The 246347-nt window shown below is 42.2% G+C and overlaps 5 protein-coding genes and 1 long non-coding RNA gene across 20 annotated transcripts; 4 read left to right on the top strand and 2 right to left on the bottom strand.

Moving 5' to 3' along the window:
* Positions 1 to 18373: 18373 nt before the first annotated feature.
* On the top strand, positions 18374 to 32741 carry sgms1b (sphingomyelin synthase 1b). 2 transcript variants are annotated; one of them, XM_036955818.2, is made up of 6 exons: positions 18374 to 18637; positions 19544 to 20378; positions 22830 to 22947; positions 30442 to 30595; positions 30782 to 30948; positions 31079 to 32741. In XM_036955818.2, exons 2-6 carry the CDS (start codon positions 19768 to 19770, stop codon positions 31256 to 31258), a joined length of 1230 nt encoding a protein of 409 aa, XP_036811713.2. In that variant the 5' UTR covers positions 18374 to 18637; positions 19544 to 19767; the 3' UTR covers positions 31259 to 32741. The 2 variants fall into 2 exon arrangements, with proteins under 2 accessions (XP_036811713.2, XP_036811715.2); XM_036955820.2 differs by having other exon boundaries at positions 18460 to 18637; positions 19760 to 20378.
* A 437-nt stretch (positions 32742 to 33178) lies between these two features.
* asah2 (N-acylsphingosine amidohydrolase 2) lies at positions 33179 to 49576 on the top strand. Of its 3 annotated transcripts, XM_021575739.3 has the most exons (21): positions 33179 to 33471; positions 33966 to 34107; positions 34471 to 34577; positions 34890 to 35033; positions 35217 to 35393; positions 35604 to 35731; positions 35873 to 35950; positions 36130 to 36250; positions 38608 to 38733; positions 38920 to 39009; positions 39364 to 39468; positions 40051 to 40132; positions 40636 to 40751; positions 40940 to 41034; positions 41335 to 41374; positions 46974 to 47072; positions 47160 to 47255; positions 47352 to 47504; positions 47626 to 47682; positions 47790 to 47878; positions 48904 to 49576. In XM_021575739.3, the coding sequence occupies exons 2-21, from the start codon at positions 33975 to 33977 to the stop codon at positions 49091 to 49093; spliced, it is 2226 nt and encodes a 741-aa protein (XP_021431414.1). In that variant the 5' UTR covers positions 33179 to 33471; positions 33966 to 33974; the 3' UTR covers positions 49094 to 49576. The 3 variants fall into 3 exon arrangements, with proteins under 3 accessions (XP_021431414.1, XP_090068519.1, XP_090068520.1); XM_090212393.1 differs by lacking the exon at positions 33966 to 34107 and having other exon boundaries at positions 33294 to 33471; XM_090212394.1 differs by lacking the exons at positions 33179 to 33471; positions 33966 to 34107; positions 34471 to 34577; positions 34890 to 35033 and having other exon boundaries at positions 35217 to 35304.
* Positions 49577 to 49639: 63 nt separating this feature from the next.
* Positions 49640 to 59000, bottom strand: LOC110498979 (APOBEC1 complementation factor). 6 transcript variants are annotated; one of them, XM_021575742.3, is made up of 12 exons: positions 58744 to 59000; positions 56016 to 56159; positions 55365 to 55499; positions 55144 to 55274; positions 54687 to 54925; positions 54297 to 54461; positions 54082 to 54179; positions 53545 to 53824; positions 52617 to 52834; positions 52275 to 52411; positions 51210 to 51346; positions 49640 to 50961 (listed from the first exon to the last, which is right to left on the bottom strand). In XM_021575742.3, exons 2-12 carry the CDS (start codon positions 56112 to 56114, stop codon positions 50810 to 50812), a joined length of 1791 nt encoding a protein of 596 aa, XP_021431417.3. In that variant the 5' UTR covers positions 56115 to 56159; positions 58744 to 59000; the 3' UTR covers positions 49640 to 50809. The 6 variants fall into 6 exon arrangements, with proteins under 6 accessions (XP_021431417.3, XP_021431419.3, XP_090068521.1 ...); XM_021575744.3 differs by having other exon boundaries at positions 52617 to 52810; XM_090212395.1 differs by having other exon boundaries at positions 52617 to 52810; positions 58552 to 58762.
* Positions 59001 to 63511: 4511 nt separating this feature from the next.
* On the bottom strand, positions 63512 to 72274 carry LOC118942037 (uncharacterized). The gene is made up of 2 exons (XR_005037929.2): positions 72165 to 72274; positions 63512 to 64217 (listed from the first exon to the last, which is right to left on the bottom strand). It is a non-coding gene; the product is annotated as an uncharacterized LOC118942037 (long non-coding RNA).
* Positions 71373 to 238851, top strand: LOC110498977 (cGMP-dependent protein kinase 1). 7 transcript variants are annotated; one of them, XM_021575734.3, is made up of 17 exons: positions 71373 to 72220; positions 107548 to 107714; positions 146994 to 147107; positions 184920 to 185025; positions 186872 to 186935; positions 195608 to 195685; positions 196006 to 196100; positions 210060 to 210125; positions 222907 to 222981; positions 233024 to 233120; positions 234725 to 234864; positions 236824 to 236913; positions 237019 to 237160; positions 237290 to 237453; positions 237636 to 237821; positions 237948 to 238014; positions 238149 to 238851. In XM_021575734.3, the coding sequence occupies exons 1-17, from the start codon at positions 71955 to 71957 to the stop codon at positions 238245 to 238247; spliced, it is 2016 nt and encodes a 671-aa protein (XP_021431409.1). In that variant the 5' UTR covers positions 71373 to 71954; the 3' UTR covers positions 238248 to 238851. The 7 variants fall into 7 exon arrangements, with proteins under 7 accessions (XP_021431409.1, XP_021431408.1, XP_021431407.1 ...); XM_021575733.3 differs by having other exon boundaries at positions 71559 to 72220; positions 233024 to 233138; XM_021575732.3 differs by lacking the exon at positions 71373 to 72220 and adding an exon at positions 90809 to 91469.
* A 4385-nt stretch (positions 238852 to 243236) lies between these two features.
* LOC110498976 (dickkopf-related protein 1-like) lies at positions 243237 to 244984 on the top strand. The gene is made up of 4 exons (XM_021575729.3): positions 243237 to 243560; positions 243746 to 243887; positions 244108 to 244251; positions 244365 to 244984. Exons 1-4 carry the CDS (start codon positions 243351 to 243353, stop codon positions 244616 to 244618), a joined length of 750 nt encoding a protein of 249 aa, XP_021431404.1. The 5' UTR covers positions 243237 to 243350; the 3' UTR covers positions 244619 to 244984.
* The last annotated feature ends 1363 nt before the right edge of the window (positions 244985 to 246347 follow it).

The following is a 246347-nucleotide window of genomic DNA, read 5'->3' as shown; positions in this document are numbered from 1 at the left end:
GTTATTACAGGAATTAAACGCGTCTACAATTTCTCTCTAAACCATATACCTTTGACTATTACGAGCCTTCTGCTGCCTACCACCCCTCAGTCAGACTGCTCTATGAAATATCAAATCATAGACTTAACTATAATAAACACACAGAAATACGAGCCTTAGGTCAAATCCGGAAACTAACACTTCGAAAACAAACGTTTATTCTGTTCCGTATTTTATCTAACGGATGGCATCCATGAGTCTAAATATTCCTGTTACATTGCACAACCTTCAATGTTATGTCATAATTACATAAAATTCTGGCAAATTAGTTTGCGAAGAGCCAGGCGGCCCAAACTGTTGCATATACCCTGACTCTGCGTGCAATTAACGCAAGAGAAGTGACACAATTTCACCTGGTTAATATTGCCTGCTAACCTGGATTTCCTTTAGCTAAATATGCAGGTTTAAAAATATATACTTGTGTATTGATTTTAAGAAAGGCATTGATGTTTATGGTTAAGTACACATTGGAGCAACGACAGTCGTTGATTAATTGTTTTTTATAAGATAAGTTTAATGCTAGCTAGCAATTTACCTTGGTTTACTGCATTTGCGTAACAGCTCCTCGTGAGGCAGGTGGTTAGAGCGTTGGACTAGTTAACTGTAAGGTTGCAAGATTGGGTCCCCGAGCTGACAAGGTAAAAATCTGTTGTTCTGCCTCGCTCCTAGGCCGTCATTGAAAATAAGAATGTGTTCTTACTGACTTGCCTAGTTAAATTAAGATTAAATAAAGGTGTAAAAAAATATATCTAAAAAAAAATTGGTGCCCAAAAATACCGATTTCCGATTGTTATGAAAACTTGAAATTGGCCCTACTTAATCGACCATGTTGTTTCTTGGTCTTCTGATTGTATTCCTACTTCATTCTTACAAAGCAGTTGCTTATTACACATTCAGAAAGTATTCAGATCCACTGACTTTTTCCACATTTTGTTGTGTTATAGCCTGAATTAAAAATGGTTTGTCACTGGCCTCTACACAATACCCATTTTTAATGTCAAATTGGAATTATGTTTTCAGAAAAGACCAGGTAGGTTTTCCAATGCCTCGCAAAGAAGAGAACCTATTGGTAGATGGGTAAAAAAGAAGAGAGAAAAAAGACATTGAATATCCTTGTGAGCATGGGAAGTTATTAATTACACCTTGGATGGTGTATAAATACACCCATTCACTACAAAGATACAGGCTTCTTTCCTAACTCGGTTGGTTACCAGAGAGGAAGGAAACCGCTCAGGGATTACACCAGGCCATGGTGACTTTAAAACAGGAACAGAGTTTAATGGCTGTAATAGGAAAACTGATGATGGACCAACAACATTGTAGTTACTCCACAATACTAACCTAATTGACAAAGTGAAAAGAAGGAAGCCTGTACAAAATAAAAATATTCCAAAACATGTATCCTGTTTGCAACGAGGCACTAAAGTAATACTGCAAAAAATGTGGCAAAGCAATTCACTTTTTGGCCACCTTCCAGGCTGTGTAAGGGCTATTTGACCAAGAAGGAGATGACCTGGCCTCCACAATCACCCGACCTCAAACCAATTGAGATGGTTTGGAATGATTTGGACCGCAGAGTGAAGGAAAAGCAGCCAACAAGTGCTCAGCATATGTAGGAACTCCATATGGGGACCATGGCAGGCAGAGCAAACCCTGGATATCACAAGTAGTGTTTTTATTACACACACACCTGTTTTAGTACGAAGGATGGATTCCTCACTGATTTTACACTCTGTCATCAATAGTTGTCTGGCCATGTGAGGTTACTGAGAATACTCTGTATGCAATACACGTTCAGTGTTTCTATTATGGTTTGAAGAGACCTGAGTAGGAAATAAACTGACATTTGTAGGGGGTAGTACTTTGTTCTGAGGCTAGTTTTTAGTTTTATGGGTCAGATGCACTGAGAAATCTGACTGCCGATAGGTAGACTACTTTGCACCTCTGCACAGTGTCGGCAGTTAACGTTTTGTTGTTCACAAAGAATCTGATTAATTTAAATACTCCATGCCACAAGGTGGCAGTATATTTTTTTTGGCTTGTGCCTACTGTAGCTAATGTAAGCTAACTAGGAAGCTGTGCTAATGTTGTTGCTAGCTAGCTAGATAATAACCAGATGGCCACAACTAGATAACTAGCGTAGCTAGCAACATAACTACATCACAATGGATTTGTTTTTGAATGAAGCAGCTGCATGTTACCTATCAAGAGTCGTGGATTAGCTAGCTACCCACTGGGCACACACTGGTTGAATCAATGTTGTTTTGAATGAAATGACGTTGAACCAATGTGCAATTGATGTTGAATTGACATCTGTGCCCAGTGGGTAGCTATGTTGTCCTAAATGGCGACGCTAACCGTTTTGTTAACGATAGCTAGCAAGCAAACTGAACCCAACTCTGATTGTCTCAAAGTCAAGTTCTCGGCCACTGATGAGCATTGCGATTCTACAATAGAAACTACAGGTTTGTCGGTACCAGGTCGGTTCACAGCAGGGACGTATTTTGTTCTAGCGAGAGAAGGAACGGCCTCTTACTGTGCTAAGTACCTATCGGCAGTCAGATTCCTCAGTGTGTCTGTACCATTAGGCTTAGGCTTCATGTAACAACTGATTCATCATATGACGCAATCAGTGCTCATCATGTGATTTTAGACTGTTATCTTGAACGATGTTGTGAAACTGCTTGACTGTGTTAAATCTTTTAGATGTTCAACATAGACTGTGGCTCAGACTGATACTGTAATCACTAAATTGCAAGAATTAGCCTCCTAGATATCCCAAATCAATCACTCTTGCCTCACATAACTATTCAACAAGGGGTGTGACTTCGTTCTTTGATATCCTCATTTGTTGTACGGTCCAATACACTGGCCTATGAGACCTACAGGGTTGAAGACTTAAAATCTGTCAATGGATGACAGGACACTTGGGACACCCCTAATGTTTAGAAAGATAACTACTTTCCCTGTTGTAGGCCTATATGTTATTACTAATTTCAATGGTGGTGGACATCGCTAAGTCGGACTCTTGGCATTCAGGTTTCTTTCCCACGGTTCCTCTCTGTGGCTCTGTCATTCACACTGATTTGAGAGCACTTCTACGTTGTGGCACGTACAATTTTGAATAGGCCACGTCATGGTCACAATAGGCCCACAATTTATATTCTGCTTTATAATGACGTTCTAAATTAGACTAATTTTGTTGATTCATGCTCTTGGCTACTCTTCTTCCCGGGGAACTTTAAGAGCTCCGATGGTTGGTCTGAACGTGAACACTCATAGCTTGTGGTACGGCTTTGGAAACATAAGTAAGGTATCTTTCACATCAGCGAGGGGGGGGGGGGGGGTACATTACAATGCCTTTTATAGGGTTGTGGTTAGTGTTCCCACACGGCCATATTTCCATGTTACAGCGCGTGTTTACGAAAGTTAGATGGAAAACCGAGGCAACCACCTGTGCTAATTAGCTATCTAGCATGCTCCAAACACCAATATGTAATGGAAGAAGGCCGCCAGAAACACGTCGTAACTGTCAAATGCTTTCGTCTGCAACTGTGATAAAGCCAGTTATAACAGTGTATACAGTAAATGTACATTTTTCATTTGTGAAATTATTTTGATCTGAAATTAAAGTAAATGGATTTCTTTCTAGAACTGGATCGCAATTGAGAATCAATGTTTGACGTATGTTTGTTGTTGGATGCTGTTGAGCGCTGAAACCTGAACTAGAGACCTCTGTTTAAAAGTTGACAGTGTTTTATATACTTATAACAGATCCGGCTGATCTGTTTGGCTTAGTTGCTGTGAGCACTGCTGCCTGTCCTGCGATCCTGCCAGATTCCGCATAGAGGGAGAGACACTAAAGCCCAGCTAGCCTAGCTGGCTCAGCGGTCTCAAATGGAGGTCGCTATTGAACGTTTCCAGTGTTGCAGGAGCTGTGTTGACTTTGCTTTGTTCCAGGACAATGTGGACCGCGCTGACTTTCAATGTAGTAATGGCTTGCTACAGGAGCGAAGTGGCTACTCTTAGCAAGCAAGTAGCAAACCTACACAAGCTACTGGGGAATCCACGCCAGCCTACTTTTCATTTTTCTTCCACCCCAGTAGCCGGACGCTGCTCTGGTCTGGTGGAAGTTTTGCTGGCATGCCAGCTCTCCACAGCCGACTGGCCGGTGCTCAGCAGGGTTCCATCCCTGAAGGGGTCTCGCCCTTCCCTGGAGAACAGAGTTGTTCTCGACCCAACTAACCAGCCATGGCGGTACGTCACTCGCCGAATTAAGTCGAAGAAAGCGTCCTCTGGCAACAGGGGTCTCCATGGAGATGTTGAGGAGATGTTGAGCCCGGATTTGACACAGACCAGAAACAGCCTTGCTGCCCTAGATCCAGATGTTCTGGCGCACTCTTCCTTGAGGGCTTCCCATTCAAGATCGGATCCGGGGGTACCTCGGATCCGGGGGTACCGCGTCTTCGTCCTATCTGGTGGCTTCTACCTTGGGTTCAAATTCTTGGAGCTCCCACCCTCATCAGACCGGAAGGCTGCCTGAGAGACCGGCCCATTCAACATCACCAGCTGTCATCATAGGCAGCTCTATGGTGGGCAAAAACCCTGTGCTACCCAGGAGCATGAGTACATGACATCACAAGGCTGCTTCCGACTGTTCTACGACAGATGCCGGGAGCTGACTCTGTTGTAGTCCATGTGGGGTCAAATGACATCACGACGGTTAGCTCAGAACATTTGGAAATTGATTTTAAAGAACTGATTTTACCATTAAAAGACAAAAAAAAATGGCCAATCGTTTCAGGTCCAGTACCATCGTTGGGCCGTGGATGTGAAAGATTCAGAAGACTGCTGGAATTACACATCTGGCTAAAAGATTACTTTAGCTCTGCTGGAGTCACTTTTGTAGATAACTTTGACACCTTCTGGAAACCGAAGATACTCTACAGGAATGATGGAGTCCAGCCAAATCATCTTGGCTCCTGGACTCTGTCCACGCATTTCAAGGCTACGTTGAAACAATTACTTTTCAATGATTCAAGAACAGCTCAGTTAATCCCTACCATTGTGACAATGAGTCGTCATAATACTGCATCAAATGTACATGATCCTAGGGGCATTGGCAAACACAATGTAAGTAACTTAATGTATGTACCCCTAATTGCACTGGATACCTCTATTTATCCTACAGCTAGTGTATGCAGTAATCATGAGCCTACGACCTAGTAGGAAGACCACTTTGTGCAGCTCACTCACATGAGCAAGTCTACTTCTGATAAGCCTTAAAAATAATTTAAAAACAATCAAGCAACCCATAAAAGTGCTAAAAATAGCTCATATTAACATACAGTGCATTGCGAAAGTATTCGGCCCCCTTGAACTTTGCGACCTTTTGCCACATTTCAGGCTTCAAACATAAAGATATAAAACTGTATTTTTTTGTGAAGAATCAACAACAAGTGGGACACAATCATGAAGTGGAACGACATTTATTGGATATTTCAAACATTTTTAACAAATCAAAAACTGAAAAATTGGGCGTGCAAAATTATTCAGCCCCTTTACTTTCAGTGCAGCAAACTCTCTCCAGAAGTTCAGTGAGGATCTCTGAGAGATCTCTCAGAGGTCCGTTACAAGCGCAGAGAGCATCATGAAGAACAAGGAACACACCAGGCAGGTTCCTTGATACTGTTGTGAAGAAGTTTAAAGCCGGATTTGGATACAAAAAGATTTCCCAAGCTTTAAACATCCCAAGGAGCACTGTGCAAGCGATAATATTGAAATGGAAGGAGTATCAGACCACTGCAAATCTACCAAGACCTGGCCGTCCCTCTAAACTTTCAGCTCATACAAGGAGAAGACTGATCAGAGATGCAGCCAAGAGGCCCATGATCACTCTGGATGAACTGCAGAGATCTACAACTGAGGTGGGAGACTCTGTCCATAGGACAACAATCAGTCGTATATTGCACAAATCTGGCCTTTATGGAAGAGTGGCAAGAAGAAATCCATTTCTTAAAGATATCCATAAAAAGTGTCGTTTAAAGTTTGCCACAAGCCACCTGGGAGACACACCAAACATGTGGAAGAAGGTGCTCTGGTCAGATGAAACCAAAATTGAACTTTTTGGCAACAATGCAAGACGTTATGTTTGGCGTAAAAGCAACACAGCTCATCACCCTGAACACACCATCCCCACTGTCAAACATGGTGGTGGCAGCATCATGGTTTGGGCCTGCTTTTCTTCAGCAGGGACAGGGAAGATGGTTAAAATTGATGGGAAGTTTGATGGAGCCAAATACAGGACCATTCTGGAAGAAAACCTGATGCAGTCTGCAAAAGACCTGAGACTGGGACGGAGATTTGTCTTCCAACAAGACAATGATCCAAAACATAAAGCAAAATCTACAATGGAATGGTTCAAAAATAAACATATCCAGGTGTTAGAATGGCCAAGTCAAAGTCCAGACCTGAATCCAATCGAGAATCTGTGGAAAGAACTGAAAACTGCTGTTCACAAATGCTCTCCATCCAACCTCACTGAGCTCGAGCTGTTTTGCAAGGAGGAATGGGAAAAAATGTCAGTCTCTCGATGTGCAAAACTGATAGAGACATACCCCAAGCGACTTACAGCTGTAATCGCAGCAAAAGGTGGCGCTACAAAGTATTAACTTAAGGGGGCTGAATAATTTTGCACGGCCAATTTTTCAGTTTTTGATTTGTTAAAAAAGTTTGAAATATCCAATAAATGTCGTTCCACTTCATGATTGTGTCCCACTTGTTGTTGATTCTTCACAAAAAAATACAGTTTTATATCTTTATGTTTGAAGCCTGAAATGTGGCAAAAGGTCGCAAAGTTCAAGGGGGCCGAATACTTTCGCAATGCACTGTATGCAGCCTGAGAAACAAGGTCCATGAAGTCAATAACTTGCTTGTAACAGATGACATTCATATTCTGACTATCTCTGAAACTCAGTTAGATAATACCTTTGGTAGCAATCGATGGTTATAACATCTTCCGAAAATACAGAAATTCCAACAGGGGTGGTGTTGCGGTCTATATTCAGAACCACATTCCTGTAAAGCTTAGAGACGATCTAATGTTAAATACTGAAGTAATATGGCTCCAGGTTTATCTGCCTCACCTAAAGCCCATTCTTGTGGGAAGCTGCTATAGACCACCATGTGTCAGTATCTGGATAATATGTGTGAAATGCTTGATAATGTGTGTGATGTCAATAGAGGTATATTTTCTGGGTGATTTAAATATTAACTGGCCCTCATCAAGCTGCTCACTCAATAAAAAACTTCAAACTGTAACCAATGCCTGCAACCTGGTTAAGGTTGTCAGTCAACCTACCAGGGTAGTTACAAACAGCACAGGAATTAAATAATCAACATGTATTGATTACATCTTTACTAATGCTGCAGAAATGTTCTTTAAAGCAGTATCCAAATCTATAGGATGTAGTGATTACAATATAATAGCCATATCTAGGAAAACCAAAGTTCCTAAGACTCAAATAAAAAAAATCTAATCAAATTTATTTGTCACATACACATGGTTAGCAGATGCTAATGCCAGTGTAGCGAAATGCTTTTGCTTCTACTTCCGACAGTGCAGTAATAACCAACGAGTAATCTAACCTAACAATTCCAAAACTACTACCTTATACACACAAGTGTAAAGGGATAAAGAATATGTACATAAAGATATGAATGAGTGATGGTACAGAACGCCATAGGCAAGATGCAGTAGATGGTATCGAGTACAGTATATACATATGAGATGAGTAATGAAGGGTATGTAAACAAAGTGGCATAGTTTAAAATGGCTAGTGATACATGTATTACATAAAGATGCAGTAGATGATATAGAGTACATATGAGATTAATAATGTAGGGTATGTAAACATTATATTAAGTAGCCTTGTTTAAAGTGGCTAGTGATATATCTTCCATCAATTCCCATTATTAAAGTGGCTGGAGTTGAGTCAGTGTGTTGGCAGCAGCCACTCAATGTTAGTGGTGGCTGTTTAACAGTCTGATGGCCTTGAGATAGAAGCTGTTTTTCAGTCTCTTGATCCCTGCTTTGATGCACCTGTACTGACCTCGCCTTCTGGATGATAGCGGGGTGAACAGGCAGTGGCTCGGGTGGTTGTTATCCTTGATGATCTTTTTGGCCTTCCTGTGACATCAGGTGGTGTAGGTTTCCTGGGGGGCACCGGGGGCCCCCGGTGATGCGTTGTGCAAACCTCACTACCCTCTGGAGAGCCTTACGGTTGTGGGCGGAGCAGTTGCCATACCAGGCGTTGATACAGCCCGACAGGATGCTCTCGATTGTGCATCTGTAGAAGTTTGTGAGTGCTTTTGGTGACAAGCCAAATTTCTTCAGCCTCCTGAGGTTGAAGAGGCGCTGCTGCGCCTTCTTCACGATGCTGTCTGTGTGGGTGGACCAATTCAGTTTGTCTGTGATGTGTACGCCGAGGAACTTAAAACTTACTACCCTCTCCACTACTGTCCCATCGTTGTGGATAGAGGGGTGCTCCCTCTACTGTTTCCTGAAGTCCACAATCATCTCCTTAGTTTTGTTGACGTTGAGTGTGAGGTTATTTTGACCTAATATAGTGTATAAGAGGTCATACAATACTTTTTGTAGTGATTCATATGTTGATGTAAAGAATATTTGCTGGTGTGTAATGAGGAGCAACCATACGATGCACTTGGCACATTTATGAAATGGCTTATTCCAGTTATTAATATGCATGCACCCATTAATGAAATTACTGTAAAAACTGTGAAATCCCTGTGGATTGATGAGGAATTGAAAAACGGTATGGTTGAGAGGAATGAGACAAAAGGTATGGCAAGTAAGTCTGGCAGCCCAACTGATTGGCAAACGTACTGCAAATTAAAAAATCATGAGACTAAACTAGATAAAAAATAAAAAGCAGCTATACTATGAAACAAAGATGAATGATAGTGAAAAGCTTTGGGGCACCTTAAATGACATTTTTGGGGAAAAAACCAACTCGGCTCCATCAATCATTGAATCAGATGGCTCATTCATCACAATGTCATGTTGTCTTGTCTCTGTCCTTTCCCTTCACCCTGTCTCCCTCTGCTGGTCGTGTCAGGTTACCTTTTCTCCCCTTCTTTCCCCCAGCTGTTCCCTGTCTCCTCCTAACTACCCATTCACCCCGTTCCCCACCTGTTCCCTTTTTCCCTCTGATTAGGTCCCTATATCTCCCTCTGTTTCTGCTCCTGTCCTTGTCGGATTCTTGTTTGTTTGTGTTTCATGCCTGAGCCAGACTATCGTCATGTTTGCTGTAACCTTGTCCTGTCCTGTCGGAATCTGCCGGTCTATCTGAGCCTACTTATGTTTTGTTATTAAAGAAGCTCTGTTTAAGTTAGTTCGCTTTTGGGTCCTCATTCACTCACCATAACAGAAGAATCCGAACAAGAATGGACCCAGCGACTTCGGATCCTCTCCACTCAGCCGTCGGGATCCAGGGAGCGATGCTAGGCAGACACGAGCAGGAAGTGTCTGCTGCTCGACATGCCGTTGAGACCCTGGCCACCCAAGTCTCCAACCTCACAGAACAGGTTCACCATCTCCGCCTCGATCCACCGGCCACTTCCAGGGCTTTCGAATCTCCGGAGCCCAGAATCAATAACCCGCCGTGTTACTCTGGGGAGCCCACTGAATGCCGCTCGTTCCTCACCCAGTGTGATATTGTGTTTTCTCTCCAGCCCAACACTTACTCCAGGAGCACTGCTCGTGTCGCCTACGTCATATCTCTCCTTATTGGACGGGCTCGTGAGTGGGGCACGGCAATCTGGGAGGCAAGGGCTGAGTGTACTAACCAGTATCAGGACTTTAAGGAGGAGATGATACGGGTTTTTGATCGATCTGTTTTTGGGGAGGAGGCTTCCAGGGCCCTGTCTTCCCTATGTCAAGGTAATCGATCCATAACAGACTACTCTATTGAGTTTCGCACTCTTGCTGCCTCCAGTGGCTGGAACGAGCCGGCTTTGCTCGCTCGTTTTCTGGAGGGTCTCCGCGCAGAGGTAAAGGATGAGATTCTCTCCCGGGAGGTCCCTTCCAGCGTGGATTCCCTGATTGAACTCGCTATTCGCATTGAGCGACGGGTTGATCTGCGTCACCGAGCTCGTGGAAAGGAGCTCGCGTTCTCCGTTGCCCCCCTCTCCGCATCACTACCATCTTCCTCTGCCGGCTCGGGAGCTGAGCCTATGCAGCTGGGAGGTATCCGCATCTCGACTAAGGAGAGGGAACGGAGAATCACCAACCGCCTCTGTCTCTATTGCGGTTCTGCTGGTCATTTTGTCACTTCATGTCCAGTAAAAGCCAGAGCTCATCAGTAAGCGGAGGGCTACTGGTGAGCGCTACTACTCCTGTCTCTCCTTCAAGATCCTGCACTACCTTGTCGGTCCATCTACGCTGGACCGGTTCGTCAGCTTCCTGCAGTGCCTTAATAGACTCTGGGGCGGAGGGCTGTTTTATGGACGAGACCTGGGCTCGGGAACATGACATTCCTCTCAGACAGTTAAGGGAGTCCACGGCCTTGTTCGCCCTGGATGGTAGTCCTCTCCCCAGGATTCAGCGTGAGACGCTACCTTTAACCCTCACTGTTTCTGGTAATCATAGCGAAACCATTTCTTTTTTGATTTTTCGTTCACCTTTTACACCTGTTGTTTTGGGCCATCCCTGGCTAGTTTGTCATAATCCTTCCATTAATTGGTCTAGTAATTCTATCCTCTCCTGGAACGTCTCTTGTCATGTGAAATGTTTAATGTCTGCTATCCCTCCTGTTTCCTCTGTCTCTTCTTCACAGGAGGAGCCTGGTGATTTGACAGGGGTGCCGGAGGAATATCACGATCTGCGCACGGTGTTCAGTCGGTCCAGGGCCACCTCTCTTCCTCCACACCGGTCGTATGATTGTAGTATTGATCTCCTTCCGGGAACCACTCCCCCCCGGGGTAGACTATACTCTCTGTCGGCTCCCGAACGTAAGGCTCTCGAGGATTATTTGTCTGTAGCTCTTGACGCCGGTACCATAGTCCCCTCCTCCTCTCCCGCCGGAGCGGGGTTTTTTTTTGTCAAGAAGAAGGACGGGTCTCTGCGCCCCTGCATAGATTATCGAGGGCTGAATGACATAACAGTTAAGAATCGTTATCCGCTTCCTCTTATGTCTTCAGCCTTCGAGATCCTGCAGGGAGCCAGGTTTTTCACTAAGTTGGACCTTCGTAACGCTTACCATCTCGTGCGCATCAGGGAGGGGGACGAGTGGAAGACGGCGTTTAACACTCCGTTAGGGCACTTTGAATACCGGGTTCTTCCTTTCGGCCTCGCTAACGCTCCAGCTGTCTTTCAGGCATTAGTCAATGATGTCCTGAGAGACATGCTGAACATCTTTGTTTTCGTTTACCTTGACGATATCCTGATTTTTTCACCGTCACTCCAGATTCATGTTCAGCACGTTCGACGTGTCCTCCAGCGCCTTTTAGAGAATTGTCTTTTTGTGAAGGCTGAGAAGTGCACTTTTCATGCCTCCTCCGTCACATTTCTCGGTTCTGTTATTTCCGCTGAAGGCATTAAGATGGATCCCGCTAAAGTCCAAGCTGTCATTGATTGGCCCGTCCCTAAGTCACGCGTCGAGCTGCAGCGCTTTCTCGGCTTCGCGAACTTCTATCGTCGTTTCATCCGTAATTTCGGTCAGGTGGCCGCTCCTCTCACAGCCCTTACTTCTGTCAAGACGTGCTTTAAGTGGTCCGTTTCCGCCCAGGGAGCTTTTGATCTCCTCAAGAATCGTTTTACATCCGCTCCTATCCTTGTTACACCTGACGTCTCTAGACAGTTCGTTGTCGAGGTTGACGCGTCAGAGGTGGGCGTGGGAGCCATTCTTTCTCAGCGCTCCCTCTCTGACGACAAGGTCCACCCATGCGCGTATTTTTCTCATCGCCTGTCGCCGTCGGAACGTAACTATGATGTGGGTAACCGCGAACTGCTCGCCATCCGGTTAGCCCTAGGCGAATGGCGACAGTGGTTGGAGGGGGCGACCGTTCCTTTTGTTGTTTGGACTGACCATAGGAACCTTGAGTACATCCGTTCTGCCAAACGACTTAATGCGCGTCAGGCGCGTTGGGCGCTGTTTTTCGCTCGTTTCGAGTTCGTGATTTCTTATCGTCCGGGCTCTAAGAACACCAAGCCTGATGCTTTGTCTCGTCTCTTCAGTTCTTCAGTAGCCTCCACTGACCCCGAGGGGATTCTCCCTGAGGGGCGTGTTGTCGGGTTGACTGTCTGGGGAATTGAGAGGCAGGTAAAACAAGCGCTCACTCACACTCCGTCGCCGCGCGCTTGTCCTAGGAACCTTCTTTTCGTTCCCGTTCCTACTCGTCTGGCCGTTCTTCAGTGGGCTCACTCTGCCAAGTTAGCCGGCCACCCTGGCGTTCGGGGTACGCTTGCTTCCATTCGCCAGCGTTTTTGGTGGCCCACCCGGGAGCATGACACGCGTCGTTTCGTGGCTGCTTGTTCGGTCTGCGCGCAGACTAAGTCCGGTAACTCTCCTCCTGCCGGCCGTCTCAGGCCGCTTCCTATTCCCTCTCGACCGTGGTCTCACATCGCCTTAGATTTTGTCACCGGACTGCCTTCGTCAGCGGGGAAGACTGTTATTCTTACGGTTGTCGATAGGTTCTCTAAGGCGGCCCATTTCATTCCCCTTGCTAAGCTTCCTTCTGCTAAAGAGACGGCACAAATCATCATCGAGAATGTTTTCAGAATTCATGGCCTTCCGTCAGACGTCGTTTCGGACAGAGGTCCGCAATTCACGTCTCAATTTTGGAGGGAGTTTTGCCGTTTGATTGGGGCTTCCGTCAGTCTCTCTTCCGGCTTTCACCCCCAGTCTAACGGTCAAGCAGAACGGGCCAATCAGACTATTGGTCGCATCTTACGCAGTCTTTCTTTTCGCAACCCTGCGTCTTGGTCAGAACAGCTCCCCTGGGCAGAATACGCCCACAACTCGCTTCCTTCGTCTGCGACCGGGCTATCTCCTTTTCAGAGTAGCCTCGGGTACCAGCCTCCGCTGTTCTCATCTCAGTTCGCCGAGTCCAGCGTCCCCTCCGCTCAGGCTTTTGTCCAACGTTGCGAGCGCACCTGGAAGAGGGTCAGGTCTGCACTTTGCCGTTATAGGACGCAGACTGTGAGGGCTGCTAATAAGCGTAGAACTAAGAGTCCTAGATATTGTCGCGGTCAGAGAGTTTGGCTCTCCACTCAGAACCTTCCCCTTAAGACGGCTTCTCGCAAGTTGACCCCGCGGTTCATTGGTCCGTTCCGTATTTCTCGGGTCATTAATCCTGTCGCAGTTCGACTTCTTCTTCCGCGATACCTTCGTCGCGTCCACCCGGTCTTCCACGTCTCCTGCATTAAGCCCGTTCTTCGCGCCCCCGCTCGTCTTCCCCCCCCCCCCCCCATCCTTGTCGAGGGCGCACCCATCTACAGGGTCCGCAGGATTTTGGACATGCGTCCTCGGGGCCGTGGTCACCAGTACCTTGTCGATTGGGAGGGGTACGGTCCTGAGGAGAGGAGTTGGGTTCCCTCTCGGGACGTGCTGGACCGTGCGCTGATCGAGGATTTCCTCCGTTGCCGCCAGGTTTCCTCCTCGAGTGCGCCAGGAGGCGCTCGGTGAGTGGGGGGGTACTGTCATGTTGTCTTGTCTCTGTCCTTTCCCTTCACCCTGTCTCCCTCTGCTGGTCGTGTCAGGTTACCTTTTCTCCCCTTCTTTCCCCCAGCTGTTCCCTGTCTCCTCCTAACTACCCATTCACCCCGTTCCCCACCTGTTCCCTTTTTCCCTCTGATTAGGTCCCTATATCTCCCTCTGTTTCTGCTCCTGTCCTTGTCGGATTCTTGTTTGTTTGTGTTTCATGCCTGAGCCAGACTATCGTCATGTTTGCTGTAACCTTGTCCTGTCCTGTCGGAATCTGCCGGTCTATCTGAGCCTACTTATGTTTTGTTATTAAAGAAGCTCTGTTTAAGTTAGTTCGCTTTTGGGTCCTCATTCACTCACCATAACACACAAAGCCCACTGATATTGCCAATTAGTTCAATGACTTTTTCATTGGCAAGATGAGCAAACTTAGGGATGACATTCAAGCAACAAACGCTGACAGTACACATCCAAGTATATCAGACCAAATTATGAAAAACAAGTATTGGAATTTGGAATTCCATACAGTCAGTGTGGAAGAGATCAAAATAATTGTGTTGTCTATCAACAATGACAATCTGGATGGAAAATTACTGAGGATAATAGCAGACGATATTGCTACTCCTATTTGCCACATCTTTAATATAAGCCTAATAGAAAGTGTGTGCCCTTAGGCCTGGAGGGAAGCAAAAGTAATTCCGCTACCTAACCATAGTAAAGTCCACTTTACTGGCTCAAATAGCTGACCAATCAGCCTGTTACCAACCCTTAGTAAACTTCTTGAATAAATTGTGTTTGAGCAGATACAATGCTATTTCACAGTAAACAAATTGACTTTCAAACAGATTTTCAGCACACTTATAGGGAAGGACACTCAACAAGGACAGTCCTTACACAAATGATTGGCTGAGAGAAATTGATGATAAAATGATTGTGGGGGCTATCTTGTTAGACTTCAGTGCAGCTTTTGACATTATTGATCATAGTCTGCTGCTGGAAAAATGTATGTGTTATGGCTTTACACCCCCTGCTATAATGTGGATAAAGAGTTACTCGTGTAACAGAACACAGAGGGTGTTCTTTAATGGAAGCCTCTCAAACATAATCCAGGTAGAATCAGGAATTCCCCAGGGTAGCTGTTTAGGCCACTTGCTTTTTTCAATCTTTACTAACGACATGCCACTGGCTTTGAGTAAAGCCAGAGTGTCTATGTATGCGGATGACTCGACACTATACATGATGTACAGCGACTGCAATGACTGCAACACTTAACAAAGAGTTGCAGATAGGTTCAAGTTGGGTGGCAAGGAATAAGTTAGCCCTAAATATTTCTAAAACTATAAGCATTGTATTTGGGACAAATCATTCACTAAACCCTAAACCTCAACCAAATCATATAATAAATAATGTGGAAATTGAGCAAGTTGAAATGACTAAACTGCTTGGAGTAACCCTGGATTGTAAACTGTCATGGCAAAACATATTGAAACAACAGTAGCTAAGATGGGGAGAAGTATGTCCATAATAAAGCTCTGCTCTGCCTTCTTAACAACACTATCAACAAGGCAGGCCCTACATGCAAGAAATGTTTTGTCATACAGTCTGCTATACCACAGCTGTCAGCCAATCAGCATTTAGGGCTCGAACCACCCAGTTTATAATAAAGTATATGTCACGGGCGTCGTAAGAAACGGACCATGGTGCAGCGTGGTGAGCGTACATATTCCTCTTTATTAGAAATGTCGCCAACAAAACCAATAAACAATACAAAACGACCGTGACTCTTAACAAAGTTAACTACCCACCCTAAAGGAGGGAAAAGGGCTACCTAAGTATGATTCCCAATTAGAGACAACGATAGACAGCTGTCCCTGATTGAGAACCATACCCGGCCAAAACTTAGAAATAAAGAAACATAGAAAACAAAACATAGAATGCCCACCCAAATCACACCCTGACCAAACCAAAATAGAGACATAAAAAGGCTTGTGACAGTATATATATTATCAATGTGTATGGCTAAGCTATTCTTCATTGTGCCAGTGAATTGACGTTGAACATTGCCAAATGCATCAGATTAATTAGGAATAAATGTACAATAAAAAAAAGTTTTGTCTATAGCTTATTTAATGAAACCCTGGCTGGCTGTTGATGTCCTAGGTCAGGGCTCTCCAACCTTGTTCCCGGAGAGCTACCTTCCACTAGGGTTTCACTCCAATCCCAGTTGTAACTAACCTGTTTCAGTTTATCAACCAGCTAATTATGGAATCAGATGCGCTAAATCAGGGAGAACCCTGTCCTAGACAATACATTGCAATGCACCATCCCCGCTAAACGTTTTGGAAATGGCAAGTTCACTTTCTCATCCATAAACACAGTCAAGTGCAAATACGGTTAAGCAGCTCAAATCAGCAGGATGTGGGGCATTGTTATTAGGAAGGATGTCTATCATGGATGGATCGCTAAAATAATGATTAGGTTCACACTTCATCAATTTAAATATTATGGGGAGACCTATACATTTGGCAGCCAAGCACGAGTTATCGTCTAGATATGACGTTGAAATACAGTATATTCATGCCTACATGAGCAGGGTCGGCCCTACCATTAGGCAAGATTTGGCCGCGGCACTTGAATTTGGGGGGGGGGGGGGGCATTTTGACAATTGGCTGGTGCCCCTGATTGGCTACTATACCGCCCGCGGTACCCCAGCCACAGCTCATAGCGTTGCTGCAGTTCCCGCCCCCACCCCATTCCCGCTTCTCCCCAAGTTCACTCCCACTATTATTTGTAGCTATGGTGATGTGTGTGTTTATATGGGATTATCCAATTGTGAAACATTAATAAAAATGAATCTGCCAATTAAATGATTGTATTTTTTTTAAATGTTTGTGACGAAAACTATTAGTGATTAAGGCAGTAGCCTAACATAGCCTGTTAAAGTTAGCCAGCTAGTGGATATCATTTTAACTAAAAGTGATCTATAGAGACATGGTAGCAAATAGTTTTTGTCTCAGGAAGCAAATATTTAAAAAAAAACAATGAGAAAAGAGGCACAATCTCTAAACCAAAGAAATTCACTGGTGAAATGTGCAGCAATTATGGATACTCCCCTTTTTTCAATTTTCGCCTAAAATGACATACCCAAATCTAACTGCCTGTAGCTCAGGCCCTGAAGCAAGGATATGCATATTTGTGGTACCATCAAAGGAAACACTTTGATGTTTGTGGAAATGTGAAAGGAATGTAGGATAATATAACACATTAGATCTGATAAAAGATGGTAAAAAAAAAATTGGTTTGTTCTTTGTACTATCTTTGAAATGCAAGAGAAATGCCATAATGTATTATTCCAGCCCAGGTCCATTTAGATTTTGGCCACTAGATGGCAGCAGTGTATGTGCAAAGTTTTAGACTGATCCAATGAACCATTGAATTTCTGTTCAAAATGTTGTATCAAGACTCCCCAAATGTGCCTAATTTGTTTATTAATAACTTTTCATGTTCAAAACTGTGCACTCTCCTCAACAATAGCATGGTATTCTTTCACTGTAATAGCTACTGTAAATTGGACAGTTCTGTTAGATTAACAAGAATTTAAGCTTTCTGCCAATATCAGATATGTCTATGTCCTGGGAAATGTTCTTGTTACTTACAACCTCAGGCTAATGCGATTAGCATATGTTAGCTCAACGTCCTGCAGGGGACCCACCGATCCTGTAGAAGTTAAAGAAAAGGTCTAAAAGGACATCTATTTGCTTTATTTTTTTTAAACAAATACATAAAATGTATCCAGATTATATCAAGCGTTCTATAACAATGCTCAACTCAGTAATGCCTTATGGTAGAAGCTTTAAAATGCCCGCGAAAGACGTGACTCCGATGCATATGGGGATATATTGATTCCTCTCTATGTCAAACTGAAGCTAAACTGCAGCCTATACTATTCGAGGAGATTAAAAAAAGGGAAGCACTTCTGTTGTTGGGTTATACAACGGAGTAAGCAGTTGAAGCTTACAGTTTTCTGTGTCAGTAGAGCCTCTGTCTGGGTGGAAAGGTAACCTTTGAAAGTGCCATGCTTAGATTCATAAGGATGTCTAAGATGTAATTATTTTTGTCTCACCTAGGGCGGCAGAACGTCCAGGGCATTGGGGATTTTTTCAATGTAATCAGATTTAAAATATTAGGCTATGTTATTGACATTGAACTGATTTTATATAGCCTACTAACCAGATGTAAAAAAAAAAGTGTTTAATTTGTAGCATAGGCCTATTAATTGTGATGTTATGATTAAAAAGGTGAATTAGAGGAGGCAGTTTGGAAAAAGTAATCCTTTGTGAATCTTCCTCTGGAATATCGCACATGCTTGGATAATAATGTCAAAACCATAATCTCTAGTAATACCCATCCGAATAAGGCTATAACATGGAAAAGAATAGGTTTATCAGCGTAGAGTGCACCGCGTCATCCCATGGGATTCGTCAAGGCTGCACACAGCAGAAATATCACTGAAATATTATAGTTACTACACATCACCTTCTATATTCAAACAAAATAGGATTATAGCATTATGCTCATGTCAGTCCTCTAGAATGCAAATGTACTTATTTACGCACTTATTTGTTCTGAAGAAGTAGCGCCGATGGGCGATGGATCCCTTTGCTAATGTAAAGCACATGAGGTGAAAGAGAGAGCCACATCCTGTAAGCATACCCTCCCATGTTCTTCGAATGTCTTGCATGGAAGTTACCTCTACCGCGCTTAACACAAAGTTGCCTCAATTTGCATGTTTGTTCATTTTTTTCGAGGAATAGTGTAGCGTAACTATTTTCGTGTCGGGGATCATTCGGCAAAATAGACACAGTAGCAACAAGGTAACATGTTTTTTGTTTAAAATTATTCCACAGAACGTGAAACATTTTAAACCTATTTGACTCTCATAACGGAATTTGCTTTCTCTGCTGGACTGTATTGATACAAGAACAATATCAGACATGGTTGAAGTAGTTAGTCGTTGACTCGGTGTGTTTATGAAATAACTCTTGTACGTAGCTGTGGGCTACTTCCTCACCTGAATGCCCTTTAACGGGTATTTTAACGGATAACTGTGGCTTTGACGTGGTGTGTTTATGAAATAACTGTGGTACGTAGCTGTGGGCTACTTCCTCGCCTGAATGCCCTTTAACGGGTATTTTAACGGATAACTGTGGCTTTGACGTGGTGTGTTTATGAAATAACTGTGGTACGTAGCTGTGGGCTACTTCCTCGCCTGAATGCCCTTTAACGGGTATTTTAACGGATAACTGTGGCTTTGACGTGGTGTGTTTATGAAATAACCGTGGTACGTAGCTGTGGGCTACTTCCTCACCTGAATGCCCTTTAACGGGTATTTTAACGAATACTTGTGGCTTTGTCTCCCCACATAGAAGTCTCATGCCCTCCTGAACGAGAGCGCGTGTTTAAGTGTCAACATTCTGTGGTCCTGTTTGTGTGCATAAATTTCGAAATATGTTGAATGGGTGACGAATTTTAGTCCGCTCATTATGAATATTTTACTTTTACCATTCTAAAGTTTTTTTTATGTAAGAATATTATAATACTATACATTTTGTATAGTTACAATTTTTTTATTCTTTGAGTCATCACACTATTTAATAGATTGCATACAGTCTAGGATAAACGTGATTGGTTGAGGGGAACATAAAGCCTAATATGTCAAAGTGATGCAAATTGATTTGGAATATTTATTAAAATGTTTTTTAATTTTTCTCCTATTTTAGTACAAAAAGTCACTGCATCGAACAGCTGAAAATGCAATCCCACCTTGGTGGGTTAACCTCTAGATAAACCTTACTGGATACTCAATTTGTTGGCAGCACCCAATGTGCTTACCACATGATGTGTGACTTCAGGAGGGCTCAGGATTTGTTAGTCGTGAACACCTCTGGACTCTCCCTCCATTGTTTCTCCTTCTGTTTGCAATGCGTACGCCACAGGGTCTGACATGAAGAAAGTGGTCCATTGGTCAACGAAGGATGTGCTCCTGTGGCTGACTGATGTGGGAATGCAGGAATACTCAGAGGCCTTACGTCACCTGAACGGCAAGGGCCTCATGCAGCTCTCTAAAGCGGACTTCCAGACGGCTCCTCTGGCCCTTGTCACCTTGGACGGAGGCAGACAGCTCCTGGACAAGATGGAGACTCTCAGGATAGAGCACCACATTGAAACGCATAAAAACAGGCATGCCAACGGACACGCCATCTTGGCCGTCAACAGTGAGGTTAATGGGAACAAGCCCGAGAGGAATGGTGTGGTCAATGAGTTCCACAAGGAGCGGATCCAGATCCCCATGCCTGAGATCACCCGCTCTCCGTTTCCTGAGGAGTGGGGGAAGACGGGCGTGGCTTTTGTCTACGCCACGATCTGCTTCATCTTCACCACCATTATGATCTCCGTGGTCCACGAACGTGTGCCTGCCAAGGAGGCCACTCCACCCCTACCAGACAAGTTCTTTGACTTTTTCGGGCGAGTAGACTGGGCTTTTTCTATATGCGAAATCAACGGCATGATACTGATCGTCCTGTGGCTTCTACAGTGGGCACTGTTAAAATATAGGTAAATGACCAAGATATACTACAGTAATTCATAACGACTTGAATTAGAACATCCATAACTTTATTGAATGATCCACTCCATGTTAAAGGATGTTCTGTAATGTTTAAGGCTGTGGCGGTCATTACATTTTGCCAGGCGGGTTATTGTCATGCAAATGACTGCCGGTCTCATAGTAATTACCTGTTAATTAACATCAACACGTGTAGCATCTCCAGGCATCCACGCATAGGCCTACAAGCCTCATACAAGCTTGCATTTTGAACATCTACATTTCTAAAAAGTATAATACATCAATTTAATATACACCATCACAATAAATCCATTATTTATTTTAGGCAGGTCTAAAGAAACATGATGTGAAGATTTGTTTCTCTCCAGAAAAACAGAATATGAGATGGCCTACTCTGTTATCTGGCTATGCGTCATGCCATAGGCTTTAAGCTAGTTCATTTAGCAGACAAGATATGCTTATAAGTCCCGTGCCATTATTTTACATGATGTGATTTTATAGTAAGGAGAATATATTTGAACTTAGCTGAATAAAATAGAAATGATATTTCTCCCATTCTGGATCGAGTGCGCATATGAAGTTCCTATGTTGAGCGTATAAGTGATCATTTGAAACAGGTCCTATATGCTTGATTTTGAGTTATTTAGCAACTTGTGAATGAGACAAACCTTACAATGTCTTAGAAATCATACATATATGGGCTGCGTAATGTGACTTTAGGCTATTGATGATGTGAGAAAGTTGCAACAAAAGCTTGCCTCTGGCTGCACACGCTGTTCTCTCATCAAGTGATCATATTTTCACCCATCAGACTATTCTCAATTTAATCTTGTCTTTACTAATATGTAAAATTTGTTCAGGTCAGGGGAAAAAAGACATATCATCTGTATGCACTCGAATAGCGAATAGCGCAGTTCGTTTTTCAATCATGCCGGGTAGGCTACTCCGGTTTTATAGGGGAGCATGGAGAATGTGCTTAATATTAGCAGAAATATATACAGTGCCTTGTGAAAGTATTCGGCCCCCTTGAACTTTGCAACCTTTTGCCACATTTCAGGCTTCAAACATGAAGATATAAAACTGTATTTTTTTGTGAAGAATCAACAACAAGTGGGACACAATCATGAAGTGGAACGACATTTATTGGATATTTCAAACTTTTTTAACAAATCAAAAACTGAAAAATTGGCCGTATCATCATTAGTAATTTAGGTCAGCATTGGATCAATTGGCCGTATCATCATTAGTAATTTAGGTCAGCATTGGATCATTCAGAGATCCTCACTGAACTTCTGGAGAGAGTTTGCTGCACTGAAAGTAAAGGGGCTGAATAATTTTGCACGCCCAATTTTTCAGTTTTTGATTTGTTAAAAAAGTTTGAAATATCCAATAAATGTCGTTCCACTTCATGATTGTGTCCCACTTGTTGTTGATTCTTCACAAAAAATACAGTTTTATATCTTTATGTTTGAAGCCTGAAATGTGGCAAAAGGTCGCAAAGTTCAAGGGGGCCGAATACTTTCGCAAGGCACTGTATATAGTAGCAGCCTGGATCCTCTTCTTTTTAGTGGTAAAAACTAAACATTAAATTCAACTCTCTGTGCTCTCGAGAAATGAGATGGAAATGCATGGTGGTGAGACTCTGTAGCTAAAAGTAATGTCAGCAGCCTATTACTAAGCTATTCAAAATCAAATACAAATTCACTATAATTGTAGGCTAACTCTGTAAGCCGCCCTGCACAATCAATGAACCAACATTATCGCCTAGGCCTATATGTTCTCTCCCAGACTTATGGATAGAATGTTTTGAGTGTAGAATAAGGTAACCAGACCATCAAGTATGCATAATAATACAGTCCACACTCAAAGAAGAAGATTTTGGAGTATAGACTAGTAGACTAGTATGCAGTAGGATATTAGGCTATGGATCACGGCACGGCACGATCATCATTTGAATTATTCCAGTTTTTTTCGGGCTTGGGCTCATATAGGCCTAAGCATATTCACAAGTTATACCTTCATAAGCACCTTCGAATGCGTTGTCAATTTAGTTGTGTTAGGCTTTAAAACAACATACACAACAACAATGTTTTCCACTCAGTTCCAACCTGTTGTTGAACTTCTTCAAATTGATTAATCATAGTGAGGTGAGTTTTAAAATCACAATACTGTTTTGATTGTAAGTGTTTGATGCGATTTTTGATTTCAGAGTGGTTAGAGGGACAACAGAGCACTGAGTTACATTTGGGTAGTACCAACGCATGTCCAGAGAGCATAATAGGATGTTGCCATGACTCAACGGTCATGTGGAATTTTACTGCGGTCATGACTCTTGACTGCCGGTGTGGCGGTAATACGGTCACCGCAACAGCCCCTAGTAGTGTGCTGGTTAAGCACTCCAGCAGGTCTTGATTCTTTGTGTTCAACGTTCTCATCCTCAGGTCCATCGTTGGTCGGCGGTTCTTTTTCATCATTGGCACACTCTACCTCTACAGGTGTATCACCATGTACATCACCACACTCCCCGTGCCAGGGATGCATTTCAAGTGCTCTCCTAAGGTACTTACCACCTCTCCCTAGGCTCAGAAACATGCCGTATTTGTTGCATTTTTCCAATATGCAAAAACATAGCATACTAAGTTACATGACTTTGTCTTATGTCTTAGAGAGCGGAACTGCACCCGTTGATTTGGCCTCATTTCTTTGACTTGCTCCTCAGGAAATGCTTGCAGAAGTGACAGAAGCCAAACGCGTGTTATGTTGAGGATGTGGTTTGATGTGGGTGTTTTTTGGGTGTGTCCTTGCCACCACCAAGACACACCCATATGTCAGAACCTTGCCCGTATCCGTTTTCCCCCACTCAATCACAACAAACTAATCTCCTGCAGTTTGAGTTCAATACCTACAGGTTATTGTATATGTATGGTGACTTGCTGAATTTATGTAGATGTTCTAAACTAAGTGTTTTGATAACTTTCCAATGTAGTAATACCATAGAAGCAGTGTTTTGCTAATATATCAATGTGCACCTTTCATTGTCATTCCCAGCTGATACAGATACTGTGCCTATTGGGATTTTGTCTGGTGGTAATGGAGCTACCTTGGCAAACATGTCATAGTGGTCATACCTTTCTGTGTGGTGTCCCGTATACAACAGGAGTTCCCTGATCCTGGTACAGAATACTCGGGGTTTTTCCTTCCCCATATTGGCTGATATCATCAATTCAATAATAAAAAGACAATACAAGGGAAAGTTGTCTAGTAAAATGTTATGCTGAGTGCCAGGGTTCTCCATTCAGAGACATCCGTATCAAGCCATTCTGTCAGTCTGGACTTCATCACATCATCTTGCAAGTCTCCATGTGCTGGCTCCATAGATGCATCTGTGAACACATACACACATAGTCACTGTTCTATAACCAATGGCAGTTAGGATAGGTGATATCTGACAAACAAACATATACTATGTTGAAGTTTGAACAGGTCAGACTAAACCTACCTAATTCTGGTGCCCCATTAATGGGCATGACAGTGCAGATCAGCTCCTGGCCCATGACAGCGCAGGTCAGCTCTTGGCCCATGACAGTGTAGGTCAGCTCCTGGCCCATGACAGCGTAGGTCAGCTCCTGGCCCATGACAGCGTAGATCAGCTCCTGGCCCATGGCAGCGTAGATCAGCTCCTGGCCCATGACAGCGTAGATCAGCTCCTGGCCCATGATAGCATAGATCAGCTCCTGGCCCATGACAGCGTAGGTCAGCTCCTGGCCCCTCATCAAAGACACTGGTCGGTCACACAGACACACACACACACACACACACAGCACTGAGTACGTTATCAATGGTGGTTATGATTAGCATGGTGGAACCAACCTGATCGCTGAAATCACCTTTCTATTTCACTTCAGATATCATGATCAGGGTGGTTCCACCAGGCTAGGTTATGAAGGTGATTTGGGACAAAACTCGAAACTGTTTTGACCTTTGACTAGGTCAAATGTCACCAACCTGATTCAAGTGTCCTCCCTGTTCCATTTATAGGAATGCTCACAGAGAGGGCATGTCTGCGTGATGCTGAGGGTCCTCTTGCTGGTCTTCTCTATGTTGCATGTTAGGCTGCAAACTGGATATCTCCTTAACAATTACAGCAGGAAATCCTTACAAACAATGTACTTCCTCATCTTATGAGGTGGTGTGGTAAATTGCATTTTGTTATAAGAAAGGACAAAGCTTTTTGATAATCCAATTCACATCCAAAATGATTACTACATGTATCTGCTTGGCTGGGAAATTAATTTATCAAACTGGGTATTTTTTTTTATTTTCACGGAACTCTCATTACTTTTGATGAAGCTATCTGTGTCATCAAGGAAGTAACTCGGGTCAAGCTACAAAGTCATACAGGCCCCCTATTTCTAAAATGTTTCTTCTTAAAATGTGTTAAACCCTAACCATTAACCACACTACTAATCTTATGCCTAACCTTAAATTAAGACCAAAAAGCACATTTTTGTTTCAATACATTTTTGACTTTTTAACTGTGGTAACTAATGGAAACCCTAATTTTATGCTTTACAGATGCATTAGACTGACTGTAGCTCCAGATTGGATTAGATTCAGGCTGGCAATGCCATTACAGTTCTTGATTCTAGTTCACTGTATTAGACTCAGATATTAGTTGGCTACTACCATACCTGCAGCCATTATTTCATTTTGCCCTAGTTGGACTGGGGTGCTCAGGAGTATTTCTGTCTGTAATAAAGCCCTTTTGTAGGGAGAAATCTAATTCTAAAACCTAAGTCATTATATTCCAATATCTGGTTATACTCACCACCACTGGTCGTTATACACCGGAGCCCCATTCAAAGGGCGGATTCGATCATGCTGGGACCGTTCTATGACCCATGACGTAGTGGCATAAAGTACTTACGGTTGAAGTCAGAAATTTACATACACTTAGGTTGGAGTCATTAAAACTCGTTTTTCAACCGCTCCACACAAACTATACCGTTTTTCAACCGTTCCACAAAAACTATAGTTTTGGCAAGTCGGTTAGGACATCTACTTTGTGCATGACACAAGTAATTTTTCCAAAAATGGTTTACAGACGGATTATTTCACTTATAATTCACTGTATCACAATTCCAGTGTGTCAGAAGTTTACATACACTAAGTTGACTGTGCCTTTAAACAGCTTGGAAAATTCCAGAAAATTATGTCATGGCTTTAGAAGCTTCTGAAAGACTAATTGATATCATTTGAGTCAATTGGAGGTGTACCTGTGGATGTATTTCAAGGTCTCCCTTCAAACTCAATGCCTCTTTGCTTGACATCATGGGAAAATCCAAATAAATCAGCCAAGACCTCAGAAAAAAAATTGTGTAGACCTCCACAAGTCTGGTTCATCCTTGGGAGCAATTCCCAAGTGCCTGAAGGTACCACGTTCATCTCTACAAACAATAGCACGCAAGTATAAACACCATGGGACCACGCAGCCGTCATACCACTCAGGAAGGAGACGCGTTCTGTCTCCTAGAGATGAACGTACTTTGGTGCGAAAAGTGCAAATCAATCCCAGAACAACAGCAAAGGAGCTTGTGAAGATGCTGGAGGAAAAAGGTACAAAAGTATCTCTGTCCACAGTAAAACAAGTTCTTTATCGACATAACCTGAAAGGCCGCTCAGCAAGGAAGAAGCCACTGCTCCAAAACTGTCACAAAAAAAGGCAGACTGGTTTGCAACTGCACATGGGGACAAAGCTTGTACTTTTTGGAGAAATGTCCTCTGGTCTATGAAACAAAAATAGAACTCTTTGGATATAATGACCATCGTTATGTTTGGAGGAAAAAGGGGGATGCTTGCAAGCCGAAGAACACCATCCGTGAAGCACGGGGGTGGCAGCATCATGTTGTGGGGGTGCTTTGCTGCAGGAGTGAGCACTTCACAAAATAGATGGCATCATGAGGGAGGAACATTTTGTGGATATATTGAAGCAACATCTCAAAATCAGTCAGGAAGTTAAAGCTTGGTCGCAACTGAGTCTTCCAAATGGACAATGACCCCAAGCATACTTCCAAAGTTGTGGCAAAATGGCTTAAGGACAACAATGTCAAGGTATTGGAGTGGCCATCACCAAGCCCTGACCTGGATCCTATAGAAAATGTGTGGGCAGAACTGAAAAGGCGTGTGCGAGCAAGGAGGCCTACAAACCTGACTCAGTTACACAAGCTCTGTCAAGAGGAATGGGCCAAAATCCACCCAACTTATTGTGGGATGCTTTTGGAAGGCTACCCTAAATGTTTGACCAAATTTAAAGGCAATGCTACCAAATACTAACTGAGTGTATGTAAACTTCTGAAATAAATAAAAGCTGAAATAAATAATTCTCTCTACTATTATTCTGACATTTCACATTCTTAAAATAAAGTGGTGATCCTAACCGACCTAAGACAGGGAATTTTTACTAGGATTTAATGTCAGGAATTGTGAAAAACTCAATCTAAATGTTTTTTGGCTAAGGTCTATGTAAACTTCCGACTTCAACTGTAAGTAAAAATACTTTAAAGTACTACTTAAGTAGTTTTTTTTCAGTCTCTGTACTTCAATTTGTTATTTATATTTTTGACTACTTTTAATATAATAGTAATATTGTACTTTTTACTCCATACATTTTCCTCGACACCCAAAAGTACCTGTTACATTTTGAATGCTTAGCAGGACAGGAAAATAGTCAAAAACACGCACTTATCAACCGAACATCCCTGGTCATCCCTACTGCCTCTGATATGGCGGACTCACTAACCTCAAATGCTTTGTTTGTAAATGATGTCTGAGTGTTGGAGTGTGTCCCTGGCTTTCCCGTAAATTAAAAAAACCAAGAAATGGTGCTTAATATAAGGATTTAGACATTATTTATACTTTTGATACTTAAGTATATTTTAAACCAAATACTTTTAGACTTTTATTCAAGTAGAATTTTACTGGTTGACTTTTACTTGAGTCATTTTCTATTAAGGTATCTTTACTTTTTCTCAAGTATGACAGTTGGGTACTTTTTCCACCTCTGCCGTGATGTGAATGGTGTGATGTGAGGGAGGACGGCCCTTCTCAAATTGAACAGTAATCTGCGCCACTCGGTCATGTTGGCTGCATGGTGAATTGTTCAGAAACAAGTTTAGAGCAAAGTTATTGGTCAATCAAATCACCTCCTATGCGGGAGTTGAGAAAACAAGTGATGCTAGTTAAGATATAGTAGTGGATTCACCACAGCCTGTAGTAAATGTTTGCTGCCAGTCAAAAGATACTCTGTGTTAAAAGGGTGGATTTGTGGGGTGCATTGCCACAGTTATAAACTTTACGTTAGGTGGGATGGCATTAGGCTTCAGGCTGTCGCCCTTTTATTAGGCGTAATGCGCAATTTGCCTAAATGGGTAATGGAAACACTTCAACCACTTATTTTTTATTAGACACTGTAGGTTCGTTTGTTTGTTTCTTTTGTTACATCTAGCCATTTTTATCGACAAATAGAAAGTTTGCATAGAAAATAAACGCGACAATTGCATGCCACATGGAAATGCACGGTGGCATGCAATTGTCGCGTTTATTTTCTATGCAAACTTTCTAAATGTCGACAACAAATTCACTGGACAAGTTAATGGAAACGTAGCTAGTGTCGGTTAAAAAAGAACTGGAGATGTTCTCACATTAAACGAAAACAGACGATGTATGCCTCTTTGGAGGGTTTGTTTTTGTTGGTGGCAACGTTGGTCACATTTTAATGGATAGTAGACGGTATTTGTCAATATGACTGTAGACCCATTTCTTCAGCAGTTTCGCCTCAGCCATGCTGTAGTAAAAGCTGATCTACTGTATGCCCTCCCATTAAGACGTCAATATATCTGCAGCCAACGTTTGGAACGGTTTCGAGACTCAACGGCTGGAATTTTTGGGGGGGACTGCACATGATGACTTCGCCTACTGTGGCTAACCTCAATGCTCCCGACCGTTAGCACGTCTGTTCAGTGATATCACGAAGCAGTGGTGAATCAGTGTGTTCCTCATGAGAGTTCCCCCCCCCCTAAAGTTAGTGTGAGTCATACAGTATAAGCCTAGTGAACATGGTAGGGGTGAGTCTAACTATAATTTCCTGTGAATCTAACTATAATTAGCGATACTGTTGAAACCGTTTGGCTAGGGGCCTGCGTCACTGACTGGAGGCCTTCTTTTAACTTAGTCTCATCATACAGTGCCTTGCAAAAGTATTCGGCCCCCTTGAGCTTTGCGACCTTTTGCCACATTTCAGGCTTCAAACATAAAGATATAAAACTGTATTTTTTTGTGAAGAATCAACAACAAGTGGGACACAATCATGAAGTGAAACGACATTTATTGGATTTTTCAAACTTTTCAAACAAAAATTATTCAGCCCCTTTACTTTCAGTGCAGCAAACTCTCTCCAGAAGTTCAGTGAGGATCTCTGAATGATCCAATGTTGACCTAAATGATTAATGATGATAAATACAATCCACCTGTGTGTAATCAAGTCTCCGTATAAATGCACCTGCACTGTGATAGTCTCAGAGGTCCGTTAAAAGCGCAGAGAGCATCATGAAGAACAAGGAACACACCAAGCAGGTCCGAGATACTGTTGTGAAGAAGTTTAAAGCCGGATTTGGATACAAAAAGATTTCCCAAGCTTTAAACATCCCAAGGAGCACTGTGCAAGCGATAATATTGAAATGGAAGGAGTATCAGACCACTGCAAATCTACCAAGACCTGGCCGTCCCTCTAAACTTTCAGCTCATACAAGGAGAAGACTGATCAGAGATGCAGCCAAGAGGCCCATGATCACTCTGGATGAACTGCAGAGATCTACAGCTGAGGTGGGAGACTCTGTCCATAGGACAACAATCAGTCGTATATTGCACAAATCTGGCCTTTATGGAAGAGTGGCAAGAAGAAACCCATTTCTTAAAGATATCCATAAAAAGTGTAGTTTAAAGTTTGCCACAAGCCACCTGGGAGACACACCAAACATGTGGAAGAAGGTGCTCTGGTCAGATGAAACCAAAATTGAACTTTTTGTCAACAATGCAAAACGTTATGTTTGGCGTAAAAGCAACACAGCACATCACCCTGAACACACCATCCCCACTGTCAAACATGGTGGTGGCAGCATCATGGTTTGGGCCTGCTTTTCTTCAGCAGGGACAGGGAAGATGGTTAAAATTGATGGGAAGATGGAAGGAGCCAAATACAGGACCATTCTGGAAGAAAACCTGATGGAGTCTGCAAAAGACCTGAGACTGGGACGGAGATTTGTCTTCCAACAAGACAATGATCCAAAACATAAAGCAAAATCTACAATGGAATGGTTCAAAAATAAACATATCCAGGTGTTAGAATGGCCAAGTCAAAGTCCAGACCTGAATCCAATCGAGAATCTGTGTAAAGAACTGAAAACTGCTGTTGCACAAATGCTCTCCATCCAACCTCACTGAGCTCGAGCTGTTTTGCAAGGAGGAATGGGAAAAAATTTCAGTCTCTCGATGTGCAAAACTGATAGAGACATACCCCAAGCGACTTACAGCTGTAATCGCAGCAAAAGGTGGCGCTACAAAGTATTAACTTAAGGGGGCTGAATAATTTTGCACGCCCAATTTTTCAGTTTTTGATTTGTTAAAAAAGTTTGAAATATCCAATAAATGTCGTTCCACTTCATGATTGTGTCCCACTTGTTGTTGAATCTTCACAAAAAAATACAGTTTTATATCTTTATGTTTGAAGCCTGAAATGTGGCAAAAGGTCGCAAAGTTCAAGGGGGCCGAATACTTTCGCAAGGCACTGTATATGATCAGCTTCTAATCGTCAGAACAGGTTTAACATAATTAGTTCAGTTCACACTCCTAAATAGTAGGCTAACACTTCCCCTTTGGCCCCTTACACAGATACAAATGTTACTGTATTGTTGTTGAGTAAGTCTAAGTTCATTTTCTTATGCTTTTCTGGAGCACACTAACTTCACACACTTTTGTGATGTTTCCTTCCTGTTGTAGCTGTTTGGTGACTGGGCATCCCAAATGAGCCGAGTGATGAAGATGATTGCAGGAGGAGGCCTGACCATCACTGGCTCCCACCACATGTGTGGGGACTACCTTTACAGTGGCCACACAGTCATGCTGACACTCATCTATCTCTTCATTAAAGAGTGTAAGTAGGCTACACAAAACTACTGCATAGCCTCTCTTAGTAAAAACCTGTCTATAATGTTTATTTTGGAGCAACAGAGACACCTGGTGGTATATTGTAAGAACGATTCAATCTGATATCTGACTGTTGAAAAAACACATGTTTGATTGGTCGCATGAAATAAAAGGTATTTTCTGTTTCTCACAGATTCTCCCAAAAAGTTATGGTGGTACCACTGGATCTGCTGGCTGCTCTGTGCTGTGGGACTCTTCTGCATTCTCCTGGCTCATGACCACTACTCTATAGATGTGGCGGTGGCTTACTTCATCACCACACGCCTATTCTGGTGGTACCATACCATGGCCAACCAGCAAGTAAGTCTATATTTGGTCACACTTACTAGTGGAATAACCAATGTGATTACCCTATAATTGACTAATATTACTTGTATGTTCAACAATTATGGAATGGTGTTATTCGTTAACATTTTTATTTGTTTCACAGAAGCTAAAGGAATCATCGCAGAGCAACTTTTTCTCAAGGGTGTGGTGGTACCGATTTTTCCAGTACCTTGAACAGAATGTCACAGGCATCGTCCCTCGGAACTACCAGATGCCGCTGCCATGGCGACCGGCCCAGTGTAGTCAAGTGAAGTACAGCCGGATCGACACTGCGTGCCCATGACAGGAGGAACTGACACCCCCCCCCCCCCCCTACACTCCTGAAAGTGCCATATCTAATCACAAGAAGATGCTATATCAGTCAAGCTCTGTAGCTGTTCCATTTCTCTTTTCTCCTGTAACGTCCAATCCAGTCCAACTGGCTAGCACTGTGACCAACCATCGTTTCAGCCAAAACATTTCACAAGGGTTTCCAGTGAGTGGATCGCAAGCATTTTCATTGGCAGGTCCAGATCTAGTTCAGTTAACAATAGGACATGTAACTATGTTGGTCAACGCCAATATCTCTCTCTGTAATTGTTACAGATACTCTGTTGCTGAAATTGAACGAAACAATCATGTTTGTCACGGCATTTGGGCTGACCCAAATTTTTAGTCTTTCCTGTTTTGGTTCAAAGACGTGCTGTAGCATTGAGAACTGGCCGGTCATGAAGCAAGAGGCGCTTTTTGTAGTGCAAACCATTATCTAATTATATGAACAACGTGGTCTCAGAGCATTTCGTATTATTCTGTATGTAAATCCAAGACACTCCATTTAGTATGCTATTTTACGTTTCATATGGTATGCATTCTTTTGTGGATGTTCATCATCCATTTCGTATTATGTTATGAATTACAATTTGTATGATATGCTAGAAATGACATTTCGTATGATATGTTACAAATTGCAATTCGTACAATATGTTACGAATTTGCTAAATATATGAAATGTTACAAATTCCAATTAGTTGTGGATAACGTTAGCTAGGTGGCAAGGTTGCTAACGCTACAGTTAGCTAGCTGGCTAACGTTAGCTAAGCTAGAGGTTAAGGTTTGGGATAGGGTTAGGAGTTAGGTTAAAGTGTTAGGAGAAAGGTTAGCTAACATGCAAAGTAGCTAAAAAGTAGTAAGTACTTGCAAAGTTGCTAATTAGCTAGAATGCTAAAGTTGTCCGTGATGAGACTAAAACATGTAATGCTAGATGTTCACGTTAAAAGCCCATCCATCCACCCCGACCAACCACCCTCTTTTCGTTTTTCCTTTAAGCAACCACTAATTTCAGTGTCCCAGATTTACATTTACTATGTTACGTCTAGTCTGAGACTAGTCTAATATAACAGATTTACTTTTCAAATTAATGCTTTAGATTGCTACAGTTGGGAGACGAAAGAGAGTGAAAAGGAGATGAGAATTAGTAACAATGTTCCTCAGTGCCTTGCTTGTTATGATTGCATAGTAAGTGTAGCAGTGTCCTCACTAATGTATTCATGTTGAATTGAATGACCGTTTTAAAGTTATACATCAGTATTTAGACTGGAACAGATAGGACGATGCTTGAATGATCCTGACGCTGATCACCGATATAGCACACACACACTTGAACAATTATGACCCCATTACATTTTCTCCTTGTTTCTGACTGTAAAGAATCATGTAATTCTTTGAATCCTGTCAGTGTCTTTCCAAGGCAATCATGTTTGAAAAAATAAATCCGGACTCACTTCTTATTTTGTATTGATTTATTTATTACATTGATTATTGCTCTTGTTTTTCTCTGTTAGGGGAATATTAGACTCTCTATGTCATGTAATTTATTGCCTATTATGCCAAATAGCTGCATTGTGTGGACTGTCCCTTGACCAAATTGTAGGTCAGTGTGATGGAGAGAGATTAACACAGTGAGGTTTTATTGAGGGGTCATGACAATGTCTCTGCTTACTGATGAAGGCTGAACCAAATGCCCCTCTCCTCAAATGAAATGTATACCTCAGAACTGTCCTGTTAACCACCCAATGGGAAGAGCTGATTGTGGTGTAACCATGGGAAAAATGTATCCGACAGGAAATAAATCATATTTAGCACACTTAATCTGTGATTGTAGTATTTATGTACTGAAGAAGTGATCTTTCTCTGCTCAGTTTGGTCACGTGTATAATATTATATCACTCTGTAATCAATCATACACATCTATGACCTTTTGGAGTGAAAATACTTCTATGTGAAATCTAATAGTTATGTAACAAAAGCCACCTTTGGACAAGGCAGAGATTTATTTTATTGTACTGTTGGGTTGTTTTCAATACAGGCTGTAAAAAAATAAATATCAGTCAAGTCATATTACCTTTGTTTCAGGACTGTACACTATAACCTTGTCGGTCTATTAGACACAATTCCATTCGTGTTGTCTTTTTCTCCTGAAAATATTGATCCGTCGCTCAAGGAACGTGTAAACAATACGTGAGTATGACATGCTTTTACCATGTTGCTTTGCTACGTTGAAATGGAATTCTTATGTATGGGTAATGGCATTTTCAACTCCATGACAAACACCCGTTATGCTCTCGTGGTGTGCTATGACGTGTCATTCTGCAGTGAACTAGAAATGATTCTGCTATTGACCGTTGTTGTCTTGGAATGTCATTCAATGTTAGAAAGAATTGGAGCTTCAACAGTTGTGACTGCTTGTGGAATATAGTCAACTTAGACAGGTTACACTTTTCTGTCCAGTTACAAAATAAATCCATGCAAAAAACGGAATGAAACGATGCAGCATAAACAGATTTTATTACGTTTTTCAATAACCGTTTCGTTCTTCTATTTGCAATCATTTTCTAATACATTTCGTATCATTATCAAGATTTAAGCTGAATGACTTCCTTTCATGAAACACTTCTCACATTTCTAAGAAGTGCCTCTATTAACATTCTTACCACCATGTCTGTTATGATTAGCGTTGGGCCATGGCTCGGGGGAAAACAGTGTGCTGTGGCCTGAGCACCCTCGAAGTCACCCTCATGGTCCTGTTTGTGGTCATGACCGCAGTGTCTGTGGGGCTCATCTCAGTCATGGCCGTCCACTGGGAAGACCGATTGCGTAAGAGTTCATGTCCGCTTGTCTGCTTTTGCTCATATGGGCAGTTTGTTATTTTAGTGCGAGATAGCTTACTGTTAATTTGTATTGTTTATTTCACTTTATATATTCACTTTATATATTACCTACCTCACTTGCTTTGGCAATGTTAACACATGTTTCCCATGCCAATAAAGCCCTTGAATGGAATTGAATTGATAGCAGGGGTTTCACATGTTGTTTATTTACGAATACGAGTAAACGTTCCTTGACCACATGACTGACAAAAATGAAATCTTCATTCCTTTTATTTCTAAAAGTCTAATTCAGAAACGTGTTTATTGATGATGGTGTGAACAACTGATGTGTAATGTTTTTTGACTACAGAGGAACCAGAGCCTACAGTAAATCCTACTGCAGGACTACATGAGAACCCATACCTCATAGGGGTGGGCAGAGCAGACTGCACAGGACCCCCTGGGGATGTCCCCCTGGTGAGTGGCAGCGGTCCTTCAAACTGAAGTTTTATTTATTTTTGTATTTTCTTGACTATTTCACAAAACGTCATGCATGCTTCTTGCATTACACTAGTGGCGTCTCTTGTATGCTCACAAATCATTGTCATGGAGATGTGGCCCGAGATTGAACAACCCACATTGAGAAGTACCTGAAAAGAATCTGTGATAGCATTTATGACGAGACAACGAGATAAGATCTGTGATAAGGAGTCCTCATTTTTTCTTTGTTTACAGTTTGCACTTACAATGCCATAAACCAGGGAAGTTAATGGTATATCTTCATTCCAGATGGGCTATGCGAACTTGGAGCAGACTGCTGCAGGTATCCACACCCGCCTCTTCAGCAGGGCCTTTATTGTGGATAATGGGAGCAAGAGGGTGGTGTTTGTGACAGCTGACATCGGCATGGTCTCTCAGAGGCTACGGCTGGAGGTGAGCTACAGTATACCGAACCACACACACACACACACACACACACACACACACGTTAAGCTCTATCAACTTTCAGAATCAAGGAGGAGGCTGACGGAAATGGGGAATGCAAATGCGCTATAAAACACACTCAAAAAATGCATACGCTTGAATTAGTGGTCAGTGTTGTCTCATCCATTTTAGGTGCTGAAGGAACTTGAGGTGAAATATGGTATCCTGTACAGACAGGACAACGTGATTCTGAGCGGCACCCACACACACTCTGGTCTGGGTGGGTACTTCCAATACACCCTCTTCATGATCACTAGTAAAGGTTACATCAAACCCTCCATCAAAGCCATCGTCAATGGAATTGTCAAGGTGCCTGTCCCTATGTCACTCCTGACTGCAATATATAAATCCATTTATCTTACAGCCTCAAGTTGACTATATTGATCACATTTTATGCATTACAGTACTTGAGTTGCATTACTTCACCATATATGGTATCTAATACAATAAAATGGATGAACTAGTGAAAATGCTGTTGGAGTTTGCGGTTTGACAATAAAACCTTATGTGTCCACTTAGAGCATTGATATAGCACACAGGAATATAAAACCTGGGAGAATCTACATGAGCAAAGGAGAGCTTGAGGAGAGCAACCTAAACAGAAGTCCTCACTCCTACCTCAACAACCCTGCAGAGGAGAGGAACAAGTATGTCTGTACCATTTTTTTATACAGTAGCTCACAAAGTATAAATACAGGATACAGCTTGTAGACCAGGCTTGTTCATATTAATGAATGTTTCAGAAATGGATTTGTATTGTAGACTCTCAATCATACAACATTTTACAGGTATAAATCCAACACAGACAAGCAGGTCACACTTCTGAAGTTCACAGACCTGGATGGAGATGGTATGGGCATGCTCAGGTAAATAAGAAACACGTTTCCACCTCTTATGTGCATCATACAAACCCAACCTGTGGCCTGTTGTGGTCAAAATCTGGCTATAATGACTTATAAGAATGTCAGTGAGATGTCTTTGAGGCCCTCTGACCCGCTGGTTCACATTTATCAGACCCATTGACATATGGCACTGTCACTTTCAGCTGGTTCGCTGTCCATGCCGTCAGTATGAACTACACCAATCAGATGGTCAGCAGTGATAACATGGGCTATGCCTCTTACCTACTGGAGCAGGAGAAAAACATTGGCTTCTTGCCTGGAGAGGTGAGGTTTCATTATCCTTGTCCAGTCAACATTTTCATATTTAGTATAATAGAGACGTGGTGGCTGTTGGCCGTTTCCCCATTGCAACTACAGAATGATTGAATGTGTGTGTTGGGAGAGTGACTCGAGTCTGTTGAGAGCCTGTGTGGAACAAATAAACAGAGCCAATCTAAATGTTATTTTTCTGCACTTTTGGGCTGAATGTGTAATAAACTTAACTTCTGTAATTAAATCATGTTAATGCAGTTCTCCGTTAAGCAAGTTGATTAAACTTAGCTCTCCACAATCATTCGAGAGCTGAGCTTTGATTTCTTTCTTACTTTAACAATATCAAAACTTTCAGACTGTTTACATATGCAAAACTTGGCTAAATCGGGGTATGAGTTCATTAGAGCTGGGAACATTTCAAGTATTGATTAATAAAGTGATGTTGGAAACTTACATTCATGGGACAGGAAAACAAAATAAATATGTCTATTAAATATATTACATTGTGTAACAATTGTCGTCGGGAGAAGAAGGTGAGGACCAAGGTGCAGCGTGGTAAGTGTTCATCATTTTAATAAACTGAACACTAAATACAAAGTAACAAAAGAGAACAACCGAAACAGCTCCGTCAGGTGCAACACACACTAAACAGAAAATAACCACCCACAAACAAAAGTGGGAAAACAGGCAACCTAAGTATGGTTCTCAATCAGAGACTAAATTTGACAGCTGCCTCATATTGGGAACCATACCAGGCCAAACACATAGAAATATAAACACAGAACAAAACATAGAATGCCCACCCCAACTCACGCCCTGACCAAACTAAAATAGAGACATAAAAAAGAAACTAAGGTCAGGACTTGACACATTGTGTAATATATGGAATATATAGAGTACCAGGCAAAAGTTTGGACACACCCACTCATTTATTTTCTACATTGAAAAATAATAGTGAAGATATCAACACGATGAAATAACAAATATTATGGAATCATGTAGTAACCAGAAAAGTGTTAAACAAATCCAAATATATTTTTGATTTTAGATACTTCAAAGTAGCCACCCTTTGTCTTGATGACAGCTTTGCACACTCTTGGCATACTTTCAACCAGCTTCATGAGGTAGTCACCTGGAATGCATTTCAATTAACAGGTGTGTCTTGCTAATTTGTGGAATTTCTTTCCTTAATGCATTTGAAACAATCAGTTGTGTTTTGACAATGTAGGGGTGGTATACAGAAGATAGTCCAATTTGTTAAAAGACCAAGTCGATATTTCGCAAGAACAGCTCAAATAAGCAAAGAGAAACGACAGTCCATCATTACTTTAAGATGAATGAAGGTCAGTCAATCTGGAAAATTTCAAGAACTTTGAAAGTTTTTTCAAGTGCAGTCACAAAAACCATCAAGCGCTATGATGAAACTGGCTCTCATGAGGCCCGCCACAGGAAAGGAAGACCCAAAGTCACCTCTGCTGCAGAGAATATGTTCATTAGAGTTACCAGCCTCAGAAATTGCAGCCCAAATAAATGCTTCACAGAGTTCAAGTAACAGACACATCTCAACATCAACTGTTCAGAGGATACTGCATGAATCAGGCCTTCATGGTCAAATTGCTGCAAAGAAACCACTACTAAATGACACCAATAAGAAAAAGAGACTTGCTTAGGTCAAGAAACACGAGCAATGGACATTAGACCGGTGGAAGTGTGTCCTTTGGTCTAGAGTCCAAATTGGAGAATTTTGTGTCGAATTGGAGTGTCGTTGTGAGATGCAGAGTAGGTGAACAGAAGATATCTGCATGTGTGGTTCCCAACGTGAAGCATGGAGGAGGAGGTGTGACGGTGTGGGGGTGCAACAGGAAATTGACCCAACACACTTCCAGGCTGTGTAAGGGCTATTTGACCAAGACGGAGAGTGATGGAGTGCTGTGTCAGATGACCTGGACTCCACAATCACCTGACCTCAACCCAATTGAGACGGTTTGGGATGAGTTGGACCGCAGAGTGAAAGGAAAAGCAGCCAACAAGTGCTCAGCACATGTGGGAACTCCTTCAAGACTGTTGGAAAAGCATTTCAGGTGAAGCTGATTTAGAGAATGTCAAAAGTGTGCAAAGCTGTCATCAAGGCAAAGGGTGGCTACTTTGAAAAATCAAAAATATATTTTGGTTTGTTTAACACTTTTTTGGTTACTACATGATTCCATATGTGATTATTTCATAGTTTTGATGTCTTCACTAATATTCTACTATGTTTTTTTTAAAATTAAAAAACCTTGAATGAGTAGGTGTGTCCAAACTTTTGACTGGTACTGTATGTGAAGGACGCCTTACTCCATTTGTATGTGTGACACTGTGTCTTGTTCCAGGGGCCGTTTGTGGCAGCCTTTGCCTCTTCTAACCTGGGAGACGCCAGCCCAAACATCAGAGGGCCATTCTGTGCCAACACTGGACTCCCCTGTGATTACCTCAACAGCTCCTGTCCCATCGGAGGGGTGTGTACGGCAGACACAAAACAATAGGAGTACTCCATGGAATACTGTATCAGACGTTTACTGAACAGCATCAGCATGTTTACGTTCAGTGCAAATTCAGAGTTTATGTTCGCATAGAATCCATAGCAAAAAAAAACACTACCGCTCCAACCTGTGTACACCACCTCTTATGTGATTTTTTTCCAGCTAAAAATGTGTGTTGCGCTGGGTCCGGCAGGATCTGACATGTTCAACAACACCAAGATCATAGGAGAGAACATTTTCAAAAGGGCAAAGGTAAGACATCTTACCGGTCACTATGAGTGATATGCCTATTTTAAGTCCATGATCTGTGAAACAACTTTGACTTGCTGAGAAACCAATTACGTGGATAGATGTTTATCTTCTCAATCAAGAGATTAGTTGAGTTGGTGATTCATATCTAGGTAATCTAAGGGTCAAGAACGTTGGCCAGTAACCCGGAAGGTTGCTGGTTCGAATCCCCGAGCAGACTAGGCGAAACATCTGTCGATGTGCCCTTGAGCAAGGCACTTAATGCTAATTAAGTTAGCATTAATTAGCTCTGGATAAGAGTGTCTGCTAAATGACTAAACTGTAAATGCCTGTTATATTGTTGTCTGCCCCCTAAAGGATCTGTATGGTAAGGCCAGACAGGAGGTTCGTGGGCCCCTCCATGCAGCCCATCAGTGGGTGAATATGACTGACGTGACCGTCCAGCTAAACTCTACACACACAGTGAGAAACCCTAACCTTAACTCTAAACCTAACCTCTAAACCTGTAAGAGCACACAGGGAGCCAAACCAAAAAGAGTGTCGCAAGTAACAAAGAATGCCCTCGATTCAACTTCTCACCTCTGCCTCACTCTTTATCTTGAAACACTAAGAGGATGTTCTAGGTATTGACTTTTATGGTGCCTTGCTTTATCAACATCAGAGATAATGCTGGAAGTACTTTCAAGGATAATATAATTCCCTGATGTCGACTGCAGTGTGATATAACTGAAAAATCTGCCAATGTGCCCTTGAGCAAGACACTTAATCCCAATTGCTCCAGGTTCGCCGTCGATTATGGCAGACACTGGCCGTGATCCCACTCTCTAAGGGTGTCTCAGGAAGAGTTGGGATGTGCAAAAAAAACACATTTTCAATTCACACATGCGTATTAATACACTCTTGTACATGAAATAGGACAAATATAAGCACCCACCTTATTATTATTATTCTATTTATTATAACTACAGAAGTTTGACCCAGTTCATTTTGATACAATATGTATTGAATTTTGTGATTCTGACCACGCTTGTCTCTCACAATCAGAGCAGAACCTGTAAACCAGCCCTGGGCCACAGCTTCGCCGCAGGGACTACAGACGGAGGAGGCGACCTCAATTTCACACAAGGTTAGAAACCCTTCTCTGCTTTTTATTGTCCATTATACACTGAGTGTACAAAACAGTAACACATGCGCCTCCCATGACATAGACTGACCAGGTAAATCCAGGTGAAAGCTATGATCCCTTATTGATGTCACTTGTTAAATCCACTTCAATCAGTGTAGACTGGTATTTGATATTGGCATTTGGTATTGGTATTTAAGTGCAGTTTGAGTGTCAAGAACTGCAACGCTACTGGGTTTTTCACGCTCAACAGTTTCCCGTGTGTATCAAGAATGGTCCACCACCCAAAGGACATCCAGCCAACTTGACACGACTGTGGCATTGGAGTCATCATGGGCCAGCATCCCTGTGGAATGCCCCCACGTTATTGAGGTGCAACTCAATATTTGGAAGGTGTTCCTAATGTTTTGAACACTCAATGTATATTATTGTACTATATTAAGATAATTGTCACTGAGATAATCACCCCTCAATGTACTGAATTGTTCTGAAATATATGTATCCAGGGGCTGTTGAGGGTGACCCATTTTGGGACGGAATTAGAGATGCACTGCTTGGAGCTCCCTCCAATGAGACGCAGGACTGCCACCAACCCAAACCTATTCTCTTTAGCACTGGAGAGGTGGGCACTGTTCTCTTTCTGCCTTTTTCCATTGCGGTCCAAGTGCGGCCAGAGACTTTCCATGGGCTTGAACTGTGGCGGTACAGTAGGGAAATTGGGTTTCCATAGCCAGAGCCGTGTGTCAGTGTACGGTACATGATGTCACCATCGGTGAGATGTGACGGTAACCGTGTCGTTCTCTGCCTTAGATGACCTGGCCCCTCCCCTGGCACCCAAGCATTGTGGACGTTCAGATCATCACCATAGGACCTGTGGCCATTGTAGCTATCCCTGGAGAAATGACGTGAGTTTCCACTACAGTCTGTAGTTTTTTATTTTTTATTACCCTAATAGACCCTAATTAGATTATCCTCACAATGCTGCCATGGAAAATGTGATTAAGCAACAATGAGTTAGAGTTGGACTTGAGATGGAACAGGTTGTGACTCTGTGGTTGCTGGTCATGCATTCAGGCGCACATTGAAAGAACAATGCAAGTCAACCTTTAGAGAGAACACACAACACAAAACAGACAGTCCGCAGTGTTTGTTTAGCTGACGTGTAGAAGACATTGATTGAATTCTGTTGACCCGTTGTGTTGCAGCACGATGTCAGGAAGGAGGATAAGAGAGGCAGTCAAGCAGGTGAGAATCAAATATCACACACATACAAATGTAGGCACACACACACATGCACGCGCACACACACCACATGCATGCACACCCACTCATTAAGGCAAATATTCTGTTAGCATTCTTTATGTTTTAAATATTAATGTATGTCATGCAAATCACATTTTATCAAATCACATGCTTTGTATACAACAGGTTTGGACTGACAGTGAATTGCTTACTTAAGGCCCTCCCCAACAATGCAGAGAGAAAGAAAATAGGAATAGAAATAATAGAAAAGTAAAACATGTAATAATAGATACACACTGAGTGACAATAACTTGGCTATACAAGGGGTACCAGTACCGGGTCCGTGTGCAGGGGTATGGGGTAATTGAGGTGAATGTGTACGTACAGTAGGGCAAAAAAGTATTTAGTCAGCCACCAATTGTGCAAGTTCTCCCACTTAAAAAGATGAGAGAGGCCTGTAATTTTCATCATAGGTATACTTCAACTATGACAGACAAAATTAGGGAAAAAAAATCCAGAAATCACATTGTAGGATTTTTAATGAATTTATTTGCAAATTATGGTGGAAAATAAGTATCTGGTCAATAACAAAAGTTTACCTCAATACTTTGTAATTTACCCTTTGTTGGCAATGACAGAGGTCAAACGTTTTCTGTAAGTCTTCACAAGGTTTTCACACACTGTTGCTGGTATTTTGGCCCATTCCTCCATGCAGATCTCCTCTAGAGCAGTGATGTTTTGGGGCTGTTGCTGGGCAACACGGACTTTCAACTCCCTCCAAAGATTTTCTATGGGGTTGAGATCTGGAGACTGGCTAGGCCACTCCAGGACCTTGAAATGCTTCTTACGAAGCCACTCCTTCGTTACCCGGGCGGTGTGTTTGGGATCATTGTCATGCTGAAAGACCCAGCCATGTTTCATCTTCAATGCTCTTGCTGATGGAAGGAGGTTTTCACTCAAAATCTCATGATACATGGCCCCATTCATTCTTTCCTTTACACGGATCAGTCTTCCTGGTCCCTTTGCAGAAAAACCGCCCCAAAGCATGATGTTTCCACCCCCATGCTTCACAGTAGGTATGGTGTTCTTTGGATGCAACTCAGCATTATTTGTCCTCCAAACACGACACGTTGAGTTGAGTTTTTACCAAAAAAGTTTTTACCAAAAAGTTATATTTTGGTTTCATCTGATCATATGACATTCTCCCAATCTTCTTCTGGATCATCCAAATGCTCTCTAGCAAACTTCAGACGGGCCTGGACATGTACTGGCTTAAGCAGGGGGACACGTCTGGCACTGCAGGATTTGAGTCCCTGGCGGCGTAGTGTGTTACTGATTGTAGGCTTTGTTACTTTTGTCCCAGCTCTCTGCAGGTCATTCACTAGGTCCCCCCGTGTGGTTCTGGGATTTTTGCTCACCGTTCTTGTGATCATTTTGACCCCACGGGGTGAGATCTTGCGTGGAGCCCCAGATTGAGGGAGATTATCAGTGGTCTTGTATGTCTTCCATTTCCTAATAATTGCTCCCACAGTTGATTTCTTCAAACCAAGCTGCTTACCTATTGCAGATTCAGTCTTCCCAGCCTGGTGCAGGTCTACAATTCTGTTTCTGGTGTCCTTTGACAGCTCTTTGGTCTTGGCCATAGTGGAGTTTGGAGTGTGACTGTTTGAGGTTGTGGACAGGTGTCATTTATACTGATAACAAGTTCAAACAGGTGCCATTAATACAGGTAACGAGTGGAGGACAGAGGAGCCTCTTAAAGAAGGTCTGTGAGAGCCAGAAATCTTGCTTGTTTGTAGGTGACCAAATACTTATTTTCCACCATAATTTGCAAATAAATTCATTAAAAATCCTACAATGTGATTTTCTAATTTTGTCGTCTGTCATAGTTGGAGTGTACCTATGATGAAAATTACAGGCCTCTCTCATCTTTTTAAGTGGGAGAACTTGCACAATTGGTGGCTGACTAAATACTTTTTTTGCCCCATTGTATACAGTGCATTTGGAAAGTATTCAGACCCCTTGACTTTTTCCACATTTTTTTTACGTTACAGCCTTATTGTAAAATGTATTGAAAATTCTTCCTTCATCAGTCTACACACTGACAAAGGGATACCAGGTTTTTGCAAATGCATTAAAAATAAAAAAAATAAAAACCTGTATTCAGACCCTTAGCTGTGAGACTTCGAAATTGAGTCTCAGGTGCATCCTGTTTCCATTGATCATCCTTGAAGTTTCTACAACTTGATTGGAGTCCACCTGTGGTGAATTCAAATGGTTGGACATGATTTGGAAAGGCACACACCTGTCTATATATAAGGTCCCACAGTTGACAGTGCATGTAAGAGCAAAAACCAAGCAAAGAAGTCAAAGGAGTTGTCTGTAGAGCTCCAAGACAGGATTGTGTCAAGGCACAGATCTGGGGAAGGGGACCAAAAAATGTCTGCAGCGTTGAAGGTCCCCAAGGACTCCATACTGGACTCCATCATTCTTAAATGGAAAAAGTTGGCCGCCCGGAAAAACTGAGTAATCGGGGTAGAAGGGCCTTGGTCAGGGAGGTGACCAAGAACTTGATGGTCAATCTGACAGAGCTCCAGAGTTCCTCTATGGAGATGGGATAACCTCCAGAAGGACAACCATCTCTGCAACACTCCACCAATCAGGCTTTTATGGTAGAGTGGCCAGACGGAAGCCACTCCTCAGTAAAAGGCACATGACAGCCCACTTGGAGTTAGCCAAAAACACTCTCAGACCATGAGAAAAAAAGGTTATCTGGTCTGATGAAACCAAGATTGAACTCTTTGGCCTGAATGCCAAGTGTCACATCTGGGGGAAACCTGGCACCATCCCTCGGTGAAGCATGGTGGTGGCAGCATCATGCTGTGGGGATGTTTTTCAGCGGCAGGGACTGGGAGGCAAGTCAGGATCGAGGGAGCAAAGTACAGAGAGATCCTTGATGAAACCTGCTCCAGAGCTCTCAGGACCTCAGACTGGGGTAACGGTTCATCTTCTAACAGGATAACGACCCTAAGCACACAGCCATGACAACGCAGGAGTGGCTTCAGGACAAGTCTCTGAATGTCCTTGAGTGGCCCAGCCAGAGCCCGGACTTGAACCCGATTGAACATCACTGGAAATAGCTGTGCAGTGACACTCTCCATCCAACCTGACAGAGCTTGAGAAGATCTGCAGAAGAGCATGGGAGAAACTCTCCAAATACAAGTGTGCCAAGCTTGTAGCATCATCCCGAAAAGACTCAAGGCTGTAATTGCTTCCAAAGGTGCTTCAATAAAGTACTGAGTAAAGGGTCTGAATTCTTATGTAAATATTATATTTCATTTGTTTGCTTTGTCATTATGGGGTATTTTGTGTAGATTGATGAGGGGTTGGGAAATGTAATCCATTTTAGAATAAGTAACAAAGTGGAAGAAGTCAAGGGGTCTAAGTACTTTCAGAATGCACTATAACTAGGATAGTAAACAGCATGGGTGGACGATGCCGTTCAAGATTAGGGAGGCCAATATTTGTTTTATTCTATTGCAGCATATTGGATGACTATCATTCATATTCCATTCACCCAGCTCAATGTAACATCGATAGGTTTCGGCTACTACATGATACTCTAATGTTCCCGATACCCATCATGAGGTTTTTACAACCTAGCATATGAATGAAAGTTTGCAACATACAGTTGAAGTCGGAAGTTTACAAACACTTAGGTTGGAGTCATTAAAACTCGTTTTTCAATCACTCCACAAATTTCTTGTTAACAAACTATACTTTTGGCAAGTCGGTTAGGACATCTACTTTGTTCATGACACACATCCTTTTTCCAACAATTGTTTACAGAAAGATTATTTCACTTATAATTCACTGTATCACAATTCCAGTGGGTCAGAAGTTTACATACACTAAGTTGATTGTGCCTTTAAACAGCTTGGAAAATTCCAGAAAATTATGTCATGGCTGTAGAAGCTTCTGATAGGCTAATTGACATGTCAATTGGAGGTGTGGATGTATTTCTGTCTCCTAGAGATGAACGTACTTTTGTGCGAAAAGTGCAAATCAATCCCAGAACAACAGCAAAGGACCTTGTGAAGATGATGGAGGAAACAGGTGCAAAAGTATCTATATCCACAGTAAAACGAGTTCTATATCAAGATAACCTGAAAGGCCTCTCAGCAAGGAAGAAGCCACTGCCCCAAAACCGCCATAAAAAAGCCAGACTACGATTTGTAACTGCACATGAGGACAAAGGTCGTACTTTTTGGAGAAATGTCCTCTGTCTCATGAAACAAAAATAGAACAGTTTGGTCATAATGACCATTGTTATGTTTGGAGGAAAAGGGGGGATGCTTGCAAGCCGAAGAACACCATCCCAACCGTGAAGCACGGGGTTGGCAGCATCATGTTGTGGGGGTGCTTTGCTGCAGGAGGTACTGGTGCACTTCACAAAGATGGCTTCATGAGGAAGTAAATTATATGGATATATTGAAGCACATCTCAAGACATCAGTCAGGAAGTTAAAGCTTGGTCACAAATGGGTCTTCCAAACGGACAATGACCACAAGCATACTTCCAAAGTTGTGGCAAAATGGCTTAAGGACAACAAAGTCAAGGTATTGGAGTGGCCATCACAAAGCCCTGACCTCAATCCTATAGAAAATGTGTGGGCAGAACTGAAAAAGCATGTGCGAGCAAGGAGGCCTACAACCTGACTCAGTTACACCGGCTCTGTCAGGAGGAATGGGATAAAATTTACCCAACTTATTGTGGGAAGCTTTTGGAAGGCTACCCGCAATGTTTGACCCAAGTTAAACAATTTAAAGGCAATGCTACCAAATACTAATTGAATGTATATATACTTCTGACCGACTGGGAATGTGATGAAAGAAATAAAAGCTGAAATAAATCATTCTCTACTATTATTCTGAAATTGAACATTCTTTAAATAAAGTGGTGATCCTAACTAACCTATTACAGGGAATTTTTACTCTGATTAAATGTCAGGAATTGTGAAAAGTTAAAATGTACTTGGCTAAGGTGTATGTAAACTTCTGACTTCAAATGTCAGAATAATAGTAGAGAGAATTATTTATTTAAGCTTTTAGCTACAGCTACTGGCTGTAGCTTATTCTTTCTGTACTAGATTCATTTTCTTATACTTTGATTGGGTGGACAACATGTCAGTTCATGCTGCAAGAGCTCTGATAGGTTGGAGGACGTCCTCTGGAAGTTGTCATAATTACTGTGTAAGTCTATGGAATGGGGTGAGAACAATGTGTCTCCTAGGTTTCGTATTGAAGCCAATGTAGCCAGATGAGGACGGAAGCTAGCTGTCCTCTGGCTACACCATGGTACTACGCTACAGAGTGCTGTTGAGGCTACTGTATGCCATTGAAAAACAGTGTGTTTTAATCAATTATTTGGTGACATGAATGTATTTACTATAGTTTTATCTCGTCACAATTGTGTTGGTGTGTTTGGACCATGTTAAATCCTTAGTGATGTGGACACCAAGGAACTTGAAGCTCTCGACCTACTCCACTTCAGCCCCATCGTTGTGAACTACATGATGCTTGTGTATGTGTCTGTTGATCAGGAATTGGAGGCCCAGGGAACATTCAGTAACGCTGAGGTGGTCGTCGCTGGCCTGTGCAACATCTACACTCATTACATCACCACCTATGAGGAGTACCAGGTACGAGAGAACAAGCGATTTTGAGCGGTATCAAATCACTGATCACAAAAGGGCCCATAGACACTGATGAGTATTTTTTTTCTACAGATCCAGCGTTATGAAGGAGCTTCCACCATCTACGGGCCTCATACACTTTCTGCATACATTCAGAAGTTTAGGGGCCTGGCCAAGGCCATTGCAGAGGTGAGGACCACATACTGTACAGTACACGTACCGGCTCCTGTTACAGTGAATGTCCTATTCCAGCCTACTGTATTTCAACTTCTCCTATGCTCACAGGGTAAAGAGCAGGAGCTGCCCAAGGGTCCCGAGCCCCCTTTCTTCAAGGACAGTCAGCTGTTCAGCTTGCTTCCTGCTGCGGCTGTAGACAAAAAGCCAATCAACACCACGTTTGGAGAGGTTTTAGAGCGAGTGGACCCAGAGTACACGGTTGTAAGTCTGACTTGGTCAAAATGCTATGAGCTGATGTTTAAATTTTTTTTGTTTACAACATCAATACTGAATCTCCTCAGCATATGAATGCAGTTCAAGCGATGTTAATGTATTCCTGTAGGGGGATGTTGCTTCTGTCACATTTGTTGCAGGGAATCCAAGACACTCAGGAGACATTGTGAGGCCGCAATCTTACACTTAACTAGTATCATTGATGGCATTATGCTTCTTTAGATACCTTGGTTGTATAGTGTGTAGCACATCACTGATACCATGTCATTTCAGAGGGATAAGACTTTTGTTACCGTGGAAAAGTATCATAACAGCACAGCACACTGGGACGTCGTTCACACAGATGCCTCTTGGGAGACAAGGTAGAGCACTGTTCATTCAAATTCCTTATTTCATAAACACTCTATCAGAACCAATCCATTTTTATTGGCCTCTGTAATAATTAACGGCACCTGGAAAACTATCTGTTCGATTTGATTATTTTATCTTGGGCATTATTCACATCGGGCCTTATCTTTCAAGGACCACTCGTTGATAATGTTGTGCTGAGTCAGCACCTTGTACCTGATTATCACCACAGCTTAACACACAGGCTATTCTACTTACCCAGTCAGATGAACTCGAGCAGTATGAAGGAAGTTGGCGGTAGTTTCCGAGCCAGTGCTAACTAGCGTTAGCGCAACGACTGGAAGTCTACTGGTACGCTGGCATTGCTACTGTACCTGTAGACTTCCAGTCATTGTGCTAATGCTAGTTAGAGTTGGCTTAGTTGTCTCGCAAAACTACCACTATCTTCCTTCATACTGCACTCAGAGACATAAAAATGGTATCCACCAGTTCATCTGACTCTGGGTAATCTCACAGTAACCCTTTAAACACAGGCTCAAATCCAGGTTCACAATGACGCACAAGATGTGTCTAAAGAAATCATAAGGATGTAGTGTATTTTGATTGTTGATGGCCGAGTTGGTCGTTCATTGGCAGAGTTTGGCTGCGACGTTAATTGCAAGCATAACAGGTATTTTGAGAGGAGCATTGGTAGGTTGGGCAGGATGATTGCTTGGGGGTGGTCTTTAGAGGTGGTATAGCCCAATTAGGGTTAGATTCAACCCTAGTTTAATGGGGTCCGCATTGCTCCACTGACCTCCATGGTGTGGTCATGATGAGTCTAAAGCCTGATATATATCTGTGTGACAGTAATGAGGTCACAGTCTCTTTGAGCAGCTCAGACAACATAATCCGGACGACATCAGGGGTGGAGGTGGGGGGGAGGGTTTGAATGGAGGGTGTGAATGGAGGGTGACATTGACCCCTCATGTCCCCCGTGTTCTTGTTCTCTTGTCTTGTCTTCTCTTGTCTTCTCTTGTCTCCTCTCCTTTCCCAATAGGTTTCACTGGGTGAAGAATGGAGCGGAGAGCAATGCTACCATTGAGTGGCACATCCCTCTGTCAGCCCAGGCTGGCTCCTACAGGATCCGACACTTTGGACACTACAAACAGCGGAAGGGATTCCTAGAGACTGTGATCATAGCGTATGAGGGTGTGTCGGATGTCTTCAGAGTCTCCAAAATAAAGTAGAATTACTAACCACTGATCATTTGAATACGACTAGACCAGCAGTGGAAATAAGGCAGACGATAGTGTACACTTCTAGTGGCCCTGATATGATAAAGATTGTATGTTCTCTATTTCAATGTAACACAATGCATGTACAGTACTAAAGCTTTAATTAAACGAGACCTATGCTAAAGCATTACACGAGTCCCATGCTAAAGCATTACCCGAGTCCCATGCTAAAGCATTAAACGAGTCCTACGCTTCAAAACAAAACTGGCCTTTGGGTTGACGTGCAAATAGCCCATGTGCCAAACGGGGTCTACACTCTACAAGGTGTGAGGGGAAAATACGTGTGGTTTTGAATGAGAGCTGCTTCAGTGCTCATCTATATTTCATCTCCCATGGAAGTTTAACATCATTTGTCTATGATCCGTTTATTCACGTTTTTAGTATGTCATTATGTGCAGTGCTGATTCTTTCATATAATTAAAGGATTTGAAGTATTGTGATGCATTTCTTAGTCATATGTAGAGAGAAAAGGTTGTAGTAAAGTGAAGAAAGCAGTTCTCAAAATGCAGTTGGTTTATTTATTATACATGGGCAATCGCAGTTCATGACACTTTCTAATTACCCAAAGCAGTACCACATGTAGCGTCGCCAAAAATGTACCCATTTCTCCTTAAAATTTCAGATTTGCATTTATTTCAACCCTTTATCATTTGCTTTTATGGGATTTCAGATCAATTATTGAGGCACAGAGAATTTTGAAATATCCAAAAACAATATAACTATACAAATAGTGTTGGATTTCTGGTATAAAAATACGTTCTAAGTGCTATACACACTTTAATACTGTCACTGCGTAGGCATTATCATATTTATCAGTGTCGTTTCGTGCCCTGATAAGTGTGTTAACACTTCCAACGTCCATGTTCACAAGCCTAGGTCGGGTGTAAGGTAATAAGGGAAATAAGCAAAACAGAATGACGTCGATCTCTGTTCAAGAGGATCGTCCATAGCTAACACTCCAATGTAAAAATCAGACATTTTGACAATAAATATCCCATGGATGAAACAGACACGTTTGCACAGACTTCCATAGACAACAAAACCTTCAAAATATTAAAATAGGCAGTTCAGCTTCACAGCTTGTGGATGGTTTTCGCTTTCTGCACACTATAACGCCGGAAAAGAGAGGGAAACACATTCTGTGTATGCATTTGTAAATACTGAGACACACATCTCACCATCAAAAGTGGCTGAACTACACCAGTGTTTTCAGTCTAACAATGTACAACTGTGCAACAACATCAAAAGGCACCTGCAGGAGATTTAGGTAGAAAGTAAAAGGTCACCATTGAAACTATGGCAGAAATGGTATCCCTGACATTTGCAAACTCTACTTCTATCAATGATTTATGAGGAACTATAAACACTTTTAGGGACAATTGAACAAACTTGAAAGGGACCCTACAAACTCTATTGGGTCAAAGGAAGTCACTAGTCCGTCACTATGAACCAGCAACTGTGTCATATAAAAGAGGATTTGGGAAAAAATAATTGGCTGTCAAAATAATTATAAAATGCATCATAAACAATCTACTTCTGACAATTTGCTAACTCTACAACATCTAATTCTGGTCCTCTACCACTAAATAGATCAACACAATCAAATGAAATTGACATAATGGATACTACATAAGTTTTACACAGACTGAGAATGTATATACTAAGAATTTAGAACACCCCATAACCGTCTCCACGGGTTGCCACGGCGAAGGCCGGATAGCCCTCGTAGGTAGTGTATGCTGTCAGGTCCTGGCCCAGGGTGACAGCCTGTTTGAGCTGGGAGGCAGCTACTGAGGCTGAGGTGTTCCCTATTGTGTAACCTGCAGATCAGGAGAAATGACATACATTTAAATGGTTTAACCTCATATCTTACTGTTATTGTGTCTGTCTGATACGTTTTTTTTTCTAGAACCTATCACAAACTAGCACTTGCCAGAATATGCCATTAATGAGGTTCCAGGATGGCACTTATCCCACTGTTCCTAGGCCGTCATTGTAAACAAGAATTTGTTCTTAACTGACTTGGCTTGTTAAATAAAGGTTAAAAAAAAAGTAAATTACAACATACCTGGGAATGCAGCTACTGCTGCAGATGAGGCCTCAGCGCCCTCTGTCTGCAGCCCCAGGGTCTGCAGGGCATGCTCCGCAGCATGAACCTTGGCCTCATCCACAGCAGTACACAGCTTGGCTGGGGTGAACGGATGCCTGGAGGAAAGGAGGGAGAGAAGGTTAAAGAAGTTGATGTTGTATGTATGTATGTAAATGGTATGTAATAGAAGAGCCCAGACACTTGCTCTTTTTGCGATTTCACTTGGCTTTAGAAATTGACCCCCACTAGCGATAGACTTCCTCATGCTTATTCAGCGGATGTGTCATTACAATCTTTATCCACAACGTTATATTACATGTTGTGTGACTCGAGCTATAGCAGGGGTGGGCAATTCCAGTCCTTCGAGGGCCTGATATGGTGTCTCAGTTTTACCCCAGTTCCAGCTAACACACCTGACTCCAATAATCACCTAATCATGATCTTCAGTTTAGAATGCAATCTGATTAATCAGCTGTGTTTGCTAGGGATCGAGAAAAAGTGTGACACCAATCAGGCCCTGGAGGACTGGAGTTGCCCTCCCAGGAGCTAGAGCCTACCTTTCTGTGTGCTCATGCGCGAGCTACACGGAAGAAGTATCGCTCGAGTCGCATGCGCCACATGCCTGACATGGAATATAACGCTGCGGATAAAGTTGGGAATGACACAATTTCATGTGTACTACATCTAAAGACCTGCATCGCTATACTGAGAGCGTTGCCGTTTCTAAAATGACAATGTTTGGGTGTTTTTGGAGTCTTTGCTCATGTTTTATCTGTGCCTTGCAACTTCTTAACGAGCATGAAGAGTTTTATTGCTGTTGGATTACTTCTCAAAACCAAGTGGTATCGCAAAGAAAGTGTTTGGGCACTTCTGTAACATGCAATTTACATCCAAAACACAGATTTGGTAAAAAAAAAAAATAATTTAAAAGTGAACTTCTTTATAAGGTTATGTTATCCAAAGGGGTCCTTCGATATAGGAAGCCACTACTGAAAACATAACTGATGTGTACAGTAGACTCCAAAGTATGGCTGTGTTTCTTACACATTAGGGTATTGGGTGGCCAGAGCCGGAATGGTGACTTTGTAGAGGAACAGTTGCCTTTGATCAAGTCCAATGGCAGAGTGAAGCTGATAAACTGGCTGCCCCCAGTTGTTCTTCTGACACACATCCTCCAAGATCTGGAAGATGGTATACGAATCAACACATATCCATAGATCAATCAATGATATGACATTGTTTTTCTGCAACATTCAATTATTGAGGGAGCAGAATTCTGAATACCTTATTTAGGGATAATAAGTAAGTGTGTGGGTGCGTGTGTGTGTTTGTTGTTGTTCCTCATCATGCAGTTCTCATGCATTGCCTCGTCCGGGAGGTGTGTACCTGTGGCGCATGTTTGATACCGGGAGGCTTCATAGACACAGGGTTCATGGGCGTGAGCTCCATGCCCGGCAGCAGGTCAAAGAGCTTGTCGTCGGGGTGCTTGTCTGTCTTTAGTTGGTAGGTGGCACAGCCTCGGCCTACACCTGCGTAGGCAAGGTATCCGCGACCACCCATTCCGCGCACCCCCGCTGCCCCTACAGGTACATTCATGTAAATTTCTAGGAATGCAAGAAGGCATTAAATCCAATCAAAATCACCAGAAATCACCTGGGGGCCATCAAGACGATGTAAACACTGATTATGGTGTCATCCAGGCCGGCACAGTACAGCGATTCTCATTTTCACCACTTAAAGCTGTGGCGTTATTTCGATTTTGATTTTTGGTTGGTCGTCATTCATTTCAATGATTCCATTTTCAACATGTTCAATTCCCCCCAAATCCAACTTAATTGAATGATCGCACTTGTTATACTAGACTGTAATATGCAGCCATGGAGAGCACATTTTGAATGACAGTCAGACATCCCAAATCTCTTACTACTATAAATAAAGCAGTACAGCAAAGTGCTAAATGCATGAAAATGGGTAACTTATCTCTGTTAGGAGATCAAACATAGACATAAATGAAAGAAAATACACTGTATCATTGCAAAATGTGTATTTGGCTCCAGCCTCATTTGAATGAACTATTTTAGAACATGCTGTTGATTAAAACCATTCATTGCAATTTAGACCAAAGTCATTTCAGTTGAATCTTTCAGTGAAGTGCTGATGTTGGAATCTACCCATCGAGGCTGGTTGGATTTGGATCTCTCAAGTGATTATAGCAGATACCATTGATCAAGTCAGGTAGTCAAAGACAAAGATTGATAATTCAATTGTGTCTCACTGATTGTTTGTGGAGAGGAAGCAGAGAGAGGGTACCCACCTCTAACCGAGGGTGTGCGCACCAGGCCACGGCCACCCACATGCCCCTTGGCACTGGGGAAGCGGAACTGATTAGGAATAGCAGCATATGCCTGTGGGGCGTAGAACACTGGGGCACCAAGGTAGGCTGCTGAGGGATCATACACCTGGCCCAGTGTGTAGGTGTACTCCCCCTGGAGCAGGGCCCCACCGCGGCCACCTGTACCCCGGGTGTAGCGCACGTAGTTGTCCTTATCCACCGGCTTGGCCAGGGTCACCTCCACAGGAGAGCCATCCACCAGCTAGGGGAGGAGTTGACATTTAGGAACTGTTCAGTGTAGAGGACAGTTGTGTGGCTGGATCGTGCATTGTTGTGTGATACTGCTTGGTTCTGTGTTTGTGAATTTGATTCCCACATGTGTTGCATGTATTGATATTGCGCTTATGGTTAACTGGGAGTCACTTTAGATAAAAGCACGTGTCGTCATAACATTACATGTCCTGGGATGGACCAGTGCGAGAGAGAGGCCCGCGAGCGAGAAAGTGTGAGAGATTATACCTTTCCGTTCACTGCATCCATGGCGCTTATCGCGTCCTCTCTCTGGGTGAAATGGACAAAGGCGTAGTCTCTGATTTTCTTCACTCTCTCTACAGCACCTGTGGATCGTTAACATGCATCTGCTTATCAACCCCATTACAACACACTCCTATACAGAAACTCGTTGTTGAACCCAAACGTGACACACTCTCCGGCTGTACTGTAACTGAACCTGCCTGGTTTGATACTGTTGAACTCCTTCTCGATGGTCTCTTCTGTAGTAGCCAGCATCAAGTTCCTCACATAGAGAATCTTCACCGTTGCCATGGTGTCCTCGTCCACTTCCACTTCAGGCTCCGCCCAGTCCACGGCGATGGCGTGTCCCCACAGCTGGATCCTCCCTGGGGAAGAAGATCAGGAAGTTCAACGTTTCAGCCAATCAGCCCACCCAGAGTCATAAGACGCAAATTGGTTTTCACAGTCAAAAGTCTCAAAGTTATCATGATCCAATATGATACACTATATCCTTCCATAGGATTATGTGACAATGATGCTGTTTTTAGACTGACTGACTGACTGATTCTCAGTACTATGACTGTTAATTGTATGAAATAAGGGTCCAGTACCTGGTAATAGTTTCCTTCTGGCCATGGCTGCAGCGCGGTGACTGTCGTACTCCACAAAGGCGAAGCCCCTGTTCTTGGTCTTGTCTGCAGCACTGGGGTAAACAATCACCTCCAACACCCCATCTGTCACTTTCTTCATCTCCATCAGGATCTCCTCTCTCTTCTTGGATTTGGGGATGCCCCCCACAAACAAACGACAGTTATCCACACTGGCACACACTCCTAGGAGTCTTCCGTTCCTGGAGAGTAAACAGATTGAATTGAATGGGAAGATTGATTTAGTTTGTCAACGATGTACACAATGAAATCCGATATCGTTGCTGTATGCTGATGAAGAGAGTGTTCGTAGTCCTGCAATGAGTTTTCCATGACTCAGGCATATGTTTCTGGTAGCTGACCATTAGGCGACACAGGGCTTTTTCTCCATTTCATTTCCTTGTGTCATGTGATTGCTTACCTGATTTCATAGTTATTGAGCTGTTTCATGGCGGTCTTAGCTTCATTTTTGGTGGTGAAGGTAACAAATGCATATCCCCTATTATTGCCGTTGAAGTCCATCATCATCCGAACCTCATAGATCTTCCCAAACTGTGAATAGAAAGGGGATTTATTTTTAAAACAAGGACATACAACAGGTTACACTTTGGCAACTGTTTTAAGTGGGCAAACATCTCTTACTTTCTCACACAGGGGGACCAGCTCATCCTCGAAGAGGTCCCTGGGTAGCTTCCCTACAAAGATCTCACTGCCCCTCTCTGGGGGAGGGCCTTCCCAGCCTGGAGGGGGCCCGCCGTACCTCCTCTGACCATTCTCCTGTGGACACAACTGGAATGAGTAACCAATAGCACAGGGTTTGTAAGGATTTCCTACCACTTCAAAGCCCTTTTGTAATGCAGGTTTCATTCCGAATGAGAGATTTGAGCATTCATATAGAAATCTCCCTGATATCTTCATTTGGTATGATCTTGTAGTTGTGCACAAATTGCCCAGACAATCCACATAGCAATAAAGTATGAGCTGTAGAAGCACCAATCAAATTCAATTGCCAGGGGCCAGACTGCAGCAATAACGGCCGAAGGGATCCGGTCGTTTGTCTCTTCCACCACAGGGTGGTGCCCCATTATCACTTGTCATGACCGAGGCCTAGCGAAAATAGGTTTGAAGCTGATGGATAGGCGACGGATTTGATCAGAGCCCCACTTCCTCACATCACACACAAACTCCCTAAAGAAGGATGACTTTTGTGCGGGGGCCATATGATAGTATCCAACACTGTGCATTGGTCATATACTGGGTGAAAGCCCTAAATGATTGGGGTCTGGTTCCTACCTGCAATAACTGGTATCCCGTGCGCTGAATGAGTGCACGCAGCGGCACCTCTTTCTGCATGCCCGTCAGTCCATCCCCGGATTTTTGATTAGATTCCATTGAGAGCGATTGTCAGCAATAAATCAGCAAAATTAGGGGTGCTCACTGAAATTAAATCACAATGCAGAACACATCAGTGACAGCGCTGAACAACCCATACAGTTACCCGACTGAACTGGAGCTCAGTAGGTCACCAAATCACACTGTTACCATGCCTGAGCCTTCTTTTGTTACTATTTTCACTTTTTAGGCATAAACTCTTGAACTGGTTCAGACCTTCGGTAATGGATTCCACATATAGCAAAACAATTGTGCTCTGTATTGTGGGATACATTTGCTCATAAGTACACTTTAGCCTTTACAGAATGATTGCCTTTACAGAATGATTGCCTTTACAGAATGATTGCCTTTACAGAATGATTGCCTTTACAGAATGATCAAGTATGATTTTGGCTGAATAGCACCTCCAACATGTACTCAGCTGTTGTGCACTAATGCCATTGCTCCATGTCATGACGACATGTAGAGAGAAGCCTATTTCATTCAGTTCCCTGTCAAGGACAGCTATGTAATTATTAACGAAACTCAGCCAACCACAGGAACAGCAGACCCCCACTGAGGCCCCTTTTGTCTCAATCTATTCCACCCCACTCTCTCACACTTATGTACTGTCACATAAGACATACGTGAAGTATTTATGCAACAGCTTTGAATAAGGGTCCCTTAATCAAGCCTTTTGATTTTCAATGGCCAATCACAAGACACAAGACGCCCAACACTAGCACACTATAGGCTACTTCAAGATAATCCCCTTTTGTTGGTAAGAGGTTGATTAACTCATCAGGAAGATACAGTAAACAGGCAACTCTGAGTGTTGCAATCATTTCCATCCTGATTGTCTCTGTTTCTTTCTACACGTATGGATCAAAGAGAGGCCTGCTAGTGACGACAAGGCTCCACTCAGAAGGGGTCAAAGGGTACGTGAGGGGTGACGGCCACTCAAACGATCTTCAAACGTTCTCAAGTGCCAATCGTGACGGAAATTATGATATCATGCACACACTGTCTTTTTCACCTTGAAATGTTTCCAAATACAGTCAAGCCAATCTCTCCTTTAAGAAAGTGAATTCTGCCAACACACACAAGCCCACAGATGTCTTTGTTTTCACAGTTCACTCCTCATCACTCTCCTCAACGGCTGTCTGGAAGGCTTTGTTGTAAATGTCAAGACACCAGGCAAAATATGAAATACTGGAGTAGACCTGCTCTCGAGTCGAGCACCGTCAGTCAAGCCAGAGGTGATATGGTTTCACTCTCTCATTTCAGATTTCAGATTGTTTGTTCACACGGTCATCAGTAACAATACTGGGACCCAGGTCATTTATTTGAATCTGTGAATTCAGTATTAGCTGCCATTATGATACTCTCCAGGCCGGTGTCTAGAGAGATGAGTTATTGCCTAATCATTCACTAGCACAACATTAGCGTAGGCAGCCAGCCATGGCAACATCACTCTTCTATTCCCTGACCAAGAAACACCTTCAATGAATCTCTACTGTCAAATATGAGGTATTGGGTTACGCGGTGCCACTTTAAGCCTAGGTAAACACCTGGGGAGGAAAACGGTCTTTAGGTTCTATTTCTGTTCTGGGTGGCTTGGAGAGAAGGCGTTGTTATGAGGGTAGGCCCTGAGTGGACATAATACCACAGAACTCCATTACAATCTCTCTCTCTCTCTTATTCTCACTCTGTCTGGGGCTCTCTTCACGATAGCCTGGTTACCGTTTGCGTAAACAAGATAACTAGATGGAGGCTTATCTGGCAGTGATCAGTACCTGCTTTTAGTAGCTTTGTTGACTGAGACTAAATACACACAGGGCTGAAGGCCACTGGGTTGGCCGCTGTTGCTGCTGGAGAAATGAGTCCAATAAGATTTATAATACAAATGATATCAAATAGTTCAGACTCATTTCCCTTTTGGAGTCATTAGTCACACGTTTTATCAATTATCTTTTCTTTTGAGATAAGTCTCCTTTAATGTTTACTGGGTTATTATGTGTTGTTTCTACTGGACGTCGAATTTAAAATGGAGCTATGACTAAGGTCCCATATGTTCATTGTAATCTAGCCTACCATACCTTACGTGGTATGTGGTAGGAAGTGGTAGGTGTATTTAATAGGATTACATTTCAGTTGAAAGAGCTACTGTTAATCCGTTTGTCTTATCTGAAACTGTAAGTGCCCTACTGTGAATACTATGCCCTTACTGTCCTAGAATCAATTGACAAATAAAAATGATAGACCGGCTACAAAAGTATAAACGACTGAATTAAAATGACTATTTCAAACGTGGCTTTTCCCCGCCAGTCATGTCACACATGTGACACCTTCAACATCAACAAGATGAACAGAAAATGACACCCCACAGGTTGAATCAAAGTTGTTTCCAAACATCTACATGAAACCATCTAACCATGCCTGCCTCCTGCTTTCTTACCTCGGCTGTGTCCTCAGAACCATACGAGTCACCCAACACAACATTTGACCACAGTTGATCAGTTAGATCTGTCACATGAAAAATATCCTCAGTGCTAAGCTCCCCTCTTCAAGGGGAGCCTTTTCTTTTTTTTTTTACAAGACTCCAAAGTAGCAGACACACAACCAGGAAGAGTTAGGGAGCTAAGCTTACCTGAGCAATTCCAGAGATCAACACCCGGAAGACTCAGTCCTTCATTCTGGGGAATTTAGCAACGTGTCACTGGGGTGATTCTGTCATCACATCATATCAAACTCCAAAGGTTCACTGTCCCCCAGCTGCTTTATGAGCCTGCAGGGTTAAACTTTAACCAGCCCTATCTCTCTCTCTGCCTCCCTACCTGCAGAGAGAGGAGCCCTTTGACCAGGGACAACAAGATCATGGTGCTCTCAGACAGACACAGACTCACTGCTCACTTAACTAAAACACCACATTATATACTCTCAAGTCAACATGAATATTTTTAGTCATATTAAATCACGGTATTAACTATAACTTTTGACTCAAGAATGCAGTAGCAGTCAAAAGTTTGGACACGCCTACTCATTCAAAGGTTTTATTTTATTTGTACTATTTTCTACATTGTATAATACTAGTGAAGACATCTAAATTATGAAATAACATATATTATGGAATCATTTAATAACCAAAAAACATTTAAACAAATCAAAATATATTTTATATTTGAGATTCTTCAAAGTAGCCACCCTTTGCCTTGATGAAAACTTTGCACAATCTTGGCATTCTCTCAACCAGCTTCACCTGGAATGCTTTTCCAACAGTCTTGAAGGAGTTCCCACATATGCTGAGCACTTGTTGGCTGCTTTTTCTTCACTCTGCGGTCCAACTCATCCCAAACCATCTCAATTGGGTTAAAGTTGGGTGATTGTGGAGAACAGGTCATCTGATGTAGCATTCCATCACTCTCCTTCTTTGTCAAATAGCCCTTACATAGGCTGGAGGTGTGCTGAGTCATTGTTATGTTGAAAAACAAATTATAGTCCCAAAAAGTGCAAACCAGATGGGATGGTATATCATTACAGAATGCTGTGGTAGTCATGCTGGTTACGTGTGCCTTGAATTCTCAATAAATCACTGACAGTGTCACCAGCAAAGCACCATCACACCTCCTCCTCCATGCTTCATGGTGGGAACCACACATGCAGAGATCATCAGTTCACCTTCTCTGCATCTCACAAAGACACGTCGGTTGGAATCAAAAATCTCAAATTTGGACTCATCAGGCCAAAGGACATATTTTCACTGGTCTAATGTTCATTGCGCGTGTTTCTTGGCCCAATAAAGTCTCTTCTTCTTATTGGTGTCCTTTAGTAGTGGTTTCTTTGCAGCATTTCGACCATGAAGACCTGATTCACGCAGTCTCCTCTAAACAGTTGATGTTGTGATGTGTCTGTTACTTAAACTTATTTCTGATGCTGGTCACTCTAATGAACTTTGGTCTTCCTTTCCTGTGGCGGTCCTCATGAAAGCCAGTTTCATGAAAGGGCTTGATAGTTTTGCGACTGCACATGAAGAAACATTAAAAGTAATTTTTTCCCGTATTGACTGACCATGTTTTAAAGTAATGATGGACTGTCAATTCTCTTTGCTTATTTGAGCTGTTGCCATAATATCGACTTGGTCTTTTACCAAATAGGGCTATCTTCTGTATACCATCCTTACCTTGTCACAGCACAAGCACACCTGTTAATTGAAATGCATTCCAGGTGACTACCTCATGAAGCTGGTTGAGAGAATGCCAAGAGTGTGCAAAGCTGTCATCAAGGCAAAGGGTGGCTACTTTAAAGAATCTCAAATATAAAATATATTTTGATTTGTTTAAAACTTTTTTTGTTCTGACATGATTCCATAATATGTGTTATTTCATAGTTTTGATGTCTTCACTAATATTCTAAAATGTAGAAAATAGTAAAAATAAAGAAAAACACTTGAATGAGTAGGTGTCCAAACTGTTGACTGGTACTGTATGTGTTTTTCTGTTTAAGAGACAGGGCCACAATTACATGGGTATAAAGTAAATTAAATTACTGTGTAGTACTTTGATAGCGAGAGCTATATATTCTGTTATTCTATTCAGCAAAAATAATAACACCAAAGTCGTAGTGTGACACATTATCCACCATTTGTCAGTGATAGACTGCAGGTAAACAAGCTACTGAACTGCTGTGTTGTCGTGCCACAATGTTTGATGTTTCGTCTTGTTTGTTTGAGTGATATATCACCTAGATTACATAGGCAGGGTCTCCCTGCTTAGTACGCTTTTACCCTCTCAGGGTTTAACCAGGTGTTTCTCTGTCTAGCTGTTCACATCCACACCCCTAATCAGAGTTGGCCTCCTAGCTGGGATGAATAAGAGGTAGGTGAGACCGGGGATGACTGTGACACGGGATAGTTGTAACACTCTCAAAATCTCCAGTCAGTAACAAGCTAAAATCATGTGACTCACTGCACATGCTCAGTTTAGTCCGCAACCCTCATGTGACGAAGCAATACCCTGTGATAAACTCTGCAAATTTGATTGACAAAAATAACATTTTGAAGTAACAAAGTATTTTTTGTGTGTGATGGCATCACCTGCATTGTAGTTAGATTCACCAAACTTATTTCAGGTATATAACCAGTTTGTGTAGATATACAGTACTTGGTGTAAGTTAGCAATGCTAAAGTTTGAACAGCTCAAATGATTATTTCTGCCACACAAAATGTTTAAAATGGCAATGTTGTTCTCATGTTCCCAATAAAGGCTTTCAATATCTTGTTGCATGTCATGATTCAAGCATTTTTTCAAAGTGTTACATTTCACCCCAAGCCCTGTTACAATTTAACTCTCCTTGCATTTGAGACAAAGTCACACCTTGTCTGTTGGATTTAGTGATAATACCAACACCAATTTGTAGCAGACAGATGGAAGTTGTTCCTATCACATTTTGAATGAAGTAGCTCAAACAATCTCTGAGAAATTGACAAATATTGTGTTGCAACCAACCCCGGTCTCCCCTAATATCAGGTCACATAACCCAGGTTTTGGTAAACAATATGTAATTATAAGAAACCTATTATTCGTGCCAAACATTGGTATCCATATTTGGCCTCAACAATTGTGAATGTAATGAAACATTGGCAGTGTCTTTGATCTATGTTTTGTGCATAATTGCTTTTGCCTATTTCTTTCCACTGGCAGACATTTTTAAATTTGTTCATTTCCGCACAAATAATTGGTTTGTGTCTCCCAAGGCTGTGTGCCACTCATTCCATTACTGATGCATTCAATAAATTGTGCATGTCAGTGTTATCCTGTAGACATGGAAAAACATTGCATGTCACATTGTTTGTCCAGACCTCCAGCAGTCTGTCACGTCTTATTGACTCTCTAGCGCCCCTGTGCGGCTGAACAGATACGCCCATAAGTAGTGAGTGGAGGTACCTTTACTGGTGGCTCACTTGAACCAAAAAGTGAGAAAACTGCCTTAAAAATGTCCTCAGCATTACCCCATTAATCTGATTGACGTAATAATGAGGAAGCCTTGCGAGAAATTCGGCCCCTTCTGTAGATCCCAGATCCCATCTGTCCTTTGGAGTGTCTGTTGTTTTCCACTTGGTGTTACTGAGCATTTGTCTCTGTAGGGTTGTGGTATTATTATTCTGGGTGACCTCCTCTGGCACCATGCTCATTCAAACAGAAGACCACCACAAGGACATCCCTGACCAGGCGTTGTTTGTCAACTCAACCGTGTAGTTAGACATATAACATCCACGAATGCTGTGTACATCTCAACATTTCAGACACTCAGGAAAACATTGACATTGAGCTACTATGAATTCTGCATACAGTAATTGTTAAAGTCCTCAGAAAAAAAGGCCATGTGTGTTTCATCCATATTTTGTTTGATGTTACCAAACGATATATACCAAAATGGAGTCATCCATCACAGGGCAGAGCTGATATCAAAAGGAAGTGGCATGGGAGGAAGTCAACAGGATGTTAGATGACAGCTTCCTGTTTATTAAGGTACTGTGTGACAGATGGCTATAATGGTTCCCTCCTGGCCTGTCACAATACATCAGAACACTTTGTGTCTGTATGTCCCAGTAAAGAAAATCTACTGGGCATCTCGGCTCTGACACATGGAAAATGCTAAAGAAACAAATCAGTCATTCTAGAATGTCTCTACCTTGGAAAATGTTGTCCTGCATATGAACATTATAGATAAGAAACCGGGTTGGCTTGCAGTGTGACTCTCTGGCAGTGATAGCCAATCACTTATCTGATGGACACTTAATCCCTGTTATCTGATTTAGGGCGTGAGGAACCCAGGTCACAATCAACCTGAGAGGAAACTCAAACAAGGGTAAGACAAACAAGGGTAAGGCGTATTTAATAAAGTTTGTCCAGCATGTGCTCAGACCTTAGTTTTTTTATTTTTTCATTCATCACGTATCTCGTAACATAAAGCTCTGCCGTGTTGTTGCACTTTGTACGGCAGTTAAATGCATTTTGACATGTTGCATTCACAAGGTCAACCATTTGTGGTGTCCAGTCTGAAGGGGGTTGTTGTAGGGTGTCCCTCGACTGGTCTCAGCTGCTCTGGGTGATAGCTGGAAGGACAACCTCGCGCTGAAACACTGACATGGAGAAATTCACCATGGCCGAATGGAGCAATTTGCCACATTCTCTCAGTCAGCTCTATCCTCTTCGACCAAAGACCGCTTGTTAAATGAGGTTATTGAAGCCAAGCCCGTGCTGTGTGGAACATACTGATGACTTTGGGTCAGAAAGCAGACCGTCGGGATTAAATAACTCAGGATGAACTTTTGTTATGATGTGGTGGAGCATCTTTGTTGTAATTTGGTAAAATAATGAGGTTAGTTTGAGACAATTACATTCGTTTGAACTCAAAGGTAGAGGAAATTTGTATTTATTAGAGATAACCATTAGCTGCTACCAAGGCAGCAGCTACTCTTCCTGGGGTCCAAACACATTAAGGCACTTACAGTACATCACACATAAAACAAAAGCTAAAACAGCACATCGTATAACATTATTACACCACTACATATCTACAATACAACATGCGTAATGCCACTATACAACAATATTACAATGTACGTGGGTGTAGCGTGCGTGTACTAGCGTTTGTGTGTGTATGCGCGTGTCTGTACAGAGCAGACGTAATCAAGACTTACACTTATTTCAGTTTTCATACAAGGTTTCAATCTCACGGACATGCGTTATAATCTTGCTACCTATTTATGCTAGATAATGCCTACAAAACATCTAGAATCCTATTCAAAATGTAACAGAGTGCCATGCTTGGTACAGTGCTTCAAGTGTAGGTTCAAGGCATCAAATGTCACAACAACTTGTCTAAAAGTATCAGCAACCAATCAGTCCCCCGCTGTGCTCAGCAATATAGGGACACTGAGGTAGCTTTCCTGTATTGATCTTCCTCCGCGTCTTTCGATTTCTGCTCCTTGAGGCATCTCTGAATATTAATGTGCTCTTCTGAAAAGGCAGTGAGAGGAAGGCTGGTCTTTTATCTGATGTTTATTGACTGGAGGAGGCCCCTGTAGTGATGTGAAGCAGTTCTCTTCTCTCTCTGTCATCCCTGTCCTCGGAGAAAGAGGAGACAAGCATAATGTAAGCTACAAAACAACTCTTTTGATCTATTGGGGTGAATCTGCCAAAGGAAACTTCATATCCTATGCCTGCCTCTCAGAGTGAGTCAGTGAAATAGGAGGATGATGAAATGCATTTGCTGCCTTAGGCAGTATCTCACTGGTGAGCAGCTGAAGCAGTGGTAGAGGAGGGGATGGTGGCTAATTGCACCAGAAGTCTGGTTCTCAATTACTGCAGTAAAACAACATGAGTATTAATGGGTCATAGGTGATAGTGTGTGAGTACATTGCACACCAGAAGGGCTGTCATTTAAGTAAATAAATTATACATAACATAATGGCTGGCTGCTACTTATCCTATAATGGTTCTTTGACGGGGGTGAGACAAACCGTGTGCTTGGAAATCTGTCTAACTCTATTGATATTATCATACCTACTGGTAGAGAGCTCTACGCAGACATAAACATGAGATATTATCTAATCATAAGATATTATCTACACTAATATTTTGTGCTGAAGACCTATCAATGCAGTTAAAACCAATAACCAGTAGCCTATAAGTAGTATGGAAAAAGTGTTGAGCATCTCTCCTCAAAAAGCCTTAATGCGTACAGTACAAACTATGGGGTTGTTCTTTCTTGATGCACTTCTCAGACAAAAAGTCAAAGTAGCTGCAGCACTGTTGAATGGGCCGTAGTGGAATAGATCACATGGCAGGCCGCCCAGCCCTTCCTCTCAATAGAGCGTCTGGCGAGTATATTATAGGAAGGCAAGACAGGGTGGCACCATTATTGAGCTCCATTATTGAGCACTGAACACTGTGATGTGAGTCTGGGCTCAGGGCGGCACACCCTTCTTTATCACACACACAGATGGACAATGTATTACTATTACTGTATGCAACAATGCAAATACAGTATGTATTGCACATATTGTGTCCGTTTTGTGATTCATGTCTTCCCGTTGATAATTCAACAGGGACGCCGTACATAATATAGAATAGAGCTTAATCTTTATAAGGTTGGTGGGTGCTAAAATTAAAGTCATAATAATAATTTATGCATACAATTACGATTACCAATATTGAAAGGGAAAACATGACTCTGCATAATAACACTGTATTACATGAATCAGCAAGGATATCAGGAACCTATATTCAAGTATTCAATATATCTTTTATAATTGTTTTAAAAAATCTGAAAACACTCCTGATTCACAGCTTCTCCGAGAGCTGTTCTCTATCTTCCAAGCGATAATCATTTCTCCCTCTGAATTTCTCCAAATTCATCTTACATTTTATGGCTGCCTGCCCACTATTCTTATTTTATTCGCCCCGCCCCCACCCCTCTCTCCTAGAGAGCTACACACTGCAGCTTATCCTCCCTGACAGTTTCTTATGGCCACATCTAAAATAATATGATACAAGTGCTCTGACCTTTTCAGCTGTGCCCTACTCCTTACACGCAGACAGAAAGAGTGAGAGGGACAAAGAAAAGAGAGAATGAGAGAGACAGGGACACAGAAAGAGGGAGAGAGAATTACAGACAGAGAGCAGAGAGAGAGTGAGGAGGGTATAAGACACAAGAAAGAGAAAGATAGATGGTGAGAGAGATAAGAGCCAGATAAGGAAGGGAAAAATAAACGGAGATTGAGAAATTGAGGCAGAAAGACAGTGGTAGATGGAGAAGGAGAACTAAGGGAGGGAGGATCTAATTTGATCCAAAAACCCATCAACGGGATAGGTTGCTGATGGTTTCAGGCACAGTTTGTCGTCAAAAACGTGATTTTCCTGTGTTTAAGATATATTTCCACATTGCGAGGTTGGAATAATACTGTGAAAATGCAAGAGCTGTTTGAAAAGTCTGCCTGAAATTTCTGCCTGTTTTGGTGTGATGGAGTTTTGGCCTGCCTGGTGAAATCATCAGACGGTAAAATAGTGAATTGACCAATAAGAAAGAGAGTTCCAAACCTTTCTGCCAATACCAACTCGTCTTCATTTTTCCCCTCCCCACTCAGACCACAACTAGACAGTCATAGCAAAATTTTGCTTGAGAAATGGCTCTTTGCTCAGAAGCTATTGTTGCTCATTTTTGTCAATTTTAATTGAAAACAATCACAGTAAGGTACTTCATTGTTACCCAGAACTGATTTGATTCTGAGATAAAAATGGCTGCATTGGACCTTTAAGCATTTGCCTTGAGAGATCTCCTTCAGTGCCCATCAGTCACTGCACAGCGTTGACAGAGAATAATTCCTCTCATTATCTAAAGAACGTCAAGCTACTCTAACAGTTATGCTTGAAATGCCTAGAAAAATGTTTAGTAATGTACGCCAAGTTGAGTTAAAAAGGCATTAGAGCCACATTTCAGTAATCTGGACAATGTCTGGCTGTGGCTTTGAATCTCCAGGCTTCTGTCTCTACTCTCTTCAAAGCCTTGTGAGAATAGCAGACATCCAGGCATGAATAACATCAAGTTTTTCAAGAGCTTTAGCAATATGGGGAGCTGTGATGAAGAGGCATCTGTTTCATCCCCTGGTCCTGTAATTATACCAGGTAAATCTGTTACAGCTCAGAGGACAAAGTGAGAGAACAGTCCTAAAAATATACACCTTGCAATAACCTCTGACCAATTTCCTCAAAATGTGTAAAGTGAATTGTGTATGTACCGATAATATGTGGGTTATTCCACATAGTGCCTTTTCCGTCCCTTTGACCACTATGTCTGCAAGTTTTCAGCATCATTGTAAAGCCCTAATTATGCTATTGCGTTAACATAGTCATTTCTGGAGATTTTTTTTTATTTTATTCATGTGCTACATTTTTGTCTGTCCCTCATTTTAAGGTCAACCCTGTACCTGAACTGAACTCTTGTTTTAATATGGTGAAACTATTCCCATGTTACAAGGGGATTTATAGCTGATTTAAGATGAAATCGTTAACCTTGTTAGGGTCAACCTTGTTACTTAATTGGTAATTAATTGGCAGATAGACACATGTTTTTTTATGAAGTTGAACATGTGCTATTTATGACAGAATGTAAACATTTTGTGAAATAAAAGAAGAAATAATAATTACACTTCCCAAAATACACTATATTGGTGGAATGATCCATGTGTGTCCATCACTTTACTCTATTGCCTCTGTATGTACTGTATTGGTGTCCATTGCTTTGTCCTGTATTGTGTGTATACTTTATTTTTGTCCTGTCCATTGCTCCCTTAAAACAATTGACCTGTACCACAACTTTAACCTCTTTGCCCCTTTGTCTGTCCAACAGTATGGGGCCTTGGCGTGAGTGCTCTGGTCTGCTCTGCAGTCCATCGGTCCATCATTTCTGCTGGCCAGGCGATTGAGGCAAACAATATTGATTTTGAAACATCCTGTGTTCCCTTAGAGACCATCTCTGGTTTCAATGAGAGAATCTGTATGCATTACAGGAAGGAGGTGACTAATGTCTGCCCTGCCTGACTCCTCTGAAACACAATACTCCCAGTGGAGATAAGGATGGACCAGATGATCTATTCTGGAGTGATAACTGCCTTATGCTCCCATTTTGTCAATCATAGTAGGATCCCCTTTGTTAGATGTGCTGAATGACAAAGTCAGGTTGACCGGTGAATGAAATTTTCTTTAGCAGGATACCCAGAGGAAAAGTCATTATTATCCTTCAGGTGATTGTTTGAGCCTTATTAGGGGCATGGCATCCTTCTGAGCACTTCAAAACACAAAACAATGACAGCCTATTTCTCTCCCCTCGGATCTAAAACCAGTAGTAACCACCAACTTCAATGACAGTTATCTTAAAATGAAAAGACATAATATCCCAATAACATTGTTGCAGAGGAGGGTTTGTTAGCTAGCTACAGGAATCTAGGCACCTCAGACGTTTTCTTATAAAACAGCTCAGCTAGCAATGCTAGCTAGCTAGCGTTAGCTAGACTGCATCTAGATTCGGAGGCTCATGGGCACATACATAGATAGACATGTCACATAGGCTTCAGGATCCAGCTGGTGAGATATATTTCCACCACAGACAACAACAATTGGCTACTAGTTTATTTTTACCTAAATATTTTCAACTAATAGCTAGTTTATCCAGTGACCACCACATTATTTAGAAAGATAGATACTGACTGAAATGTAGCTAGCCAGCATGCTGTCTCACACTGGCCAGGCAGTAGCCAACTAGCAAGCTAACAGTTAGCTAACTATGGACGCCAAATGACGCCGCTAGCTAGACTCTGGGCAAAAATAGCCATGGGCAACAATAACTGGCAACTAGTTCATTTTCAGACAAATATGTTCAACTAATAGTTAGTTTATCCACTGACTACCGCATTTAGAAGGCTAGCTAAATTACTTAAATGTAGCGTGGCCATGACTAGTGCTGCATGATTAACCAAAATGTGTTTTTTAGAAACAACTAATTGAACGACATCGGTTCAATAATTTGAATTCCATTGCGTTCATTTTCTTCTGAGCTCAATGCACAGTTTCTCTAGAGATAAATCAGATCAAGCCCAAATTGTGCAATGTTCTAGGGATATTTAGTTTAGCGCAGAAAACGTGCTAATTAACTACAATGACCATAATCCATTGCTCGCCTACTTGTCTGGTCTATGCAGGGCACACAGACACGGAGAGGAAGAGACAGAAAAATGCAGGATCGAGAGTGATAGTGAGCAGTTGCTTCACGAGGTATCTCTATCTGAAAATACATGATCTACGTGATTGATAGTTCATATTCAACAGTCATAAAAGTATGCCTTATTTACTTTGAAGAACTACTAAAATAGTGATTTTGTCACACAGCATAGGCAGCAGCTCGGTTGATATGAGTAGAGATGATGTCTTGGAATGAAATAAAAAAGTAATCAAATAAAACAAATGTAATATACACAACAACAAATATTTTATTGAAGTAAAGTAAAGTGAATAAATTATGCTTGATAAGTAATAAGCAGTATGGGCAGTCATTACCATAATGGGACTTTTATTTCTTATTTTATTCCGTGTTGTTACATCAGTCAACCCACATAATGCATTGTGCATTTAATGTAAAATAGAAATAAAATTGAAATAGAAAACCGTGATTATTTAAAAAAATAATCGAACCTAAATTGAACCGCTCAGCACTTGCCACTACTAGCTAACTAATCGTGAATTTCCTGTTCTTTGATACATTTGGGTCAACTTGCTCATATCAAGCAACAGATTTGTGGAAAGGTCAAAATAATAATTAGAGACTCGTTTTCTGAATGATTGGACAGTGAAACTAAATAGATTGGTAGCTAGCTGGTGAGGCTTTAATTTATTTCACAATGAATTAAGCCTAAGTGACCTCTCTAACAATGGAAATACGTCCTAAAAGATGGAAGTCAGGCAGGAGGAGGCGAGATCAGGTGGGACCATGCTAGCCAATGAGAGTGCAGATGCACATGTGAACAACTCTGATATAAAGTAAAACATTTGAAGTTGCCAAAATGTGTGTCCACTTATATCAGTGCATTCGTAACAACCTAACTACTATGAAACTTATATTAGATCAAATAAGCCTCATGTAGCAAATGAGCAATTCCATTTTTGTTAATCAAATTTGGCACACTCTCATTGACCTCCAAAAAATGTTCCTTACTTCGTGGTCATATTTTCGTGGACAGATTTTGGGTGGAGTAAATAAACCCTCTCGCTTCGCCTTTTCCTCTCTGATTAATTAAGCTGAAGCTGGGTTTCCCAAATCGTTCCGTGCTTTCTGCTCATGCCAGCGAGCAAGCTAAACAGACAGCTGTGCAGCACGTCTGTCTGATGTCACACACCCAAAAAGGCTTAACCAATCACCCAATGTAACTCATGAATATTAATGACTTTGCCTCCGGATATCCTATGAAAGGAGATTTTGCAACCGGTGATGGCACTGTTAGCAGTGGATATTTACATTTGAGCAATGTTGGGTTTCAAACCTGGGATCAAATATACTGAACAAAAATATAAACGCAACATGTAAAGTGTTGGTCTCATGTTTAATGAGCTGGGGGAAAAAAATCCAGAAATGTTCCATACGCACAAAAAGCTTATTTCTCTCAGATTTTCCGCACAAATTTGTTTACATTCCTGTTAGTAAGCATTTCTCCTTTGCCAAGATAATCCATCCACCTGACAGGTGTGGCATATCAACAATCTGATTAAATGGCATGATCATTACACAGGTGAACCTCGTGCTGGGGACAATAAAAGGCCACTCTAAAATGTGCAGTTTTGTCACATAACACAATGCCACAGACTATCACAGTGCAGGTGCATTTATACGGAGACTTGATTACACACAGGTGGATTGTATTTATCATCATTAATCATTTAGGTCAACATTGGATCATTCAGAGATCCTCACTGAACTTCTGGAGAGAGTTTGCTGCACTGAAAGTAAAGGGGCTGAATAATTTTGCACGCCCAATTTTTAAGTTTTTGATTTGTTAAAAAAGTTTGAAATATCCAATAAATGTCGTTCCACTTCATGATTGTGTCCCACTTGTTGTTGATTCTTCACAAAAAAATACAGTTTTATATCTTTATGTTTGAAGCCTGAAATGTGGCAAAAGGTCGCAAAGTTCAAGGGGGCCGAATACTTTCGCAAGGCACTGTAGTAGGCCTATACAAAGTTTTACGGATCACTGTGTTACAAAATGCTACAGGCTCTGCATCTGTTGTTTTGCAAATAAAATATTAACTTTCGGTCATGCTGAGATGCTACTGGACATTCCTGCACATTCAAAAGGTGCCTCTAAGTGAAATCGTCTGGTGGTGCAATTTTACAGAAAACAGTGACATTTATGTCCTTTGATAAATAACAACACAAGGTGATAATTGATAGAAGTGATGGATCAATAAACCATAAACACAGCGGGGTAGAAAAATAATCACTACCCTGTGACTCACCACCCATATCACATGACACCTCCCTTTTTTGCAATTATTTTGGCTCCACAGTATGTGGATTGGAATATATTAAATATAAGTGCATTTTAAAGAGAGTAAAACGATTGAATCATTTCAGCAAATGGAGTTTGAGAAATCACGTCTCTGATCCAATGACCATTTTCATCAGTTCATCTCTCTATTTCTCTCTTTATTTCTCTCTCTCTCACACACAGACATTGGGGCTACTTACATTGGCTCTAGGGTTTCATTGATGAGCAAGCAGTCAATCAGACTGAGGGGTAAATAATAGCCTCAGACAATTTTGCTTATAAGATCTCCAAGAAACGTAACTTATTGCACTTGCTCTATTGTTTTCAAGCGCTGGATCAAGTTACATGAAACTACGTCATCCACCGGCTCGTATGGTAATTTGTGCTACTTCAGGCAAATAGTTTAGGGTTGAGAGTGAGCATGATTTTAGAAATATTGTCCTGTGTTTAGTTGCTGTTGTTCAACGTTGGACGGCTGTTTCCTCTGCATACCGCAAACTCTCTGGAGAGAAAGGGCAGCAGACCCTAATTGGTTTCTCAATGAAATATAACCATTAGTCCCACCACGGGAGGGACTGAGGAAAAGAAGCACCCAGCATTCCCAATCGCCGTTACTCAACTGTCCACCATCTACTGTGAGCCTCGACACGATTTGATCTCCATATTTCTACCAAATATTTTTTTTCGTTTTAGTAGCGGATCGCATTGGACCGTAAAACATATTTCATTCCCGCCTAGAGAAAGTTTGTGCAGATTCAAACATGAGTGATTTGGAAGAAGACTTCAAAAAGATCCTATTGATAAAAGAGGAGAGAATTAAGGACATGGAGAGGCATCTCGTCGAGAAGGAAGAAGAGATACACGAATTAAGACGAAAATTGCACAAATGTCAATCCGTTCTTCCCAGCGCGCAGATAATTGGACCTAGAACCAGGCGTGCTCAAGGCATCTCAGCAGAACCTCAAGCTTACCGAACCTTCCAGGAGTTGAACAGTGAAGCATTTCGGAAACATTCCAAGTCTGACAGGTACCCACATAGCTTATTATTGTGAATTCAACATAATTCATGTATTTCCTGTTCCTTCATTTCCTGTTTCCAATGACTGTTTATCCACTGGGCACCAGGGTTGGGTAGGTTACTTTACGTTACTCCTAAATGTAATCCGGTACAGTTACCAGTAACCTGTCCAAAAATGGTATCAATAACGAAACATTTGGATTACCCAACTCAGTAACGTAATCTGATTACATTCCGTTACTTTTAGATGACTTTCCCCTTTAGAGGCATTAGAATAAGACAAAAATGTATGTCACCAATTGAACGACGTCTATTGCAGGATAAATCCATTTTTAAGTTTATAAAGCTGGCCATATATGGATGTAAAATGTTACTATATGGGTTGGTTATGTAGGCTTCTTCCAAACCATCGCTTTCGACTACATATGATTAAATTATATCTTTACATTAAAAACCAAAGTCTATCAGAATTCCAGTCATTCCAATACATGTTATACCCCTTGATCTTCAAGAATAGGATTTAGAAATATGGAAGTATAGATTAGCCAAATTGTTTTACCTGAGCATGACCCCAAAACTAAGGATTTATAATCCAGCCCTACTCTGTTGTTTATGATTTTGTTGTCATGGAGGACTGATTGGGCTCATTGATTTGAGTAAAAATAAATAAATGCTGTGGTCATGGAATGGGATGCTTTGAGCACTCCTGAAAAGTGCTAAATGCATGTGAAAAATTAATGCCATATACTGCATTTGCAATAGGCCTATTGTTGGCGACACTTTGATATCTTGATATCAAACATGATATGCAGCTGTTTAAAGGGCAAGTACACAGATGAAACAATAACAAAATGGTTGCCTCTGTTTTGGTAAAAAGCTGAGGGATGGGCCTGAAGAAATGTAACCACTCTCAGATTAATAGACAGAGTTATGGATGCAAGGACTGACCATCCACGATATCACAATTATAGTTTTAGCCATGTTATGAGGCCATACATACAAACATTGGAGAAAAACAAGCTTATATTTTGAGTGTGACAGTTGAACTAAGCTCATGAGACATTTATAAGTTATATTAATTCAGAATCAATGGATATACAGTACCAGTCAAAAGTTTGGACAAACCTACTCATTCCAGAGTTTCTACATTGTAGAATAATAGTGAAGACATCAAAACTATGAAATAACACATATGGAACCATGTAGTAACCAAAAAAAGATTTAAACAAATCAAAATATATTTTATATTTGAGATTCTTCAAAGTAGCCACCCTTTGCCTTGATGACATCTTTGCACACTCTGGGCATTCTCTCAACCAGCTTCATGAGGAATGCTTTTCCAACAGTCTTGAAGGAGTTCCCACATATGCTGAGCACTTGTAGGCTGCTTTTCCTTCACTCTGCGGTCCAACTCATCCCAAACCGTCTCAATTGGGTTAAGGTCAGGTGATTGTGTTACTATTTGTGTTATTATTTATTTGTGTTAACCATATTTTTCAGGGACATTGTCACTGCCAGTATACAATAAATCCCAAGCTCTTTTCTGCTGTTGCTATAAAGAACTCCCTTCCCGGTAGACACAAACACCTTTGGCCGACATATCAAAATGTGTTGGGAATATGTAGTGTGGAGAGCGTTTGCACATTGGGAAGATGTCACCGAGACATCAGAATAGAATGCTGATGCCTGGCCGACGTATAAACGATGTAGAACTGTAGCATTTAGAATAGGTATTCCTACCACCTCTGTAAGACGTCTGGCCAATTAGCAAACAATGTCTAAACTTCATCTTCCCGACGCATCATGTATACATCCGTTGGACAGAGGTATCTGTGCTATCTGGGTTTGTTGCCTCTCTCTCACACATTTTTTCGGTCACACACCCACACATGTACATGTGTGGGTGTGCAAACACAAGCACATGCGAAAACGTACTCGAAATGTCAGTGTTGTTTTCAAGGCATAAAATGCTGAATTTTGTTACAAAGATCGTTCAATCAATATTAAGCGTGGCTATTTCTAAGACTGTATGCTATTAGGACCGGGACCACACCAGTGTCGCAAAGCAAATTTAACTCTTAATGTTTTTCTTTACCCCCTTTTTCATGGTATCCAATTGTTAGTAGTTACTGTCTTATCTCATTTCTACAACTCCCGTACTGGCTCGGGAGAGACGAAGGTCAAGAGCCATGCGTCCTCCGAAACACAACCCCACCAAGCCGCACTGCTTCTTAACATCCAACCCGGAAGCCAGCCGCACCAATGTGTCGGAGGAAACACCGTACACCTAGTGACCTGGTCAGCATTCACTGCGCCCGGCCCGCCACAGGAGTCGCTAGTGCGCGATGAGACAAGGATATCCCTACCGGCCAAACCCTTCCCTAACCCGGACGACACTGGGCCAATTGTGCCTTAGACCACTGCGCCACCCGGGAGGCCCAAATTTAACTTCTTTAGCACACAATATTTTACATATTGAGGTTTTTAAAGGACCAAAGAGTTTGGTCTGCTTGTATTTTCATTTTTGCCATGGAAAAAATATTGCGATACTGGTATTGTCCCGGCCCTACACACTTAGAATAAAAGGTATTATCTAGAACCGTAGAATAAAATGTATTATCTAGAACCTTAAACGGTTCTTTGGTTGTCCCCATAGGAGAACCCTTAGAAGAACCCTTTTTGGTTCCAGGTAGAACCATTTTCGATTCCATGTAAAACCCTTTCCACAGAGGGTTCTACCTGGAACCAAAAAGGGTTCACCTATGTTTGACACCCAAAGAATCCTTTCAGAACACTTTTTTTCTAAGAGTGTATATGCCATATTGCTTAATTTCCTTTTTACAAAAGGAATAAGCTACTATCAAACATTGTGACAGCCAACCTTGCATTGGGGCTAGTTGTTACAAGAAGGCTTATGACTCCATGTCGGAATAAGATATGAGGATACAAATGTGCACTATTTCAACCCAACACCTTGGTCTTTCTATATCTGGTGCTGAGAAATAGTTAAAAAGTGTGACAACAAAAAAAAACAGTCTCCCCTACGTTTAGCCTAACAAATAATGCATTTGGTTAACTAATTATATTGTGTGTAGTTCCTGGATGTGGGATAAGCCAATAATCCAGACATCCAAAAAAGAAAGAAGGATGTGGTCACAAATCAATTAGCAATTTCATCATGGAGGGATGTGGCAACTTTTAGATGGAAGGATAGCAGTCTAGTGATTTTAATTGATTGGCTCCATCTTCAAACTCCTAGGGGGAATTACGCACAAAGGATGTCCATAACACCAGCAGATTTTTTAAAATGCAAATACTGTTTTATGTAAAGAGTCCAATGCATAGTTCTATTTATGCATATTTAGCCAAACACAGGCAACTCCATAAAACATAAAATATGTGCTTTGCTTTTCAGATGTCACTTTTCATGTCCCTCAATTGCTTCAGAGCAATTTCCACTGGGTACTGCTAATAGCCCCTTACTCTAGCCTCATTCAGGGCTGTTCAGCTAAAAGCTGTGGTTGTCATTTTATGCAGACAGTCACCATGGGGATGTAACCTGGAGAGAAGTGAGGGGATACTGTTATGTCTGCTGTGATCTGTAACTTATTCATTAGACATGTTCACCTGACTCTGTTGTGCAACAATGAGTGGCCCCAATGATTGGTTTATTCATATAATTTTAGTTACACTGTTTGTAAACGCTGCGTATTTATATACTGGATTCTTATTTATATAATTGATTATATACCGGATTCTTATTCATATACTGTATTCTTCACATAGCTCTTTTGAATATATCCACTACTGCATTGCATTGCATTTTTGTTGCACTGTTTATATTCACTGCCTGTATGTACACTACCATTCAAAAGTTTGTGGTCGCTTAGAAATGTCCTTGTTTTTGAAAGAAAAGCACTTTTTCCTACATAGGCGAACAAGAGGCCCATTATCAGCAACCATCACTCCTGTGTTCCAATGGCACGTTGTGTTAGCTAATCCAAGTTTATAATTTTAAAAGGCTAATTGATCATTGGAAAACCCTTTTGCAATTATGTTACCACAGCTGAAAACTGTTTAAAGAAGTAGCTGTGCTGATTAAAGAAGCAATAAAACTGGCCTTTAGACTAGTTGAGTATCTGGAGCATCAGCATTTGTGGGTTCGATTACAGGCTCAAAATGGCCAGAAACAAATAATTTTCTTATGAAACTCATCAGTCTATTCTTGTTCTGAGAAATTAAGGCTATTCCATGTGAGAAATTGCCAAGAAACTGAAGATCTCGTACAACGCTGTGTACTACTCCCTTCACAGAACAGAGCAAACAGGCCCTAACCAGAATAGAAAGAGGAGTCGGAGGCCCCGGTGTACAACGGAGCAAGAGGACAAGTACATCAGAGTGTCTAGATTCAGAAACAGACGCCTCACAAGTCCTCACTGGCAGCTTCATTAAATAGTACCCGCAAAACACTAGTCTCAGCGTCAACAGTGAAGAGGTGACTCCGGGATGCTGGCCTTCTAGGCAGAGTTCCTCTGTCCAGTGTTTGTTCTTTTGCCCATCTTAATCTTTTCTTTTTATTGGCCAGCCTGAGATATGGCTTTCTCTTTATCACTCTGCCTAGAAGGCCAGCATCCCAGAGTCGCCTCTTCACTGTTGACACGGGAGTGATGGTTGCTGATAATGGGCCTCTGTACGCCTATATAGATATTCCATAAAAAAATCTGCCGTTTCCAGCTACAATGGTCATTTACAATATTAACAATGTCTGCATTGTATTTCTGATAAATTTTATGCTATTTTAATGGACAAAAAATGTGCTTTTCTTAAAAACAATAACATTTCTAAGTGACCTAAACTTTTGAATGGTAGTGTATATACTGGAATATCTCATTCCAAAATGATGGGTGTTAATATGGAGTTGGTCCCCCCTCCGTTTGCTGCTATAACAGCCTCCACTTTTCTGGGAAGGCTTTCCACTAGATGTTGGAACATTGCTGCAGGGATTTGCTTCCATTCAGCCACAAGAACATTAGTGAGGTCGGGTACTGATGTTGGGCGATTAGGCCTGGCTCGCAGTCGGCATTTCAATTCATCCCAAAGATGTTCGATGGGGTTAAGGTTAGGGCTCTGTGCAGGCCAGTCAAGTTCTTCCACACTGATCTCGACAAACCATTTCTGTATGGACCTTGCTTTGTGCACGGGGGCATTGTCATGCTGAAACAGGAAAGGGCTTTCCCCAAACTCTTGCCACAAAGTTGGAAGCACAGAATAGTCTAGAATGTCATTGCATGCTATTGCGTTAAGAATTCCCTTCACTGGAACTAAGGGGCCTAGCCCGAACCATGAAAAACAGCCCCAAACTATTATTCCTACAACTTTACAGTTGGCACTATGCATTCAGGCAGGTAGCGTTCTCTTGGAACGTGCCAAACCCAGATTCATCCGTTGGACTGCCAGATGGTAAAATGGGATTTATCACTCCAGAGAACCCATTTCCACTTCTCCAGAGTCCAATAGCCGAGAGCTTTACACCACTCTAGCCAAAACTTGGCATTGCACATGGTGATCTAAGGCTTGTGTGAGGCTTCTCGGCCATGGAAACCCATTTCACAAAGCTCCCAATCGAACAGTTCTTGTGCGGATGTTGCTTCCGGAGGCAGTTTGGAACACGGTAGTTGCATCCGAGGAGAGACGTGTTTCAGCACTCGGCGATCCCGTTCTGTGAGCTGGTGTGGCCTACCACTTCGCGGCTGAGCTGTTGTTGCACTAAGACATTTCCAATTCACAATAACAGAACTTACAGTTGACTGGGGCAGCTCTAGTAGGGCAGAAATTTGATGAACTGACTTGTTGGAAAGGTTGCATTCTATGACGGTGCTACGTTGAAAGTCACTGAGATGTTCAGTATGGGCCATTCTACTGCCAATGTTTGTATAAGGAGAATGCATGGCTGCGTGCTCGATTTTATACACCTCTCGCTGAAATATCCGAATACACTCATTTGAAGGGGTGTCCACATACTAAGATAAAGTATGTATTTTTGGTATATATATGCATAGATTGCTTTTGGATTACTAATACAGTGTTATTTGGGTAGTTAACTGGATACGTTCCTGACCTTTATGATTTCTTGTTTTTGATTATTATTTGTGAACTTGTTTGACATTTGTACGGCATTGTTAGGAGATAGGGACACAAGCATTTCTGCTGCAGCCGCTATTACATCTGCTAAACTGTGATTTGATTTGATAGAATGAGTTGATAGAATGTTCACAATTCCTGACGTTTAATCCTAGTAAAAATTCCCTGTATTAGGTTAGTTAGGAACACCACTTTATTTTAAGAATGTGAAATGTCAGAATAATAGTAGAGGGATTTATTTAAGCTTTTATTTATTTCATCACATTCTCAGTGGGTCAGAAGTTTACATATGCTCAATTAGTAATTGGTAGCATTGACTTTAAATTGTTTAACTTGGGTCAAATGTTTCAGGTAGCCTTCCACAAGCTTCCCACAATAAGTTGGGTAAATTTTGTCCCATTCCTCCTGACAGAGCCGGTGTAACTGAGTCAGGTTTGTAGGCCTCCTTGCTCGCACACACTTTTTCAGTTCTGCTCACAAATTTTCTATAGGTCAGGGCTTTGTGATGGCCACTCCAATACCTTGACTTTGTTGCCCTTAAGCCATTTGGCCAAAACTTGGAAGTATGCTTGTGGTCATTGTCCATTTGGAAGACCCATTTGTGACCAAGCTTTAACTTCCTGACTGATGTCTTGAGATGTTGCTTCAATATATCCACAGAATTTTTCTTCCTCGTGATGCCATCTATTTTATGAAGTGCACCAGTCCCTCCTGCAGCAAAGCACCCCCACAACAAGATGCTGCCACCCCTGTGCTTCACTGTTGAGATTGTGTTCTTCGGCTTGCAAGCCTCCCCCTTTTTCCTCCAAACACAATGATGGTCATTATGGCCAGAACAGTTCTATATTTGTTTCATCAGACCAGAGGACATTTTGGACATTTTGGTTTTGGAGCAGTTGCTTCTTCCTTGCTGAGCGGCCTTTCAGGTTATGTCGATATAGGACTCGTTTTACTGTGGATATAGATACTTTTGTACCTGTTTCCTCCAGCATCTTCACAAGGTCCTTTGCTGTTGTTCTGGGATTGATTTGCACTTTTCGCACCAAAGTACGTTCAGACAGAATGCGTCTCCTTCCTGAGTAGTATGACGGCTGCGTGGTCCCATGGTGATTATACTTGCATACTATTGTTTGTACAGATGAACTTGGTACCTTCAGGCGTTTGGAAATTGCTCCCAAGGATGAACCAGACTTGTGGAGGTCTACATTTCCTTTTCTGAGGTCTTGGCTGATTTCTTTTGATTTTCCCATGATGTCAAGCAAAGGGACACTGAGTTTGAAGGTAGGCCTTGAAATACATCCACAGGTACATCTCCAATTGACTCAAATGATGTCAATTAGCCTATCAGAACCTTCTAAAGCCATGATATCATTTTCTGGAATTGTCCAAGCTGTTTAAAGGCACAGTCAACTTTGCGTATGTAAATGTCTGACCCACTGGAATTGTCATACAGTGAATTATAAGTGAAATAATCTTTCTGTAAACAATTGTTGGAATAATTACTTGACTTGCCAATACTATAGTTTGTTAACAAGAAATTTGTGGAGTGGTTGAAAAACGAGTTTTAATGACTCCAACCTAAGTGTATGTAAACTTCCAACTTCAACTGTACATAATGTCCTCTCAGCTCTTGTTGTTTTTGGGCACCATTGATGACAGATGTGTCCTGATGCATTGCTAACGAGCACCAAGGCATCGCCTGAAGTTGTAAACTAGCTTTGTGGAACTGAACCTACTTTTGATCATTACATGGCACTCACACTAACATATATGCCTGCATTGAGTGCACTGACTGAGAGGTCCACTGATATTGACTCTTGTGAAAGTGTATTTTTATCACTGATTGATATAACGAGAGCACTGTTGGGTACTTACACACACTCCAATACAATATTGAGTGCCCTGACTCAGAGTATACTTACTATGAGTGTGCATCGGAGCCGATACGATTCTCACTCTACAGATACTAACGTTTTGTCTGTGCTCACTGTTGGCTCAGAACGTGCCATGTTTTGATCTTCTGAGATGCAGAATTCCATGTGAGTGGGAGATGTCACAGAGGAGCTTGATTCACAGTTCTGATAGGGTGGATCGGCACCTTTCTCTGAATCATTAATGGATTCACTGGTCTCACAGTCAGTCATCACCTTCTGCTCTCTCTTGCACTCTCCGCTTTTTGGTTCAATGGTTTTAAAGATGTGACGCTCAAATTTGTTCACAGGATCTGCGTCTGACTAGCATGCCATTCCCTTTTATTATACCTAGTTATCCTCAGCTCTCATTGCAAGTGTTAACACGACACAGTTTTAAACTCCTAAAGATGTCAATGTGAGCACTGTGCACTGTGAGCCATGTGTGACAATTATAAACACCGCCCCAAGGCAGTTTCTCCACGCAGACATAACAAAAGTGACCACTGTCCCAGATATTCTCCTCTAGTTGCAGGTAATAACCATAGCCACATGATGGCAGCAAAATGCTTTTTCATGGTTAGGATCCATTTGTGAATGGGAGTGGCTGTGTGACCGGATTCTCTTGATGCCTATTCCCAATAGGTAAACAATTGTACCTCCTGCGCATGTGCTACTTTCTGGCGAAAGGAACGTTACACAAACGATGTCTGCGGTAACTATAACATTGACATGATTTAGCCTACAAACCTCTGTTGTAACTGATACACGACATGATTAACACGTGGCCTACAAATAAATGCTTTTGTCTGTTGTAACTATGATGACATATTGCAGTATTACAAACGTAAGCAGGACACAGACAAGCGGTCTAAGTAGCGATTTAATGTAACTTTATTTTTTCCAGGTTTGGGAGTTGCATGCAGCTATATTGTCAGCATATCTTCGAAGATGACATCATTGCAAACATAAGCACGAGGCAGACTGGGAGTCAAATGACTAGTGTTCTTTTTTCAGCTTCTCAGTCTACGATATGGCAGCATAGGAATGGGAATGCTGAGAATTTAGTTTCAAGGGACTAGTCCTCTGAAGGGATGGTAAAGGCCAGGTGCAGCACCCCTCCTTCCTGCAGCTATGGTTGTAACCATGTTTTAGTTCACTGTGTATACACTGTGACAATCCAGAATAACAAGGTGAGTAGTTAATGGATCCACTTAAGCTGTCTCGATCCAGTATGGACACTATACTGTACATGCAAGCGCATAAGGGATGAGAGGCCCAATTCGATAGGTTGTTGTGCATGGCTTACACTGTCTGCACCCAATGTTTCTCATTTAAAACTCCATATATATATATATAATCAACAAGCTCCTTCAAAAGCACTCCAGAATGGAAAGTGTGTTATCTTGCTGAGACAGAATAAAAAAGGCCCCTGAGTTACCAGTGACCTGTGCTCGCATGTAGAACAGAGTGACTATTCTCTGTATTTGCACCCCCCCCACACACACACACACACACACACACACACAATGCACATTGGTCACACATTTGGACCGCATACACTTATGTCAGTCGCGTTAAGACTAATTGGACCACTGTGTCTGTGACATACAGATGATGTAAAATGAGCAGAGGCTCAAAATGCATCCCACTGAATGCTCTGAAGTCTGTATCCACACGGAAAAGTTAGAGAACAGTTTATCTTGCCTTGTTTCAATGCTGGAGATAATTGTCAACTGGAGTGCATTTACAGTTTTTTTTCTCACTTCGGTGCTATTTTCACAAGTATGTGGGGGATTTTCAAAACTCTCAGTACAAAACTCCAAACTGGTAACACTTTCAGGGCGGTAGGTAGCCTAGTGGTTACCGTGTTGGGCCAGTAACCGAAAGGTTGCTGGATCGAATCACCAAGCTGACAAGGTAAAAATCTGTTCTGCCCCTGAACAAGGCAGTTAACCCACTGTTCCCCAGTAGGCTGTCATTGTCAATAAGAATTTGTTCTTAACTGACTGCCTAGTTTAAATAAAGGGTATTTGTTTTACATTTCAATGTCAAGTCTTACATTTAATACCTTTTTGTTATTGTGCATCATTTTGTTTGGAGACACCTGAAGGGCTGGAGCCTGAGTAGCAGCGAGAAGTTGGAAGCACTGCTTGCAGGGTTTGTGGACGTCTTTGCCACATGAGACAAAGACTGCTGGAGAACCTGTATGGTCCAGTACTCTGTGGATATTGGTAATGCACCACCTATCTGTTTGTGGCCACATCCCAGGGCTGGGCTCCCTGCCCTAATCGATAGATTAGGGCTTAATGAATATATGTAAATCGACTGATTTTCTTCTATGAACTGTAACTCGGTAAAATCTTTGAAATGTTGCATTTATATTTTTGTTCAGTACAGTTGTTTTAACAGCCAGTTAATCCAATAGCAAAAAATGCAAGATACATGTTTCAGAAATTCCCTTTGAATGTAAATTACAGTACATGACACTGTTTTCACATTAGGCCAAACACTTGCCCTACTCATCAAAATTGACCTGTCAACAATTGGAAATCATGTGTGGTAGACACTTTTTCACAATCAAAAATACTGAAACAAATTAAATGATTGAAAGAAACCTAACGTTTAGCAGGTCCTAGTTTGCATCAAGCCTGTCTTGACCATAGGTTCTCATTGACATCGCAATAATGTCCTCATTGTTCATGCATCTGGGGAAAAACCTTTTGGCATGCCGAATCCAAGACTGACATAGGTCTGGATTGATGTAATTGCAGGCCGCATCCAAGGCCTGAAGGACAGTGTCACGCTCATGGGGATGGCAATCATACACCTTTCACCTATATTCCGGCCCGTCGTTGGACACTGTGCTATCTAACCTCCAAACGAGCTTCAATGCCATACAACACTCCTTCCGTGGCCTCCAACTGCTCTTAAACGCTAGTAAAACCAAATGCATGCTTTTCAACCGTTCGCTGACTGCACCCGCACGCCCGACTAGCATCACCACCCTGGATGGTTCCGACCTAGAATATGTGGACATCTATAAGTACCTAGGTGTCTGGCTAGACTGTAAACTCTCCATCCAGACTCATATCAAACATCTCCAATCTAAAATCAAATCTAGAGTCTGCTTTCTATTCCGCAACAAAGCCTCCTTCACTCACGCCGCCAAACTTACCCTAGTAAAATGGACTATCCTACTGATCCTCGACTTCGGCGATGTCATCTACAAAATAGCTTCCAATACTCTACTCAGCCAACTGGATGCAGTTTATCACAGTGCCACCCGTTTTGTTACTAAAGCACCTTATACCACCCACCACTGCGACCTGTATGCTCTAGTCGGCTGGCCCTCGCTACATATTCGTCGCCAGACCCATTGGCTCCAGGTCATCTACAAGTCCATGCTAGGTAAAGCTCCGCCTTATCTCAGTTCATTGGTCACGATGGCAACACCCACCCGTAGCACGTGCTCCAGCAGGTGCATCTCACTGATCATCCCTAAAGCCAACACCTCATTTGGCCGCCTTTCGTTCCAGTTCTCTGCTGCCTGTGACTGGAACGAATTGCAAAAATCGCTGAAGTTGGAGACTTTTATCTCCCTCACCAACTTCAAACATCTGCTATCTGAGCAGCTAACCGATCGCTGCAGCTGTACATAGTCTATCGGTAAATAGCCCACCCAATTTTACCTACCTCATCCCCATACTGTTTATATTTATTTACTTTTCTGCTCTTTTGCACACCAATATCTCTACCTGTACCTGACCATCTGATCATTTATCACTCCAGTGTTAATCTGCAAAATTGTAATTATTCGCCTACCTCCTCATGCCTTTTGCACACAATGTATATAGACTCTCTTTTTTTCTACTGTGTTATTGACTTGTTAATTGTTTACTCCATGTGTAACTCTGTGTTGTCTGTTTACACTGCTATGCTTTATCTTGGCCAGGTCGCAGTTGCAAATGAGAACTTGTTCTCAACTAGCCTACCTGGTTAAATAAAGGTGAAATAAAATTGAAATATTGTATTGTACTTATTACTGTAGTGGTCCAGTGCGGGCTCAGTTTCTGAGAGCATGTCACTAGCAACACAGTTTCTGAGAGCATGTCACTAGCAACACAGTTTCTGAGAGCATGTCACTAGCAACACAGTTTCTGAGAGCATGTCACTAGCAACACAGTTTCTGAGAGCATGTCACTAGCAAATTGTGGGTCCGATTCATACTGGGGTCACATACAGAAATGTGTGGATACTGTTGTCAAGCACCTGCAATTTCAGTAAAGCAGTGTGACTCCAGGAACTTCATTTTGGATACATGTTTACTTTACAAAGGATGCATTTGTTGTATAGAGTACTTAACTTTTTTTTTATATAAAGTACTTTACTTTTCATAATAGTCCTCATCAAACCAGTTTTAAAATGTATAGGGATACCAAACGGTTAACTGATTATCAATTTAGAGCAGTCGGATCAAGTAATAGTAAAATGTATTTTAACAGATGAGAAGACAATCATGTCTAAAGTACGGTGACAATTGCATTGTGAAAAGCAATGACTTTATATGAACATGTATTGCAAAGTGAAACACTCATGAAGTTTGGTGAACAAGTGACTGTAGGATTTTGTGTTATACTTAGTCAATAAAAAAATGTGCTTAAGAGTTTTGAAACAACTGCCTTTTTGATGATCTGTTTTGAGGTTTGTACTAAGTGGGATGAAAATGTACCACATACTGTACTGTTGAATTGCAACAAAGTGATTGGGGGGGGGGGGGGAAATGTAATCCCAAATGTATATATATATCTGAAACATTTGTTAATGATCTATTACTGCTGCTTGTCTGGCTTTGTAATAAGGCCTAAATAGGATTCTGGGCTGTGTGTGTGCTATGAGTTGGTCACAGGATGGAGCTGTAGACCCTAGTCAGAATCGTGTCCTTATTTGGCATCACCATTACAATAAGTAAGATAAGCTACCAAATGAAGCTCGGGTTAAAAAAGATTAGGACAAATATCATCCTAAACTCAAGGGAACAATGATAACACAGAAAGAATGGTCTCATTGATGTCAAATAGAGCCATAAGAGAGAGAAGAGATTGTTGGAAGAGATTGTTATTTTGATTTGTACTTTCTCAGTTTCTGGGACTTGTCACAGACATTAGCTCAAACGCAATGATCTATCCAAACTATTAATCAGTGTTTGCAATACCATTATTCCGTTATACTGCCAGCCTTGGTCTGCGTTCAATAATTCCATGATGATACATCCCTTACAACAACAAAAAAGATTGCAGTTTTGAAACTGCAGTTAAAATGTTGACTGTTGTCACATGACTGTTGTCACATGGAATGACGCTGGAGAGACGAAGCAGGTACGGGGAGTCAAACATTTTAATATAGAACGGACATGGAACGAGACAGGAACAGCATCAGCAAACTAATAATACAGGCAAATTAATGCAGCTGCGGGGAACCGAGCAAGGGAACTGACAAATATAGGGGAGGCAATAAAACAGATGATGAGTGAGTCTAGGCGAGTCCAATATCGCTGATGCGCGTTACGAGGGAAGGCAGGTGTGCGTAATCGATAATAGGAGTGAGTGATGCAGGGCAGCCTGGCGCCCCCAAGCGCCAGAGGGGGGAAGAGCAGGAGCAGATGTGACAGCTGTGGTATTTTGGACCCAGTAAGTGTAGCATACTGCAATGTACTGCAGTTATACTGCACTCTAACTGCAATCTTTTTTTGTAAGGGATGAAGTGGGCTACATGTCCCAAATGATTGAACTTGTAATATGTTAAATATTATCCACTTACTAGCGACCCTCAGGATCAACCAGATGGATGTGACAAAGGAAAGATAAGGAAACTAATAATGGAATGGAAGGATGCCAAATGTTAGCAACAAATTGAAAAAGTGACAGTTAAAGATTTGTTGTGATATTTGTGGCTTGATTGAACCATATTATGCAGTAAATGTGTGGTGATTGGTTGAAAATACGAGCCCTTTTTTTGCAATGGGTCAGTTTAATGCGATAATATTCTGATGATTTGTTTGTTTTATGCGGAAATAGTGCAGTGATTAGTCAAATTTGCAAGCTCTTGTACGTATAATATGCAGGAATTGTTGATTTTAGCAAAAAATTGTACGTTCGCAGAATCCCGGAGGGACTGATTACAGATGGTGGTTACCGATAGTGGCTAATATTTAACACGATAAAAATAGTTTAAAAAGTCTGCGTTGAAATGAACACGTTCTAGCGTGCACAAAGGTTATTTGTCTCGACTTTCACCCTGCACTTATTGCATCTCCAAGATTCATCCCTGAAAGTCATGAGGCCATACAATTTGTATTCTGCTTAACCACACAGCATTTCATATACTTCACTGTGAAAAAAGGGCACTCATAGCCTATCCGTCATGTTGACATGATTCAGTTTTCCATCTCTATGACTGGTTTCACTTTAGTCTCCAGCGATCATAACGAAAAAATTAAACAAAATGATATTTGTTATTATAGTCCCATTCTCCAAACAGATTACTCATTGACCTAGCTCTTATCAATTACACATTACAGTGCATGGATAATGGTGTTTATTTATATCGGAAATAGTAGATGTTTTTCCACTTGGAACCGACAGGTACTCAACCTTACATCATGGTTTCCTCCAGAAGTTGAAATTGTTACATTTTTGGCTCTGCATGAAAGTTGAAAATACCTCATTTTTGAAAAATCTAGTTTTAAAAAAAAAATTCTGGATGTTGAAAATACTTAATTTCCGGGTGTTGGAAAGACGTCTTTATGGGCATCATTGTTTCTATGGCCAAATTGCAACCATACATGCATTCACTTCCACTGAGCATACCAAACATTAGGAACACCTTCTTAACATTGAGTTGCACCCCTCAGAACAGCCTCAATTCTTCGGGGGCATGGACTCTACAAGGTGTCGAAAGCGTTCCACATGGATGCTGGCCCCTGTTGACTCCAATGCTTCTGTCAATTATGCCAAGTTGACATGGGTGATGGACCGTTCTTGATACACACGGAAAGTTGTTGAGCATGGTTGCAGTTCTTGACACAAACCAGTGCACCTGGCACCTACTGCCATACCCAGTTCAAAGGCACTTAAATACTTTGTCTTGCCAATTCACCATCTGAATGGCACACATACACAATCCAGGACTCAATTGTCTCGAGGCTTAAAAATCCTTCTTTAACCTGTCTCCTCCCCTTCTTCTACACTGATTTTGAAGTGGATTTAACACGTTACATCAGTAAGGGATCATAACCTTCACCTGGATTCACCTGGTCAGTCTATGTTCATGTCAAAGACCAGGTGTTCTTAATGTTTTGTATACTCGGTGTATATCGACATGTCAATGAAGAACGCATTATATCACATTCAATATTAGGAATTTAAATTTAAAATAAAAAAAATGGAGCAAACTAAACTTTGCAGTAAGGAATATTTTATTATTCAGACCTATAGAAAAAAATTACAGAAACATTCCCAATAACGGTTACAAAACGTTTTTCTTGGTATGACTGTGGTGTGTGGTTGTTTATCTACCTTACTTGAATGCACTGACTGTAAGTCACTCAGGGTAAGAGCATCTGCTGAGTAAACATAATGTAAATATAAAACAAACACTTACAAAGCATGCTGGGCACTTTTCTAATGTTCCCAGGCCCAAACAAGTACAAATTCGGTCGGTCTGGAACAGACTAAATCTGAACGATTCATAGATGTCTGAACTGTATGAACTGCATAGTACAGTACGGCACAGTTCAGTACAGTAAAGCAGGGCTTCCCAAACTTGGTCCTGGGGCTTCCCCATGGGTGCACGTTTTGTTTTTTACCCTAGCACTTCACAGCTGATCCAAATAACCAACTCATCATCAAGCTTTGAGTATTTGAATCAGTTTTGTAGTTCTAGGGCAAAAACCAAAAACGTGCACCCAGGTGGGGCCCTAGGACCGAGTTTGGGAAACACTGCAGTAGAGCACAGTAGACCAGAGTACAGTTCAGGTCAGAAGAGTAGAATAAATTAATGTAAACCAAGTTACAAATACGTAAGGCATAAACACCTTGGACCTTGGAAATGGATGACGCAGCGGAATGAGGTGGAGCCTTTTTCCAAAGTAATGTCCAAAACGGAGGCGTTTATCCTGCTTGTACCACCGTTGCCAAACAAAACGCTACTAAAGCACACACTTACCGTATAAATAACATTTTATTGTTGATATTTTCATTTTTATAAGATAATTCACACTTTCTCATCTTTTGGTTGCTACTCAACCCAGTCATTAATTCGATTAGATCAATATTTATGGAAGTTGTTTGTTCTATATGTTCTGTTGCCATGCTCGCTGCTAATGTTCTTGTCCCTTGCTAGCTAGTCAACTAACTAGCAGCTAACACAGTCAACATCTGCAGACAGAATAACAGCAAAGTAGTTTCATTTGTGTTTGTTTCAGCTGTTTTCTAAAGTTTATTGCAACGTACTGGCCGCTTACTCTTCTTCTTTCAGCTGTTTTCTATTGACATTCATTTGGATACATCCATAACATTGAGCTGATAATGCCCAATTTTGCCTGGCATAGATAAGAAAATTGCGTTCTTGTCAGAACCCTCGACGCTGTTCATTACGAGGAGATCGCATTGCATATTAAACACTAGGCTAGAAACTAGCTAAATAGTTTGTTGCCAGTAAACCTGCCAACATCACAAAACTGAATAAAAAAAAGACCAGTTGCTGAAAACAGCTGATCAAACAAGAAACATGTGAGAGGGTTTGACATCATTGCTCCACTTTCGTCATGACTGCAACAGTAGGGATCAGAAAAATGTATGTTGCATCACTCACCACGTTAGGTCAGCAGATGCTCCAAAAAAATGAGTCAATGCTAGGTAGCTAGCTAGGTTTTTCCTCATTGGTCCTACATTTATAATGTATCCAATTTCGGTTTGTGTAGTTGTTGATTTAGTTTTGTGTAACAAGTACGGTTATCATGTGTAGGCACATACTGGGTCATGATTGCAAGGTGTGCTGTTATCTTTTACAACTGTTCCGATATCATTCCCAACTGTTCATTTATCCGGTTTTAATGTCCATGTCTAGAAGGGCATCTCTAGAAATCAAAAACGACTATTCAACAAAGCTGTGGTATAAAATACATTATTATGTATTATACAGCAGATGGGTCTAATCTTGAATATTGATTGGTTAAAACCACGTTCCAGCTGGCCTCTATTCCACAAGTTACTACCGGCTAAATTTATTACATTAAAATGACTATTAACTCTTTTCCATCTGACTGCACAATCCACTGTCTCATTAGCCCAGCCAGGCAATTTATAAACTTGATCTTCACTATATTATCTTATGTTTCTTTTAGACTAACATGTAGTTTTAAACAGCGGAGATTTGTATACATCTTGCTGTCTGTCTCTGACATTTGCAACATTGTTTCAATATTCAAATTTGATCTCCAGCTGTCACATAGTAATGAAGGTTTTCTCAGCCAGTAGAAATTATGAATCATTTTTAGGGACAGATACAAAGAAATATCAATAGAAAACAGGTCAAACAAAAGCTAGTTTGCAGTCTTAGCAGCATCAGTTTGAAGTTATTGTGTTAGCTGTGTTGTTGGCTAGCTCATCGGAACAACAGTGTCCTGACGAGAGAGCACATTTTCTATGCCAGGTGAAATTGCGCATCATTAGCTCATTGTTATGGATGTATCCACATAAATGTCACTAGAAAACGGCTTAAACAAATGAAAATACTTTGTTCTTATTCTGGCTGCACTTTTTGACGTGACTGTAAGTTAGCCGTAGTTGGCTAGCTAGCAAGAAAGGGATAAGAACGTTGCCAGCCAGTATGGCAATAGAACATTTAGAACGAAGGAACGTCCATAGACACAGAACAAAGAGACTTGGGTTGCGTCTCTGGCAACTGAACCGATAGAACCCTAGATTTGTGTGGTGACTATATCTTGTGAAAGGATGAAGTAGTATGAATAAATTCATCAAAATAACGTTTTTAATTCAAATGTTTAAATCATTATTTTAATATGTGGTAACCTATTGTAGAAAAGTGATAATGCCTTCGAAGCCGGTGTTTGGAGGCTATATTGACACAGTTTTCTGGCCCTCGACTTAATTTTGGGCCTAACAACATCCGTGCCAATATATCCTCCAAACACTGCTTCTCCGGCATTATCACTTAACTATACTGTGCTGTACTCTACTGTACTGAACTATACTTTACTCTACTGTGCTCTTGCTGTACTGTACTTTTATTTACTGTAATGTACTGTACTCTGCTGTTCTAAACTGTACAGTGCTGGCCAAACTTGTGAAACATAGATGTGTATGATTGATTAAAATCTGAAACAAACATAGAAGTCTATGTTTGGGCTAAATCCAAAGGATGGTCGGACAAGAAACAATCTGAACCAATTACAGACGTTGAATTCAAGGCCGGTCTTGACTGCACCAAAAAAAAGATTGAAACAAAGACATCCGGTCTGGACAGGACAAAAAAAAACGTCCAAAAGACGTCTGCGTCGGTCCGTGCATACTGGGTTATTACACTCGTGGGATGGATGATTGTGCTTCGGCATCCTGCGAGCGCTGACGCTCACTCTGGGTACTGACGTATGTGAGCAATAAAATGAAACGTATTGCTCGTCACATTTGACCAACCTTTAATTTGAAACTCACCTGAGAGCTTCAAATCAAGCGCAAGAATTGTTCTGCCCGAAATCTGGAGCAAGTATTCAATTTGTGTAGTGGCACTGAACCGGGAGGTTGCCTTCCATATCTGTGCATCATTCATATCATTCGCAAAGTTTGCTGCGCTCTTGTGATCCTGACTTCTCTGGAAACTATGGGGACTCTACGCGATCTCCAATACGCACTACAAGAGAAGATTGAGGAGTTGCGACAACGAGACGCGCTAATTGACGAACTGGAGCTGGAATTAGATCAAAAGGACGAATTGATACAAAAGCTTCAAAATGAACTGGATAAATACCGATCCGTTATCAAACCGGCGACGCAACAAGTCCACAAGGCAAGCGTACTACAGGAGCAGCACAGGACCAAGAGACAGGCGATATCAGGAGAGCCCACTGCCTTTGACATTCATGAACTCAGTCACGTCACTCTTCCATTCTACCCCAAGAGCCCACAGTAGGTGTCATATGTCCATCTTTGTTCATTGTTCATTAGTCTCTTACTTGTGTGCTTACGACTGTGCGTCAGAATTTATATCACCATGTCCCTGTTAAAGTATGAGTCAACTGGTACCAAAAGTGAATCCCATGAAAGCAACATTGATGTCTAGTAAGCTAATTGAATGTCAACACCATGGCTTTAGATTTTCCTCTGTTTGCATTTGTAATGAGGTACGTTTGTGTGTGTGTGTGTGTGTGTGTGTGTGTGTCTTATGGCAAAATTATATCAGGTAGCCACGATATATTTGCATAATGGATGCTAGTTGTTCAGTGACAGCATGGTTTGTGCATACACCTGGCTGAGTATATACGATAAAACTAGCCTTCCCTCAAGCCTCAACATAAACATTTGTTTTACTTGAGTTTGACACCATTATGGAGAGTCAGTAAACCCCACTCATTCACATCCATTCAACATGTTGCAGTAATAATCAGCCTCTGACAGCAAATACCTGACATTTCTAATTTACTTGTTGCTCAAACCCACATTAATCCAGAAGTGTTTAGAAACATAAACTATTCTTATTTACAATAAAAGTGACTCCAAAATGACACAATACATTATTATTTATGATTCATTTTTATTGGGAACAAAATCATCTGAAACAACTAAAACAAACTGCAAATGCATCCAACAAGTTTGTAGTCACAAACTTGATGTAGTCATTACTTGCTAAGACTATGGTACCAAACACTAAACTTTCTACTTTAATAATAAAGAGGAGTGGGAGGCCCGGTGCACAACTGAGCAAAAGGACAAGTATCTGGAAACAGAAACAGACGCCTCACAAGTCCTCAACTGGCAGCTTCATTAAATAGTACCCGCAAAACACCAGTCTCAACGTCAACAGTGAAGAAGCGACTCCGGGATGCTGGCCTTCTAGGCAGAGTTGCAAAGAAAAAGCCATATCTGAGACTGGCCAATAAAAACAAAAGATTAAGATGGGCAAAAGAACAAAGACACTGGACTGAGGAACTCAGAAGGCCAGCATCCCACCTAGAAGGCCAGCATCCCGGAGTCGCCTCTTCCCTGTTGATGTTGAGACTAATTTTTTGCCGTTACTATTTAATGAAGCTGCCAGTTGAGGACTTGTGAGGCATCTGTTTCTGAATCTAGACACTCTAATCTACTTGTCCTCTTGCTCAGATGTGCACTGTGGCCTCCCACTCCTCTTTCTATTCTGGTTAGAGACAGTTTGCGCTGTTCTGTGAAGGGAGTAGTACACAGCGTTGTACGAGATCTTCAGTTTCTTGGCAATTTCTCGCATGGAAAAGCCTTTATTTCTCAGAACAAGAACAGACTGACGAGTTTCAGAAAAAAGTTATTTGTTTCTGGCCATTTTGAGCCTGTAATCAAACCCAGAAATACTGATGCTCCAGATACTCAACGTATCTAAAGAAGGCCAGTTTTATTGCTTCTTTAATCAGGACAACAGTTTTCAGCTGTGCTAACATGATTCCAAAAGGGTTTTCTAATGATCAATTAGCCTTTTAAAATTATACATTTGGATTAGCTAACACAACGTGTCATTTGAACACAGGAGTGATGGTTGCTGATAATGGGCCTCTGTAGATATTCCATCAAAAATCTGCAGTTTCCAGCTACAATTTACAACATTAACAATGTCTACACTGTACTTCTGATCAATTTGATGTTATTTTAAAAGACAAAAAATGTGCTTTTCTTTCAAAAACAAGGACATTTCTAAGTGACCCCAAACTTTTGAACGGTTGTGAGTGTGTGTGTGTGTGTGTGTGTATACATATATATATATATATTTTTTTTATTATTCTTTATTTATTCAGGGTCAACCCATTGAGACCCGGGTTTCATTCTCAAGGGTGCCCGGTTCACAGTAATACAACAATCAAATACAATGTGAAACCAAACAGCAATCAATGCAATGTAAAAATAAAAATTCAGCACAACACAACATTAAAGAAAAATCGTTACATTCCTCTGCTACAAGGTCCTCAATCAACACTTTACATTCCCCGAGCGGCACCAGAACATCCCATTGCAATTCCTTTTGCACAGTTTCAGTGTAAGAGATACAATATCTGCATAAAACGAAAACATGTGGAAACATTAGGTTAGGAAGTAGAGTATTGTATTTAAAAACACATTTTTTTTTTAACATGTATCTGTTAATCCCTTCAGAGTACAGATTATATTACAGCACTGTGTTTGTCAAAGCTCAGTCAAAGGAGAAAGATTTCTTATGTGGAGTCAGTCATTTTGTGTCTCCCAGCTTGCTTTGCATTTTGATACAATCTAAGGGCTATGTAATCCACTGTCAAGATAGACGGTTTGTTTCAGCAAAACGAATAGGTTCTCATGGAATGGATTTTTGTGAGGATGTTCATATCTATGAAACAATGTTGTGTTATTTTACCGAATGGTTGCCTGCCTCCCTGTTTGGCCTCTAAAAGCTTTATCTCACTATTGGATCTACGGTCATACTTCTTCCATCACCACTTTTATCCAGTGTTTTGATCACAGCAGCAATGTTATAATAATTGTTAGGAACACCATGTGGGCACTGATGTGACATTATTTCAATTACATCTCATGCATGCCTTGGAAACTATATTTCTGAAACTAAAACCCCAATACTTGCCATTAGAACGAGCTACTTCTGAGCAATTCCACGATAATGGAATTACGCTAAGACTGCTACTTTTCACTTTAAAATGTATGCCAAACAAAAACAAACCATACAAATCTATGCACATGGACTGCTTTTAATGACTTACACAGAACATTTGACCCAAAAACTTTTACTGGAAGAAATGTGCAGATGAAAAGTTTGGTAGCAGAATTAAGGTAAAATCTTTTTTATGCGGCCATATTTTCCAAAAACTCTGTTAAATATAGGCTCCGAATTAAGATTCAAAGATGACAGATGAAAGATGAAAGGATCAAATCAAATGTTATTGGTCACACACACAGTTAGCAATGTTATTGCGAGTGTAGCGAAATGCTTATAGTGTAGCGAAATGCTTGTGCAATGTTTCCTAAGGACTAGAAGCGAGGCAGCCCTCTGTCAGCACCATCTTGTTCTCATAGGGGGTGTCAGTTTGACATGACATCTTTTTAGTTAAAAAAAATCTAATTTGGTTATTTAACTTCAGTAAGTTAAGTGGATTTACACCCGGTAACAAAATTACATCATGGGTCCCTACACAAAAATGAATAATTATAGATATGTCATTCTCTTAATTTTATTTGTCACATGCGCCAATTACAACAGTTGTAGACTTTACCGTGAAATTCTTACTTATGAGCCCTTCCCAACAATGCATGTATCCTGAATCGGTAGACAAAGGTAGAAATATGCAATATCATTCTTTGCATATGGGTATTATTCTACACACTGGCTATTATTCTAATGATCTCCGCCCCAAACAAGACCACATTTGGTCAGTCCGGACCAACTCTGAACCAATCATAGATGTCTATGTTTCACAAGTTTGGACATCACAGTAGAGTATAGTTCAGTACAGTAGAGTACAATACATTGTAATGTACTCTAGAGTGCTCTACTGTACTGTACTCTACTGCAGTGGTTCCCAACCCTTTTCGGTTAATGTACTACCAAGTACATTTTGCTCTGCCCAGAGTACCCCCTCATGTGCATTTTACCAGTAAGTCTATGGTCTCTTCTCAAGTACCCCCTGTGGATAGGCCAAGTACCCCTGGTTGGGAAACACTGCGCTACTGTACTCTACTGTGCTTCACTGCACTGTACTGTGCTGTCCAAACTTGAGAAACAGACGTCTATGATTGGTTCAGATTTGGTCTGGTCACCAATCATGGACGTTTATGTTTAGGCCAAATCAATGCCCCCAACAATCTAAGTCGCTAGACATAAAGACCGGTCTGAACCAGCCAAGAAAACGACGTCTGTGGACGTTGAAATCAAGGCCATGGTGGACTGACCACATTCCAACATCTATGGACGTCCGACGTCCAATGCTGATTGGTGCTCAGTGGGTGCGGATGCTGGTTACAGTAAATGGAAAGAGAGTGGGCTCTTCGGGAGGTGTCAGTAAGAGCCGGGAGAGGTATCCCTGGAGAGAGAGAAGAGAAAGGCAGAGAGAGAGAGAGAGGGGTTGTCCAGACTAGTGTCATCACGATACCAGAATTTTTACTTCGATACCAAGTTTAGTATTACGTAACTCGATACCATCATGATACTCAATACCAAATCGATGCCAAAATGATACCATGGGGGATAAAAGGATACTATGCCTATTGGCATTTTGTCTGGTGGTAATGGGGCTACCTTGACAAACATGTCAGAGTGGTCATACCTTCCTGTGTGGTGTCCCGTATACAACAGGAGTTCCCTGATCCTGGTGCAAAATACACAGATTTTCTCCCTCCCCATATTGACTAATAGCATTCAATTCAATAATTGACAACACAAAGTTGTGTCTAGTAAAATGTTTATGCTGAGTGCCAGGTCTCTCCATTCAGAGACATCCGTATCAAGCCATTCTGTCAGTCTGGACTTCATCACATCATCTTGCAAGTCTCCATGTGCTGGTGAATGCTTCATGTGCTGGTACATGTTTCTGTGAACACATACACACATAGTCACTGTTTTATAACCAATGGCAGTTAGGATAGGTGATATCTGACACACAAACAGCTACCTATGTTGAAGTTTGAACAAGTCAGACTGAACCTACCTAATTCTATTCTCCCCATCGACGACTGTTGGTGAGCAGGCAAGAGGTGAGGTCTTTGTCAGAGCCCCATTGATGGCATGGCTGCGTAGATCAGATCCTGGCCCCTCATCAAAGACACTGGTCTGTCACACACACACACACACACACAAACAAGCGCGTTATCCATCCATGGTGCTTATGATTAGCATGGTGGAACCAAGCTGATCGCTGCGTTCACCTTTTTATTTCACTTCAGATATCATGATATGTGAAGTGAAATAGAATGTCGATCAGGCTGCGTTATGTCCTGGACTTTAAATGCATCTAATAAGTAGAAAATAAGCAACGAATAATGTCAGTTTACATAAACAATGTTTCACAATTGGGTTACGAAATGTATCAAAGTAACGAAGTGGGTTACCTTCTGTATTGGTACATGTAATGAGACTGTGACAGGTGAAGGTTGCTGGCCGGATACTTGCCAACATGTGGCTGACTGTTCCATTCATAGTAATGTTCACGGCGAAGGCATGTCTGCACAATTCTGATGAGCGCCCCCTTGCTGGTCCTCTCTATGCTGCATGTTTGGCTGCAAACGGGACATCTTGAACAACTGCAGCAGGTCATCTTATGAGGTGGTGTTGACTGGAAGGGCAGCAAAGTGGTAAATTACATTTTGTTTTAAAGAAAGGACAAACATTTCTGCACTTCACAACCAAAATGACTATCTTTGTTGTATCTGCATGGCTGGGGAATTAGCCTACTATTTATCAAGCCAGGTATTTTTAATACAACTTTTCACATAAAACATTGCTGAACATGTTATGATACCCACCTTTTCTCCTTGTGGTATCAGTCTGGCACCCAACTGTGCACTTGGTCTAACAGAAAAACAGGGTCAAGGATTGTCATCATCCCTCAATTATAAACATAGCTTTTGAGAACGTAATCTTGTTTGGAAGCTAAATTCTATTCTTTACAGATGTTGACTGACTGGCTCTAGATTGGATTAGATTCAGGCCGGTGACGAAGTTACACTATGCAACATGTAGGCTACGGCCTTGGGTTGGTTTGAGTTTGTTGCCACTACTTAGTACACTGTTTGTAGTCAGACATGCGTTAGCTCGTACCACCATATCTGCATCCAATATATATTTGTGCCCTAGACATGGGTTGCATCTCGGAGGCTAATGTGACTGTTTCATCTAAATGACACTAACTTAGAGTGGCACGGAAATACGATGACATTGCTAAAGTAGGCAAATAATTAGAAGGAAACAACTTTGACATATTATGATGTCGTCAAATATACTTAAGCGAGATGGCAATGTTGCCATTACTGTTACTAACACAGTTCTAAAATATAGCTAGCAATGCTAATGTTAGCTAGCTAAAATATGGTGGTCCCCCTCTTAGTTAGCTGGCTAAAGTTGCATTTTAAAGTCAAGCAATCTGAGTTGTATTAAGGTAGGCTAACATTAGCCAGCTGGCTAGGTAGCTAGTTAGGTAGCTAGCTAGCTAGCGTCAGCTATGCTAGCGATGATAATGATGATCAAAATATACATAACTAGCAATCTATGGTCTAGCTACCGGTATACGCACAACCACTGGGGACCAATGAACTCCAACCACTTATTCTGCATGATAGGGTCATTTGGCAGGGCATGCAAACCATAGTTGTTGGTTGTGCATCGTGTTGGAAGCATGCATTGCATGGTCAATCGGTATATGGCTTTTCAGTCTCAAATAGCCATGATCCTTTGAACGCGTTGGTAGGGGGCGATGAAACAATGGAGTAGTGATGGGTCGTTCGCGAACGAGTTAAAAGGTGAACGTTGGGAGCCGGCTCACATATCAGAAGAGCTAAAGAGAAGAGCTATTTATTAAAATATACAAAAGTATTAAGATGTGAAAAATCAAAAGATTTAAATGAATAGAATGAACTATTTCAAAGAACGAAAAAAGAAATAAAAGAATATAGGCCTAAATGCTCAAGCACACACAAATTCTTTCTGACTGTCTGCTCAGCCTCACCTGTTGTTCCTGTCAATCAGACACGCAGTGTCAACCAATGAACCAAAGATGCGCGAGGGATGGCCGAGCCAACTCACTCACAGTCACACCAGAGAGAAGCAAATGTAACCGCAGGTCATGTGACAGTGTTGATGGAAACCTTATGTTCATCAATGGACAGAAAGTTCCACAGAATGGAATATAATCACATGCTATCAGAAACCGCTGCACTTGACCCCAGGTTTAAGAAGTTAGCCTTCAGTGATGCCAGAGCGATTGATGAGGCTCTTCAAAGAATAACCTCAGCAGCAGGGAGGGATAGCTCCAGCAGATAGCTGGCTCAGGCACCAGGGCAACAGGAAGAAGAGGGATCAAATGGAGCAGAAGCACCAGCAGTAGTGTCACAAACATTTGCTGTTTGGATGCTGTTTGACGAGAGAGCAACTGGGGATGTAACACGAAGGAATCCCTCAGCAGATGCCATAATGGAGGTCCGATCCTGCAGATCCTCTGAGCTGGTGGAAGAACAAGGCCTCTGTCTACCCACGACTTACTAAAGTCATGATCGAGAGACTCTACATAGTGGCCACATCCGTTCCCTCTGAGAGGGTCTTCTCGAAAACGGGACAAATAATTACTGAGAGAAGAAATCGCATCAGCCCCTCAAGTGAGGCAGCTTGCATTTCTGAATGCAAATCTCTCATAAAAGCAAAATATGGTCAGCATTGCTGTGTGCTGCTGGTTATAACATGGCAATAAAGAAGAGAGAGAAAAGAGGGACCAGTTTAATGTTTTAAGTGGGATGCTGCAGTTTTGCACATTGTGATTTATTTTTCTTTGATGCTGTTCAGATGGTCTAGATTTATATGCACTTTGTTTATTTGTTTATGTACATTAAAAAGTTATACTTTAAATGCAAATGTTTAATAGCATTCTTTTTCATAACAAACCAATGCATTTTTCAATACATTGTGGTTAAGGTAGAGTATGATTTCATTGAATAATTTAATTAGAATTGATTTAACACCAATCATAGTCAAACTATCGCAAACTGTTTGTCTTGAAAAAATACGAAACATAATTTTTTAAAAGAGCCATTTGGGAGCTAAAAGAGCCGGCTCACTGAAAAGAGCTGGAATGCCCTTCACTACAATGGAGCCCCATTCAATGAGGGAAGCCAAGTGGGCAGAGGGGTGATTTGCACGTGGAGCTTGGCAAAAGTGGGCATGATTTGTTGACATAATTGTAATCCAAACCCAACCTTCATTTACTTGTGACGTACTCAGGTTCAAAACTCTGTTTTAGAGGAGACTGACTTTATGACCAAAATTATCTTATTTACAATTTTTGCAGTTAATTTTGACACTAGAATAAATGTTTCTGACTCCTATTAATGCCACACAGGCCTTTTCAAGGGGATTAGTTGGTTTTTAGGGCAGTCACTTTTTAATGAATCAATTTGACTTTGGTAAAAACTAACTACATAACAACATAATGTTAATCATTTATTTAAATGGAAAATCTATTTATAAACTAGGTTACTCAATATGTAGCCTAGGCCTATTCACAATACAGGTGGATGCATCTTCAATAGGAGTGTGTGCGTGCATTGAGTTATTGAGCTTGTTTTGGCTGATTTCACAGGGCTACAGATGACAGACAAATCCCTTCCATTTGGGACTTATTTTACGGATCAACAACATTTGCATAGAAGTGGCTTATTTTTATAAAGGTGCGTGCTTTAACCAGTGATGACGTTATTCACAAGGCAAGAGGGGGGGCAGCTCATTGGAGCTCTATTCACACACACAGTCAGTTCACTGAGGTAATAGATCATCTTTGTGAGAGGGGTAATAGAAAGACTGTTTTGTTGGCAATCAGCTTTGAAATCAGCATATTTTGCGCTATGGTTTGCATGTTACCACAAACAAAGTACTAGACTAGTGAATTGATGTTAGCTTCAGCTGTAAACTGAAGCTAACGGTCTAACCGGGGCGGCAGGTAGCCTAGTGGGAAGAGCGTTGGGCCAGTAACTGAAAGGTTGCTAGATCAAATCCCTAAACTGACAAGGTAAAAATCTGTTCTGCTCCTGAACAAGGCAGTTAACCCCCTGTTCCTAGGCCGTCATTATAATGTCACGCTCGTCAAAAGGAGCGGACCAAGTTCCACATACTTTATTACAAAGTGAAACTTCACAAAAACAAAGGATAAACAAACGTCCTGTACAGAGCGCACTTAGGCACGAACTGAAAACAATGCCAGCACCAAGCAGCGTACCATGGAGGTAAAGGAGAACTGGACATGGGAGGAAATAATGGGTGGATGCAAGACCCTTCCTTGATGGGAGTCGCCAAGGAGCATAGGAGGACAGCGACGACACCGGGATCCGCGTGTAAGGGATTTCTTCCATTGACGGAGAGGCGGACCAAAGCGCAGCGTGGTTATTTTGACTCATGTTTTAATAAATCACTTCACATAAACAAACTAACAAAAACAAGAAACGTGAAAACCCAAAACACAGAGACAGGAACAATCACCCACAAACACACAGTGAAACGCAGGATACCTAAGTATGATTCTCAATCAGAGACAACTGACTCTGATTGACAACCATACTAGGCCGAAACATAGAAATACCTAAAATCATAGAAAAACAAACAGACTGCCCACCCCAACTCACACCCTGACCATACTAAATAATGACAAAACAAAAGGAAATAAAGGTCAGAACGTGACAGTACCCCCCCAAAGGTGCGGACTCCGGCCGCGAAACCTTGACCTATAGGGGAGGGTCTGGGTGGGCGTCTGTCCGCGGTGGCGGCTCTGGCGCGGGACGCGGACCTCACTTCACCATTGTCTTAGTCCGCCTTATTGTCCGCCTCGGTGGCTTTCTCACCATGGCCACCCTTCTCAATGACCCCACTGGACAGAGGGGCGGCGGCTCGGGACAGGGGGGCGGCGGCTCGGGACAGGGGGGCGGCGGCTCGGGACAGAGGGGCGGCGGCTCTGGACAGAGGGGCGGCGGCTCTGGGCTGAGGGGCACTGGCGGCCCCTGGCTGACTGGCGGCACTGGCGGCCCCTGGCTGACTGGCGGCACTGGCGGCCCCTGGATGACTGGCGGCACTGGCGGCCCCTGGATGACTGGCGGCACTGGCGGCCCCTGGATGACTGGCGGCACCTGGCTTACTGGCGGCCCCTGGCTGACTGGCGGCACTGGCGGCCCCTGGCTGACGGGCGGCACTGGCGGCACTGGGCAGACGGGTGGCTCAGGCGGCGCTGGAGAGGAGGAAGGCTCTGGTAGCGCCGGAGAGACGGGAGACTCCGGCAGCGCTGGAGAGGAGGGAGCCCCTGTAAGGATGGGCCGGAGAGACAGCCTGGTACGGGGGGCTGCCACCGGAGGGCTGGTGCGTGGAGGTGGTGACGGATAGACCGGGCCGTGCAGGCGCACTGGAGCTCTTGAGCACCGAGCCTGCCCAACCTTACCCGGTTGAATGGTCCCGGTCGCCCTGCCAGTGCAGCGAGGTGGAATAGCCCGCACTGGGCTATGCAGGCGAACCGGGGACACGTGCGCAAGGTTGGTGCCATGTAAGCCGGCCCAAGGAGACGCACTGGCGGCCAGATGCGTAGAGCCGGCTTCATGGCACCCGCACTGGGGACACCGTGCGCACCACTGCATAACACGGTGCCTGCCCGGTCTCTCTAGCCCCCCCCCCGGTAAGCACAGGGAGTTTGCACAGGTCTCCTCCTACCCCACTGCTGCTGCTGCTCCTGCTGCTGCTTCTGTTGCTTCTCCTGCTGCTGCTTTTTCCATTGCCCGTTACCACGCCGCTTGGTCCTGTTGTGGTGGGTGATTCTGTAAGGGATTTCTTCCATTGACGGAGAGGCGGACCAAAGCGCAGCGTGGTTATTTTGACTCATGTTTTAATAAATCACTTCACATGAACAAACTAACAAAAAACAAGAACCGTGAAAACCCAAAACAGCCCTATCTGGTGCAAAACACAGAGACAGGAACAATCACCCACAAACACACAGTGAAACCCAGGCTACCTAAATATGATTCTCAATCAGAGACAACTAATGACACCTGCCTCTGATTGAGAACCATACTAGGCCGAAAGATAGAAATACCTAAATCATAGAAAAACAAACAGACTGCCCACCCCAACTCACGCCCTGACCATACTAAATAATGACAAAACAAAAGGAAATAAAGGTCAGAACGTGACACCGCGGCCACAGAATCCCCAAGATTTATTTTGGGGGGGGGGGGCACAAGGGGCTGTAGGTCGAGCCGAGGAGAGAGCCAGAGACCGTCGGGGAATCGATGGAGCTGTTGGAGGAGGTAGATCGGAGAGAGATGTTGGTTAGGTGTATTCTGCAGCGCATTCGCCTTGAAGAGCGTCTTCCCAGCCCGGTACGTCATGTGCCGGTTCCTCGCACTCGCCCTGAAGAGCGTGTCATCAGTCCGGTGAAACCTGTGCCGGCTCCACGCACCAGGCCTCCAGTGCGCCTCCCCAGCCCGATACGTCCTGTGCCGGATCCCTGCACTCTTCCACCAGTGCGTGTGTACAGGCCAGAGTCTCCAGCGATGGTTCACAGTCCAGAGTCACGCCCGTGTTTTAGGTCAGGGCGTGACTAGGGGGTGTTCTAGTCTTTACATTTCTATGTTGGTGTATTTTGTATGGTTCCCAATTAGAGGCAGCTGATTATCGTTGTCTCTAATTGGGGATCATACTTAAGTTGTCCATTGTTCCCACCTGCGTTGTGGGATATTGTTTTCAGTTAGTGTCTAAGTGCGCGCTGTACTGGGCTTTAGTTTTTTATTTTTTTATTTGTGGTCTTTGAAGTTTCACTTTGTAGTAAAGTATGTGGAACTCTACGCACGCTGCGCCTTGGTCCGCTCCTTTCGACGAACGTGACAGAGAAATAAGAATTTGTTCTTAACTGACTTGCTTAGTTAAACAAAGGTCCAATAATTGTTTTCAACTAGCAAGGAAATGTAGCCTAACAAAGCTGGAAGCTACCAGTATCCTCTTGCATTGTAATTTTTTTTTAAAATCATTCATGGACTGTTTTTTTGTAAACTGTAATTAACAGTAAAAAAAAAAATCTACATGCCGTGTTGCATTATTCAAGTGTGTTAACTTGTGTGCAGCATGATGCAGCCCTGACTCCCAGTGCAGGCTGAGTGGAGCAGGCACGGTGCACTCGCGCTATGAGGGGGACATCGGCTGCACTGATAGACAGACTTGATATGTAAGACACATTTTACAGAAGTACCAAAATAAACAAAAATTCCAGTACCGAACCTTGTTTGATGTTCTAGTATCGAAAAAGTACAGAAGTTTTGGTATACCGTGCAACACTAGGGCAGACTGTTTTCACACTCACTTTGACCACCAGACAACAGAAAGAGAAAGAAAACAGTTATGAGCTGAACATAACAGTATGCTAGTGGGAGGGAGGACAGTAGCAGGTAACCCAACTGGGGTTTGTTGCTGCTATGTTTTCCCATTGTAGCCAATTAAATTGCAGTAATTCCTTTTACCGATTTTTATTTATGTTTTTTTGTATTTCTGTTACCGATTTGGTAACAGAATTACAAGTTTTTATCACTTAATAATGAATAAACGAAATTGATAGGTCTACCTTTTCTTGTTACTTCTGTGAACTTTCATTGTCCTCCCTCATGGAGGGATTAGAACAATATTTTACTGAAGTTTACAGAACTTCTCCAAAACTAAATGTAAGTGTTGATATTGGTTGGCAGGCATCTTCAACATTATTATGTTTTGATGTATTTCTAATACCCTTTTAAGGCTGTTTATGGGAAACGTTTTCTAAGACCCCTTTTCCATTCCGTTTAACCAGAAATCAAAGCCGTAATTTATACCTCATTTCTAAGATGAAAAATGGTTCAAATGTTTCCCCAAAATATAGGCTCTTAGCTTTCCTTTGACACCCAGTTTGATTTGCTCTTATGAACCTCACATGTTGGTGGTCATGCGTCCTTTTACATGGAATTGTCCTGCTTCAGTCTGGAGAAAAATGCTATCCATTGTGGAAACACTTTTCTGTCCGAGCTCCTAAATGAAACTACGGTTGGACGGCATGGTGCAGGGGGGGTCATTGAGGACAAGAGTTTGATTCCTGCACCCGCCGTCCGAGGGTCCTATAAAGTCTGTAGTAATGCTGTCTATCCATCTGGCTGTGCTCCTAAAGGAGCATACTTTATCATTTTATGGGAACCGCTATGTTTACCTCTGGGCTCTGACAGGGACACGCTTTCTGAAGCAAAGGAAATGAAAAGCGAAACGAAGACACACAAACGCAACAGGTCAAACTGGAATCTATTGACTTTCAGTTAAAATATTACATGTGACACCAGTTACCATAGTCATGTCATTTTAATTTAACTAGGCAAGGCAGTTAAGAACAAATTCTTATTTACAATGATGTCCAAACCTGGACGACGCTGGGCCAATTGTGCTGCTCCCTATGCGACTCCCAATCACAGCCGGATGTGATACAGCCTGGAATCAAACCAGGGACTGTAGTGACACCTCTTGCACGGAGATGCAGTGCCTTAGGCCACTGGACCACTCCGAAGCCCTGTAATGTCCATCCAAGTTTGTCTAAGTTATGTTATATAAAAGACTCCAACCAAAGCCCCTCTTGTCTCCATCTGGCAATATATCGCATCAGTATTCCCCTGAAAAGCATGCCAGGACACCCTATTAATGCAGAATATCAAAGGCTCTGATTAATTTAAAGCAGCCTTATGAGTGGTATTTCTGTCCCTTCTCCCCAAACCCTCTTCAAAAGGACAGGCTGGCAGGTCACTAAGGGGGGTCGGTCCTCTGACACAAGCGACCACCTGGAGTTCAATACCTCCAAAGGAACTAATAGTTTCGCTCTCTCCTTTTATGCTTTTTCTCAGAATAATTTTTTGACTCGTTGGAGATGAGTCATTGTAGTTGAAAGGAGTATACTCCATGGATTTGCTGGGTCTATTTGGTTTCTTAAAGAAACATTTGACTTTTCTATCCGCTGATTTGTTCATTAAAGAAAGTTGTTGTAGAGACTTCGAATTTTGACATTCTTTGATGATTTGAGGAAGGATATACAGTGGGGTCCAGAATTATTGGATCCCTTGATAAAGATAAGGAAAAAAGACAAAAATAAAGAAATAATACAATTGCTGAGCTTATATTTATATTGTATGCAACATTATTTTATACTAATATAAATTTAGTTTAACATGTAATAAAATATGATCTCAAAAAGATGGGGGTGTATCTCCTATTTTCAATAATCCGTTACTTTCTCCTTGCGAGGATAACGACACAGCCTTTTTATAAAATGTTTTATGATATTGGAGAACACATTGGGAGGGATCTTTGACCATTCCTCCATACAGAATCTTTCCAGATCCTTGATGTCCTTGGTCTGCGCTTATGGACTGCCCCCTTCCATTCATACCACAGCTTTTCAATGGGGTTCAAGTCTGGAGACAGAGATGGCCGTTGCAAAATGTTGATTTTGCTGGCAATTAACCATTTCTTTCCTGGCAAAGGCAACCAGGTTTTTGTCTAAAATGTCCTTGTACTTGCTTCATGATGCCATTGACCACTGGCATACCACATGTGGGGGGGGCTTTTGTGGGCCCCCTCAAGGTCGGGCCCCTTCCCCAGATAGCATATGAACACATCACCGAATGCATCCCCCGGGGCAAAATGAGTTCAACACCCGGTCACAAGCCATGGTGAAAATGTTTAGAATTACCAGAAATTAGCTTTCAAAGTCGATAATTCTCTCAGCCTCATTACAAAATGTGTAAAATGGCATGAGAATAACTATATAACTGCATATGTTTCTCTCTGCCCCATGGCAATATGTGTAGAATTGCATGGATTTTTGCTTTAAAATGGCAGCATTTTCTCTCAGCCCCATGGTAAAATGTGTAGAATAGCATGAGATAGCTTAGACGTTTATTGTCATGACTCTTGTCCTGGAGACAGAACTGAGCGGTTTCCGCTAGATAGGCCAGCTGCAAAGTCAAAATTGGCTATATCGTAAACATTAATTTAAGGTTAGGCATTAGGATTAGCAGTGTGGTTAGAGTTAAAATAACGATTGTATTACTTTGTGGCTGTGCCAGCTAGTGACCACTACAGAGCTGCCTACAGTACACAAGTCAATGCAATTAATGCCAACCTGCATTTCAGTTGATGTATCCACCACCCACCTCCACTTCTAGCTAAAATCTACGCATGTGAATGTATACAGTAGGCTACAGCAGAATCATAAAATAACACATTTAAACTCTCAGTGCCCTGAATGTCCTATCTGACTGACACTGTGCTGTGTGTCTCTCTCGTCTGGGCTTCGTAGAAAAACAAAGCTATCAAAAGTGAATAGGAATTCAGAACCGGCTATGAACTTGTTATATCATTGTTAGGACAGACTGAGTACAGGGGGGCTTATTTTGAATCACAATACCCGTGTTCAAGTGGTGCCAGTGGCACAGTGCTAATGCCTTGTATCTGAGTGTGTCATCTCTCAGCTCTCTGTACCTCCGAAGGGCAACAGCACCAATCTACCAGCTCCACTAGGATTCACTGGAAACGATGCCCTATCGCAAACCATCCTCCCACATGAGACAACATAATATGATTTCCAATCCCAAAGAATAAGGCCATGTGATTTTTAAAGTGCCCACTCTCTCTATGATCAGCACAATAAATACGATGCATATGGCATAGTGAAGCCAAAGTACTTCTGAAGCTGGTCTTTTACAGCAAATTGTTGGATGAGGCACTTCTGGGTAGTCATAACAAGGCTTTTGAAGTAAAAATGCAGGGTAGTAGAAAGGCCATATAATCCAGCTTCCCAGCCTATAAAGGAGGGCTGGTGTGACAGATAACAACTGATTCACAGGCCGTAAGGTGGGGAGAAACAGTATGGTGATTTTTGCCTCAAATGACTGGTTATGCAGCACTTCTCTCCAATCTGGCCTTTAAGTGCCTTTCTTTTCCAAACCGTTGACTGGATGCTCACATAGCGTTATTTATTGATTGAAGTTTGTGGGCCTTTTTTTTTCTCAAATGGAAATATAGAAAAAGCTTCAGCACGCGAAAGCAGTCTGTCAAAACAGAACAGACGTTGAGCCACTCATTCTTGACGAGATTAGTTCATGTGAACAGTTCCATTTGCTAATCGTTCTCAATTCAGTGACTCCCCCCCCCCCCCCCCCCCCCCCCACACACACACACTTCATTCCAGCTTCAGGGACAGAACGTTAAACTTTGCTTACACATCTCTCTCCATTCAATTCACAGGTCCAAGGACTTAATCAAGGAGGCCATTCTTGACAACGACTTCATGAAGAACCTCGAGCTTTCTCAGATCCAGGAGATCGTTGACTCCATGTACCCAGTAGAATATGGCAAAGACAGCTGCATTATCAAAGAAGGAGATGTGGGCTCCTTGGTGTACGTGATGGAAGGTAAGGCATTTGTGCACGTCATGTTAACCTCCCATGTTGAAGACAACTCGAGCATGTAGAGTTGGAGTCCTCTCACATCTCGCAGAGGAAACCTTTTTTTTGTGCTCATGACTTCACTCGCTTAACAATAGACGTGACCCCTTGTTCTCTAGAATGCACTTTCCGTTTGAAAGATCCCCCCCCTATGTATCGACCCTCTGTTGTACCTGATGTCTAGTTAAAGAAAGAGCGGAATTAACCCAACAGGAAAGCCATGTGGTGTGTCTACTGTGGGATCTTCATGGTTAAGACCCTTCTGTTCTCATCCCTGTTATTCATCACCGGTTTAGTTAGGAGCAGATCTGGAAACAGTGATCGCCCGGCTTGACCCATAGATGCATTTCCAGGAACGTGAATAAATTCTCCTCTGCTGGGCTGTTGTCCACAACTTTGACTCCCTATGAGAAATAAGACATTCATGAAGGAATGGAGTGAATCCGTTGATGCCAGATGGAATAGAGTAGCATTTACCACGATTGATGTCAGCTGTTCCTGTCCTGTTTGTTGCAACACAGTCTCATAACCACTCTGAAATGTGATGTTATCTTATGTGGTGCTAGTTCCGCAGAACCAGAACAAAACATGGAGAATGGAGAGGGATTTGTGAAGTGTGTTATTGAAAGCTTTTTTTTTTTCGTGTCCATGTCTATGTATAGCCAAATGTCTAAAATGAACTGAAACAGTTATTAAGAGCAACTTCCGTTTGCACTTCTGGTCAATGTTGACTTTAGCCACAAGCAGTGTGTGTGTTTTTTGTTCCAAATTGCTTTTGTCCCAATATTAAAGGGTTCAGTAGTTCTAGAACATTGTCAGGAACTTGACTGAAAGATCCTGTTCTCAGAGGACCTGGGTAATTTTTTTTGGCAGGACATGCTGTCACTGTCTTGCCGTTGAAAACAAGACCTAAAAAGCCTGTTTACACCAGTTTCTTCCCAGCTCCTTGTCATTTCCTTGTAGCCTAACTTGATACCACAAGGAGCACTCCACTTTTAGTTGAATCTGATAACATGCTTTATGTACTTGACAGAAATGACTGAAAATTCATCTCCAGGTCTACTGAATGCCATGAGTGGTTCTGTGTCACTCTGTTACTGTGGCTCTGTATTCTACCGTGCTGTCGGGTGGTTCAGAGTGGTCCCGAGGAAGATGCTCAAGCTGATTTCCGTATTGGCTTGAGCTGTCATTGAGCCACACTCTGCCATTGATTATGAGTAAGCATGACAAATTCCCTAATCTGAGCACAGGTGCCCACCAGGGCCGAGCGAGAGATTAGCACGTAGGGATGCTGCCTCGATGTGGTTCAAGGTGTCCTCGTCGATGGAGCCATGAAGGATCTGGTAATGGGAAGAACATTTTATTCTTAGAGAAGTTATTCTCCCGTCTGATGGCATCTACCTTGAATGTGTCCCTCACCTCTACTCTATTCTGAATGTACACAATGGTAAAGTCTGAGGACAAGTTCGCTGACAAAAGTGAATTTCTTAAAAGTTAAATTAAAATGATAAAAAACGAATTTGTAGGAATATTGCATTCGTGTGAGGGTTCGGTGTAGGCGTTAACTTGTTGAGAGTGGCTTGCTGTGTTAGCAGCCTGGTTCATTTACTACTGATCGACTTACTTGTTTCCCACCAGGCGGTCTCTCTCTGCATGAGATGTGTTTTGTATCGACAGGTTCCGTACAGAAGACCCACTTCACTGTGAGATACCTTCTGGCAACATACTGTATTTATAGTTTGCAAGGGCCTATATAAGTCGAATACACGTTAAGTAATACCTATATTCATCCACAAGAAGAGCTTTTCTAGTTTGTGCATTTTTACTTTTCTTGTCTGGTAGTTTATGAGTCAATTGCAACCATCAAAAGCCAACAGATTATCGCCAGCTGATCTCTCATTAAACCATCAATACATGCTAAAATCACAGGCACAGCTGATCTCAATTGCAACAAACATTAGCCAGCAATTTACCACTCCCTTACGCGGATGTCGAGGTTATCTTTTTGTCTTGATTGCAGCCAACCAGGGGTTGGAACAGAAATCATTTTCTAATTGTTTTGTTCTGAACAGAACCTTTATTTTTTTGTTGTTGTCCCGTTTCACTGTTCCGACCAGCAAAATGAAGTTCTGAACCGGTTTGAACCCCCTAAAAGTACTGGTTTATATAGTTCTTTCTGTTCCTTCTTAAACCTCTGAAATCCATTTTTTCCCCCTTCATTTAGCTCAACATTAAATTACTTCACCAATCAGTGTGAATAGAGCAGCTCGCTATGGAGCGGAAAAGCGATTTAATCTGTATAAGAAAGTCATTAAGAACAAATTCAATTTTGTCGTAACAACATGGTTTAATCATAATGCCAGCCACAGTGTAGGGAGCGAGATGCAACTGAACTTTTGCGGGTGATAAGATAGCGAGAGAAGATGGAGGACACTTGGCTTTTAGCACTGGGCAGCTTGTTATGACATGCTTTATCTGAATTGGGCCCCACTGAATTATATTTAGAAAGAGTGACTTCTGTAAATCCAATGTGAAACGTGATAACTGTAATATCCTAACTAGCATTGAAAAAGTGAATCCATTCTTTTAAACATCTCTCCCTAATTTCTGAATCATGCTTGTAACTTCGTCAGTAAGCTACAGTAACCTATGCTTCAGAGGGGAGGGGCAGGTAGCCTGAACACACACACACACACACACACACACACACACACACACACACACACACACACACACACACACACACACACACACACTGGATAAGATTTCCAGCTGTCAGGCAGACACTGGAATAGGTTTCTGAGTGACAAGAGTGAGGGCTTTATATATGCACTTTGTTAGGATTTTGTGGGACTGGAAAAGAATATGCCTGGAATGTAAAATAACGTTATTATCCGGTTCCTATGTTTTAAAATAATGGTTCTGTCCCAGAACAGTATAGATCACTTAGTTTCCGGTTCTGTTCTTCAGATATTGTTTTCTGTTCTGTTCCCTGAACCGGTTCCAACCATTACAGCCAACATTTTTCGAGACTATTTTGCCCTCTGGTTGGTATTATCATCGGAACAACTTAGTCTGCTCATAAAGTAGGACTATCTATTTATCTATTTGACAATCGTATTTCCTCGTTTTCCACTGCAAATCTTCTGTGGCAATTACCAGACAAAACTAAATTAGATGGTGTAGCATACTCTTATTATTTTCTTCGGTACCAATTGATGTAGTCCATTAAATACAACTGTCTTTAAAATAAAATGGTCTGAGATGTTTTTTCTCCCCAAATTTGTGGTATCCAATTGGTAGTTACAGTCTTGTCTCATCGCTGCAACTCCCGTATGGACTCAGGAGAGGGAAAGGTTGAGAGCTGCTTCTTGACACTTGACACTTAACCCGGAAGCCAGCCACACCAATGTGTCGGAGGAAACACCTGGCAACCATGTCAGCGTGTGCTGCGCCCTGCCCGCCACAGGAGTCGCTAGTGCTCGATGGGACAAGGACATCCCTGCTGGCCAAACCCTCCCCAAACCCGGGCGACGCAGGGCCAATTGTGCGTCGCCCCATGGGTCTCCCAGTCACGGCCAGCTGCGACAGAGCCTGGACTCTAACCCAGAATGCTTGTGGCACAGCTAGCACTGCAGTGCCTTAGACCACTGTGCCACCCGGGAGGCCTGGAGATTACATATTAAGTCTAGGTGACTAAAAACAAGCATAATAAACTAGCAATGAGAGCATGTCGAATTTGGTGAACAAAACATATAATTGCTAATTTTCCTCATGAGAGTTATTAGATCGAATATAGGTTTCGTAATGGTTAGGTTGATACGAATGCACTGACATACAGTAAGTGGGTGCACGTGGCATTTCGGCAACTTGTCATACAGGACTCATCACGGATATAACTTGTTTTAGCATGGACATTGCCATTGAGGCCTTCCACTATTTTAAAGTAGTCAACTGGTGGGGATACCTATGACTTGGGAGCAATCAGCCAGCGGAGAAGAAGAAAATTGCGTCAATGGCGCTGCGCATGCTGTCACAGACACCAATGGCACAGATACAAAGATGAGTACTCTGTCTCTATGGCCTGTTGTTCACAAGTGTAGACCTTTACCACGAAATGCTTACTTACAAGCCCTTGAACAACAGCGCAGTTCAAGAAGAGTTAAGAAAATATTTACCAAATAAACAAAAGTTTTTAAAAAAGTTATAATTTTTTTATATACAGGGGGTACCGGTACCGAGTCAGGAGTGCGGGGGTACAGGTTAGTCGAGGTAAGTTGTACATGTAGGTAGGGGTGACGTGATGAAAATAAAGATAATAAACAGCGGTGTACAAAACAAATGGAGTGTGGTCAATGGTCAATGTAATAGGGGCCATTTGATTAATTGTTCAGCAGTCTTATGGCTTGGGAGTAGAAGCTGTTAAGGAGCCTTTGAGATAATATAGGTTTAGTGACAACACTAGAAAGTAATTTTCTGTGTCTCCTCTCACACAGCACAGTCACCAACCTAACATGATCTCATTGACATCTGCATAATGTCAAAACCCTAATTCGCTTTTCATCGTTTATTGAACTCATTAATGAGGTTAATGTTGAATAACTCATTGTGTGGGGATTGAAGGGTCTCTCTGAATACTCAACCTATCACATACATCCTTGATTAATTATGTATTTACCATGGACACACACCACCTCTGACATCTTCCTAGAGATGACAAGGGTCAAGGTTTAACACATGCGGTCTCTTCATTAGACTCTGTGGAGCAGAGAACAAGATTCAGCATCACTGCTGCTGTCAATTAATAATGACCTTGTCGCTATTGCTGAACGTTAATGGGAAGAAATACCCTGGCTAATGTGCCTGCTCTCCCAACAACTGCGATCTGGCTCTGGACACAAATAAATAACCAGGAAGAATTGAGAAACCCATTGATATTCTAACACAGCACAGATAGCTAAGTACGTGATTACTTCACTGAGGAGCGAAATGTGAATAGAGAGAATTTATGTGTGTGAGTGTTTGACACTTTTGGGCAGGGATAAACATTCTCAGTCTTTTCCAACATTTCCCAGTCTTCTCCATGGCCCCGTTAAACCCACAGATGGACTCCAAATATAATGTGAGATGTAAATGGGAAGAGAAAATGACCCGAATGAGATTCTGATGACGACAGAGTGCTATACTGTACTTGGGTGTTTTTTTAAAAGAGGATACGACCGTGAAAAACTCATCAATTCTGTTTTTGAAATGGGCACAAATGGAAATTGGCTCCGTCAGCCAACAAGTTACACTTTACAGTCATAAACCAAAATGCACCAAAGCTGTCTCAACATGGATTTGGTTGCATAGCAACCTGCTGGATTCTCACCCTTTGGCAACCCACATGAAATACTATACTACATACTGTAGTATCCCTTCATTATTAGTAGTACTTACTATAGAATGTTGTCGTATACTGTACAATACTCCAGTAATACTACAGTAAATACTACAGTAATATACGCAAAAACAATACAGTCCGCAAAAAACACTACACTTTTTAAATGATAGAAATGACTATATTTTTCAATACTACAGTCTGTGAAAACACTACAGTAAATCCTACAGCGTAGTACAGTCCACAGAAAAACGACAGTGTACTACAATCCACAAAACACTACATTAATTACTGTAGTATATGATACCATTTCCTTTTAGTATAGCATTTTTACTATAGTTAACTGTAAATACTACAGTATGCACTACAGTAAATACTATAGTGAATACAACAGTAAAGTCTGCAAAAACACTACTTGTTTATATACATCTACATTAATATACAAGATACCAGGTCTCAGACCTGGGATTTCATGCTATAGATCCAATGATCTGAGAGGGTTTGAGGTAAACAACTAAGGCTAATGCAATGAATGAATATATTGTATGGGCAACTGACAAATGTAACATTTATATACAGTGCCTTGCGAAAGTATTCGCCCCCCTTGAACTTTGCGACCTTTTGCCACATTTCAGGCTTCAAACATAAAGATATAAAACTGTATTTTTTTGTGAAGAATCAACAACAAGTGGGACACAATCATGAAGTGGAACGACATTTATTGGATATTTCAAACTTTTTTAACAAATCAAAAACTGAAAAATTGGGCGTGCAAAATTATTCAGCCCCTTTACTTTCAGTGCAGCAAACTCTCTCCAGAAGTTCAGTGAGGATCTCTGAATGATCCAATGTTGACCTAAATGACTAATGATGATAAATACAATCCACCTGTGTGTAATCAAGTCTCCGTATAAATGCACCTGCACTGTGATAGTCTCAGAGGTCCGTTAAAAGCGCAGAGAGCATCATGAAGAACAAGGAACACACCAGGCAGGTCCGAGATACTGTTGTGAAGAAGTTTAAAGCCGGATTTGGATACAAAAAGATTTCCCAAGCTTTAAACATCCCAAGGAGCACTGTGCAAGCGATAATATTGAAATGGAAGGAGTATCAGACCACTGCAAATCTACCAAGACCTGGCCGTCCCTCTAAACTTTCAGCTCATACAAGGAGAAGACTGATCAGAGATGCAGCCAAGAGGCCCATGATCACTCTGAATGAACTGCAGAGATCTGTTTAAAGTTTCCCACAAGCCACCTGGGAGACACAACAAACATGTGGAAGAAGGTGCTCTGGTCAGATGAAACCAAAATTGAACTTTTTGGCAACAATGCAAAACGTTATGTTTGGCGTAAAACCAACACAGCTGAACACACCATCCCCACTGTCAAACATGGTGGTGGCAGCATCATGGTTTGGGCCTGCTTTTCTTCAGCAGGGACAGGGAAGATGGTTAAAATTGATGGGAAGATGGATGGAGCCAAATACAGGACCATTCTGGAAGAAAACCTGATGGAGTCTGCAAAAGACCTGAGACTGGGACGGAGATTTGTCTTCCAACAAGACAATGATCCAAAACATAAAGCAAAATCTACAATGGAATGGTTCAAAAATAAACATATCCCCATATCCCCATGTATATATTTCTGTAAACGTCTCACAAAATATATTGTCATATTATAATTTAGAAACTATTTCAGAATAAATGCTAATTAATGATATATTGTAAGCAGCCATATTGCGATTCTCACTTGGCAACACTCCTTTTTGGGAACTGTCTATATAGAAGTTTCTGTAAAAAAATAAAAACACAAAAATAAATGAGATTGTTATTGTATTTTTTTGTGGGACAAAACTATATTGCATTTGGGAATGGCTAATTAAGCAATAAGGCACGAGGGGTGTGGTATATGGCCAATATACCACAGCCAAGGGCTGTTCTTATGCACAACGACGTATCACGGATTGCCTGGACACAGCCCTTAGCCGTGGTATATTGGCCATATACCACAAACCCCGAGGTGCCTTATTGCTATTATTAAATGGTTACCAATGTTCCTAGAGCAGTAAAAATACATGTTTTGTCATACCCTTGGTATATACCACGGCAGTCAGCCAATCAGCATTAAGGAACCACCCAGTTTATAATAGAAGTTATACCATGTTGACTGAAATGCTATGAAACAAGGTTTAAAGAGGGAATCTAGGATTCAAACAACAACAAAGCAGACCCTCCTCCACTTTTTCTGGTCAACAGCTATGGGCTGGAGCTGGAGAAAGGTAACCACTCTCAAATTCATCAACAGAACTATGGACACAATGATTGATCATTCGTGAAATCATGATATCATGTTTTGTACCAATCTCAGATGACCTTTTTAATTCCAGAGGGCAAACTTTGAAAGCTATTGAAGCAGATCTTAAGGCAATGTTTTCAACTCCAGGCCTTGAGTACCCTCAACAGTACGCATTTGTATTTGAGCCCCAGACAAGCATACCTGATTGAACTTGTCAACTAATGGCTATGTTAGTAGAATGACGTTGGAGGGGATGGCTGACGTTTTACGTGCTCCTAACCAACTGCAATTTTGTTAGTTCTTTCATGTTTTTTGTAACTTCTTTTTTTACTTATTTTGTACATAATGTTGCTGCTACCGTCTCTTATGACCAAAAATAATTTCTGGACATCAGAACAGCGATTACCCACCTTGAACTGGAAGAATAATTTTTCTTTAACGAGTTCGATGCGAAGGATATACTGCTTTCTCGGGAACGGGCCCAAATATCTGTCATTTGCGTGAAAAAGAGATGGATCACATCAGGGGAACGGGTACTGTCAGGGATTCCCCTGATACTGCTGCTCATTCCGTGCACCAGCTCCGGAGGTATACGTCACTGGCGTCTAGGCGTCACTGAACTGTTTTATTACGCACACCTGGTTCCCATTCCCCCTGATTAGTAATTGTATGCATGTGCCCTCTGTTCACCATTGTCTGGTCGGTTATTGTTCCCATGTCCGTTGGTCTTGTGAGTACCTGTGCTTTGTGGTTTCGGCTTTCGTGCTGCGTGTATTGTGTACTCATTATTACAGGTCTCATCCCATGTATTGTTATTACGGGTCTCGTCCCGTGTATTTATTAGAGGTTTAACCTCGCTCTTTTGTTTGTGTTACATCCCTATGTTTTTGTATATGTGTTTGTTTTGGGCTTCGTCCCTGTGCCTTTCGTGACATGTTGTATTTTGGGTGGAGTATTAAAACCAGCTATTAGTATTCCTGCGCCTGTCTCCAATAATTGATACCACATGACAATAAGGCCATAAGCAAACAAGAAAATGCTCATCCAGAAGTGGCGCTCCTAGTGGATAGGGACTTTAATGCAGGCAAACTTAAATCCGTTTTACCTCATTTTTACCAGCATGTCACCAGAGGAAAAAAATCTCTAGACCACCTTTACTCCACACAGAGATGCATACAAAGCTCTCCCCCGCCCTCCATTTGGCAAATCTGACCATAATTCTATCCTCTATCCTGATTCCTGCCTACAAGCTAAAACTAAAGCAGGAAGTACCAGTGACTCGCTCAATACGGAAGTGGTCAGCTGCAGGACTGCTTGCAGAGGCAGGAATATGTTCCAGTATTCATCAAATGGCATTGATGAACACCTCAGTCATCGGCTTCATCAATAAGTGCATCTACGACATCGTCCCCACAGTGACCGTATGTACATATCCCAACCAGAAGCCATGGATTACAGGCAACATCCGCATTGAGCTAAAGGCTAGAGCTGCCGCTTTCAAGGAGCTGGACACTAATCCGAACGCTAATAAGAAATCCCACTATGCCATCAGACGAACCATCAAACAAGCAAAGGGTCAATGCAGGATTAAGATTGAATCCTACTACACCGGCTCTGACTGTTTTCGGATGTGGCAGGGCTTGAAAACTATTACGGACTACAAAGGAAAACCCAGCCACGAGCTGCCCAGTGACGAGAGCCTACCAGATGAGCTAAATGCCTTTTATGCTCGCTTCGAGACATGCAACACTGAAGCATGCATGAGAGCACAAGCTTTTCCGGATGACTGTGTGATCACACTCTCCATAGCCAATGTGAGTAAGACCTTTAAACAGGTCAACATTCACAAGGCCGCAGGTCCAGACAGATTACCAGGTAGTGTACTGGCAAGTGTCTTCACTGGGCCTCCTGGGTGGCGCAGTGGCTAAGGGCGCTGTCCTGCAGCGCCAGCTGTGCCATCAGAGACTCTGGGTGCGCGCCCAGGCTCTGTCGTAACCGGCCGCGACCAGGAGGTCCATGGGGCGACGCACAATTGGCCTAGCGTCGTCCGGGTTAGGGAGGGCTTGGTCGGTAGGGATGTCCTTGTCTCATCGCGCACCAGCGACTCCTGTGGCGGGCCGGGCGCAGTGCGCGCTAACCAAGGTTGCCAGGTGCACAGTGTTTCCTCCGACACATTGGTGCGGCTGGCTTCCGGGTTGGATGCCCGCTGTGTTAAGAAGCAGTGCGGCTAGGTTGGGTTGTGTATCGGAGGACGCATGACTTTCAACCTTCGTCTCTCCCGAGCCCGTACAGGAGTTGTAGCGATGAGACAAGATAGTAGCTACTACAACAATTGGACACCACGAAATTGGGGAGAAAAAGGGGTAAAAATGAAAAAAAATAAAAGATAGTGTCTTCACTGACATTTTGAAACTATCCTTGACTGAGTCTGTAATACCAACATGTTTCAAGCAGACCACCAAAGTCCCTGTGCCCAAGAACGCTAAGGAAACCTGCCTAAATGACTACCGACCTGTAGTACTCACGTCTGTAGCCATGAAGTGCTTTGAGCAGCTGGTCATGGCTCACATCTACACCATTATCCCAGAAACCCTAGACCCACTCCAATTTGCATTACCCCCCCAGCAGATCCATAGATGATGCAATCTCTATTGCACTCCACACTGCCCTTTCCCATCTGGACAAAAGGAACACCTACGTGAGAATGCTATTCATTGACTAGCTCAACACCATAGTGCCTTCAAAGCTCATCACTGAGCTAAGAACCCTGGGACTAAAGACCTCCCTCTGCAACTGGATCCTGGACTTCCTGATGGGCCGCCTCCCAAGTGGTAAGGGTAGTTAACAACACATCTGCCACGCTGATCCTCAACACAGGAGCCCCTCGGGGGTGTGTGCTCGGTCCCCTCCTGTACTCACTGTTCATTCATGACTGCATGACCAGGCATGACTCCAACACCATCATTAAGTTTGCCGACGACAAAACAGTGGTAGGCCTGATCACCAACAACGATGAGACAGCCTATAGGGAAGAGGTCAGAGACCTGGCCGTGTGGTGCCAGGATAACAACCTCTCCCTCAACGTGATCAAGACAAAGGAGATGATTGTGGACTACAGGAAAAGGAGGACCGAGCACACCCCTATTCTCATCGACAGGGCTGTAGTGGAGCAGGTTGAGAGCTTCAAGTTCCTTGGCATCCACATCGCCAACAAACTAACATGGTCCAAGACAGTTGTGAAGAGGGCACGACAAAGCCTATTCCCCCTCAGGAGACTGAAAATATTTAGCATGGGTCTTCAGATCCTCAAAATGTTCTACAGCCGCACCATCGAGAGCACTGGTTGCTGCCTGGTATGGCAACTGCTCGGCCTCTGACCGCAAGGCACTACAGAGGGTAGTGCATATGGCCCAGTAGATCACTGGGGCCAAGCTTCCTGCCATCCAGAACCTCTATACCAGAAGGTGTCAGAGGAAGGCCCTAAAAAGTGTCAAATACTCCAGCCACCCTAGTCATAGAATGATCTCTCTGCTACCGCACGGCTCTTTAACTCTACCTACATGTACATTTTACCTCAATTACTCAACGAACTTTTGCCCCCGCACATTGACTCTGTACCGGTACCCCCTGTATATAGCTTCGCTACTGTTATTTTACTGCTGCTCTTTAATTATTTGTTATTTCAATTTTTTATTTATCAATTTTTTTAACTTATTGCTTATTTTTCTTAAAACTGCATTGTTGGTTAAGGGCTTACAAGTAAGCATTTCACTGTAAGGTCTACACCTGTTGTATACGGCGCATGTGACAAATAAAATGTGATATCTTGGAAATATAACTTCGCTCTGTGCTTCTCTGAGCATGCAATTCGTAGCCTATAGCCTAAAGACTATGGATAATTTTATTGTGACCATGCTAAATAGCCTATAGACACACTTGATATTGCGCACCCAGCGGAGAATCAGAGATGAGGGGTGGCATCGGGCACACATCAATATATAGCCTAATTAGAAAGTAATTCTAGAACACTGAGAAATATTGACTTTTTATCAATTACAAATTACAGGAACCTCCCCTGGACTAGATTGAAACAAATACTAAACCCTCCCCTTGACTGAAATTGAAAAATCAACCTGTTTTGACAGGTCAAACGTGTAAAAACGTGTAATGCTGTGTGATAAATTGAAATGGTGCCAAACGGGGGAGAACATGTGCTGTAAAAAGATTTCTATTATTATTAACATGTCACATCAGTTACCCGTATAAATATTTTTTTTTTAAGTATTTGCTATTAGAGTAGTGACTACTAGGACAGCTGCCAGGTGATGCAATTTTCTAGACTGAGGACCACACACACACCTGAATTGGCCAGGTGCTATGCAGGTTGGCAGTTGAAACACATCTGCTCCAATGCAAATGATTCATTAAAAGTTTACAGCCAATGGTGTTTTGGCAGTTAGCTGATAAAGAAACAGTGTGTGACAAATGCAGCTTGTCAGCTGACAAAAGCAGGTTGTTACTTTTAATGAATCATTGGCGTTGGAGTAAGCATGCCAGACTCGACTTTTGCAATCTGATGTAAGCCAGAGAGAAACGTATTTTGCCTTAAAGGGCCAATTTATTTCTGATATTTCCACACTATTAGCTCGAAATAACACTCTGAAATCGTGAAAATTATGATTCTGCCCTTTTAGTGTAAGAGCTTTTTTTTTTAATACTTGAATTTCAGCCTGTTTTGACCTACAGCAAGACATCACAATCTGATTTGATTATTCTGAGCAATGACCAGTCAGCTTTTATTTGCATAATGTAGTATCCTCCTACTAGACGATCCTATTCGCCAATCAGATCAGACCGAGCATTTCAATGGTAAAATGAGGCTCGGGGAAATAAATGGTAAACATATATTTGGAGTTATTGTCATGAAATAAACACACACAGTGATTTATTAGACATACAGTGATGACTTAAAAATAAAAAGATTGCACAGGGGCTTAAACAAGAAAAGCACACCTCCCTTACCTTACCCTCCACTCTACCCCTTCTCTACCTTCGCCTCTCTTCTCCTCTCCATCTCCCTCTCCTCTCCAGTCTTCATGACATGCTGCTTGACTGTCTGCTAAGTCTCATGTTGTATTCCTTGTCTTAGATGCGTGTCCTTTGTCTCTTTCGTTAAGTAGAGAGCAGCTCCTGTAGGGGGACTTTTCAGAATAATAAGGACTTGATTGATGTGTGCTGATTCCCAAAACGGGGCATGTCGTAAGAGCATGACATTGGGAGTACCATCGTATTAGCAACAGGTGACATATCAAAGGGGACATCCACCTTACTTTATCAGCTTAACATAGACGACATGTGACCTTGAATTCCTTAGAAAGACAGCTTGGATGAAGACACCCTGGTTCACTGGCCTGTAGGACAGTGAAAATGAAATGGGGTTTTTAGAGAGGCAAAACCCACTAAAATGTTATCTTTGAAGTAAACAGTTCCACTCTTAAGAATTCCATCCTTGCCTAGTAATTGGCAACTATTACCATATAAATTACAATGTTCTGCTATTGCCCAACTCACACTGTACCATTGTATACAAGTTAGAATATTTTGTCATTTATGTGCAAATTAGCCCTGTCCAGGAGAGAAGACATAGAAGACTGCACACATTATGTGCGCAGATGTGAATAGCTCAGTTAATGGATATACTTTATATTTTGGGCTCCTGAGTGGCGCAGCGGTGAACTACAGACAATTACAACTACAACTACAGTTCAATTCCAGGCTGTATAGCAACCGGCCTTGATTGGGAGTCCCATAGGGCGGCACACAATTGGCCCAGCGTCATCCATGTTAGAATTTGTTCTGGGTAGGCCGTCATTGTAAATAAGAATTTGTTCTTAATTTACTTGCCTAGTTAAATAAAGGTTCAATAAAAAATAAAATAAATATACAGTGCATTTGGAATGTATTCAGACCCATTGACTTTTTCCACATTTTGTTGTTACAGCATTATTCTAAAATTGATTCAATTAATGTTTTTCTACAATGGGGTATTGTCTACAAACAATACCCCATAATGACAAAGCGAACACAGGTTTTTAGAAAATTAGCAAAGGTATTAAAAATACAGAACATAAATACTTTATTTACGTAAGTGTCCAGACCCTTTGCTGTGACACTCGAAATTGAGCTCAGGTGCATCCTGTTTCCATTGATCATTGTTGAGATGTCACTAAAACTTGATTGGAGTCCACCTGTGGTAAATTCAACTGATTGGACATGATTTGGAAAGGCACCCACCTATATAAGGTCCCACATTTGACAGTGCATGTCAGAGCAAAAACCAAGCCAGGAAGTCAAAGAAATTGTCTGTAGAGCTCCAAGACAGTATTGTGTCGAGGCACAGATCTGTGGAAGGGTACCAAAACATTTCTGTAACATTGAAGGTCGCAAAGAACACATTGGCCTCCGTCATTCTTAAATGGAAGAAGTTTGGAACCACCAATACTCTTCCTAGAGCTGGCTGCCTGGCCAAACTGAGCAATCGGGGGAGAAGGGCCTTGGTCAGGGAGGTGACCAAGAACCCGATGGTCACTCTGACAGAGCTCCAGAGTTCCGCTGTGGAGATGGGAGAACCTTCCAGAAGCACAACCATCTCTGCAGCACTCCACCAATTAGGCCTTCATGGTAGAGTGGCCAGACGGAAGCCACTCAGTAAAAGGCAAATGACATTCCGCTTGGAGTTTCCCAAAAGGTACCTAAAGACTCTCAGACCATGAGAACAAAGATTGAATTATTTAGCCTGAATGCCAAGCGTTACGTCTGGAAGAAACCTGGCACCATCCCTACGTTGAAGCATGGTGGTGGCAGTATCATGATGTGGGGATGTTTTTCAGCAGCAGGCACTGGGAGACTAGCCAGTATCGAGGGAAAGATGAACGGAGCAAAGTACAGAGAGATCCTTGATGAAAACCTGTTCCAGAGTGCTCAGGACCTCAGACCAGGGTGAAGGTTCACCTTCCAACAGCACAGTGAACCTAAGCACACAGCCAAGACAACGCAAGAGTGGCTTCGGGACAAGTCTCTGAATGTCCTTGAGTGGCCCAGCCAGAACTCGGACTTGATCCCGATCGAACATCTCTGGAGAGACCTGAACATAGCTGTGCAGTAATGCTCCATATCCAACCTGACAGAGTTTGAGAGGAATGGGAGAAACTTGCCAAATGCAGGTTGTGCCAAGCTTGCAGCGCCATACCCAAGAAGACTCCAGCCTGTAATCATTACCAAAGGTGCTTCAACAAAGTACTGAGTAAAGGGCCTCAATGCTTATGTAAATGTGTTGTTGTTTTTTAAACCTTTGCTAAAATGTATAAAAACCTGTTTTTGTTTTGTCATCATGGGCTATTTTGTGTATTGATGAGGGACATAAAATATAAAATGGTAAAAAAATTGGAATAAGGCTGTAACGTAACAAATTGTGGAAAAATCAAGGTGTCTGAATACTTTCTGGATGCACTGTATGCCTGTCATCATCTCCGCTGTACTAGCATGCAAAGGATCTTTTCATTTAGATTCTCTAGTTCTTATTGATTGTTGTTCCTGCACGTTGGTTCTACCATTTGAACATCTTGCATTAGCACGTAATACATCCTAGTCTTTACTTCACGATATCGCAATAGGTGAAAGATTGTTAGAGTAAAGGTAGCCTACAGAGCTTGGAGAAAGCTGATGTTGAGGGAAGGAGAGAGTCCCACTGGGCACAAACTGGTTGAATCGATGTTGTTTCAATGTAATTTGTCAACATATTGTGACGTGGAACCTGTGGATAATAATTTGAAATAAAGTTATCAATTTAAACTTGTTTTTAGGGTGAAATTTTAACCACTGGATTATGTCATCATAGTAACCAATTTTCAATAGCCAAATCTTTTATAAAATATAGTGAATTTGTACCTTTGAAATAATGTCAGATATTCAACATTACATCCACTATAAAAACTATAGGCTGGGCAGCACCTCCTACTGGAGAGTTGATCTACAGCTATTAATTTGTCTCCCATCGAGGGTTTTAACCAAACTCAGCCCTGTTTAGCTTTTATATTTGTCGCTGACTACTACCAATATGCCATTGTGAGAATGATTATTGAGAGATCTCTTAATAACAAAATGTATTCACTGTTGCTATCAAAGTCATTTGAAAGGGTACGTTAATAGAGCAAATGTAACCATACTTTATTAGTCATATTTATTTTTTTATTTCACCGTTATTTAACCAGGTAGGCTAGTTGAGAACAAGTTCTCATTTACAACTGCGACCTGGCCAAGATAAAGCAAAGCAGTGTGACACAAACAACACAGAGTTACACATGGAATAAACAAGCGTACAGTCAATAACACAATAGAAAAAATAAAGTCTATATACAGTGGGTGCAAATTACATGAAGTAATTACAATTTAGTAAATTAACACTGGAGTAATAAATGTGCAGATGATGATGTGCAAGTAGAAATACTGGTGTGCAAAAGAGCAGAAAAGTAAATAAAAAAACATTTGAGGATGAGGTAGGTAGATTGGATGGGCTATTTACAGATGGGCTATGTACAGCTGCAGCCATCGGTTAGCTGCTCAGATAGCTGATGTTTAAAGTTAGTGAGGGAAATGTAAGTCTCCAGCTTCAACGATTTTTGCAATTCGTTCCAGTCATTGGCAGCAGAGAACTGGAAGGAAAGGCGGCCAAAAGAAGTGTTGGCTTTGGGGATGACCAGGGAGATATACCTGCTGGAGTGCGTGCTACGGGTGGGTGTTGTTATCATGACCAGTGAGCTGAGATAAGGTGGAGCTTTACCTAGCAAAGACTTATAGATGACCTGGAGCCAGTAGGTCTGGCGACGAATATGTAGCGAGGGCCAACTGACGAGAGCATACAGGTCGCAGTGGTGGGTGGTGTATGGGGCTTGGTGACAAAACGGATGGCACTGTATTAGACTCATCCAGTTTGCAGAGTAGAGTGTTGGAGGCTATTTTGTAGATGACATCGCCGAAGTCGAGGATCGGTAGGATATATCATCAATGATACTATTTAGGTCTATATAGCATTTGCAAAGTCATCAACAGCTATTGTTTCAACCCAGAGTTCAACGAAAAATAGACAGTACATATAAGCCTAGGGTTTCAAGCTTTGGTTGATTTCGCATACTACATATACTACTGGTACTACAGATACTGCGGATACTACAGATAAAACTGATACTTATGATACTAAAGAATCTACTAATACTTCAGATATTAGTTTAGATTTAGTCCTATTCTTTAAGTTAGATTTTTGGTTGAGATGGATACTTGAATCCAACATATCAATTATTAATTTGTAAACAAACTGGATGTTTAATTGTTTTTGGTTGTCAAAACAGCCAAATCAACATTTGAAGGAGATGTATCTTCTGTTTGGATAGTTCGATCTGTGACAATAACGTAGTCTGGCTTTAACTGGAATTTGTGAACAACCAAACACAATTCAATATCACTTTTGCAATTACTTACTTTAATGCAAGCCTATTAACTTAATATTTTGAATTTATGTCTCCAACTATGTCTCCAACTAAACTAAAAATACAAGTTAAAGAATGGGATTAAGCCAGGGGCTCAGATTAAACTTTCCAAGCATTAGATATTCTTTAAATGTTGATATTTGGTTGCGTTGTCAACCAAACACAATTCAATAATATTTTTGTAGTACAGTAAAATAGCCTAAAGTTAAGGCCATCTTACAAACTAATGTAAACGTATTTATTTAAAAAGAGGAACACATCCATGGCCACATTTTGAGGTTAGCCTATTGTAACTTTAAATGTATTTTTATGTAACCATAGAGAGTGTGTATGTTCAAGACAGCATGCATAGGTCAGAGGTATATTATTACAATTGCTGTAATAATCTGCGCAGAATCTTGAACAGCATTGATCACTTGCACTATGTACTTCTAATGTAATCTCAACTGCAATCCAGGCCATTTGGTTGTGCAATTAGATAAAGCACAGTGATAGCACATGTAGATGACAGGTTAGCCAAAAATCTGAGATGTTTTTTTCCATTGGAATTTGGTTGTTCTTTTAGATCGTTGAATACAGCATAGTGATACGACTTTGGGAGTTCAACAAACCTCTGGCTTGTCTTTTTGAGTTGGTAAATAAAGGTTGAAATCTCATTGATCACCGTCTCAACCAAATATTACCCAAAGTTCCGTGTTGAAATGACATGGTGTGCCCAGTGGGCAGGGACTCCCTCTGGTTGAGTAACTGTAAACAGAAGCTGGTGAGGTAAATATATATAGCTGAGTGCTAAAAACAGGAACAGTGAGCAGAGATTAAAATGCATATTGTATTAGTCAATGCATATTGTATTAGTCAATGCATATTCTCCATTTAGAAAACAAAATATGAAAATATTTGACCTACAAAGCACATAATACTCAGCTGAACAAATCTCTCCCCACATTTTAAAATTAGGGTTAGTGCATTCAGCGAGCAAGTTAATAGAGCAAGGATATTAATATATTAATGTTCCTTCATACCACCTTTTCTCTCAGGTGTACAATGTATAATGTAGCCTACAATAGAAATGAGGTATTATGGGACCGAAAATAATGTACACTGAATCTAGTTGTAACCCAATGGCTTTCAGTTTGAGGGTCATTGAAATATCAAGGTCTGACCTACAGCTACAGTGAGAGTCTTGACTCCCCTGGGAAAATAATAGCGTTCAAAATAAAATTGAGGTGGAGGCCGAAAGAGAATGCTACCATAAAGCATATACATGACAAGGCCAGGCTGAGGCTGGTAAACTTACCTAGGGCTTCAAATACCACTGAGATGTGTCTCACTGTTCATTTTTGGATGTTCTAATAGTTGATTAGCTAAATGGGACACATGCCTGCATTTTAATCAAATGAGATGCTGGTATTTTTAAAATTTGGATGGCATGTACTTTACCAAGCTGCCACATCTGATCCTAATTGGGTCCATTTCAATAAATGCTGCCCAGACGTTTCACTCTGAGCCCTGTTTTAAAGTGCAAATATCATTGACAAATGTGGGCCAACTGTAAATCTGGGCTGTGTTTTGCATCTGGTGATTTTAGTTGTAGGGGTGCTAGCTGTTTTTAACCTCCCTGGCTCCAAGACAGACTGCTGCTAGCTGCTGTTAGCTCTGAGGCTCCATTTTAATTGGAAGGTGTCATCCCCAATACTCCAAACTCAAGTGTCAATTAAGTGGATCTAGCCAACTTTAGACATCAGCACTCATGTAGAGATTGATTCCAAATACAGAGACGGTTACAACCTTCCTAATTGAGAAACGTGTCCAGACGGGTTAAGAGATTCTTATTCATGCTATGCTTCAAAACACTGTCAAAACACCGTCTGCTCATCCGAACAAAGAAAATCGTCACTAAATCGTCTGTAAAACCTGAACTGTGTGAGCTACAAACTATTAATCGAAAGATGATACTCACAAACACAATAATGTCGGTTGTTTGGCTCTAAGACATCAACTAGCTTTAAGTCAGTCGCCTGAACTTACTGTCTGTCTTTTCAAAAACCGACTGTCCATACTGAGCCATATGAGCTACAAACTAATTTTTGTATTTTATTAAAGATCCCCATTAGCTGCTGCCAAGGAAGCAGCTACATTTCCTGGGGTCCAAACACATTAAGACACTTAGTGGGGCAAAAAAGTATTTAGTCAGCCACCAATTGTGCAAGTTCTCCCACTTAAAAAGATGAGAGGCCTGTAATTTTCATCATAGGTACACTTCAACTATGACAGACAAAATGAGAAAAAAAAATCCAGCATATCACATTGTAGGATTTTTTATGAATTTATTTGCAAATTATGGTGGAAAATAAGTATTTGGTCACCTACAAACAAGCAAGATTTCTGGCTCTCACAGACCTGTAACTTCTTCTTTAAGAGGCTCCTCTGTCCTCCACTCATTATCTGTATTAATGGCACCTGTTTGAACTTGTTATCAGTATAAATGACACCTGTCCACAACCTCAAACAGTCACACTCCAAACTCCACTATGGCCAAGACGAAAGAGCTATCAAAGGACACCAGAAACAAAATTGTAGACCTGCACCAGGCTGGGAAGACTGAATCTGCAATAGGTAAGCAGCTTGGTTTGAAGAAATCAACTGTGGGAGCAATTATTAGGAAATGGAAGACATACAAGACAACTGATAATCTCCCTCGATCTGGGGCTCAAAATTATCACAAGAACGGTGAGCAAAAATCCCAGAACCACACGGGGGGACCTAGTGAATGACCTGCAGAGTGCTGGGACCAAAGTAACAAAGCCTACCATCAGTAACACACTACGCCGCCAGGGACTCAAATCCTGCAGTGCCAGACGTGTCCCTCTGCTTAAGCCAGTACATGTCCAGGCCCGTCTGAAGTTTGCTAGAGAGCATTTGGATGATCCAGAAGAAGATTGGGAGAATGTCATATGGTCAGATGAAACCAAAATACAACTTTTTGGTAAAAACTCAACTCGTCGTGTTTGGGGGACAAAGAATGCTGAGTTGCATCCAAAGAACACCATACCTACTGTGAAGCATGCGGGTGGAAACATCATGCTTTGGGGCTGTTTTTATGCCAAGGAATAAATGGGGCCATGTATCGTCTGATTTTGAGTGAAAACCTCCTTCCATCAGCAAGGGCATTGAAGATAAAACGTGGCTGGGTCTTTCAGCATGACAATGATCCCAAACACACCGCCCGGGCAACGAAGGAGTGGCTTCGTAAGAAGCATTTCAAGGTACTGGAGTGTCCTAGCCCGTCTCCAGATCTCAACCCCATAGAAAATCTTTGGAGGGAGTTGAAAGTTTGTGTTGCCCAGCAACAGCCCCAAAACATCACTGCTCTAGAGGAGATCTGCATGGAGGAATGGGCCAAAATACCAGCAACAGTGTGTGAAAACCTTGTGAAGACTTACAGAAAACGTTTGACCTCTGTCAAGGGTATATAACAAAGTATTGAGATAAACTTTTGTTATTTACCAAATACTTATTTTCCACCATAATTTGCAAATAAATTCATAAAAAATCCTACAATGTGATTTGATGGATTTTTTTTCTCATTTTGTCTGTCATAGTTGAAGTGTACCTATGATGAAAATTACAGGCCTCTCTCATCTTTTTAAGTGGGAGAACTTGCACAATTGGTGGCTGACTAAATACTTTTTTGCCCCACTGTATGTTACACATTAAAAAAAGATACATGATATAACACTGTCACATCACCACATATTCCGGGTAGCTCAGTTGGTAGAACATGGCACCTGCAACACCAGGGTTGTGAGTTTGATTCCCATTATGGACAGACTTCTCCCTGTCTTAGATGGATCAACATGTCTTTACAATTCAGGGTTACTCCAAGCAGTTTAGTCCCCTCAATTTCCACAAGATTTATTTGAGGTTTAGGGTTTGGTGAATGATTTGTCCCAAATACAATGCTTCAGTTTTTGAAAAATGTAGGAATAACTTATTCCTTGTCACCCATTTTGAAACTAACAGCAGCTCTTTGTTAAGTGTTGCAGTAATTTTAGTTGCTGTAGTAGCTGACGTGTATAGTGTTGAGTCATTCACATACATAGACACACTAAAGCCAGTGGCAAGTCATAAGTAAAGATTTAAAAAAGTAAGGGGCCTAAACAGCTGCCCTGGGGAATTCCTGATTCTACCTGGATTGCGTTGGATAGGTTTCCATTAAAGAACACTCTGTGTTCTGTTAGACAGGTAGCTCTTTTTCCACAATATAACAGGGTGTAAAGCTATAACACATATGTTTTTCCATCAGAAGACAATGACCGATAATGTCAATAGCCACACCGAAGTCTAACAAAAATATGTCACCAATATCGAAAGAGGAGACTCACTCTCACAAGCTTCAGGGGAGTTGCCTGAAGGTAAACCAGTACCATACTGTAAAAATTGAAAAAGTGCATAGTGCCACGAATAACGTGACTAAACATAACAAAAAAAATGATATCGCTCAGATATAGGGCAGATACTTCAAAACCTTGTTCCTTATTATTTATTTTTGGACTGTCTGTTTTGCCATGTACACATGTTATTCAATGCATTTCTATTGGCTTTAGCAGTAAAAGCCAAATTTAATGTTTCATCAAATGCGTTTTTAATATATTTACATACCTACACGGTTACTATTATTCTAATCAAATGGTTAAATTATACATTTTATGACCATTTTAAAACAAATCCATATGTTAGCTAAGTAGATATTGTGATCTAAGGGCTTAGACTTACAGGGGTTTTAAAGACTTTGTTTGACACATCCCACAACAGACTGAGAAGTACACAACATGACCAAAAGTATGTGGAAACCTATTCGTTGAACATCTAATTCGAAAAGCATGGGCATTAATATGGAGTTGGTCTCCCCTTTGCTACAATAACAGCCTCCACTCTTCTGGAAGGCTTTTCACTAGATGTTGGAACATTGCTGCGGGGACTTGTTTCCATTCAGCCACTAGGATTAGTGAGGTCGGTCACTGATGTCGGGCGATTAGGCCTGGCTCGCGTTTCAAATCATCCTAAAGGTGTTTGATGGGGTTGAGGTCAGGGCTCTGTGTAGGCCAGTCAAGTTCTTCCACATACAGAAACCATTTCTGTATGGACCTCGCTTTGCACACCCGGGCATTGTCATGCTGAAACAGCCTTCCCAAAACTGTTGAAACAAAGTTGGAAGCACAGAATCGTCTAGAATGCCATTGTACGCTGTAGAGTTAAGAGTTCCCTTCACTGGAACTAAGGGGCCTAGCCTGAACCATATAAACAGCCCCAGACCCTTATTCCTCCTTCACCAAACTTTACAGTTGACACTATGCATTCGGGCAGGTAGCGTTCTCCTGGCATCCGCCAAACCCAGACTCGTCCATCGGACTGCCAGAAGGTGAATTGTGATTCATCACTCCAGAGAATGCATTTCCACTGCTCCAGAGTCCAATGGAGGTGAGCTTTACACCACACCAGCCGATGCTTGACATTGCACATGGTGATCTTAGGCTTGTGGGCAGCTGCTCGGCCATGGAAACTCATTTCATGAAGCTCTCAACGAACAGTTATTGTGCTGACATTGCTTCCAGAGGCAGTTTGGAACTCGGTAGTGAGTGTTGCATCAGGGGACAGACGATTTTTACGCGCTACGTGCTTCAGATCTGTTTATTCTTACTCTACACTCAGTATATATAGAGGTATTATATTATCTGTTTGACAGGTGCAAAAGTAGTTAATCCGTTAGGTAAATTAGTAATTACAGATAATTATCCCTAGCCTGCTGGATATGATTTGTGTTTTTCTCCTTATTATTTTTCAGTCATCTACTTGCCGCTGGCAGGTGTTAAATTGCTAAACTCCATGTTTAGCATTTTCTTAGACTGAGGCCACAGTCATCAGACATCAGTAGATAAGTAATGACCTCATGTCTGTCCTCAATTATCCTTTTCTCCTTCTAGGCACCATATGTAAATGAATGCTGAATAAAATGTACAGCTGTTACTATTTAGTTGTCGACAGACTTTACATGTTGCTGGCTGCTGCTGAGATATGTTTACAACGAGGCCATTGAGAGAGCTGATGTATTTCAGATAATCTTGTACATATACAAACATGAAATTATATTGAAATGGGTAGGCTACTTGGACTAAAATATGCATCTAGGCTCTCTCTGTTTTGCTTGTTAATTTGTCAAACATTCGAAAGGATACAATGTAACAAATGTCAAGTCACTGGCTTGTGTTGAACGGATGCCAGTGGCATGTATTCATGGATGCTAAGGCAAGCCAGGCTTCCCCAAAACATTTACCAAGAAAAAACATACAAAATAATAGATATTTTGTCTTTCTGTGTTTTATACACTTCTTCCAATTCGCAAGAGGCTGCTGAATGTATCTCACCGGAGAAAGCATCCTAGCGAATGAAACAGCCTCCCACTGTCTCTGTATGTGTCGGCCATCTATCTGATGCTGTCTGGTCAGAAAGAGTATGACATTGCTGCCGCCTGAAGCATTGAATGCAAGGGAAGCCAGCGAGCATTTGGCCTCCCTTGATAAAAATTAAAATAAAATATTAGCCAATCAGTGTTGAGCTAAACTGAGTGAGCTCGGCTGTGAATGGTCCTGGCGCACCAAAAAAAAGTGTCAAGGAAGAACGTTTGGATTTGGCTTCAGACCAAACATCATTAGTGACAGAAAAAAACTTGAATTTTTGGCATCTAGTTGTGTTGTTGTCCTCCGGGAGCTAGCTAGCTAAAATTGGCCTCTTTCCTAAATTAGCCATGGATGGAGATAGGGATTTGGACTTGTGGTTTTACTTAATTCTCAACATGTAGCTAGATGTAGAATGCTAATGTTAACTGGCACATCATTGCCCATGTCATGAAAAGACGTTAGGCTAGTGGGCAAGTATTTTAGCCGGGTAGCCAAGGACAACAAAAACTAATATGGGGAGGATGGCATTGGCGTTTCTTTACAAGTAAGGTGAGTCAACATGTTTTTTTCTACTTGGACGCATGCACACACACACACACACACACACACACACACACACGCACACACACACACACACACACACACACACACACACACACACACACACACACACAAACACACATAAATCAGTAACATGGACAACCACGTTATATTTAGCTTACGTTGATTGGACTAAATCGATTTTGGTTGTCACTGTATTAGACTAAGCATACAGTTGAAGTCGTAAGTTTACATACACTTAGATTGGAGTCATTAAAACTTGTTTTTCAACCACTCCACAAATTTCTTGTTAACAAACTATAGTTTTGGAAGTCAGTTAGGATTTACTTTGTGCATGACACAAGTCATTTTTCTAACAATTGTTTACAGACAGATTATTTCACTTATAATTCACTGTATCACAATTCCAGTGGGTCAGAAGTTTACATACACTAAATTGACTGTGCCTTTAAACAGCTTGGAAATTTCCAGAAAATATTGTCTTGGCTTTAGAAGCTTCTGATAGGGTAATTGACATAATTTAAGTCAATTGGAGGTGTACCTTTCTTTCAAGGCCTACCTTCAAACTCAGTGCCTCTTTGCTTGACATCAAAGTGCCTCTTTGCTTGACAACCAAAAGAAATCAGCCAAGACATTATAAAAAAAACAATTGTAGACATCCACAAGTCTGGTTCATCCTTGGGAGCAATTTCCAAATGCCTGAAGGTACCACATTCATCTGTACAAACAATAGTACGCAAATATAAATGCCATGGGACCACGCAGCCATCATACCGCTCAGAAAGGAGACGCGTTCTGTCTCCTAGAGATGAACGTACTTTGGTGTGAAAAGTGCAAATGAATCCCAGAACAACAGCAAAGGACCTTGTGAAGATGCTGGAGGAAACAGGTACAAAAGTATCTATATCCACAGTAAAACGAGTCCCATATCGACATAACCTGAAAGGCCGCTCAGCAAGGAAGAAGCAACTGCTCCAAAACCACCATAAAAAAGCCAGACTACGGTTTGCAACTGCACATGGGGACAAAGATCGTACTTTTTGGAGAAATGTCCTCTGGTCTGATGAAACAAAATAGAACTGTTTGGCCATAACGACCATCGTTATGTTTGGAGGGAAAAGGGGAGGCTTGCAAGCCGAAGAACACCATCCCAACTGTGAATCACGGGGGTGGCAGCATCATGTTGTGGGGCTGCTTCGCTGCAGGAGGGACTGGTGCACTTCATATTCATGAGGAAGAAAAATGATGTGGATATAATGAAGCAACATCTCAAGACATCAGTAAGGAAGTTAAAGCTTGGTCGCAAATGGGTCTTCCAAATTGACAATTTCACTGTAGAGCCTCTAGCCCTGCTCAATATGCCTTTGCTAACCCTTTTGTTCCACCTCCCACACATGCGGTGACATCACCTGGTTTAAATGATGTTTCTAGAGACAATATCTCTCTCATCATCACTCAATGCCTAGGTTTATCTCCACTGTATTCACATCCTACCATACCTTTGTCTGTGCATTATGCCTTGAATCTATTCTATCGCAAATCTATTCTATCGCGCCCAGAAACCTGCTCCTTTTACTCTCTGTTCCGAACGTACTAGATGACCAGTTCTTATAGCCTTTAGCCATACCCTTATCTATTCCTCCTCTGTTCCTCTGGTGGTATAAAGGTTAATCCAGGCCCTGCAGTGCCTAGCTCGACTACAACTCCCCAGGTGCTCTCATTTGTTGACTTCTGTAACCGTAAAAGCTTTGGTTTCATGAATGTTAACATTAGAATCCTCCTCCTGTTTTATTCACTGCTTTAGCACACTCTGCCAACCCGGATGTCCTAGCCGTGTCTGAATCCTGCCTTAGGAAGACCAGCAAAAACACTGAAATTTACATCCCTAACTATAACATTTTCTGACAAGATAGAACTGCCAAAGGGGGCAGAGTTGCAATCTACTGCAGAGATAGCCTGCAGAGTTTTGTCTTACTATCCAGGTCTGTACCCAAACAATGCAAGCTTCTACTTTTAAAAATTCACCTTTCCAGAAACAAGTCTCTTGCCGCTTGCTATAGACCACCCTCTGCCCCCAGCTGTGCCCTAGACACCATATGTGAATTGATTTCCCCATCTATCTTCAGAGCTCGTGCTGCTAGGTGACCTAAACTGGGACATGCTTAACACCCCGGCCGTCCTACAATCTAAGCTTGATGCCCTCAATCTCACACAAATTATCAATGAACCTACTGTACCAGGTACAACCCCAAATCCATAAACACGGGCACCCTCATAGATATCATCCTAACCAACTTGCCCTCCAAATACACTTCTGCTGCCTTCAACCAAGATCTCAATGATCACTGCCTCATTGCCTGCATCCGTAATGGGTCTGCTGTCAAACGACCACCCCTCATCACTGTCAAACGCTCTCTAAAACACTTCAGCGAGCAGGCCTTTCTAATCAACCTGGACCGGGTGTCCTGGAAGGATATTGACCTCATTCTGTCAGTAGAGGATGCCTGGTTATTCTTTAAAAGTGCCTTCCTCACCATCTTAAATAAGCATGCCCCATTCAATTTTTTTTTAACCAAGAACAGATATAGCCCTTGGTTCATTCCAGACCTGACTGCCCTTGACCAGCACAAAAACATCCTGTGGCGTACTGCATTAGCATCGAATAGCCCCCGTGATATGCAACTTTTCAGGGAAGTTAGGAACCAATATACACAGGCAGTTAGGAAAGCAAAGGCTAGCTTTTTCAAACAGAAATTTGCATCCTGTAGCACAAACTCAAAAATGTTTTCGGACACTGTAAAGTCCATGGAGAATAAGAGCACCTCCTCCCACCTGCCCACTGCACTGAGGCTAGGAAACAATGTCACCACCAATAAATCCACTGTAATTGAGAATTTCAATCAGCATTTTTCTACGGCTGGCCATGCTATCCACCTGACTACCCCTACCCCGGTCAACAGCCCTGCACCCCCCACAGCAACTCGCCCAAGCCTCCCCCATTTCTCCTTCACCCAAATCCAGATAGCTGATGTTCTGAAAGCTGCAAAATCTGGACCCCTACAAATCATCCGGGCTAGGCAATCTGGACCCTCTCTTTCTAAAATTATCTGCAGAAATTGTTGCAACCCCTATTACTAGCCTGCTCAACCTCTCTTTCGTATCATCTGAGATTCCCAAAGATTGGAAAGCTGCCACGGTCAATTCTCGGGCTGACCCTCTTCTCTGTATACATCAATGATGTTGCTCTTGCTGCTGGTGATTCTTTGATCCACCTCTAAGCAGACGACACCATTCTGTATACTTCTGGCCCTTCTTTGGACACAGTGGTAACTAACCTCCAGACGAGCTTCAATGCCATACAACTCTCCTTCCGTGGCCTCCAACTGCTTTTAAATGCAAGTAAAACTAAATGCATGCTCTTCAACCGATCGCTGCCTGCACCTGCCCGCCCGTCCAGCATCACTACTCTGGACGGTTCTGACTTAGAATATGTGGACAACTACAAAGAGCTAGGTGTCTGGTTAGACTGTAAACTCTCCTTCCAGACTCACATTAAGCATCTCCAATCCAAAATTATATCTAGAATCGGCTTCCTATTTCGCAACAAAGCATCCTTCACTCATGCTGCCAAACATACCCTCGTAAAACTGACCATCCTACCGATCCTCGATTTTGGCAATGTCATTTACAAAATGGCTTCCAACACTCTCCTCAACAAACTGAATGCAGTCTATCACAATGCCATCCATTTTGTCACCAAAGCCCCATATACTACCCACCACTGCACCTGTACGCTCTCGTTGGCTGGCCCTCACTTCATATTCGTCGCCAAACCCACTGGCTCTAGGTCATTGACAAGACCCTGCTAGATAAAGCCCTGCCTTATCTCAGCTCACTGGTCACCATAGCAGCGCCCGTAGCATGCGCTCCAGCAGGTATATTTCACTGGTCATCCCCAAAGCCAACACCTGCATTGGCCTCCTTTCCTTCCAGTTCTCTGCTGCCAATGACTGGAACGAACTGCAAAAATCACTGAAGCTGGAGACTCATATCTCCCTCACTAACTTTAAGCACCAGCTGTCAGAGCAGTTCACAGATCACTGCATCTGTACATAGCCCATTTGTAAATAACCCATCCAACTACCTCAACCCCATACTGTATTTATTTATTCATCTTGCTCCTTTGCATCCAAGTATCTCTACTTGCACATTCATCTTTTGCACATCTATCACTCCAGTGTTTATTTGCTATATTGTAATTACTTCGCCACCATGGCCTATTTATTTCCTTACCTCCCTTATCTGACCTCATTTGCACACAATGTATGTAGACTTTTTCTACTGTAATATTGACTCTATGTCTGTTTATTCCATGTGTAACTCTGTTGTTGTATGTGTCGAACTGCTTTGCTTTATCTTGGCCAGGCCACAATTGTAAATGAGAACTTGTTCTCAACTGGCCTACCTGGTTAAATAAAGGTGAAATAAAAAATAAAATGAAGGCCTGATTTATGCAGTCTCCTCTGAACAGTTGGTGTTGAGATGTGTCTGTTACTTGAACTCTGTGAAGCATTTATTTGGGCTGCAATCTGAGGTGCAGTCTGAGGTGCAGAGGATAATGAACTTATCCTCTGCAGCAAAGGTCTCACTGGGTCTTCCTTTCATTTGGCGGTACTCATGAGAGCCAGTTTCATCAAAGGGCTTGATGTTTTTTGCGACTGCACTTGAAGAAACTTTCAACGTTCTTTACATTTTCTGGATTGACTGACATTCATGTCTTAAAGTAATGATGGACTGTCGTTTCTCTTTGCTTATTTGAGCTGTTATTTCCATAATATGGACTTGATCTTTTACCAAATAGGGCTATCATCTGTATACCACCCCTACCTTGTCACAACACCACCGATTGTCTCAAACGCATTAAGAAGGAAAGAAAGGCACACCTGTTAGTTGAAATGGATTCTAGGTGACTACCTCATGAACCTGGTTGAGTGAATGCCAAGAGTGTGCAAAGCTGTGTCATAACTCTCCTGTGACGATCTGAAGGATCAGGTTACAGTGGGTCCGCTCTACAGTGTACTCTCTCTCGTAGAGGGGAGAGCGGGATGTGTGTACCGGTGCTCGACCAGTTGGCGAAAGCCAACATCAGCTACGACAGAGAACGGTTGATTGGCAACGGGAATGAATTCCATTATCTTGGCGTTAATGGATTTGGCTCCTGAGTTGTCTTGCTGAAATGTTCTTACTCTTTCAAATGACTGCTCGACTTGTTGACTGCTCGATCCACACAGCAGACATTGTGGGCTAGGTTAGGGATGCTGTGTTGCACGTGTAGTGCAACATTTTATGTGGCATCATTACTTCATGTACTTATGTTATATACAGTAGGTATGCACGTCAGCTTTGACATCAGTTTTGAACATCACCTTTAAACTAGACATCGGGCCGATACCGATGTTGGCATTTTTAGCTAATATCGGCCGATTCTGATATGTTCACCGATATATCGTGCATCCCTACTATCAACATTTTCCCGTGGTGCTTCGACTTCCTAGTTAATTAAAGTTTACATGATTAGTTTAATCACGTAATAATAATTACACATAGAGAATTGATTTGATAAAATAAGTCTTCACATTTGATGAGTCACAGACACGACAGCTGTCAACAAGGCAAAGGGTGGTTACTTTGAATAATCTCAAATATAAAATATATTATGATTTGTTTAACTCTTTTTTTGGTTACTACACGATGCCATATGTGTTATTTCTTAGTTTTGGTGTCTTCACTATTATTCTACAATGTAGAAAATAGTCAAATTAAAGGAAAGCCCTGGAATGAGTAAGTGTGTCCAAACTGTAAGTATTCAGAGCCTTTGCTATGAGACTCACAATTAAGCTCAGAGGCATCCTGTTTCCATTGATCATCCTTGAAATGTTTCTACAACTTTACTGGAGTCCACCTGTGGTAAATTGATTGGACATGATTTGGAAAGGTACAGACCAAACAAGATTCTCTGATCTGATGAAACCAAGATTGAACTCTTTGGCCTGAATGCCAAGTGACACGTCTGGAGGAAACCTGGCCCCATCCCTACTGTGTAGTATGGTGGTGGCAGCATCATTCTGTGGGGATGTTTTTCAGCGGCAGGAACTGGGAGACCAGTCAGGATCCAGGGAAAGATGAACGGAGCAAAGTACAGAGACATACTTGTTGAAAACCTGCTCCAGAGCACTCAGGACCTCAGACTGGGGCGAAGGTTCACCTTCCAACAGGACAACGACCCTAAGCACACAGCCAAGACAAAGCAGGAGTGGCTTCAGGACGAGTCTCTGAATGTCCTTGAGCGGCCCGGCCAGAGCTCAGACTTGCACCCAATCAAACATCTCTGGAGAGACCTGAAAATAGCTGTGCAGCAACGCTCCCCCCTCCAACCTGACAGAGCTTGAGAGGATCTGCAGAGAAGAATGGTAGAAAATCCTCAAATACAGGTGTGCCAAGCTTGTAACGTCATACCCAAGAAGACTTAAGGTTGTAATTTCTGCCAAAGGTGCTTCAACGAAGTGCAGAGTAAAGGGTCTGAATGCTTATGTAAATGTGATATTTCTGTTTGTTTTTCTAATCAATTAGCAACATTTTCTAAAAACCTGTTTTTGCATTGTCATTATGGGATATTGTGTGTAGATAGATGAGCAAATAAAACAATTTAATCAATTTTAGAATAAGGCTGGAACCTAACAAAATGTAGAAAAAGTCAAAGGGTCTGAATAGTTTCCGAAGGCACTGTATACAGTATCACGGTGTCAAGGCAGATGAACTAACAGGTTATGTAGCAAACAACGCAATTATCACAACACACAGGTTGTAATATGGCTTTTCTTCCCAATTTGGTTTTCCCGTGGATTTTACCCACTCACTGCTACTGACGGAGGTTAAAGGAGAGACAGGTTGATACAGAGGAAAACAAATGTATTTGTACAGCAAAAGCATCAAAGAAGAGCTTTTGTAAATGGCTCTTCTCTTTGGTACATAGAGAAAGAAGCCAGTTACCTGACAGCAGGAGGTTTACTTGACTTGCTTCTTCTTCTTTTTTTTTTTGCCCGTTGGCAAGTCACAATCAGTAAATGAAGATGCCCCCCCCGTAAGGGCGTCTTTGTGAGTGGATTTAATGGCCTATTGACTGCAGAGAGGGAGTTCAGTAAATTGATTTCATTCTAGCTTCTGGTGTATGCAAACATACAATTGTCCAGAAATAACTATTTTGCCTCCCTGTCGTTGCTTATTTGTGTTTGAATATATGCCATCATCCTCAAAGGTAATTTACTATTGACTTGGCTCATTCACAATAAGGGATGAACGTGACATTTGAAATGTTTGGCTTTTGAACATCTGGAACATAAGCCTTGCCACCAGGCTTATTTGCAAAAAAAAAAAGCACTACATGGCCAAAAGTATGTGGACACCTGCTCGTCGAATATCTTATTCCAAAATCATGGGCATTAATATGGAGTTGGTCCCCCTTTGCTGCTGTAACAGCCTCCACTCTTCTTGGAAGGCTTTCCACTATATGATGGAACATTGCTGCGGGGACTTTCCATTCAGCTACAAGAGCATTAGTGAGGTCGGGCACTGATGTAGGGCGATTAGGCCTGGCTCGCAGTTGGCGTTCCAAACCCTCCCAAAGATGTCAAGGCTCTATGGAGGCCAGTCAAATTCTTCCACATCGATCTCGACAAACAATTTCTGTCTGGACCTCGCTTTGTGCATGGTGGCATTGTCATGCTGAAACAGGAAAGGGCCTTCACCCGAACCTGTTGCCACAAAGTTGGAAGCACAGAATCATCTAGAAAGTCATTGTAAGATTTCCCTTCATTGGAACTAAGGGGCTTAGACCGAACCATGAAAAACAGCCCTAGATCATTATTCCACCTCCACCAAACTTTACTGTTTGCACTATACATTTGTTCTCCTGGCATCTGCCAATTCCAGATTCGTCCATCGAACTGCCAGATGATGAAGCGTGATTCATCACTCCAGAGAACACATTTCTACTGCTCCAAAGTTCAATGGAGGCGAGCTTTACACCACTCCAGCCGAAGCTTGGCATTGTGCATGAGGATCTTAGGCTTGTGTGCGGCTACTCGGCTATGGAAACCCATTTCATGAAGCTCCCGGCGAACAGTTATTGTGCTGACGTTGCTTCCAGAGGCAGTTTGGAACTCGGTAGTGAGTGTTGCAACCGAGGACAGACAATTTTTTTTCTGTGAGCTTGTGTGGCCTACCACTTTGCGGCTGAGCCGTTGTTGCTCCTAGATGTTTCTACTTCATAATAACATCACTTACAGTTGACCGGGGTGGCTCTAGCAGGCAGAACTTTGGCGAACTGACCTGTCAGCAACGGGTGTCTCTGAAATTGCCGGATCCACTAATTTGAAGGGTGTCCACATACATTTGGCCATGTAGTGTAACTGTGACTATCTTCTTTTCTGTTGAGGAAATTATGCTGTAATTAAGTGTATTAATAACAAGCCCATACACTTACGTAATTGGCAGATTATTGGCAGCTATTGCACCAATGCCAATGAGGATACATGCAGAGTGAATATGCAGATGACATTTCACTGCCAATATCTATGAAGGTCTTGAAATGGAAATCAGGGACATTGGCGTCTGTGTTGAAATTACTAGAAAAATTCTAGATGTGTGAGTTTGTGGCAGCTGCAGTCAGTGACTGAGCAATTATGGTAACATTACTCACATAGGATTTATTGCAGGTGACATCCCCAAATACACTATCGCTCTGTGTGTCGCCTCAACAACATGATCCGGTTGATTTGTTGGTTTTTCGACACCAACAGTCTATTATGTTGATTGATTCAACAGATAAAAAAAAGAGCATGATGGATGTCGCCAACAAATCAATATTAGGTATTTACAACCACTACAGCAAACGAATCAGCTGATAATAAACGAGAGTGTTGTCATGGTTGGTTATTACATGGTTGATTAAACGTTGACCATAATGTAAGCTGATTGTTATACACAGAGGTCAGAGGGCACATGAGAGCTGGCTTACTTTTACTGCTCACATAGTGAGTGGTTGGGCCCTGGTGTGTGTTTTCTCTTCAACAATTACCATGGTAACGCTTGAAGTTGCTTTAACACCCGTGTAATAACACTGTAACACTCAGGAGAAACATCTTATTGACATGTAATTAACAGGTAGTTACATTCTATTTATTTGATTGCTCTGTAATCGCATTGTTTATTTTTTCATTATTTCACCTTTATTTAACCAGGTAGGCAAGTTGAGAACAAGTTCTCATTTACAATTGCGACCTGGCCAAGATATGCAAAGCAGTTCGACACGTACAACAACAGAGTTACACATGGAGTAAAACAAACATACAGTCAATAATACAGTAGAAAAATAAGTCTATATACGATGTGAGCAAATGAGGTGAGATAAAGGGAGGTAAAGGCAAAAAAAGGCCATGGTGGCGAAGTAAATACAATATAGCAAGTAAAACACTGGAAGGGTAGATTTGCAGTGGAAGAATGTGCAAAGTAGAAATAGAAATAATGGGGTGCAAAGGAGCAAAATAAATAAAGAAATTAAATACAGTAGGGAAAGAGGTAGTAGTTTTGGCTAAATTATAGGTGGGCTATGTACAGGTGCAGTAATCTGTGAGCTGCTCTGACAGCTGGTGCTTAAAGCTAGTGAGGGAGATAAGTGTTTCCAGTTTCAGAGATTTTTGTAGTTCGTTCCAGTCATTGGCAGCAGAGAACTGGAAGGAGAGGCGGCCAAAAGAATAATTGGTTTTGGGGGTGACCAGAGAGATATACCTGCTGGAGCACGTGCTACAGGTGGGTGCTGCTATGGTGACCAGTGAGCTGAGATAAGGCGGGGACTTTACCTAGCAGGGTCTTGTACAGGACCTGGAGCCAGTGGGTTTGGCGACGAGTATGAAGCGAGGGCCAGCCAACGAGAGCGTACAGGTCGCAGTGGTGGGTGGTATATGGGGCTTTGGTGACAAAACGGATGGCACTGTGATAGATTGCATCCAATTGATTGAGTAGGGTATTGGAGGCTATTTTGTAAATGACATCGCCAAAGTCGAGGATCGGTAGGATGGTCAGTTTTACAAGGGTATTTTTGGCAGCAAGAGTGAAGGATTCTTTGTTGCGAAATAGGAAGCCAATTCTAGATTTAACTTTGGATTGGAGATGTTTGATGTGAGTCTGGAAGGAGAGTTTACAGTCTAACCAGACACCTAGAATTTGTAGTTGTCCACATATTCTAAGTCAGAACCGTCCAGAGTAGTGATGCTGGACGGGCGGGCAGGTGCAGACAGCAATCGGTTGAAGAGCATGCATTTAGTTTTACTTGTATTTAAGAGCAGTTGGAGGCCACGGAAGGAGAGTTGTATGGCATCAAAGCTCGTCTGGAGGGTTGTTAACACAGTGTCCAAAGAAGGGCCAGAAGTATACAGAATGGTGTCGTCTGCGTAGAGGTGGATCAAAGACTCACCAGCAGCAAGAGCGACATCATTTATGTATACAGAGAAGAGAGTCGGCCCAAGAATTGATCCCTGTGGCACCTCCATAGAGACTGCCAGAGGCCCGGACAACAGGCCCTCCGATTTGACACCCTGAACTCTATCAGAGAAGTAGTTGGTGAACCAGGCGAGGCAATCATTTGAGAAACCAAGGCTATCGAGTCTGCCGATGAGGATCGAGTCTATCGAGGCTGCCAATTTGTAATCTAAAGTGTATTGAACTGAATTAAATTCAACAGTGGACACACCATTGGCGTGGCTTCCATGGCCTTGCATGGTGACACCTGCGAGTGGCACTGGCTGTCAGAGGTCTTACATCTTCATTACAGCCGGAGCAAAGAGTTGACAAGCCTTGTGAAGGTGTGTAGCGCTGCCAATGTGTGTCATGACGCCTGGCAGTCACATAGCGGCAGGCAGGAGACTGACCCCATTTAGCAGGGCTGTTGGACGCCTGCTATACAATAGCTGTCTCTTCTACTAGGTCATTGTTGCTGCGTTCATCATTTGAATCGAGCTGGATGTAGTTTGCATGTGTGCAAAACAGGCACAGATCCAGATATTATCTCACTCTGCTGTGTATTTCAGCTTTCCCTTTTTTGTTTCACGCAACACCTCAACAATGTGTCAGAGAGGATTCAGACCAACAAATTCTGGTTAACAGATTCTATCTATTTATGGCTTCGTCTTCCTGAGTTGTAAAATGTTTCTTGTCATAGTCCTATATTTGGGATCTCATCAAAAATCCAAGGTTCTAAGAACATGAAATGGTTCCTGCTTGGTCGATGTGAGCCTTTCCTTGGTGGATAAAACCATTAGGCCTAGCTGCTATAGTCTGACCACCCACAGTGATTCATTTCTCAATCAGACTGAAGTCAGGGGTCCTATTAGCTAACTGTCCCACATGAATAGGTAGGCTATAAGCGTAACCACAATGGATGGCACACTAAAGCATCTCAACACCACAAAGACAGTTTCATTTTCTCTCATAACTACCAGGGCTCCTTCCCGAGGCTCTGTTAGTCCACTGATAAAAGTCTTCAAGATGAAGCCTGCATTGTATTGTGGGGTAATAGAATGTGGTCCCCCATAACCCAACCACCAGTATCTCCTCTGTGATTGGTCTATATCGTCTAGAGATCTAGTCTTTGGCGATGGGGGAGTGAGGAGCGGCGGGAGGAGTACAATATGCCTGACTGCAGTGCACACTGAGAGCATGAATGGCTGGGCCATCGATCCAATGGTTGCTCCTAGATTAACTCTCTCCAGATATAGCAGACAGGCACTTTCATGTGTGACTCTATCTGGGGTTCCTCTTACTGCAGCGCCACGGGATGCCCTGAGCAATCTTTCCCCTGTGTGAAAGCATCTTCAGACTCTCACTGAGATTGCTGCCAGGGTTGTTTATGAGTGACTCTCTACTAAATGTGTTCTCACTCTGTGTTTTTGGACTTACAGTAGAGGTACTGAATAGCGGTACTTTGCTACTGATACAGTATTAATCCCATTAGTGATCATGGACAATGAGTTAGACAGATCTCAACAAGTTCCTTTTAAACAACTAACACCCAGTGTACCCATTGTAAATGCCTAGTTTCTATACCCATGGGGTTATTACGCCAGTTGTTCCCTCTAGTGTAGTAGCGAGTTGATTCATATGAGTGTATTATTTGGAGGATTCAGTGACAGAAGACCAGTTTGATTAAAATACCTATCTTGTCGATTTGGCTATTGTCTACTAGAGGCAGATTTGGTCTGCTCTTATTCATGCCCTTCATGATGTTACACAGTTAAACAGACTTTCCTGAGATGGAAATGAATCCCATGCTTTTCTGGCAGGAAATACAACGATGACTGATACAGAACATTGTGATGCCCTGCCATCATGCAGCATGGACTTAAATGCAAACGTGACTCTGAGATAAACACTGTATCCGATTGTCCTCCATGTCCTCCATCCCGTTTATCTTATTGTGCTGCCACTCCATCACAGATAAAGCTGTCAGGGGATGATGGATATCTAATACAAGTGTTGGGGAGGAAGGTGGGCTGGCAGAGTGAGATAACTCGCTCCGTGTGTGAAGACCATTACTTTTTGCAGGCGCAGGTGTTGTGCTGTCATTTTAAAAACCCAGTAAATTCTTATGGCCCATTTTCACATTTTGTTTTTTGAAGGTGAATTACGGAACAGTCAAGATAATATCAGAACTTGTTTGAAGGGAGTAGATATGTGTACATTTCATTCTCCAGCTGATAAAGGAGCTGCCAACAGTGCTGGAGAAGATGTCTCCCTCCAGATGCCTTAGATGGAAGAGAGGCTGTTGATGCTGTCACCATTTGGGTCAGTTCCACACTGCGTTTGCCTAGATGCAATGTTTAGATCAATTTCACACAGCTGTAGTCAGTGCACCACAGGGTACCATCAAACCACATCAACAGTGTTTTGCCTTTGTTTTTATCTGCCCTGGCCTCAAATCAAAAACACCAGAGGTGCTTTTGGAAGGAAAGGCTCAAGTTATTTCGCAAATGTATGGTGTTCAGTGAACACAATGGAACCAGGATTGTAAAAATCACATAAAAAGAAAAGGTAAGAAGGTGTAAAACAAGAGATAAGAGAGAGTAGAGGTAAGAAAATATGTCGCTTAATCCACAGGAGGTTGGTGACACCTTAATTTGGGAGGATGGGCTCGTGGTAAAGAATGGATCGGAATTGGTGGAATGGTATGTGCCTTCAGAAAGTATTCTCACCCCTTTACTTTTTCCACATTTTGTTGTGTTACCGCCTGAATTTGAAATGGATTAAATTGAGATATTTTGTCACTGGTCTACAATACCCCCCAATGTCAAAGTTTCCCTCCCATTTCCAAGAATCTTCCAAACATGATTTTGCAACCCTTACAAGCAAGTCACATTATGCTGGCTTGCAAAGTGGTGTGTAATTCCTATTGGAATCCAGACAGAATTAGGATATTCAACATTTGGAATTTGTATTTATTCATAATGACTGCCAGGGCAAGGAACTTTGTGATGAGACTATCTAAGCCGTTTAAACTGGAACAACCGTTATGGGTACAAAAAATATAACTCATTGATTGGATTAGTTTAGAAAAATTTACGTTATTTATCTTTGTGGAGCATAAGATTAATCAGTCATTCTATGTACATGCAAAAACACAAATATGAAATGCAATTAGAAAAAAAATGAACCTGAAGTAGAGCATGCTGGGAAATATGCCTTTTTAGGGTACCACCCCAGTGATAAAGCCGTTAGTTCCGCTTAGGTGCAAAAATTCATCATTGTACCTTATGGTGGGTATTGAGGGTACACAAAATATGTTTGTACCCTGAGAAACAGAAATGTACCTTCACACCTTGAGTGTTGTACATTTTTTTATCTTATTTTTATTTAACTAGGCAAGTCAGTTAAGGACAAATTCTTATTTTCAATGACGGCCTAGTGTGTTAACTGCCTGTCCAGGGGCAGAATGACAGATTTGTACCTTGTCAGCTCGGGGATTTGAACTTGCAACCTTTCGGTTACTAGTCCAATGCTCTAACCACTAGGCTACCCAAAGTATTGGGTAAGAAAATGTACCATTATATTCTTTATCCGCACATGTACCCTATAAGGTACTGAACAGTCCTATGTGAGATAATTATGTGTACCTTTGAAGGTACATTTTGTGTATTTTAATATTTTTGTACCCCAGGGAACAATACCGTACCCTAACCGTCCGTACCCTTATTTCTAAAAGTGTATCAGTATTGACATATGCTCCAATGACGCACTTATAAAATGTTCTCACTACGTGGCATTTTGGTAAATGCATGTTGCACCTCCGGCCGTTAGGAGAAACAATGTATTGTTCAAACATTCATGACCAATGAGTGGCCAATGACCAATGAGGGATTGGAATGACCCATCTGTTCTGATTAGAGAATGGCAGTCCTTCATCTGGCGCCAGTCTGTAAACTGTGAGTTGTTGCTGCTTGGTGAAATGCCCACTTGCCAGAATCACATACATCAATGCAGAGATGGGGATTTTGGAGCCTGCAGGTCTCTGCTGGACATGCAGCGACATTCATTCCCTCACGTTCCAGCAATACTTTCAATCTCCCCCATCTGTCACTTCGTAATGATTTAAAACTAATGTCTGTTTTGCTATTCCCTTTCCCCTATATTTTTCTCCTAGCCAGTGTCCCATTTTCCCCCTGAGCCCATTATTGTGGAGTCTGCATACCATTCTGCTGTGATCCCTCTCTCATGTCCCATTTAAGTAATGAATTTAGAATGTTATTGTAGTGCATTAGCTTTGACTTCTCCCCAATCTGGGCAACAGCAGCACGGAGCAGCACGGTGACATTTCCAGCTTGTCATGCTCACTTTCACGGACCGTGCATCAGCGGGGGAAATGAGAAAGTGTGCTCTGCTCTGTCGTTTTTTCCTTGCAGATGGGAAGGTGGAGGTGACAAAGGAGAGCATGAAGCTGTGCACCATGGGTCCTGGGAAGGTGTTTGGGGAGCTGGCCATCCTCTACAACTGCACCAGGACCGCCACCGTCAAGAGTAAGTCTGACCATAGTCACACCATAGTTGAGTTCAGTTATAAGCTTGACCATAACTGTCCACAGGCTTATCTGCCATATACTCCCTGGACCTGATATACTAAGCATTTGCACATGTTATTTTCAGAAGGTAAGAAAGAAATCCCTATCCAAGCTTAGTAAATCAAACCTACGGGCCTTTCAGCAGCAGTGAGTTGAGCCGAGGCGATTAACATGTAAAGTACACATTTTCATTCTCTGAGCTTTGTTTTGAATCAATTATGAATATCCACCCGGCATGGAATCGGACAAATGATTCCCCCCATTAATTTCTTATGAATTAATGCCAGGTAAACACACTGGTCGATTTGACTAATTCCACCTCCGAGATACTGATAACAGCCTCTGAGTAGTTTGTTGTGCTTTGAAGGTTACATTTCTGCTTTTGTCAAACACAGAGAGAGAACCTAAGCACACACACAGATGAACATGTCTATCTTGAGGAGATTCACTTTCTATTAATACACTTGATTAATCATTGATGAATCATTTAAAAAGGAGGGTGTACCTGGAATTGCTGTTCGGCATATTTATTTTTATAGAGCACCTTTTAGGCAAATCAATTTCTTTTGACATAACTAAAGTCAGATTAGTATGGAAACATGACTGAAAGCAAATGTAGCCATTATCTTGTCATGTCCATAGTTCCTTGTAGTGACAGCTGTATATTTCTGTTGCTCTGGGGCCAATGTAAATGGTAAGAGTAGCAGCTGTTGATGAAAACAAATCTGATTGGGCTATTTCAAATCTGATTGGGCTATTTCAAATCTGATTGGGCTATTTCAAATCTGATTGGGCTATTTCAAATCTGATTAGGCTATTTCATGCACAGCATCCATTTCAATTGTTTTTATATATCAAATCTAGTTTTTCGGGGGAAGGTTTAGAGCGTAGTGAATGCTCCCACTCAAGCACTCCCACGCGTTCATTTAGGTCTGTTGTAACCACACAACCCACCTGCACACGCGCACACACACAGATCATCACAAAGACTTCAACATGTTTTTTCTAGACGTTGTTCATACTTTCAAAAAGAGAAGAGGATTTTGTTGTGTAAAAAGCCCAGTGAGTCCGTCTAGCTGAAACAACATGTTAAAATCGGCTCAAATCCTCACTGTTTTAGCTTCAATTGATCCTAGCTACATTGATTCTTTCAAAGGACACACATTATGCATTGTGTTTCTTTAGCTACAAAGAATGTGTAAAAAAAATAATCACTTTGTTTCTTTTCCTCTGAAACACATCAAAAGCTTCCCTCACATGCAGCTTTGATGAGTCTGCCACCAAAAGTGAGCCTGGTTACAGCTACAGGTGTAATGAGCATTCGCTCTGAACTAGTGGTTGTCTCTGCAGAGAGTCACGCAAAACACCATTTACTGTGTTTTTCTCAAATAAATGAAGAGATGAATTAAACAATCAATTACTGTAAAATGAAGCAGCGTTATCAATTAATTTGTTTACTGCATAAAAATAAAAAAATTGAGGCGTGATGGTACTTGCTTAGACTTAGATTCCCTCTTTCATTCACTGACTGTGGTAGTAGAAGCAGCACTTCATTAGGATTGCAACAATGTAATGGGGGTCATAAGAGTTCTGATGTCTAGGATCCTTCTGGGACAAATATAGCTGCAGTTTGTGGGACGATCTCAGTCCTTCACGATAACAGTTGTCACCGATGTCTTTGGAAATATGACAGGTCCTATACAGCGTAAAAAAAAGTGTGATATAGTTTGTGACTGAAAAGGGCTGCTATTGGAGAAAGAGCTTTCTTGTACTTTCAAAGCTGGACTGGCCAGAGCCTGAAACACCTTTCCTTGAATGTACAGAAAGAAGAACCCCTAAGGAGTCAATGACAGACCTCTCTATATCACTCTCCTGCAATGTATCAGCCATCTGTTAGTATACTTATATTTTCACTGGATTATTTTCATGCAGTGAAACAGTAATGTGTTTCAAAGTAATGGCACACCCACGACTATAGGTATTGGCAGCCAGTTGACATGGCAGCCGTTCAACATTTTTCACCAGCAACATGTCTGTCCACTCTCTTCTGCTGTGTTGTTGGAGTGTTAGCATAAGGTGATGATCCCCACCCCTCTCTCTTTCAGTTATATATTTTCAGGGGCGCAACTTTCACTGGGGACAGGGGGATAAGCCCCCCCCCCCCCCCCCCACATTCTGAAATTGCATTTTTGTCCCCCACAGTTTTATTATTGGAATGTGATACAAAACAACGCAACAGTGTTCTTTAGGACCATGTGGACGCTTCCGAGCGGTCGGGTAGGCTGTTTGGAGTGTTTATCTGACTGGATTTTTACATTTTTTATAATAAATGTCCTCCCCACTTAAAACCAAAGTTGCACCCCTGTATATTTTCACACAAAGTCATTACCAGTATTTAAGAGGGGCTGTCTGTTTTTTGGAGGGTGCTGTATTGTCCCTCTCTCGTTTTCATTCAGGTGTTGGCTGAATAGCTTGTTGCCATAGAGACATCTCTATCCTGACTATTTATACTGAGTCCCAGGAGAAAATGCATTTCACCCCCTTGTATGCCGCTAATAACCACAAAGAGCAGGCACAGCCAATCCTATTGCTTCATTAAAACTACCCCAGGACTCCTGCCTGTAACTCAAGGTAAACGGTTGCTGCAGGGAAATATAATAAACCACTCATCTGATGCTTCATTTTTTTCCTGAAGTTGAAGGTTGATAGAGACGTCGCTATCTGCGTTTATGTTGTTGCTATGGTTTAGATGTACTTCCATGGATTGTTTAGCTTTTTAGCATGCTGTGGACATAGTGGACTTAGTATTGGCTTTCTGTGAGCTTGTGAGACTGGCAGTTATGTACTATAAGCTTAATGGCTAGGGCTGTTGCGGTGACCGTGTTACCGCCACACCAGCAGTCATGAGTCATGACCTGAGTAAAATTCTACGTGACCATTGAGTTACGGTGGTCTGCACTCTGGGCATGCGTTAGTTGTACCAACTCACTGACAACTCATCATCAGGTTGCTAATGGTTTGGTACTCAGGGCTCTATTGTTCCCTCTAACCACTCTGACATCAATGTGAATGCTATCGCAAATCGCATCAAACACTTATCATCAAAACAGTATGTATTTTTAAGACTCACCTCACCTGTTGCACAGCGAAATTACCGGAGTAGCCTACCTGATGTGAGTGAAAAACGTACTGGCGGGAAAGTGTTCTCCATTCGCTATTCCAGTGCATACGGATGACACCATTTTTTTTGTCTTGTGTCCGATCCTGCCCGCTTGATAATGGGCCATTCTAAATCAAAACAAATGTTACATATTAGTAAAGACAAGATTCAATTGAGAATAGTCTGATGGGTGAAAATATGATCGCTTTATGAGAGAACAGCCTAAATATAGCCTGAGACAAGGTACAGAGTGCAAGCTTTTTTTCCTCCATGCTTTCTCAAATCATCAATAGCCTATCATTATGCAGCCCATATACGTTTTGATTCTAAGGTTTGTATCATTCACAACTAAGTTACCAAATGACCCTAAATCTAGTGTATAGGTCCTGTTTCAAATTACACATTTTACGCTCAACATTGCACGCAAATAAAGTGGCTCTCTCGTTCGGGAATGGGGAAAAATACTTTTTCCATTTTAATTCAGCTAAGCTCAATTATATTATTCTTACTATATACTGAACAAAAATATAAACACAACATGCAACCATTTAAACGATTTGACTGAGTTACAGTTCATATAAGGAAATCAGTCAATTGAAATGAATTCATTAGGCCCTAATGTATGGATTTCACATGACTGAGCAGGGACCCAGCCATAGGAGGGCCTGGGAGGGCATAGCTGCACCCACTTGGGAGCCAGGCCCACCCACTGGGGAGCCAGGCCCAGCCAATCAGACTTAGTTTTTCCCCACAAAAGGGCTTTATTACAGAGAGAAATACACCTCAGCACCCCTCCCCCTCCCCCTCAGCCAGCTGATCCCACAGGTGAAGAAGCCAGATGTGGAGGTCCTGGGCTGTGGTCTACGGTTGTGAGACTGGTTGAACACACTGCCAAATTCTCTAAAACAACATTGGAGGCAGCTAATGGTGGAGAAATGAACATTAAATTCTCTGGCAACAGCTCTGGTGGACATTCCTGCAGTCAGCATGCCAATTGCACACTCCTTCAAAACCTGGGACACTGACCCGTAGCACTCACGTATGTAGCCATGAAGTGCTTTGAAAGGCTGGTCATGGCTCACATCAACACCATCATCCCAGAAACCCTACACCCACACCAATTCTCATACTGCCCCCAACAGATCCCATCTCTATTGCACTCCACACTGCTCTTTCCCATCTGGATAGAAGGAACACCTAAATGCTGTCCATTTACTACAGCTCAGCGTTCAACACCATAGGGCCCTCAAAGTTCATCACTAAGCTAAGGACCCTGGGACTAAACACCTCCCTCTGCGACTGGATCTGCCACATCTGCCACGGTGATCCTCAACACGGGGGCCCCTCAGGGATGCCTGCTTAGTCCCCTCCTGTACTCCTTGTTCACCCATGACTGCGTGGCCAAGCACTACTCCAACACCATCATTAAGTTTGCCGATGACACAACTGTGGTAGGCCTGATCACCAACAACGAGACAGCCTATAGGGTGGAGGTCAGAAAAACAACCTCTTCCTCAACGTGATCAAGATTGCGCCGTACAGGATGGCCACCGTTTTGCAAGCTCCAACGCAATTTACTATTTTGTGATTATTTTCTCTTTTATTTTGAGTCTATTTTCACGTAATGTATCCGCTATTATTTCTTACAACCGACAATATCTCTTGAACATCAGATCGGCAGTTACTTACCCCAATTCCTGCTTTTACATCGACTTATCTGTCCTAGGCTTTCTCTGTAATTCCAACCCAATTTTCAGGCTACCCAAGAGGAAACGCTAACAAGAGAGGGAGGATCCTGGTGAGATTAAGGCGAAGGATAAACTGGCCACCTCTTCCCTCAATTCTACTGGCGAATGTACAGTCACGGATTCGACGGGGACACTTGGAATTGCAATATTCTTTACTTTTCAGAAACATGGCTCTCAGACATGATATCCCCCAACGGCTAGCCAACTCGATGTATTCTCCATTCACCAAGCGTACAGGACAGTGGAGTTGGAGAATTTGAAGGGGGGAGGGGTTTGCCTCTTCATCAACTCCAACTGGTGGGCTAATTCCAGTGCGGTGGAAGTGTCGACCCACTGTTCACCAGTCTTGAAATACCTTATGGCCAAATGCTGAACCTTCTACCTCCCGAGGGAGTTTCCAGCTGTTATCGTGACTGCTGTATACACCTCAGGACAATAAAAATAACACGCTGGTGCATAATAAACTGTACAATCAACAAGCAGGAAACCCTACACCCAGAGGCTGCCTTTCTGGTTGCCGGCAATTTTAATTTGCTGTCACTATGACACTGATGCCCAACTTCCATCAACAAGTTTACAACGCCACTAAGGGCGTTAAAGTCCTAGACCACTGCTATTCTACCCAAAAGCAAGCATACAAGACCCTCCCTCATTCGCTATTTGGGCAAATCAGGTCACAACTCTGTACTCTCTTTTCCTGTTTACAAGCAGAAACTACCCGCAATTCAGAAATGTTCAACAGAATCAAAGGGCATGCTTCAAGACTGCTTTTTTATTTTTTTTACCTTTATTTAACTAGGCAAGTCAGTTAAGAACAAATTCCTATTTTCAATGACAGCCTAGGAACAGTGGGTTAACTGCCTGTTCAGGGGCAGAACAACAGATTTGTACCGTGTCAGCTCGGGGGTTTGAACTTGCAACCTTCCAGTTACTAGTCCAACACTATAACCACTAAGCTACACCTTTGCTAGCTCTGATTGGAATATGTTTCGAGACTCAGTCTATAACATCAACAAGCTAACCACCTTTGTCACCGGCTTCCTTAGAAAATGGATCGGCGACGTTGTACCCACAGTGAGAGTTCACTGCTTCCCCAATCAAAAGCCCTGGATTAACACTGAGGTTTGTGCTAAACTAAAGAGCAGGGCTAACGCACACAGAGCTATCATAGACTACCCTGATGCTACGGCCGAAGACATGAATAAGTACAAGAAGGCCCGCTATGACATCTGCAGAGTCACCAAATGAGCAAAAGGACAATATAGGAATAAGGTGGAATCATACTACACAGGCTCCACCACCCGCCGCATGTGGCAGGGGCTTCAGTCTATTACGGATTTTAAAGGAAGACACAACCGTGATCTGCCCAACGATGCCTCTCTACCAGACGAACTCAATGCATCTTATGCATGCTTTGACGATGACAACAACATCAAGCCGGGTGTGAGGGCCATCACTGACCCATAGGACTGGGTGATCTCGATCCCCGAGGTCGACGTGAGAAGGGTCTTTAATCAGGTCAACACCTGCAAGGCCGCGGGCTCCAACGGTATTCCAGGGCGCGTTCTCAGAGCATGCTCAGAGAACAGCTGGAAGGCATATTCACAGTAATTTTCAACCTCTCCTTGTCCCAGTCTGTAATCCCCACAATCATCCCTGTTCCTAAGAACTATAAGGCTTCATGCCACAAGGATTTCTGCCCTGTAGCACTCTCTTCTGTAATCATGAAGTGCTTTGAGAGGCTGGTTATGGCACACATTAACTCCACCATCCAGCCACCCTAGACCCACTCCAATTTGCATACCACCCCAACAGATCCATAGATGACACAATCTCAATTGCTCTCCATACCCTCACCCTCCTAGATAAGAGGAATACCTATATGAGAATGTTGTTCAACACCATTATCCCTTCCAAGCTTGCCACCAAGCTTAGTACTCTGGGTCTAAAAACCTCCCTCTGCAACTGGATTCTGGACTTACTGGCCCCAGGTGGTGAGGGTAGGCAATACCACCTCCACCACGCTGACCCCTAACACAGGGGCCCCACAGGGGTGTGTGCTTAATCCCCTCCTGTACTCCCTGTTCACCCAAGACGGTGTGGCCACACACAACTCCAACACCATTATCAAGTTCATTGACGACACGACGGGGGTAGGCCTGATCACCGGCGATGATGAGTCAGCCTACTGGGAAGAGGTCAGTGACCTGGCCGTGTGATGCCGGAGCAACAACCTCTCCTTCAAGGTCAGGAAGACCAAGGAGCTGATCGTGGACTACAGGAAACGAGGGGCGAGCACGAGGTATCAACAAACCAAGTTTAGGTCCAAAAAGTTCCTTAACGGCTTCAACCCCCAAGCAATAAGTGCTGAATAGTTCATCAAATGGCCACCCTGACTATTTGCATTGGCCCTTTTTTTACGCTGCTGCTACTCTCTATTTATTATCTATGCATAGTCACTTTACCCCTACATACATATTATCTCAATTACCTTGACTAACCTGCACATTGACTCTGTACCAGTACCCCTGTATATAGTCTTGTTATTGTTATTTTATGTACTGCAATGTTGGTTGAGGGCTGGTAAGTAAGCATGTGACAAAACTGCACATTTTCAAAGTGGCCTTTTATTGTCCCCAGCACAAAGTGCACCTGCGTAATGATCATGCTGTTTAATCAGCTGCTTGATATGCCACACCTGGCAAGTGGATGGATTATCTTGGCAAAGTAGAAATGCTCACTAACAGGGATATAAACAAATTTATGCACAACATTTGAGAGAAATAATATTTTTGTGAGTATGGATATTTCAGCTCATGAAACATGGGACCAACAATTTACATGTTGAGTTTATATTTTTGTTCAGTGTATTATAAATAACGGCACGGGATTTATAAGCATATCTTGTCTGCTAAATGAACAAGCCTACAGCCTATGGCATGGTGCATAGCCAGATAACATAAAGTAGGACAACTCACATTCTGTTCTTCTAAAAAAAGAAAAATATTCATATTTTAATGTTTCTTTAGACCTGCCTAAAATAAATAATACATGATTGTGATTGTTTATATTCAATTGACTTTTTAAAATGTAGATTGTATGTGTGGAAGCCAGGAGATGGGAAACTGGTTTATGTTAAATAACGGTCAAATACCATGCAACTGTTGCCTATAGGGGTTGAAACCGTTGTTTTGGGTGGATGTGCTGTTTTTTTGTTTAGATTTTTATTAGGGGCTGCTGCAGCATCTCTACTTCCCACAGCTATGGTTGAAACTTGTTCAAGATGTAACTAGTGCATACCAAACACACTTTTAGGGAAAGACCTGACAACAGCAATGCCAAATGATTGCGTGCACGACTCTGTAGATCGCAAATATGTTATAATATAGGTGAGATTGGTCTTGAATGTAAAATGCTATTATTACTTAACTGCAAAGAATCCTGAAACTGATATTTATGCCACACGATTGCAATGAATCTAGGTTAGTGGGACTGTATTCCTCCAGGTATTGTTGGAGATAAAAAAAAAAAGATCTCTGGACACAGGCACAATGACAGTGGCTTACTAATGGTCAGCAGGGTGAGCTGAGGTCACTGAGCTGGACCTGGGTTGCGTAACCTAACCTAGATCAGCTCCGAAACTAGCAGACAGATTATTCTTTCAAATAACATTACTTGCATCATTTCTGCTTCCGCCCATTAGCATTTGACTCTTTCCTTCTATTTTACTTTGATGAGGGTCTTGAACTGCTCTAGTTGTACCATTTTTTTAATCAAGATTTCCCTAAAAATAAATACTTTACCTAGAAGTATAATCCTATGTCCCATTGATTGATCTTGGTTTTTCAGATCTCCTAACGGTACTGTTTGTAGGTCCATCTTAACACAGACATTATGAACCACTCCTGGACCTGACTCCAAAAGCGAGTCACTGAAGGACAGTACCAAAAGAGGGGATCTATTGAGTCACACGCACACACGCACACGCACACACGCACACATGCACACATGCACATATACTATACAGTACCAGTCAAACGTTTGGACACACCTACTCATTCCAGGGTTTTTAAATAGATTTTTTACTATTTTCTACATTGTAGAATAATAGTGAAGACATAAAACCTATAAAATAACACAAATGGAATCATGTAGGAACCAAAAAAGTGTTAGACAAATCAAAATATATTTTATATTTGAGATTCTTCAAAATAGCCACCCTTTGCCTGATGACAGCTCTGCATTCTCTCAACCAGATTCATTTTACGGGCACAGTCTATTTTACAATAGTTATCTTTTGTTTGTTTTTACTCCTGTCCTTCCTCTAAGCTCAACCTCTCCCATCAAATAAAATCAAATCAAATGTATTTATATAGCCCTTCGTACATCAGCTAATATCTCAAAGTGCTGTACAGAAACCCAGCCTAAAACCCCAAACAGCAAGCAATAGGTATAGAAGCACGGTGGCTAAGAAAAACTCCCTAGAAAGGAACCAGACTATGAGGGGTGGCCAGTCCTTTTCTGGCTGTGCCGGGTGGAGATTATAACAGAACATGGCCAAGATGTTCAAATGTTCATAAATGACCAGCATGGTCAAATAATAATAATCACAGTAGTTGTAGAGGATGCAACAGGACAGCACCTCAAGAGTAAATATGAACAGTTTAGGATTCCATAGTCGCAGGCAGAACAGTTGAAACTGGAACAGAAGCAAGGCCAGGTGGACTGTGGACAGCAAGGAGTCATCATGCCAGGTAGTCCTGAGGCATGGTCTTAGGGCTCAGGTCCTCCGAGAGAGTGAAAGAGAGAATTAGAGAGAGCATACTTAAATTCACACAGGACACCGGATAAGACAGAAGAAGTACTCCAGATATAACAAACTGACCCTAGCCCCCCGACACATAAACTACTCCAGCATAAATACTGAAGGCTGAGATAGGAGGGGTCAGGAGACACTGTGGCCCCATCCGATGAGACCCCCAGACAGGGCCAAACAGGAAGGATATAACCCCACCCACTTTGCCAAAGCTCTACACAATATTGTGCTGCTGATGCCAGGTGCCATAGCAGTCTCTTTCTGCTGTAAAGTGAGTATCAACGGGTATAATAAACAGATATATATATATATATATATAGAGAGAGTACAGGGAACATAAGGTTGAATATATTATTATTGTCCTGCTAGATCTACTGTCTCTTTTATATTATGACATTTCAGCTAGATCTACTGTCTCTATTATATTATGACAGACCAGCTAGATCTACTGTCTTTATTATATTACAACAGACCAGCTATATCTACTGTCTCCATTTCACTTTGGCCATTGTTTGGGCCTGCCCTCCCCTCAACAGCCTCAAATAGGCTATTTCATGTGGGTTGGTGTGGAGCGGCAGACACACGCATCTCACATTTCATTACATTACATTTGTATATATTGCTTCTAAAATAAATTAAAAACACAAATAATATTTTATATTATTAATTTCAAACAAGGGCATTAGCATGAGAAGAACTTGTCCTCTCCCTTCAAAAAATATTCCTCCACTTGGGAATCGCTAAATGAATCGTCCTTCAACAATCTCTGTCTCACTTTTCCGATCAATTTCTTCTAAAATTGTGTGTACATCTGTATATCTAGACTTAGATTTAGCTTTCCCTGACTTAGTCGCCATACTGATTGATATATAAACAGCTGAAGATGCGCTTTACCAAATAGTGCTGTGCGTAATATGCGTAGCTCCTTCTGGTATAAAACTTCAATAGCAAATTACTCTCTTTACGCCGGAGTTTACTACATGGGTTGGTCTTCCAACACATAACCATTGCATATTGCCGTTTACCTCAGCTCATTGGCTATCTACCCAGCTAGATTTCAAGACGATCAGTGGTCATTGGGTTAAAATACAGTCAATCAACAAAACAGTGGTCATATCATTGGTGCACAGTGATGTCATTACTTGTTGTCTTCAAATCGGTTTCTTTCAGTCAATACGTCCCGCGAAATGGCCCATCACGTTCGGTTGTGTTAGAAACCAACCAGTTGATTGCAATGAAACCAAACATGACTGGAAAAGTCACGTTTGGTGTGGGTATTTACCCTCGAATGTGTCGTCGAAAATGGAATGAGACGGAATTCACGACACAAGCGGTTCACAAAATGTTTCGTGTTAGGCTATAAAAACTGATTTTATCAAACAAAATATAATTCATTGTGTAACAATGAGCATTGGGATTGCAAACAAATGAAGATTGTCAAAGGTAAACGATGAATTTTAATGCAGTTTGTGATTTTGTTACGCCTGTGCTGGTTGAATTTTTTTATTTTTTATTGGGCTCTGTCCTCAGATAATCGCATCGTATTCTTTCGCAGTAAATCCTTTTTTAAATCTGACAATGCAGTTGGATTAGCAAGATTCTAGGCTTTCGATACATGTGAGACACTTGTATTTTCATGAATGTTTAATATGACTATTTATGTAGCGATAACCGTATGTTGTGGAATTTCAGCACGCTACCGGGTTCCGTGCGCAGAGAGGTTAAAGTACTTTGCTTCCTCTTGAAAAATATTATTTTGTGAATCATGGTTGACTCATGGGTCATTTGTAACAAGATTCAGTCAATTCTTTTTCGTAGCATTTAAAAAATAATTTGGTGCATTTTTCCCGATATTCCATCTAGTTTGGTACATTTTTTATAATATATTACACTTGATCTTTCTTGAATAAGTTCCTCCATTTCTTTTTGTTTTTCCTCTAACTTATTCTGAGCCTCTTATGGTACAGTTTTGTATTGCTATTTCCTTTGTTAATATGGACTCTTGACCTAAATTGCTTTTGTTTAAGAGCTGAGTGCCGAATTGCATGGCCTGCATGGCCACATTTTTAAAAGTGTCCCACACATCAACGGGATCGGCTGTACCTATGTTATGTCAGAAAAATTCCGTTATAAATTCCTCTGTCCTAGTTAAAAAAACTAGTTATCATACAATAGGCTTTTATTAACTTTCCAATATCCTCACCCATGTGGAAATTCAGTCCCCTATCAACACTTTTTTTACCTTTCTGTGCCAACGAAAATGACATAAGAAAGTAGTCAAGACGACTAGCTTGATTGAGCCTCCGCCATGTATATCTCACTAGGTCATGATATTTAAGCCTCCATATATTCATTAGCTCCAATATATCCATGACATTCGTGATTTCCTTAAGAGCGTGCAAGCGATTCAACACTTTTACTCTCCTTATTTGCAATGTCATTCATAAACATGATACCTTACGTTAAAATGTTTTCAAAGAAAACTGGTTTTAAGTCTATCAGCACGTTGAAGTTTGGCCACATTATTTGCTGTAATATTTGTTCCGCATCTTCTGGAGGATCAAATTGTGAATTGTAACCGACTCTGTATGGCTTCATTTGGAAAGGAGGATTCTTTAAACAGGGTTCCATTGTCCATCCACGGTAAATGGTTGGTTTTAATCTGTGAAAGAGAACTCTTTTTGAACATTGGATATGACTCTCTTAGTAGACTGTTTGTAGTGCTGAGCGGTTAACCGTCATTACCCCAGTTATTAAACAACTCCTTTGACCGACGTCGTCAGTTTAATTCATTTGAGCTTAACATGCAGTTTCTCTAGAGAGAAATCAAGTAAGGAACTATGTGGGATGCTGGGCTGAGGGGAGTTGTAGTTTTCATTAAGCAAATATTCAACCTAGTTCAGCACAGAAACGTGGTAAATAACTACAATCATTCTGTGACTGGTCTGTGCCATTGACCGTGGTTTCTCAAGCTGCAGACGCCGCAATACGGATGAGCGCCTTATCCAGTGTGAAGACCGATGGATCGTCTAATTAAAAACTCTACACCGCCAAGGGCTTAATGAGGAATTTGACCGTGTATGTTCCTTGTTGTGTTGTCCACACGTACCAGCAGTCCACCCCCCCCCTTTCCAATTATATATGACATTTGAATTGTCCATTTTTTAATACTCTTCTATTTATTCCTTGTTAATATGCATTGACTCCCTATTCGACAGTCTCTAATCAACTATCTGCTTGCGCCTGTTGCGCCTGTTACGCACAGCAGGTGTGTCTTAAGTACATGTCTTCTTAATTTGTTTGTTGATGAAGGCATAAGGCCCGCAACTCATTTTTATATGGCACCTTGCACTTTCACTCTTTGTATTCTTTCGAGCATGGATTCAATTCATTATATTATTTTTTTTGCATCTCAGCCCCTTGGGTTATTCCTTTTCATGGTTTTGAGTGCGAGTACTTTTTGAACCCTACAATAAACTACAATGACCAAAATCCTTTTTAATTTTTTTTTTTTTTATAGGGTAGGATAGATACAGATCTCTGGACAGCCTGCTAGGTTCGGTTAGATCCACGATTCCCAAACTCGGTTCTCGGGACCCAAAAGGGTGAACGTTTTTTTTATTTTTTGTCCTAACACTCTACAGCTGATTCAAATGAGCAAAGCTTGATGATTAGCTGATCATTTTAATCAGCTGTATAGTGCTAGGGCAAAAAACTAAACGTGAACCCTCGAGGACCGAGTTTGGGAAACCCTGGGTTAGATACATACACACACAGACTGCATAGACCACATGAGAGAGGAATGTACACAGCACGTCAAGAGGGACAGAGACAGTATGCCTTATGTACTTTGAGGAACTAGTAAAATGTTGATTCTGTCAGACAGCTCTGCGGCATATAGATAACCTTCGATGGTCTGGCTGACTGCTATTGGCTGAGCAGAGATGATATGAGCACTTTAAAGGAATTAAAGTCATCAAATAAAACTAAGTAATAAAACACAGCTGAAATGTTGTATTTCATAATCATTTCATTTTTTTATTATTGATGTCTGGCCAGTGTGGACCTGACAGAGACATTGTAATATTTGCAATGTTCTGTCAATTGAATGTTCACTATTTTTGACTTTTGGAATTTCTATTAAAAAGCTCTCTAATCATTGCAATGCCATTATTTCATAATGCATTTCATATACTTTTTAAAAATGATCGAAATCAAAAACATGTGATCATTTTTTCAATAATTGGACCGAAACCGAACCAACCTTAATAAGCATTAATCGCTCAGCACTACCTGCTCGAAAACCTGTTTGGATTCAGATATAATTGCCACCAATATGTTGGAGGCTTTAAGTGAGAGGTTTAACGCCTTTATATTTAAGCGTGTTCACCTTCCAAACTCATGTTTGTTATATAAATACAACAAATAATAAAAAGCCTCAAAGAATCGGATTGAATCTAATGAACACAATGAATGGCCACAGCTAACAGGGGCCGGGCGAGTCGGGTAGTGCGGGCGAGTCTGCATGCCACTCGCTACTAAAGCACCATTCAGTCACTCCACTCCACACTGTAGAGACTTTCCTAACAGCTGGAGTCCATCAGTACAAGAAGATAGACATTTTAGGGTAGTGTATTAAGTTGTTCTGCTTATAAAGAAGAAGAAACAAATGTAGCCCTCACCATGCTGTAGCCTCAAGTCAAAAGACTGACTGCTGTGCTAAATATAAATATACCTCTCTCTCCTCCCCCTCTCTCTGGCCTCATCAAACATGCCGAATATATGTACTTTCTAAAGAGGTCTCCTCTCTCTCCTCCCCCTCTCTCTGGCCTCATCAAACATGCCGAATATATGTACTTTCTAAAGAGGTCTCCTCTCTCTCTCTCTCTCTCTCTCTCTCTCTCTCTCCTCCCTCTCTCTCTGGCCTCATCAAACATGCCAAAGATATGTACTTTCTAAAGAGGTCTCCTCTCTCTCTCTCTCTCTCCTCCCTCTCTCTGTGGCCTCATCAAACATGCCAAATATATGTACTTTCTAAAGAGGTCTCCTCTCTCTCCTCCCCCTCTCTCTGGCCTCATCAAACATGCTGAATATATGTACTTTCTAAAGAGGTCTCCTCTCTCTCTCTCTCTCTCTCTCTCTCTCTCTCTCTCTCTCTCCCTCCAGGCTTTATACAGATCTCTCTCTCTCTCTCTCACTCTCTCTCTCTCTGGCCTCATCAAACATGCCAAATATATGTACTATCTAAAGAGGTCTCCTCTCTCTCTCTCTCTCTGTCTCTCTCTCTCCAGGCTTTATACAGATCTCTCTCTCTCTCTCTCACTCTCTGGCCTCATCAAACATGCCAAATATATGTACTATCTAAAGAGGTCTCTCTCTCTCTCTCTCTCTCTCTCTCTCTCTCTCTCTCTCTCTCTCTCTCTCTCTCTCTCTCTCTCTCTCTCTCTCTCTCTCTCTCTCTCTCTCTCTCTCTCTCTCTCTCTCTCTCTCTCTCTCTCTCTCTCTCTCTCTCTCTCTCTCTCTCTCTCTCTCTCTCTCTCTCTCTCTCTCTCTCTCTCTCTCTCTCTCTCTCTCTCTCCTTCCTCTCTCTCTGGCCTCATCAAACATGCCAAATATATGTATTTTCTAAAGAGGTCTCCTCTCTCTCTCTCTCTCCTCCCTCTCTCTCTTCTCCCTCTCTCTCTCTCTCCTCCCCCCCTCTCTCTCTCTCCAGGCTTTATACAGATCTCACTCGCTCTCTCTCTCTCTCTCTCTCTCTCAATTCAATTCAATTCAAGGGCTTTATTGGCATGGGAAACATGTGTTAACATTGCCAAAGCAAGTGAGGTAGATAATATACAAAAGTGAAATAAACAATAAAAATTAACAGTAAACATTACACATACAGAAGTTTCAAAACAATAAAGACATTACAAATGTCATATTATATATACAGTGTTTTAACGATGTACAAATGGTTAAAGGACACAAGATAAAATAAATAAGCATAAATATGGGTTGTATTTACAATGGTGTTTGTTCTTCACTGGTTGCCCTTTTCTCGTGGCAACAGGTCACAAATCTTGCTGCGGTGATGGCACACTGTGGAATTTCACCCAGTAAATATGGGAGTTTATCAAAATTGGATTTGTTTTCTAATTCTTTGTGGATCTGTGTAATCTGAGGGAAATATGTCTCACTAATATGGCCATACATTGGGCAGGAGGTTAGGAAGTGCAGCTCAGTTTCCACCTCATTTTGTGGGCAGTGAGCACATAGCTTGTCTTCTCTTGAGAGCCATGTCTGCCTACGGCGGCCTTTCTCTCTCTCTCTCTCTCTCTCTCTCTCGCTCTCTCTCTCTGTTTTTCTATCACTCTCGCGGTCTCCCACTCTCTCTTTCTGTCTCTCCCTATCTCTCTCTCTCTCTCTCTCTCTCTCTGTCTCTCACTTTCTCTACCCTCTCTCTCTCCCCCCCCCCCCCCCTCCTTCCCTCCTGCCAGACTAAACTCACACAAACCAGAGCCCCACATGTCACCTCAACCTGCCAGGCCAGGCCCCTGTGAAATGTTAGTGTTATATGGAGCATACAAAGAGGACCCCTTTACCCTCCCCTGACAGACAGATAGCACTTTACCATGGTTTCCCCTTCTAAAGGAAAACATTGACCTGACACATTTTTGGCTAATTGGTATAGATGGAGCTACCAGCTACCCTCTCATTCAGGAGGAATGTCTTGTCTCCAAGGTTACAGGTAGTGTTGGGGAAGCTACTCTGAAAATATAATTTACCAAGCTACCAATTACGTCACACTGGAGGAAGTTAAACTACAGTAACAACTACCCTTAAGAATAATATTGTTCCCTTAACTAAATTTACTTTGAAAAAGTAGTTCACAACATTGAAACTACTTTGTTAAAATTATCATACAAATTGCAAGAACAGATCACTCTGAAGTCAGATGTTAGCCATGTGTAATTTGGCCTGTTTGAAAGTTATTAACTAACACTGTTAATCCGCCACTGCCTTGTCTTAGGTTGACTTCAGCATTCCGTAATGTAAACAGACACTCACCTATACTGCTGAGTCTACAGTTCTTTGCATCCATTTTTTTTGTGCGTTTTCCACCATAGTGACACCTAGTAAGAGTGCTTATCTAGGATCAGGTCCCTGTTGTCCCCATGTAATGTTACTCATTATGATCTAAAACGCCAAACTGACCAGCACTCCTGCTCTGAGAGGCTTTATGAATACGGGCCCAGGAAGAGAAGGTGCCGGAAGGTCTTTTTTCGATGGATGTTGTGAAAATGATCTGTTTGCTCTGGTGACGACACTTCAAAAGGGGAGTGTCAGGTGGTGTCAATATTTGAGGCTCACAACCCTATAGGAATTCAAGGGTAAATGCTGTGCATGGTGCGTCCGGAGCTACAGGACAACATCTGTAAGACCGAGTCATAACATCTGTTTTAAGTACGAAACGGAAGCCTTATAACTAATAAAACTGCAATGGTATCTAAAGTTGGAACGTTTTCCACACAAACAAAAATCACTTAAAAGCCCTCTGTGCCCAAAAGTGACATTTCTCATTGAAGAGCTTTAAAAGCTTTTTTGTCTCTTGCTGAGTAATATCTGCAGGACATAGCTGTAATAACCTGCCTGGTCTGCATGAACGCACCGGGAACTTTCCAAAACAGATTGCTCTTTATACCGCTTCCTCCTTTACCCATACTCCAATACTTTAATTAACAGACCGTTGCCCGTTCCCTGCCGCAGCACATAACTGGATTGTCACATCACACATCACACCCACAATCCCCCCAAAAACAATATAGTGAGTGATGACATCCTCTGTATGTATAGCAGCAGGCCAGAATTGAAGAGTATTTGATAAAGAAAACAAACCTAAACGAATTATCTGTGAGTGGAATGTCACCCACTGGAGTTACTCACTGGGAGTGTGACGTTAAAGGGGGCAAGTGAAGTGTCAGTAGGATTTCACGTGAGGCTGGTAAAAACCCACAGAAGTGTACTGAGAATTGACTCACTAGTCTCTGCCTCACTGCTGTTCCTCTCCTGGACCACCTGGATCTTTAAATGGGCTGTGGTGACGTCTGAAGAGCTGTTTACAAGGCTCTTAAGAGACATGGGATTGCTGGCCAACCGGGAAGCTCTATTGGTCTGTCTAGGGTCATCAAGACTCTGACAGGAAATATAAGAGATATTCCTTATTCTTTGAACAGGAAATGTTCCCAGCATTCCTCAGACACAACCAAACAATGGAAGCTGACTATACTACAGTATATAGTTCTGTTGCTCTTAAAAGAAATATACTGATTTTCTGTGGCATGTTTTTATTACTGCCTGGGGCAATTTAATTATGTACTAAAGAAGTCAAACAAATCAAACAGCCAGTAGCTGCAGGCAGGGAGGATTGTAATTCTTTGGAGTTAATGTGTTTTTATTCTGCTTCCAGATGTCGGCTTTCCAGTGACTGATTGGTGCCTCATTCATTATACTGTAGCCTATGTATACTGAAAAAAATCTAAATGCACCATGTTTCATGAGCTGAAATAAAAGATCCTAGAAATGTTCTTGACCTGACAGCGTCATAACCGACTTGCTGGACATGCTGGACAAGCTGGTGTGTTCTTCACGGATGAATCCCGGTTTCAACTGTACCGGGCAGATGGCGTCATGTCGGCGAGCAGTCGGTGGGGTTATGGCATAAGCAACGAACTTTTACGAATTTTATAATTGTCAATTTGAATCCATAGAGATACCGTGACGAAATCTTGAAGCCCATTGTTGTGCCATCACCTCATGTTCCAGCATGATACTGCACGGCCCCATGTCGCAAGGATCTGGAAGCTGAATATGCCCTAGTTCTTTCATGCCTCCAGACATGTGAGCATGTTTGGGATGCTCTGAGTATGACAGCGTGTTCCAGTTCCCGCCAATATCCAGCAACTTTGCACAGTCATTGAAGAGAAGTCAAGAAGACAAATTCTTATTTTCAATGACGGCCTGGGAACAGTGGGTTAACTGCCTGTTCAGGGGCAGAACGACAGGGGGTTTGAACTCGCAACCTTCCGGTTACTAGTCCAACGCTCTAACCACTAGGCTACCCTGCCGCCCCTGATTGGTGTTCTGATCCACGCCCCTACCTTTTTTTTAAAGGTTTCTGTGACCAACAGATGCGTATCTGTATTCCCAGTTATGTGAAATCCATATATTAGGGCATCATTTATATATTTCAATTGACTGATTTCCTTATTTGAACATTAACTCAGTAAAATCTTTAAAATTGTTGCATGTTGAAGTTATAGTTTTGTTCAGTGTATAAGAAAGAATGTCCATTTAATCAGGAATACAAATTATTCAAATGAACCCAGTTAGCAGGTAACTTATCATACTGTGGAGATCTCCATTTCATTATGACAGCAGGCAGGCATACAGAGGAGAAACAAGAAGTAGGGCATATATGACTTCCATTCTACAGTCAGTCCTCTCCTCCCCTCATCCCACAAGTAGGGCGTAACCTACTTCCAGTAATGTTGGTCCAAAATGAGTAATAGTCTCCAGGAAATGTATTATTTGATTTGTATAGGAGACCCAGAAATACGCACCATTTGATCTTTGCCATCCACCAAATTTGGATGGAACAGCAGCAATTGTACGTATAAGGCCATGAATATTTCCCTTTTGACGATGGATAGGCTAACTCATTGTAACACCCATATCCCATTACTTATAAATGTGCTATTTCCTTTGCACAATAGTTTACAAAAGTTTGGATGGTTACAGTATAACAGTGGTTATTCAGCACCATGATACATTATTGATATTGATGTGGCAAAAACACAGCTGGAAAGTTCATTGTGTGAAATATCATGACCTTACCCCGCAGGCCTATTTTTCTCTCCTGTGCTCTGCTGTGCTGGGGTTGCGTCCCAAATGGTACCCTATTCCCTATATAGTACAGCATTTTTTAGCTTAGGGTTCCCAGCGAGGTCATCCGAGCGAGGAACCAAGGGAAGCTGTACTAATCTGATTCTGTTATAGACATGTTCATCTTTCTGCAGCCAGAGAAATGTTAAATGGAGAAACCTGATGTTGTGGATGAGTCAAAAGGAAGAGAAAATAATATTCATGAATGTGCCAAACTATTTCAGCAGTTTGAAGTGAGAATGCCATGGTGGTGCGACAGAAAAAATTTACCGTTATTTGGCGACTGATCTTCTCAGATGTCACAAACTTGGAAAAGTGTGGCAAATTAGACTGTTGATAAAAATGGCACAAACAGATGGACTGTCTGAAATCCATTCTGGTGTGCTTGCATGCGTGTGTGGATGTGTGAGTGTGTGTGAGTGTGTTTACTTTTTTTCCCCTCTTTAAGTTACATTATTTAGATTCAGAGCAACACTTTCCCCCGTGTTTAAAAAATATATATATTTCACCTTTATTTAACCAGGTAGGCTAGTTGAGAACAAGTTCTCATTTACAACTGCGACCTGGCCAAGAATAAAGCAAAGCAGTTCGACACATACAGCAACACAGTTACACATGGAATAAACAAACATACAGTCAATAATACAGTCTATAATACAGTGTGTGCAAATGAGGTAAGATAAGGGAGGTAAGGAAATAAATAGGTCATGGTGGAGAATTACAATATACCAATAAACACTGGAGTGAATGATGTGCAGAAGATGAATGTGCAAGTAGAGATACTGGGGTGCAAAGGAGCAAGATAAATAAATAAATACAGTATGGTGATGAGGTAGTTGGATGGGCTATTTACAGATGGGCTATGTACAGGTGCAGTGATCTGTGAGCTGCGCTGACAGCTGGTGTTTAAAGTTAGTGAGGAAGATATGAGTCTACAGCTTCAGTGATTTTTGCAGTTCGTTCCAGTCATTGGCAGCAGAGAACTGGAAGGAAAGGTGGCCAAAGGGGGAATTGGCATTGGAGGTGGCTAGTAAGATATACCTGCTGGAGCTCGTGCTACGGGTGGGTGCTGCTATGGTGACCAGTGAGCTGAGATAAGGCGGGGCTTTACCTAGCAGAGACTTGACCTGGAGCCAGTGGGTTTGGCAACGAGTATGAAGCGAGGGCTAGCCAACGAGAGCGTACAGGTCGCAATGGTGGGTAGTATATGGGGCTTTGGTGACAAAATGGATGGCACTGTGATAGACTGCATCCAATTGGTTGAGTAGAGTGTTGGAGGCTATTTTGTAAATGACATCGCCGAAGTCGAGGATCGGTAGGATGGTCATATTTGGCAGCACGAGTGAAGGATGCTTTGTTGAGAAATAGGAAGCCGAGGTTCAGACAACAAGCCCTCCGATTTAACACACTGAACTCTATCGGATAAGTAGTTGGTGAACCAGGCGAGGCATTCATTTGAGAAACCAAGGCTGTTTAGTCAGCCGATAAGAATGTGGTGATTTGACAGAGTCGAAAGCCTTGGCCAGGTCGATGAATACGGCTGCACAGTAATGTCTCTTATCGATGGCGGTTATGACTGGTGAAGACGTTGGAGACATCCATCTAACCTGTTTCTGACCTCGAACTGCTCCAATGCGTAATGATCATCAGGTCACATTAGCTGCTTGATTTCTTTGATGCCCTCGTAAAACCTGCATAAAACAGTGTGGCGATGCAGAATGGAAATGTAGAGGTTCTCGGCAGTAGAGAGTTAAGAAAAGATTGATCAATGTCTGAGAACATGTAGATTGTGAAATAACAATCTATGGCATCTCAGGTGGCAATCACATGAGGGCATGACCTGATGGTCATGGTAAAGGATTTTTATTGTCCAATGAAAGATATATGTGGTTAAATCACACATGACTGGTTTAGCCCACACTAGGGACCTCTTCATCACATACTACCCACTGGCTGTGTCTGAATACCCGTACTTCCGTCCTAAATGGTAGGCTGTTTCAGTATGCGAAAAAAGAAAGTTTAGTCATCTCCAACATTTTGAAAATCAAGTGTACTTTAAATGCCCGGATGCCATACTCACATTTAGGCTTTGACAACAGCTGATCAATTAGGTATGGGGATGAGCTACCGAAATCAACAAATACTCATTTTGCTTTTTCATCTATTCAAATTCGATGCGCACTTCTCCACAATGTATTGGAAGAGGTGGGCTGCGGATGATAGGCCCTGGTTCTCTTCAAGTAGCCAAACAACAAAATTAGGCTACTTAATTGGGAAGATACCCGAAGCTTCTGCGGTGGTGTTTTCAAAAAGTAGTTTTTGTTCTCCTTAATGTGATCAAGAATATTGCACCTTAGGCTACATTTTTTGAAACAACTGTAGTTTTTGGTTTATTTATTTTCGCTAAATGGTTTTCTCACTGAAAATGGTTTCTTGTTCTCTTGGCCTTCGTCACAGCGTTTAAACTAAATACTAAACCATCGTTTGATTTTTGAATGTGTAAGGCACCGGGGCCTCGGGAGGTGGCTGCGATATTAATGTTAAGTTAATCAGGCCTTTTGATTTGAACACATGGACTGTTTTAGTTTTGTATGCTAGGCTACCTATTTAATGATTTAATGTATGTATCTTTAGCAGCCATTCTGATCTCGTTCCCAATGATCAATGCTATAGTTTGTAATGTTGCTGTCCAGCGGTATTGAATAGCCGATGCATCAGACTGTCCACGTTTTTCTGTGCAATAGCATTTTGATTTGAACATTTGAAAAGTTTTTGTTTTCTGTTCTAGGTTATTTTATTTCATGGACAGTACCAGTCAAAAGTTTGGACACACCTACTATTTCAAGGGTTTTCCTTTATTTGGACTATTTTCTACATTGTGGAATACTAGTGAATACATCAAAACTATGAAATAACACATGGAATCATGTAGTAACCAAAAAAGTGTTCAACAAATCCAAACATATTTTATATTTGAGACTCTTCAAAGTTGCCACCCTTTGCCTTGATGACAGCTTTGCACACTCTTGGCAATCTCTCAACCAGCTTCATGAGGTAGTCACCTGGAATGCATTTCAATTAACAGGTGTGCCTTGTTAAAAGTTAATTTGTGGAATTTCTTTCCTTCTTAATGCGTTTGAGCCAATCAGTTGTGTTGTGACAAGGTAGGGGTGGTATACAGAAGATAGACTGGTACTGTATATATGCTAAAGCACTTTGGTTTGACTAATAAATATGTTGAAATGGAACCAAATAATCTGTTTCTGTCTTCAGTCATTTTTAAATTGGATAGATGGGCTCTATGGTCCACTATGGTAAGGATGAATGTGATAGTCTGTCTATAACCAGCCTTAGGCCTACAACTCCATTCCTGTTCTATTCAGAGTTTAGAGAAATTGATTAAATTGGAAATGAGCTATTATCAGGCTGGTTAATGCGATGCATGTCTGTTGAATTTGAAAAAATCCACCTGCACTCGGCCCCACCCCACCTACTCAGCCTATCAGGAGCTGCGACTGAGTTGCAGCTGTGGCATGCTGCATTATGGCGCGTGCTAAATAGTATGTGAGTATTCGGACACGGCCACGAGTTGAATCAACGTTGTTTCCACCTCATTTCAATTCAATTACGTTTAACCAACGTTGTCTAATAGATGTTGATTTGATGCAAGGCTAGTACATTAGCTAGTACACCCTCAAGGCTAGTACACCCTCAAGGCTAGTACATTAGCTAGTACACCCTCAAGGCTAGTACACCCTCAAGGCTAGTACATTAGCTGGTACACCCTCAAGGCTAGTACATTAGCTGGTACACCCTCAAGGCTCAGGTTAGATGATGATTTCCTTTGCATCGCTGTATCTCCCTGTTGAACTCACTCCTCCCTTTTGCCTCTTTCCTCGCAACACGACATCCTTTTAGCTACATGACTATGTTTATCTGTTAAGTGCTCTTAATGAGATAATGTCATATTTACCCGCAGTGGAGTGAATAGATAGATATTCCTTGTTTTTTCCCCAGTTCATTCCATGTCATTTCAGCAAACCATGACACCCACCATCTCAGATTGTTCTGAAATAGTTTCTGTAGTTAGAAACAGATCACATTAGAATTACTGCAACATTATTGTGTTGAAATATATTTTGATCTCTGAGAACTCAAGCTAATTGATTGCACCCAAATTGGCCATTTTAATTGATGGGATTCATATAATATTCCATACAATTTTTACCTAACATCCGATTTGGACCAAACTTTAAGCCACAACGAGTATACAGTATCAGTTCTCTATATCTGACAAGTAGTATGGAGCTGCTGCTCCCAGTATTGCTTCTTCATCCTATGTAATATATTCTCAGTGAATTTGGTGATGCTTTTTTTGTCCTCCTTCAGAGAAATTAGTCATTGAAGTTTATGTCCCATCCTACGTGCTGATATTACCAGGTTCTGACCACTAGATGGTGCTGTTCGTGCTGTTAGGGGATTTTAAAAAAAGGGATAGTTCACCCAAATTACAGAATTACATGGTTTCCTTTCCCTGTAGCAGTTTATGGACATATTTGCTATTTAATGCAACATTTTTGTGACAAAACTATTGGTAGAGTTGAAAATGCGATGAAAACACGTTGAACTTTAGGTTTTTATTTGGTACATTAAAACCTAAGTGACATAGTACATTATGTTTGCACCACGTCATCACACAATGATTTTCATCTGCAACAACTTAGTTTGGTGGAAACACACTGGTGGGAAAATGAGCATATTTTCTTTGTGCGGATTTTAGAATATTCACATGAATATATGTCGCCAGTTCAATGGAAACCTAACTATTGACCCTACACATTAAAATGGCCAATTTGGGTGCAATCCATTAGCTTAATTTCTTAGAGATCAAATTATATTTCAACAAAATAATGTTGCAGGAATGCCATTCGTATCTGTTTCTAAACACAGAAATAATTTTAGCACATTATGAAATCCTTTTTCATTGTGATTTTTGAGGTGTGCTGAACCATTTCAATTAGTTGCCATGGAGATCCTCAGCAAGGCTCCAGAGCATGCATGTGCTCGTTCGGGATGAAAGGATTGACAAGCAGGAGATGGAGCACACACTGACTTTCAGCACACACAGATGGCCCTTTAGCTGCAGGCTCAGGAGTAACACAGTCACAGATTCTGCATTACACACTGTCAAACACACACCTCTGCTGAGATGGCCCCGTAGCCACAGGCATTACACACTCAGTCACAGACCCTCTCAGGTTATTTTCAACCACAGATAAGAACAGGCCCAATCCCCAGCTAATGGAAGAACAGTGATTGTTAGTTATTTCAGGCTGGCTCCTATCAGGCCACAGGTGCCAAAGAAAGGTGAGGATCGTGGTTAGGCTGTGTCTCTTGACAGCTTGGATGCTTGTGTCGAGTGAAGGGGGAAGCTGTGGCGTATTTTGCGAGGTGGTGGTGGTGGTGGGGGGCTGATATATGGATGGATGTGTGAATATGTGTCATTAACCCTTCCCCCTCTGGGGAGGAACCCTTTCAAGTGCTCATTTAAGCCAGGTTAGTGTGGGCGGGGGATAGCAGTGAATATGTTGTCATGAATATGTGATTTTAGAAGAGCTGTGAGTGATGAAATCAGATGGAAATTTCTCTTTAACATGTTAACAGGTTTATAGCTCTCCTTTCCTTGGATTTTTGAAGGGGTTACCTGGTTGCAGAGTCCTTTGATCCACTTAGTGCACAGCAATTAAATAAGGAAAATATCTAGGGCAAGACTGTTCTTCTGCTTCAGTCCTTCTGACAGAATGGTCTGTACTCTGTGTATTCTGATCCAGCCAGAGTGACTAACCCAACATGTTGGGTTGTTGGGATTACCTATACATGGGTTCATTTAATCATCGGTTGCATATTTCTTACTCTCATGTTGGACGGACCTAGCAGCTGGGTCCGTAAGTTATTTTCAAGGAGGTGCGTTTTATTAGGGTTTGTTTTTTTTAAATATATATCTTGCCAGCGAGTAATACATGTCGTTCCTGTTTATCGTGTTAAGTTTACATACTGCAAATTTAAAGTTTCCTAATGTTTTTCTTGTACTTTACACATTCTTCTACAATACTAAGATTATTAATGACATATTATAATAAGGAATACCATCTTATTGTATCCCACAATGGATTTACATAGGCTTTTATGGAACTCATACACTTCTGTAAGCTTAATAGAAGCTACAAACATGTCAATGTTCGACCTTAACATGTGATAGCTATACAACAGAACAGATGAACAGGAATGACATTTACTCTCATGGCTGGCTAGAAATAACTCTCTGAAAGATACGCTCATACAAAACTACACCTCCAGTCTTCTGATCTGACCCGTTCTGTCATATCTCAGTAAACCAGCATCATTAACTCAGCAGTTTTTTTTAAAGAAAACAACCCAACTAAGTGACCCAACGCCTGCAACCCAGCAGTTGGGTCAACCAAACAACCCAGCATTTTGTACAGTGTACTCTGTAGGTTGAGGAACGTTGTGTTAAGTTTATGTCAGTTCCTTGTCTGTGGCAGAATGACAATACTTTAGTTCAGACCTCCTTATTCCAGCAATTCAGTGGATACATACAGTCCTAACAGTCCACAAAGACATAACCCCTAATCAGGTAGTGCATGTTTTTTTTAACCTTAGAAATATTATTAATTATTAATAATAATAATAATAATAAATAATAAATAAATAAATAATAAATAATTATTAATTATTTGAATATTTCTGTGCCTGTAACTTTAAATAAAACATCTCAGGAAGTGTTATCTTCTGTGGAAGTGTCGTCTCCTGTGGAAGTGTCGTCTCCTGTGGAAGTGTCGTCTCCTGTGGAAGTGTCGTCTCCTGTGGAAGTGTCGTCTCCTGTGGAAGTGTCGTCTCCTGTGGAAGTGTCATCTCCTGTGGAAGTGTTATCTCCTGTGGAAGTGTTATTGCCTGTGGAAGTGTTATCTCCTGTGGGTATTAAGGCATTTCTCCCTTATTAAAAATATTATTTCTATGGATGATTCCTTTCTCTAACCATGAGAAGCCATTGGATCCTAGCCTGCCAGGGGTAATGAGTGACCACGTGGGATTTGTCAGAATAACTCTGATTATAGTCTGATAATAGTTTTCTCACAGTCAGAACAGTGAGTTGTCAGGCAGCGCTCATCACTTGGTACCTTCACAATTCAATGAGTTCCTATCCAGGAATGCCTGGGCCTGAAAATATCCAGGCTGCAGCATCTTCCGTACTGTGGGGAGTCACATGTGGGAAGAGAGACGATGCCTCTGTCTGAGAAGACTGACAGTCCCTAATTGGGGTTGGAGTCGCAAGTCTGGATGGAGTCGCAAGTCGTGCGCGCGTGCACTCACTCGCTCACATGTGCGTGTTGGAGACAGAACACATTGAGAGGAAAGGCAGAGCTCGAGAGACAAATTGAGGGAGACTGAGGGAATAGGTGTGAAAAAAGTAAGAAGTATGTGACAGGGTTGAAAATGTGCTCCAAAGTACTGTACATTCACAGTATGCTAGTTGGATTATTAATAGTGTCAGTCACCTCACCTCTTGAGTAACGTTCTGAACTTTACTCCATTGCTGCACACCACAGTATAATATACACTACAGACTCCTGGCATAGAAGCATGGCCTCCTTTCTAGCCAAGGCTAGCTACTGATGTTGCTGCCAAGTGATTTGCCAGTGGTATGTGGGTGGCCTACGCAGATTAGATGTCTTTTAAGGAATAAAGAGAACGGGACTCAGTTAAGAGGCCATGTTTGACTGCTTATAGAATAAGGGCATACAGGCCTGAAGGAAGGTAAGGAATTTGTTTTTAAAAAAGCCAGTCATGTTATGTAAGGGGATTTTGTTGCTTAGTACTCTGTACTCCTTCATATAAGCACCTTACATTTACCTACTCGTCATTGACCTTTTCAAGAGACGTCAAACCTGACCAATGATCATTTGATGAAAAGCTCCATCTCATCGTCACACCTGTCACAAGACATTTCACCCAAAGCTTTTCAATGACTTCTTCGAAAGCAAGGAAATGGGTGATGTTCCGTACAGATAGAGGGCCTTGGTTGTCCTTAAAAACAAATGTGTACACTATCCTTTTCATTTACACCTCTTCATTTGACACATTTTGAAATTCCTTTACAAACGTCTTTACAAAGTCCTTTTTACAGTGCCTTGCGAAAGTATTCGGCCCCCTTGAACCTTGCGACCTTTTGCCACATTTCAGGCTTCAAACATAAAGATATAAAACTGTATTTTTTTGTGAAGAATCAACAACAAGTGGGGCACAATCATGAAGTGGAATGACATTTATTGGATATTTCAAACTTTTTTAACAAATCAAAAACTGAAAAATTGGGCGTGCAAAATTATTCAGCCCCTTTACTTTCAGTGCAGCAAACTCTCTCCAGAAGTTCAGTGAGGATCTCTGAATGATCCTAAATGACTAATGAGGATACATACAATCCACCTGTGTGTAATCAAGTCTCCGTATAAATGCGCCTGCACTGTGATAGTCTCAGAGGTCCGTTAAAAGCGCAGAGAGCATCATGAAGAACAAGGAACACACCAGGCAGGTCCGAGATACTGTTGTGAAGAAGTTTAAAGCCGGATTTGGATACAAAAAGATTTCCCAAGCTTTAAACATCCCAAGGAGCACTGTGCAAGCGATAATATTGAAATGGAAGGAGTATCAGACCACTGCAAATCTACCAAGACCTGGCCGTCCCTCTAAACTTTCAGCTCATACAAGGAGAAGACTGATCAGAGATGCAGCCAAGAGGCCCATGATCACTCTGGATGAACTGCAGAGATCTACAGCTGAGGTGGGAGACTCTGTCCATAGGACAACAATCAGTCGTATATTGCACAAATCTGGCCTTTATGGAAGAGTGGCAAGAAGAAAGCCATTTCTTAAAGATATCCATAAAAAGTGTTGTTTAAAGTTTGCCACAAGCCACCTGGGAGACACAAACATGTGGAAGAAGGTGCTCTGGTCAGATGAAACCAAAATTGAACTTTTTGGCAACAATGCAAAACGTTATGTTTGGCGTAAAAGCAACACAGCTGAACACACCATCCCCACTGTCAAACATGGTGGTGGCAGCATCATGGTTTGGGCCTGCTTTTCTTCAGCAGGGACAGGGAAGATGGTTAAAATTGATGGGAAGATGGATGGAGCCAAATACAGGACCATTCTGGAAGAAAACCTGATGGAGTCTGCCAAAGACCTGAGACTGGGACGGAGATTTGTCTTCCAACAAGACAATGATCCAAAACATAAAGCAAAATCTACATTGGAATGGTTCAAAAATAAACATATCCAGGTGTTAGAATGGCCAAGTCAAAGTCCAGACCTGAATCCAATCGAGAATCTGTGGAAAGAACTGAAAACTGCTGTTCACAAATGCTCTCCATCCAACCTCACTGAGCTCGAGCTGTATTGCAAGGAGGAATGGGAAAAAATGTCAGTCTCTCGATGTGCAAAACTGATAGAGACATACCCCAAGCGACTTACAGCTGTAATCGCAGCAAAAGGTGGCGCTACAAAGTATTAACTTAAGGGGGCTGAATAATTTGGCACGCCCAATTTTTCAGTTTTTGATTTGTTAAAAAAGTTTGAAATATCCAATAAATGTCGTTCCACTTCATGATTGTGTCCCACTTGTTGTTGATTCTTCACAAAAAAATACAGTTTTATATCTTTATGTTTGAAGCCTGAAATGTGGCAAAAGGTCGCAAAGTTCAAGGGGGCCGAATACTTTCGCAAGGCACTGTATACAGGAGTTCCATAGATGCGGTATGTTCCCCAGTCTATACTCCACATTTCTATGTTTCCAGTTCTTTGTTTTTCTGTTTCACCACAGGACATAAAGTATCACTTCCTTCCACATGCTCGTCGGAGATAATGTTTGTTTAATGTTTTTGTTTTTGAAGGACAGTCATTTTGTGTGAAGAGAAGTCTTCTGCTGTGTCTGTGTCACCTGTTTGCTTGTGTTCAGAGACGAGGAGCACGTCACCCACAGAAGCACAATCTGTCTTTGGGGAAGAGTAATTCCCTCTGAATTGAGTATAGTCCCCAGTTCTCTCCCTCTCGCTCTCTCCCTCTGTTCTGCACCGTCTGCTCTCAAAGTGATAGCTTTGGTCTGGTATTCTCTTTTTAATTGAAAAATAGCATTCATTAGAAAGTGAATGGAATGAAACAGCCGTTTTGAGATGTTTCTATAATATTCCGCGGCTCTGTGAAAATTATTATTTGAGGACATATTGATCTGATATGACTAAATTGACATCTACTGATATGACTAAATTGACATCTACTCTCTCTGATGTGTATGTTGAGGCTTATTGTGAAGCTCGGTACATTTCGCCACAGTGAGGTTCAATCTCAGTGCACGGTGATGATTGGATGAGCTCTCTTACAAAGAAATCAAACTTTTGATTATTAAGGTAAACTTTTGCTATTGAGATAAATGAAAACTCTTCCCAAAAACTATATTTTGCCATTTGTTTCAGTAGTCCATTGTTGATATAGTCCCTAAATGTTTTGCATGTCAGCAATCAAGTTGCCAAGATATATACCTTTAAAAATACAGAAATACAGCTGTATTTTTTTATTCTGAAAGGTGTACACAATATTAGGAATACCTGCTTTTTCCATGTCATAGACTGACCAGGTGAAAGATATGATTCCTTATTGATGTCACTTTTAAATCCACTTCAATCAGTGTAGATGAAGGAGAGGAGACAAGTTAAAGAAGGATTCTTAAACCTTGATACAATTGAGACATGAATTGTGTATGAGTGCCATTCAGAGGGTAAGACAGGCGCACCGGTTTGAGAATGATAAGAACTGGGTTTTTCAAGCTCAACATTTTCCCGTGTGTATCAAGAATGGTCCACCACCCAAAGGGCATCCAACCAACTTGGCACAACTGTGGGAAGCATTGGAGTCAACATGGGCCAGCATCCCTGTGGAATGCTTTTCACACATTGTAGAGTCCATGCCACGACGAATTGAGGCTGTTCTGAGGTCAAACGTGGGTGCAACTCAAATCAGAGGAATTGTCCTTTAAGGTAAGCCCATCACAAGCTTCTCCAAGAATTTCACTCTGTGTCTGTTTGTCTGTCTGTGTGTAGTCTGTGTGTAGTCTGTGTGCACGTGCGTGAGTTCTTCCGCCCGTGTCTATGCTGTGGTTTATGGATTTTCCAAGCAGCACCATTAACTAAACATGACCATTAAATTCGAGAGCACTGTGAGGTGTGACACCGAGTGACAGTAAGAGACCCTATCTACCAGGACAGACGGACAGACGTCCCAGGTTGTCGTGCCCGTGGTCCCTCAGTGACAGTAAACAAACTGCTCCAGATGTCAGCGTGGAGTTGTCGCTGTGACTCTCACCTTGACATTCCTCTCAGACTGGCAGATGCATATCACTGTCCCTTCATGTATGTATTTTTTTTATGTATATATTTTTAAATGTAACCTTTATTTAACTAGGCAAGTCAGTTAAGAACAAATTCTTATTTATGACGGCCTACCGGGGATTATATCCGCCTTTGCTCGTGTATAATCCCTAGACTGTGAGAATGTTATCTGTAGCTCTTAAACCATAGATACAAGTTCAAAGGTGTGTTCTTGACTTAGTGTCTCATATACAGTACCAGTCAAAATGTTGGACTTACCTACTCATTCAAGTTTTTTTTCCCCGGGTTTTTTCTACATTGTAGAATAATAGTGAAGACTTCGAAACTATGATATAATACATGTAGTAACCAAAAACTGTCAAACAAATACAAATATATTTTATATTTGAGATTCTTCAAAGTAGCTACACTTTGCCTTGATGACACCTTGCACACTCTTGGCATTCTCTCAACCAGTTTCACCTGGAATGCTTCTTCACTCTGCGTTCCAACTCATCCCAAACCATCTCAATTGGTTTAAGGTTGGGTGATTGTGGAGGCCAGGTCATCTGATGCAGCACTCCATCACTCTCCTTCTTTGTCAAATAGCCCTTACACAGCCTGAAGGTGTGTTGGGTCATTGTCCGGTTGAAAAACAAATGACAGTCCCACTAAATGCAAACCAGATGGGATGGCGTATCGCTGCAGAATGCTGTGGTAGCAATGTTGGTTAAGTATGCCTTGAATTCTAAATAAATCACAGACAGTGTCACCAGAAAAGCACCCCCACACCATCACACCTCCTCCATGCTTCACGGTGGGAACCACACATGCAGAGATCATCCGTTCACCTACTCTGCGTCTCACAATGACACGGCGATTGGATCCAAAAGTCTCAAATTTGGACTCATCAGACCAAAGGACAGATTTCCACCGGTCTAATGTCCATTACTCGTGTTTCTTGGCCCAAGCAAGTCTCTTCTTCTTATTGGTGTCTTTTAGTAGTGGTTTCTTTGCAGCAATTTGACCATGAAGGCAGACAGTCTCCTCTGAACAGTTGATGTGTATGTTCCTTGAACTCTGTGAAGCATTTATTTGGGCTGCAATCTGAGGTGCAGTTAACTCTAATGAACTTATTCTCTGCAACAGAGGTAACTCTGGGTCTTCCTTTCCTGTGGCAGTCCTCATGAGAGCCAGTTTCATCATAGCGCTTGATGGTTTTTGTGACTGCACTTGAAGAAACTTTACAAGTTCTTGAAATTTAACGCGTTGACTGACCTTCGTGTCTTAAAGTAATGATGGACTGTAATTTCTCTTTGCTTATTTGAGCTGTTCTTACTATAATATAGACTTGGTCTTTTACCAAATAGGGCTATCTTCTGTATACCACCCCTACCTTGTCACAACGCAACTGGCTCAAACGCATTAAGAAAGAAAGAAATTCCACAAATGAACTTTTAACAAGGCACACCTGTTAATTGAAATGCATTCCAGGTAACTACCTCATGAAACTGGTTGAGAGAATGCCAAGCGTGTGCAACGCTGTCATCAAGGCAAACGGCGGCTACTTTGAGGAATCTCAAATATATTATATATTTTGATTTGTTTAAACCTTTTTTGGTTACTACATGATTCCATGTGTTATTTCATAGCGTTGATGTCTTCACTATTATTCTACAACGTAGAAATAGTAAAAAAAAAAAAGAAAAACCCTTGAATGAGTCGGCGTGTCCAACCTTATGACTGCTACTGTACGTCACATCTCTTTCCTGCTCATAGGCTTGAATTGTTTCAGTCTCGTTTCATTGAGAGTGCTTGATTGTTAAACCTGAAGTTTGAGCTACTTGTTTTCACAAATGTTGTCCAGCTAATAGAAATGGCTAATAGAACAGTCCAGGTAGTTAAATGCTCACAGTTTTATTGACGTCCTATTTAATAAGGATGACGAATTGGCCATCTGACTGCCAGGGGTCCTGCAGCAATTTGTTGTATTCAGCCAAGAATAACATTACTGATTTAACTTGACTGATCACTCCCTGTCTTTCTCTTCTTCTCTCTGTCGCTAGGTTTGCTTGTGGTTTGTACTCTGACTTTTAGACGCCTGGTCTGAAATGAGGTGCTTTAAATGTTAAGTCGGTTGAATCATTTAGTGTTGTACCACTGTCTGCTACTCTCTTCCAGCATGTTGTAGCATATGAGCATGGAGATGATGCATAATGAGGTATACTGGACGCATCATTTAAGATTGCGTGCGTTTTTAAGTGTGCTGGTACTACCAGGTTTCTATGGGAATGTGGTGCTTATCTGGGTAAACATTGTAGTTCCCTAGACTACCCAAAAAAAGTTTCATGTCAGACGTCAGCAACATCAAAAGTTGCCTGTTTGGGTGTTGCTGTCATTTTTTTGTGAGGCTTAGAATATGCAAGATTACCTCCGTTTTTTTGTGATCCCCCACTGTAAAATATTCATGAACTGGATCCTTACAGATGATAATGGATGTATGCGCATTTACTTCGCGCTCGCTCTTAGCCAGCAGTGTTATTAAGCTAAGAGAGCGTGTTTATCATAGCAGGAAAATGTAATGAGACAGTTGTAATTACTGCCAGAGTGAAAACCTTCCCCTGTCTGAAAACACGGACGCACCCACCCTGCTCACGCATAATCAGTATCTTTATCCGTCATCTGAGAGATTGTTGTGGAGACGTATGGAGATTTGAAGGTAAAACATGGAAACATGCACAAGGCGTTTGTTATTACCAACACAAGGCAATGTCAATCATCATTCTCTCCTTGAGGAATTGGCTGAATTTGAATTACAGCTGGTTAGGTTGTTAGATTGTGCTATGTAATGTTTGTCATTCATTTGATGAGCATACACCGATTATTGTATTAAACTATTCCCAATAATACAACTTTATTGCAGCTGAAAAGGTTAGTCTATGGAATGTTTCTGGTCCTTCTGTTTATAGTGGACCAGCCAGAGGGACATGCAGTGGTTCAATATCCCACCCTCCACTGGTGCTGTTTGGAAGGCCATATCTCCTGGCCAGCACCCCTTTCATCACATTCACACATCCCTTCCCCATATTACTGTTTGTGAGAAGAGCTTTCCCCCTTTCAGAAGAAGCAGTCTTCCCAGGACAGGACTCTGCATGGAAGATTGTGAGAGTTTCCAAACATTCCTCTATGGAGCATCTGCGGTTCTGAGAGTTCTTCTGAGAGTTCTGAGAGCAGCCCATCACATCCAGATGAGAGTCATTGACCCTGCTCTGCCCCTCCTCCTCTCCATCATTCCTCTCTTGACACCAAGGGACAAAAACAAGGTTCACGTGCCAAGTCAGGGGTTTAGAGGACGATGCTTGGGCCACATGTGTAGTGGATCTCCCCTAGCTCCTTATCCCGGGCCTGACAGTGGTGGCCCGAGATAGGGAGCTGCAGTGAGATGGACCTCAGCAGTGGATGGTGTTTGACCCCTATCATGCAGACAGCTACTCCTGCCAAAGTCCCAATTTTAGTTGTTGCTTCTATGTCTCATTGAAATGTAAATGTCCTTCTTGTTCGTACCACAAGTCTTAGTAATATCCGTATTTGGCTTAAGTCTACTGGAAGAGTTCTATTATATTTTGACTATCATTTTGTTTTGATTTTGTCTCATTTCCATAATGAGGGCACTAAAAGCTACAGTTTGTGCTTGCATTATTTTTATGTTCGCTTAAGTTTGTTTTGTTTGTCAGGGGCCTGTGTATTTGTATATTTTTCTTAGTACGGATAATAAACTGCCAACTAGTACAAACAAACCTGGTGGAGTTACACGCTGATTGCTGATGAAGTTCTTTGTTAGTACATTGATAACCTCTCAGAATGAAGGCACTTTCTCCAATAGCTGGGCGGAGAGAAGAGTGTTTGAATAGGACCTCAAGTCAAAGCACATAGTGATTACCATCCATTAGCAATTTTTTCCCCCATAATTATTGTAATAGTCTACCTCTCTGTGGCCCAAACCTTTTGTTACGCCTTGGTTCCGGTCTTTTATTCTTCTGTTTTTAATCCTCTCCTGCTCAGCAGAATTTACTATTTTTTTAATTCTTTACTAATTGCAGTGGAGGCTGACTACAGGAAGAAAAGGAACATTTTAGTATATTTAATTGTGACCTCATCGTGTCTGTTGCAGAGGATGCTGGATGAAGCAGAGTTGGGGATGAAAGGTGGAGAAGTGAATCAGTCCCTGACAGAAACCTTGTAGGGATGAAGAGTAGGCAACCTGTTCCCTTCGTCTTTGAATATTTAAAATTCTGTCTCCCATTCATGAGAGAGAGAGAGAGAGAGAGAGATAAATAGGTGTTGACAGAGAACAATGCCAGGGTTTCCTCTGTCAAGTTTAATCAAGTGCCTTTGCTGACAGATAGAACGTTTTCTGTTCTGATCCTGACAAATGAGTTGAATTTGAACTTTGAATTTGCCAACTCCCCTGCAGATGAAACACCAGTCTTAACACAAGGTCAGGTTTTCACTTTGCACTGAATGAGCTGATTGTGTGTTTGTGTATGGTTTATTTCAATAACGCTGTGATATTTCTGAGTAAGTTCGCTGGGTCTTTGTGCTATTTGGTGCATGCTAATTGGACATTTTAATTGGCACTGTCAGGGTCAGGTTGTGCACTTCAGAACTCCCCAGCTCTATAATGTCTGAAAACCTAATTGAAACTTACAGATGAGAGCGAACCGTGGGGTAAATCGTTTCATGCCAAATTGCCGGCATTTGTTGGTCTCTGTCAGGAGTTGTTATTTTCTATGGAGGTCTTCATGTAGCTGTGGTCTATTTATAAACCTGCCATTTGATAATCATCAGGGGCTAAGCTGCATACCCCGTTGTCTCTCTATTTTATGCACTAGTATTATAAGCAACACATTCCATTGCCTTGATGAGTAATGTGAAACGTCACAATTGGAAGGGGTTTGTTTGTTTGTTTGTTTCATTGGGAACGGTTTCGAACATACTGTTTAGAGATGGCACCTTGCATCCCACCTTTACTGATGTTACATCGCGTCTGTGTTTTATCAGGTTTTTACTGTGTTAGGAATGCGAAACGGGGGGAGGCCACGGGCGTTCTGTGAACTGAAATAAACGAGTGAATGAATTGCCTGTCAGTAGTTGATGGTGTGTCTCTGAGGCACAATGCCTATACTGTAAGCGTCAGGCTCATTGGGGTTAAAGCTATAACACAATTGTTCAACCTGGGATGAAGACATATTTTACATCATGTGAGTAATCTTCCACTTACCCAATAATTGATCCATGGAGATGGGGAGATGTCTGAGTAAAGGTACATAGTATACAGTACATGCATATTATAATATAGCTAGAAGTAGCTGATACAGAGATGCAAACTACTGTAGTCGGAGAGAGGGAAACATTTACGCGGTGGGAATCACTGACACTTTTCTTAACTAGGACACTACATCTCTCTCTCATCTATAGTAAGATACAAGTACTCCCGTGTGGTATTACTGGCCTTGATATAAAGCAAACTGCACAGAGCACTCATAAATCAATGGTGAAGTAGGCTGTCCTGTTTTTTAAATTTTTTAAATATACACAATTCGTATAAGCAGGACTTTTACTCACTCACTTTATTCAAACGTTTTAATATGACCATATTTGTTGTAACTCAAGATATGCCGTAATAGATATGTAACTAATAAAGATAGATGATGAACTTAAGACATTAATGGGGATTTTGCTACCAGCAACCAGTCACATGAACAATTCGATAAGTCTGATGGAGCATCATGCAAATGCCTTGTCATACTGTCAAGGGTCCAAGGGGACTTGTCAAGGGTCCAAGGGGACTTGGGACATCCCCCCCTAAGTGCATTGACCTTTCCCATTATATATTCCCATCCCTGTACCGGAGTAATGAATAATGATACAGATTGTCAGCTATTCTAGTCCTTCTCCGTCAACCAGTCCACGACTCCTTCATCTGTGTACCGTAGATAATGATCCATTAAGGGAAATCAATTTGGCTTCACTGATACAATTTAACACAGCAGTCAACGGACGCTTTCTGTTGGTGTCTAGGAGTTTGGTATCTCTCTGTGTGCTCAGTGTTAAATCATGATGAGGACTTGAGAGTATACCCATGTTTTGACATTTTAGTCATTTAGCAGATGCTCTTATCCAGAGCAACTTACAGGGGCAATTAGGTTTTAAGTGTCTTACTCAAGGGCACATCAACAGATTTGGTCACCTAGTTGGCTCTGGGATTCGAACCAGCAATTTTTCGGATACTGGGCCAACGCTCTTAACCGCTAGGCTACCTGTTGACTCACTGGACAATGCTTAGCCATGGAAAATGTACATGGGAATGGTAATCATCGGTAGACATCAGTGATGGTGGTATGATTTGATTATTGCTGCAGGTTCCAAATGGCTAGACTTGGATACTGTATGTCTGATGATCTTGTTTAGCAGATAGAGTAGATTCGGTAATAAAGTGATACATGGTTTTTAATTAGACTCACATTTTAATGTTAATTAGCAAATGGAATATTGTCGATATTGTTGATGTTCTGTCATCATATGAGACTGTTTGTGTGGCAACCCAAGAGAGGTATTCCATCCTGACATTTAAAGCTTGTTATTTTCTCTATCTAATGTATTTTTGCTGTCTCTTTCTCAGCCCTCACTAATGTGAAGCTATGGGCCATCGACCGCCAGTGTTTCCAGACCATTATGATGAGGACGGGCCTCATCAAACATGCCGAATACATGGAGTTTCTAAAGAGGTGGGCTCCTCTCTCGCTCTTTCCCTCTCTTTCTCTCCCTCTCTTTTCTCTGTCCTCCACCTGCCCTGAGATGCCATTCGAGCGAGGACGGAGGTTTGAGTGACTGTCCCTGACAGTCACAGAATCACCTTCCCCCTCTTCCCATTTCCTGTCACTGATGTCTGGGTGCACTGTTCAACAAAGACACTTGCTGGATGCATGTTCAAATGAGCATCAGGTGATTGTGCACTTCAGGTCTTTTACACTAAATCTATGTGTTACCACTTGGAACTGTTAAAACACCAGTTTATTGATCATTGTCATACTATGTTTGATATCACTGTCCTCTTTCTGTTCACACAGCTGAGTCTAATCCATGCTAACACATTGGCTGAGACTTTACATATTGATTTCACATGTCCTACTTTCTCAGCTTCAGACCTGCCTTCTTTTAACTTTAAACATAGTTTTTGTGTTTAATATATAGTGGGCTTACCAATGGGTTTTCTGCTCTACAACAAACAGCATGATGTCCCTCTCAGACCAATATACTTACTCTCAGTAGACATACACAATACAGTAGATGATGAAATCCCCCTTTTCCTCCAGTCTCCATAAAGAAATGGGTAATTGAGGAAGAATGTTGCACCTATCTCTCATGCCAGAGCCCCAGCTGTGCCTTTTACTGGATGTTCTGGACCCGATGATATCACATGCAGGGAAAGAGGAAATTGATTTGGATGAAGTTGGCTTTTAGTGGTAAAATAAGACGCCTTTCTCCCCACGCATTGGCAGCTACAGCCGACTGGTGCACAGGGGAGGAAGTCTCAAACAATCAATAAAGTCGTTTGACTTTTAATGGCTCGTGTAATGTGATCTCTGAAGATGCGCTCAATTTGCAATAAAAGATACCTTTTGTGTCACAATATTTGTGAGGTAGCTTCTGTCAGTGCATCTCTTCAGTGTAGAATGGCAAATATCAAACGCATCAAACGCATCCATTTCTGAAGGAATAGTTTCCGTGGTAACAAGCAACAATGTTTCGAAGAGACTCGGAAGTTGTCAAACTGCCAGATTGTGTGTGTTTGTTTGTGCCCTCGTGTGCGTTCCCGCATGTTTTTTGTTTTGTTTTTTTGTGCGTGCGCCTGTGTGTGTGTGTGCCTGCGCGTGTGTGTGTGTGTGTGTGTGTGTGTGTGTGTGTGCGCCCATGCATGTGACCGCCCACGTGTGTGTGTGAGTGAAGTCTCTCTAGTTGAGGAGAGAGCATGCCAGAGGTATGTAAATATCTTTGAATCTGCCAAGAAAGCCTTCTTGAGCTTCCTGGGAAGGCTTAGTATAATTGGAAGCTGCTCTCAGGCTCAACCTTAAACTAAAACCCTGTCCACATGTGAACATTGAGCTGTGGCTTACGACTGTGGTGATTCTGCACAAACCTCGCCCCACTTCAGACGATGCTGGTGTTAGGGGAGGGTTAAAGCACGTGCGAGAATTGGTATGCCGCCACAGCTGTGCCTATATACATACGCCAGTGAAATTGATGTACCTGTTTTATCTTCTCTCTCTTTAGCCAGTCATACAGATTCCACTCTTTCATGCAACCTGCTGTGCTGGCTTTTACATGGATTCTGCATACATGCTCTGCTAGTGCATTGGTCTTTTGGTTTACTTAGATAGACAACAGAGGGAGTATTGATGCTGCGAACCTCGTGAATAAACGGTATGTATCAGTTGTGACCGATGCTTTGTGAGTCATAAAGCACCACAGCACCTAGTGCTGTTCACCAGGCCGAGAACAGCATGAGCTGTTGGCTTCACCTTCTGTCTGAACTCTCCATAATGGCTAACTCTCGCTCCCTCTCCCCAACAGTGTTCCAACATTCCAAGGCCTTTCAGAAGAAATACTCAGCAAGCTAGCCGACGTTATGGAAGAGGTGAGTTTCCAAGGTGTCCTGCTTGAACTTAGCAGTGTTCGTGGCAATGGTGATTTACGTCTATTTCATTGACTGTGTTAGTTGAGCAATTCTTTTATGAACCACATCATTACATAATGAAGAATTGATGGCCTGGAAAACTCCTAAGGATTATTATACTGTGGATATTCACACTTTAAAATAGGTTTATCTGGAAATGTAACTAAACTGCAATTTGTTATCATTGCAATGTTCATACTAGTGGCAAGGATTTTCAGGTCTCCTGTCCTGGGCTGACAGAGCCATTTTAATTGATTTGAGGTCTCATCTGTAGACAGTAGCTCACCAGACACAACCTGAGGTAAAAACTCACAGACAACCTCTAACCTCTGGTCTGACAACCTCTGGTCTGACAACCTCTGGTCTGACAACCTCTGGTCTGACAACCTCTGGTCTGACAACCTCTGGTCTGACAACCTCTGGTCTGACTCTGACTGCAATAATATCTGTGTATAATTAGGAGACCATGTGACCTGACTAGGAATACTGTACATCTGGGCTCTGGTTATAATTGGGATATATCCCAATTAGACTATAACCAGAGCCCAGATGTACAGTATTCCTAGTCAGGTCACATGGTCAGGTCCCTCTGATCAGAATATCAGAATGCTATCAACAGTGTGTCTAGTTTCTTGCTGTTAACTCTAAATGACCTCTTGCCGTAGATCTATGAGTAAGAGGGAACAATTATAGTTGTAATCCCAACCTCAGCGCAGATCGCTAAGCCTCTTATTATTTACTGGCATGCTGATGGTTCCCAAAACGGTGGTAAGTGGTCATCAGGACCACTCGAGCATCTCAGACGTATTACATTAGGTACGCAAAAATGTATCTCTACAGTCTTTCGCCTCCAATTTTTAAGCTAGTTAATTTCCCGAACAAGCAAATGAGCTCTCTGATGTTCGTTTTTAATTGGATGACTTGACCTCCAGTATCTTGTTTCCAAAGTTTCCAAAGAACATTTGGTAATGAAAACCACATAAATACAATTACGGCATGCTTTCTCTATCAAAGTCAAATGAAGTATTAGCACAAAAATCACAGGGGGATCTCTTCTTCTTTTTTTGTATTTAAAAAAAAATAAAGTACCCTTTTATGTAACTAGGCAAGTCAATTAAGAACAAATTCTTATTTACAATGACGGCCTACCCCGGCCAAACCCAGACGACGCTGGGCCAATTGTGCGCTGCCCTATGGGACTCCCAATCACAGCCGGATGTGATGCAACCTGGAATCAAATACATGTCATGGTTATCTTAGTGTATTGGATCAATAGACGATTGGCTCCATTACGAACACACAGACTTATTTCTAAACCAACCAATAGAATGTATCTTGCCATGTTTTGTTTGTTAAAGTGTTTTTCATTGGCACCAACTGCTGCTTCTGAGTCACCCTGACTTCCCCAGCCCTTAAAGAACCACAAAGGAATTACATGCTAAGGGCAAACACAAGTCTGAGTTATACTTCATATGATGAAACAGTATTTGGGGTTGCAGTCATATCACAATTGTACAATCCACTCCATAGTTCCCTAGGTGTTTCAGATGTATACAACTCGAATGTATATTCTGTTTCTATGTTCAGACACAGAATGCCCTATTGGTTACCAAGACACTATCCCTCCGACTGACTGAAATAAAACATGAGGAAAACCCAGAATGTTCAACCAGTTGAGAGCATTGAGCTCCAAAGGGGGTTGATGATAAATGTGCGGCCATGCAGCGTGGTGGAGTTGGGTTACCCTGTAGGAGTGGGAGCGGGGGCTCTTCCCAGGCATGAAGTGCCCAGGGCAGGCCAACCTCTCCCCTCAGGCATCCTCTCTGATCCCCCTTCCTCTACAGTAATCCTGCCTGCTCGGTCTCTGCAGATAACCCACGCCTGCTGGCTTACTGCGAATGTGTGTGTATGTGTGCTTGCATGTGTGTGCGGGTGCGATTAGTTAAAGAGTGGACACATCCCCAGAATACGCTAGAATCAATCAGACCTAATGGACCTGCAGAACGATCAAAGAATGGTATTCAGCATGGAACAATACAATGCAGACAATCTCCTTGCCCAGTTTGTTTGTTGTCATGGTGATTTGCCTAGACATGAAAATATGATTTTAAAAATGGCATATTGCTAATTGCGTAGTTATCAGTCGTTCCTTATTGAACCTCAGCGTTAACACCATCCTCTCTGGACGTGTGCGGTGTTGTGCCTCGAACTACAGTAGTGTTTAGCTTCAGTGTTTCCTGAAAGAATAGACAGGCATTGTACTAACATCAGGCTCAGAGATGGTATTTACCTTGATTTACACGAGGAAACTCAGTGGGGAAGGTTACAAATGAGAACATTCGGGAACCTCAGGCAAACCCACTTACAAACAACATCTGTGATGCGTGGCATTTCATTGAAGACTCTGAGATTTTTCTCATTACTTACTGTCACTCATCATTTCAGTCGGAAATCTGCAAAGATCTATCTATGTGAATCCAGAGGAGTGTTGTAGCGTGTGTCAGTGCGTGGAGGCAACTAATTCAAGTGGTAATGTTTTCCTCCAAAATATGTGATGTGGAGGCTTCTTTGTGACATGGGGGCTGGATTATGGAACAAGCTCCTAGAGCCTTGCAGTGTAGGATAAGGAAAATACTACTGCAGGAGCAGAACACCAAAGGCATGATAACTGGAGAATCTACTTTAGACCACAACTACAGGGGAATCCCCTGGGTGTACAGTGTGGCCTGTGGCTAGTATAATCAGAAGACATTTTGTTTGTGCAAAACGGCATCGTTTTTTTTCTTACATTGTCTTCACACTTAGTTTAAGTGACAGACGCAATAAGAGCCTTTGACAGCACCCCATCTACCAGTTCATTCACAGTTAACCCTCCTATGGTATTACTCTGAAACGGATGACAGGCTCCTCAAGCACACTGGGAAGAGAAACAAACTCATTACGTCACGAGCCATATCAGCTGTAACAGAACAGCAGAGTAGGTCTTGGATTCTCATTCCACATGCAAAGAAAAAGGAGACTGGGGCACCCAAGTAAGAAAGTAACTGATTCTTGTCAAACGAAAGTGATAAGATACGTAAAGTCAAGAAGTAATTGAGTGTTGTGGAGCAGAATGTTCTGCGTGTGCCAGGGCACCGTTTCATCCAGGCCTTTCCTCTCTTTTAATGACTTGCCAATTACATAATGAGAAATACCCACTACCTCCACTCCAAGACTACTGTTTGATGTTTAGCCACCATTCACAATGACAATAAAATCTTAAGGTTCTCCTGGTAAGTTATAACTTTTTAAAACTCAACACGTGAATTACTTCTCAACTCATCTTTGAAAGTGCGACTCAAAAGATGTCGGGATGTTTTAAGCAGTTTGCACTAGTCTTATATTTATGCTATGTAGTTTAGCTACTGTATGGGGACAAGTATCTATCTAAACGTCCCTTTTTCAGGACCCTGTCTTTCAAAGATAATTCGTAAAAATCCAAATACCTTCACAGATCTTCATTGTAAAGGGTTTAAACACGGTTTCCCATGCTTGTTCAATGAACCATAAACAATCAATGAACATGCACCTGCGGAACGGTCGTTAAGACACTAACAGCTTACAGACTGTAGGCAATTAAGGTCACAGTTATGAAAACTTAGGACACTAAAGAGGCCTTTCTACTGACTCACCAAAAGAAAAAAAGAAAAACACAAAGAAAGATGCCCAGGGTCCCTGCTTATCTGCGTGAATGTGCATTAGGCATGCTGCAAGGAGACATGAGGACTACAGATGTGGCCAGGATCGTCCTCGCAGTGGCAGACCATGTGTAACAACACCTGCACAGGATCGGTACATCCGAACATCACATCTGCGGGACAGGTACAGGATGGCAACAACAACATCCCAAGTTACACCAGGAACGCACAATCCATCCATCAGTGCTCAGACTGTCCGCAATAGGCTGAGAGAGGCTGGACTGAGGGCTTGTAGGCCTGTTGTAAGGCAGGTCCTCACCAGACATCACCGGCAACAACGTCGCCTACGGGCACAAACCCACCGTCGCTGGACCAGACAGGACTGGCAAAAAGTGCTCTTCACTGACGAGTCACGGTTTTGTCTCACCAGGGGTGATGGTCGTACTGCTCGTTCTGTGCATGATTTTCTGCGAGACAGGAATGTCAGTGTTCTGCTATGGCCAGCAAAGAGCCCGGATCTCAATCCCATTGAGCACGTCTGGGACCTGTTGGATCAGAGGGAGAGGGCTAGGGCCATTCCCCCCAGAAATGTCCGGGAACTTGCAGGTGCCTTGGTGGAAGGGGGTAACATCTCACAGCAAGAACTGCCAAATCTGATGCAGTCCATGAGGAGGAGATGCACTGCAGTACTTAATGCAGCTGGTGGCCACACCAGATACTGACTGTTACATTTGATTTTGACCCCCCCTTTGTTCAGGGACACATTATTCCGTTTCTGTTAGTCACACGTCTGTGGAACTTGTTCAGTTTATGTCTCAGTTGTTGAATCTTGTTATGTTCATACAAATATTTGCACATGTTAAGGTTGCTGAAAATAAACGCAGTTGACAGCGAGAGGACGTTTCTTTTTTTGCTGAGTTTACTACTCATTGGAATGCCCATTCCTTAGCAGAAACCGCTCTAGACACAGGGGGTTTATTTCAATTTGGTAGAAAGAAAAACAAAGTCTCGGTCAGCCCAAAAAGTAATGTTCCCTTTAAATTAGCTATTGATTTTTGTTCTTCTCCGTCTTCATGGATTTTTCCCATGCAGTTTCAATGAATTCTGTTGCCATTTTCTTCCAAGCCTAAAAATATACTAAAGCAGAGAAATAAACTGGAAAGCGTTGTTAAAAGACAGTTCCCCTTTGTCACTGCTGATGACTGATCCTCTCGACCTACTCTAACTGGTAAATAAATACTGACTAGGATAAACACTCTTTACTCTAAAATATAAATTGGTGAGCTGTGTTTGTTTAACATGAAGAAACATATAGTATACACAGTACCATGGTGCCTGGTATGTAGGAACATATAGTATACACAGTACCATGGTGCCTGGTATGAAGAAACATATAGTATACACAGTACCATGGTGCCTGGTATGAAGAAACATATAGTATACACAGTACCATGGTGCCTGGTATGAAGAAACATATAGTATACACAGTACCATGGTGCCTGGTATGAAGAAACATATAGTATACACAGTACCATGGTGCCTGGTATGAAGAAACATATAGTATACACAGTACCATGGTGCCTGGTATGTAGGAACATATAGTATACACAGTACCATGGTGCCTGGTATGAAGAAACATATAGTATACACAGTACCATGGTTCCTGGTATGAAGAAACATATAGTATACACAGTACCATGGTGCCTGGTATGAAGAAACATATAGTATACACAGTACCATGGTGCCTGGTATGAAGAAACATATAGTATACACAGTACCATGGTTCCTGGTATGAAGAAACATATAGTATACACAGTACCATGGTGCCTGGTATGAAGAAACATATAGTATACACAGTACCATGGTGCCTGGTATGAAGAAACATATAGTATACACAGTACCATGGTGCCTGGTATGAAGAAACATATAGTATACACAGTACCATGGTGCCTGGTATGAAGAAACATATAGTATACACAGTACCATGGTTCCTGGTATGAAGAAACATATAGTATACACAGTACCATGGTGCCTGGTATGAAGAAACATATAGTATACACAGTACCATGGTGCCTGGTATGAAGAAACATATAGTATACACAGTACCATGGTGCCTGGTATGAAGAAACATATAGTATACACAGTACCATGGTGCCTGGTATGAAGAAACATATAGTATACACAGTACCATGGTGCCTGGTATGAAGAAACATATAGTATACACAGTACCATGGTGCCTGGTATGAAGAAACATATAGTATACACAGTACCATGGTGCCTGGTATGAAGAAACATATAGTATACACAGTACCATGGTGCCTGGTATGAAGAAACATATAGTATACACAGTACCATGGTGCCTGGTATGAAGAAACATATAGTATACACAGTACCATGGTTCCTGGTATGAAGAAACATATAGTGTACACAGTACCATGGTGCCTGGTATGAAGAAATTGTACAGTATCAAGAATGTTAACAATACAGATATGAATCATGGTGGTATCAAACCCCCCAGAATCATACGATGGATGTGTGTCCAAGCAGGCAGCAGTTGAATTGGGAGTAAGAGGTTTATTTTTAATTCCAGACATCTGGGCTTGGTCAGCTAGGGGAGTGGGCGGCCATTCCCCGTTCCCACACTGTTCTGTTCTGGCCCATTCAGAGCAGAGCATGTCAATAGTTCACTGTTTTCCATCTGATGTGTGAGGGTAATTAAGCAGCTACAGATGTAGAATCAACATTTGATCGCACTGTTGCAGGATAACTTTCTTGCATTGCAGGAAATGTAAAACTTGTGGTGTATTTGAGGTTTAAGAAGGCTTGTGAAAGTCCATTAATCAACACAATAATTCACATTTCCTTTTGCTGCGGGATTATCTTCCTGCTTTAGCAAACTGGCTCAAATTAAGATGCTAGACCTGTATCACCAATCAATGGGTGGCAGACGGGTCACATGCTAAACTAAAGAGGAATGAAAAAGGAATGTTACCAAAACCTGTCAATCATCATTGAATACAAAAGATTGGAAATAATGCAATCTATTTATTATTTACATAAATTATTTTATGCATAGTGATGATACATAAACTACAGGCCATGATTTCCCCTTGATAAGCCTGCCCATTATACCAAGGAATCTCATTTCCGATTTATGACCCTTCCCTTCACTCCATCTTTATTGAAATGGTTCTGCTGTCTGTTTTAAATGAATATGGCGGCTTCGAGCTCCAGTTGATCTCTTTCTTCTTGATGCATGAAACGTTATTGGTTATTACCAATCCATTAAAACCTGCTATTATCTACTCTTAACCTCAGACCTATTTATCTATCATGGCTAATGTACTTTTATTTCAACACAATCATCCCTACTGTGTTTCATTATACCTTCCACCAAAGTCCGCTTGATCTAGTGCTACCTGTATAGGAGCTCAGTTGACTTCCTGTCACAACCGAACAGTGGGAAAAGAGCAGCTAAGCCATGTCTGGAGTCCTATAGCCTGGGGGACCTGACGCTGAGCTGTTGCTGTGTGCTTTTCTTCCTCCCCGGCCTACAAAGAGGTGTAATGAGTTCGCACTCCGGAAATATATTGCATAAAGCTTACTTCATTATTCATTACTTTCTTCTTCTTGTTTTACTGCGTCATGGATCGATCACGCAGACGTTTCGCCTTTACAGCCTTCTTCAGTGTCTAGGCACAATTTATTTTCATTCAAAACAGCAGTTGTAAAGAAATAGAGTTAAGCAGCAGGTGCTTCTAATCAGGGTGGCCACTCATCGGCCAATCAGGGACGTGGCTTTTCTGATCTACCTGTATACAAATTAGTCACGAAGAGATACAGAAACATAGGGTAGGGGAGCGGTGCACGAAGGCCAACTCACAAATCAATCGGCGCAGGTGTTCGCTCATCTAAATACCTCACATCAATTCATGAGATAGCCCCCACAATGTACATCAGACAAAGCCCATTCATAAATATGTGGGGCCAACTCATAAACGTTATGCAACATCTGATATGGACAGTGTTCTTATAACAGTCTAAATTTGGCTTATAGGATGGAAGTGACATCTATTCTCCATTCAAACCGTGTGGAGATACAGAATGTAATGTATATATCCGCACTTCTCTTTGGAGTCATTTGTTGTCATAGTTACCTCCCCTAAGTGGTGGGTATACTTTTTCAATCAAGACGCAACGCAATTCATTCATAGAATGTTCTACTGTTCTATGAAGCGTCTCGCAGCTGGCGAGGTGAAATCTTGACGTCTAATATCAGATTTGTGTTCTCCAAGATGTACTTTCAAGGTGCGAGATTAAAATAACCCAAATGAAATGTCCAGAAGGGAACTCTGAGGGTAGTCCCTGATTGGTCCTTTAGAACTGCTCAGTGATACACAATAGTACCCGTCAGGGGGAGAATGAATGACAACATAAATTATATGTTAACAGAACATGAAATGAAAAGGCTCCTAGTTGATTTTACTTATCACCCAGCAGTAGATGTTAAAATGTCTCTCCTTCTTCATCTGAACACATCTGAGCATAGGGAAGGAAGGAGAGGGGTAATGATTGGAAACATGTCACTGCTTGAAAGGGAAACACTTCACATAGGAGCCCTGCTGCCAAGGTCTGATGTGAAGCAGCAGCAGCCCTATATCTCTGTTTCAGTCCCAGTCTGATAAATGCAGGCTGTTTCATTCAGAAAAAAAGAGAATGTATCATTTTTAACATCACAAACTGATATTGATGTCATTCTTGTCTTCTTTGGTCTCGTTTGTCAGCACATGGTCTGTTTACACAGTGATTTGATTTTCCTAACTGCTATTCTGCATTGGGGCAACTGGTGGTGATTCAACATGGTAGTTGCGTGCCTGACAGAGGCCTGTCCTCAGCCAGACCTCTTCGTCCAGTTCAGGGCGGTGCTGAGTGACACTTCTCTTCCTCTCCTTACAGACGCACTACGGGGACGGGGAGTACATCGTCAGACAAGGAGCCAGAGGGGACACCTTCTTCATCATCAGCAAGGGGAAGGTGAGGGAGGACACTCTCAACATCATGTAGACCAACCATTAAATTTTATGAAGAGAGGTGCATGTATTAATGGAAGAGGTGCATGGCGTCAGTGGGGCTAGCCAAGGAATGTCTGCTATGGTGATTACAGTAGAGGTTAGTTCAATGTCATTAAGAGGTGATCTTATCCTCCTGAGGGTATATGCTCAATTTGTGATGGAACTCCCTGCCGTTAAATCGGAATTGTTGCTATTTTAAGCTGTCTTTCCCCTTCCGTGTGGGTTTCGGAATGAGGCCCCTCTATTAAAGCATTGAATGACTGCTGATCTCTTTTCTGACAGGTTAATGTCACCAGGGAGGATTTGCCCAATGACATGCCTGTGTACCTGCGAGCCCTGGGCAAAGGAGACTGGTTTGGGGAGAAAGCCCTGCAGGGGTATGTTGATTTATTTCTGAAAAGGCCATAAAGATTTTTCAATACTGAGTGAAACCTACTTATTTCCAATCTCCTTCAGATATAGTATGTAAGTGATTGGAATATGTAATACCGGTTATGTAACACCCCACTCTGCACATTCAGTCCAAGATCACTTCATCGGGACCAAGTGGAAGGTAGAGAGTAAAAGAGAGATAGAGGGAGAGTTTGAGAAAGAGGGTTCGGATAAGAGTGAAGAGGTGATCAGGCCACCACACTGTGTGTCTATCATAGTGAAGAGCCCCACCGTGTCCGAACAGTCAGCAGCCTCTCTCAGATCACACTTAAGAGAAAGTCACCCCAAAGTTCAGCTTTTCACATATTACAATTCCCCCGCTGTTGCATATTGTTAACCTGTTAGAGGCCATGGAGGGAGGCACTATTGCTGAAGAGATTGTATTGTGGAAGAGAGGTCGTATGGAAAAAGTCAGATCAGTTGATCAAGTGGTGTGTATTATGCAAGTATCAAGTTATGCAAGTATCATAAAATCAAGATCAAATTTGTTTATATTGCCCTTCGTACATCAGCTGATATCTCAAAGTGCTGTACAGAAACCCAGCCTAAAACCCCAAACAGCAAGCAATGCAGGTGTTGAAGCACGTTGGCTAGGAAAAACTCCCTAGAAAGGCCAAAACCTAGGAAGAATCCTAGAGAGGGTAACCAGGCTATGAGGGATGGCCAGTCCTCTTCTGGCAGAACATGGCCCAGATGTTCAAATGTTCATAAATGACAAGCATGGTCAAATAATAGGTCTGGGACAGGTAGCACGTCCGGTGAACAGGTCAGGATTCCATAGGCGCAGGCAGAACAGTTGAAACTGGAGCAGCAGCACAGCCAGGTGGACTGGGGACAGCAAGGAGTCATCATGCCAGGTAGTCCTGAGGCATGGTCATAGGGCTCAGGTCCTCCGAGAGAGAGAAAGAAAGAGAGAAAGAGAAAATTAGAGAGAGCATACTTAAATTCACACAGGACACCGGATAAGACAGGAGAAGTACTCCAGATATAACAAACTGACCCTAGCCCCCCGACACATACATACTGCAGCATAAATACTGGAGGCTGAGACAGGAGGGGTCAGGAGACAATGTGGCCCCATCCGATGATACCCCCGGACAGGGCCAAACAGGAAGGATATAACCCCACCCACTTTGCCAAAGCACAGCCCCCACACCACTAGAGGGATATCTTCAACCACCAACTTACCATCCTGAGACAAGGCCGAGTATAGCCCACAAAGATCTCCACCACGGCACAACCCAAGGGGGGCGCCAACCCAGACAGGAAGATCACATCAGTGACTCAACCCACTGAAGTGACGCACCCCTCCTAGGGACGACATGAAGAGCACCAGTAAGCCAGTGACTTAGCCCCTGTAATAGGGTTAGAGGCAGAGAATCCCAGTGGAAAGAGGGGAACTGACCAGGCAGAGACCGCAAGGGCGGTTCGTTGCTCCAGAGCCTTTCCATTCACCTTCACACTCCTGGGCACGACTACACTCAATCAAATGACCCACTGAAGAGATGAGTCTTCAGTAAAGACTTAAAGGTTGAGACCATAAAAATGGAGCTCCATAGGAGAAAGCCCTGCCTCCAGCTGTTTGCTTAGAAATTCTAGGGACAATTAGGAGGCTTGTGTCTTGTGACCGTAGCGTACGTGTAGGTATGTATGGCAGGACCAAATCAGAGAGATAGGTAAGAGCAAGCCCATGTAATGCTTTGTAGGCTAGCAGTAAAACCTTGAAATCAGCCCTTGCCTTGACAGGAAGCAAGTGTAGGGAGGCTAGCACTGGAGTAATATGATCAAATTTTTTGGTTCTAGTCAGGATTCTATCAGCCGTGTTTAGCACTAACTGAAGTTTATTTAGTGCTTTATCCAGGTAGCCGGAAAGTAGAGCATTGCAGTAGTCTAACCTAGATGTAACAAAAGCATGGCTTAATTTTTCTGCATCATTTTTGGACAGAAAGTTTCTGATTTTTGCAATGTTACGTATATGGTAAAAAGCTGTCCTTGAAACAGTCTTGATATGTTAGTCAAAAGAGAGATCAGAGTCCAGAGTAACACCGAGGTCCTTCACAGTTTTATTTGAGACGACTGTACAACCATTAAGATTAATTGTCAGATTCAAAACAGAAGACCTCTTTATTTCTTGGGATCTAGAACAAGCATCTTTGTTTTGTCCGAGTTTAAAAGTAGAAAGTTTGCAGCCATCCACTTCCTTATGTCTGAAACACAGGCTTCTAGCGAGGGCAATTTTGGGGCTTCACCATCTTTCATTGAAATGTACAACTGTGTGTCATCCGCATAGCAGTGAGAGTTAACATGATGTTTTCGAATGACATCCCCAAGAGGTAAAATATATATTGAAAACAATAGTGGTCCTAAAACGGACCCTCGAGGAACACCAAAATGTACAGTTGATTTGTCAGAGGACAAACCATTCACAGAGACAAACTGATATCTTTCCGACAGATAAGATCTATACCAGGTCAGAACTTGTCCATGTAGACCAATTTGGGTTTCCAATCTCTCCAAAAGAATGTGGTGATTGATGGTATCAAACGCAGCACTAAGGTCTAGGAGCACGAGGACAGATGCAGAGCCTCGGTCTGTTGCCATTTACCACCTTCACAAGTGCAGTCTCAGTGCTTTGATGGGGTCTAAATCCAGACTGAAGCCATTTGCGACAGTATCAAAAATAAATTTCAGATGGTTCTTATTTTTCTCAATTAAGTTGGAAAAATAGGATGATCGAGCAGCAGTAAGGGCTCTTCGATACTGCACGGTACTGTCTTTCCAAGCTAGTCGGAAGACTTCCAGTTTGGTGTGGCGCCATTTCTGTTCCAGTTTTCTGGAAGCTTGCTTCAGAGCTCGGGTATTTTCTGTATACCAGGGACCTAGTTTCTTATGAGAAATGTTTTTAGTTTTTAGGGGTGCAACTGCATCTAGGGTATTGGGCAAGGTTAAATTGAGTTCCTCAGTTAGGTGGTTAACCTATTTTTGTCCTCTGACGTCCTTGTGTAGGCAGAGGGAGTCTGGAAGGGCATTAAGGAATCTTTGTGTTGTCTGTGAATTTATAGCACCACTTTTGATGCTCCTTGGTTGGGGTCTGAGCAGATTATTTGTTGCAATTGCAAACATAATAAAATGGTGGTCCGATAGTCCAGGATTATGAGGAAAAACATTAATATCCACAACATTTATTCCATGGGACAAAACTAGGTCCAGAGTGTGACAGTGACAGTGAGTAGGTCCAGAGATATGTTGGACAAAACCCACTGAGTCGATGATGGCTCCGAAAGCCTTTTGGAGTGGGTCTGTGGACTTTTCCATGTGAATATTATAGTCACCAAAAATGTGAATATTATCTGCTATGACTACAAGGTCTGATAGGAATTCAGGGAACTCAATGAGGAACGCTGTATATGGTCCAGGAGGCCTGTAAACAGTAGCTATTAAAAGTGATTGAGTAGGCTGCATAGATTTCATGACTAGAAGCTCAAAAGACGAAAACGTCATTTTTTTTTTTGTAAATTGAAATTTGCTATCGTACATGTTAGCAACACCTCCGCCTTTGCGGAATGCACGTGGGATATGGTCACTAGTGTAACCAGGAGGTGAGGCCTCATTTAACACAGTAAATTCATCAGGCTTAAGCCATGTTTCAGTCAGGCCAATCACATCAAGATTATGATCAGTGATTAGTTCATTGACTATAATTGCCTTTGAAGTAAGGGATCTAACATTAAGTAGCCCTATTCTGAGATGTGAGGTATCACAATCTCTTTCAATAATGACCGGAATGGAGGAGGTCTTTATCCTAGTGAGATTGCTAAAGCAAACACCGCCATGTTTAGTTTTGCCCAACCCAGGTCGAGGCACAGATACAGTCTCAATGGGGATAGCTGAGCTGACTACACTGACTGTGCTAGTGGCAGACTCCACTAAGCTGGCAGGCTGGCTAACAGCCTGTAGCCTGGCCTGCACCCTATTTCATTGTGGAGCTAGAGGAGTTAGAGCCCTGTTTATGTTGGTAGATACTACGAGAGCACCCCTCCAGCTAGGATGGAGTCCGTCACTCCTCAGCAGGTCAGGCTTGGTCCTGTTTGTGGGTGAATCCCAGAAAGAGGGCCAATTATCTACAAATTCTATCTTTTGGGAGGGGCAGAAAACAGTTTCCAACCAGCAATTTAGTTGTGAGACTGCTGTAGAGCTCATCACTCCCCCTAACTGGGAGGGCCTACTTTATGTGAGATATAGACAGATGAAAGACGAAAGGAAAAATGCTTCCTCAAATTGTGTTTATACTCTTTGTTTGTAATGGTTTCATCTCACTGTGTTAACCTAACAAAAGCTTTTCCCTTAGCATGACAGCTACTTGTTGTTCAGCCATTCGTCTCTGTACTTTTATAGCTGTGGAACAATGCTATTTAGGTCATTGGTCCTAAGGTGTAGAAAGCAGCAGCTATCACACTGATTAGAACAGTCTATCAATGAAGACCTGGGGCTCCTTCTTTCACTCAGTCAGTCAGTCATTGAGTCAGTGTGGTGTGAGGACAGTTATCCAAGATGGCGTAGCAGTCGACGTGTGTTGTCTTCTCCCTTGTAAATATAATTTTCCTCTGTTTTTTTTCTTGTGTATATTTTAATCTCACTTTCCATGTACGGACTGAACCCGCCTCACCCAATGTGGTACGGATCTGCTATTTTTCTACTTTAGAACCGGAACCCCCATCAGCAGCTAGCCAGCTAACTAGCTACTAGCTACTAGTTAGCCACTGCTAGTGTTCTTCACCGTTAACTCGGACACCAGCCAGCCTCAGCTTGGTCAATACCTGCCATTCTGCACAGAGCGATAGCGCAATATCCTTTTTCTCTACCATATCTCCGGATTCCTACCGCAAGTCCTGAACCTTTACACCGGATCGTCGCATCTAGCTAGCTGCTATCTGAGTGGCTACTCCTGGCTAACATCTCTGTTCCGAAGCACCAGTTAGCCTTGAGCTAGCCTCGAGTAAGGCCCATCTCCCGGCTAGCCAAAGAGGTCCACCAACTTTTTCCATTTGACCTGGACCCTTTACTTCTGACACAGAGCCCCCCCGATCCATCACGACTGGTCTGCCAAGGTAACCGTCTGAGGTGGTTTCAACAGGCTCTTCCGTTGCGACATCGCTGAAGGCCCTTCTGCTAGCCTCGGCCCGCTAGCTGTCTGAATTGCCGTGTCTCCAGCTCGCCTAGCGTAGTAGCGACTACTGAATCGACTCACCTATTGCTACTCATTGGACCTTATGATCACTCGGCTACACATGCCTCTCCCTACTGTCAATATGCCTTGTCTATTGCTGTTTTGGTCAGTGATTATTGTCTTATTTCACTGTAGAGCCCCCAGCCCTGCCCAATATGACTTAGATAGCCCTTTTGTTCCACTGGTACCTCTAGAGACAAAACCTCTCTCATCGTCACTCAATGCCTAGGTTTACCTCCACTGTACTCACATCCTACCCTTGTCTGTACATTATGCCTTGAATCTATTCTTCCACGCCCAGAAATCTGAAATCGTTTACTCTCTGATCCGAACGCACTAGACGGCCAGTTCTTATAGCCTTTAGCCATTCCCTTATCCTACTCCTCCTCTGTTCCTCTGGTGATGTAGAGGTTAACCCTGGCCCCGCAGCCCCCAGCACCACTCCCATTATCCAGGCGCTCTCATTAGTTGACTTCTGTAACTAGAAGCCTTGGTTTCATGCATGTTAACATCAGAAGCCTGCTCCCTAAGTTTGTTTTATTCACTGCACACTCCGCCAACCCCTAGCTGTGTCTGTATCCTGGCTTAGGAAGACCACCAAAAATCCTGAAATTTCCATCACCAACTACAACATTGTCTGACAAGATAGAACTCCCAAAGGGGGTGGAGTTGCAATCTATTGCAGAGATAGCCTGCAGAGTTCTGTCATACTATCCAGGTCTGTGCCCAAACAATTTGAGCTCCTACTAATCCACCATTCCAGAAACAAGTCTCTCACTGTTGCCACTTGTTATAGACCCTACTCAGACCCCAGCTGTGCCCTGGACACCATATGTGAATTGATTGCCCCCCATCTATCTTCAGAGTTTGTACTGTTAGGTGACCTCAACTGGGATATTCTTAACAGCCCGGCCATCCTACAATCTAAGATAGATGCCCTCAATCTCACACAAATTATCAATTAACCAGATATCATCCTGACCAACTTGCCCTCTAAATGCACCTCTGCTGTCTTCAACCAGGATTTCAGCAATCACTGCCTCATTGCCTGGGTCCGTAATGGGTCCGCGGTCAAACGACCACCCCTCATCACTGTCAAACGCTCCCTAAAACACTTCAGCGAGCAGGCCTTTCTAATCGACCTGGACCAGGTATCCTGGAAAGATATTGACATCAGCCTGTCAGTAGAGGATGCCTGGTTGTTCTTTCAAAGTGCTTTCCTCACCATCTTAAATAAGCATGCCACATTAAAAAATGTAGAACTAAGAACATATATAGCCCTTGGTTCACCCCAGACTTGACTGCCCTTGCCCAGGACAAAAACATCCTGTGGTGTACTGCATTAGCATTGAATAGCCCCTGCAATATGCAACCTTTCAAGGAAGTCAGGAACCAATATACACAGTCAGTTAGGAAAGCAAAAGTTAGCTTTTTCAAACAGAAATTTGCATTCTATAGTTCTAATTCCAAAACGTTTTGGGACACTGTAAGTCCATGCAGTAAGAGCACCTCCTCCCAGCTGCCCACTGCACTGACGATAGTTAACACTGTCACCACCAATAAATCTATGATAATCGATCATTTCAATAAGCATTTTTCTACGGCTGGCCATGCTTTGCACCGGCTACCCTTACCCTGGCCAACAGCCCTGCACCCCCTGCAGCAACTTGCCCAGGCCCTACAAATCAGCTGGGCAAGACAATCTGGACCCTGTCTTTCTAAAATTATCCGGCAAAATTGTTGCAACCCCTATTACTAGCCTGTTCAACCTCTCTTTCATATCGTCTGAGATCCCCAAAGATTGGAAAGCTACCACAGTCATCCCCCTCTTCAAAGTGGGAGACACTCAAACTGTTATCGACCTATATCCATCCTGCCCTGCCTTTCTAAAATCTTTGAAAGCTAAGGTAACAAACAGATCACCGACCATTTAGAATCCCACCGTATCTTCTCCACTATGCAGTCTGGTTTCGGAGCTGGTCATAGGTGCACCTGAGCCATGCTCAAGGTCCTAAACGATATCATAACTGCCATCGATAAAAGACAGTACTGTGCAGCCGTCTTCATCGACCTGGCCAAGGCTTTCGACTCTGTCAATCACCGCATTCTTATCGGCAGACTCAATGGCCTTCTCAAATGACTGCCTTTCCTGGTTCACTAACTACTTCTCAGATAGAGTTCAGTGTGTCAAATCGGAGGGCCTGTTGTCCGGACCTCTGACAGTCTCTATGGGGGTACCACAGGGTTCAATTCTCGGGCAGACTCTTTTCTCTGTATATATCAATGATGTTGCTCTTGCTGCTGGAGGTTCTCTGATCCACCTCTACGCAGATGACACCATTCTGTATATATCTTGCCATTCTTTGGACACAGTGTTAACTAACCTCCAAACGAGCTTCAATGCCATTCAACACTCCTTCCCTGGCCTCAAACTGCTTATAAATGCAAGTAAAACTAAATGCATGCTCTTCAACCAATTGCTGCCCCGCACTCCCTCGCCTGATGAGCATCACTACTCTGGTTTTGACTTAGAATATGTGGACAACTACAAATGTAGACTGTAAACTCTCCTTCCAGACTCACATTAAGCATCTCCAATCCAAAATTAAATCTAGAATCGGCTTTCTATTTTGCAACAAAGCTTCCTTCACTCATGCTGCCAAACATACCCTCGTAAAACGGAATATCCTACCGATCCTTGACTTCGGCAATGTCATTTACAAAATAGCCTCCAACACTCTATTCAGCAAACTGGATGTAGTCTATCACAGTGCCATCCGGTTTGTCACCAAAGCCCATATACTACACACCACTGCGACCTGTATGCTCTCGTTGGCTGGCCCTTGCTACATATTCGTCGTCAAACCCACTGGCTCCAGGTCATCTATAAGTCTTTGCTAGGTAAAGCCCCGCCTTATCTCAGCTCACTGGTCACCATAGCAGCACCCACCCGAAGTACGCGCTCTAGCAGGTACCATATATTTCACTGGTCATCCCCAAAGCCAATGCTTACTTTGACGACTTTCCTTCCAGTTCTCTGCTGCCAATGACTGGAACAAATTGCAAAAATCACTGAGGCTGGAGACTTATATCTCCCTCTCTAACTTTAAGCATCACCTGTCAGAGCAGCTTACCGATCACTGTACCTGTACACAGCCAATCTGTAAATAGCACACCCAACTACCTCATCCCCATATTGTGATTTATCTTCTTGCTCTTTTGCACCCAAGTATCTCTACTTGCACATTATCATCTGCACAACTGTCACTCCAGTGTTAATGCTAATTTGTAATTATTTCGGCGCTCTATGGCCTATTTATTGCCTTACCTCCCTAATCTTCTACATTTGCACACACTGTACATAGATTTTTCTATTGTGTTATTGACTGTACGTTTGTTTATAAGTAACTCTGTGTTGTTGTTTTTGTTGCACTACTTTGCTTTATCTTTGCCACTTCGCAGTTGTAAATTAAAATTTGTTCTCAACTGGCCTACCTGGTTGAATAAAGGTGATATAAAAAAATTCAATAATGAAATACATCAGGGATTAAGCTATATGATGGGTTTAGAGGAGGCTATGACCACTGACGGAGCGTTTTGATTCTTGGAGTCGCGTAGCCCATTGGGAGAGAGGTAGTCAGGGCAAAGTCAGTAGTGAGTCTAGGGGCTGTTCTGATTGGCTGACTGGAGGCAGTCAGAGATCGGCACAGTGGCTTTGTGGCACAGTGACCTGCTCCCAGCTCAAATTAGAGGAGACGAGGGAGGAGAGAAAGGTGACAGTGTCAGGCTATGATTGAGAGAGACAGTGCCTCCTGGTGTTCTCTCGTCCAATGACAGCTCTCAGGTGGCTCCAGTGCCTTCAGAAATGATTCCATATTTTGTCATGTTACAGCCTGAATTCAATATGGATAAAAAACAAAAATCTCACCCATCTACACACAATACCCCATAATGGCAAAGTGAAAACATGTTTTTAGACATTTTTGCAAATGTATTGAGAATGAAATACAGAAATATCTAATTTACACAAGTATTCACACCACTTAGTCAATACATGTTAAAATCAACTTTGTCAGCGATTACAGCTATGTAAGTCTCTAAGAGCTTTGCACACCTGGATTGTACAATATTTCCACATTATTATTATTTTTAATTCTTCAAGCTCTATCATGTTGGTTGTTGATCATTGCTGGACAGCCATTTTCCAGTCTTGCTATAGATTTCAAGCCGATTTAAGTCAAAACTGTAACTAGGCCACTCTTTGGCTTGAATACCTAGTGTCACGTCTGGAGGAAACCTGGCACCATCCCTACGGTGAAGCATGGTGGTGGCAGCATCATGCTGTGGGGATGTTTTTCAGCGGCAGGGACAAGGAGACTAGTCAGGATCGAGGGAAAGATGAACGGGGCAAAGTACAGGGAGATCCCTGTTTAGAACGACCCAAAGCGCACAGCCAAGACAATGAAGGAGTGGCTCCAGGACAAGTCTCTGAATGTCCTTGAGTGGCCCAGCCAGAGCCTGGACTTGAACCAGATCGAACATCTCGGGAGAGACCTGAAAATAGGCTGTAACGTAACAAAATGTGGATAAAGTCAAGGGGTCTGTATACTTTCCGATTGCATTGTAAATGGGAGGTACAGAGATGAGGTTGTCATTCAAAAGTCATGTTAAACACTATTACTGCCCACAAAGTTAGTCCATGCAACTTATTATGTGACTTGTTAAGCACATTTTTACTTCTGAACTTATTTAGGCTTGCCATAACAAAGGGGTTGAATACTTATTGACTCAAGCCATTTCAGCTTTCATTTTTTACTAATTTATAAAAATAAAAAATGTAAAAACAGTTCCACTGACATTATGGGGTATTGTGTATAGGCCAATGATGCAACATCTCAATTGAATCCATTTTAAATTCAAGCTGTGACGCAACAAAATGTGGAAAAAGTCAAGGGGTGTGAATACTTTCTGAAGGCACTGTAAACCGTATGGTGGTGGTACAGTGGTACTGTATATCAATGGTACACATCCTGTTGTTTATCGTAATGAATAAAACACAAAGAAAAAAAACAAGTTAAACTAATAGGTGACAAAGATAAGACCCAGTTTCTTATTGTTCTACTCAATAATGTGGGTAATAAAATAAAGAATCTCATAAAGGATATATTTTTTTAAATGAATCAATTAAGCTAGATTTGTTTTGTTGCTCGACTCATACATCATTGAAATATTGTTCATATAATTGGAAACGCAATAAATGTCTTGCATCTCACTGGAGTTTCCTCTCCTGAGTTAATAGCATTCAAATTCTTGCTTCTGTTTTCCACAGCAAACAAAGGAAGAGGGATCTTGTTATACTCTGCTTTGATGCTCACCGGTGTCGCAGCCACAGCCATGAAGAGCTAGGCTTTAACAAGCTATGGCGGTGTATTAGTTAGACTTTGAAAGGCGCCACATCTCCAAAATGTGTGTTCCTCATCTGCCTCTCTCTCTCTGTGTGTGATCTGTCCCCCTCTCCTCTGTCCTAATTAGCACGCTCCTGTTGTTTTCTCCGTAATGAATAAAACATGAATGATAAAAAGTCAAACTAAAGGGTGATAAAGATGAGACCCGAAGGTGTAAACAGTTTCATGTTGTTCTACTGGATAATGTAGACAATAAAATAATGAAACTCGTAAAGGGGTCCCTAATAAATTACACATCTTCTCCATTACTATGTCAAGCAAATGAATCACGGCTTTAAAAAAAGTTGGTGCGCTGTTTACCCAAGCGATATTTGCATGCTAGCCCTGTTAGCATGGTTTTGGGGGAGGAGATGATAGAGCCGTGAAGAATTGACTACAGACAGGATAGCACAATAGTCCTTGTGGTTAAAAAGGTTTGAGTGGCTTACTGGCTTTGATGTGAAGGAGGCTGTATGCTAAGTGCACCTTCATATCTGCCCAACACAAAACACCTTGTTCCCTCAAATTAAGGCTAATTATTGGCTATTAGGGAGATGTCAGGACTCAGGAATAATTGTCACGTAAATACGATTCTCTCTCGCGACACACGCACCCACAAATATCTTTCTGTCTCCCTCTCAGCCATACATGGGTACGCACACATGCCTGAACTTTGCCCAAAGATGTTGTACACCAAGCAGTGCTCAATTCATCATAAGAGCCTTTCAGCTGCCGAGCTGTAAATGTCACCAGAGTTAGGCAGCTCTCTGCTGTTTAACAAAGCCCCCCCCAGAAATCTGCCATCTCTCCTAATCTACATTTCAGTAATATAGCAGACACTCTTATCCAGAGCAACTGCATACATTTTTGGGGAATTGAACCCACAACCCTGGCATTGCAAGCACCATGCTCTACCAACAGAGCCACACATGGATTATCTTGCCTAGTTTGTGATAAACCGAGGTGTTAAATGCCTATGGCATTGTATTTCCCCCAAGTCTTTGTACTGTGCACACGTTTCCATTGAGACTGACAACCATAACCTTTTCTCCAAGCTGCTCTCTCACTGGTTGTGATTGGCATTGATGGAGGCATGGTCTACTGATGCTGTGGCTGTGCCTGGCTCAATATTAATTCCATCTCTCTCTCTCTCTCATAGATATAGTAGTTATTTGATGCAGTATATGTGGTGCGATAACAGTCCCAGTGTGGCTACCTTCCATGTTTATCTCTCCCTGTCCCTGCCATGATATGTGGCAATTGGTTTGAAGTGTGGCATGTCTAGAAAGCTCTCCTTTCATTTTACTGGGAGATATCTAGTGATATAGCAGGTCCATAGTCTGCCGTAGATGTTTCCCATCTCCCTGCCATAATATGTGCTAATTGGCTTGAAGAATGGCATCCTGCTCCCTCGACGGGAGATATCTGCTTACACGTGTCAGCTGTGTAACAAAACACTGAAATGAAAGTATACGGCTAGTTGGGTGGTCCAATGGTAGCAACTGGAATTAATGCTGTATTGCTGTAAGGGACATATCTGTGTGAAATGGACACCTCAGCCTGCGTCTTCAGAATCCCCAGGTGTTCTTGTGATATCCAGGGAACTGTTGCTTCATCCATGAGCAGGGGGGGAAATCACAGCTGTTTTCCCTGGTCTGCCTATTAAGGGGGCTCAAATGTAATAGTTGGGCTGGATGGATAGATTTCCTCTCGTATTCATCTACCCGTCCCTCTCCCCTCACACTCACTCCTCCTGTCACCAGATAGTTCTGTCAAATTAGATGATGCCCATCCCCTCTACTCTAAAAGCACACACCTGGTCTCACTGGCATGGCCCATGGAGACAGCCTGGACTGGACAGCTCAGGGCAGGCAGCTGATTACATGGAAGATGGGGTATCAGATGGGGTGTCTGAGTAACCTACGACACATGGAGGAAAGTTTATTCCATAATGCATTGTAGATACTGCTGTTACACAACCATACTGAATTCATGTCAATTACAGGGATGCCTGTAACACATAGAGATGCAGTATACTGTATGGCATTACTAGCAAGGTGACCTGCTACTATTGTGCTATTTTATTTCATGATGAAATCATCTGGTCATCCACCATTCATTGCTGTGATATACATTACATTAATTTACTAATGGGAACTTGATCTAATAGTCTAGGGAAGTGGTCCCATTGTTCTCTTTGTCTCTCCAAGGCACTAACTCCGTTTATTAGTGAGAGAGAGAGTGTGTGTGTGGACATTTTCACAGAATGATCGCAGGTCATTATGGAAACCACTGATTCAGAGTCATTTGCAGATTCAAGTGATTTGGAAGACACTTCTTCAGGTTGCAGTGACGGGGATTTGATGATGATGTAGACAGCTGTAGAGAATATGGTTGTTACTATCATCTCTTATTCTTGATTTGTTTCTGTGTTAGAAAGGATTGTGTGATGGCAAAGTTAATTAAATCAGAATGTGACATTGTGCAATGGGGCCTCCCAATCCTCTTTCTATTCTGGTTAGAGCCAGTTTGCACTGTGCTGTGCTGTGAATGGGAGTAGTACACAGCGTTGTACGAGATCTTCAGTTTCTTGGCAATATCTCGCATGGAATAGCCTTAATTTCTAAGAATGAGAATAGATTGACGAGTTTCGGAAGAAAGTTCTTTGTTTCTGGCCATTTTGAGCCTGTAATCGAACCCACAAATGCTGATGCTCCAGATGCTCAACAAGTCTAAAGAAGGCCAGTTTTATTGCTTCTTTAATCAGTACAACAGTTTTCAGCTGTGCTAACATAATTGCAAAATGGATTTCTATGATCAATTAGCCTTTTAAAATTATAAACTTGGATTAGTTAACAACGTGCAATTGGAACACAGGAGTGATGGTTGCTGATAATGGGCCTCTGTACGCCTATATAGATATTCCATTAAAAATCAGCGGTTTCCAGCTTCAATAGTCATTTACAACATGTCTACACTGTATTTCTGATCAATTTGATGTTATTTTAACAGACAAAAAAAAAGTGCTTTTCTTTCAAAAACAAGGACATTTCTTAATGACCCCAAACTTTTGACCGGTAGTGTATGTAATATGTATGCATGGATGACTGTAGGTTGTTTTGGATAAAGGAGTCTGCTAAATGGCGTATATATTAAAACGTACGTTAGTGTCCTACATTAATTTCTTTGGGGGATGTGTTTGACTGATTTGTTTTCAATTTGTGTCCCCACAGAGAGGACATCAGGACGGCTAATGTCATTGCTGCTGATGCCGTCACCTGCCTGGTCATTGACAGAGAGTGAGTAGTACCCTGTGTCGTCTAAAGATTTACTTTTAAATGTGTGCAGTTTGTTGGAAGTTGATTAACCTTTTACTGCCATGAAAAAAAGCAATTGTAGTGCAGAGCATGAACCACATCACAGTAGCATGACTATTATAGGATTGGTATGTCTTAACAAAGGTTTGTTGTGTTCATCCATATCATTGATTATAGATCATTCATCACTCATCAGTATTATGCAATTTATTCTGAATCCGAAAACAAATATCTTCCCCACATTTCAAACATTTTTACAACTATATCATGACATAACGCCATACAAAGAACATAGAGAATAGTTCCTGTTTTGAATGACAAGCAGCATGGTAAAACAGTGGGACTGGGGATGGAGCACTGTGCACTGCATGGTAGAAAGCCTGTTCTCTTCCACTCCCCATAGACCTCATCAGCGCTGTGTGGGTCTGGGTCTCTGTGTGTCTCTGTCAGAACCAGAGGCAGGGCTAAAAAAAAAGGCGAACGCAGCACACAAACGCTGGAGGCAAGAGAGGAACATTTTCTATTCGCTCTCTGCGGGAGATCCACCATTCATTTGATCATGTTGGCCGCCTGAAAGCTTTATGGCTGAGTCTGTTAAAGAGGGCTTGTTTTGGCTGCCACGCTGCGCTCCCTCCGCCATCATGCCGTTGTCGTGCATGTAATGATATGACCACTGTTGTGGATTGGGATTCTGGGAGGTTGTCTGAAATAGCACCCAATTCCCTATATAGTGCACTACTTTTGACCAGTGCCCATAGGGTAGTGCACTATATCGAGATGCAGACCTGGTACCAAACATACACTTGGACAGGGTGGTCAGGGAGAGTCAACTGAGTTGATTCAGTCTCCTCAGATGTGCTAATAGAGGAACATACTGTATATCAGGCTTAATGAAACTAGCCTACTTTTTTTTTACTACTCTGTCTGGCTCTTCACAGTGGCGTCTGTTAGTAGTGTAGTTTAGGAGTTGGATTTGCTCGGGCTGCTACGTATAGCTATCTGGCGTAGTCTATAAACTTTACGATAAGTCTAGGCTATAAACTTTTTTATCTCTTCTGCATTACTGATATCAAACACATTTATTATGGCAAGTCGGCCTTATCCAGTGCGAGTGGACAACTTATATATGGGCTTTTGTAGGAGAGGCACACTAAGAATGCAACTTTAAGTGGGTGTGAACTCCATAGTTAGAGCAACGCAGTTCACACTTCAAAATGCACTGCCATTGGCTATCGTGGGTCCTATTTGTTTCTCCAGTCATGAAATTATAATAAATTCCTTCCGCCTAGACACATAATGAGGTCACGACTGTCACGAGGCTGTGACAGTTCTTGGCTTGCCTCACTGGACGTCGGTTACTCTCTACCACTTACCGTACATAATGTTGATTGTGTGAAACGATTCAATCAAAGATCCTTGTAAAGAGCTGTACCAGTCTGACACCTGAATCTAACCCCGGTGAGAACAGACTTATAAACCTCGGAAATAACTCCTGAGGTCTACAGTATACCTATCTATATGTGTAGTGATTGGGGGCACATTCTGTGCACATTCTATTCTGTTCTGGGACATGAGGCTGCCTCTCAGTGCCCGAGGGCCCAGACAGGCGCTTTTCAGCATTGTTGCCTGCTGGGAGAAAATGCCCCAGAAGCAACACTCCACAGACAGAGCTCAGATGTGTCACATTTAAATGGCCGCTCCTCCAACCTGCCCCCTCTCACTGAAATGCAGGGTGGTAATCTGACCCCTCTTAGCCCCTCTAATGGTTTCAGGCGCTTTGAAACAGATGGCTAAAAACAGCACAGAAGGACCCTTAATGACAAAAACCTGAATATGCTAAATGGGAAAAATGATCAATTTTGATGACGCTCCATCATAATCTGGTTATTTTTTATATAACCAGACATTTGTCTACTTCTTTAGCTTGTTTTTCCTCTATAAGAGATAAGAGAAAGTCTCAGATATGATCTATTTTTATCATGTTTAAATGTATTCTATTATCACATTTTGACAGTAATGTGTCATTACTTTAAAATTGCCAACTCCATACTAAATTGTAAGTATAGTGTTATTAGAGCTTACGGTTTATGTACAAACTCAAATAAACAATAGAAGATTGCATCTCAAAAAAGACAATGATTTACCATACCTTGTCAGGGAAACAAATGTGATTGCAGACAACCTGTCTGCCTTGTTAATCTTGACAGTATCATTGATGACAATATTTATTCTCCAGAACAGCTAACATCCATCATATCTTGTGCGTGACAGTACATTTAGGATTGCCTTTTGAATGTTCAAAGCATGCCAGCGGACATATGTTCTTGATTTCGGAAAGAAAAGAAATGAAACGTCAATTCAATCTAGTTTTGGACAGTCAGATCTGTTGATTGTTCTAATGCATTTCCTCAATCAAACTTAAGACAAGCACGTCTGCTCTCCTCCTATGCATCTCATCCGTGTGAGAGGTTTCATCAAAATGCTTTCATCAAAATGAATTCTCGATTGCATAGAATAAAATCAACCAAAAATCATATATTATTTGTCACGTGCTTCGTAAACAACAGATGTAGACTGACAGTGAAACGATGCAAAGATTATATATATATTTTTAAAGTAGAATAATAGAAGTAGTGACACGAGGAATAAATACACAGTGAATAACGAATAACAATAACCAGTACTATCTGCACCGGTGTAAGGGCGTTCGTCTGTAGGAGGAGGAGAAGCGGACCAAAGCGCAGCGTGGTGGTTGTTCATATTTTAATAAATCACTACACATGAACAAACTAACGAAAACAAGAAATGTGAGAACGCAAAACAGTCCTATCCTGTGACGACAAACACAGTGACAGGAACAATCACCCACAAACACACAGTGAAACCCAGGCTACCTAAGTATGATTCTCAATCAGAGACAACTAATGACACCTGCCTCTGATTGAGAACCATACTAGGCCGAAAACATAGAAATGCCCCAAAACATAGAAAAACAAACATAGACTGCCCACCCAACTCACGCCCTGACCATACTAAATAAATACAAAACAACAGAAATAGAGGTCAGAACGTGACAGTACCCCCCCCCCAAAGGTGCGGACTCCGGCCGCAAAACCTTGACCTATAGGGGAGGGTCTGGGTGGGCGTCTGTCCGCGGTGGCGGCTCTGGCGCGGGACGCGGACCCCACTTCACCATTGTCTTAGTCCGCCTTATTGTCCGCCTCCCTGGCTTACTCACCATGGCCACCCCTCTCAATGACCCCACTGGACAGAGGGGCTGCTCGGGACAGAGGGGCAGCTCGGGACAGAGGTGAAGCAGCTGCTCGGGACAGAGGTGAAGCAGCTGCTCGGGACAGAGGGGCAGCTGCTCGGGACAGAGGGGCGATAGCAGCTCGGGACAGAGGGGCGATAGCAGCTCGGGACAGAGGGGCGATCGCAGCTCGGGACAGAGGGGCGATCGCAGCTCGGGACAGAGGGGCGATCGCAGCTCGGGACAGAGGGGCGATCGCAGCTCGGGACAGAGGGGCGATCGCAGCTCGGGACAGAGGGGCGATCGCAGCTCGGGACAGAGGGGCGGCAGCTGCTCGGGACAGAGGGGCAACTGCTCGGGACAGAGGGACAGCTGCTCGGGACAGAGGGACAGCTGCTCGGGACAGAGGGGCGGCAGCAGCTTGGGACAGAGGGGCGACAGCTGCTCTGGACAGAGGGGCAGCTGCTCGGGCGGCCCCTGGCTGACTGACGGCACTGGCGGCCCCTGGCTGACTGGCGGCCCCTGGCTGACTGGCGGCACTGGCGGCCCCTGGCTTACTGGCGGCCCCTGGCTGACTGGCGGCACTGGCGGCCCCTGGCTGACTGGCGGCACTGGCGGCCCCTGGCTGACTGGCGGCACTGGCGGCCCCTGGCTGACTGGCGGCACTGGCGGCCCCTGGCTGACTGGCGGCACTGGCGGCCCCTGGCTGACTGGCGGCACTGGCGGCCCCTGGCTGACTGGCGGCACTGGCGGCCCCTGGCTGACTGGCGGCACTGGCGGCCCCTGGCTGACTGGCGGCACTGGCGGCCCCTGGCTGACGGGCGGCACTGGCGGCACTGGCGGCCCCTGGCTGACGGGCGGCACTGGCGGCCCCTGGCTGACGGGCGGCACTGGCGGCTCCTGGCAGACGGGCGGCACTGGCGGCTCCTGGCAGACGGGCGGCACTGGCGGCTCCTGGCAGACGGGCGGCGCTGGGCAGACGGGCAGCACTGGCGGCGCTGGGCAGACGGGCAGCACTGGCGGCGCTGGGCAGACGGGCAGCACTGGCGGCGCTGGGCAGACGGGCAGCACTGGCGGCGCTGGGCAGACGGGCGGCACTGGGCAGACGGGCGGCGCTGGGCAGACGGGCGGCACTGGCGGCGCTGGGCAGACGGGCGGCACTGGCGGCGCTGGAGAGGAGGAAGGCTCTGGAACCGCCGGACTGACGGGCGGCACTGGCGGCGCTGGGCAGACGGGCGGCGTTGGCGGCGCTGGGCTGACGAGCGGCACTGGCGGCGCTGGAGAGGAGGAAGGCTCTGGAAGCGCCGGACTGAGTAGCTCTCGTAGCGCCGAACAGGCGGGAGACTCCGGCAGCACTGGAGAGGAGGAAGGCTCTGGTAGCGCCGGAGAGGCGGGAGACTCCGGCAGCGCTGGAGAGGAGAGAGCCCCTGCAAGGATGGGCCGGAGAGACAGCCTGGTACGGGGAGCTGCCACCGGAGGGCTGGTGCGTGGAGGTGGTGACGGATAGACCGGGCCGTGCAGGCGCACTGGAGCTCTTGAGCACCGAGCCTGCCCAACCTTACCCGGTTGAATGGTCCCGGTCGCCCTGCCAGTGAGGCGAGGTGGAATAGCCCGCACTGGGCTATGCAGGCGAACCGGGGACACCGTGCGCAAGGCTGGTGCCATGTAAGCCGGCCCAAGGAGACGCACTGGAGACCAGATGCGTAGAGCCGGCTTCATGGCACTTGGCTCGATGCCCACTCTAGCCCGGCCGATACGCGGAGCTGGAATGTACCGCACCGGGCTGTGCACCCGCACTGGGGACACCGTGCGCTCCACAGCATAACACGGTGCCTGCCCGGTCTCTCTAGCCCCCCGGTAACCACAGGAAGTTGGCTCAGGTCTCCTACCTGGCGTAGCCATACTCCCTGTTAGCCCCCCCCCCAAGAAATTTTTGGGGCTGACTCCCGGGCTTCCTTGCCAACCGTGTTCCCTCATATCGCCGGCTCCTCTCTCCGGCTGCCTCTGCTCTCCTCGCTGCCTCCACCTGTTCCCATGGAAGGCGATCCTTTCCCGCCAGGATCTCCTCCCATGTGTAGCAACCCTTGCCGTCCAACACATCATCCCAAGTCCATTCCTCCTTGTGCCGCTGTTGCCCGTTACCACGCCGCTTGGTCCTGTTGCGGTGGGTGATTCTGTAAGGGCGTTCGTCTGTAGGAGGAGGAGAAGCGGACCAAAGCGCAGCGTGGTGGTTGTTCATATTTTAATAAATCACTACACATGAACAAACTAACGAAAACAAGAAATGTGAGAACGCAAAACAGTCCTATCCTGTGACGACAAACACAGTGACAGGAACAATCACCCACAAACACACAGTGAAACCCAGGCTACCTAAGTATGATTCTCAATCAGAGACAACTAATGACACCTGCCTCTGATTGAGAACCATACTAGGCCGAAAACATAGAAATGCCCCAAAACATAGAAAAACAAACATAGACTGCCCACCCAACTCACGCCCTGACCATACTAAATAAATACAAAACAACAGAAATAGAGGTCAGAACGTGACAACCGGATTATCTGCATTGACCCTTTTTATACTGACTTGTTTTGTCTTATCACATATGGTACTGCTACTGTTTGTGTTCTGTCACTTTATTCCTAGTTATACTGTATGGACATATCTATCGCAACTACCTCGTACACCTGCACCCGGTACTGGTACCCTGTGTATATAGTCAAGTTACCGTTACTCATTGTGTTTATTATTATTATTATTACTTTTATATTATTTCTCTATTTTCTTTCTCTCTGAATTGTTGGGAAGGGCCCGCAAGTAAGTATTTCACTGTTAGTCTACACCTGTTGTTTACAAAGCATGTGACCGAGTACAATTTTAGATTAAAAAAAAATTGATTTTGAAGAAATATAACAGGGTGTACCAGTACCGAGTCGATGTGCAGGAGATCAAGGTAATTGAGGTAGCTATCTAAATATAGGTAGGGGTAAAGTGACTAGGCAACAGGATATATAGTAGACAGCTGTAGCAGCTGTGTGTGTGTGTGTGTGTGTGTGTGTGTGTGTGTGTGTGTGTGTGTGTGTGTGTGTGTGTGTGTGTGTGTGTGTGTGTGTGTGTGTGTGTGTGTGTGTGTGTGTGTGTGTGTGTGTGTGTGTGTGTGCGTGTGCGTGCATGGCGTCAATACCGTATGCATGTGTGCGCATGTTATGTGTGTGTGGGTGTATGTACAGTACCAGTCAACATTTTTGACACAGCTTCTCATTCAAGAGTTTTTCTTTATTTTTACTATTTTAACTATCTATATTGTAGAATAACAGTGAAGACATCAAAACTATGATATAACACATATGGAATCATGTAGTAACCAAAAAAATTGTTAAACAAATCCAAATATATTTTATATTTGAGATTCTTCAAAGTAGCCACGCGTTGCCTTGATGACAGCTTTGCACACTCTTGGCATTCTCTCAACCAGCTTCATGAGGAATACTTTTCCAAAAGTCTTGAAGGAGTTCCCACATACTGTATGCGGAGCACTTGCTGGCTGCTTTTCCTTCACTCTGCGGTCCAACTCATCCAAAAGCATCTCAATTTGGTTGAGGTCGGGTGATTGTGGAGGCCAGGTCATCTGATGCAGCATTCCATCACTCTCCTTCTTGGTCAAAGAGCCCTCACACAGCCTTGAGGTGTGTTTCGGGTCTTTGTCCTGTTGAAAAACAAATGATAGTCCCACGAAAGGCAAACCAGATGGGATGACGTATCGCTGCAAAATGCTGTGGTAGCCATGCTAGTTAAGTGTGCCTTGAATTCTAAATAAATCACAGAGTGTCACCAGCAAAGCACCCCCACACCATCATATCTCTTCCTCCATGCTTCATGGTGGGAACCACACATGCGGAGATCATCCGTTCACCTACTCTGCGTCTCACAAAGACTCGGCGGTTGGAACCAAAAATCTAAAACTTGGACTCATCAGACCAAAGGACAGATTTCCACCGGCCTAATGTCCATTGCTCGTGTTTCTTGGCCCATCTCAGTCTCTTCTTCTTATTGGTGTCCTTTAGTAGTGGTTTCTTTGCAGCAATTTGACCATGAAGGCCTGATTCACGTAGTCTCCTCTGAACAATTGATGTTGAGATGAGTATGTCACTTGAACATTTATTTGGGCTGCAATTGCTGAGGCTGGTAACTCTAATGAACTTGTCCTCTGCAGCAGAGGTAACTCTGGGTTTTCCTTTCCTGTGGCGGGCCTCATGAGAGCCAGTTTCATCACAGCGCTTGATGTTTTTTGCGACATGACTTGAAGAAACTTTCAAGTTACGGATTGACTGACCTTCATGTCTTAAAGTAATGATGGACTGTCGTTTCTCTTTGCTTATTTGAGCTGTTCTTGCCATATTATGGACTTGCTCTTTTACCAAATAGGGCTATCTTCTGTATACCACCCCTACCTTGTCACAACACAACTGATTGGCTCAAACACATTAACCTTTCTGATCTCCCCATCCCGGATCCAGGATCGTGAATACAGACTCAAGCTCATTACCATAACGCAACGTTAACTATTCATGAAAATCGCAAATGAAATGAAATAAATATGCCATCTCTCAAGCTTAGCCTTTTGTAAACAACACTGTCATCTCAGATTTTCAAAATATGCTTCTCAACCATAGGAAAACAATCATTTGTGTAAAAGTAGCTAGCTAGCGTAGCATTTAGCGTTAGCATTAGCGTTAGCATCCAGCACGCAACATTTCAACAAAAACATAAAAGCCTTCAAATAAAATAATTTACCTTTGAAGAACTTCTGATGTTTTCAATGAGGAGACTCTCAGTTAGATAGCAGATGCTCAGTTTTTCCAAAAAGATTCTTTGTGTATTAGAAATAGCTCCGTTTTGTACATCACATTTGGCTACCAAAAAAACCCGAAAATTCAGTCCTCAAAACGCGAACTTTTTTCCAAATTAACTCCATAATATCGACTGAAAACATGGCAAACGTTGTTTAGAATCAATCCTCAAGGTGTTTTTCACATATCTCTTCGATGATATATCGTTCGTGGAAGCATGGTTTCTCCTCTCAATCAAATGGAAATATACTTGCACATGACTTTGCGCACCAGTTTCGACGCAGGACACCAGGCGGACACTTGGAAAATGTAGTCTCTTATGGTCAATCTTCCAATGATATGCCTACAAATACGTCACAATGCTGCCGACATCTTGGGGAAACGGCAGAAGGTCTAAGCTTATTCCTGTCGCATTCACAGCCATATAAGGAGACATTAGAAAACAGAGCTTCAGAAATTCTGCTCATTTCCTGTTTGACGTATCATCTTGGTTTCGCCTGTAGAATGAGTTCACTTACAGACAAAATCTTTGCAGATTCTGAAACTTCAGTGTTTTCTTTCCAAAACTGTCAAGAATATGCATAGTCGAGCATCTTTTCGTGACAAAATATCGCGCTTAAAACGGGAACGTTTTTTATCCAAAAATGAAATAGCGCCCCTAGAGATGCAACTGGTTTTAAGAAGGAAATAATTCCCACAATTAACTTTTAAGAAGGCACACCTGTTAATTGAAATGCATTCCAGGTGACTACCTCATGAAGCTGGTTGAGAGAATGCCAACAGTATGCCAAGCTGTCATCAAGGCAAAGGGAGGCTACTTTGAAGAATCTCAAATATTAAACTTTTTGGTTACTACATGATTCCATATGTGTTATTTCGTAGTTTTGATGTGTCCAGTATTATTCTACAATGTAAAAAATGTAAAAAACTTTTGACTGCTACTTTACGTGTCGTGGTGTCAGGGTAAGTATGAGTGAGTGTGTGAGTAGAGTCCTGTGTGTGTGCATAGAGTCAGTGAAAGAGACTTAGTAAAAAAAAACGCTAAATGCAGGTAGTCCGGCTAGCCATTTGTTTAGCTTGTTTAGCAGTCTTATGATTTGGCCATTTTAATTCCTTAGTGATGGAAACACAGAAGAACTTGAAGCAATCGACCCGTTCCACTAGTCCCATCGATGTGGATGGGGGTGTGCTCGCCCCTCCATTTCCTGTAATCCACAATCAGCTCTTTTGTCTTGTTGATGTTGAGGGACAGGTCTCTAACCTACCTACAGTGGTGTAAAGTACTTAAGTTAAAATGCTTCAAAATACAACTTAAGTAGTTTTTGGGGGTATCTATACTTTCTTTTACTATTTATATTTTTGACAGCTTTTACTTTAATGTCACTACATTCCTAAAGAAAATAATGTACTTTTTACTCCATACATTTTACCTGACACCCAAAAGTACTCGCTGTATTTTGAATGCTTAGCAGGAAAGGAAAATGGTCCAATTCACAGATTTATCAAGAGAACACGTGGTCATCCCTGCAGCCTCTGATCTGGCGGACTCACTAAACACAAATGTATCTTTTGTACATGATGTTTGTGTGTGCCCCTGGTTATCTGTTCATTTTAAAAACAATAAAATTGTGCCGTCTGCTTTGCTTAATATAAGGAATTTTAAATTATTCATACTTTTACTTGTATATGTATATTTAGAGCAAAATCATTTTAGTATTTTACTCATGTGATATTTTACTGGGTGACTTTCACTTTTACTTGAGTAACTTTCTATTAAAGGTATCTATACTTTTGCTCAAGTATGACAATTGGGTACTTTTTCCACCACTGCCTCCCTATAGGCTACCTCATCGTTGTCAGTGATCAGACCTACCACCGTCGTGTTGTCAGCAAACTTGATGATGGTGTTGGAGTCCTGCACAGCCACAAAGTTGTGGGTGAACAGGGAGTACAGTAGGGGACTAAGCACAAACACCTAAGTGGCCCCCCTATTGATGGTCAGTGTGGCGGATGTGTTGTTTTCTACCATCACTGCCTGCGGGTGGAACATCAGGAAGTCCACGATCCAGTTGCAGAGGGAGCTGTTCAGTCCCAATGGTCCTGAGCTTGGAAATGAGCTTGGAGGGGACTATGGTGTTGAATGCTGAGCTGTAGTCAATGAACAGCATTCTTACATAGGTATTCCTTTTGTCCGGGTGGGTGAATGCAGTGTGGAGTGCAGTAGAGATTGTGTCATCTGTGGATCTGTTGGGGTGGTAAGCAAATTGGAGTCGGTCGAGGGTATCCGATAATCTAATTGATGTGAGCCATGACCAGCCTTTCAAAGCATTTCATGGCTATAGATGTGAGTGCTACGGGGCGATAATCATTTAGGCAGGTTACCTGCCATCTTGGGCACAGGGACTTTGGTGGTCTGTTTGAAACAAGTCGTTATTACAGACCATGTCAGGGATTGATTGAAAATGTAATTGAAGACACTTGTCAGTTTGTCAGCGCATGCTCAGAGTACGCGTCCTGGTATTCCGTCTGGCCCCTCGGCCTTGGGAATGTTGACCTGTTTACAGAGAGCGAAATCATACAGTTGTCTGGAACAGCTGGGGTTCTCATGCATGGTTCAGTGTTCCTTGCCTCAAAGCCACATCCATCGAGCATCAGAACCGGCGTAGTAGGATTTGATCTTAGTCCTGATCTTAGTCCTGCTTTGCCTGTTTGATGGCTTGTCAGAGGTCATAGCGGGATTTCTTATAAGTGTCTGGATTAGTGTCCCACTCCTTCAAACAGGCAGCTTTAGCCATTAGCTCAGTGCGGATGCTGCATGTAATTGGTAGTCTTTAACAAATCTACTTTGAAACAAAAGTATACACCTCACACACATGGTTATGGGCTTAAAAAAGTAAGACATCTGTACCATGTCAGATATAGAGTTAAAATGTATAACATTTTGAGTTTGCATCTCAATAGTACACTTTCTATACATCACAGAAGATTGAAATATAACGAAACTTTTTAACATAGAAACACCGGATTTTCGTCCCCCCAAAGAAATCTTTATAAATTATGAAATTATGAAAAATATTAATAACATTCCGCCCATGAAGCCAAAGAGGGCACTTTTGGTCATTGACTGCAGAAAAAGGCTACTGAAGCCATTGAATTATGTGGTAAACTCCTCAATGTTATTGGATGAGTCCCGGAACATATTCCAGTCTGTATGACCAAAACAATCCTGTAGCTTAGCATCCGCTTCATTGGACCACTTCCGTATTGAGCTTGTACTTCCAGTTTGCTTGTAAGCAGGAAGCAGGAGGATAGAGTTATGGTCTGATTTGCCAAAGAAAGGGCGAGGGAGGGCTTTCAATGCATTTCTGTGCACGTTGCTTCTAGTTGCACAGGTGACATGCTCATAAAAAATATATTTGGCAACCAGAAATGCCACCTCTGAATGATTATTTTCTTATTTCTTATGGCCCTATACAATTTGTTGAGTGAGGTATTAGTACCAGCATCGGTTTGTGGTGGTAAATAGACAGCTACGAGAAATGTAGATGAAAATTGTTGGTAAATAGTGTGGTCTGCAGCTTGAGGTACTCTACCTTAGGCGAGCAAGAACTCAAGAGTTCCTTAACATTAGAGACACGCCCCTCTTCCCTTCATCTTACCCGAGTCTACCGTTCCGGTCTTGACAATGCATAGAAAAAAAACTGAAAGATGTATGTCCTTGTTCTGCCACGACTGAGAAACATTGGATTTTTTGGGAGGGTCGGATCGATAGGATAGACTAGAAATGGAGCTCATCCAATTTCTTCTCAAGGGATTACATGTTCACCAACAGAGCAGAGGGAAATGGCAGTCTATTTGCTCGCTAATGTTCTCTGGTCAGGATGCTGGTTCGCCTGCATCTCTTTCGCTGCCGCTTCCTCTTTCGTGTCCTGGGGATTAGGGCCTGGCCCAGAGTATGCAGAAAGTCCATAGCTGCCGACTTGTTGAAGTACAAAATTACGTCCATATCGAAGTTAGTGTTCTGATGTCCAGACGCTATTTTTGGTCATAGGAAATTATGGCAGAGACATTATGTACAAAAAAACGTTAAGATCAGCGATAAAAACAACATAAAATAGCAGAATTGGTCAGCAGTCTGTAAGACGGCTGCTATCCATTGCAGCGCCATCTTAGACTCGATCCATAGTCTCATAATAATTACAATCTAGGCTGTAGAGTCTTTTCTCAGATTATAATCAACATTTTAGCTGATGGGGAGGGAAAGCACCATTCAAGAACAGTATCTTCTCAGTCGTGATAGTTTTTTCTTTTACATTTTCAACTGAACGTATGGTGTGATTCATTTGAAACCGAAATGGAAGCCACCCTAACGTAATGCTCTTGATTTGCACTGGTCTCACAGCACAAGGCTGAATGATGTTTACTGATTCTTAAACATTGTCTCAACATCATCGTGTTAATGTTAACTCACTCTACTCAAGGCACTTTTCCTAGATAGATTTTTGTGACAGTTGTTTTAGGTGATTTGCTGCCCTCCTATGTCCTGTGCATTAACAATACTGAACTCAATGGTGATCTGTGACAATAACAGCATATGTGACCTGGTGTTCAAGGTATTGAGCAAGTTAATGATTAGTGTTACTCTGTGATCTCTCGCAGCTCATTTAAACACTTGATTGGGGGCCTGGAAGATGTTTCAAACAAAGGCTATGAGGATGCAGGGGCCAAAGCCAAGTAAGTATCTTACTCTTTATACTCTTTATAAAGTACTGTACAACTCAAATGCATAACTGAATTTTGTTATGAACTATATCACTCCTTTGTATTGATGTATGCATCACACATGTAGTCGTGCACACACATGCACGCATGCGTGCACACACCTCAATTGCTCTAAACACTCCTTACACCTCTCTCAAAGTACATGAATGCACACACACACACACACACACACGCACACGCACACACACACACACACACACACACACGCACACGCACACGCACACGCACACGCACACACACACACAAATGTTTCAAACACACCTCATTACAGTAGTACCAAACTACCCCTGCTTTCCTCCACACACACTCCACCCCTCATTAACGCTGAACACCACTAGCCATTGCAAAACCTGTTTTTTCATGTTTTTTTTTTCTTGATTGTTGTGGATATATTCTGCTTGATGAGGTTCTAGTCTATGCATAAAATTAATTAGTGTCTCATTTGATCTGCTCATTTGATCTCAGCTGCACCGGCTTTCAGGAAAGAGAAACTTTATCCAACCCAATGGCTTTGTTACATATTGAATCCTACCCTAGTCCCCACCACAATTACTGAGCTCTGGGGTTTAGAATGCTTTCATGATTTACTGATTGGTGGGAATATGAGGAATGTGAATAATCCATCTGATAATAGTAATTCAGTTTTAGTTATTCTTCTTCAGTTTACATATTTAATTATAAAATACACATTGGTTTGTATTTCACTGACCTTAGAGCATATTTACAATTGTGGAATAAAACACCTCGTAGCTGGTTAGTAAGTAGGATCCTAATACATACTGATCTTGAAAACTGATCCTTGTACCAGCACATATGTGACTCACCACCTGGATTCAGTCTTATGTAACAACATTTGTAATTGTGTTTTTTACATTGGAAAAAGGTAGAGACTCAGAGCTACAAAATGGTATATCATACACTGCATTTTAGGAACAATGGGAAAGTAATTCTGCTTTGAAAGTTGATACACTTATATACTCACTTTTGAGAAAATGGCCTTTGAATGATTTGGTATCTAGTGAAGAGCTCTTATTTGTCTACACCCATTCAGCATCATTCACACCCTCTTAAGCTTTAGCCCCACCCTGTTTCGCTCTCGGAGCGCACACTTGACGCTCTGGCCGATGATTTGTTTACCTCTGGATAACATGAAAACAGCCTAACCAGCTCTGCTGGCAACAATTTCATTACGCTTTTTTTGCAGACGTTTACTGACACTGGCCATATTCAACAGGTGTTGTACACACGTCACGTAACGTTCGCTAACGAGCCAGCCAGCTAATGTTAGTTAGTTAAACAACAATGAACGGTGCCAACAATGCCACAGTGCTGGTAGCTAACCAACCAGGTTCGATGTTAGCTAGCTAACATTAGGCTCTAACTAGAAAAGCAAATGGCTCTGGTAAACATATAATAATCTCAGTTTAGCTTGAAATGAAACCACTTTCTGTCAAAATTAGAAATGGGTAATATCTGAAAATGTAGCTAGCTAATGGACTATCTTACCTGTATACATCATCATGCATGATGGACGTTTCTCCCTGTCAGGAATGTCATACCACGGTTGCCCTTAATTTGAAGATGTAATCTCTTTAGCTATAATGCTCTAATTCCTCTGATTTCAAAACTTGATCCTCCAGAAAGTGGAGAGCAACACTTATGCAGCTCCACAGCACAATACATGGTTTTAAAGCCACATTCATCAGGATTACCAACACAGACTGACAAGCTCAAATAGACAGAAGCCATCTATATGGCAGACCAATCTGAACTCCTCCCTCGGCATGTCCAGCCCACTCATTATCTCAGCCAATCATGGCTAGTGGGAAGGTTGCTCACTTTTTCTGTGGCTTAACCAAGGCTCGTAATTTAACAATTTTATTCATATTTACAGATGGCATACAAGTTTGCTATTAAGGCACATGAAAGTTCAAATGTTTGAGAAGGCATTTCTGTCAAAAAAATGCATTTTAATAAAGAAAATGACTTGCGACATACGCTAGTTTCCTGAATCGGGTCACATATTATTCGCATAATGGAGTTTGTAAACATTCCACTGTCTGGTTTTTGCTGCTGAAGTATAGTACCAGTCAAAAGCTTGGACACACCTACTCATTCAAGGGTTTTTCATTATTTTTACTATTTTCTACATACATAGAATAATAGAGAAGACATCAAAACTATGAATTAACACATATGGAATCATGTAGTAACCAAAAAGGTGTTCAACAAATCAAAATATATTTTATATTTGAAATTCTTCAAATATGAGGACCTTTTTGGTGAGGACCTGCCTTACAACAGTCCTACAAGCCCTCAGTCCAGCCTCTCTCAGCCTATTGCGGACAGTCTGAGCACTGATGGAGGGATTGTGCGTTCCTGGAGTAACTCGGGCAGTTGTTGTTGCCATCCTGTACCTGTCCCGCAGGTGTGATGTTCGGATGTACCGATCCTGTGCAGGTGTTGTTACACGTGGTCTGCCACTGCGAGGATGATCAGCTGTCCGTGCTGTCTCCCTATAGCACTGTCTTAGGCATCGCACAGTACGGACATTGCAATTTATTACCCTGACCACATCTGCAGTCCTCATGCCTCCTTGCAGCATGCCTAAGGCACGTTCACGCATATGAGCAGGGACCCTGGCCATCTTTCTTTTGGTGTTTTTCAGAGTCAGTAGAAAGGCCTCTTAGTGTCCTAACTGTGACCTTAAATTGCCTTTAGTGTCTTAATGACCGTTCCACAGGTGCATGTTTATTGGTTTATGGTTCGTTGAACAAGCATGGGAAACAGTGTTTAAACCCTTTGCAATGAAGATCTGTGAAGTTATTATTATTTTTTATTTAATTGTCTTTGAAAGACAGGGTCTTGAAAAAGGGAAGTTTCTTTTTTTGCTGTGTTTAGGTACGGTGTGCATTGTACACTAACACCGCTTCCAGCTGCCCCCTGGTGGCGATTCAACATTTTTATTCAGATATTCAAATCCTTCTGCAGGATTATTTTCCTACTGCGACGATAAGGGGTCAAATTGTGATTCGACATCTGTATGTGTCATGCCCTCCATCTCCAGGGGCCTGTGTGTGTGTGTGTGTGTGTGTGTGTGTGTGTTTGCCCGCGTGTGTGTCAGGCAGCATATTTAATTTGACTAAATCTGTAATGTGGATGTACTGTAGATCCTAGTGTATTGTATCACATGCCTTATTCCTCTGCCATCTTCTGCATAACATCACAACAGGATTCATTATGAATGTACAATTAATTTGTATTGTAGGCTAAAGCACTCTCTGTATTGCCTTTCTACTGTCATTTGAAAATGTTGCAAGAGCCCCCTCTAATGTTTAGTGATCCTTACTACAGGAAATGCTTCGTTGATGTTTGAGCCTGTTCACAGTCACACATGGACAACTCTTGAATTGAGATATATTTTTATTGACAATGAAACAGGCCATAGACTAGTAACTAAGGAGATATATCAATGTGCTTACCCCTCAATATCCTTTTGTGATCCCTCTATCACTAGCAACTGTTGTTGTCATGGTATAGTAACAACAGTCACTTTTACCTTTGTGTGCATCTAGATGCACAATGTATTCACTATAGAGACAGACAGGCCTCTCATGCCTTCATCAGTCCTCTTGCATATCAATGGGCTGGAGTATAGAGAGCACGTAATTCACGGTTCGGTTGGGTCAATGAAATATACAAAACTCACAATAAGCTTTGTGCGTTGATCTTGTGGTTTCCACTTGTGTATGATTGACTTTTCAAGGATAGAGACCAGACTCTATTTGTGTCCTTGGGGTCTACTGACTTTCATTAGTTACTAAGAGACCTGTAGTTGTTAAAATGGGCTTTGTGTTGTTTCTGGGAAAACAAACTCTATTTGAGGTTTTCTGATTTATGAGGAGCACGAAAAAACGCCTAAAAATAAAGCCTTATCTGAAGGAAACAACAGGAGAGGAAATCTATAATTTCCTCGTTTTGGGGTCTGGAGTTACAATTTGCATTCGTGGTAGCAAGCGCTTCCCATGTTAAATAAGTGCAGTTCTCAATGATGTATTATGCTGTCTTGGTAACATTGACATCTACAGTAGAAACATGAATATGTCAACAAACTGATGTCAAGCTGCGGGTTGACAGATGTTCCTTGTTGAGTAATACACTCACTCCTACTCCAGCTCCAGCAATCCCATCAGTCAGCCCGCAGATCAGAATCCAGCCCGCAGATCAAGCCAGAAGGGCTTACTCTATGCAAAGGGAAGACTATATCCCCCACCATGGGGACACAATGTGCCCAGAGGCTGAAACTGTACAGTATCTTACACCCCAAGGGTCTCTCACACCAAAGGTGGCACCACAAGGGGGACTGGGAGGGCTGTAAGGACTTGGGTTCAGGCTGGTATCCCCTGCCCCACTACCTGCCTCCTCCGTGCCCCTAGGGTTCCCTATGTTCCCTGGCTGTAGGCTACTGTGCCTTCTCCCTGGTCTCCTTTCTTATTTTTCTGCCTACCTCGGCGAAACAGGGCCGATGTTTATAAACCTTAGAGGGTGGGAGAACTCCGGGCCAGCTGTTACAGCTAGGTCCCTGTAAACACATGTTTTTTTTTCGGTGGAAGACAGTCGGTAGAAAAAAAGTTTCCATCTAGAACCTTAAAGGTTCGGCTATCCCCGTAGGAGAACCCTTTGAAGAACCCTTTTTGGTTGCAGGTAGAACCCTTTTGGGTTTTACATGGACCTCAAAGGGTTATACATGGAACCAAAAAGGGTTATCCTATGGGGACAGCCGAAGAACCATTTTGGAATGATTTTTTCTAAATCTGATGTCACACAAAGCAATCTGGATGCAATTGATGTTGCTTGAAACAAAGTTGCATCTGGGTTGCTTCGCGTGTCACCCTCACAAAAATGCCTGCAACCTAGTTGTATTGGACCGCAAGAGATACAAATCTATCCTATTTCCTGCAACTGACTGAATGCAATGTCCAATCAATGAGCAGAAGAAAGTTGACATGACTCGTCATATCGTTCTGTAGTCATGTCAACACAGCTGTCAGTGCTGATATAAACTGTGACAGACGAGACATGGGAAACATAAATCAAAAATTCTAGACATCATGTCTAGTCATGGTTTATGTACATGGTCTGGCATTTTATAAGTGAACCCAGACCTTTCGCTGTACAGTTCCAACTGAAATGGTCCAACATGAACTGCACTAGCTAGCTAACTTATCTCGTTGCTAGCATGGGAAACTAACGCTAACCAGCTAGCTTAAGAAAAAAAAGAAATTCAAATAGGCAACGTTTTGGCTAGCTAGCTAAATTGTACATCCAGCATTTTGTCTATATCAATACTGTTACAATTACCAACCGGTTTGATAAACAAATTATTTATAAAACTATGATGTGATGTATGACAGGATTGGATGTTGCATGCAATTTCAATTGTGTTTGAATTGCTTCATGTATCAGCAAATTTGCGTGAGATGATGTCATTTTCAATTTGCATTTGTAACAGAAATTTTGTCCAAATTGCTTCGTGTGACACAGTCTTAAGAGTGCAGGGCAGCCAGACCAGAAACGTTGACCTTGCAGTTTCCACTTGTGTGTGATTGACTTCTCAAGGATAGAGAGTTCTTAAACTCCTTTCAGTCTCCCTGTTTTGTTGTGGAGATGTGTCCTACTGTCTCTTGATTTTCATGAGCCTAATTAAACTTTTCATTATGTTTTCTTATTTCATAATTACATTCTTTATTAAGAGAGCGGTACAATTGTCTTCAAAAAAGTATCTGTAATGTTATTGGTAAATCCAATGGGTTTGTGACCTGTTGACTGCTGAAAGACTATATTGAGAGACACTTAGGCAAGAGGAGTTTATTTTTGTGTTTGGCCTTTAGTTCTAGCCTAGGCAGTTTCTCTTTGACAGCTCAAGAATAGTACCAGTGCATTCACAAGGTTATGCTTTGGAACAATGACAGGAAACCACATATTGTAAATGCTGCACTTCCAAATAAGGAATAGGCAACTTTAAATGGATATAGTGTGGCCTCTCATTAGGCTGAATATTATGTGTCGCTCATACTTTTGCATAAAAGTTAGCATTTGGCCCATTTTGGAGGATCAACAGAATTTATATTGCAAAACAATTAGACAAAAAATGTGCAATGCATGATTTGTCCGAGATGTTAGGTTTTAGATACTCCTACATTGACCGTGTTCAACCTAAAAGACAACCATACTTGAATGTTATCCCGGTTCTTGTGGACATGAGTTATGGGAAGCGAGCTCTCCCACAGATCACCAGTTGCCATTACTGCCATATGACTGGCAGGGAACAAAGATGAGATTGATGGCAGGTCAGCGCTGTAGTAAAGCATTTATGTTTGACTGTTAGACCTCGTGCTTCGCTCTGAGAATGGAACCAGGAACCAGAAGCATCCCAAGGCCATGACATTTACGGCTACACGATCACAACAGAACTGCACATATATGGAGCTGTATTAGCTGTACAGTAGTCATTTAATGGTGGCAAAGCTGCAACATGTAACTTTTTGGTGACCCAACCAAATTCACATAGAAATATGAGCTATAGATCTGTCCTTCCCATTGAAAGCAAGTCTAAGAAGCGGTAGATCTTCTATGTGGGCTATTCCTATGCTTCCCGTTCGTAAGTTTTGTTTTTGCGTCGTTGACTTTCAGTTTTGTACACCAGCTTCAAACAGCTGAAAATACAATATTTTTTGGTAAGGAAAATATATTTCACAGTGGTTTAGATGGTACAGTCTCTAGTCTAGACTATTCGTGCTTTGTTTTGTCACATAAACTGACATTAAAACTATTAGAACTTTAGCAAATCAGGGAATGGCGGAGCGATTTCCGCATAGTGCAGCTTTAATATGAGTTTAATAGAAAATTGGGCAAATGAAATTGAAGGTACAATTACGAGTACATGGTTCGAGTCAAATAGTTTAAGATCATCAGAAGTTCACAGCATCAAAGGATAGACGATTAAAATATAAGATGCAAGGTAGCCTAAATGAAGGAAACACAATGAGACAAGGATAACACCAAGTTGAACTGACCTAGGCTTGACTTGTCAGGTCTTCAGGTCAAGGGGACATAATCGTGTCAAATTGCTGCATTGTGCATTAACACCTGGTAGCCCACTTCTATCGGGATATTTTTTGGTTATCTCTGCCCCTGTGGTGGCTGTATTGTGAAACAGGTGGGGGGTCAAACCCCTATGGGTCGGTCTTAGTTGTGCATTGACCCCTGAGGTGAGCGGCCTCATCCAGCCCCAGGTTGGGACTTAGCAGATATTTTGACAGCTGCCACGGCAGCAATAGTGCAGATATTGGAAGTAGTCATGTCAGAATGTGACTGTTTTGCCGTGAGTACGCTTTTCAGCAGCAGCTCTGGTATTTTGAGGGGCCGGGGGCGTAGCCGAGAGAAATTTGATCGGATGGTAAGGATTTTTTTTCAACCCAAATGTTTTATATAAGTGTGTCTCATAACAGGACATTGTGTAGCTATAGTATCCATTATCCATACGGTGCAATGTTGTGGTTTGAAGACACATATTTTCTAGTACTTTTCTAGCCTACAATGCCTACAAGCATTGTAGGCTACATGGCGTTGTGTATAGGCTTGTACACTTACATAAGAAAGTCACTTGACATAAGTCAGTAGGCTACTAATGCCTCACATGGGCTGTGAAACAAAATACATAAGGTTTAAGTGTCTAGAACTCGATCTGATTTTTACATTCACAGTCCTGCTTCATGAGAAGGTCACTGTTAACCTAAACGTCCTAAATGCTTCTCAGAGTCATGGGCTACCCTAGGACAAACGAATGGGATTGAAGAATGACCTAGTGGAAAATCACCACACCGCTGAGGCCTCTGACAGTCTGGTCTACTGGAGGCATCATTCAGCATAGCTTCTGTCAGCAGCTCACCAATTACATCATGTGACACCCCATCCGTAAACTTTTTCCTCTTAAGGCCTCGAGAGAGTTGATTGGTTTGGAAATGGACTCCACGACAAGTCCGAGGGCCACAAATGAGGGGGTGGGGGAGATGTGTGTTTAAGCCGTTACTATAGAATCAGAAAACAAAAACACTAGGCTATACACTCAACAATTACGAATAGGACACATTAGAACTGTAAAAAAATACAATTTACATGAGTTGAGCATTTATATAGACATTGACTAGATCTTTGGTCTTGTAAAAGTTTATTATTATTGTGTGGCATTTAGTAAAGTCTTTACACCCGTCTACACAGTCATAGTTGAGAGTAGACCTATAAACCCTGAACCTATGGTTCGTCCTAATACGTAGGACTTCAACGGTGGGCCACCAGACTTCAGTCCGATGGGGGATCAGCTGATGTGCGTTTGGTAATGTGACTTTGTGACTTTGGCCTCAGTCAAGGCTTAGTCGATGCGGTTCTTTGCTCCCTGACAGTCCCCCATAATGGTCCTCTCTGATTGGCTGGTGTCAGTTTCTACGCACTGCCAGAAAGCATTAAGGTGACAGACGTGGCTAGTAGCAACACCCCTCTCCCCGTCTTTGGGGACTCACGTCCCACCAGCATAGTGTGATGCAGTGGGGTAAGATCTGTGATAAAGAGGGTGTGCTGTGAGTTCGTACTACTAAAATGACATGGGTGCTTCCTGTTTTGTTCACCTCAAACTCACATTGAAGATGGCCGATAATTCTCAGCATATGGGACAGATGATGCAGACACTCAGTTACATGTCCCAACACAGATTCTGGGGGATCACTCAGTAGCTCAGATGTCTGGGAAACAACCTGATAGCCTTGTTCACAGGATATTTTCAGGCCTGCTTATCTGTCAGATTTTCCATACAACCATACAGGATTATTATATTCACTCATTCACCAATTAGCTGAATTGAATACCATCCTTCATGGCTGTAGTTAACAGGGAATCAGTAAAATGACACTCTCCACTTCAGCTCAGTGAGGGACCAAATCCTGTCCATAATGGTTCTTTAATATGGAGGTGTGATCTGCATTCCAAGTTTTATAAGTGAGGTGTAAGGCCTTGCAGATGATGGGAGGCTCAGTTTGGCAGTATGGCAGGGGTGTGAGAGCTATGCTAACTGGGTGAACCTCAAGCAATGTCCAAATGCTATTAATACCAGTGGGATCAGCCAGGCAGTATTTGTAGTCACTGGTACTTGGAGGCGAGTACACTTGGCTTTTTGTTTTGACACGGACACCCACCTTAGTCGCTGTCCTGCAGTCTGGATTCAAGGCTTTAGTCTCTCCCTACCTTGTGGTCTAAGTGGACGTACTGTAAAGTTCATTCATTGGCTGTCTGCAGAGTTGTTTCAGTGTTGGATTGATCTTTCTTGGATTGAACTTTTAGAAGGTTACCTCTACCTGAACGCCTGTTTATTTTCTATGTTTTGTTTGCAAAAACTCTGGGTGGTTTCTTCAAAGCAAGGATTTCTACCTTGAGGGTTGTAATTGCTGGACTCGGAACTCAACACACCCAGAGGACTCTGAGAAAGCGTACTTGGACTGCGATACAACGCAGACACAATCTGAAGATCTGGCTAATTCACCAATCTTCCACACCCAGATAACACTATATTCGAATCCTCGAAATGTGAACTGGAAATGGCGCCTTAACTCCACTTTCGAGAAAGAACTCTTACAGATGCTGTGTAGAAAGTGTTGGTGAGGCAACAGATCAACAACTGTGTCTTGCAAGGCACATACTTCCGTTCTATTGACCATATTATTGACTATTATCAGAGGGCTCCAATTGATTGATTGTTTTTCACTACTTGGTCAGACCACGGTGTGGACAAGATGCGTGAGTTGATCTTACCTATCCCAGTGCGGAAAGAGAGGGAGCGCCAGAACAGTCTCCCGGCTCCCTCCCCGTCATTGTCATTACTTATCACCTCCTACTCCATCCAGACTTCTAAGAAGTTTCCCTTTTTCCACTTCAAAAAATGTAGATACGAAGCGGAAAATGCCTTCTTCTGCAACCTGAAGCTGGTGGACTTCAACATCATTGACACGTTGGGGGTCGGAGGCTTCGGACGTGTGGAGCTGGTAGGATGTTTAAATAAAGTATGTACTGTTTGTCTGTATGTACTTATATGTTGATAACGTCTTTCTCTCTTTTGTACACTGTTTCACTCCCAGTCCCAATGTCTTGGCATACTGTATCAACTGGGTAGACTGAATAGTCAAGGTTGCCAATGGATGACAACGTCAGTTTTTCCATGGTGGTACACGATTACTGTAGTCGGGTGATTTCATTCTCTAGGGAAGGTCATTAGATGCAGACATCGTTGAATACCTTTTTTTTGGAGCTCTACATTTCCAGACAGTTCTCGAGACACATTGTCCTATTTCATTATAAACCATTGGAAGGGAATAAAGAGCAAAGATACGTTGAACTTAATTGGGAGATAAAGGACAGGGAGGATCAGTGGTCTTCTTGTCCTGTAACGGAGCGATCTCAGGTCAGGTAGCAAGAATGTCTTTGGGCTATTTGAAGTCACTTTCCACTATGAGGGGCAGAAGAGGTAATGGAGCCCTGCCATGTGACCCACAGTGTTACATAGCATAGGAGTTCTCTGAAACTTTCCAACTTCAGTCTGCTTGTAGTACAGGCCTAATAGAATTGTGAGATTAACTGCATCAAATCTAGGCCAAGACTTCAAGTATATCTAGTTGTAACGTTGATTGATTTATAATTACACACAAAACACACACATTATTTATATTTTGAATTAATATAATATAATATAAAAAACACTTTTGACTCATTGTACAGGTAACTGCCAAAATAAAGGAAACACCAACATAAAGCACTGTGCCACCATGAGCTGCCAGAACACCCCCTTATGCTCATTTGAATCCCCTCTACAAAGTCACTGAGATATCTTCTTTTAGCCATAGTATCCAAAATAATGGGCAACTGGCCATTTTTATGCATGACCCTAAGCAAGATGGGATGTTCATTGCTTAATTAACTCAGGAACCACATCTGTGTGGAAGCACCTGCCTTCAATATAATTTGTATCCCTCATTTACTCAAAAGTGTTTCCTTTATTTTGGCAGCTATCTGTATATTGCAATGCACAATTTGAATTGTATCAATAAAAATGAATATACACGTAAACTGAGACATAAAAAGACTCGAAAGCATGTAAACAGATAGGCAGAGCAAGTGAGGGTTGATCAAGTGAGTGCTAGAATGGAGCAATGCGGACCAGTGGGTCTCAGGGTTGCGGCAAAGGAAAAGCCCAGCAGCTCGGCCTAAAGAGGAATCCCCTGCCCTGTGCTATTTTCGGCACTGCGGCATCCTCAGTAGAAACGAGTGGCCTTTCGCCTGTCTCCAGTCATCGTGTTCACTGTAGTGCAATCCATTGCAAGACATCCCGGGGATCAAATGACCCCGGAAATGTAGGTGCTCCCTGACATAGGCAATGTGAAGAATGTCTGCTCCCAGTCAAACTATTTTCAGGTCCTCTGGAGTTACGAATAGACCCATGACTCATCTGCTATTACTGGGTCCCAGAACAAGTGTTAAAAATGGCTCAACTACGACTTGATCTGCACAGCCAGGACATGTTTACATCTTCACTTTTAGTGGTCGTTGACCTTGAGGTGCTCTATATCTTTTGTCTTTCGTCTGTGTCCTGCAGGTGCAGCTGAAAAGCGATGAGATCAAAACTTTTGCGATGAAGATCCTGAAGAAGAGGCACATCGTGGACACTCGGCAACAGGAGCACATCCGCTCCGAGAAGCAGATCATGCAGGAGGCCCACTCAGACTTCATCGTCAGGTAGCTACATACAGTGCCTTCAGAAAGTATTCACACCCCTTGACTTTGTCCACATTTGCTTGTGTTACAGCCTGAATTAAAAATAGATTAGATTGAGATTTTGTGTCACTTGCCTACACATAATACATCATGTCAAAGTGGAATTATGTTTTTAGATTTTTTTACAAATTGCCTTGAGTATGTTATGGAAAGCCTAAATAATGTTCAGGAGAAAAGAAGTCACATAATAAGTTGCATGGACTCACTGCATGGACTCACTGTGTGTGCAATTATAGTGTTTAACGTGATTTTTGAATGACAACATAATCTCTGTACCCCACACATACATCTGTACAGTTCCTCAATCGAGGAGTGTATTTCAAAGACAGATTCAACCACAAAGATCAGGGAGGTTTTTCGCATGGTGGTGACTGCATGATGTTGTAGGTATGCTTGTCGTCGGCAGGGATTCAAGTTTTTTAGGGAAGAAAATAAAACAGTATAAAGCTAAGCACAGACAAGATCCTCGAGGAAAACTTATTTCAGTCTGCTTTCCACAAGACCCTGGGAGACAAATTCACCTTCCGCAGGACAATAACCTAAAACGTGCTGAATACAACAGGTGTAGACTTTACTGTGAAATGCTTACTCACATGCCCTTTCCCAACAATACAGACTTAAAAAAGTATGACAAATGTATACAAATTTGCAAATAAGAAAAACTAAAGGCAATAGTAACACAAAAAAATTATGATAGCAAGGCTATATTCAAGGAGTACCGGTACCGAGTCAATGTACAGGGGTACGAGGTAGTTGAGGTAATACAGTATAAATGTGTACTGTAAGTAGGGGTAAAAGTGACTAGGCAATCAGGATAGATAATGTGTGTGTGTGTGTGTCAGTGTAGTATGTGTGTGTGTGTCAGTGTAGTATGTGTGAGTAGAGTCCAGTGTAGTATGTGTGAGTAGAGTCCAGTGAGTGTACATGGAGCCAGTGCAAAAAAATAGCATCAATGTAAATAGTCTGGGTAACCATTTCATTAGCTTTTTTCAGCAGTCTTATGGCTTTGGGGTATAACTGTCCAGGAGCCTTCTGGTCCCAGACTTGGCGCTCCGGTACCGCTGGCCATGCAGAAGCAGAGAGAACAGTCTATGACTTGGGTGGCTGGAGTCTTTTACAATTTGTAGGACCTTTCTCTGACACCACCTGGTATAGAGGTCTAGGATGGCAGGGAGCTTGCCCCCAGTGATGCACTGGGCCGTACGCATTACCCTCTGTAGCGCCTCTGTAGTTGCCATACCAAGCGGTGATGCAGCCATTCAAGCTTACAATGGTGAAACTGTAGAACTTTTTGAGGATCTGAGGGCTCATGCCAAATCTTTTCAGCCTCCGGAGGGGGAAGAGGCATTGTCATACCCTCTTCATGACTGTGTTGGTGTGTTTGGACCATGACAGGTCCTTAGTGATGTGGACACAGAGGGAACTTGAAGCTCTCGACCCGCTCCACTACATCCCTGTCGATGTGAATGTTAAATAGAATCATGTGTAAATATTGTACACTCCAGGGGTGCGAAGCTCTTAGAGACTTACCCAGAAATACTCACAGCTGTAATCTCTGCCAAAGGTGATTCTAACATGTATTGACTCAGGGGTTTGAATACTTATGTAAATTAGCTATTTCTGTATTTCATGTTCAATACATTTGCAAAAATGTTCACTTTATAATTATGGGGTATTGTGTGTAGAAAAAGGTATTCAGGCTGTAACAAAAAAACATGGAATAAGTCAAGGGGTATGAATACTTTCTGAAGGTATGCATACTTTTGGAAGGCACTGTATATGTAGAGATGTCAGATACTCGCTAGATGTAGAGATATCTCCGCCAGGTGCCTCTACTGACATCTCTTCCGATAGACTACTTCGTTATCCTCAAGAAAAGGACGCAATTTACAGTTGACATGTTCTCGATGTGCGTTTCAGGCTATATAGGACATTCAAAGATGCCAAGTATCTTTACATGTTGATGGAGGCTTGCCTTGGGGGAGAGCTCTGGACCATACTTAGGGACAGGTATGGGGAAATGCATCTCTCAACCAATTCACTTTCAAATGACACCATGTTGCCTTGCTTTCCCCTCTGCCTTCATCATTCTAAATGTTGTCTTCCACATTGCAGAGGTTCATTTGAAGACTCCACCACACGGTTCTACACAGCCTGCGTGGTGGAGGCCTTCGCTTACCTGCATTCCAAAGGGATCATCTACCGAGATCTCAAACCCGAGAACCTCATCCTGGATCACAGAGGCTATGCCAAGCTGGTGAGTGGACAGAGACCTGAGGACACCTTCACACCTGCAGTATCATAATATGGCTCAAGACCCACGGCAACTGCTGGAAAGGGTGTTCGGTCAATGAGATCTCATTGGCGCACTCCTGTCTCTTCACAGGTGGACTTTGGCTTTGCCAAGAAGATTGGGTTTGGGAAAAAGACATGGACTTTCTGCGGGACCCCGGAGTACGTGGCACCTGAGATCATCCTGAACAAGGGGCATGACATCTCCGCTGACTACTGGTCATTGGGAATCCTCATGTACGAACTCCTGACTGGAAGGTGAGGGAGGATGTTTGTGGATATGGCTGTAGGAGATTTTATTGTATATCCAATAGAATAAGTGACTGGGATCAGAAGGAATGCCTGCTCTGTCTCTCATACCTGCAACCCCACCCACATCTAGATGTAGGGTTAAAGTACCACATATTTGTTTTAAATGAATGCTCCTGCTTCTTCTTCAGCCCACCATTCTCAGGGCCAGATCCAATGAAGACATACAATATAATTCTGAGAGGAATCGACATGATTGAATTTCCAAAGAAGATTACCAAAAATGCTGCCAATTTGATTAAGAAACTATGCAGGGACAATCCTTCGGAAAGACTTGGAAACTTGAAAAATGGAGTCAAAGATATCCAAAAGCACAAGTAAGTCCATTAAGTACTTTACCCTGCCTGGCTAATGGCCATGATTGCACTTTAGACCGAGAAAAAAAACAACAGCAAAGATTTTTAAAAACAACAGAGTTATCTGTTTCTCTCTTTGAAACTCAGATGGTTTGAAGGCTTTAACTGGGAAGGGTTGAGGAAAGGAACCCTGACTCCTCCAATCATCCCTGAAGTAAGTAAAAAGATGTGTTGGTTTCATGTTAAAATGATGCATCTGAAGACCATGCCAGTGTTAGCATGACTTCCTTTATTAAAACCATTACCATTACCATTGCAATTAATCCAGCCCCTCCTCTTCTCTATCAGGTCTCGTCTTCAACTGACACAAGCAACTTTGACAGTTTCCCAGAGGACAACGATGACCCTCCTCCAGATGACATGTCTGGCTGGGATACAGATTTTTAACACCACCCTCCATGTTGTAGTAGCCTCTCCAGTAGCGCCCTAGTCTTGCCTCATAATTGACTTTTCTGGGGATGCCTTTCAAGGGTTTGGCAGCAGAGAACAGAGAGACAGACAGGTGATGATGCTGTGAACGGACAGTGACAGTGAATGGGGCAGTCGTACCGCTTTGGGTCACCAAGATGCCTTCACCAATGTTGCTCCACTCTCCTCCGAGGTGGCATTGGGACTAATGTTTTAGAACAACAAAAGTCTCTCACCATCATCGTCAACCATGCCACCCCCACTGGATCCCCTCATGGAGAGGTTTTTGATTTATTCTTGTCACACATTTGTATATTTAGGTTTATGTATTTGTTGTGGCTGTTAGCACTTACAATACCAGTGTTTTCAGTGATTACTTGTGATACTGAGTGGGTTGGGACTGAGAGGGAGAGATTCCTGCTCACTGTTGTAGCATTTATGGACCACAATTCCAACGGGGGGGTTGACTCTTTTAAACACTTGTCATCAATAATCAAAATGTTATTTTTTACAAGTTCCTTTGTATCATATTATACATTTGGATGTTACACATGATTACAACACATAAAGATGATATATTGTCTATTATGCATACTGTATTCCATTGGGAAAAAAACACACACACACGCCACTTTCAATTACACACATGTAATTACACTATTTATAAGCGCAAAGTTGTTTGGTTGATAAAAACTACTTGGGCCTTCCCTTCACCGTTCAAATATTTTCTAAAGCCCTACAGTGTTAAGAAATTGCAAGGACATATTGGAATTTTCTATTTATTAACATTTAGTTATTTATTAAAGGTCACATGCAGCCGTTTTTTACAATCTCAATATCAAATCATTTCTGGGTAACAATTACCTTACTCTGGTTGTTTTAAATTAAAATTGTAAAAAAAATAATAAAAATAGCAAATTAGCAAAGCTCATATTCTCAAGCAAGAACTTCAGCTAGGACTGTCTGGGAGTGGTCTGAGTGGGGAGGGGAAAACTGAAAACTAGCTCATATTGGGAGAGAGACCAATAAGACAGTTACAAACCTATTAACTAAATTACCACCTAGTGATGTCACCAGGCATGCCAAAACTCCATCCCACTTGAACAGGCTGAAATTTCAGTAGATATTTTCAAACAGCTCTTACACTAAAAGGGCATTACCGTCATTTTCACAATTTCACTGTATTATTAAACCTAATAGTGCGGAAATATATATTTTAAAAAGGGGGTGGGGGGTGGGGGGGGGGGGGATTCTACTAAGCTATATGGAATTGTTTTAAGAAGGTCACACCAAGGATCATTTAGCTATTTGATTTAGAATTTTAAGACCCCTTGCAGTATATAAAAATATAGAATCATTGATTAAACATGTTATTTGGCCTTACTGCTATTAGCCCATTACAAACGCATTGAATAACAGATTCACTACAGGAACAACAGATAGCCCGCCCCCAAAAATAAATTCTAAAGGAAGTTTGTTCTGAAGTGTCTATCCTATAACTGAGAGATATGAGAGATACAATAATTATTCTTTAAACATGTATTTAACCCCATATTTTTGGCACTAAACAGTCTACATAAACACAGTACTTCCATTATTATTATTTATTATTTTTTACTGGTACCAGGGACCTTCAAACAAGTCTTGTGATTCCTGTGGGCATCCTCGAGAGTCTCATATTTCCATAGAGGGGTTATAATAGTTTGTAGGCCAAACCATTCGGACCCTACAGACGATTTTGTGAGCAGACCGATTTTTGGGATGTCTCATGGTCTGACAAACATAGCTCTAGCTCTGTGACCTTTCAGCAGATGAGTGCGACATATGCGTCTCAAGCCACATGATGAAGCAGATGAGGTGGATTGAGACGCATCCGATGCAAAAAAAGAAAAACCCAGATATCTCTAGTTTAAACATGACAGATTTTTTAATGGGGATTTTTGAATTATGCTAATTCGATTTCCCCGGGGGCTCGGAGATTGACCTTCGGGAGTGCAAAGGAAGGATCCAACAATTGAGTGGGGAAACAGCAAAGAACAGATTATACCACTAGAGGGCAAACTGGTACTTGTACAAAAACAGGCTTACCAGAGAGGGACACAGCAGGGGTTTTGTCTAGAAGGGACACAGCTTTTGTCAAAATGTACTTTTCGTTGTAGGTTTAGCAGAACTTACTCAGCATGTTAGGATAATTAACATAGCAGGTTAGGAGAATTAGGTTGAAGTTAAGAAAAGGGTTAGCTAAAAGGCTAAATAAATCTACTTTTGATGTCAACTTGACAAAAGCTGTATCCCATGTAAATGATGTCAATACACTGACAATTTAAAGGGAGGCAGCAAGTGGACTTTGATACATGTCTAAATACAATCAGTCTGTCATACAGAGATTATTCTGCTATTCACATGATTAATTTCCCATCAAAATGGACCTTGGAACATTAGAATTTCTAAATGAAAGGCAAGATGGCTGCTATTCTACAGGCCTCACATATATTACCATAATTTCTAACTTTTATATTGCGCTTGAAAACAAATTAATATTATTTATTTTAGGACCAGAAGTAAATATTTCTGTACATCAATATTAGTGCTGATTAAAAAATATATATATATGTATAAATAGGTTATACTTTTATTATTTAATTTGAATATTTGGGATATGTTTTGTCAAATTAAATCTCGACATATTTTCTCAAGCTTGAATGATCTTTTCATGTTATCACCATCATCCACTGAATTACTGAAGTCGCTCACCCCAGTTCTGAACATCATTACATCGCTTTTGGCATTATTGAAAGTGCCTTAAAATCGATGGCGTCCAAAAGATATCTTCAATATTTGTTTTAATGCTGCATGACAAGATCAAACAACTTAACCGGTCGTCATTACTTGGCTTGCTGCTTTTTTTATGGTCCATCTATTTATATGCCGTTTTCTTACAATAAAATGTAACTTTCAATCAATATGAAAGATGATGCTCCTCATTTCATTTGGTGAAGCTGTTCTCTGGTTACTTACTCCCCGATCTGTGCTGGTATTTTGTACTGGGTCGGTCACTACAAGGCAGCTTATTTGATAGAATTACATGTTCAATACACTGTTATTACTTATTTTGATAACCACTCTGACCACAGGAGGGAGCTTTCAGAACACCTGACCCTCCAGGCGAAAGATTACCTTATCTAACTAAACTATAAAGTACATTTTCTGCCCGTTTATTATTTAAGTCGAACACAAACGGATTGTGTGTTTGTTTAACACTTTAGGGACATGGGCTAACTAGTGAGGGTCTATTGTAGCATGAATGGATTAGGCCGCAACCAGGTATTTCAAAACAGACCTGGCATCCTACCAAATTAATTTGCTGAGTAACCGAAAAAAGTCTGTTAAAACCCGCTAAAAGCCGAGCAAACGGACTGTTTGTAAAAACGCCATAGCTGCCGGAGTCTGATTAAGACATGGGGGTTCAGGACTGTTTGATCTGTCCTCATCAAAGGGGCCTTCACACAAGCTTCATTTTACACCACTGTAGGCTTTGGATGTACAATTAAAACAAAGCCTAAAGACCAACGAATCGGGATGAATGCTGCCAATTGACGTTAAATGAAGTGTATTGAACGTTTGTCTTGTGGTGGCCTATTAAAGCCTAACTAACCTTTGTCAACAACATCAAAGCCATTTATTTCAGAGGCTTTGCCTAGGCTATTTGGCAAACATGCACTTTGAAACGGTTAAATCGTATTTTGTTCCTGAATACTACACTCAATTATCTAGTTCGGTTATTTAGGCTATGGTTAAGATTTGAAAAATATTTTAATCACTTTAAAATACAACTTTAATATATGTTTGTATTTTATTCAATCATGATATAAGTCCCTATAGTATTTGAAAGATGTTGTTTTGGGATATTGCAAATATTTTTCTAATCCACTATTCCTAATTTAAGAGCAGGCTAGTTTTAAAAACTGGACAGGCTTTCTTTCATAACCCGATATCAAGCAACAGTTTTTACAATTCTCTATACAGATGTATTGAAACTTAATTATCATACCACAATGTTGGAATTTGCACAATAGGCTACATCATCACGAGAGGTGCTGTAGGGGTAATTATGCTGACAACAGCTTTATCTGAGGGGAAGGGAATATGGCTACTTCTGTGTCTAATTGTTTTACAGGCTACATAAGAAATTCAGAGAGACCGATGTGAAAGAGAGACTGATGTGAATCATTTATCGCGGGGTGCCAACCAACCCATATTTATAAGTAATTCAGTAAACTTTTCATTCTCCACGATTTGCATATTCCCCTTTGATCCCCGCCACTTTTTTTTCAAATCAAGTGCATTTCAAAGTTCTTCCATTACAATTACGGATCAAATGCCGCTAATGGGGAGTAAATGTCTTTAATGATCACCCATTAGAAAACCACGGGGCGCCTGGGGTCAGCAAGAGCAACTATTTGCAGAGGCATTTGATGACCTCTGATAGACCTCCGTTATAAAAAGGTATAAACATTTATTAACAGTAGGCTTACAACGAAAAACTACTCAATATACACAATGTAGCCCCCATTATGTTCATCATCTCGAAATACCGATTTAAGTGCAACCAGTGACACCTTTCTGGGATAAAATAGGCAGCAAATGTCCAGTGTTATCAATAAATGTGACCAGATGCTGATAACGTGCAACAAAATATGAGTCAAATGAAAGACTGTAGCTGCATAAGGGTAACGTGTCCATTAGAGGAAAAATGTGTCGGTGTGTCATCTCGTGACGAGTCAGTGACAGTCATTGTACACAAACATTCTTGACATGTTTTGGAATAGGATTCCCGGCCAATGGGTACTTGCTGTGGGATGCATCATGATTTGAGCCCTTTGAAATGTCATCCACCCCTTTGTTACACATGGCTGGGGGCGGGATGCAAACAACTCGGTATGTATAAATCTTGCATCAGGAATCCTAGGATTACAGTGGTAGTTTACTCCTCCTACTAGTACACCTATCTGCCCTCGAGTTGTAGGCTACTATTGCATCTTGGAATTGGTACCATTTGTACATACAACAACCATTTCTACAATGGCAATGATGCTGCCATTCGGTTGTTCCGCTGTCTTTTACATGCTGGTCGGATACTTTGATTCTGCATGCGCTGGATCCGTGCTTCTCAACTCAAATGCCATCAAGAACATTCCTTTATTGGCGGGTCTGAGTCACCCGATAAGCGCGAGCCCAGACGACTTTTCATTTGACAGCGGGGCCCAAAATATGGCAATTGATACCATACAGGTAAGCCCAGCATCAATTTGTCATAAAAGTTTACTATTTTATATTGATCAAAGTAGGCTATACACTGTGTTGAAATTGGAGGTTTAAAAATGGACCATAGATTCCCTCCGTTAAAATGAACAGTAAATTGGATACTATTCTAAAAGTTAAATGCATACATGAATCATCTACCTCTCTTCTTTCAGTCTTTGAGTTGCTCCACAGACGAGGAGTGCGGTGACCATGGTTTATGCTTTGTGTCCCGAGGCGCATGTCTCCCGTGCAAGAGGCGCAGGAAGCGCTGTATCCGGGACACGATGTGCTGCCCGGGCAACCAGTGCAGCAATGGTGAGTAGCCTACAAGTCCCAGCTCTTTCATGTTAAATTACACCGTCAAATCTGTTCAATAGAGCCTCAGAAGATGTGTCTGAAGCCACTCCTCGCTGCTTTGAACTTTTGAAGAGAAGTGTAGTCAGTTGAATGTAAGCAATTCAACACACTTGTTGAAAGGACTTAGTGTAATTTCAAGCACATCATCTCATGTTTGAACTTTTTGTTACCTTCCTAGGTGTGTGTTTACCCAGCGATCCTGACATGGTTCAGCACATCCGAACGGAGGACACAGTGCCACCCAGCAATACACAGGAGAAAAACTCTACAGTGGTACTGAACTCCAAGTTGCCCACGCAAGATCTTTCACAAACCCCAAAAGGTATGTAAACAAATCAGTTATGATGTTTACCGTGGCGAATGGACTCCGGGTGATATATGTCTTGTTATACACCAAGCCAACAATATGCTCATGTAGTTTACTTATTTGTTCAGGTCTGGAAGGAAAGCGCTGCCTGAGGTCTTCGGATTGCACAGAGGGACTTTGCTGCGCCCGTCACTTCTGGTCCAAGATCTGCAAGCCAGTGTTGAAAGATGGTCAGGTCTGCACCAAACACCAAAGGAAAGGCACACACGGTTTGGAGATATTTCAACGGTGTGACTGTGGAGACGGCTTGTCCTGCAGAACACAGGGAGGGGAGCACAACGGCAAGGCAACTCGAAGTCTGCACACTTGCCAAAGACATTGAATCAGCGGGAATCCGTGGGTTTCGGTAGCCTTTCAGAAAGTCTGGCTGGAGGACTGATGTGATTTCTGACAAGACCCGTTTTGTTTTGGTCTTCTGATTTTTGTCACTCAAAAATAGCAGAGTAGTTGTGATTGTTTCTCTATGGAACTTGAGATATATGATTGTTACGGTAAATTACTGTATTGTACATAACTTATAGATAATGGCACTTAATTATTTTTGGTCACAACAACTATTCGAGGAGAAGGTGCTCTCTCTATGCTGTTATCACATCATTGTAAATGTATTAACACTGTGATTTATACAACTTTATATAGATTCTGATATAAATTTATATTTTTATTTGAAATAAAGAGTGTTAAAATATTTAACTGTCTTATGAGATAATTTGCACAATATTGCATCAAATCAAATGTATCTATTAAAGCCCTTTTTGCATCAGCCAATGTCACAAAGTGCCATAGAGAAACCTAGAGAGGAACCAGGCTCTGAGGGGTGGCCAGTCCTCTTCTGGCTGTGCCGGGTGGAGATTATAACAGTACATGGTCAAGATGGATGTTTGCAATTGCATGCAATCATTTCCTCGTTTAGTGACCTACCTAGTGAAAGTGGAATTTAAATGACGCAGTCAAAGGATTGATGTTGGCTGTTCCATTAGTCTGACCAATTCCAAAACATGACCTACTGCAAGGTACATGACGCAAGGTATACACCACATTTATAACTATCGATGCATATTGCTACAGTTCTAAAACACTACTTATTATGGAAATAATGTATTCGGCTATATGGGAATCACTGTGATTACGTTCCTTTATTTTACAAATCCCAACATCAAACATCTACCACTGTAGTGAGCTGTATAATTTGATGTACACTAGAACCCGCCCCGTTGCTACTCCTGCCTTCCATGTGGCTGTTTTAGAGAGTGACTTCTAGGGAAGGTTGAGGTGAGAGGCTCACCACACTCCCTTTGGCCTGGTCATCTTGAGCAGAAGAACCGTATGTCCTAACTAACAAATGGAGGCTTGGTTCTAAACTCCCAGCTTAGTCAGATAGCCGAGTGAACTCTGATGTTGAACTCTGAGCTTGCCGGGAGGTATGAGTGATGTGTGGTGATAGTGTCGTCATGCCTGTCCCAGACCACACGTGTACCGTGGGTACAAGCTTTGCCTGATGCTAGAACAAATGAATTACATTTTAAAGAGGCATTGCATCAACATACTTCAGCATTCCCATTACATAGTACACAAAACATCCATCCCTGTCAAGTATTTGTTGATTCAGTATGAAGCATTCAACTTTCTTTGTGTTCCCCCACCTTATAGGTAACGAGGAACTGCAGAGTTAAAGTATTTACTTCAAGGTGTCAAGCGTGACGAAGCAGAGGGGTAGGCATTTCAAAGCACAGGCTATACAGTTTGCAATTGTCCTCTTCCCATACATGTGCATCAGCTAGCACTAGAGAGGCTTCCTCTTGCTTTTTGTCGAGACCATCAACGGTGGTGGGGAAGACCTAAAACATCGGTGGATGGAATCTCATGTAGCACAATGGTGAGGAGAAAACTCTAAATGACCCACTAGACATACAGTATAACAGCTAATTCTTTGAGGGAAAGAGTTGGCATCTTTAGAGTTTCAAAACAAGGGCCTTGCTATTTGATATAAATGTCTAAAGGAAAAGGGAACCCTTTTTAGTACATATTGCTGGTATACACTCATAACGAAT

The sequence above is a fragment of the Oncorhynchus mykiss genome, chromosome 20, assembly GCF_057628025.1.
Source record: "Oncorhynchus mykiss isolate SJ-2025 chromosome 20, ASM5762802v1, whole genome shotgun sequence".
In the NCBI taxonomy this organism is placed as follows: domain Eukaryota; kingdom Metazoa; phylum Chordata; class Actinopteri; order Salmoniformes; family Salmonidae; genus Oncorhynchus; species Oncorhynchus mykiss.
This window is presented reverse-complemented; position numbering and strand designations above follow the sequence as displayed.

What these genes read in the sequence shown, in the direction of transcription:
- LOC110498979 (XM_021575742.3), bottom strand. Translation starts at nt 56,114, where the DNA reads ATGGAATCTAATCAAAAATCCGGGGATGGACTGACGGGCATGCAGAAA. An exon ending in TGGATGCAGTGAACGGAAAG is followed by an intron (nt 53,825 to 54,081) that starts GTATAATCTCTC and finishes CTCCTCCCCTAG; the next exon opens with CTGGTGGATGGCTCTCCTGT. An exon ending in AGCAGTAGCTGCATTCCCAG is followed by an intron (nt 50,962 to 51,209) that starts GTATGTTGTAAT and finishes CCTGATCTGCAG; the next exon opens with GTTACACAATAGGGAACACC.
- LOC110498976 (XM_021575729.3), top strand. Translation starts at nt 243,351, where the DNA reads ATGGCAATGATGCTGCCATTCGGTTGTTCCGCTGTCTTTTACATGCTG. An exon ending in TGGCAATTGATACCATACAG is followed by an intron (nt 243,561 to 243,745) that starts GTAAGCCCAGCA and finishes CTCTTCTTTCAG; the next exon opens with TCTTTGAGTTGCTCCACAGA. An exon ending in GGGCAACCAGTGCAGCAATG is followed by an intron (nt 243,888 to 244,107) that starts GTGAGTAGCCTA and finishes TTACCTTCCTAG; the next exon opens with GTGTGTGTTTACCCAGCGAT.
- sgms1b (XM_036955818.2), top strand. Translation starts at nt 19,768, where the DNA reads ATGAAGAAAGTGGTCCATTGGTCAACGAAGGATGTGCTCCTGTGGCTG. An exon ending in TGGGCACTGTTAAAATATAG is followed by an intron (nt 20,379 to 22,829) that starts GTAAATGACCAA and finishes TCTCATCCTCAG; the next exon opens with GTCCATCGTTGGTCGGCGGT. An exon ending in CTATCTCTTCATTAAAGAGT is followed by an intron (nt 30,596 to 30,781) that starts GTAAGTAGGCTA and finishes TGTTTCTCACAG; the next exon opens with ATTCTCCCAAAAAGTTATGG.
- asah2 (XM_021575739.3), top strand. Translation starts at nt 33,975, where the DNA reads ATGGCTCGGGGGAAAACAGTGTGCTGTGGCCTGAGCACCCTCGAAGTC. An exon ending in AGCTAAACTCTACACACACA is followed by an intron (nt 39,469 to 40,050) that starts GTGAGAAACCCT and finishes TCTCACAATCAG; the next exon opens with AGCAGAACCTGTAAACCAGC. An exon ending in GCTATCCCTGGAGAAATGAC is followed by an intron (nt 41,035 to 41,334) that starts GTGAGTTTCCAC and finishes GTTGTGTTGCAG; the next exon opens with CACGATGTCAGGAAGGAGGA.
- LOC110498977 (XM_021575730.3), top strand. Translation starts at nt 91,165, where the DNA reads ATGGGGACTCTACGCGATCTCCAATACGCACTACAAGAGAAGATTGAG. An exon ending in TGGTAGGATGTTTAAATAAA is followed by an intron (nt 233,139 to 234,724) that starts GTATGTACTGTT and finishes TGTGTCCTGCAG; the next exon opens with GTGCAGCTGAAAAGCGATGA. An exon ending in ACAGAGGCTATGCCAAGCTG is followed by an intron (nt 237,161 to 237,289) that starts GTGAGTGGACAG and finishes GTCTCTTCACAG; the next exon opens with GTGGACTTTGGCTTTGCCAA.